We start from the raw sequence: 281,776 nt of genomic DNA, 5'->3' as shown, positions 1-281,776 counted from the left end.
TGAAGAAATCAGTGCGCAGATAAAAAGTGTGTACAGACTTTTAGTTTGTAAATATAAATAATATTGTATGTTTTTTTAGCATCTTGAACTTGTAAAATGTTTACTGTAAATACATTTCTTAGTCAATTTAGTAGCATTCATTTGTGTCTTGGGTAAGGAATGATTAACAATTAACACAACTTGAAGAACAGGAATGGATCAAAAAGCTGTATATTAGGGAAAAATATAATTTAAGTTCCCAGAAGACCTTTGGACAATCTCCAGTAGTGGGAACATACAGAATTTACCTTCAAACACCAATTACACAATACTTCCTATCAATTTCTTTTCAGTGATTAAAAGTAAATAATAAATAAAATTTGGAATAACTCAGTTATCAGATCTTGAAAATGATTCTTTGTTTTCAGATACAGGCATTTAATGTGCTCTTATTTTGTCCCTCTTTATGGACGCACATGGTTTTGTTAGTGTGAAGTACATATAGCCTAAAACAACATTAAAAGTTCACACAAGGCTGCAATCAACTGAATGAAAATTTATTATTTTTACCATCAATTAATCCACCAATTGATTTTTTAGATTTCCAGATTTTAGAAGATATTTTTCTGCTGTCTTTTACGACAAAGAAAAGCATGAAATCCTCTCTTATTTGAGAAGCTGGAAAAACTGAACTTTTGTACGTTTGTATAATATATTATTAGAATATTTTTCTGACTTGCAACAAATTGATTAATTGACAAATAAAAAGTCACAGTCAAAAAGTAATTAAAAGCTGTTATGTTTAACAAAATATGCCATATTTCGTCCAAAATATCTTTTTAGGTAAAAGTCAAATAACATTTTAATGTTTTTCCCTCAGAAATAATGCAGTGGAATAGTTTTTTAAATCACCTAATCATAACAGAAACTACCTCTGAGAATTATCAGGTAGGTAGATAAAGTTTTTATCCTCATTTTATCCAAAATGAACAATGTGATGTGGTTATTCTCCTTCCAGGTCAGTTTTCAGAAGCACCAGCAGGGGGCGAGAAAGACCATTGACTCAAACTCTGTTGGCCTTACTGAGAGTAATTGTGACAGAGGGCAGTACAACCAATGTTCATCAGGAGCAGTGTCTCAGAACTGATGACTGTTAAACATATAAGTACACTCTGACTTTAAAGGATAATAGTTATCCATAAAGGTTGGCTAAGAGTATCAGGTTAAGGATGAATGCGATAAAGCAAAGTGGGATTTCTAAAAGCACAACAACCTGAATCTGAGCTGCAGCAACAGCCAGCGGAAACTCCTGTGGATTCCATCGCATTGTCTCCTTATAAGCGTCTGTGATGGGGACATCAGTTTTCCTTTCAAATGATAATCTTTCATGTGGGCGGGTATTAAAGCATGTCCCGAGCTGCCTGCAGTTTTAAATGCAGTTGGATTAAAAAGCAATTGAGCAAAGTTTGCACAACAGTCATTGTTTACCCGGAGGCAACAGTTTGACCTGAGAGTCAACTAGTATCTTGATTTGTGGACTATTATTCATTGGTAGGGGAGGAATTCAAATGAAAGTGAACCATTCTATAAAAGTACTCTGTTCCAAGTTAAAGTGCATACAGATTAAAAAAACATGTTAATAAGTGAGCTTTAGACGGACTGGGAGGCAGATTCTGTTGATCTCGTACAGACCTGGCAAGCTGTTTCCTCCTGGCTCCAGCCTTTGATGCTAAGCTAAGCTAATTGTCTCCTGGCTGTTGCTTCTTCACATTCAAAAAAAGGGTTTCTCGTCTCGACTTTGACAAAAAAGGAAAAAAGTCAAATAATTGTGTGGGAAGAAGTGCTCAGATCCTTTACTTCTACTCTACCTTACTCTATTACAAGTGGCAGTCTGGCATTCATTTCTTTACTTAAAGTAAAAAGTAGAAAAGAATTACAGACTCTACTTAAAGGATTTAACGTCATTTAGAAAGATATCGATATGAGGGTTATTGGATTATTATTACTGATGCATTCATGTGTAAATCACATTTTACTGCTCTGTAATGTGATAGAGTAAAATTATGATGAAATAGTGTAAAACAGGAATGCTCACGTTCGTAAGCGCAGTACTTGAGTAAATGTGATAGAATGTAACTGAGTACATTTACATGGCTTCTGTATAATGTAACTGAATGTAACAAAGTACATTTACTCGGCTACTGTATAACTTTGAGACACCTGGACTTTACTTGATTATTTCCATTTTACGCTACTTTATACTTTTACTCCACAACGTGTTCGAGGACAATATTGTACACTTTACTCAAGTACAATTATTTGATAAATTTGCACAATTTGAATCGACTAATGAACGAAGATATATTACCATAGATTGAACTGCACCGGTACCTTTATGATGAATATTATCGGCTTTACAGTGATTCACACATTAATGCAACAAAACAGTAAAATGATTTTAATCATATGATTTTACTTATAATACTTTTAACATTTAACAGTGTTTTACACTGTAGTATTGGTTCCTCAAAGTAAAATGCTTCTTACACCACAGCTTGCTGTTGGGTTTACTTTCTTATCTGTAGACAGATCCATGCAAGCTGTTTCCCCCTGTTTGCAGTCTTTATGCACAGCTAAGATAACTGCCTCATGTCTATTGCATCACATTTAACTGTCAGACATGACAGTGGCAGGAAAAAAAGCTAACCAGTGAAACGCTCTGATGTGTTTCTCATCAACACTCAGAACATGTGAAAACAGACCCAGTGTGTCTCCCCAAAGGTGGAGGCCGACATGCCGCCGCCTGCCCTCCGCTGCTTCTCACACCCACCACCCCCAACACAAAACACTCACGCTGTTGATAAGTGGGACAAAGGAAGAAGGCAGTTAGACCTATTTTTTCCAGTGCGGTGGAGGATGGGGCATCTATTGTTCACTGTCTGCAGGTGGTCTTACAGTTGTAAAGCTGCTGGAGCTCGGCCTTAATGAGCCGGAGCGTCTCAAAGCTCTGGGGATGACACATTAGTCATCGACTGGAGGACTAACAGCGCTTTCGAGTAACATTAAAAAGCTACATAGGTTCTACAGTGAATAATTAATCACACACGTCAGTATTAGGATTTGTGAAGCTGGTGTTTATGTTCGTTGTTGTCACGTGAAGCCGCTAATATTACTTAAAAGTAAAAGTCTAAAATATTTTAAAATCATTAACACTTATTAAGAAATAGGCATAGACTTCACGTCAAAGATGTCTGTGAATTGAAGTTAGAGTGCTAACCAGCTAGCCGTGACCCGTTCCTGTCTCGTGACACCACTTTGTACCTCAGCCGAGCCAATAATGAGTTAATGTTGCCTCACCGTCCTCAGACCTCGAGGGCGAGAAACCACTTCCATCAGCAAAGAAAGAAGTGACGGATGTAAAAGATTGGTTAGCTAAACAGAAGTCTTTCCGCTGACGGAAACGGCTCCCGGCGAGTAAACTTACGAATAGCACCCTTAAGCAAGGGATTTGCAAGGGAGTGCTTTTTAAAAAAGAAAGAAATTGAACTTTTTCATCATGATACCATCTTCAGCTCCAGTTAGTAATGGTTTATTTTATGAGTCTGTGACCTATAGTTTTCCTACAAAGTTTCCAATAATTAACTGCATAATGTGTAGTTCTGAGTTATAACATTTTTATTATTTACTTTATTGTTGGTTGTTGGTTTCCAGAGGGATTTACTTGAAAGAACTATTCAATTTACACCCAAATATAACTTAACAATAGTAATATATTATGCGAGCTTCTATGTTGACTTACATGCTGTATCGTTGCCTGTAAACAAATTTCCCAGCTTGCATGTCACTGGAAGACTCTGTTTTACGCAACAAATTCGAAATGACTGACTGCTCTGTCCACAGCTTCTGGCTATATTCTAAACCAAACAACACAGTTTTTCCGGCACAGGGAAATCATTGAGAACCTGCTTAAACTTTAAAAGGAGTAAGCACCAGTCAGGTGAGAGGTAAAGGCAGAAGGTGAACACATTAACTTGAGTCAAGTCAAAAGGTCTTAAGGGTTGAAGCTTCAAAGTTTGGCTTGTAATCAGCTGTTTCTCGCTATGTGGCGGCATCAAATATAGAAATTAAACAAGTTATCGATCAACAGACTCATAATCAGCAATGATTGTCGTAGCTGATCAATTGTTTTTTTTGGCAACAAATAGCTTCAAATACAAAAGCAGCCTATTAATGAAGCAGTGATTCTTAGCATGGTGGTCAAGATCTTCCCAATAGGACATTAGATATAAATACCTCCAAACAACTCTCTCTTAAACTATCAAAATGTCCTTATTGGCACATCATGGAAAAGTTCAACCTTCAAAAATCCAAACTCTGATGCATTTCACCATCAAACCGTCCTCATGGTACCCTGAAAGTACAAGGGACTCCCTGATTAAGGCTTCACGCCAAATTGTTTTGCAGGTCTAACATGACTGTGCCGTGGCAATAAAGGCATTTTAATAGTTTAAAAGAGAGTGCCGCGGGGTTTTTCTTGGTATTTTTTGTTTTGTGGTAAAAACATGGATAAAACCCATTCAAGAGAAATAGTGTGTAAAGGAAACATCCCTTTGGTTTGACTGCTTGTTACTTACTGCTGTTATCATATAAAAAGGGATCAAGAAATGAAGTAGAAGGCAAAAGTTTACACTCACAGTACAAAATGAGCTATATGTGCGTAGTTTCGGGCCTTTAGATTGAACTTAACATACAGTCGAATCCAACACTCAACACTCACTCAAGGCACTAAGTAGTTTGAAACCCTCTAAACTATTTACTTACACTGGCTTTCAATGCAAAAACCACATCATCAAGATACAATAAACTCACTTCAAATGTAAACAGTCTGTATTAAAGTTTCATTTCGTCCTTTTTTCCATGCCTGAGCGAATACGTAAGGTGAATAATTTGCACTTAATGGACGCCGATGCGGAGACTGTGCACTTGTTGATGTCTGTAGGCCCTGAAATGTTTGTCTCAAGGGCAGAGATACATGATGCAAGTTCTCAGAAGAGTTCAGACAGGGAGACTGTAGCTGTCCCGAGGCCACGGGTTAGAATAATGAACTGAAGGCTGCCGCCGCTGCTGCTGCTGCGTACACATTTAAAGCCCTTGAGGATTTGTGGATTTATCTCTTTTACAGCTTGAGATGAATGACAGACACGTGTTACCTGCTCTGCTCCTTGGAAAACCTGCCTGAGCTTGTTGCCATTCAGCCGCAGGTTTGACACATGGGTGATGCAGTAAAAACAGTCAAGTGTTTCCAAAAAGAGAGGGAACAGTCAGAGCCTCCTGGCTATCTTGAATATATTGAATGTTTATGCAAAAAGTGAGTCCTGCGATGAAGAAGTCCTTGCTCTTTCATCTTTGTGTGTTTGTGCAGTTCTTTACAGGAACCCTGCTTAATCGAGCAACTCTGGCCGTGCAGCAAGGCCTGTTACTGAACGCTTGGTCATAGTCGTTCAGCTATTTCTTCACAGAAAACCATGTCTGGCTTCAATCTAGGGTTCATGGAAGAATTCAGATGAACAGATTAAAAGCAAATGTTCATGAGTTTTAACAACTAAATGAACTTAAAGTGTCAGAGGTAAAGGTAAATATGGCCTCAGTGGCCATCTTATTTTTTTTATATATATATATATCTTAATTTGGTAAAAAAAAAAAAAAAAAAGAAGAGGAAGAAGAAAAATGTATCAAATTTGCATTCATTTTTTAAAATTTCAATGAGAAAAAAAATATATAATCTGATCTCCTTATGTTGAAAGTGTTTACAACCCAAGGGCCAATCAAACACTGCTGTTTTGAATAGCCAGAAAGTTTCGGGAGTCACATGCTTTAATGTTTAACAATGTATTTTATTTATTAATTCATTAATTCAATTACTTAAAAAAATAAATAAATCAAAAACTACTATAATTTTAAGTAAGATAAAATTGAAACACTCAGGTGCCACAGTTCTGTACTTACATACACTACTTGTTTAAATGCAGCGATGAAAAGAGTACATTTACATTTGTGAAATATCGGTCAGTTACAAGTACAACTGCAGGTATTGAAGTAATACTGAAGTGAAAGTACAGACTATTCCTCTCAAACACTACAAGTATTAGTTACTTTTTCATTCATTGAGCTCCTGCTCTGTTCTGGTCGCGCTCACCTCTCCGAACCTGGGCCTGCTGCAGAGTTTGTGTTTTCTGTCTGTATGTTAAAGACCTGTCAAAATCTTCATAAAAGTACGAGCACACCAAAAAGTGACTTAGTTACAGCTAATTGAGTAGCTTTGATTAGTTACTTCCACCCTTGAGTAAATGTATTCAGTCACTTTTCTCCAGTTAGTCACAGAAAAACACTAAATGCTTAGTCAAGCAGGAAATATGAGTGGATGGGTAACTTGTTCCACCATAGTAGATGGTGTAAAGGTATTATGGGACATTTTGCTGTCTTTCAGAGTTCACTCTGACTTTTGTGAGGGCTGTCTGGGGGCAGCCGATTAGCTTAGCTTAGCATAAACACTGGGAAACAGCTAGCCCTCCAGCTCAACTACAACAACAGCTGAAGCGAACTAATGAACAAGTTATATGTTGTATGTTTAATCCATACAAGATCGGAGATACAAAGCTGCCAGCTGTAGCTTTAAATTAACACACAGATCACCACATTAAGCCGTGAACTCAGACTGATGGTTATCAAAGTTAAATAATTAATAGTGTTTACATTTTTCACATGTGTAGTTTTTCTTATAATTCGAACCAGATTACGTCGTCAGTGTAAATTCATCAGTTTTGTTCCCACAGACTGATTTATTTGTATTTTCCCGACAGTTTATACAGAAGACAGAAGATGACTGCGTTGAACTTTGCACTTGAATGCAACTTTTATTTTTTTGCAAATACACTAGAAATTTTTACAAAAGCACTGTAGAAACATCTGTGCAGTGTAAATTATCAAAACTAAAAATAGATATTACATCGAATTCATTTTGCACCTAGCATGACAAGCAGGATTGTCATTTTCAGCAGCAAAACAAATTAGTATATCTCAAGAGGAAATGTCTGTTAGTGACTTCAGCAAATTAATGGGGGAAAAAAAAAATAAAAAAGGATGGTATGGCACAAGTGCTCATCCCTGAAGGAGGGCTTCATTCATCTTCTAGATAGGTTACACAGCATCAATGCTTTATTTTACTCAGTCATCAAGATAATCAGCCTTCCAGTAAAAATCACTCCAGTTCGACAGAAATGGTGCATTGGCTCCACAAACACAAATTTACTCACACAAGATCTCATACTCGTCCAACACACACAATCTTAAACCACTCATGAACACTCTTTACAGACACTTTACAGGGTTCTGGCAGCTCCCAGTGTGACATACTGGTCCATCTTCTACACTTTTGTGTATTTTCAGTGTGAAAAACATTGAAATGATCCCAAATGAAATGTGCTGAACTTTTTTTCTTTTTTTTTTTTTTTAAATGAAATGACTAAAATCACACTAAAGAAAAATAAAGGAAATACTTCCACACAAGTGAAACAAAAAAAAAAGAGAAAACAAAAGATACATAAATATAGTGTGGCCCCTTACAAAACATCCACAATTTATTTCATACGGTTATGTATTGCTTTGTTTTACATAATACTGAGATCTGCTCGCAAAGAGCATCAATTACTTCCATTTGCTCTTGGTGACAAAAAAAGCAATACCAATCAAACCATGTGAATTTTCTCTTTTTTTTTCTCTCTTTTAGTTTTGCCTTGATGTAAAAAAGGTGCATACACGCATCCGTTCACGCTCACACAAATTGCTGCAAATACTTGTAAGTAAGTGGTGGCACGATTCCCAAAAATAAAGGAAAAAAAAAGGTAGGCGGTGGTTTTTCGGCACAACCGTTATCGCAGAGGAGAGTAAACACGGCGCTGGGGCAGATCTATGTAGGTTATCTTTGGTCAAGCAGGGACGAGCCAATGGGCTTGAATGACTGGACTCAAAGGTCAGTGTAGTAGAAGTCAGATGGTGGAGGAATGACGGCTCAGGTGTGTGTTTGAACTGACACACTTCAACTCTTGGGATTAAGGTCTATCAGGTTCAAGTCAAGATTTTTTTCCTTTAAAAAGGTGGATGGAGGTTGCAATGAGATGGTGGTCACTTGCATGTAGGTGGTAATAAAAAGGCCTTTAGTGAATTGATTTTTTTTTTATAAAAAGGACTACTTTACTCTCCACCAGTGATATTAATCCCAGTATCAGACTTCTGACACCAATCTTAGATGGTGCTGAAGCGGCTCGCCCTTTTTGTGCACCTCCAGCGAACTGTCACTAATCCTATAATAAGACCCAACGGTACATGCGATATGGTCAGATCATCAGCTAATAGAGTGGTTAAATGTGATAACTTTACAAAAGTGTTGCTAGTGATAACTGTAACTGCTAATTCCAGTAAATGGCAGCAAGCTTTGGGCTTTGTATCTTGTGCTCAGGCGTCACAAACAGTTCGGCGACACAGAGGAGAGCCTACTGTGTACCAACCTGAAACGAGCACAACATGGTAAATACCACATATACAAGTACAAGTCCATAGGTTATGGCATTTTTTTAGCAGCAATAACAAATACAAAAGTATATCAAAAGAAGACACTCCATGTGCTGAAAAGCGAGTAACACAGAGACGTGGATGTCTGTTCCCTCACAACAACATCCTTCATAATAAAACCAATACTATTGAGGACAAACCATTGAAATGTTCCGAACTTTTGGACCACCTGCATTGAAATGAACAGGACTAGAAAAGAAAAAAAAAAAAAAACAAACAATGACAATAAACAGGGCACAATTTCCAGGCAAAGTGCAGGGAATTTTCCACGCTGACAGTGTTATGGCCTTAAATTCACATCCCATTAGCAACTACCACTGGGTTTTTGACGATGTGACGCGACAGAGTGTGGCGGACAGAGAAATGAAAACACCACACGACGAACATAAGACAAACAGTGATTCAAGTGCTGTGTGCTGCGATTTTGCCTGAATGCCTACAGCTCCTTGGCAAAACTGAATGACTGCACAGCGGCGAGCGAGTGGCGCACAGGGCTCCCTCAAAACCCAACGATTCCACTTCTTTTTCTATTTTTTATTCAAATATTCACGGCACTTGTCAGTGTCTTTAACAGATCAGCTGTAAATATATATAATAATAAAACAGGACAAAAAAACCTGGTAGCCTTGTGTGAGGACTGGTTTTAGCAATCCAAATTGTGCTTTCTCTAATAGGTAACAGTGTAGACGTGCAGGAGCGGTCGACACAGAGCAAAGTTAGTGTCTTTCAGCACACCTAGGAGGACTGCTATGCTGGATTTTGGTCAGAGGTATCTCAACATTTCCCCTTTAAATATGTACAATAACAACAAAAAAAGAGATTTCCAGCTTATTTGAACAATGTATGAACATAAAGAACACACTGAACCGTTGTAAGGCAGAAAGCAGGTTCAAGTCTCCCTTGTAAGTCTTGTTGGTGTTTATTTTTTTTTCTTCCATTTTTGTTTTGAATGCGTGATGAAGCCTAAAAAAGGTGAAACTTTTCAAGCTACTGACTTGCATTCGTAACAACTTCACAGCTATAGAGTCATCACCTCCACTAATGATGACTTTGAAATGTAGCTGAGGTCTCTGGATAGTTTTTTTAACTAGTGTTCAGGGGGGGAAAAAAAACAAAACAAAAGGGTGACGGTGACTAAAACGATGAGGGGAAGGTCAAAATCACAAGTACTCCAGGTGTCACACTACACTGTGCCCGCATCAAGAAAAATAGTTGCCCATTGTCCATCAAAACAGGACAATGAAGTGTAAGACAAGGGTGCACACACATGTTCACTAACTGATACTGGAAGTGTGGTCTGTAGGTGTGTAGGTGCACTAATTCATCTTAGGAAAAAAAGGCAAAAAAATGCTATAAATAGTTTGGCTCAGTCTGTTTTTTTTTTGTTTTTTTTTGTCTTTACTAAAAAGGATATGCTGAGTTCAGTTTTGTTAGCAAAACCATTTTATCCCCCGAGCCAGGGGGCTCAGGGAGTTTTGTCCTATGGATTAGGGGGCTTTTTGAAACTTGTTGGCTTGAAATGTTCTCCTCACGCAACACCGATGGAGAGGAAAGAGCAAGAATACGACGGTGACAACACCCCCTGTTGTTCAGGTGAATACTAAAGACTCTCTTTTAGCCATATTAGTCGGTGGATTCGGCTCCGAACGTCATGCATCCGCGTACAGCGGCGACACATATGCTACCGCGTTCCCTCAGTAGAATTAGGGGAAAAAGGCGTGTCCCGGCTCAGCCCATTCAGTGTCCCTTCATCCTTTAGGCCAACCGGGACGGAAATGGGGAATAGAGTGTGGGAGTTTGTGTTGCAGTACGGCAGGCAGTGAGGGCCATGCTCAGCAGGTAGAGTAGAGGAGGATAGACAGTCATAAGAGGGCTCAGTGAGAGGAGCAATGTCTTTGTTGACTAAACATTTACCAGGGCTCGTGTCCCACACCTTTCCCCATCCTCCCCAACCCCCCCCAAAAAAAGTGAAAATGAGCCCATTCTGTATGTAAACCCCCACCCGTGGTAATGTAACACCCATGTGCTGCTCCCTTAACCCCCCTTCCTGAGCGCCACACTTGGGGAGGGGATCCTCGATCAACACTTCTGGGCCTCCACTGGAGACATGGCAATGTAGGAGCCGTTCCTCATCGGCTGGGTGGCCTGTGTTTCCGACGGCTCGTCGGGTTTGTCGCTGACCTGTGTGTAGGCCGTGTCATCTTTCGCCGTCTGAGCAGGAAGAGTCAGGAGGAGAGAAGTTAGTACAAACCACTGAAGTGGCGAGGCGTCAGAATATTGTTCAATACTTAAGAGACAATAAAATGGGAGTAAATGTGTTGACTGAAATGTCTGCAGTGAGCCGCATCAATCTAAATGTGCATCAGTTATGAAAACAACCACCACACAAAACATTAACTTAAAGATAAAGAAACATTACACCGTGAGGTGAGAACTTATAATGGAATATCATGTCCCATGGGGATAATTAAAAATGATAATCAGAAATGATGATAAATGATAATAAATTGAAAAAGGAGAATAGCAAACAAGGCAAAAATTAAGACTTACAGTAAAAGAATGAAAAGCTTCAGTAAAATCAATACGTTTTACTTCGTTCTAAAACAGAAAAGGAAAAAAGGGGGGTTACAGAAAATTAAAATTAGAACATGGTTAATACAACATTTCTTCACATTGCAATTAAGCATGTTTTAACATTTTCTCAATTCTAAGCAAAACTTGTAAGTGTGCACGTTAAAGATATAGTTTGACATTTTGGGAAATACTTGTATCTGCTTTCTATCCGAGAGATAAGACGAGAAGAACAATAACACTCTCAGTCCTGTAAACTTGGTATGAGGCTACAGTCAGTTAGCTTATTTTATCTTAGCATAGCATAAAGACTGGAAACCAGAGGGAACAGCTAGCCTAGCCCTGAGTTCAAATATCAGCACCTCTAAAGCTCACTAATTTAGCTTTTTGATATTCCTTTGTTCAATCTGTTCAGAAAGTTTAAAAACATTACATTTTGTTGCTGGCAAAGCTAAACTAGCTAATCCCCCCCAGGCTCCAGTCAACTCAGTTTGATGTAGCTTCACATTTAACATGCTAACACAACAGTGGTGTCAGTCTTCTCATCTAACGCTCAGATGAAATAAAACAAAAAGCAAATACTTCTCAAAAAATATCAGGCTATTCCTTTTTCCTTTTGCAGGCCACTCTCCGCAGTGAATAACGTGAACTACGATAATCCTTAATCTGTAATCTGAGGGCGGTGAGGCCAGGGTTCAGATCAACAATCCTGCACTGCCAGAGATAAGAGCTGAACATGCACTGTGCATACATACATTCACAGGACTACTCTGGTTCAATGCACTATGCTAATCTATAGTGCTACTCTAGTTCACAGCCACACTGAACAGAAGGGAAACTAAAACGCTTCCTTCCTGAATCCAAGGATTCGTCGACACATCAGAGATGCATTGACTATTAGAAAACATTCAGCAAGGCAAAAAAAAACAAAAAAAACAGTATTTGATCCAGAATTGTAGGAAACTGTTCATGCTGACTTTGCTGCGCAGGGATCATGCAGTTTGTTAGTTAACATTCATGTAGCTTGGGGTTAAAACCTGCGGCAGCTCAGGAAACTGTTAACCATGCAAAGAAAAAACAGTAAAACTCTTCAAAACACTACAGCATATATTCTGCTATATTACCACCTATGAGTCTAGTTCTCATTTACTCTGTGAGCTAATGTCAGTGGGTAGCACACATTTGTCAAACCAGGGTAACTGTGGATTAATACTACACTCCAGTCCAGAAAAACAGGGGGCAGCTCCTACCTTCTTCTGGCGGTTTCGGCAGAACAAGACGACGAGCACGAACAGCAGGATGACACCCATGCCCACGATGAGCAGAGGGAAGTTTGACGCAAGAGTCACGATCAGGAGCATCGTCCTCATCTGGGATGCCGAATCATCGTCGATAGTCGCCGTCTATAGTCGAGAGAGACGATTATTAATTTGTGTTTTTTACGCTCATGAGAACAGGTGCGTCTCAGACCGAAGTGAAGGGAAACGCTCACCTCATTGACGAACATGATAGGGAAAATGGTCTCATTGATGTGTTTGGTTTTGCTGCAGGGGAGAAAGAGAAAGAGAGAGAGAGAGAGAAGACAGGGAGGTCAGGGAGGACATCTGGCTCAACATGTGGCCAAAATTGGGGCAGATTGTGACGATAGCGAAGTGGGTCAGAGATCAACAAAGTTCAGCTTACGGGAAGCCTTGGATTCTCTTCAGGATGATATTGAGCTGAGCTCTCTTGCAGGCACGGATGGGAACACCTGTGGTCTAAATAAAACAAAAAAAAGAGAGCAGAGGTTTCGGTGAACTGCAGATTAGAGACTTTTTTCTTTCCTTTTTTCCACCTCTCATGCCCTATTCTATATCCTGGGTTCAATAATTGCTGTCTTTACGTATTGTGAGCTAAATAACATACAAGTACTTAAGTTTTTGGTTTTGTTTCTGTTGTTTCATTTTCCTTCTTTTATCTGTCGTGTTTTGTGACTATTAAAGTTCAAAATGTCACTTGTTCTTTCCCTTATCTCTTTATCCATTCCATAAAATTCAGCCTTGAGAAGTAACAGTTTCCCAGGTGATTGTTTAATATGGACCGTCATCCAGTGTGATGGCTTTTCTTCTTGTTTTTTTTTTCTCTTTCTTACCAGTTTTCTTTGCCCTACCAGTACAAAAAATGCTAGAACTAAGACTAAAATCAAATGTAAGCAGGTGAAGAACTACGGTATGCACTTTGGCAATTAAGTATTATTAAAAAAGCAACTCTTATTCTAAAATAAATATTTCCCGAAGCCTTTTCTCTTTAATGATGCTGTCTGACCAAAATAATGCAGAAGAACCATCAGTGCAAACAAAAACAAGAGGAGCTATTACTATGAGTCAATACAACCATTCTTAAAGATAAAAATGGTCATAAAGATCGTAAGCCAATAGATCAAGGTCGAACACAGATTCCTTCCACATGACTAATCTGTTGGGATAATAAATACATAATATCGTACCGGCTGCAGGTCCAGGTACGTCTCGTGCTCCTCCTTGTTGGGGCTGAGCCCATCAACCGCGTTGATGTATTTAGGGTCCGCTTGATAAAAGTGGGGGAAAGACACGACGATGGGGGCACCTTGAAGGACAAACACATGGATCAGTGAATGTTTGCATCCTGAAATGACTTAAACAACAAGGGCTGAGAAAGGATGAAAGCAGAAACGTGAGATAAGATTAAAAAGTATATGGTATTCTGAAGAGCAGAGCTATAAGATATACGGGTATATATCTGCAGCTGATAGTATAAGGAATGCGTGCTGTAATGATAAGCTCACACAGTCAAGAGCGCTCCTGCAAGGACCTGTCCTTGCCCATCCTCAGATCATTTCAAAAAAGCTATATGTATGTTACATTTACATTTCTCTTTGAAAATTCACTCCAGAAATTCAAAGAGGTTCGGTTCAAAAAGGTCCAGTTTCAATAACATAAATGTTAGTAATGAAGGACACATGGTAGGAAGGAACCTCTATCAGCGGTTGATTAACAGATTTTCAAAAAGCAACCTCCTTCGCTCACTGTACAGTCAAATAAAAACATGAAATTCATCTTCATCAACAGCAAGATCACAATCACAATGCTTTCTGCAATGCCTCTACATTAGAGCTGCATCTAGGCTGTACCACTCTTTCATTTTTTAACCACATGCTCCCTCTTTATTTTTAACTTGTTGTAGTTTTTTTTTATATTTCATAAATTAATTAATCAAATCAAGTATACCTTCCTTAAGTTATGTTTCATAATTCTGTTTCAAATACTTCTTCAGAATGCCAGTGATATATAATCCTGGGGGAGAGATGCTGAAACCTTTACATATTTATTATATTTTGACCTGAAAGAAGCCACATCTAGTCATACAGAATCTAAAAATACTGGATTCAGCCCTAAAGACATACTTCTGCTGTTGCAAAAATAACCCCATTGAAAGGAAATTGAGGTTATAAGCAAGAAATGATTTTGTGTTTTGCACTAAATAACTACAGAGGATGCTTATGGCCAAACATTATGCAGCTGTGACGAAATCTGGATGATTTTTTTTTTTTATGGTTTCACCCGCACAGGCTGTTTCAGAATGACACCACTTGGCACATGACAACAGAGCTCGCTCTTGATTGGCTCTCCGACTAGCATCACATAAATCTGCCCAATCAGACGCGCTTGCCTCATGTGAATCAGAGGAGCTGATGTAGACAGCCAATGGGGTTTTAGCAAGGCAAGTGTTCAATAAGCACCAACCTTTTTTTTTTCTAACATTGATTAATACACATATTGGTTTTAGAGGTGTTTTCTTCCACTAAGACAGCAAATGTTGGAACAAATATAAAAGTATGAATATAAACAAACCGCAGAGAAACAGTAGCATATCTGATCCTGTATTCCCCACTGACAATCATTATCAGAGCAATCAGACTCCACTCAATGACCACCATAAAATACTTCAATAGCCTCAACACACAGTCAGCACAGTTAATCATTGAACCGTGTATTGAGCAAAATCCAGCAAGCTCAAACAGAGGGAATGTCAGATAGCAGGCAGGGGACACGGTGGCTCAGTGAAAGGACATTTTTGGGGGCTAAAAAAAGGGGGGGATTTGGGACTGTGCCACTGGACTGGTTAGGGGCCGTCCAAAGGAAAGTGGGTCAGACTATGTGGCAACAGAAGAGAGGGGAAATGGGACACTTGCTTACCTTCTCGACAAACGCTGACTTTAAGCACCCCGGTGCCGAGACAGTCTCCAGCTGGCACGCAGAAGCCCGCGTTAGTGGGGTTGTTTTTGGGGCTCATGAGGACGTCACTGGGAGGTGCGAAGCGGTATGCCTGGATGCCTTTGACCTCCACGTCTTTCACATAGGCCAGATGGATAGACCTAAGAAAAGACAACAAGCAGAGGGCCTGATTAAAGGAAAGATAAAGTAAAAGCTATCGACTGTTATGAAGCTGTTAATGAAGGGCTATCAAGAGGAAGAAAATCACAGGCAATCATTACTATAAAAGCAAACAGGTGACCTCACTTCCTGTATAATCATTCCTTAAAGCCTTGCAGGTGTGTCCAGGTCAAACTCTTTGACATTCCCACGTGTGTTTTACCTCCATCGGATGCCTTATCAGAAGTTGTAAGGACCAAAATCTCCTAATCAGCGGATTTGTAAGCGTATTGTGTCTGACTCAGCTGTAATTTCCTGACAAGCTAACGAGTCACTGGAAGTTCTCGACCCCGCCCTGCCGGGATGCTTCGACTGTAAACATTTAAAGCCACATAAGCAACACATGCATACCTGCAGAGATCAGCAGCGAAGATGTAGAGCAGCTCGTTCCTGTTTATCAGAGGGTGGAAGACGGCGCCGTCCGTTCCGTTGATCATGTTGCTCTGATTGGAAGACCACCACGACATTTTCCTGTTGATTAAGAAAAATAAAAAAGGTGGAATTAGTGGTTATTTTCATTTTATACTTTTTCTCCACTACATTTATTTTTATTTGTTTAGCTACTTTTATGTGATTAATTGACTAATCGCCACAGCTCTGGTTAGCAGTTCCAAAGCGTGATTTCTTCTTTACTCAACAAATATTGGAAAAATGAATCTCTTAGAGCCTCAAAGTCCCAAAAATATCAATAAAATCTTGTGCAGAAGAAATTAATCATCCGTCAGTTTTTTGACAGCCCCCATCCCCGGCAAACCAGCTACAACAGTAAATTGTAAAAGTACTATTCCCACTTTTGGAACTTTTTAGTAAGGGACCTGAATATTTCTTCCACTCCTGAAATAGTCCACATGCTGACTACACTCAAAGTACAAAGTCACTTTGGAAATCCAAACATTCATTTTGCAATCGTGTTCTACCTCAAACCAGGGAGCAAAGGCCTTCTCCTCTGGACTTTACAGTACAGGTTTTGTAACAAGGTAAATATGATCCTATATGATACTCGTGAAACCATGTGATGAGAAGTGTTTCATTGAGAAAAAGATCGGTCCTCACCTCAGGCCGTTCCACGTGTCGATCTTGCCAAAATCCATGTAGTTCTCCTCGCCGGTGTGGAACACAAACTCTCCTTCATGGGTGCCATTTTTCTGTGGAAAACAAGACAAGACAAGACAAGAGGTTCAGACAAAGCCGCTGTAACCGACAACTGTCGAGGATACAGCGGGGAGACACCAAGTCAGAAACAGTGTTCATGTTTGCTAACAAAGGACCATGGGAACTGTGAAAGAAATAGTGCTTTGTGTCGGCCATTGACATGCCCCTTGTTGTTTTTTTTCACCAGACTTCCATACCATAAAGCAGTAATAGATGACTGGAAAATAGAAAAGAACTTTGGTGCCTGACTTAAAACTAACAAGCAGTTTCACAGTTGATAAATCTGCCCATTATTGGGCAGAATAATCACATCATGACTTTGTCTATGGAATATCATTACCTAGTGGAACCTGCCTTTTTTCTGCTTTCACTTCCTCCATTCTGATGTCTTCAAATTGCTTGTTTTTTTCTACCCAAATCATAGATATTACACGAAGATATGTACTAGATCAATGAACGGCCCCGTACTCCAACTGGATTTTTTTTACTTCACTGCTTGAAGCAGTTCCCAAAGAGCTTATTTCCCTTTCATCAGCTGATCAATTAATCGACTATTGGCTCCATTTCAGTGACTAAAAATGCTGCACTCATCATCACAAGACTGGCGTTGTCACCAAGATGCCTACGTTGCTCTCTAAACAGGAAATACAAGCATCTTCAATCAGCACGCGGCCAGTCTCACTTCTCTTATGATAGGCAGCCACAGACGTTCCAACTCGTCTGTTGGGTTAGTAACCCCTAACGACCAACACGCAAGCGCTTTCTTGAGGTTTTTGCACTATAGTGTCATCGAGCTTGAGTCATCATGAACACAACCGCGCTTACCTTCCACATCAGCCCAAAATGTTCGTCCACCTCGGGCTTCATGGAGTGGATCTTCGTGAGAAGAGGGTCTTTGAAGCCCCACAGAACCTCGTGGACTGTTCGGGTCATGAACACCTCGATGCCCAGGCTGTTCATGTACATGGAAACTACAGTTCGCAGGAAAAAGGAGTAGGAGTTCAGCTCGTTCATCACCGCCTGGGGATGAAAGACAATGCAGGTCAAGTAAAAAAAACAGACAATGGAGAGGGACACAGTTCAATTTACGTTTGCAATGCATGACGGCTTGTTTGTCTTGGCCTCATGTGACTAAAGACTGTATGTTCAGGATATAAAAATGTCACAGCAAAACTAAGAGGACAATGGCCTGATGAAAAACAACACACATGCCAATCAAATGACTCCCTAAAGTAGCAGCTGCAGGTCATAATAACACACATTTTATCACGCACAGGCACCATGTCTTACCACAAATGGGATGTTGACGGTCCTGATGATGTCAACCTCAGGGTCACCGGCTGACTTCTCGGGCACAAACACAAAGGTTTTTGGGTTCAGGGCGTAAATCTTGGTGCCGTTCTCCAAGAAAGTCACGTTTTCCCGTGGCCTGTATTCCCTGGTGTGGAAAGGACATCGGTCAGTCGGTCCAGATGTCTTTTGTTTTTATTTCACACTGCACTGACAAAGTGTTTCCAGATGGAGATGGCCCTTCTTCAAGGGGACTTTAACAAACATGACAGATTCCTTTCCCCATCACTACTTGTTAACCTACCTGTAAGTATAGGGTCCAATCTGTTTAACAGCTGCCTTCCCGCCTGCCAGGAACACCTCTGGATTGGTCACATTGAAGAAGTAATACTCCATATAAACAGGTGGAGGTGGATTCTTCCATCCCTCAAACACTTGGCTCTTCTCTGTCAGAGTAATTTCCTATGAAAAAAACCAAGAAAATACAAAATCAGATTGAGGAAAAATGGCAAAAGAAAAAGCTCTTGTAATTTATACTTCAAAAGTGCCAAATGTGAGTTCTTCCACTCAAAGCCCTTGTTATGAATGAGTGCCTTCCGAGAGCACGCAAGGCACTTTTTCTGCGAGAAGCTGGTGCCGGGCCAAGACCTCGGAACCCAGAGGGAGGCAGAGAAAAGTCCGCCACGGCTAAAAAAAAAAGCGTCGGGAAAGGCAGAAAATCTTCTGCACCCTGTATCTGACCTCAGCAAGCCTAGGCAAGAATCTGACTGTGGGCTATCGTCAGCCCACACAACCCAGAAATGTGTTGCAGTCATAAGGACACTATAGCATCTCTGCAGCATAAGCGATCCGACTCCATGCAGGATGTCAGGTGAGTTTTTGTATTCAAACCGTGCAAGCCAAAGCAAGCACGGAGAGTACAGGTTGGCTGTGATTTCACAGATGTGTTGAAAGAAATCATGTGGAGGGGGGAAAAAAAAGTGCGTGACATAAGGCTGGTCGCACATGTCTGAGCATGGGCAATGGTAACCTTTATACAGACCATTAACGGTGTAAGACAACAACCGGTGTGCTGTGACTCAGGAAAACTGAGCTCACTTTTTCCTTTCTTGGAAGATATTTTTCGAAGCTGCGAAAGGAGAAACGTCTTGTGTCTTTTTCATGTCGAGTTCCTGAAAAAACCCCTCTTTCCCCTGTGTGCAAGCGAGGTGCACTTACGAGAGGCTTTACATCGTCTTCTGCACTTGCCGTTGAGAAAATATAGCTTGGGGTGTGGCTGGCACTTCCTGTTTGGGTTACAACTTCCAACCTTCAAATGCGTTTTGCTCTATAGAATTGTTTTCCTGTTTTGTTGAATTTTGCTGCATGTTAGATCTACAGAGGAGTAGACGGAAATAGCTGCTTTGATAGCCTATATTATAAAAAAAAAGGTGAGCTGGATCAACTAACAGAAGAAATGCATGATTCAAACATTCTGCAGCCAAGGAAAAAAGTCTAAATTGGGGTGGGTGGGTGTAAAAATTATTTTTCAGCAGTTTAGGGCTGCGAATAAAGATAATTTCATTATCAGTTAATATGCTGATTCTTTTCTTTAATAGTCTTTTATGGTTTAATCTGTAAAATGCCAAAAATACTAAAAATAAAAATGCCTCCTGTGCTTTGTCCACAGAACAGACAAAAACCCATTTACAAATACATCTTCACAAAATATGAATAAACTGATTAATTGTTGTAGCTCTGGAAAGGGTTGCTCTCGTCTTCATGGGCATATAGTGCTCTTTACGTGTCCTCTTTTTAGGTCTTCTCATCGAGGAATACGAATGCTGCATTGTCACAGCTGCTCAGATTCAAAAATTGTCTGCAGGATCGGAGAAGACACACTTAAAAATGAACTTGAGGTATTTAAGCATTGAGATCCTCCTGAGTCTTGACCTTTTTCCGATTTAATTAACAAGTGAAGTGAAAATAGGTGATGCAGTAAAAGCGTATGACTATAATGACACAACATTACCCAAAACCAGCAGCGCTGACCTAATTTGTGAACGCAAAATGCAAACTCTGTCACTTTTGAAACAGGATTCTGCCCCGTCTGGTTTTTCTCCTGCGGGCGTTTGACAGACTGAGTGACTGTGGCCTACATCTCTGTGTTTGCCAACCTTGAGCAAAGGTCTTTCAAAAGGCCTTCATCTAAGTTATATGACCATCATGCGGTCATCATCCATTTCCTGGAAAAACCTTCATCTATCGCAGAAAAAACCAAGTGAGGGACAGCGTGGAGAGGTTTGTCAGTGTAACCAAAATACAGGTTGAATGAGTTTGAAAGACTCAAACTAAAAACACTAAAGGCAGCTTGAACCGGGCCTTAGTCAAATAACTCCAGACGGAGCTTGGTTAGGTGTGGCGTGACAAGATCCTGCTTGGAACAGCATGCGGAAAACAATTAAAAAAGAAAAGAAAAAAAACACAATTAAAACCAGAGAAGTTTATCAAATGCCTCCTCCCGTGCGTCACGCGCACATTTTCAGGTAATACACACTGAGATTTATCAGCATGACCTTGTTCTTGACTTCTTTAAGCTCAATCAGTCAAACTACCTTGGAAAGTCTCCTCTCCCAAACAGGGCTGGAAGGAGTGGCACGAGTGGGTGTTTTTTTTTTTATTCTTCTTCTAAGCTTCCTTGTGTGAGCACGGCGACTCTGGATAGGCTGAGGCAGGAACAACAACAAGGCACTACGAGGTCGCTCCCAGGCAACAAAAATCATGCCCTCGAGGCCAAGAAGTCTGTCAAATTCCTTGCTTGGCTTATACGCTTGCCTCCCTCCACACCCAGCTCAGCAGACATAAAAAGAGTCTGTGTCCTGGAGGAAATCTTTTCGACTTGTCCCGCAACAACTAGGCTACATCATTATAGCAGAGCCACGGTGGGACATCAGATTAGGTAGAATTTTTGGAGTCGATTCAGCATGTCTGCACTCGCCTAATTCAATGGGAAGACTGTGGCCAAAGAGGATTAGCTATGCTGTCATTTCATGTAATCGCCGGCCACATCAGAATTATGTCCCCCCGTTGATGAACTTTGACTGACTCTTTTAATTTGGATCCCCTGGGATGCTGCCGGGATCGGGAATGAGAGACAAATGAGAGTCGGACCTAAATTTAACCGAGGGAGCCGTCTGCCAGTCCCCTACTTGGACAAATAGCGTGTTGAGCTTTCCCCGGCTTTTTCCTCTTCTTAAGTAGAGGGAGGGAGCGGACTTGGTGAAGAAGAAGAAGAGGAAGAAGCAGAAGCAGAGAGGTTTTAAAGTAGTTGCACACAGCATCCAACACAGAGATTAACTCGGTACGAGGAATGTGAGGTATTTAAGCGAGGCTGCAGGGGGGATAGGATGTCAGCTGCTACCTCCCCACCCCCCCCAACCACACCCCATCAGGTTGCCACCCCATCATCCCAAAAATACAGTACCAGGCAGACACTTGTAATTTAAACACTTAATGGCCCACGAGTCCTGCGAAGTATGTACACGTCACTGCAGAACTCCAGTGATCAAACCACATTTCATAGTTGCATTTTTAATAAAACTAAGGTCAGAAATAAAATGTTTTAAAAGGAGAACTATGTAGTTTTGGAGAAGAACGATTAATCAGAAGAGAAAGAGCTTCACTGACAGATTTCTTTTCAATATCTAAACCAACTAAATGAATAAAACTCTTTGTCTTCATACCTGAATGAGTTGAATAAAAACAAAAGCTGACCTTGAAGTATGACACGATATCACGCGGTTTTACTTCATTAATATTTGGCGGACCCGGCCACCTTTTTCTAGCTTCGAGCAGTGTTCCGTGCACCTCGATTTCCTCCGAGAACAGCTTGTGCCATTTGTATTTGTATTAATACCCGATTGATATTATAAATGTTAAAACTCTACGGTTGAATAACTTCTCCAAAAACTACACATTAACTTGACTGCATTTTATAAGACAACACACACACACACAAAAAGGGGGGGTTAAGCAAAGAGTATTGGTTGCGTTACTCATGCGGAACTCATTTGAAGACAGCCGTTATTGATTTGTGGAGCAGCAAAAGACCCAAAACAGAACAGTATCGCGAGTTAATACAAGTGAATCAGCGGGGTTCGGGGGGAAATTCCCCTTCATAGCCTACATTAACGGGACTCCGACCTTAAATTCCCCCTGGCTCTTGAAACAGCTTTTAAATCAGCATTTATCTTTTAACACCTAGACGAATATGTCAGTCTGGTTTACACAAGCCGGGATGCCTGATTGCCACTAAAAAGGTGGATGGTTGTCACACCATCCTGTAAAACTTGCCACAGCTCCATCACTGGAAGTTAGGGAGGGAGGGAGGTTCTTGTGTCCACTCACCCAGGCTCCCTTCCCCCATTCCTCAAGACCTGAACACCTCCACCCCCACTACCCACCATGTCACTCACTGGCTGAGATTCTCTACTATTACTACTACTGCCCACCCGTCTCTGTACACCCTACCGTCCAGAAACCAACACACGAAAGCCTGCCCCAACAGAAATGTGTCACCAGGTCATGCGCACGGTGCTGCTTATCAAATACCCTTCAGTACGAGCCAGGACAAGTCACATATCATGCCTTTAATCCCACTTTTCCAATTCAGAGCCTTGATTGAGTCATGTGATGTGTGCCCGATTCATATAAACGCTGCACATCCGTGAAGGAATGTTAAAAAGGTGTGTCAATGGGAGTAAAAAACACACCATAAAAAAAAAAAAAAGAAAAAACGAGCCACGGTCATGATAAAGTCACACGATCATTATTCCCCCCTGTGGGAGTTGCAGGGGGTTTTCTGCCTACGGTGCAGCGACAGCCCCTGTGTGTAATGTTCAAACAACACACGCCGGTGTTACTCGTGTGTCCTAATGCGAGCTGCACAGCCATGTAACGGGACTTTAAACGCTGCCCGATCCTCGGATCATGCAGATTCGTGGAAGGGTTGAAAAGCTCGGCTGGAGCTGGAGGAGGTTTGCAGAAATGCGGGGCAAAAATAGCAACACAAACATGAAACAAATGGGTCAGAATAAGACATTTTAAAACACACAATCCGGTGTCCCTCTGCGGGTACTACCGGTGAAACGATGCTGCATGCGGATGACTGGCCGCTGCAGATGACACGTTTAAAAACCACCCTCGAGTGTGACAGATGGGTGACAAAATATGACAGGGGGGAAAAAGAGGAGAGGTTTTGAGAGAGAACATGAAGATCGGCCCAACTCACTTTTTTTAGCCGGCTGTGGATCATTGTTTGGAAGACTTGAGCCACGACCAGGGCGATCCCCACGATCAGGAGGTGAGCGCACACGATGCCGGTGGCGTAAATGGCACAGGACCTCCGAGTCATGATGCCGGATGGCGGATGTGTTGTCCCCCCTCGGTGTTTGATTAAACAAAACTTCACTGAAGTCGATGATAACTCCCCCCTCGCTCAGACACACACAGAGATCTCTTGATAGCAAAAGGTGTGTTTGGGTCGTGAAACCTCCGGAGGATCCGCTGCGGGTTTTAAACTTGTCTCTCTTCACCGCCCTGGAGTGCTCTCTCTCTCCCCGGGTACGAGAAATACAAAAGAAACAAAAACACACCGCGAGTATCAAAAAAATATTTATACAAAATCAATGTTGGCACCCTTTTCGTCCAGAAAACACACGGGATTACATTAGAGGAGAGGGGAAGGACTGCGCTGCTCGGAGGCGGTGGTGAAGTGAAAAAGCAGCTCTCAGCACATCGGGACGTAGAAGAAGAGCTGTCCACCTCCTCCCCTTCCTCTACGCATTAATGAAGTCGGTCAGGCGAAAAGCGTCGTTTTGGGGCGGCTGCATGGGCGGTGGGTGTGTGTAAAAAAAAAAAAAAAAAAAAAAAAAAACCGAGTGGAAAAGCATTGATGGACCTTTGCTTACACGGCTCGATGGCTGATGTCACCTTTTAAAACATAATTATGATGATTATAACCCTGAAACAACGCTTTTTTCTCACTAATTCCCATTTTAACGCGCCTTTGCTCACATGTTTTATGTTATATTTTGTATTTTTACGACCTGTCAGTGCTTCATTTTGAGTTTGACACTGATGCCTACCCTGCCAGTGATCACATTTTGAACTTCCTGGCTTGTACGAGCAATGTAAATTCTCAACATGTCAGGATTATGAATGAAGTGGCAGGAGAGTGCGCTCATCTACGTGGCCGTGCCGGAGGGGGTTGTAAGTTGTAGCGGCTCTCTAATGAGCTTAGCCGGGGCTGTGTGTGGAACTGCTCGTGTTGAAGGGGAGATTGGTTTCATTTTTTTTGTCTCACATTAAAAACTTTGACATAGTCTGCATGTCTCTTCTTCAGCACACGGAAGGAGAAGTGGAGGAGGAGGACATCCGCTACGTTTTTTTTTTTTATATAAGGGATGCCGCGATCTCGCCACATCGCGTCTCCTTAAATAAGCTCAGCGTGGACATGAATAATGTGCCATTCAGGCGACCAACGATCATTGACGCGAGCTCTTTGTCCGTCCACACGGCGCGCTCATTGGCTACCGGCCTCCCGGACCACCATCTCGAGACCACCCCCTCGGCGCTCTGATTGGTCAGAAGCTGGTGAGTGCGATGTTGAATTTGATCGACTGATTTCGGGGCGGGGCTCCTATAAAGGAGGAATTGGCGGCGTGATGCTGAGCACCGACAGAGAGGGGATGCTGAGAGAGGCTGCAGCGGAGCCCGCCCGAACCACAGAAGATGTTTCAGTGGAATGACAAGAGAAAAAAAAAAAAAAGTGGTTGAGAAGTGGTCTGCGTTATGGTCATCACCAGGCACACGACCGCTGTATATTGACGAAACTTAAATTATATACACAGGAGCAATCCAGAGTCCTCTCACAGAATTGCAGTTAACCTTGAGACAAGGTGCTGAGAGAGATTTAACTCAGTGGGTGAATGTTACTCTGCAGGGGAGAGTGACAGACATCAGTTACAAATAGGATCGCCTGATTGTGCTTTTTTTCTTTTTTTTTTTCTTTTTTACCCCTTCGTGAACTTTTATTATTGAGTATCTGCCAGTTACATCTGTTTTTGTTTATGTCTTCTTTCATATTACAGCTGGACGGCACACTGACACCACAGTCACAATCCATCAAAGGCCCTGCAGACCTGTTTTCTCAGCTTATTCTGAGGAGCAGTGCCGCCTTACGAATAGAACATCTCTCTATTTTTTATAAGATTATACAAGATTTCTCTGCATGTTGTCTTTTGTCTGAGCTTTTGTCACCTATTGGAGAAGGGTGATGTCATTCAGGCCTTCTTGTATAAGGCTGTATAAGGGAATGTTTAAAGAACAAATGTGATGAATTGTGGGGATGTTTGCTAATTTTGCCCTGGTGAGTCAAATCTGATCACACCACACTTGCACCGCCCTGATCAAACAAATTAGCTGATTTAAACTATTAATGTACGACAACCAAGGCTATTTATTTCCTATGTAGGACAGAATTTGGGCGTTTTACAAATCTGTACCCATGCCCGTTAATAATCTGTCCATTTGCAGCGATCATGTGAACATGCAAAGTTTGAATATGGACTCTGACTATTTGTGTCATGCTGCTATGATGAAAACAGCTCCTTGTCTGCACACATGTTATACTCTCTATTATTTCAGTGGTTATACAGATGGTTATACAGTTATACAAATTCGGTGACATTACATTTTCAGCTACACTTAAAAAAAAAAAAAAATCAGTTTGTTTCAGCACAGGAAACACAGATCTGTGCTGTGCAGCGTTTGGCTGACACTGTTCTCAGAGGTTTGGTCCAGTGAACATTGATTTTTGATCAAATTTAGCTGTGTTCATTTTTCACCGTGATTCGGTCCGAGCAGCAGCAGGAACACTGGTGCAGTGATATGAGTTGGCCGCGATCAGGTTTTTTTGGAGTATCCTAGTGATGTTCTGAGTGCGTAATCATCATATCATAGTTTTGAAAAACATGGATATTCCAGGGTTACTGTGGTGTGTCTCCTGGTAACAGTGGATGAGATGGTAAGAAATCCAGACACGCCTGTGAGCACACGATCAGAGCCTGAATACTGTCGTGGTCATGCACGGGAACATGAATAACCACATGGAAGCACAGTCATGGGATCAAAAACTACTGCTGCACCAACGGGCTCTTGACAATTGAAGAAGCAGTGGAAAACTGTCAAAAATGGCCAAGTGGTGCAGTCCAATTCACGCTGAAGTTGATGCTTCACGCTTTTAAAGGAAGCTCACGGATGCGCCTCCAGAATTTGGGTCGAAATACGATCTGGTTTCAGTGTCACCAAAGGTCGAAGGTGACATTTTTCCGTGATTCTACGATACCTTTTGAATGCTGTGGCACTTGAAGCATCTAACCAGTGTGAGGCTGAAACGGGACACCACTGCTGCTGTACTTATTTACAGAAAACACCATGCTGCTTATCTTATGGAGCATGCGTTTGCCCAGAACTCTAGTGGACGAGCTGCCACTTCAGATACCAGGTCACCTAATGACACGAGAAGGTTGGCTGAACCAGTGATTCCCACATTCACCCGGCTCAGTGACAGAGATTTATTCGTTCTCTGGTGGGTGGCAAACATGCTAGCATACATCCTGCTTTTAAAATACTTTCTGTGCCGTAATGGATGGAACTGAAAGGTTAGCACGGTCATGCAAGTCGCCTCTTTCATAACCCATTCATAAATAAAGTGGGACAAAAGACTGCAAATTGGCCTCAGGAAGGGATATACATCATATCGTTTGATGCTGCTTGCTGGAAGGAACTGGCTGGGCTGGACTCTTAACATTAATGTAATTGAGTGTTACCGCATTGTGCTAAGTCTCATTGCAGTCCCAAAGGATGGGGGGCTGCAGGAGGGGGGGCAGCATCTGTTCAAACAAGAGAAGTAAAAAATGTTAAAGAAAATCATCAGGGGGGAAGGATAACAGTCAAGTAATGCAGCAACATTGTTTTCTGCCAAAAGAAAGGGTGGGAGGGTGAAGAGGGGTAAAACAGTTCAACCTTTGTAATGGTTTCTTTTTATGTTCGGTCAGCAGAGCGACACTGATTTTTTTTCTTCTCTTCTGTTTTTGGACTCGTTGGACGCTAAGACACCCAGCTTTGAAGGCACACACAAAGCTATTTGATGACTCGAGAATGTTTTTCATGTGAATATCTCATCATAAAAGGGGTTCATGTTGAGAATAGGGCGAGCATTCATACGTGCCACAACAAGGAGCCTTTCTATCCAGAGGCAAAATAATTTTGGACAAGTTCTCTTCGAAACGGTGTCTGTCTGTCCTCCCCACAAATCTGTCATTGTGTTCTGACAAATTTCGTTCCCCCCCCACACACACTAAAAAACTTGCACCAATAGCTTTTGGTTTGCACTTTGAAGACACGGCTAAAGTGCAAATGCAGCTCAACAGCGAGCGCATTTATTTGCACACAGATGTCCATTCATGTATCTGGAAGAGAATGTATTCTCTGTATGTTTCATACATTCTGCACCGTCAGCTCTACGGAGTTGTCCATGGTAACCGTGCAAAATGGGCCATGTGCTCGCTCACGTGGGCTTCACTTCACATTGTGTTTAGGAGTAATTTAAGGTCACCATCCTCACATACCAAGTACTTATAATACTCGTTCAATTGAGTCAGTTAGTCATTCCGTTAGTGAACAGAGTTGTTATCAAGTTGACAGATGTAGTGTGACTGCAGACATGGTCACAACTAAACAGTAAACCCTGTTTGAGGTTTGATGGGTGGATTCACTGTGCGCTGTTAATCTGATGAATGAGATGTCAAATAACGCACGCAGTATGCAAACAATGATTCACGTCTTTCAGACTCACACGCACTTCAAATAACAATTTGTTGTACTGTGCAAATAACACTGCCGACGCCCTGGTTTACAAAGCTGCCTGAGGAGATGAGTTAGAGCATCAGCAAGGCAAAAAAGGATAAACGTGTGTTTGAGCCAGATGCTGGGTCAAGAAGTCTAATGCTGCGTTCAACGGCGGAGGGCAGAATTTCGTGGGTTGAAACTTCGGGATTTGGACATCAAAGATGTCAAAAGTGAACATGGTAACAAAAGGATTTCTCTTTGGCAAGTGTACACAGAATTGAACCGACAGCAGTACAGTCTCTTCGCATTATAAACAAAATAGTAGAGGAAAAGAGACATGAAGTAACAGACGCCATTACACATTTCAGTTTATGGCACTTTTAAACTTGGAAAAGTATCTACTCACTAGCCTTATACAAATGCAGTTGTCTACAATTACATCCCCAATACCCTTCCAATGAGCGCTGTCATTGTTGACATCAGACAACTGCTCCGTCGTGAAGTCCGGGTAGACGGACGTGCCCTGAGTTTACAAGTAGAAATTCAGAACTTTTTTGCAGCGTTCCACTGAACTTTTTTTAAGTAGGAAGTCGGAAATGTGGCAGAGACAACAGCAAACAGCAAAGAGTCTGTCAACATTATCAAATCTCTATGAGGCTTTACTAATGCTGTGTTCCACAGAAATCAGGAAATGTCTTTCTTCCTACTTGTGATCTCGGGGAAGAAGTCAGGAGTCTCAGCTAGGAAATTCCAACCCTTAAAATTGCACAGAACACAGCATTTGGCCATTGGGTTTAAACTTTTAAATCAAAACATTTTGCGTTTTTCTTTTTTAATTTCACACTTCTCAAGAGATGGAGTTTGGATGTGGACAAATTAAAAAGAAGGAGAGCCAGTATGTTTTTGTAAAAATCTAAAATGATAACAACTGAAAACAAAGCTGTTGCTTCTTGTTCCTTAGAGAAGACAGGTTTCATATTAAAGGTAATGCAAAATGAAAGCGATATCATTACCAACATTGCAATGTGTGTCAACCTTAAATGTAAATTTAGACTTTTATGGTTTTGGAAAACTTCCAATTTTATTCTAGTAAAGCCTTTTCTTCAAAATCTGTGTTTAAGCCAGACAATTGCAGGACAACTTGGTAACCAAGCACAAATTAAATCAGCTTTTCTAAGACATGAAATTCTGAAGAAGTATTTCTACTGACAGCAACAATCTCCTGTCTGTACGGTGAGAAAAATGTGAAAAACCAACCGCACAGTCCACCAGTCACATTCCATCATCTGTCCTCCCTATCTGCAGCTCCCTCCTTACATCAACGCAACAGAAACAACATTAACTCTTTCTGTAAATACTACGTGACATGGCAAGCGGTGTCCTCGACCCCATGGGGGCCGCACCACGGTGGAGCCTGGTACCAAACATTAAGTCACGGTGCTTTGGAGGCTGAGACAGTCTTTGTGAGGCCAGAGACTGATATACAGGCATAGTTGTGGGAGTGGAGACTTGCGAGGAGTGGCAGGCCTTTTCACTGGAGGTGATTAATGCAAACCGAGCCATTAAGTGCTATGGGAAGAGTACACTACACTGAATTTATTTCTGGGTTAATCCATTCCTTGCTCTCCTTGGAGAGGATCACAGTGACCGAAAGAACTTGCTGTGTTGTAGCAGACAAAAGAAATGTTAGGTAATATGAGAAATCTGAAAGGTGCATGCAGAAGAAAAAGCTGAGAGCCTGGATAAAATGTCCTGTACTTTTTCCCTGTACTGGAGAATAACAGAAGATATTAATTAAAGTACTATACTAGGGCATCATTTTGGGATGCTTGTACTTATCCACTGATTTCAGAGAGAAACATTATACTTTCTATATAACCATCCGGCAGCTACTTTCAGATCAAAATGTACAATAACGAAGCATCACTATGGTATAAAATACAATTGATCAATTACGTTTGAACTTGTTAAGTGCAGCGTAAACACTGCTCGGCAAGGCAGCAGGATTCATTGAGGCAGGATTCAAGCTTCACGCTAAACGCTTGCGTCTGAACACAGAGGCTTTCGGTCCAGTCAGCAACCCATGAGGAACTAATGGCAGTCACAGGCTTGGTTTAGGTGTGACAAACACTGAGATAAGCGACTATCACAGTATGAAATAACAACAGTGACTTCTCAAGGGGTTGGTGTAGATGCTGCTCTAACATCTATCATAATAGAATTGGAGATTATATTCTATTAAACAAAGAGGAATGAATGTCACTGAAGGCTTTTCTGAATGGACAAGATGTTGTCACTCTTTTCTTGACAGAGTTTGATTTTCCAGCTGGCCTCGGCTGGTAGAGCTCAGCTACTATTGATCTAACTGGAGAAGTTAGCCCTTGATAGACAGATTGTTCGTTCAATAACCTGCCAGGTTTTTTTCGGTGCCTCCTCTTTTTATAGAACACCTTTCCAGTTTGTTATGTGTGACAACCCATCTTGCACGGCAGGTAAATGGTGAACTTTAAAAGCCGAGGGTTGCAACAGACAAAAACAATATATTGTTGTGGAAGGTTGAAGTGAATAAAATCATCCTTCAATTAATAAATAAAAAGAATATGGCCACTATGGTTTGACATAATTTTGTTTATTCAAGGCTTGACTGGTGCTGTTGTAATTACGTCTTCTCATTTTGCCGTCTTCTGCAAACATTAAACGGCACCTGAACACAAAATTAGTACCATCAGATGTTTATATTCACATAACGGTACTTGACTTTTGAGTTGTTAGCATTTCCACCCAAGAGCGATAAACCTTTCAGATTGGTTATCTAAATAACTGCATTAGTGAACTTAAAGTAGTGAAATCAGCTCAACCTTGACCGATGCATGATTATTAACTTAAAATGTGATTTATGATAGAACAGATTGATAGTATATTGTATATTGTAATGGACTATTCTTAGACTGGGTGCATTACTCTTCTCTGAAGAACAATAAATATGTTTCTTTGTCACTGTATGCATTGTATATGCTTTCTCATGTTGTGACTTTAGTTTATTTACTCAACAGTAGTTAAGTGATGGATCAACCATAGAATGTCTTTGTCCACCTAGGTGTGGTTCATTTCCCACCATTCAGCTAATGTGTTTTGTAACAGGAGGCAGCGACTCATTGTTCCCGCATGTAGCTACAAAGTTTTAATTTAAGATTTCAAGGACGAAAGCGCTGTCGCACGACACTACAGTGGCAAAAATAAATAAATAAATAATGCTGTCCATCTCCATAGAGACATACTTTGGAAACATGGAAAGCGTTCGTCATGATTTCAAATTTTTCAGGATGACCTGGCTTAGCCCACTGTCCCTGGGCTTGTGAGGGGGGGTTATGCAACAATATATGCATTGTCATACAGAGCTCGGCCCACAATTCAGCTTCACTCATTTAAATGTGAGGTAGACACTGAGGTTGCAACATTTTCTCTGGCTTTGTGAGGCTGCATAAACAAAGACAGTTAATATTGAATAAGGGATGATGAAGAGCTTTAGGCGGTATTACTTCTTCAACAGAAAATGGCAGCCAACATGGAAGTCTTAAAACACATGTGATATTATCTGGCTGCAGTTTATTAATATTATTAATACAGTGGATATAAAATGCAGTGTTACATTGCAGCTAACATTTGTGGAAGACTTAGGTGCACATGTTTTGCCGTGGGTTTGGAGGCCTTCCCTGGAAAAAAAAAATAAAAAAAATTTTATTATGAAAAATATATGGAATTTCACAGGACTTAGGACCAACTACGACTCAATCTGGGAAAAGTAATTTTGTTAGTTTTGATTCTCTTCAAGTTCATTTCATGTTAATTTCGACAGACAGTTACTAAGAGGATCCTTTACAGGAAATGACTATGTTACTGCAGCTACATTTATAGTCAAGACGTCCAACGCTAACTGTAACACATCTATACATATCAATATAGGCAAGAAATACTAGACAGAAGTTACTAAATTACCCAGAATCTTCAAGAAAGCTATACAGAAACATGGAATATACAAGGAAATACAATGTACATTGTGCAAAAATAACATTTTGGGAAAACACGGCGATTCAATAAACTAAAATAATTGGCAATAATTTGATGATTGATTCATGTTTTACAGTTAATCATCAAACATACATGGCGAACATTCTCTGCATTTAGCTTCCAAGAGGTGAGAATCTGCAGCCTTCCTCAGTTTTATATATTTATAATGTGAATATCTTTGGCTTTTGGAATGCAATTGAGATGAAATAAACAATTTAAAGATGTCACCCTGAGCTGTGGGAAATTGTGATGGACAGTTTTTATTGAAACATTTTCAGTTAAAATAAATATTGCTCTGGTTGATCATTAATGAAATCATATGTTAGTTTTGGCAGAACTTACACATTTACTTTTTATTTATGTGTTCATACTTATTCTACCTTAACAGACAGCCAATTGAAAACAAGTTGTTAAACTTAACACAGCCAAAGTTAGAAAAAACCAACATTAAAGGCGCACTATGTAGTTTTGGAGAATAAATTCAAACTCAGAATTTGATATGTACAATAATGATGAGCAAATAATACAAATTTAGATTTTTTTTTCTCCATAACTGAATAAATAAGCTGTTTTCAGAGGAAAATAATGTCCCCAGAAGACCTTTTTAATCTGGAAAGGTGGCAGGGTCCGCCACATATAAACAAAGTAAAACAGTATGAAATCGTGTTGCTCTTTAAGGTCAGTTTGTTTATTCAGTTATGAACATGATGATAGTTTATCTAGTTCATCAGTATGTGAAGATCTTTCTCTTCTGATCAAATTTCTTCCCTAAAACTACATAGTGCACCTTAAATAGCCCGGGTAAGTGGGGTCAAGACCATGACTGTTTGTGCCTTTACTCGTAGCGTGTTAGGAATTATTGGACATCCTCTTCTTGTGTATTGTTTTCTACAGTTGCTCAACATCCTAAAAGCCGTCGAAAACTCTTTTAAAACGGCAGTAAACTCTTATTGTACTGGAAAGCCAGCATGCTGCCAGGCTCTCTGATTCGACCATAAACAAAAACATTTCCTGTGTATTGCACCAGTTTCCCCCGATTGTACTAATTCTGCTGATGAGAAGTAGAAAGTCTCTGGAGGAAAATTAAAGTTGTCCTGTTGCTTTGTTTTTTTTTGTTTTTTTTATTTATTTTAGTGTGCATGTGTGGTGTAAATAAACAAACACAAGAATGCATGTCACTGAACAAATAATCAACAGCAGCTTCCTTTTACTGTCAGAATGAATGGATGTGATACATGCACATATAGTGGAATAATGAATCTAAATATTACCATCATTTTGGATAAAAAGTTGGATTTGTTCTCGATTCTATTTACTCACTGCTTCTGCACTGGTCACACATCAGCAAATGCAACGCCTTGAAGTCACCCACGTCCTAATATTTACCCTCAGTTTTTTTTTTTCTTTTTTCTCCGAAAGGGGCTGAGCTTTCCCAAGTCAGGCCATCTTCACGCAACCATTTAGAGAGCAGTCTGAAGACAATGACCAATTACACAGGTGTCGTATTTCAATATTTATACATCAGGATGCATGAGAAGGAAATCCTTTTGCAGAGGAAAGAAAGGTGCAGGTCATAAACAAAGTTTTAGGCGTTTCCCTGCTGCAGTCAAATAGATGGATGAGAAAATGACACCAAGGCAAAGAATAAAACTATCTCTGAACTGATGTGGAGTTATTTGTGAGCACGTATGCCCGAAAACTGCATTTAAAAAATGTAAACTTTCAACATCAAGGGCGGCCCTCTTCATAGCACGTGTGTTTGACTGTATCCAGGCGGGCATTAATCACCTTTACTGGCCCGAGCATGGCAGAATTTTCAAATTCCATCGAAGGCGCAGGTAGAGCTATTAATTCTGGGAATAAAAACATGGAAAGACTGCAGTGAAAGAATTTATTTTGCTGCTTGTAAAAAGGGTATGTTTTGTACTTAAATGGCAACAGCAGGCCCGAGATTGCACTTTCACACAGACTGAAAGAGTTCAAATCCCATCAAATACAGTTCATCTCAATGGGCAGCGGCATATTTTAATTCAGGTCATCAGAAGTTTGTGGAGAAGAAGAAAGGGAAACGCCTAACTCGACACTTGGCCTCTGCAGGTCACTGTATGTCACCCCCGGTCCGACTTTGGTATGTGGGAGAAAGCTGCTAAAGCGCTTTGTTAGGAGCCACAGAGTCACATGAGGGAAGGGCCATCTTCCATTTTAGAGTTGGAAATTCCTCCGATGAATGCCGCCATGCTGATGCAACAGGACTACATTATCCATGCAAAGAGAAGTGTTGCTGCTGCATCACGTCAGCACCTCCGAGCAGTCCTGTGACAGCACGAGGAAGACGACTGGAGTGATAAACAAATTCACCCTGGCCCTGGATTCTTCACGTCTCTTTAAAACGCTGCATATCTATTGGATTTGCCTTATGACTACAACCGGAATAAAGAACAAAGAATCATAAAAATAAAGCTTTGATAGAAGTTATTACCGCCTTTAACTCAACAGGTGCTTTAACTTCCGCTTCAAAACAAGTATCTTGTCGGTTAATTCCACTAGACTTAATACAGAGTACACAAAGAGCCGAAGCTGGGAGGGTTTCAAATCTCAAGTGTGCATTCAAATGTCACTGTTTTGTGGCTGCATTCAGGACGGCCATGTCGCTGGCAAACAAACTGACATGGCGTATTAGACAGTTCACTGACTGCATTGAAACTGTTTACTAAGTTAGTTTGTTGCTATAAATAGCGATCACCAGTGTTGAAAAGCGGAAACAGTGGTCCCTCTGTCCCCGCAGTGTTTTCCCCAGCGTTTGAACAGCGGGAGAGTCCGGGGACTTGAACTCAGGCTAATTAGTTAATTCAGCAGCCCCAAAGGGAACGACATGTGCTTCAGTCCAGTCAACACAAACAACATCACTGTCTATGTTGTCATAACTTGTCTTAAGTATCTCTGGGGAATATAAGCGCATCCAGTCAAGTACCGTACTGTTTTAAGGCGGTGGTGCCTTAATTTAGTATTTCAATTTTATTTGACGTTAAACGTGTGGATGATTTTCTTTTACTGTTCTGACAGTGCAGATTGAGACTTTACACAGAAAACTTACAATCATCTTGAAATGAAATATGCTTTAAAATATATTAGGTGGAGTACACAAAGGCTTTTGGCTTTTTTTTAAATGTATTAAAAAGCTGTTAAAATGAGCTCCAGTTTAACGAGATACAGCATTAACATTCTACTTAAACAGTAAGAAATATGTACATAACACATGAGTACCTTTACTTCAATAATATATGTTAAGCACATTTGCCTAATAATACTTAGGTCAATGCACTTATTGGGCTTTTACCTGTGAAGTATATTTACATTGAATTGTTCCTACTTACATACATATTCCACTGCTGAAATGAGGTCATATCTAAGAGGTATCTTTCAACAATTAAAAGGTTTTCATCGACCATGATTAGAGAGGATGTTGGCATGGGCTTTGGTTCAGGAAGGCACAACCTCCAACGCAAATTTTCTAACAAGGAGAGCCCCCTAGTGCTCAGACAGTCACACAGAGGAGGAACAGAATATTTGATTTCATTTTTTCTAAATGTCTTCCTGACTCGAACTCATTCTGTCAGATGAGAGAAACAGCCTGGCTTCTTTGAAACTACAATTCCTAATACTTTAACAACACTTCTCCAGGTTAAGTTATGTATTTCATTTTCATTATATAATAGTGACTGTCACTCAAACCACACAACAGCTGTAACCACATAGTAAAACTCTATAAATGCACTTTGATGTAACCAGATATCAAGTACAATTACTCAACAACTGTACTTAAGAGGAAATGTGAAGTCTTTCCATTTTTATTCTACTTTCTACTTCAACTCAACTACATTTATGTGACAGTTTTATTGTAGTGCAGTATTTTCCCATGGTAGGCCTATAACAACTTTTACTCAAGTAAACTAAAGTATCTCAGTATTTCTTCCAGCCCTGAATATCACCCCTCACACTCCGTCACCGTGCATCTTGGCTATCTATACTGTATCTACACTATATAAAGTCCACACATACCGCGGTGAGAGAATAGCACTGATTCAAATTTGAACTTCTATTTAAGATTAATGTGTACGTCTTTAACAAGGCATGTTAGTGTTCCACCAATACTATCCGACTGTAAGGATGCTTTTATATGTTTGATTTAACGTGAAACACTTAACTGTCCGCTTGCTTCCACGTAAAACCCGAGCCTCCTCCCAACATCCCCCGCTGTTGGCATAGTTACCGAAAAACAAACTTGGGAAAGGCCACGAGCCAGGTTGACTGTCGAGCCTTGCAAATGGAGCTTTGCTGAAGACAAAACAGAGAATTAAATACCAATAACCTACTGATAAAAAGGAATGGAACAGTTGGCCCATCTTCCCTTGGTAAGTCACGTCTTTCTTTTGGGGGCTTAATATAAACAGCCTATGTAGGCCTATCTTAAAATTTACGCTTGTGTCAGAATGTATATAAAAATGTAACGGGTTATTACTTTCAACCTGAAGTAAACCCATCTGAGTGCGTAGAATTAGAAGGAAATCAGGGCAGGTGATAAATACTTAGAATTTAGAGAAAAAGGGAGAGGCAGGAATAGATAAGATAAACATGTTGGTGTATATCCTGTAAGGCATGCAGAGACTGCTATTTAAATGCACACTGAGCTGCTTCATATAGACCCACAGTACGTGGTGCGGGCTGATGTATTTTTTCTGTTGAGGAGAGGGGAGGCAGCTGCTCCACCCCCTACTCTGGTTGAAGATTTAAATACCTCTGAGATGAGCCCTGAACACTCTGATATAACACCCTCTGTCAGCCAAGCAGAGAGGCAAAGTCAAAGCGACAAGAAGAACAAAAAAAATACACTGTAATTTTTTTTTTTTTTACTTCTCAAACACACAGCAGTGCAAAAAAGGATGTGCAGTTGAGCCAGAAGTGTTTTTGACAAAAACTGAGATGACTGAAACTGAAGTGGTACACACACACACACACACATATATATATATATATATACACATACATACATGGAATATATATACGTGGAATAAAATAACCCAATGGAATTGTCTGCTCTTGCCGGACAAATCAAGCTTTTTCATCACATTCACGCTAAAATCCTTCAAAGATCCCACCTTGGTATTAAACACACCTACTCATTTATTTGTAGCATTGTCCACATACACCCAAAGATGTATATGGGGACAGAAAGAGACGGGTACCTTGGTCCAAAGAGTCCAGCTAAATTAGGCCATATGTCATCACTTTGCCCCTGAGACATTAATGAAAATGTGGAACAATGTTAAAGAAAGAGAGAAAACAATCCTGCCTCCTTCCCTTTATCCAGATCTGCACCAAAAGTTAATGGGGTCTGTTCTGGGTCGACCCATCCTCCATTCAAGTATCGTGGAAATCCGTTTAGTAGTTTTTGTATAATCCTGCTGACAAATCAACCAACCAACAATCGGGTAATGGTGAAAATGTAACCTCCTTGAGTGGTCATCCGAAACATGAGAATACTATTCTGTAAAAAGTCTGTACTGCTGATCAAAAATCAAATCTCCAATCATACTTGGATATGGTTTGGATAGAGATGCAACTGATACTACCTTAAAGTTTAACTACTAGGAGGAAACAGTGTGTCATTGCAGATTGTTACCGAATCTGGTAGAAAACAGCTAAAAATGTAGAGGCTACTTTAGTTTCTCGCAAAAAGAAACAAAACGCTTGACTTGATTTCAAAATGTGCTGTTGTGAATAATATGATATCACAATGACCTAACGTCGGGTTGTTTTAGAAAAACTGTTCGAGTTCAGAAAGACGATAAGAGCGCTCAAGCAGTAAACGTTGAAGGATCACAAAAAGAACGTCACGCACAGTGCTATCCATCTACCAGATACCAACAGAAAAATCCAATCATGAAACGATATGAAGAGACAACACATCAAAGTAGCCCGATTTATCTCTGGGCCCTCGATAGAGAATACAAATTGTCTTATCATCTCCTTTTTGTCAGAGATACCACACAGCGCCTGATCTTCACTAAGTACAGCCGAGCGTCCAACTGGCAAAACATTAAGGAGGATATAAAAAGACAAATCAAGAGAGCGACATGCAGTACTATATGTGTGGGTGACACACAAAGGCAGCCCCTCCTTAAAAAAGAAAAATACTCAAGTGCAGTGAAGTAAAAGCCCGTTGTCTCCACTTCTACATGTCAAAATCTTATGAGGTGTTTGACTTTTGTCTTTTAATTAACTATACATTTGTCAGTTTATATGGATACAAATTAGAAATATAATAAGATATTTGATTGAGACCCTTAGCCGTAGAAATGACATACCGTGTTTAAAGATTCACTTAGCATGAGCTTTCTCACTTGCTTTCAGGGTGCGCCTGCAACAATGATGCACGTGCAGGAGACACACATGCAGACAGCCAAACACACCCTCTATACTAATGTTACAGGTGCAATGTGTTAGAAGTGGCCACCTGTTGACTTCATACAGACAACAAATAGGGCCAGCATATCACCAGAGTAACTGCTTACTGTGACCTTGCTTATATGTCCATGATGGTAGCTATTGTTAGCTTGTTGGCTCAGTTGGCCATACAGCTTGCCTGACTGGAAGAGTGTTGTCGTTTACAAAACAAACACAGGAGCTTTGGACCGCTGGGAGAAAGAGGTTTTCAGGCCTGGGGATAGCTTGTTAGCATGGCAACTTGTGTAGATATCTCTGCAACACAATACATAGCTGTCTTTTATCACAATCTGTTGAAAATGTAATTAATTTTGTTAATTTCAAACTAAAAGTCTTACGTATTGCCCCTGTAAAATAAAATGTAAAAAATGAAATAAACAGAAACTCAAAGATGTGTATTCTTTAACAATATTTATAAATTCAAGCGCTTTCAATGACCCGTGTTTATTTACATCAATTTTGAAAACTTTTATTACCTTCATTTTTATTCTCAAATTAGTATTTAGTAATTAGTATCCTTGTTATTCATTATGCTTAACTTGTATTGTGTCGAATACTTGAATTGCTTTACAAAGTTCAACTCAAATGCTTCATTAGATGAGTAAAGTTCTATTTTAATTGTTTTTGTAAATCCTCAGGTACAAGGAAAGGTTGCAGACCAAGTATCTTAAAGTGCAGACAAACAAGATTTCCTCAGCCAGCAGCTGTTGCCGTTTTGTAAATATGAGCCTCGAGGACTTCGATGATTGCTCATCAGTCCCATCAGGGGCCCAGACAGGTGTCCCACCGGTCATTTTCCATGAAACTCCAAACAACAACTCCAGTCAAAAGCAGAGAAGGTCAGTGTCTAAAGAGCATGCCTGCTTCTCAAAGCAGATGATCCAAAAGCAGTTTCGCAGAGAATATGTTGCTGCTGTGGAGGAAAAACTCAAACAGCATCCCCTCGTTAAGTTCCCACACTATAGGGATCACATGACCCCAGAGGTAAGTTGAGATGAAGCGCCTGAGGCCACCAGTAGGCAGATGAATGAATGAAGCCTGAATGAAGCCTGAATGAATATCAATCCTGCGTCAGAACACATTTACAGGGTGTCTTCATTTCTATCCAGTTATTTGATAAGGTGGTATCTGTTTTGGATCCGGACATGTGCGTAAGTAGCGCCTCTGCACTTCCTACGCCTACAACAGAAGATGAGGAAGACACAGAGCCAAGAAAGGAAGAAGTAGGCAGAAAAAAACACAATAAAATGTGAGTACACTGGCAAGTGAATTGGTAGAATCAATAAAATTTACATTACTTTGACACAATATCCAATTAAAAAATCTCTTACTATGGAAAATAAACACAAGATTTAGTCTGTATAACTCCACGCATTACTTCTGAATTTTTTTACCACAGCCTCAAGGTCCAAAGTCCAACTCCCAGAAACCCTTACGTGCTACAAATGAAAGGAAATGGTATCAAGAAAGGCCGGACAGTCGCAATAAACCAACTGTGTGTCAATAAGGATATGGCATCAGCTGCCAAGCTTTTCACTAAATGGTTTGCCGCACCGGTAAGAGCAAAGGAAGTGAGAGGAACACATTCATTTAACTGTTTGCCAGACCTTTCACAAGAATATGATAATACAATCGTGATACATGATGGGAATCACATTTGACTATTGCAGGATGAAGAGACAAATGTTACTGATGGGTAACAGGTTGACAGTGACTCTTCATCACCGACTTCCCCCATTCAAGTGGAGGACTCCATCAGTTCCGCAGGTCACGAATGAAATCCTGTCATAGCTACAGACAAACTGGACAGTTATATTTCATAAGCCCACGAGCCAAATAAAGTACAAAAAGAGTGACGTTTACAGAATCCTGAGCCAAAAAATAGAAGTTGAATATAATTTTTGATGGATGCCGATTAGAAAAAAAATCCAAAGCTGGACTTCAACAAGTGATAAGATTAGCACTACCGTCTGCCTCCAATCTCAAGACAATTCTTGTCTTGTTGACAGAATGAGGAGCTGAAACAGATGTATGCAACCTTAGCTGTCAGGAGTTATCCAATCCACAAAGGACTACGTCTGTCAAGGTTCAAAGGCACGGACCAAACATTTAAAGGAGGGGTTTCGAAAGAGAAGTGTCTGAGTTCACAGCAGGAAATGATGTTAATTAAGTGCTGTGTGTAAGCAGAGGTTTGATTGAGTTTGTTGTCGGACATCAACTTTAAAAAGCCAACATAGATTATTTCTATGCATTATTCTATTATTCCTCACTATTTATATCATACTTGTCATACTGCATGTTCATATCCATACTATGCAAAACTAAATTTTGATTCCTGCTACAAAATAAAAACTCAAACATATTCACTTTTTAAAACATTTATTTAAACAATAAATTACAAAAACATGCCTGATTGGGGATTTTATGAAACTATTCTTTGCAAACTTCATCTTGGGAGTCTTCTGAAAGATAAAAGAAAAGTTATAAAATTAATTATAAGGAACTGGATTACAGAGATTATGATCAACCAAAACACATTTTTTGGAAAACCATGAAGTCTGTGAAGGAAAAGTGTATCAGGGAACTTCTATTTCTGCAAGGCTTTAGTTGCCTCATGACATCCTCCTGACGTCTGAGACTTATGTGTGGCTACAGCTGATGAAATTATCAATGTGAGAAGATCTTTGTCTGTCTGACTGTCTTATCAATATTTGCTCTTGATCAAGTGTAAGCATCTGACTTTTGTGTACAGTTTATCAATATACAGCCGATTCTGTGTCATGAAGAGAAAACCCATGTCTCAGTCAGTGTAAGCACATATCTTTTAATCACTGCACATGGAACATGATGTCCTGGACTTTTTCTTCTCCAACACAAAACTATATTACTGTTTAGTTTAACAAATCCCAATTTGTTCCACAGTGATATGATAAACTGTGTTTATAATGTACAATATTAACAACTTACTGATAAGAGGAACCAGCCTCAGCGCTGCAATGTTGTGTCGGTCAGTGTTGGCTAATTGGGTCAGAGGTCAGAAGAGAGTGGACGGGTGACCTTCGACCGAGTGAGAGAAGCTGTAGGGCGGAAGTGTACCCTGCTGCAGCCACTGGACTCGATATGAAAGGGCCTGCAAAAGGCATGACATATTCAAACTCCACATTTTGTTGTGTTTAATTAAGCTATTGGTTATTTTGTCATGGATTACATCATTTTCTCAATGTCTTTAGAATGTCTGAATGAAAGAAAATAGTAACAATGCCCATGAATGAATGGACGACTCATCAATTATTTAAACAGATGTCAATTATTATTCTGTTGAGTAATCGTTGCAGCGCTCATCTCGTGTTATCTTGTGTTCTCATCTTATTTGTATCTCAAATGAACACTGCATTTATGAAAGGAGTAACATCAAAATATATTTAGGGAAAAGGGAAACTTTTTGTTGGACTGCATGACAATGTAGTTCCGGAAACTCACTCTTGTTGATTATTTCTTTTCCATTCAGCTCAGCTGTCCTCAGGAAATGTGGCTCGCTGTACACAGTTATTGCACAAACAGACACATATTACATCACATTACACAGCTTTTAGCACTTTACAGGGCCTTGCATGTTGCATGAGGGCTAAAAGGTCACGTGTGGGGTGATCATCTCGTAGCTACAAGGCAAGTCATTCAAAGAGCGTGTAAACAAAAACACTGAGGTGGTTAGGTTTGGGCATGCTCCCTACCTGCCGCAGGTTTTTCTTCTAAATCTGGAGCCAGTTTTTACATCTTCAGCCTTGTCAGTACTGCTGTAGGTGGCAGAGAAGTATTAAAACAATACAGTTGGACATTTTACAAGAAAACATCACATTATATGTGTCCATAATATAATATAAATATACACATTGTCAACAGCTATATTACAGCACAAGCAGTGACATACAGTGCAATTACTGGAACCACTCATGTATGGATACCCCCTCCCCCCCCCTTAACTCCAGCAACTTCCTGCTCACTCAGTAGCATCACATGATTTTCAGATGTGACCTAAGCTTGCCTAAGAGCAAAGCTAATCCATGCAGTGTGTGGGAACAGAGCCAGACGTACAATGTGGTTCTGTGCACTCTCTCCGGCGCAGACCTCCTTCTGCTGCCAGTGGCGTTGTTATCTGTGTGTGGTCTGTGGTTCTCCGAAATCACCTCTCGCAGCTCTTTGACGAGAGACCTGAGCTCCCGGGCCGGGCTCTCCTGCTGCCTCTTTGGCTTCAGCTGCCAGAGGAGGAGAGAGGAGAGAAAGTCAATGTCAGTGCACTGCTGTGGTGGTGTCTATGTTATAAGCAGCTGGTCTGATTAGCTTCCATTTGAACAGAAAACCGGGGAACGCAGGACAACGCAAAATCAGTTTCTTCGACAACAAGATCGTAGCGAAAATAGGTAAAGCTGTAGTAGGACTATAACATCATAACACAAAACAAAATGTTTGTTCATTGCTGTGTTGAAATGATTTACCGTCAGCTTTCTCTCCTTGCCACAGGAATGTAATGACGAGTATGTTTTGATTTAAAGGCCTAGCAGAGGTGCTGAGCTTGTGTCTATGCAGCCAAATAAACAATGATTCACACATACACTTGACGGGCTGGAGCCGTAGGAGATAAGAGAGATAGAGGGAGTTCCTGAATGTACCGGGATCTGGGTGTTGGAGGCTTGCTGGGAAGAGGGTGGAGCAGTGAGTGCAGATGGGGATGGGGAGCCCAGGTCAGGTGAAGTTGGATTCAGAGCCATGTGAAAATTTTGACCTTGAAGCTCCTACAGAGAAGATAAAATTGATTTTGACTCAAGATTATTTGAAGGTTATGGGTTAGGCAGTCTATCACAAAGCATCTAAGTTAATTATAGGCATATTTTACATACATGTATATATTAATAAGCCTTATTCCATCTTGCAAAAACATTCTTTGTATGCAACCAGCGCTACCTTCAAGTCCAGGGCATGTTGGAGTTTCAGACGGTAAAAGTCCTGCTCCTGCAGCTGGATGAAATCCTGACAGTCTGCAAAGCTCTCAGACATCTGTGGGAAGAAACAGAGCTCATGAAAAAAATAACACAGCGATAAACACAAACGGAGACAAAAAGGACTGATGAGGTTTCTTTGTTTTACTCAAGTACATAATGTGTTCTAGAGGGAGATAAAACTGATTAGGTATCAGCCCATTTTTTAAAGACCTTTTCTAACTGAACATTTTTTTGTTTAGTTATTCTTTCTCCAGTAGACAGTAAACAATGATGGAAAATGAGGGGAAAGGAAGATAAGGAATGCAATGCAACAAATCTCTCTGATTTAACACAAAGCAGCGACATTGCCATTCACTAGCCTTTGTGTCCTCATTGCCCTAATTGTCCAATTGCCAAGCTAGTTCTAGCCAACTTTTCATATTGCTCAATGAAAAAAAAAAGAGAGAAAGAACAGAGAAAACGCAAATGAGGATTTTCCTCTACTGGGTTTAAGTGAATAAACTAGGTTGGCTAATACGTACTTTAATCAGAAGTTGGTGGTATATTCAGGAACTTATTACTGGAGAAAATTATAATTAATGTTTAATGTTTAATACCTTCAAAAGTCCATAAATATACACTGATGAGACACAGATTCTTAACCTCAATGGCCCTAGTGCGCAATGAAATTCATTTTTGACAACAGAATATATTTCACTATAAAGTCGTTTTCTTTATAGCTCTTTATTCTGCAACAGAAATTGGTGACCACTGTCTTGACTCGACTCTAAATGTCAGATATCAATTGTTGGTATTATAATGACAAGACTGACGGGTATATGAGCACCACCTTGTGAAGGATTGCCTCCAGCTGGCCAATTCGGTCCCTTAACTGTTTATCTTTGGAGCGAAGGGCCTCCAGCTCACTGCTCAGGTGTCTCTTCTCCTCCCTGACCAAGGTAAGCTCTTGGAGCTGACGCTGTTGCTCCAGGCTCTGGTAGCGCTTCTCCTAGACAAGACAAGGAGAGTCGACACAAAGATGAAATGCCGGTTGTTGTTGATGGATGAAAATACATTTGAAATAACATTTTTTGGGACTGGGAAAAGTTGTCTCTGTAGACCAAATAGAAATGTTCAATATGAAAACAAATCCAAATAAACTTACCCAAAAGATTTGTTATAGTAATTCTGCTTTAAATTGAACAAACCCAACTTTTAAAAACTAATTCAAGTCATTCATAAAACTTTTGCAAAGTCTGCAGGTTTTATAGATAAGACATTATGATCTGCATGAGCTGAATGGGCCGAATGATCAAGAGCACAGGCAATCAAAAAAACAAAGACAACAAAGTTCCAGGAGTCTGTTATGTTCTTTTTGTCTGATGTGACTGACTGACTCAATTTTTGTATCGAAACAGAAGGGGAATAAAATAACATGAATATTTCAAAATGTTATAAAAGTAAATTATCTAAATCTGACAAGTAAATAAATGAATTAAAATGTATTTTGTGTAACATAAACTGCATACATCGTCTTGATCACTAACTTGGTCACTGGTACATTAAGCTTTTCACCTGGTTCTGCTTCTCCACAGTCTCTTCTAAATGTTGGATTTTGCCCTGCAGGGAGTCGATCTGCTCCCTCCTGGCAGTGATCTTCTCCTGCATATCCATGGCTGCTTGGAGGCCTGGGGTGGAAACCAACAGAAAAGAAGAAGCGACACAAAGATAGAAAGAGAATGGGGGTTGATCACAGCTTTGTACATAACAAGGACATATGTTCATTGTTACACATCAGATTATATCGCTCAGACTGAAGTGCAGCAGAGGAGGATGAATTATATTTGCTATCTCATTGAACTATTCTAATTATCTTTTATGCAGGAGTTGTCTGCATTCCTGAATCTCATTAGGATCCAAGTAGATCACTGTTATCTGTTTAGCTGATCAAAAATTGGATGTAAATTAGCAGAATCTTTGCAGATGTTTCTTTGTAGATGAGATCTTTTAATTAAGTCTCAGTTGAAATTATCTAACCGTGACCATCAGCTCCATCCAGGGTCCTCAGGGTGCTCTTGACCTGGCCCAGCTCGTCGTGAGTCATCCTTAGCTGACTCTGAAGCTTCAGCACCACACCCTCGTGCTCCTCCTTCTTACAGCTGTGGAGCTGATACAGCTGCTGGTGCTCCTCTGAAATTGGGCCCGCACAAACACACATGAATTACCTCCACCGAGAGGAACACGCTTTTACCACATAAGCAAACACATACAACAAAAGAAGGGCTTGGTTGACAGTGAAAACATACCAAACATGGTTCTTTGTTATTTTAACACAGCAGGACAAGAAGATCATTTGATTTGGCAAAAAAACTATGAGAGCTAAAGTCTTTCTAGGAACGGCACAGTGTAATTCCTAGTGAATAAAAGCACCAGTTTACAATAGTTCACTGTTCAGAGAAAATACAAGTCCTACAGGTCATATTGTAGTGTGTGGTAATCATTGAACACATGAGTATTTTACAGTCTAGGAGGACTACCAAACAAGATTATAATCTTAACAGGGTTGGAAAACTAATGCTTTTTTTCATTTCTATTGTCCTTCATATCAGTGCTTTTCAAAGTGGGGTCTGCAGCGATCCTTGAAGGGGTTCCAGGTGGCCACCAGCAAAAAGGGGAATAACCATAATTCCATCCAGGAGTAATGCAATGACTTAAAATGTCTATTTGGGTCTCAATAGAATTAAGGATGGAGCTTTAGACAATGAAATAAGAGAAAATGAAAATAATTCATGTTACACAGCCTCATATTTAATGTAGATTACAGACTTCACATTTTTTATGGATAAACCGAATCTGATTTACGTTGTTTTAACTGAAACTAACTGTTGCATGTTTGCATGTGTTTACTTAATGGATACGTAATGGATGTTTACATTTTTGTAATTTATACATTTTTTAACTATTTTGACAGTCAATTAATCAGTCTGAGTATTTCCCTGATTCCATCTTCTTAAATGTGAGTATTTTCTAGTCTCCTAACTCCTCACTGACTGTAAACTGAATGTCTTTGGGTTGTGGTTAAAACAAGACATGAGAACGTTATCAGGGCTTTGGGAAACACACGTCAACATTTTTCAAAACGTGCTTACATTTTTAATCAAGAACTAATTAACAGACTAATTGACAATGAAAATTATTGTTTGTTGCAGCCCTGAAGAGAAATTTCTGGTTTGTGGAATATTAATATGCTGTTTTTATAAGCATCTCCTGTGTGGTGATTAATATTCAGTTAAGCTCAACTCACCAGTGAGAGTGAGTAACTGCAGGCGCTGGAGCTCCAGCTGGGCGTTAAGCTGCTGTTTCTCCAGAGTTTCCTCCCGGACACGCTGACTTTGTTCAGCCACAGAGGCCTGCAGCCGCTGCCTCTCTCTGTCAGCAGCAGCCAGGTCTGACTTGTGCTGGTCTAACTCGGCCTAAACCGCATACGCCACAAGAAGAAGGACAGACACAAAGAGTAGGAGGTTAGCAATGATCAAGGTGGGGTCTGGAAGTTTAGTTATAGTGAAGTTTTGTGCCATGCTCCTGACCCTGAGCTGCTGATTTTCCACCTTGTGCTGGTTCAGCTGGTTACTGAGGAGGCTGTTCTCCTGGTGAAGGTTGTTGATGGTGCGATTGTGCTGCACCGTCATCTGGACGCTGCTCTCCATTTGCAACCTCAGTATATCTGTCATCTTTTCTTTGTCATCCAGCTTCCGCCTTACCGTCTCTCCGTCTGCATGCAGGGTCTGGCACCAGCTCTGAGCCTCTTCCAACCTGGCAAGATGCTGAAAAAAACCCTTAGGCTTATTCAACATAATCAAAATGGGCAGGTACAAGATCATGATTTATATATAATCTAAAGCCTCTGATTTGTAATGTATGATCTCCTTTAGAAGAATATCCCAATTTCTTACCTTCCGTGTTTTATTACCTGCTGAACTTCTTGTTGCCCGAGTAGGACTTCTTTGTTTTTCTCCTCCAGGATTTCCTGGGATTTCCTCCCCTCCTGGGCCCTCTGCTCCAGCAGGGCCTGCAGGCGAGTTTTCTCCTCCAAGGCTGCCTCCAGCCGTCCCCTCAGGGCCTTTAACTCCTCCAGGAGCTCACACTGCTGCTGCTTACCACACCTCTAGAGTATAAAGAAAGAGGCACAGTGGGATGACGGACAAAAAATAATAATCTTCTCACAGCGTGAACAAAACTGATCTGATCTTGACAATGTCAATGGAGGGAGTCAGGTGGTAAAAATGTCGTTAAAATGAATAGGTCCCATGGACGTTAGAACAAGGACATTTGCTATCTAATATGTACATGGTTCAAGTAACCTTAACGTAGCCACACTTAGCCTGCTATTGTTGACATTAAAGGAGAGCCTTAGGACCAAATGGACAAAATCTAATTTGTTTAATACTGATACTTCAGCTTCAAGTGTACTTTAATGTAAACATGCACCTATACGAGGACAAGATTTAGATAAAAATGCTGCTTTCCCATCGGTTTGCTGCAGCACCTTAAATTGGCCAAGATGGGACTGAAGCTCTTCTGCCTTTTGTAAAGATCGCTCTTTCTCTCCTTGGGCGTCCACCAGCTGGGACTGAGCCTGAATGAGCTGGTGCTCCAGACAACCAACCTACAATGTCATAAATCACAGAAGAAATATTTTTACTCTGACATGGGAAGAATCCTCATTTTCTTGACAAGACTGGAGTTTCTTCAGTGTTGTGTCTACACATTCATTACATCATAATCATGGCTGGAATTTCAGACCAAGACATTCCCTTGTGGACACATATTAACTTTTAGCACCCCCAGTGTGTCATTGCTGACATAGTAACTCACAATATTTATGAATATTCTTCCATACCTTATCTTTATAGTTGGACAGGGTTAGCACAAGTTCACTGATCTGACACTGGTGAAGTGATGTCTGTCGCTCAGCAAGTTCCCTGGACACGGAAATTCCAAATATTTTTTTTTAATGGTCATTAATTCAGAAATACAACATTGTTTGATCACACAGACTGCAAACGCTCTCTCATCTGGGAAGAAAACTTACTTGAAAAGGTCCAACTTGACACTTAAGCTGACACTGTTGTTTCTGGATGAGCTAAGTTTGTCAGTCAACAGTGCCATCTCCTGGCCCAGACTTGCAATTAGGTCTTCCATTCTAGTACAAAGCATAGTGAACAGTGCTTAGTATTACTTTTATTGTTAAGTATACAATTACCCTTAATACCCTTAATAATATACAATAATGCGTGGCAGATAGCGTGAAATAATTGGTAGGGATAAAATATTTTTCAAAAACACCATAGTTTGACTGGCTGTCAGTTGCCTGTAACACTGAGATGACTGATGGTTAACAAATTAAAGGCAATGACAGCCTGTTTTCCACATTCACATCCTCTACCATTCACGCCTCTACATTTACTATTAGCTCCCATTCCCATTTTGTCATAATTACCCATGCACATACAGACTCACAAGGTGAATGCTGGTAGTGACACATTTTATAATAATAAATAACATTGAAATTGGGCTGCGATTTCAATGTTCCTTAATTGGGTGATTATTTTCTCAATTAGCTGACTAATCTTTAGTCAGTAAAAAATGCACTTTGTAATTTAAAATGGTCACAAATCGAAGGTGACGTCTTCATTCAACCGAAGAAAATGTGTATTTCTATCATAGTATATCTGAAGAGAGAAGCAGAAAAATCTCAGATTCACTAAGAAGAAACCAGATTTTGTTTGAACAGTGACTAAAAAAAATGTATCCAGAATATCAATATATTTAGTTGACTAAACAATCAACTCAGTTTCACTGTTCTAAATTACATTACCTTTCTTTTTGCTGATTTTCTTCGCTTCCCAGATGTTCTATTGACTTCCATAAAAAAATTAAAATAAATCAGACACAAAAGGAGGAAAGGTGTACATTTGAGCCTAAAAACACTTTTGAACAAGGTCTGTTACCTCTAGTACTCACCAAAAAAAGTCTCTCCTGTAGCTTGTCTGTCTCATCGCTAAATTCCTCAGTTAACTTAACTGAACTTGTTGCGACATTAGGACTGTCAAAGCCATTGTCTCCACGTTGTTTCTCTTGAAATAACAGTGAAGAGTACATCTCCTTCACAGTTCGTTTCAATGTCTCTAATCTCCTGTTAAGCGCCAGCGCCTCATCCTCTGTCTCCTGCAGCTTCTGGTCCCCAGCCCTTTTGATGTTTTGGAGCTCCTCCAGCATGCACAACATCTTTTCCATTTGATCAACATGATTCCTCGAATCCTTCAATCTACAAATACAAAGATCTGAGGGTCAAAGTGATTTTGAACGCTTTCTCTACACAAGTTAAAACTGTGTTGAATTGCTCACCTGAGGTCGGACACGACAGCCTTCTCCATCTGGACTTTATGCAACTTAGTCTGCAGGTTCATGATGGTTTTGTCGGAACTGATTGGCTCTTGTTCAGGTTGATTATGCGTCTGTGTTTGTGAGGGTAAAGTAATACATTGCACAGAGAAAACAAATTCAGTAATTCAGACTGCATCAAACTTATAAGACTGGCGGCTGAAATAAAAGTATGAACCTTGCTGAGCTTCAAGTCAGACAGACGTTGCAGAGAGTCATCTATTGTATTTTCAAACACCCCCTCTCCACTACAGCTGATATCTTTTCGGGCCTGCCCTTGGTTGAAATAATTCAGATCACAGATTGGGGGCTGAGTCACTGCCTCCTGGTGGGTTGAAAGAATGGTGGAATCCCCAGGTGAGTCATCTGCCAAAAGAGCAAAGGAAGAATAAAAGTATACATTGTTGTCAAAGTTAAAGGGTGAGGAAACAAGCCAATAGGCTTGGCTTTTGCTTATCTTGAATTCCTACACATCTGTATCCCCAGATTCAAAGTTTTCCTAAATTGAATCACCTGGATAACTGAAAGAAACATTCAGCCTTCTGTGGTTTTGAGTCATTATCTCATACATTGGGTACAACATAGGAAACAAATAAGCCCTGATATAACTCAAAATTTTCATCTGTCTGACAATCACTACATAAATGAAATGTTGGGTGATGATGCTTGTACTCACAGACATTAAACCTGTGGTTGTGGCAGCTTCGTCCAGGTGAAGTGAGGGTGCCATATGTGCAGCAAAACCTCTCCAAGGTAAGCTTGGTTGCATTTTCCACCTCATCCTGAAGCCTTTGGGTTTCTTTGGTGCGCCTATCGAGCTCCTCACTGTAAAAACATTAGAATTATAATGTATTTTATGTTACATGTTTTATGCCTGTCTTCTCATAACTTGGGGTCATGATGGAAACAAGTTTTCTCGCCACAACACTGTATCCCCTGGATTGTCTGTTTTATCCAGCCATTAAGAAATGAAATCAAGAATAAACAGATAAAAAGAGGCGGTCTGAACAGCGAAAGGAAATGGACAGTTTTAAAGCTAGCTACCTTAACTCGTCCAGTGTCAGGCTGTTAAATCTCAGCCGAGAAGAGGCGGCTTGTGTCTCTGTAAAGAAAGTTGAACGAAAGACGTAAATTACTGACAATTCACTAACTGTAAGTTAACAAATCTGTCCGCTTAGCAAGTTAGCAAATGTCCCAATTGCTTTTTTGTAACTTACCTGCTGAGCGAGCTTCTGCTTGAGCTAGTTTTACATTTATCTGTGGAGATTCAGATTGTATGGCACGAGCGCCATTGTTGCTTGAAAGCCGACAACTCTGAGGGTCAGAGGGCGGAAACCCCGACGACATCTCTTTTCACATTAGTAAACACGCTGTTGGTGTGGCTAGTTAACTATTAATTAGCAAGGTTATACATTCTAGCAACTCCTCGAAGCTAACACCAGTAGCCAGCTAGTATGTTGTCATGGTAAACTGTCGTTAACGTAGAGTTTCATCACCATGGAAACAACATCCGTGGCTAAATTGTAGCTAGCGTTATGCTATCCATAATGTGGTATGTATTTGCGCCAATACGTAACCTAGTATATACTGTTTTACTTGCCTATCACAGTCAATAAGACGGATATTTGGTTAAGGTTTGGTTTGGTTTGGCTGACATTAAAATCATAGTAAAAGTAACATTAGCGCCGACACTTTGAAATAATCAGTTAACTTCCGCTTTTTTTCTTCTTCTTCTTCTTCTTCTTCTTCTTTGGATTTGATTGGCGGCTGGCGCCACCTACTGGACTGGACTGTGGTACATTAGATGACAGAGAGAAAAAAAGAAAAAAAAAACCTTAAACCCTATCCATTAACCCTGTTTTCCTCAAGTACTTATTCACATTCCCTTATAATGCTTTCTGATCTTAGCAACATGTTCCCTACCGTGAAGCTCACTTTTCCCCTTTGCAGTGCTGCTTTAAGTTCTCTCCTCTCTCTCCCATATCCCTTGCATTCCATAAGAACATCCTACACAGATTCAGGTTGATCACACAATCTACATCTACCAGTACGATGTTTACCAATTCTGTGAAGCGTGCTAATAAACTCTGTGTGTCCTAATCTGAGGCAGGTAATGACCGCCTCCTCCTTCCTGCCCACCACTCCTCCTTTCCCCACCTGTTTTTGTATACTGTAAAAGTGTCTTCCTGTCTCATTTATATCCCAATATTCCTGCCAAACCTTTTGCATTTGTGTTTTAATGATTGTCTTTCCTTCTGCTTTCCCTAGTGGGATATTGTTCACTGTTTGTGACCTGAGTGCTTGTTTTGCTAGTATGTCTCCATCCTCATTGCCCTTAACCCCTGCATGAGCAGGAACCCACAGAAAACAGACTGCCCTCCCCCTGTTATGAAGGTTGTTTAGTATTTGATGGATCTCCATGATTAGATCTTGCCTGCATGACTTCATGGTCTTAATACTACTTAGGGCTGCCCAGCTATCTGATGCAATGAGTGCATTGGCCCTGTTGTCTCCCCCTAACCATCTCAGTGCGAGTGTGATAGCCAGGAGTTCAACTGTGTACACTGATGCATGATCTGTTGCTCTCTTCTTAACTACCACTTTGAACTCTGGAATGTAAACCGCAGCTCTGGTGCGCCCATTTTCTGTCTCTTTTGATCCATCTGCAAATATTACTACTCTATTTGCATAATTCTGTTCAATATACCTTTGCACTAGTACTCCAGAAACTCCCTGTCTTGTCTTCTTTTTGAGCTTCTGCTGAATATTAAAATCTACTGACGGCATCTGGAACAACCAGGGAGGAATTTCTGACAGAGGAACATTTGAGATATACTGTACGTCACAATACTTTCCGCCTTTACATTTCCAACCCAGCCTAAGCTCCTGAAGTTTGACTTAATTCTCTGAGCAGTCCTCTAGTATGGCCTTTGCTGGATGAGACCTTTTATGGCCCTGCAGATACACCCAGTATGCCAACATGAGCTTGGTCCTTCCCCCATCTCAACTTGCAGAGCTGCAACTGGAGAGGTCTTAAACGCCCCACTGCATATCCTGAGTCCTTTAGCCTGCTCAACATCCAGCTTCTTAAGGTGACTTTCTGCTGCTGACATATATGCAACACTCCCATGATCTAATCTGGCTCTCATCATGGTTTTATATGTATTTAATAGAGACTTCCTGGATGCACCCCAATCATGACCTGATAAGCATCTCAAGAGGTTATTAACATTTTTACACTTATCTTTTGTCCACTCAATGTGCTGCCTCCAGGTAAGCTTTTCATCAAACAGCACTCCCAAAAAACAAATGACTTTAACACGTTCCAACGTTTCACCATATAACTTTATTGATATTTCTTTGTGGCGTTTTGCAAAAGATATCATTTGAGTTTTTGCAACTGATAGCTTAAACCCCCACCTATTTGCCCACTGCTTCGCTGTATCAACTGCTGCCTGCAGCTTCTTCTGCAGATATTTCTGATTCCTCCCCCTTACCCATAATGCCCCATCACCAGCAAATAATGATTTACTTATTCCTCCCCCCACCTCCTCAAAGATGTCATTAATTATACAGGTAAAGAGTATTGGACTGCATACACTCCCCTGTGGCGTTCCATTTCCAACCATATATACTGGTGAGTACTCTTTCCCTACTCTGACCTCTATCATCCTCCCAAACAGGAAGCCCAACACCCAGTTATACATCTTCCCTCCCACTCCCAACGTATCCAGTTTGATTAGCAGGCCTTCTTTCCACAAGTCATACGCTTTCTCTATGTCAGAAAAACACAGCAACTATCTCTTTATTTGTCTGCTTTCCTAATTTCTGATTCTAAGCACAATACTGAGTCCATTGTATTTCTCCCTTTACGAAACCCGCTCTGACGCGAAGAAAATAAATCTCTAACTTACTTTCTATGAAATACATCAACCTCTCTGTTACCATCGTTTCCGTAGTTTTCTCTAATTGAGATGTGAGAGCAACTGGTCTGTAGTTTTATGGGTCTGATGCAACTTTACCTGGTTTTAAAATTGGCACTTTTAACCGAGTGCTTCCATGCACCTGGAATCTCCCCTAAATCCCATACTTTGTTCATTAGTTTCAATACTAACGTTACCTCTAGTGACCTGTCATCCATGTTATCTAACTTACAGTAGCAAATGTCATCTTTCCCTGACTGCCGGGGGCTCGGGATGGCCCTCCTGAGCTCATACATACTGAATGGAAGATCCAGATTCTCTTCTGTTGTTGGTTTTTTCTTGTTAACCCATGTATTTCTGCTGATAGATTTTCTGAGTTATGTTTCAGCCCCGCTTTTTTTTTTTCCTCTACCGTTTACTATGACGTAAAGGCGTCTGGAGAGGTGCATGATGGATATTGTCGTTTACTAGCTGGTCAGCAGTTGTTTGCTTCTCCAGGGCGGAGGCGGACCCTCTTTTTTTCAATAGCGGGGATCAAGGGTCCTGTTTGTTTTTGTTTTGTTGACATTTACCGCCCATAATCAATAATCGAAATGGAGACATGAAGAACTGAGAAGTGGAACTAAGTTGCAGCGCCACTATTTTCCTGCACGACGGCGGCTTTTGGGCAAGGTAAATAGCTAACCGTCAGTTGATAGCTACGCCAACAAGATAGCATAATTAGCTAACATTGACGTTATATGTGTTTTTGTAGCCCTCGGCTTTTTGGCATTTGTGGGTGTTGTTTAACCGAACCTTACATGTCGAGAGCCCAATGAAGTAACAGTCTAAAGTTTATTAATTCAACCTCCTCTGAAATGTGTTACAGCGTACCCGCTGTGATGGATAAGTTACGTTACGTGACCTACTTTCTGTTCAATAGACTTTCACAATTAACGCTAACCCAGGCTAATGTCAACATTACCTCAACATACGTCAGCACATTACCGTTAAATGTTGACACATTATTCCGATTTTGCAGTTGATAATATTGTACAACAACAATGTTATGCTCGAATTAGAGCAGGAATGTGGGGGTCTTTGGGCGGTGGGGGGATACCTGACACCAGTGGGTGTGGTCAAGGAGAAAACGTTTATATATCCCTTGTTCGCCTGCCTGTCGCTCAAGGACAATATATGTGTTTTTCTTGCGGTAAAAAGCTTTTGATATTCTCTTGGATTGCAATGCAGAACCATTGAAATATGCTGTTTTCCAGGATGAGGGATCTTCAAGCCATTGACAGCTTGCTCTTGAAGGAGTTGAAGTCATGCTGTGCGAGGGAGTTCAACTTTCTTCCCAGAGAGACTGGCCTGAAGCTGATGGAGTCGGCCTCCGCAGAGGTAACCCACTGACCTAATTCTGCATTTTTTGGCCGCCTGTGCAGACATATGGGTCGGCTTAAAACGGATGCTATTTCTAGGAATGTCATCTAACATTTTATGATGCTTTTTTTTTTTTATTCAGAGTCACAGCATGGTGTCTGCGAAATGCAGAGACGCCAGAGTGGAAGAGCTGTGGGGCCTGACCAGTTTCTTTGGCTACAGCACCCAAACATTTGTTCAAGCTGTCAATTTGCTTGACAGATTCCTCACCATTATGAAGGTAGGAGTTTTAACAACGCGCTTAAGAGTAGCATGATATGTCGGGCGCGCAGGTGGTTGAGTGGTTTGAGCGCACGCCATAAAACGCAGCCGACCTCGGTTCGATTCCGGCCGGAGGTCCTTTGCTGCATGTCACCTCCCCCTCTCTCTCCCATGTTTCCTCTCTGTCGACTGCTAATAAAAGGTGTCTATGCCACAAAAAATCTTTGAAAAAAAAAAAAGAGTAGCATGATATGTCAAGTCACAACATGATTATGTATCTTTTTTTTTTTTTTTTTTACCATAATTGCTTGTTTAAATGTTTTCTCTCACTGTGTTCGTATAACTGGCTTTTGAGTGGTCTGTTTGCATATTGGTGTCTGTTTTTAATTCATAAAAGCTCTTTGGAAACCTTGTTAAGAAAGGTGCTGCATAAATAAAGATTTTTATTGTAGTCTTTTCAAATTTGCACGGTTCATATCACCAGTAAGAAAAAAGGAAAGCACGAGAGTGACCTTGAATCATGGGATGTTGACTCAGACTTATCGCTGATGTGTTGCTGTGATAGGTGCAGCCCAAGCACTTGCCCTGTATTGGAGTCTGCTGTCTTCACATTGCTGCCAAAATGGTTGAGGAAGAGAGCAATGTCTCACCCACGCAAGAGCTAATTCGCATCAGCCAAAGCAAGTTCACTGTGTCAGACTTGTGTCGCATGGAGAGAATCATCTCAGAGAAGCTCAGTGTGGAGCCCGAAGCAGTCACAGCCTTAACCTTTCTACACCTCTACTACTCGGCCTTCACATCTCTGTCTGCTGGAAGGTAAATCCCATTATCCTTCGCTTATTTTTCCTGTCACTGCTGATGCATTGCACCAGTTTGTTGGTCAAATAGATTCTTGCATTATGAGGTGTCTACTGGCGGATCACATTAGGATTCCCTCTATATTTAAAGGGAGGAGATCCCAAGCATTGCGAGACTGGAAGCCCAGCTAAAAGCCTGCTTATGCCGTCTTGTTTTCTCTAAAGCAAAAGTAAGGATTGATCTCAGGCGACAATTTCACAGCATAGCAGCATTCACTCCGAGTCCCGGGTCTGACTGATCTGCTGTTTTTCTCCTTTACAGCCATCGGTGTTGGCACTGTCCCTCATTGCTCAGGAGTTTGACGCCCTCCAGTCCACCACCTTGTTGAAGATTGTGCAGCAATTCCAAAGATATCTAAAGGTAAACAAAAAGTAGAACTGTAGGGCTACAACAACCTATTACTTTCTTAATTAATCAACATTGTTTGCTCTATAAAACGTCTGCTTAAAGTAAAAAATGCCCCTCCAAAGGTATTAGAAAAGATAGTAATGCCTGCAAATGTCACATTTTGTCTCACTAATAGTACAAAATAGAAATATATACAGGTTACTGTCATAGATGAAAAGAAGAGATCACTTTTGACAACTTGTATTTTTTGGCCCATTATTGCTTAAAAAAATAATTAAACAATTCATTTATTATCAAAATCATAGCCAAGAATTGCTACATCAATCAATTGATTAATTGCAGCTACTATAATGTATCTAATGAGATTGTTATTCTTCATACCTAACCAAGACTTTCAATTCCATTATTTGCTTTTTGTGTCACTATTTTAGCTGAACACTATGTTTTAAAAAATAGAATGGCATATGGAGCTGCACTCAAATCTTTTATGGAGCTAATAAAATAAGATCTGTTTTATATTCCAGTATTTCTTACATTTCTGTGTTTTATATGTGAAATACCACATCCCCATATGGTATGTCGAGAGGAAAGAAAAGCAACGCATGACTTGTTGATGACAGCATATCTGAGGACTATTTCTGTCTGCAGCCTTTCAGATGTTTCCTGTTTGTCTTCTTCACAGATCAGCGATAGCGAGCAGCTCTACTGGAAGGAACTTGTGGCCAAGTGCATGACTGAATACTGCTCAAGCGAATGTAACAAACCAGACAACAAAAAGCTTGTTTGGATCGTGTCCAGGAGAACAGCACAGAATCTTCAGGCAAATCACTTCAGTGTACCTGGCCTGCCCACTATTCCTGAGGGGAGCTGGGACGAGAGTGAAAGGTTAATATACATGTTTTTTTGCTTCATTCATGCAGCGTTTTGTCTGACTGAAAGTACTCCGCTATGATGGTGACATATTGACAAAATGGTTATTCCTGAATGGCAACAGACTACTGGAGGCCTTAAAATGTATGACTCAGAAAAGTCAAAACCGCTAATAGTAATTAAAGTAGTTGAAGTTCCAAGCAAGAGTTGAACTGGATCGGTGAATGGTTAAATGAGCACTTCTTAGACCTTCCTACCACGATACACAATACTTTTAATAGACCAGAATCAGTGCATTGTAGGCACAATACATGTGTTATGCCAAACGTAATTATCATTATTCCAAATTGTTGCCGCCCGGAGAGCCTGTTCCCCATGTTCCCATTTAATTTCTCAAGATTACCACAGTGAAAGCGTTGGGTTGCAGTAGCTAGTTTTTATTTTAGAGCTGGTCCCCAGTTGGCCGACTGTTGCTGTAGCTGGTTAAAATAACAAACATCTCCAGCAGCAGATTAGATCAACTGTAGCAAATTGACGGTAATTCAGCCACAGCTGGCTTTTGTCGGGTGATTGTGCTGTCTGCTTATGATCAATTTCCTTTTTTTGAATCTTCAGTATTTTCACAAAAAAGCTGGTGCAGCACAGTAGGCTACAACCATTAATTAAATATGTAAGATACATTTAATTACCTTATCCTATATTCTGCTGCTCAGGTCATACCTACAGGTTGTGAACATTAATTAGGCCATCTCTGTAGTGTCTCTGGCTTCTCAAAGGTGATGAGACATCTTTGAATTACAGTTATTTTAACATTTAGTTACTTACAAATGTAGAAAAGGTAATAATAAGATTCAATAAGGCACACGGCTTAGTTAAATCCTATTGAACCCGATCTTTATGAGCTACACAGATTGATCCTACAACAGTAAGAGAATAGTTTGTAGTTACAGGACAATGGTTCATGAATATATGAGCGTGGATTTGGATTTATGTACAGTGTAAACAGTCTCCTCTTCTCTTGTAGTGAGGACTCTTGCGAGGACATGAGCTGTGGAGAAGACAGCCCTTGCGGCTCGCCAGGAAGTGACGGTGAAGGAGCCTTCTTCCCCTCCGCCTTTCGCAAGTGTAGAAAGTGATGAGTTGTCGCCGTGCAGTAGTGATGGATGTGTTTTTTCCCCCCTGAATCGTTACTGATTTAAAGTGGTCACCATGTTTCAGAGCAAACCTGTGTGCTTCACTTGTCATACCGTGTGCACCGTAGGTATCCTAAGTGACAGGTTTCAGTCATGAAGTGCCTGTGTTTAGTCAGTTTTACTGTCTTGTCTTTTAACAACACATATCGTAATTATGCAAAATTGTAATATCTCGGCAGCTCGATGGTTACATATCTGAATGTCTCTTTCCAAGATGTTCTCTTTGTGTTTGTTTGTGTCCGAGCTCGGCACATTCCAGGAAGAACAGTGAAGCACAAGGGAGAGTTTACGGATGTCAGTCATGAGGCACCATCACTGTTGAATACCAGCTAACACACTAGCACATCCTCAATCTTTTTCTTTTTTAGTTTTATACTCGATTTCATCATACAGTATTCTGCAAATGTACGTTATGAACAATTCAAATGTGACATATATGACATTGTAGTGTGAAAACACCAGACTGTATATGCATGGAAACATTGAAATACATGTAGAATGGATGTTGTTCATGTTTACCAAGATAAGCTTACTGTAAAAAAAAGTTAAAAAAAAATGTACATAACCTGTAAAACAAAAGGAGAAAACATTTTATGTTTTGTGAATGTTAGATAATGTGTTTGTATTTGCATATAATGTGAAACATGTTAGAAGGGTCAGAAAAAGCCCTCTAAATAAAAGTGCTTTTTTATATATAAAACGTGTTTTCTTTCTTTCTTTAATGTAATTGCTATACTGGGGTTTGTAGTGCCTCTACTTGTTTTATGAAACTGTGTTCACGCTCACATTTAATTAGTACAGACCAGTGAAAAACCCAGGTCTGTAGAGAAAGAGTTGAATTTGTACTTAAAAAGTAATTTGCCTTAAACAATGACTTTATATATTTTATATTTTCAAAAAGGTTTGATGTAAAGTCACACTTAATGGAAGTCCATGTGTATAAATGAAATAACAATCTGATTAAATTAAATTAATGAAGACTTTTCACAGAAACGGTTTGTGTGAAGTAAAGGATAAGTTCACCAAAAATGAAAATTTGGTCATGATCTACTGGCTTCTATACTGATGGAAAGTCACGTGAAGTTTTGTAGTCCTCATAAACAACAGAAATAGACAGGGACCAGCAGGACTACTGCTGATTCTTTCCAGGAGCAGCGTGTCTCGTGGGAGAGAAGAGCTCCCGTTGGTACAATCTTTGGGATTTTTAGCTTTCAAGAACGTTTTGAGCGCATCCAGTATGACACAAGAAATCCAAAATGCATAATCGGTCTCCTTTAAGTATTTATTTATGCGTGATACATTTCCTGTTACATTTAAAGGTGCACTATGATCAACACAGTTTCAAACTTACTTTGTTTATATGTGGTGGACCCTGCCACCTTTCTCACTTCAATGCTCTGGAGAGCAGCTTGTTTACTCAGTTATGGTCAAAAAGAAAAAACATTTCTGTGTTTGTGCTATCACCTCATTAACAATGTGAATATTACAATTCTGAGTTTGAAGGTCTTCCTCAGAACAACATGGAGCCCCTTTAAAGAGAAGCGGCATTTAATCAAATCATTGAAAACGACGCACAGGTACCTCGAATTCACTTGAGTAATGCTCAGATTAAAGATCAGAGGGCACACGGCAGAGGATTTGACTGTCTATTGCTCTCATCTCGATTTTTCATCTCATTCAATTTATTACGGGACAAGCCCTCTTTTATGCTGAGAGCTGCGTGTGTGTGTGACAGAGAGAGGGGGTGGAAGTGGTGTGCTGGTACTGGTGATGATGATGATGATGATGCTGCTGGTGGACGGGGCTTGTCTTTTAGCTGGCTGGATGTGTTGACACGCATTTTTGCTCCATCTCTTTGATTAAACCGGCAGCTTGGAGGGGAGTCGCAGCGGACTGTGAGGCAGCAGCAGCAGGGCGGACAGGCAGGGGGTGCTGGGTAGGCAGGCAGGCAGGCAGGCGGGCAGAGGAATGAGAGCGGACCGAGCCACGGCATCTTCACCATGCAGCCGACCACCACCACCACCACCAGCAGCAGCAGCAGAAGAAGCCATCCATTTTACGCGATTATATGAGCCGATGAGCTCCAGTGTGTCTGTGCTGTGCAGACGGGCCGTGTGCATTCCCGGCGATGACAACATAGGCCAACGCCTCGCCGCAGCTACACACAGGGAATGAAAACGCTCCCAAGATGGTCCGCATCGCCAAGGCCCTGGGTTTGGTTATCCTGTGCGTCGCCGTGCTCATCCTGTCGCTCATCAGCTATGTGTCCCTGAGAAAAGACAGCCTCTTCGCCTCCTCTAAATACTACATGGGGGGTCCGAGGATTATGTTCCATGCAGGATTTCGGTGAGTATACTGTTTGTTTGTTTTTTTGTGAGTATGATGCAGACCTGCGTTGTTGTAAATAGCAAAAAAAAAAAAAAACAGAGGAGTGAGGCCCAGTGTGCACGACTCGACCTGGATGTGATGCACGGGGTTTTCCAACTCTTCATCACTTTCCACCTCACTTTGAGCCATATGCTTCCCTCCTGTCGATCAGCGAGTGAGCTGTCCGAGGTGCTGATGGTGTTGTCATGGGCGACACAGGACTGCGAGGTCTGCATCATCATCGTCACAGTCACAATCAGCTTCACTCGCCAGATATTTGTATTGATGGAGTGTAACTAAGTACATTTGCTTGGATGCAGGTGTACTTTTCACTCCACTCCATTTATTCGATAACTTAAGTTAGGCCTACTTTGCAGATTGCATGCTACAGTAGAGCCAAAGCAGTGATCCACAATCTGATTAAAAAATAAAAGAGAGAGAGAGAGAGAGAGAGAGATCTGGCCAGATCAGTAATCTATCAACGTCAGGAATACAGTTTGTGGTAATTAGGCCATAAATGTTGATACTAAATGGATTAACATGCAGATCCAACACAACCTTTTTCCGGTCCAACCACTCAAAGGAGTTTTAAATCCTTAATTCCTTGTTGTTGTGTATTAAATGACTATAACTTGTTCTATGAAGAAGTTGTAAATTATTTATTGACCAATTAATAAGGCTAAGAACCATTAGATCTCTCATCAGAAGTGGTACCAGATCAGATTAATGCCGATATTACAAAATAGATTTACTTTTCTGTGTTTCAGATTTGAAAGTCTGTTGCATTTTAAAGGATAATAAAGATATAATTCTACTGTTTTCGAAACAGGAAATCTGATGATTTTAACCGCAATTAATGCTTGAAATACATTTCGGCAAAAATCCTGTATGAGATGAGAACACTCAAAAGTAAATGCGGGAGTAAACCTTCGGCTTGTTTACACATGCCCTCTCACAGTTATATGTTTTGTGATTGCTGTCCACAGGTCTCAGTTTGCCATGAATTTCCTGGACCCCTCCTTTATACCCCTAACTAATGCCCTGAATGAGGAACTCCAAGGAAAGCCGTCCAAATGGAAGTTCAACAAAACTGCTTTTCATCAGCAGAGGTAAGAGATTTTAAATCTCAGATGTTTTCTACTCTTTTTGAAGGTTTTGCACCTGTCAGTATCTTTCATCCAGCAGGAGAAAATCATAGGTAGTGTTTCAGTCAAAGCTGAAGTCGGGGAACATGAAGTCCCCTCTTGGATACTGTGGCACGAAAGAAAGCCAGGTTTCTGATTAATGAGCCTGAGCATAGGTGAAGGAAGGATTTAGATCCTTTACTCAAGTAAAAGTATGAATACCACACTGGAGTTTACTTTACAAGTAAATGTCTTGCATTTATAATGTCACTTCAATGTACCGAAAGTAAAAAGTCAGTGCAGAGATATGTCCCACCTGTGACTCCTACATCATTAGCTTTGTAAAAGCAGCATTTTGCTGCTGTAGCTGGTAAGAATGGAGCTCGTTTTTAACTATCCTTATGGATTCATCTGCTGATTATTTTCTCCATTAATCAATGGATTGTTTGGTTTCTAAAAAAAAACAGAAAATTGTGAGAAGGTGTGAAACTAATTCTTCTTCCTTCTGAAGTGACACAATGTTTGTTTTGTCCAAACCTAAAAATTATTAAAAAATGTATTTATTTTATCAAAATAATTAAAAAGAAATGCATGAGAACAAAACCGATTATCATAATGGTTTTCAATTCATTCTCTGTCAATCGGGTCATTGGTTAATCGGCCTGTCATTGGAGCCGTACTGGTATGTAATGTTGGTAGTTTAATTTATAACAGCGCATCAAATTATAAAAGCTCTATGTAATAATTTATTAGTGGCAGAAAAGACTGAGCATGATTCAAGCCTGAAACTGCGTCCTGCCAACTAATGACTGGACAGGAGGGAGGATTATTAACAGTGACATATCATCAGTGTTTCTTATTTTAGCACTCGACACTTATTTCTTCTAAAATCCCCAGAAAAAGGGAAATAATCTGTTGCATTTTGACTGCTGGTTGAATGTATAGTTGGACAGCTCTGTCATATTATGATCAGTAATTTTATTGATTAATATACTCATAATCTGATCTATAAAACATCAGAAAATTGTTATCTTCTATTATTATTATTAGTTATGAAGTTCTATAAAACTTTGAAAGCAGCATATGATAAACTGATTCTCAAAATAGTTGCTGATCGCTCTCTTCAGATAGACTAATCTACTAATCGCTTCAATTCTGTCAGTAACAGCTGCACAGTGAGTTATAGCTATCCACTGGGCACCATGTCTCGTGGCTGCATCACATTGCTTTTTATTGAGGCTGTGGTCAGTTGTTAAATTAGTTCTTTGCATTTTTGTTACATGTACATAAAACTGGGACCAGACATATCGAGGTAAATCTCCTCTAGCTGTCTTGAACAGTGGTGAAGTAGTTTTTTCTTCTTTCAGGAAAGATATCTTCAACTACATCGACATTCCCAACAACTTCTCCCTCACTAAGAACAGTGTGCGTGTTGGCCAGCTGATGCACTTTGACTACTCCAGCCACAAGTATGTCTTCTCCATCAGCAACAACTTCAAATCCCTGCTCCCGGACACCTCTCCCATCCACAACAAGCACTACAGCATATGCTCTGTGGTGGGCAACAGCGGCATCCTGACAGGCAGCCACTGCGGCCCAGAAATCGACAATGCCGACTTCGTCTTCCGATGCAACTTCGCCCCCACGGAGGTCTACTCCAAGGACGTGGGCAAGAAGACCAACCTGACCACCTTTAACCCCAGCATCCTGGAGAGGTACTACAATAACCTGCTGACCATTCAAGACAGGAATAACTTCTTCCTCAACCTGAAGAAGCTGGAGGGAGCCATCCTGTGGATCCCTGCATTCTTTCTTCATACGTCAGCCACAGTGACCAGGACCCTGGTGGACTTCTTTGTGGAGCACAAGGGCCAGTTGAAGGTTGAACTGGCCTGGCCGGGGAACATCATGCACGATGTCAACAAGTAAGAGTGATGATCTGATTGTTGGCTGAGATAATTGACTTAAGAGATGATCTGTATCAGGGCCTCAACTTTGGGTTTTTTTGCAACCTGGCTGGAGTTAAAACATGTTGGATTTAACTTTCATCAGTGTTTTTTCTCCCTCATTTACAAACAGTATATCAAGGTCCTCAGTGGATCAGTACTTAATATGAAGCTTTGCAATCTCAGGAGAGAAACATCTCCTACTTTAAATGTGGAAATACCTGTTTTAAAGCAACAAAATATCACACCAAGTATGACACTTAAAGCCTTTTGATGCTTAATTCCACAGACACATTTTGGTGGATGCTAGAATATGTATCATGGTAAGATACACAGTTCTGTTAGGACCAGTATATGTTTTTTCAGAACTTCAGAGAGCTCTGAAACAGGATTTATACCTTCATCTTAGAAAATAAAACATACAGTTAAATCTATATAGACTTTACTGCCAGAGAACAACAACAAACTTCAAGAAATGTTAATCTGAAATAACTAATATTATCAGTATGGTTACATTTTGACACCCTACAACAGACTCTTTTCACATACACATAGGCATTTGATATATTTTTTGCAAAACAATATTGATAATAACATTTCTTTTAAGATCCCTATGGATTCCGTTGGAGGCCCAAAACTCAAATGTAATGGTGAGCCACGAACCAAAGGGAAGCATTGTTTTGTTAAGATGCACAACAGTCCCAAAAGATCCCAAGTTCCTGGACTTCCTGCGCCAGATGTCATGCTCAGATTTTGAAAATAGTCCTACATATTTAAAGAGCATTTTATCTCACAAACAATAAATCAGCTCAAACATTATCACTTTTTAATTGTTTTTCACTGTTTTTATTAGAACTATCCAGTGGGCCTACCTTAGCTAGCAGACCTCACTTTGGGCAGCCCTGCTCAAAGTAAAATACTGTTGATGATAAAACCAGGATCACATGCACTAACTGACAGGGGAAATTAAATAGAACCGATAGAGAACATGCAGTGCAGTCATAAGGGAAGTGGGATTATAGTGGGGTCAGGTGAGGGACCATGGTGTTTTGCTGTCAGGAAAATCACGGTAATGTGAATTAATTTTTGGAGGACTGATCCATCTTTCCCCTCACAGATACTGGAAGACTAAAAACCTCTCCCCCAAGCGTCTCAGCACCGGAATCCTCATGTACACGCTTGCCTCCGCCATGTGCGACGAGATCCACCTCTATGGCTTCTGGCCTTTCGGCTGGGACCCCAACACGGGCAAGGACCTGCCTTACCACTACTACGACAAGAAAGGGACCAAATTCACCACCAAGTGGCAGGAGACCCACCAGCTGCCCAGCGAATTCAAGCTGCTCTACAAGCTGCACAGGGAAGGTGTGATCAAACTCAGCCTGACGCACTGCTCTTAGACACAGAGGTGACTCCAGAGACTGTGACCCAGATACATCCGCTCAGCTCAAAATTCTGTTGTGACCCACACTGCATGATAAGTGTTTAGGCAATTTAGGACACCCTCATTCCACAAACACACACTCACGTCACGCTGTAATTTCACATGAAGATGTCAGGCTCACTCGGGGTGCAAATCACAGACTTATCACAGCAGTGTTGCTCATTCGGTATATTATTATCTTCAGTACTGCAGTTAGGACTTTTCATGCTGCTCAGTTGCTTCCATTACTCTCCTTTGCATGGCTGCTGGCCGTGGCTAAACAGCTCGAACACAACTAACGACTATTTTAACTGGAGTCCACAGGGGATTCTTCCAGTTCTTGTTCAACACAGTATCGATTGATTAATCGCCTTTTACAACAGTATACTGGTTCTGTACACTGAAATCACTGCCTAATCTCAGGGAAGGAGTTAGATCAGTGTTTTTTTGTAATCAGATTAAATGCCTCAAAAGAGGTGCAGTTCCTGTTTTTCCAGGCCTTTTTTCCCCCACAAGGTGTCAGACAATCTGCACTGCTCTGGAAGATGGTATTTGTTTACAAGACTGTACTCTCTCTATATATACACATATATATATAATTGTGTGTCTTTTATTCTCTGTAGACAGTGTGACTGTCCACTCCAGATTTTGTTGAGATTCTTCAAAGTTTTGGAATAATAATCAACATTCCAACAATAAGCCATAAATTCATGGACAGACGATAGTGTGTTGTCATTTACAATACTGAATTTCAGAAAGTGGTATCAGCCTACATTAGGTTCTGAAAGTATAGGACATTTGAATTATCTTCCAACAAGACTACAAGTCTATAGCCACGCTGGCAGCTTCATTAGAGTCACTGGCTTTGATTGAACAAAAGTGTAAATACCCAGCAATCTTAGAAAAACCCAAAATGTCACTTCACAACACTTTCCTCTATTCCAAAGCCATTTCATATTTATTATTTACACTGAACAGTGGAAAAAGACTTTCAACCATTTTCAAAAGTTGCTATTTTCCCATCTATATTGCTGCTCTCCTACAACACAAGAGATTTTTGGTTTGAACATTTTAAATAGCAGAAAGTAATATATATGACAGTTAAATATCCATTCTTTAAATTTGGCTCAAGTTGTACGAATTCAGCAAAAGGTATTTCTCGAAGGTTTTTGAGGAATCTGGAAATAGCTTTATAACAGCGGCATGTTTGCTCAAACACCTCCTGGGTTTTTCAAAGATGTTACGGTGATACTTGAGAGTGACAAAGTGGGGCTAACCATTAGGCTACTAAGTTTGTTTGTTAAGTTTTGTGTAAGCTGGTTTCAAACTAGCCAGCTACAAAATCAGAGACCTCAAGACCTCAGGAAGTTACTTATGCTCTGGGCCAAGAAAATGTTTTGTAAGTATGAAACAATTAAGTTATATATATAATGAGCTTTAGAGTTTCTAATGGTGGGATTTTGTTATCTGTGGACAGAGCCAGGCTAGCTGTTTCCTCAATTTTCCAGTCTTTATGCTAAGCTACGTTAGCTGGCTGCTGGCTCCAGCTTCATGCAGAACCACAGATTTACACAGAAGAACTAGGTGCGAAGATGTCGCCTATTCAGTCCAGACAGAATTGTTTGCCTGGCACCAAAAAACTTGTCTATTCTCCAGGTTTACTTCCTGGTCATGTGGCCCTCTGAACATGGGCAGTCGAATTTTCTCGCCCGCTCTGCCCATAGACTATACATTATGATGATCGCTTTTCCAGGCTCAAGGAAAGTTTTACAAGTATAAAACCTCCAACGATGGAAAACTCTTAATAGAAATAATCATAATCGCATATCAAGGTGTTTTCAATTGTTTTACAGGAGAATTTTTCGCTGTAATACCGCGAGAGGCCACTGGGCCAAATTGGAAGCAAAGCTGAGCTGCACCCTCTTATCCAGGCATGTAATACATCCATGTAGGCGACTGGACATTCAGACATTAGAATATTACCTATCTTGTCAACAAACTCTTAAATTATCTTATATAAACATGTTTCCCATACTGGCAAAATATTCCTTTCAAGCCCAATATCTTCACTGGTAAACTTTATTGAAGTAAGCTTTAATATTACTATCAATATTAAAAGTTTTCAGGAGGCAGACAACTGCCAATCCTTTGTACATGTAGGTAGTTTAGCATGGTTAGCAAATATCCAAAAATCTGTAATTCGGTTAACGTTAAAGGCATGCATTTCATAATATGAGGTGAAGTACAATTTAAATTGCCCCAAGTTTATGTTGCACAGTTAAATTAATTATATGTTATATTTCTTTTACAATCAAATCCAAACAAGTAGCATTAGCTAATGTTGGCTTGGTCAGCTGGTCAAGTATGGTGCATAACAGTTGTCCTCCACCTGGCGGTTAAGCTACTAATATTTTTGTGAGGCTTGTTTTGTGAGTTTAAACCCAGTTCTCATTCTGTGATGCATAAATTTCTAAAGTTTCAACTGACAAACAACTGTTGCATCAACCAAAAAATGGAAATACAATTTGAATTCTTAACAAAATTAAGGAAGTTTTACCAGGGGTTCAAGAGACAGTGCTGTCACAATATCTGATTTTCACTAAAAAATCAACCGGGCCAAAAGAAATGATGATAAGTGTATATATATATATATATATATATATATATATATATATATATATATATATATATATATATATATATATATATATATATTACCTGCATGATGGGTATAGTGTCTAGCTATCGTCAGTCATGCATTACCACCACCTACTATAACAATGTAAGAATGGAAAGTAAACAATATTGTGATTATTGTCATTATTGGTATACATACAGTGACACCTCTATTACCAGAAAGACCAACATGTGACCTAAATCATGGCGCTAGCGTGGCTAAAAGCATCAGGAATGACACATTTTGGACACAATATATTCAGCTCTTTAATACTGACAAAGAATCCTGAAGTTTACCAATATTTCAATTACAAAAATACTAGAATTCAATTTTATTGCAGAGGTTTTGTTGGCCAGGGGAAAGATATTTTTTCATCATATAACCATATCAATTCCAGTATCTGTGACATAAACCAGAGAAATGAATGAATGTTATATGACTTCCTGCATCTTGTATAAAGGGCATGATCCATTTAAATGGCATTGCATGTGAGGCACTAACAAATCTTATAGGCTAGTTTTATACAACCTTTTTGAAGATTGTTTTGAAGGTAAAATTTTGTTCTTTGCTATTGTTTGTATTTCTGATGGTGTATTCCTTAAGAACATATTTGTATGAGAGATGTTTGAAGGTGACAACAAAAAAAAAACCCTACTGCTATATTCCACATGGGACCAAACCTCTACAGATCAACTTAAAAATGAACAAGCTTTATTTTTTTGTAAATGTTGATAAACCTGGGTTCTCGAAAACAGTCCGCCCAATCACGCCAGACTGAAGGAGACTGGTGGATGTGGGGTTCAGGGCGACCGGGCCCAAACAGTGAAAGCTGGCCACATGATCATCTCATGACTCTGCAACACGTGCTCCTTCTAGCAAATTCTGGTTCGGGGTGAGGTTTAACACACAGAGCCAGGCAGTCATTCACACTCAACCAAATGTAATGTGTGCTTTTGTGCTCATTCTGATTTAGCGTGGTAGGCATTCGCTTGACATCCTGTCCCATACAAAGCGTTATTTGTCCGTCTCCTTAGGCAAGATGAGCATTTCAGATAGTAAATGTTTGTGTCTCGTCTCCAAATCACAGCTCAGTCACCATAACTACCTTGAAAACAGATATCTGTTGCAAACGTTTTAATAGCTGAATTTAAGGCCATTTAATTGATGTCATAGATGTGTAGATTTAGGAATAACTCCCTCATTAGGAATGTTTTGTAGGTACACCAAAGACCATGTGTTTAGATAAATGCTACTTGAGTTTGATACAAATAGACTGATTTGGGTTTTTGGAAGCTGTATGACAACTAACAAGTATTATTGTAGAAGAAGAAGTGGAAAATCCTTTTTCTGATGTTGATTTTGTTCCTAAATATCACGTTTTCTGACACAATATTGCTTTTATGGCTTCAGCTAAAGTAATGTGGTGGAATTTATTTGTGACTCCATGAATGTCCTCCCAAAATCCACTGGCGCTGACATGAATGCTGGACATTTTCCTCCTCCAAAAGGTTTCTCTTAATTTTTAAAGTCGATGTGTAGAATGTGTGTAAACAATAACGATGCTTAAAAAAAAAAAAAAGTCTGTGGGGATTGTAATTCCAGTCAGAAAAACAGTATAGCTGTTTGTGCATTACATTTTAAATGACAAGACAGTGACATACATAACCTAAACATAAATGTCTTTATTCGAAATGCAGCACTATAAAGGATTCGTTCCAACAACCCTTTAACATTCTTGTACTTGTGTTCGATCTGCATGGCAACTTTGTTCCATAATGCATAAAAAAGCTTGGCTGCTTATGTACATGTCGTATAAAAGTCATAAATCATGTAAGGGACTTTGGCTATCTTGGGTTGTTCTAACAAAAACAATCATCCATATAAGAAATGTAACCATGTCTTAAATGTTTTTTGATTATACTCCATGATAAATATACGTTATGTGCCTGCATATTCCTTCCATCAATGCCTAAATGTGTCAAATAAAAATGGTATTTTTCTCTGATAAAACCTATTTGAAAATAATTGACTTTTTTTGGGGGGGCTGAATCACAGCCAGTTTTTAAGGTAATGCATAATTTAGTCACTATATACAATTGTCTTCTTGTACTCCTCCTCTCCCTCCTCTTTCTCACTTAACAATGCACAGGCTGTGAATAAATAATGTTACAGACAGCAAATACCAAGACAGGAATTCACACCGTCATAACAATATTGCTTCAAATGAACAGATTTCCATAGTTCTAGTCTGATCTCCTGCCGTACCGACAGTGGCAGGCACCCTGTTCAAGCTCCAGCAAACAGTGACATTTTAAAGATGCAGTGTTAATTGGTGCAAAAGTGAAAAAAGAGTGGCTGTCAGTGGCAACATCAGCAGGCACATCTCCTCCTCACAGGTGCCTCGACCAGTTCACTGCTGGCCATGGGGCTACCGTTGGGTTCTGAGCCGTGGCCCCCGTAAGAGCTGTGCTCCATCCTCTTCATCACCAGCTCCAGCAGGGTGGTTATCGCCTGGGTTACATCGACGCCCGTCACTGCACTCGTCTCAAAGTAGGGGATGCTGTGGAGAACAGAAGTGTATTTTAGGAGAGGAGTTAGGTGTTTGGATCAAACATAAGCTGACATTAAGTGACCATATTGTGTGCTTGAGCAGCTGCCAAATCAATGTTTTACAACCTTTTTTGATTTCTAGAATTGACATGTGTCACTGATTGTATACGTCTGTGGTCTTGAGTGGTACTATAATGTTTCATTTTTACTTCTAAGTCTGAAGGGATCAAACTTTTCAGTATTTACCCAGGAAAAATGAAAAACTAACTATAGTCTAAACATTTTATTTTTATTCTTTTCGAATATTTTATTTGTTGAACAACCTCCGATGGGCTCCAACCCACAGGTTTGAAACCTCCAGGAGGGAGATCTGGAGCAGGATTGAAAGACAGCTCACTAGCACCATCCCATGGTCTACTGGTGAAAGAAGCACATTTTGTGCTTCATCACCTACAGTGGGCTGACAAAATATTGTTAAATATTGTGAGTGACATTCAAGTTATTAAACCTAGGTTATAAAAACTCCTGAAAATGTCTGAGCTAAATTACTTAACATGTTTTCGGAAAAAAAAGCAGAAAAAAACAAATGGGCAGTTACAAGTTGAAACTTACTAAACAAACCAAACCTGACATGCAGGGTTTGGCGAGTTAAAGGTGCAATATGTGATTCAAATTTAAACAAAAGAAACGCCACATCACCAGATCAGGAAACTGCGATCATCCTCACAAAAAGCTGCAACTAATGACTATTGTCATTATCAAACAATCTGCTAATTGTTAAATGATTAATCAATTCATCCTTTTGGCCAAGATTTTCAGAAATTACTAAAAACAATTATGTTTTGTTTAATATCATAATAGAGTAGTTGCTAATTATTCTCGTCTATATTCGCATTGACTGACAGCTTTTTAGGACATTACACACCATCTAAATTTAATTCATGACCCAAAAAAATTGTCAGTTTAAATCAAGCTGTAATAATGTGTGAAAACACCTTTTTGATTACTGAAATAACGTTGTCCCTTTATATGGAGTAAGCGTGAGGCTTGTCAGGTGTTATGATGGAGCTAGACGGATGGATGGATAGATCACCCACACTTCCGAATCTCACACGCTTCCTTTAAAATAGTACATTTTTGAATGCCTCACCCGTATCTGTCTGCCAGATCTCTGGCCTGCCTGGCATGAACATCCCTCAGATCTAGGAGGTCTGCTTTGGTGCCCACCAACACAATGTCTGGACTATCACAGTACGCATTGGCCTGAAGTTGACCTAAACCAACAGAGGAAGCCATTTAAACCCATGTGATGCAAACAGTCATGCATGAGCAAACTTGAAACGATATTTGGAAATCCCTTTAGTCAAGGTTTGGAAGGCAGCTGTGCAACAAGAGCGGAAAGCATTGATTTAACTGAAGAGTATTGAGCTGGAGCAGAGCAGGCAGCTGAGATGACACATACTCATCCAGTTCCTGACGTTGAGGAAACTTTGCTGATTGGTCAAGTCGAACATCAGCAGGAAGCCCATGGCGTCTCTGAAGAAAGCTGTAGTGAGGCTGCGAAACCTGAAAGCATAAAACAACTTTCGTTATGCAGTATAAGGCTCCCTATGTGTAGATTTTTAGGCATGCTAGCGATTGGTTGGCGTGTTTGTCCATTAATTGTTGGATGGATTGCCATGACATTTTGTAAAAACATTCATTGTCCCCAGAAGCTTAATCTTGCTGTCTTTGGTGATCACTTGTCTTCTCTGTTGCTACAAACAGGTTGACACTTTTAGCTTTGACCAAAGTATCTCTGCAAAAAAATCGGGTATGGACATTGATTTTCTCCAGAGGATGAATCCTACTGACTTTGGTGGGCCCATAACGTTTCCTCTAGCGCCTCCACAAAGGCAGACGGTTGGGATCTCTGAATTTGATCGAAATGTCTCAACTGTTGGATGAATAGATAAATTTGGTACAGACACTCATGTTCTGAGGATGAACTGTAAATACTTATCCACTTGTGCCACCATCAGAGTGAAGTTTTAATTTGCAGATCAGCAAAATGAATGACATTCCCGTCAGACTCAGCTGTAGTTAGTGTTTAGTGCTAAAGTAAGATGTGTTTGGCAGACTCCCTCTCATTAGGGCTTGAAATGAACATGTCTAAATGTAAAAACGAGGTTACATTTACCTTTCTTGTCCTGCTGTGTCCCATAGCTGAAGGTGGACCTTGTAGTTCCTCTCAGTCATCCCATCAGCAGCCTTCCCGGTGTACATCTGATCCAAACCACAAAGCATGATAATCTACCCAACTTCTGAACTGAGTTACATATATTTGAATTAAAAAAACACACACCATGAAGACAGGATTTTAGGCTTTATGTGCATGTAATTATAAGCATATTAGGGACTAAGCATCACTTACCACTCTCTTTTCCCTGAAGTCAATGCCAACTGTGGTCGTGAACTTGCGGTTGAACTTGTTGTCGGTGTACCTGTGGAGAAAGGTGGTCTTTCCCACCCCGGAGTCACCCAGGGCCAGCAGCTTAATTAGATAGTCATAGTCCCAGTCAGCCATTGTGCAGCTGAGCTCCACCTGCCACAGAGTTGTACAACACTACGCTGGTTTAATGTATCACCTACCGAGTTAAGAGAAAGCTTGAAAGTGAGCGAGTTAACTAGAAAAAGAATGGAGAAATAACTCCACCCCAGCTGCAGTTTTCAGTCTGAGGGTGCAGGCCCACCGCACAGGCTTAGCGGGACCTCATACCTCCCCGCTCATTAGGTGCTGAGGGACTAGCACATGACTGGGGTTGGCTTCGACATGAGCAGTCAAATGCCTCGCCAGAGTTCTCTCAGACTTTGCTGTTCAGAAAAACATCTTGTTTGGCAGACAGAACTTCTTTCATTGACTTGAAGAGCTGTGGGCAGACAGCTCAACACTGCATGACGCCACTAAGGTCACTGCAATGATTCGGTTACACTTGCAGCTGAAGCCAGGCAGGCCAATAAAGGCAGCATGGAAAATCAGATTTGGTTATGCAAGAGACGCTGGAGAGATCTCCAGGGCACAAACAACCCTGAAGATTTTACTTTCTTTAGTATATATTCTAATCTGTGTTGCTGGTGAGTGCATTCAGGAAATATTCATGGTTATGCAACTCAGATTCCAGCATCACAGCACTGATAGGACATGGGATACTCCAATGAAATGTGGAGTCATTTCCCATGTGCATGATTAATGGGATTGAGTTCTTTGCAATCAGCAGAGTGAGGAGAGGCTGAGTCATCAACCCTCTAACCTACGGCAGGCTTATCTGACCAAAAACCTTTCAATAAGGAAAACACTTTCAAGCAGTATATGGTGATTTCTGAAAATACCACAGACTGAAATACACACAAACAGTTTCACAGCTCCGCTAAAAGACAAAAGAATTTAAGCATCTTACCAGTCTATCTGCAGGAGGTACCAAAGTCCATTCAGAGGTTGCTTAGCTCGGCCTGATTAAATAAAATAATCGCTATCATGATGCGAGGACACATCTTGAGCCTTTTCCCCCTTGGTACATGTGATTAAGGGAGGAGTTTCATGCCAGAAACAACCAAGCGAGGCCGTGCTTACAGACCTTGTGTTTTCTGGTATTTCTCATGAGAAAAAAAGAGCTCTTTGAAAACTGGACTGTGGCCCCTGTCTGTGAATAATGTGTGCCTCTGTGGATTTCAGTGGAAATCATCCAACCAAGGAGCGGGCCCCACTTTTACAGGCTCAGCGGAGTAATCCTGCTTCTCTAAACAATGTGAAAACAATACGAAAACAATGAAACTAAAGATATTAAAGTTCGATTTTTCTTTGATCAATGTTTACAAAGGCTAACATAAAAGGTCACTTCAGGTAGAGGGACATTTCACACATAATGTTCAAAGCATGACAAAAAACTAACAGTTTGTAAGTTCTTTGAAATCAGACTTTACTTTTATAAACAACATAAGCTTATTTCAAAAAGGCGACATATGTCCATATTTACACTGAAATACAGGCAAGGACAAAAAACCCCAAAAACACTTAACACGTAATTATCAATGCCAAGCTGATGTTTTTTGTCTTTGTTGCATGTTTATAGAACTCAAAATTGGAGCCTGAACATGAATTATTTTTAGAGATGGTAGAAAATGTCCACCTTCTATATTGTTCTACAGCATTGAACCTAGGCTAGGAAGCGCTGAAAGCTTGTAAATGCACCCCTAGTTATTTGGCTCACACTCGATGATAATTTTTTAAAGGCTGTAGTTTGTTATGTCTGATTAATTAACACAATGATCAATCAATTATTGATTCTGTTGTTTTGGATCTTATAGTTACATTTTTCCCACTGCAATTCTCTGTTATTTTGTTAATGTTAATGCACATGTTTTGCTGTTTGTGAGTGATGAATCAGAAATCAGCAACTCTCTATAAATAATAATTTTGGTGCCTATAAAACTTCTATTGAACCATAGTGTGAGCAAGTATAGACAGTTGTGTATGAAGGACCACAGATGTCAGGAAAATAGTTATAAAGCATTCAATTCACTCATATCTAATTAGACAGTAACAAGACCAAATAAAATATTTTACAAATTAATTAATGAATCCTTAAAAAATATAAAGTTAAACATTCCTTTAGTAATGTATATTTAAATGGAGGATGAAAATAATTATTAAAATAATTTGTAGTCACATTTTGTAATAAACCATCATGAATTAATAATATATTCTCTAGTTAATAGTTACTTCACTGCGAACAATTGATGAAATGCTTTATAAAAACAAGTTACAACATTATTCTGGCCATCTGATATCTATAAATAAACTACACAGTATTTGTGTACTTGCAAAGCATTATTCACATTAGGTGCAACTTTACAACAGAATATTGCTTCATAAAGAATTTCAATATTTGTTAACAGCAAAACAACAATTACCTAAATTTTATTAACTACAAATTCACCATGTATTAATTTGTTAATTTTAAGTGTTACTTAATTTGCTAAAGAATATATCATCCCATCAATATACCTATAATCAAATGTTCATACATCACTGACAAATAACCTAGTAATTTAGTGAATGTATTTGTGGATCACTTTATGTTTTATAAAATATTTTATTAAATCCAGTTTTTATTGTTCAATTAGCAATAAATTAAATATAAATGTTATGATACCTCTGGTCCTCCGTACTTGTGTAGCTGCCTTCTTAACTTTGAATAAAGAAAAAAGCCTCACCAACTTTGTTCACTTCCTGTATCAAACTACAACAACTCTACAATAAGAAATAAATGCTTTTAGGCAAAATAACACAACAACATAACTTGTCTCTCACTAAGCAGGTTTGAAATACTTGAACAAATTGTTTGCCTGACTGCTTTTTCCTGCAGCCTTTCGGTCTTTGGTCTTCGAGCCTTTCCCTGGTTTCCTGAATGAGGTGGTCTTCAGGACCGGCTTCTGTTGCTTCCATTCCGTCATCAGCTCCCTTTGCACATCTGGTGGAAGCTCAGAAAACACCTTAGGGTCCACACTTCCCGGGAACTCGCAGTCAGAAGACTGGTGGGATGACAGTCTCCCTTCTCCTATGACGTTTTCTCCTGGAAATACACTTACATATGCAGGACTGTGGTTATTAGCTATGGTCGGCCTGTTAGATGGATCCAATTTGTTCACAGGCTCTTTTATGTCTTTAAAATTTGGTGAGTCTGTTAATGAATATGAAGACTTGTTTTCTGTTATGTTGGGGACATCAACAACTTTGCCTGAGCTCACTGAAGAGCTGGGGAGAGAGCTTGAGTAGGCAGGAGATAACAGTTCCTTCTGGATTTCCTCAGGGAGAAGCCTGAACACCTCAGGGTCAACATTTGGGGGCAAACGACGAGTCCCTGATTTATTTGTTTCATCAAAGTCTGACCTCGTTAAAGGGCAGGATACTTCCTGAAGCGGAGGGTCCTCTCCAGCAACATCAGGGCTTTGTTCTATTTTGAACCCATGTAATGCTGCCTCAGAGCTACAAGGGCTTTTTGCGGCTGCCGTCTTTTGTGTGGCATGTTGAGTTATCACACTGTGTGCACTGGACTGATGGTCCATTAAGTGAATATCCCCACTCTGAGAGGAACCATCCTGTTGGAAAATAAAAAAGGAGGAGCAATTGATTTTCAAGAAATTCTGAGTACTTACACAGTATTTCTAAGAAGGCAAAATCATGTGGCAGCAGAGTGAAGGTTTTAACAACTTAAAATTTTGGTCTTTTGATGACATTTTTAATACCACATATAATGTTATTTAATATATGTTTTATAAAAGTGACCCAAGAATGGCAATATGACAGAGAACCAGTAGAAACTACATGGCCTCCAATTTCGTATCATTTGCTGACATTATTCTGTACTTCCCAGCGGTATATTCATATATGATTCATTAAATGAATGTGACCTGGATTTGTTGAAACAAAATCAATTGATGGTTTAATTTAAACAATTATAAACATTAAGAGATGATGAGCTTCCAAGCTACTGCAGCAAGGGACAAGGGATTTGATGCTTCTCTTTCAAATATAGAAAGTCCAGTCTAGTCTAGAAGAGTCTGCCATCTGTAAGAGAAATCTGAAATTCAACGCTTCTTAAAACCTTCTGATACCGTGATGAAGATACCATCAAAAAAAAAGACAGATTACACTGTATGACTTCAATGTATTACCTGGCTCTGAGTTGAGAAGATTTGTGTTTTTTTGGGAGATGTGCTGTGTGTAAAGAAAGATGTAATGGAGCCCTTTCCACTGGTGGCAGCTCCCCTCGTCTGAAGGTTACTGAAGCAAACATTTATGAGGGTGAGGTGGAAGGCTGCGCTGCTGTCCACCATCTTGTGGAAGAGTTTCATTGCCAGTGTGGCCAGCTGAATCACAGCATCACCGGTGCTGCCTATAGAGACATTACAGAAGCAATAAAAAAACAACTGAGGAGGGTTAACATACTTACTTTGGAATAAAATTGTGCAAAGTTCTCATTTAACAAAATGTAAAGCCTAGAAGTTTAGAGGTAAAAGTTGACAGGATGAGATGTAATGGGCTGATCTAGATATGCTACAACTAGACACCTAGATACAACATGACTTGGATGACTGAGAATCTTGACTGACATTACAGGCGCTTTTTTTGTTTATGAAGCAGTCAAAGCTAGATGTCACAGTGAACTTTTCTTTTAAATTTATTCCATAAAGCCACATATTCATTTCAGGGTTTTCCTCTGGAAAAGTGTTGCTTTTATTAGTGTCCACAAGCTCACCAGAAGTGATCTTGTGTCCTATGTGGTTGGGAATTGGAGACTGACGACTCTCCCGACTGAACCACTTGTTGGTTGCCGAGTATCTACGGATGGTAAGTCGGAAGGTTTGAGGCTGCCTGCCATCTTTTTGCATCCTAGTTTTCAAACAGACGACCAAGGTTAGATTCAGTAGCTTGGATGACAGGTTTAAATGAGCTGACAAAATAACTCACCTCTCCACCAGACTGCTCAGGAGTTCTTGAATCTTTTCTAAAACATCTTTAGTGGATGAGATTTTCTTGAAGGAGTCTTCGTCACTGAGAGACTGAAACAGAAAAGACACTACTTAAGGGGGAAAAAGGATAAAAAATTAAATGTTAACATCAAAAGGGACATTAACGAGGAACTACGACAATAATGATATCAACAGGGTTCATGACTTTACCTGGACAATTGAACCACACAATTGCTTTGATTTTCTGGCTGTTATGACTATTTTAATTTATCGATATTGCAGTGATTTGTAGGTAAACAAATGAGTAAAGTCGGGTGAAATCTGCAGCCCAAGCAGACTCCCTGGAAGTCTGCAGAATGTCTGCTTGAAGCCCCCTTGTGGACTGGATGAAATGTGAGTTTGAACTTGCCCTGCAAGTCTGCTAGTCCGAAAAAGTCTGGATATTTGGATGCAGCCATACACCCCTTTGTCTTAAGTACTCATTGGTAATTTCCTACCTGGGGAGCCCCTGTAGTTGTGACGGGTGTGTCATCAACACCGAGGGCCAGATTCCTCAAGCGCTGAGCAGTGGGACCTCCAAACTCTCTCACCAAGTCATTCAATGGGAAGAGCTGTAGGTCTTTCACACTGACCAAACCCAGGGCTTGAAGTCTCTTAGCCGTTTGGTGACCCACCCCTAAGAATAGATGAATGGACCACAGATGTATCAACAGGGATACATGATACGATTAAAGAAACCCAAACAAGAGTTTTGAATTGACAAATAATTCAACATGAGCTGAACATCTACACCTGGTACTTTGCGGAGACTGCTCAGGCAGCCCATGATGTCGCTAACGTTCTCCGGCAGCAGTGTGGTTTGTTGATTGGGTTTGTAGGAGCCGGACACCAGTTTGGCCAGTAGCTTGTTTGTGGCGATGCCAGCACAGCCGGTCAGACCCAGTTTGCTGTGGATGGCTTCTCTCAGCTCTGCTGCAATGTGTGAACCTAAAGCCAAACTTGGATGATCACTGGCTTCAACGTCTGCACCTGAGCAGGAAATGAACAACAGAAAATCATGCTGTCGGCAGTTGAGAAAACCTGAAATTCAAAACTCTTCACATGGTCGGAAACTGAAAGTGCAATGCAAATATTTGACAAGTTTAGGCATCTTGGCTTGTTTCACAACTCATTTCCTGTTGTCCATGAGCCAGATGTCGTAGATGTACAGCTACACACCAGGGGAACAAATGTGACTTACTGAAATGGTTGTAGACGTGGCCTTTAAATGACAAGTTGTTTGACACTTGCGTCTCCGCTAGCCTTGCGTCTACCATCTTTGTGACATCCATGAAGTTTTCATCAAATCCCAGCCTCTCTACCAGTGGACAATAGGACATCAGCAGCTCTTGATGGAGGACAAGACAAGGTAAAGGAGGACGAGCACACGAACAGAAAATATACATGATGTTAGCATTACCTCCTTGCGCTAATCTGTGGGGTACACTGTATGTGCAAATGAGTAAAGCAGAGGCTACGGTCAAAGGGGCAGTACAACAAGAAATGTTGAGAAAAGAGTGACTCTCTTGCTCCTTACTCAAATGCACGTCTTGTTTTTGCACTATATTTTGGCTATTTGGGGGACCTGTAAGTGGAAAATGTTAAAAAGGATGAAACTCTGGGGTGCCTCAGAGTGTCGTCGCTGCAACCGCCCAGGGTTCAAATCGGACCTGTGGCCATTTGCTGCATGTTATGCCCCCTTTCTCTCATCCCCTTTACGGTCATCTCTCAAGCTGTCCTATCGTATAAAGCCATGAAAGGCCAAAAAAAAAAAATAAAAAATTAAAAAGAATCTCTCCCTTTATCACTGAGAGACTAAAACCAAAACCTGATATTTTTGTTGTTTCACATCAATGCTTAAAGGTAGATTAATTATTTTCTGCTACAACCACCTAACAGCAAATGGACCTTGGATTTACTGGCCACATCTGTGTACCGAGTGTGTTTGGGGTGGATATTACTATAAATGCTGAATACTGCATACTATCAGCAGAATGTTGTATTTAGTTGTAGCTTTGTTCGCTGATAATTTATATGTGATGCACTGATCCTCCCTACCTGTCACTTTATAGGACATTTCTCTGTAGTGTGTCAGGTCTTCTCCTTTGACCAGCACCAGCTGAGGACATTTCTCCTTCGCACTAGCAACAGACATCAGCTTGGTGACACCCAGCTCCCTTGCCACATAGTTACAGGTGACTATGATGTATTTCTGCTGAATACCTGAAGACGAGACACATCATTGAACCACAAAAGAATTCTGGGCTTTAACAGAAACACATCTGACAGGTACAGAGGAGGCATTGTAGTAGTTAAATCAGTTGACCTAAAGGTACTTCTCTCAGTGCTGGGTTTCTCATCATTTCCACCTGAGCATAGAAGCAGTCAAGGTCGAAGTGCAGTATGACTCTGTGTGCAGGTGTAGGTCCTGATGTCTTACTGTGGCTTGGACCTGAAACTGAGATTGCTTATTCAATAATTACCATCTGAAACATGAAGACAGCCGACACTACACGAGTCTCTGCACGTCAAAAGCCAACCGAAAGCCAAAACAAGCTGGTTGCTGAAAGTTTCTCCTGTCATACTTTACCAGAAGCAGTAGCGGGGCTGCTTAATGGGACTGAATCCACGAAACTGTTCTTCCACTCGGCTTCATCCTCTTCCATCTCATCTTCGCTCATATCCATTTCAAACAACTTAAACTTAATGTATCTTTTGTTATTTAATACGTCATTTAAGACCGCTGTTGTGGTGCTTGCGGGTCTTAAAGTGTACCAGACACGGAGACTACTTTGTCGCTGTAAGTCCCAGTTTAGGTTTGCGTAGCAGCGCCATCTGCCGACGTGGAGGAATTGCTGCGACACCATGAACTGCAATTTAAAAATAAATAAATAACAGGAAAGTTAGTGTGTTATATTCATTCGGAGGACAATTTTAATTTTATTTCACGTAAAAATATCTATTTTAGGGATTAAACACTTTATAATTTTATTGTCGTCTCGAGAGCCTATAAATTTGAGACTGCTGTCACCAAAGGTTCCAGTTGGCGCACCTGCTTTCCAACGGTTAGTTAATTAGCTAAATCAAGCGGGCTTGCGGGTCGTGAAAAGTGGCATTTTTTTTGCTAATGTTTCCCTCGTCCGGTCTTTTCGCTGACATAAATTGTCCTATATCCAAACGTGGGCTTTGTGAGCGGCCACACTGTTTGTACAAACATGTGACAGAGTTGCGGGATACGTTCGGTGCCTCCAATAAATCATCGATACGTGCAGGTCAGTGTTTTGAGGTATGCTAGCCCGCTAACGCTAACGTAACCCAAATGTTTCCTGTTAAAAGTTTTTACTGTCAACATATTCTGCTTTTTTTGCTGGAAACATAGTGTTCTTTAAGAGTAGAGTGGTTATTAAACTAAGCCGTTGGTTAACGCTTACATTTAAGAAAAACTTGAACAATACACGAGGCTCGCATCTTCCTCTTTTGAAGAAGGGTTTAAAATCGAGCTAATATGAAGTGGATCACATTTTTTCCCTTAATAATTTTGCCATCCATGTAAAACAATCCAAAATCATGGTTCCAAGACACAATTTCTGTAAGTGTAAAGATGTTTTCTGGCAACCACAGGTCACCACACCTTCACTCTGCACAGCTCATTTATACTTAATCCAATCGTACCCTGTAGTAGTTTTAAAATCAGGCTTGGAAATGTAGACTATATATTGTTATCCTGATAAGGGACTATAATCATTTTTGATATTGATATATTGTGATATGCAGAAGTGTTGTCTACTCCTTGTTTTAAAAGCTACATGACAGTAAAAATGAAACTTTCTAAACTGACCAGATTGCTCTACTTGTTCTAATACCTCTCTTTACCCACTTGGTCATTATATCCACATTACTGATGATTATTGATCAGAAATCCCATTGTTTGTATTCTTTGAATGTACCAATAGTCACTGCAAAAATATTGTAGTGGTATCCATATTGAAGTAGGGCATTTTCTTTTAAAATATTATTTGATTTTGTCTACCATGTCCTAACATTTATGAAGTGCTTTTTGAGAAGATTTAAAAATACAGAGGAATCTATTTCAGGATGTGACCTAAACATATTGTGATTTTAAGGCCAGCCCTGGTTTCAGTCATATCACTAATGCTAGTATCCCTTTTGAACAGGAGTACAAAATGGCTATCTGTATGCTGACTGTGAAGCACCAGTGAATGATGAGACCAAAGACGAATGCCTCCAGGAGCTGGAGCGGATCAACAAGGAGATTGAAACTGTAAGGCACGAGGTGGAGCAGGAGCAAAGGCGACTGTCTCACTACCAGACTGTACAGCAAGACAGCAGAAACACTGTGCCTAATGTCTCTGTGTCCAAGTCTGAGACTGCAAGTAAAACTGTAGACAGAGGTTCTCTTGGAAACTCCACTAAAACATTCTCCCGAGCAAAGAAGTACGTGGTCGACAACTCAAAACCACGGACTGATTTGGAGTATGACCCTCTGTCCAACTTTTCTGCTGACTTGAGCTCTTACAGTTCATCAGGTAAAGAGCATAAAGGGAAACATGGTAAAGGTTTGAAAAGAGCAAGAAAAGCTGTACCTTCTGACCAGAAGAAGCCAGTCACACTGCCATCTCCAGAGCCACTTGATGACTCTAATGAAGACAACGTCTTGATTATTGACATTCCTCCCTCGCCTGCCAAAAAGAGAGGGCGAGTTGAGAAACCTTATGATTCTGTAGCTGGCAAATCCCTCCAGGATAAAGTTGTGGAATGGGCTGAGGTTGAAACGGCAACCAATTCAATTCATTCTCCACAACTGAGCCTTTCAGATACTGAGGCGTGCAAGGTCAGATCTCAACCTGCACCCACAGCAGAAGAAAGTAGAGTTTATAGTTTTTGCAGTGGTGAATTCAATCCAGGTTCATCTGATCTAGATGAAAACACAGAACCCAAAAATATACCAGTTGATGGCAGTGTAGTTGACTTGACTGGAGGTTCAGAAGATCTGGAAAGGGAAGGCAATGAAATGACTCATTGTAAGACTGCTGATGTGATAGTGGATAGACGTCCTGAAGCTGCAAGTCCTCCTGCCACCACAAACCAGAAATATCAAAACTGTAACAATCTGGTGGCAGAAAAGGAAGAAAATTCATTTCAGGTTGAATTGCCTCAGTGTGAACTACCCCATAAAGTTGAGAAAATGAATCCTCTGCAGCCATATAATGTTCCATCTAAGAATTCACTTTTTTATAAAGCCCCAGCCTCCAAGTCAGATCCACAATTAAGACAACACACCAAGCCATCTCAGAAAACTGATCTGCCAGCACAGAACAGAGATGGTAATCAGTGGTCTTCCACAAAATCTGTACCATCAGTGCTAATCCACAGCCAGAAAACGTCAAGCAAAATTCCAGGAGAGATGCTGGGTGAAGCTGCGGTTAACCATACTCCACCTGAAAGCTACCTGGAGCCAGCAGAATCAGTGTTAGGCAGCAGCCAAGGACCGGCTCCGGACATTTCTTCAGCTTCAAGATTGTTATACATAGCCGAGTCATCATCCACATCAACTGAGCAGCTTTTGGGGAGAACGGATAACAAGGAAGTAATAACCATTGATTCCAGCTCTGACGATGAAGATGAGCTCAACTATTCAGAAATTGAGCTGTCTGACAGTGACACGATGGAAGAATGCTACAGGATCTTCATGGAGGCAAACAACGAGGATAAGGGAAATGATGTGCAGCCCAGTGTGTGTGTAAGTATGCTTTAAGACACTCATTTCAAGGTGAACAAAAATCTTCCACAGTGTAAAAAATCTATAATCTCACTTTGTCATTTTTAGGTTGGAGCCATGGATGAAGATAAGGAAGAGTGGAACGTTAAAGCCCAACCACTGGCAGGAAAGAAGAGGATGGCTCATGAAGCCAAACATACAGAAGTAAATGCTACATACAGATGACGTGGTTACTGTTAAGTCTTCTTATATGGGGGTGGCTCTCATCTTTTTAATAATGGAGAAATCTGTAATAATCCAACAGTATTGCTTTACGAATACACAGATCTTTAATTTAAAGACATGGTTGATCAAATAAACCAATTGCATGCATTCTTGTAGTAAAACTTAAGGAATTTGATAATATGAAACTCGACCATAGTTACAAATGTAAAATAAATTTTCAAGAAAGGCCATTTTTCTTGAGCTCACTACCCCCTCGAGATTACAGATATAAATTTCAAGCGTGATTATAATTTTAAGAACATTTTATGATTTACTCACTCCATTCAGCAGCCAGTGGTTAAAAACCGACTTCAGCCCCAGGTGCTGGTTCCCCTGCGTGGGCCTGCAGTGTCAGGATTTGCATCCCAGCCTGCTGTCAATTCCAAGAACCAGCAGGTACAGCAGAGAGCCTCCATGCTGACCACCGAAGTTAAAGGTGGTCAGACATTTGTTTCTCCAACCTATCGGAGGAGGCCAGAGGCCCAGAGCAAATTTTCTGCTTCAGCTCAAACCCCTGAAAACCTGCAGCCTGTTCATATGCAAAATGGTAAGCTTCGGATGGCTGTACTGGACGAGATTTATTTTAAATATTACAATGAAAATGTGGGGGACCAAAAATGACACATTATTGTGATATAGCAAATTTAAAGTCTTTATTACATTTAAATGTCATAACTTTTGTGCCATATGTCAGTCTTCACATTTGATGTTTGATGTTTTCTTATTTGTAGATCAAGCAGCATTTCTTTCAAAACTGAGGTTTTGTTTTTTTTTTTTTTTCTTGTGGTCACTTTGCCTGAGTGCATCATATCTGCATGTGTGTTTGTCTTTTCACAGCTTATGTGAACTACATACCTTTGGGAACTGCAGTAATTGGAGTCGGCAACAACTTGCACCTGATCCTCCCACAGGGCACCTTTCCTTTGCCTGTAACTTCCAGCTCCTGCCCAGTTACTTCTGTGCTAACCCCAATCAGTCAAGTGCAGACGAATGCTGTTGCTGTGAAACAGACAAATTATCCACCTGCAGCTTCCACTGTGCAAAGATACCGCACAACAGCGCCTGTGCTCATCCCGGCACCGGCACGCAAGCCTTCAATGGCCTTTGCATCTGCACATTCAAGTCAGGCCACTTCCTCCAACATTTCTACAGCTGCTATGGTTAAGGTGAGAGGTAAAAAGAAGCCTTTGTTCCAGTTTTCAAAAAATGTAATGTGTTTGTGAGTTAGACAATTTTCATCTGTTGAATATTGATGATGAATGTTTTTTCTAGCCAGTGCCCACTAAACGTAAATTGAAGCAGAATTGCGAAGCTCCCAAAGACAAAGTGCCGCATGACACGCGCCAGCGTTATGTCAACATGTTCACAGAGGAGTTCCTCAAAACAACAGCCAATGTCAATGAAGCCTTTGAGAAGGTGAGCTTGTGCCACTTAATATCTTCCTCACTGTAAAATTACAGTCTAGATATCAATCCCTTTAATTTTTACCCTGTTGATAGGCAGTTGCAGAAGAGAGGACTGTGTACAATCGCAGTGTGAACAAACTCAAATATATGAGTGTTGCAGTGAATGCACTGAAGAGGCTAAAGAACCAAAGTGCTGTTGCTGCTAAAGGTCAGAAGTTGTGGAAAACTCAAACTGTCCATGAAACGTGACGTTGACTCCGATTGTGAGACATAATTTAGTTATATGTAATCATTTATGTTTTTTCTGGTGCAGATGAAAATGAATTCAGCAGCCATAGATTCAAAGGCAACGTTCCACTTAACTTGAGGAGGTTAAAAAGAAATGGTGAGATAAATGAGTTTCCTTTGAATGCACTTTCATTTCATTAAATATGTTGGCAGCTTCTCAGTAAATTTTTGTTTCTGACAGAAGATGAGGCTTTATATGAGAGTTTGAAGGACTACATTTTGACCGAGGACAGGCTGATTGAGAGCAACTATCCTGTCCAGCACCCAGAGAAACCTGGTTCGGCTATTCTTTTTGCTGACAATAAGAAAGGCAAAGCAGACCGTAAGTTCAGAACATATTCCAATAACTTTTACTCCAACTGAGACATTTCAATGCCATTCTCATATCATGTCACTAGAGGGCAGCTATAACCTGTGCTATATGAAACAACAGCGAGGGTTTCTTTTCTATACACATTTCTCTGTGGTGATGGTCTTTTTCTGTTTTTGTTGGTTGCAGCCCTCAAGAGGATCTGCTGTCGATGTGGGGCTGAATATTCTGTGAGCCAAACGGGCAAACACACCCGCAAGGAGGAGTGTAATTACCACTATGGGAAAGCAGTTAAGAATAAAGGTGAGTATACTCTTGTTTTATGTTTTTAAAAACATCCTAAATTCTTAAAAGGTAATTACTATACAGCCTACTCCATTACTGATCACAGTGCCAGGTGGAGTGGAGACCCGCTACAGTTGCTGTGAGGGAGTCATGGGAGCACCTGGATGTCAGGTGTTTCAGGTAAGGAAAGAAAGTGGTAGATTATTCCATCACTTGACTTCCTCTTTAGACCTCCTCCAATCTACTAGCCGATGAATTCTTATATCATTTTTGTTTGTCTTCAACAGTTGCATGTCCATGATTCACTCAGCCTGGATGGATTTGTCTTGACTGTACCCCGACCAATCTCCGATACAGGCTGTCCTGGGGTCTACTCCTTGGATTGTGAAATGGTGAATCAGATTACAACTGGTAGTATATGACCATGAATTCTGAGTAACACAAAAGTAAAATAACAGTTTTTAAATACAACAGTATAGCCTGATTAATTGACAGAATGAAACATTTTAAAACAAGATCCTGTTCTTTGTTTCACAATGATGATGAAATAGCTTTTTCAGCAATTTGGATAAGTTAAAAAGGATAAGTTCACCAGAAAAATCAAATTCCATCATTATCTACTCACCTCTGTGTTGATAGAAAGTCAGGTGAAGGTGTAGTCCACTAACATTTCAAATAATTGAAGGAAATCAGGACTTGTTTTTAAAATAAAAAAAATAACTGCTGAAAGGAAACATAAAATGGCTCCAAACAGCTCGCCCAGTTTAATCAGTCGCCCTTTTTTAAGCAAATATCTTTACTGTAGCTGCTAAGCTGGCGCACATCCTGTCTTAAGTGGGAGTACCAGCCCGACTGCGCATCATGGGTGTAAATATGGTCTTTTCATATACATTTTTTGTCTTTTGTAAATCAATTTTGGATCTCTTGGTTGCAATGTAGCCTTTTCTGTTTTTTTACATTTTAAAACAAGGTCCCCATCTACCCAAGTCACAAAAGAATGTTGATGTTTAATTTTTTGCTGGCCTTAGATTGGCAATAGACAGACAGTTATTTTGCTTTAACGATCATTATAAAGTAAATGTTGATTGCACAATGTATTGGCTATAGAAAAATAACCCCATAAGTGTTTAGGTTGAGTCACTATACATTGTTGTCTGCCACCAGGCACTAAAAACTCCTGGGAAAATGAAGGCTGACTGGTGGTCCATCTGTCTGTTTCCAATTAAGTAGGCACTGAAAACGTTCAATATTGTTATGTGTTTATCTTCATAGTGTTACACTATTCATGGTCTGGAGCTGTCCAGAGTGACGCTGATCAACTCAAGTGTGCAAGTCGTCTATGACACCTTTGTCAGACCTGATAATGAGATCATTGACTATAACACAAGGTAAAGTAATAAGAAACGTGGCTGTTGCTTCAAACAAGGATATAATCTCTGACTCTCCTTGGAAATAACCCAAAGATGATATGAAAACTGAGAGTGCCTAAAAGTTAATTGTAAAGCACTTGTTCTTTTAGTACTTTTGTTATTAGGAATACACAGCTTTTGCAAGTGGTCTTGTCACTAGCTGAAAGGCACTGGCATTAGACTTAGACATGACTTTATTAATCCCTTTGGGAGGTTCCCTCTGGGAAATTGAATTTCCATATCACACACAGCACTCTTAAATATACATATGTCCAGTAAAAGTACAAAGTAACAGATAAAATATCCAATGATCATTACCAATATAGGCTGATCAAATGAAGGCACTTGAGTAACTACTCCTAATGTATCAATGTATTTTTAATCTACCAAGGACCCAATCGCTGACACTGTACTTTTCAAGGTTTTCAGGCATCAGTGAGGAAGATGTGAAAGGTAACCACACCTCCCTAAGAGAGGTGCAGGAGACCTTACTGAGCTTCATTAGTGCTGACACCATTCTGATCGGACATGGCCTGGAAACAGACCTCTGTGCCCTGAAGGTGACTACTGTAAGCTTTTTCCAACATTACTCTGCATTCCTTGCTTACCTGGGATTATGATCTAGATATTCAAAAGAAGGCTGAGGTGAAGGTGCGCATATTTGTAAAAGAGGAGATTTGTAACAAAAAGCCAGTCAATATTAATATGGCTACCTTCAGGACTACCTTTGTGCAACATTTGTGTGAATATATTTATTTGGATGTCATGTTTAAAAAAAAAAAAAAGAAAGAAATTATTAAAATTTTTGTTAGTTCATGGGATCATCTATAAATGACTTAATTTCCCTGATGGCTGGGTGGGGTAGATAATAATGGCGTTGGTAGTTCTCACTTTGAATGTAGTAGCATTCACCCTCTTGGAGTGTACTGATTGCTCTAAGAACAGGAATTGGAGTCCTGTCACTTAACCAGAACCATCATTTTCAGATGGTGACGGCACAGGAAGTCACGCCCAAATCATAGGGGCTAGGAATAAGGTGGACAGGTCTTTGGGAAGATGAGTTTTTAAGAGAAAAATTACAAGATGTAAATATAGCAATACTATGTCAAAGTAAGCCGTCTCATGAATCATAACACTTTGGACACATGACTGCATTTACAAGAGAAAGTGTAGTCACATGTCATATTTGTACATATTGTAGTTGGCAATCAACACTGTATGCCTTTTTAGTAGCACTGCTCTTTATTTAAGTTTTTTTTTATGGTCCACACAAATAGTTTAATTTTGAGTTATCATCTTAAAGGTCAATCAGCAGTGGTATTGGTACACTTAAGGTGAAGGTTTTGGGCTGCTATGCCAGTTTCTTTTTTTCATGTACCTCTTTATGATTAAAGAGTTAAATTGACTTTATGGAACAGGCTAGCCTCAGTAATAAGAGTGTCAGATCTGTTCCTCTTTACTATAGTTGCTCCATGGGATGGTGGTGGACACATCAGTGGTCTTCCCCCATCGTCTGGGCCCCCCTCACAAGCTGACCCTCAACAACCTCACTGCAGAATACCTCAGGAGGATCATCCAAGAGAGTGGTGGGTTGTCATCATCATGGATAGCCACAGCCACCATACCAGCGTTTGCTTTATTTGAATGTTAAGTTTAAACTCAACTATTCATCGGAAGCAAAGTCTAAATTGAAATAAAGAAATGGATCATAATGGGGCTAAAAAAACAAACAAAACAACTTAACATCATGTATTTGACACAATGTACTGGATTCATATCTAATGCATGTTTTGTCAATTTGTACTTGTTTAAATTGTGTGTATCAATGTTTCACCAGTATGTGGCCATGACACTGCAGACGACGCTGCTGCCTGCATGGAGCTTATGTTATGGAAGGTCAAGGAAGATGGAAAACTGAAAAAATGATGGAAATAAAACACCATGACTCCCACCCATCAACACACAGATACACCCAAAAAATGATATTATGCAGATTTGACAGTCACTGATATATGTGTGAAGCTCTTTTGCTGTGTCCTGATAATACGGTTGGGCTGTTCATCTTTTTTTTTTAAGTTGGATTGCATCACTTGATTTTTGTTACTTGATACAAGATTTTCTGTTCTTAATTTACAGCCGATATGTCCATGTCTGTATAAATGTTATTAATGGCACTGTTGTGTGACAAAACCTGTTGGGTCATGAGGGGTGTCCTTGATATTAAGTAAAGGCATAGCATGAAATCTTGGTGTGTTTTTTCTCTCTTACACTTTCACCAGCCAATGAACATTCAGCTTTTGATGTGAAACAGGTCTCAGGTGCTGTTATGTAAATTGGTGCTAGGCTGTCAGAAATTGATGTAATTACTGTTGATACCTGAAGGAACCAACAGGAGGACTGACCACATATATTGGAATGCAAGTTTACTGTGGGGAAACAAAAAAAGGACACAGACGTTTTACAACGACATCAGATGACTGTTTCAAGTAAGGGATAATGTATAGTAGGCTACGGCGGTCATTATTGGGAAAATAAGCCCCGACAGGTCTGATTCGTCCTGAAGAGACTTATTTTCCCAATAATGACCGCTGTTCTATACATTATCCCGCTTATTATACAGTTACTTGCCAATTTATTTGTTACCGTCCATAGTGTTCTTCAGCAGAGAAGTATAGTTTGCCAAACCGACGCTGTTTTGCTTTTCCCTCTTTGCTGCTTTCCTCTCTTCTTTTCTTGACCGGTGACGACAACTCAGCCTTTTGCCAAGAGTTGAAATCACCGTATTTTCCAAAAATATTGAAGTTAATGTGAAACTCATCAATGCTAGCGGCCTAGGAGAACGTTCTTCTTTCCGATATGAAGTAGACTAACAGATCAGCTGAGTTTAGTGACCTAAGACGCTGGGGTGATAAGTGACTGGACTACTTGCGGAGCAAAGATTTTAGAGCTTGATGCTACAAAATACATGAATCAGAGGCAAAAAGTCCACTTTACTGGACGACAGTCAAATATAAGTGATGTTCGATATTGAGTAAAATTCAGGCCGGTATCGGCGATACCGATCCGATAGCGATACTTTGTGCAAATACACCTAATGTGTTTGGTAAATCTAAATTAAGTAGTGTATTTCAAATCATAGCTTCATAAACAATACAAGACAGAGTATTTATTTATTGTAAAATCACAGGGCAAAACAAATGATGGGGCTACTCTGCACTGAATGCTTATCTTAGATTCAACTAAGTATGTAGTCTCTGCACATAGCCTACAATAAGGGGATACAAACACTTCTGTTTGATAATACTGGGTGACTCAAATTGAAATTGTCAGTAAAATATGTAATTAAATAAATAAATGCCATAATATTTGCACAAGTTTGTCAATACCTTCATTTTAAAATATTTAACAGTTTAAGCAAATTAGACTGATTGTAAATAATAACAGATATATTTTATAGATAAAATGTTATTTTTTATCAATCTTTTCTAGCATATATTTTTCACCAAGTTCACCATGGCTGTTTTAACGCAATTGCTCTGATACTGACACTTTACTGACACCTAGTCTATGTAATCCACTTTAAATGATCAATTCTTTAGGAAACCTTACCTGAATAAATCTAGGCTTTTTTGCCTTTGTGAGATTATTTCAGTGATACACATATTATTGCTCCAAGGTGAACTCATGCAGCTATTTGTTGAAGCATGTATTTATTTCGTTACTTATTTAATAACCATATTTATTAACTTGAACAACTCCAACAGCAACAGTGCTTTGCGGCACTTAAAGCTCCGAATGTTCTCTCTGTACCTGGATGGTGCCTGTCTGCAGCACCGAAGGACTCTGACAGAAACGTCTGTTATTATTATTTTTATTTATTTATTTAACTTGCCATGCCTCGCTTGCCTTGTTAACTATTTTAACCCTCCCGGCCCGGGGAGAGAGACATGCATCGGCTCGGCCCACAGTGCAGCTGCAGACACAGCAGAGAGGTGACGATTGGCCCAGTGGCTTGTCTGTCTAAAGAATACCTTGCCCAATGGCCCTATGAGAGGCTACAGAGGCCCAGGAGTCCCACCCACGCATGTTCTAGACCCCCCCCCCCCCCCCGTCCAATCACTTTTAATGATCAGGAGTGGATGATAGGGGTGGGCGATACTGCAAATTTTGGTATCGATCCGATACCAAGTAAATACAGCGCCAGTATTGCCGATACCGATACCGATACTGATACTGGTACTGACACTGACACTTTTTACTTGAAAATTCCTGATCAAATAATGATTTTGTACTTTTGCCTTTAATTAGTTGACCATGATTATAATAACGATAAACAGGACAAAGATTTTAGCCAAATAAGAAAATTATATTTAACATAATTAAATCTATAACCTATCTGCATGTAGCCCAAAAAGCAATACTAATGTTCCTTCAACAGATACACAAAGGGGTTATTATATTCTTGAGGTAGGTTATATATCTTAGTATAAGTATATATTGTTGAGTAATATTTACAGTGAACCTGAGTGAGTGGAGTGAGAGAGGTGAAGAGGAACGCTGAGACTGAGGACTGAGCTGCGCTCACACAAACTCTGTGAAGAAATACAAGTGATTTGCTGAATTTATAGAAGAGAAATTGCAATAAAAATATCAATCTCATCACACTAGTATCGATCCGATACCAATACTCACCTTGGTATCGATACTATCGATATTTGGATCGATCCGCCCACCCCTAGTGGATGATGAGCGAGAGAGCAAGAGAAAAAAAAACAACAACAACACACCAGCACACGAAAAACAAAAATGGAGAAAGTAAAAATCGCAAAGGCGGTGCGGAAAAATTGAGGGAAGGGAAAAGAAAAGCTCTAGCAGCACAGGCTGCTCAAAGTTAAACAATTACGCAGAAGTTTGCTGCAGGGGCTGGCCTGGCTGGGGCTAGCAGCACCGATGCTGCAGCTTCAGCAGCGGGTCCTTCACGTGAGTCTGACAGTGAGTCTGGAGAGAGTGAGGCTCCCATTACCACTGCCCTTATGGTGCAGGAGGACGCTGAAAAAATGTGTTGAGGAAGACTCTCCACCATGTGAAGGAGGCAGTGATACCGTAAGCAGGTATGTGCCTTCTAGAATGGTGTGGATAAACATTCATTAAAATAAATGATTCAGAATGGTCGCTTAACTGTCTATGAACTTTACTTGACATAATAAATAGCAAACTCTGGATGGTGTGGTGTGTTACAACTAAATCTAGTTATCTAAAGTATTGGGAAACAATAACCATATTCATATACTATCCTGATTAATTGATTAGTTGCTTTTATTAACCACTTAAGCCCTATTTCATACTTCATCAAAGGATGCCACACAAAATTGCAGATCTACAAGCTTACACACTCACAATGTGATGTGTTTTGAGCATGTAGATCTGCTATCTGCACTTACTTTCCTCTTTTCTTGGCTGTCTATTACACATTTATTTTAGTGAAGACTTGAGAACTTCAATGGATATTGTTCAGTAATTACTTAAATAATGTATACATCTTTTGTTGTCTGTCTTTCACAGGGCTCTCTATTTGTGTGTTTTTGAGTGACCTACAGTACCTGGCTGCCAGCCTGCCAATGCCATGATTCACTGCTTGTACATGAGTGAGTGACCAATAAACACTCTTGAATCTTAAATCCTTTCTCCAGTATCCTTCTTAAGAGCAAGTGAGCAACACACTGTGTAGTTAAAATTTATTTTATTCAAGGCTTCAGAATATAAAGGGATATTGTTTAGTATAGTGGTGTTATTAAGAGCTTGTGTGTTTGTATGTACAATGGGGCGAGTTGGCACAATATCTGTGCGTGGATTGTAGTGGGCCGGTCTGGACCAAAAAGTCCAGGGCCAAATTTTTGTCCCAGTCCACCCCTGGGTGTTTCACAAGGTTTGTTGTGTTGACACAACTCCTTACCGTTTTCCCACAATCACAAACCACGTCTTGGCTGTTTGTGGAGCTGAAATAGCTCCACACCAGTGTTGCCAGATCTCGCGAGAGAAACAAGCAACCAGCTCTATGTAAACAAGCCCCAAAAAAGCGACTTGGCGCTTCAAATAAATAAAATAAAGCCTAACAGGTGACCTAACCTACCACATTATGTAAGAGAGAGGCCACTTGATAACAGTACACACACACACGTTTCTGTTGCATAGGCCACAGTAGATTAACAGTAAACTCAGTCAACTTGCCTTTTTAAACTTTTAATAACTAAAACTTTTAAACTTCCGGTGCCAGCATGCTGTATTACATCTGCATGTGAGCACGTATTTCACACATGCAAAATCGGCAGAATGCTTTCGAGTCATCGCCAACCGGAGGTCGGATCCAGTCCCTCAATGCTCTCTCTTTCTCCCACTCCTCATTATATATCTTTTTCCATATTTTACCCATTTATTCCCAGGCATTAGGCGCGTTCAAGTTGACCTCCTGCTGCCTGACTGCATCAGCGAGATCTGCTGGCGACAGCAGGGGCGGGGATACAAACGCTGCTATGAAGTCGGACACTCTCTCTTCCCGTAGACGTGACGTGACTTGGCTGAGGTTGCGGTGTTTGCCTTCTTCGTCGGCGAAGAAGTGGAGGAAATTGAAATTCCATTAATGTTTGATTACAATCAACAACGACTGTGATCCGTTTTCTTACCTGATGCTATGGGAACTTTGCTGGCTTTTTTCTCATATTAATCTCCTTCAGAAATTATTCAATCTGAGATGTTCAAAATATTAGTCAACCAAAACATTTGGGCTGAGGGAATAGAGCAGTGGAACTGCTGCTGTGTTGCATGCAGACGACCGGGGATCAAGACCCGTCTTTTTGCAGAGGATGTGTTCATCTGATTACTTTTGTCTCTCTCTCTCTCTCTCTCTCTCTCTCTCTCTCTCTCTATATATATATATATATATATATATATATATATATATATATATATATATATATATATATATATATATGACAGTTCATATTTAGAGACAACAGAATGTGACAGCTTTGTCACAATAACAACTTCAAATTTGGATACTTTGTAATTGCTTCACTTCAAAACGGTCACACAGTGGCTCATCAAGAGTAGATGAAGAGCCTAAATGTTCTCTTACTGTAAATGATCATGTTCTGTTTTCCTTGTAATGTCACCATTAAATACATTTGAACTTTGTCTCTCTGGTACATTATAGTAAGTTTTGCCTAATAACAATACAATACAATTACAACAGTTATTCATTATTATGATGACAACTGTGCTTAGGTCATACTTGCCAACATTGGGTTGTGAAAAATAGGGAGATTTTTTTCATCGGTGTATCGGCCCAAGTAACAAGGTTCCTTCGCCAGGTGTGCGATTTATTTGTCATAATTTCTTGCCTTGTATTTTAAACCACACATGTCCAAAATTCTTAGAACAGTGTTTCTCCTAATTTTTTTTATAACAGCTATGCTCTGAGTTGATAACCTAGCAACACTAGGGGGGTCTGGAGGCATGCCCCCCCGGAATTCTTTTTGAAAAATGACCCTTTAAATCTCACCTACTCATGAGATTTTTGAAAAGAAAATCATTTTCAGAATTTCAGAATCAGAATCTAAGACATGAGACAAAATAGTGTAGAAGCTGACATTGCTGCTTGAAAATATGTTAACATCCTGAACATTTCAGAAGTCAGTGAGCCACATGACATGGAAGCTATTGAGAAAAATAATCATAATTTCTGCATATTAATATTCATATTAAATAGATGAAGCACTAAAATGCAATAACAATAGGTGTCTTACTCGTCCAGTTTACTGATACAATCTGCAGCTGGTTTAGAGTCACTGGGTCACATGACATGAAAGATATTCTAAAAACAGCAGTTATTTTGTATTAATATATTCATGCTAAGTAATTTAATGACGGTCCCTAAATCAGTCTCCAGTGATTCAGCGCGAGGCTCTGAGAGGTGAGCTGACCGTCCTCCTGCTGCTCACACTGGGAGAACCTCAGTAAAGTCTCAGCTGGACCCGAGTAGATATCCACAGAATATCCAAACTGAAACTAACTTCACCCCGGTTCGATGAGTCGCCTGTTGCAGCCTTTGAATAGGATGACGAGGATTTCAATCACTCAACTTCAACGGTGACTTGTAGAAATTATACAAATAGCAGTAATGACAATAATAATCGATTTCAAGATAACTTGGGGTGTGGTGCTTTCACTGTGTGCAACTTAAATTCCCCATTCGCTCGTGATATTAAACAGACAAAAATCACGTCATCATCGAAATCAAATGATTTTGGCAGGCCAGGGTTGCCAGATACTGCAACAAATATAGGGACACAATCTTACTTGTTTCCTTTACTGTAAAATCGGGAGATTAACAGGAGAAATTACTGACCGGGAGCATCGAGGGAGATAGGGTTAAAAATCGGGAGTCTCCCGCGTGAATCGGGAGAGTTGGCAACTATGGCTAAGGTGCATCATGATTATATCACAGCTGAGGGGAATTTGCTGACTACATTTAACAAATAAGCATAACTATAGACACATAAGATGATGCATTTTCTTATAGCAACATTATTCACAATGAATGAAATACATTTCACTGAATGAATGAAATACAATAATCAGAACAAATGACTGAATCAGATGCCTTGTCCCGCTGCACCATCTCATCACACACAGCTCAGGATAATTCTTGGTATTGTTAATGTGACGGGAACAGAAAGGGTTAATTAATAAGAGTGGACACAGCAGTTAACCACTTCTCCATCATCACCCTAAGCTGACAGAACTGAGCAGTTTATTGACGACATCTTTCAGGGTTGTTGCCTTACTTAACATGAAGGATTTTATAGGTTTATTCATGTTGACTATCCCATAGGTGCGGCCACACGGCTGCTACTTATCTGAAAGTATTTGATATTTGAGTAGAAAAGAGGCAGAGGCCTTATGGATATGGAAATTCATCGAAACACACGTCATATACGTCAGCGTAGATGAGAGCCAATTAGGGCAAAGTCCTGACGTCATGAAGGTGGGTCTGGGGTCGCGCAGTACCTGGAGAGCAACTGCGCGAATGCTCTGCAGCAGCCTCACTCCCGCGATAACTTAAGGTCATGTGACATCAGATGCGGAGCAGAAACCACTCCCATCCAGGTCATCGTGGACACATTTTAACCAGCATGCATCACGATTTATGCAACGCTGCGCAGCGCTGCGTTATCTTGAACTCGCCTATTGCCACTCTGTCGCTCTGTCAGGTGTGGTTATGCGTGTGTGTGGGTGGGGGCGTGCCGGTGTTGTATCGAGCTCTGTTTCCTCGTCGAGGTTTGTTTCCCCTGGTCCCTCCCCCATCCGAAATGCCTCGAAGGGCGAAGGAAGCGCGCGTTTACAAAAAGCTCGCCCTCAAGCTGTTGTGCTCGTACCACAGAGGCACTGTGGAGAGAGCTAAGGTTCAAAACTGACTTTTTTTTAGCGAGTTTTATCTGAGGATGTTGTATTGTAGAGGTGAAATCCAAATTTCATGACTGTCAAGTTATATTTTTAAACTGGGACAACAGCATATGTTTGTGTTTTTATGTCTTTATTAACACAACCAACTACTGTTATTTCTATTAATAAAAAATATCATATTTGTGAGAGACTTTTCATTTCAAATATTATGAACTGTTGGACCAAAATGTGCTCATTCATTTTTAGGCGAATATAAATCGCTGTTTTATCATATTTGTCTTAAATCCAGTTCCATTATAGCGGGTAAAGCACATCCTGACAGCTTGGAATATTACTGTCAGATACTGTTCCCCCTCTGTTCAGTATGAAAGGAGGCTCACACATCTTTCAAATTTATTTAGAGACAACAGAAAGCTTTGTCACAATAACAACTTCAAATTTGGATATTTTGTAATTACTTCACTTCAAACGGTCACACAGTGGCTACTTCTATAGGTCTCCCAGACTTAGGTGCTACTTTTAGGTCTAAAATGTTTTGTGAATAACTCTTATTTTCAAAAAGTAGGAGTCCTAAAGTTACGACTGACACGCCCATTATTTTTAGGAGTCGCTCCTAAATTCGCCTGTTAGGAGCTACTTTTAGCCTTAAGATTCTTTGTGAATACGGGCCCAGGTGTCAGAGGTATCGATATTTCAGTATCGATCCGCACATCACTATCAAATAATATTTGATAGTGATGTGCGGATCGCTATGCTTAGCAGCGGTCAATCATACGAAAATAATTGACTGCCGGAAGGCTCATTCAAGTGAATGGAGCAGTCTACAGCATTAAGAAGAGCCGTGTAATAAAGAAGTTATAATTACTCATCCCAAGGCACAATTTCCAATCCAGGGCACCGGGGTTACCTTTAATGCTTTAGACAAACTGGACAACCAGTGAACTGTTTGTTTTTTCACCCATCAGTTCATTACAAATACATTTGAATTAAGTCAGTTATTCAGCCTTTTGTTTTGTCTTTCCCTTTCTGCCACAGCACACCCGTAAACAGAACCTGCAGGTCTTGATGAAGATAATTATGAGGAGCAGAACCATGGCGAGGAGGAAGACCAGGACATCCAGGCTGTGATACTGGTACCAGGTGAGCTCATGGGCCTTGACCCTCAGGTGCTGGGCTCCTTTGTTTCTCATGGTGAACTCGATCCAGAATACTGATTCATTCAGAGGGCTCACTGGTCTGTCGTGGTGGATACTGGACAGCCGCATGGCGTTTTCCTTGTACCTATGAACATGGATATACAAGTATGAAATTGTGGAATTATGCGTCATGTTTTATAATTCTTTGGTCGGTACCTCAAGAGTGGGGATGAAAAGGTGTTGATTTTTTTTTTTTGAGCAAACCAATATATGACAGGTAAAGGCCATCAAGTGGTTTGCTAATCAATTTTTGACCTTTAAACTCTGTTGTTAACTGAACCCTGCCATACTGCATTAGATATTGGATCCTTTATGGCATTTCGTAAATCTGTGCTGTAAATGTAAACGTGAGAGAATAATAGCACTTACGATTTGTCATTGATGACAGTATTGATTGCATCTCTCAGGTCCTCAGTCTTAATGAAGTTTAGGTCTGCAATAATTGCACTCCCTTAGCCTTCATGTGGACCATGTTGTCTGGCTGGTCAGCGAACATGGGGATGCCCACCATTGGAACACCGTGGTAAATGGCCTCATAAATCCCATTTGTGCCACCATGGGTGATGAAAGCTCTGGTCTTGGGGTGACCTGGTAGGGTAACAAAAACCATGAATCACACTTTACTTTCTCCAATTGAAGAAATCTGTTAAAGCACATCTTTTATACTGACTGATTAACCCCAACCTCAAGTATTTGTGCTACAATGACATAATACTAACTAAATCTAAGCAGGTTTTGAGTAAATAATGAAGTGACAAAGAGGTACACAATAAGGTAAATTAAGTAAATGCCCCCAAATTTGGATCTGTTTATGATGTTGAAATGACTGAAGATTGTTAATGTTAACACTTTCGTGACTTTATTTAAGAAAATAATTGTAATGCAGAACTTTTACTGACAGTCTTTCTTCACTTAGATCTAAGTGCTTACTTCACCACTCCTTTGATCTCTCTTATATGTCTTTTAGGATTTTTCAGTTTAAATTTGAATACAAAACAGTGTGGTGGATACCTTTAGTTCATTTTACAGTAAAAGTCATCATGATTACAGTCTCAAAGGCCTGTTCAGTTGGTTTATGTGAAAGTTGTACTTACCCAGTAGGTCATTCTGAGGGATCCAGTCGTAAAGCCTTGTGTTTGCTCCCAGGGTCTCTGGTTTTTCTCCGCTGTATCTCCACAGCACCTTTAAACAATAATAAAGACACTTTTAGAAGTATTTACTGTATACTAAAATAATGAGGGAAAATTGAATTTTTGTTACTTTTACTAAAATGGTCACTCTTCATTGATAAACTTCTGGTTTAAGTTATACATATAAAACCCGATCCAATGTCATTTGTAACTCCCGCATATTTTTGAATATCCAATCTCCACCCTTCCCATCAAATCTTTTTAAATGGTACACATTTTTCACTCATTTGATTGTTTCGCCTTGCCTTATGTCACAATGCTCTAGAACTTTATGACCATAAATCATGTAACCATGTGTTACTGCTGACCTCCTACTTAATCATTAGCTGATTTACTTTCAACTCTGCAGGGAAGTTAGCTTTATTGAAGGCCAACGTGGTTTGAAAATGTAATTTAAGAGTTGAACCTTCAGATGACAGTGTGTTTTCATATAACATCAGCCGATACAGCTGGTCTAAGAAATGACTATATAAAAAGTCAGTTTTTGAAATGGCAGTTCAAGCCTTGGCAGTTAGACAGTTCAAGAAGAGTTTTCAAAATGATTCTTCACTTTTTGATGACAGTGTATCACTGTGCCATTGTTGCCATCAGAACTGTGTTCAGGTGTCATTTAGGTTCATTCCAGTTTGCACATAGAGTTGTTCACTGACCTTTTGTGGGATCTGAGCGAGGGCTGATGCGATCATGTTTGCCTTCTCCATGGTGATGTTTGCGATGAATGATCCCAAAGTGAAGACCACGATGCCAGCGTCTCCAGATCCTTGCACAAACTCTTCCATATCCTACAAGAAGAGTAACATTATCTCAATACAGACCAACAAGGATTTTCTTTTCTCTGCATTTTAGTGGATTACCCTCTTCATTGTCTGATCAGAAATACTGTGGTCATGTAATAAAAGATTAATAGGCCTCTTAATGGACAAGATAAACTACCTTTGGTAAAGGTTTAGCAGGTCTGCAGTGGATCCCACCAACAAATTTGAAGTTGGGGAGGAACGGACGAGGGAAATCAAAATCCCAGTAGGTTCGCATCAACCAGATGTCTGCTCTACCCATCATCTCACAGGCACTGGTGGGTTTTCCTGTCATAAGTAATGGACGACAGCCAACCATTGCAAAGTATCACCAATACTTAAAATGAGATATAGCTAAGTTTTATTTACTTAGACAATCAAATAATTGATGACGTGACTGGATATAACATAAATGTAATTAATTCCAAGCAATGTAATCATCATTGGAATTTGTGTTGCACTTAGTGTATCTTGCAGCTAAGTTACTGACCTTTGACTTCAGAGTAGTATTTATCTAATTCATTCCAAGAAATGTAATCTATCACAGCATCCTGCAGTGCGTAGTAGAGGAAGTTCCACACTCTCTCTGAGAAGTCCATCTTATCCGTCAGTTTGCTCATAGCGCCAGGAACAAAGGAGTGTGGAGCAGGTAGCTGACCACACAGTCTCTCCCAGTTATGGGCAATTGAAAAACGCAGGGAGAAAACCAGGGGGAGGCCCAAAATGTCTGCTGTTAAGTCACTGCCAGGGTAGATGGGGTCAGACAGGAGAAGGTCATACTTTCCTTCCTTCAGCTTCTTCATTGTGGTTTCTGATTTCAGCACGCCATCCAAATACTTCAAACTGTACTGCAAGTCGGTCGTCATCAGCTCCATGTATCTCATGTAAATCTGGAAGTAGCTCAAATGATCCATCTCGTATATGGAGAAGTAAAGGTACTCATTAAAGAAGTCCACCATTTCTTCCATTGAGATAGAGACGTTGAAGGGTTCGTAGCTGAAGCGGGAAGGTTCACTTTTGTTCATGTACATTGACGTGCTCGGAACCAAAACAGTCACCTGGTGTCCCCTGTCCACCAGTGTCTCCAGCACAGGCTTCATGTTAATCCAGTGGCTGCCTTCAGTGTACCACACCAGAATATTCCCTCCATTTGCACTCCAAGTCACACAAAGTACCAGCAGGACGCAAACGGAGAAACGCTCTCTGAGCTTCATGGTGGCTGTTTGTCAGTGTGAAAGCCTGCTGTGACCTTTATCATTTTTAAAAGGTACTGTAGAAAAACAATAATTAACTTTACAAGACTGAACTCTGGCTCGTAGCTCCCCTTTATGCTGCCTGACGCTAGATAACCCATTCAGCCAAAGCCAGTAGTTAGTGGAAATAGGTAGCGGCCGTAAAATTAAGTCAGTAGTTGTAGTTAATCTCTTTTAAACAAATAAAACAGAGTAACCTGTAACCTGTAAAAGAAATCCACAGATTGTTAGCTGTAGAGAGATGGAGTAAAATAAGACACAATAAGATAATGATTTCAGCTAAATGGGCTTGGATACATGGAAAAAGTTTTTTGTCAAGGATCCAGAGAAACCTATATGTGCTGTGTAGTGCCACATTATGTATTATGTATTACAAAATGCAGTTGCACTTTTTTTATCAAGCCATCAATCAATAAACCACAAAAATGGATGCATTGTTTGTTTTCTATGTTTTTTTTTTCTAATTAAGACATCCATTTAGCTGGTTTATTACATAATGCACCAAATTATTACATTTTCTTGATAAAAAAATTGCAACACCTGCATTTTGTAATTACTGACGCAATATGTGAGAACTTATTACAAAATGCTCCATCCACCACCAGTCTTGCACTAGTCCAGCCTTCTGGATTTCACCCACTCTACTTGCAAAGAAGGTTTTGTACCCATAACTGACTCTTTGAATGGCTCCCAAGACCGTTTAACTGTCAAGTAGATGGAACCATCTCTCGATCTTCATTCGAGCATGCCTTTCCACATACTTCCTGATCCTGGCTGCAAAGACAGCACCACAGAGCTCAGCTTTTACAGCTTCTCCCTTCTGATCCAGGGGTTTCAGCTTGGCTTTTGATTCAACAAATCGAACTTCAGTGCCTTGACTTGTCTTCCATCTTAAGTACATCACAGCTCAATAGGTTTTGTCACTTCCATCAGAGAATGTGATGCCCCAAGGTTTCCCTTCCCAGCCAGCTGGTGTGAGGCTCCTGTGGAATTTCAAGTGTCTAAGCTGCACATATTCTTCAAAAAGCTGTATGGCTTCTTCTGTGAGGCTTTCTGAGAGAGATTGGTCCCAGGTTTCTTGGGTTAGTTTCCCACCCCCTCCCTCTTGGAATGCTTTTCTAACTAGAATTGCTCCCTTCTGTTTGGCAGGTGTAACTAAGCCAATTTGGCCGTACAGTCGAGCCACTTGGCTTAAAGGAGAACTTCGGTCGATTTAAACATGCAGCTTCATTGCTCAAGCTACCCTTGACTTGCCAGTACCGAAGACGCAAACAAATTTGGTCCAGCCATTACAGAGCTCCGTGAACGGAGACTTAGCATTGAACGCTAACAGCATGGGGTCAGAACTTTACACTGTGTTTTAAGCGTCTTAACATGCTCCACATCTCACACCAAAAGTTATGCAACATCAGCAGACACCTTAGCACGCAGCACTGTAGCGTGTATGACTCAAACTGAATAAAAAAGTAGTTAAAACAGTGTGTTTGTGCAAGCAGCTACTTACCTGTTTGTTGACATCCGTGTCTTCCGGTAGCTAGACCAAACTAGTCAATCCGTCGAGCGTGCACTTACTCCCTCACTGGCGGAGACGGAAACGTAATCCAGCATTTTCGTGTTTCTGTTCATAATGTACATGTCCATGTTACAGCCTGTCATGAGCCATGAGCCTTACAATAGCCTGTTAAGCCTGTTAAGTGCACACTCGGTGGATATGCTAGTTTGGTCTAGCTACCGGAACACACGGATGTCAACACACAGATAAGTAGCTCCTTGCACAAACACACTGTTTTAACTACTTTTTTATTCATTTTGAGTCATACACGCTACAGTGCTGTGTGCTAAGGTGTCTGCTGATGTTGCATAACTTTTGGTGTGATATGTGGAGCATGTTAAGACGCTTAAAACACAGTGCAAAGTTCTGACCCCATGCTGTTAGCGTTCAATGCTAAGTCTCCATTCACGGAGCTCTGTAATGGTTGGACCAAATTTGTTCGCGTCTTCGGTATTGGCAAGTCAAGGGTAGCTTGAGCAATGAAGCTGCATGTTTAAATCGACCGAAGTTCTCCTTTAAGAGAGCCCTCCTAGTCAGTGGATTAGGTGTCTCAGTTCTCACCTCCTCCTTGAGAAGATCTTTTCCAATTCTCATCTTCTTCTTTCTTTTGGAAAAGTTAACTGAGGTTAACATGTAGAGCTTGCCTTCATCCACTTGGTAGCCGATGCCCAAGGCTTTGTTGTCTTTGTTCCTCATTTGATTTGGCAGAATTAAGGTTTTACCTTGTTTCTTTGTTAGAACCTCTGTCTCCATTCCTTGCCTCCCACTTTGCCCTGACCGGACCTGTGGTTTGAGGAAGAAACCGTCAGCTTTCAAGATCTCTTCAACATTTGTTGTGATTTTGTCAAGTCTATTTAGGTCATTTTGGGAGGTTAAGTGGTCATCCACATAACACGTCCTCTTCAATGACTCTGCGCTCATCCTCCAAGTGAAGAAAGTTGGGCAGGCGTGCTGTTTCCCTCATAGCCAACTGAGCAATGCAACCAGCAGGTCTGTCCCCAATGTTGACTCTGGTAATTGCATATTCACTTATCTCTTCATCTGGGTTGTCCCTCCAGAGGAACCTGTGAAGATGCATCTCAAGCTCCTCCAGCCATACAGAGTTGTACATCTTTTTGATGTCTCCTAGAGATGCATGCATCCCTTCTCTGAACCTCAGCAGGACACCTCTGATAGGGTTGGACAACGTCTGGTCCCTTCAGAAGAAGCTCATTCATACTCACACCTTTGTATTCTTGGCTACTATTCCATACAATACGAACTGGTGTCGTCACCAATGAGGGTTTGGCGCCACCAGGTGGCTTACGCACCACACTTTTCCGTTCCACTTGTCCATGATTTTGTTGGTGAGTTTTATGGCTGCGCCTCGTTCGACCATTTCATGGATCTTGGTAGCATATGCGACTTTCCAGTCTGGCTCTCTGCTTAGTTGCTATTCCAACCTTAAGAAACAAGCCTGGACTGCACCTTTGTTGTTTGGGAGAGAGGCTGGATCTACTGTCCAAGGATCCTTTGCATCCCAATGTGGAGCTTGTGTGTGAGCATCCCCCTTCTTGTAGGTGAGACCTTCTTTAATGATCTCAAGCTCCCTCTCCTCTGCCAGGGCCATTTCTTTTCCTCCCGGTGGACAGTTTCCACATCGGCATCCTCCACATCTTGGCTCACATGCAGCTCCGATGCTGTCCCATTGCCACCACTCAAGGAACTCACGGTTACTGGCGGCTGTAAATTTGGTCTGTGCCACATCCTCCTGCTGTAGCTGGGCTGTGTCAGTTGTTGGACTTGTGATTACTTGCTGCAACCTCCACTTCTTCAAACAAGTCGGTATGTGCTCCACCCACTGTCTTCCCTAATGGACCCTCATCGAGTGTCCCTGTTTTGTTGGTGTTGGTGAAATCCTTTCTGCATCGATCTGCCATTTCTGGGGAAAGTTCAGACAAGATCTCTTGTTCCTCTGTTAGTTTGCTTTCACCTTTGCCATCTTTTCCACTCTTTCTCTCTTCCCCTCTTTTGACTTCTCCTTTTGGGCAGAGGAAAAAATGGTGGTCTGGGGCACCACCTTCCCTTTCACAGTCTTTATTTCTGCATAGGAAAGTGTCTTTGCAGTATCCATCTTCATCATGGCATCCGGGGCATTTTCTGCACGCTCCCAGCTTTCTCAATACAGCTTTCTTCTCAGGTAGCTTAAGTCTTCTGAACTTTCTACAGAAGAAGATTTTGTTGCTGTGCCCACTATCACCACAGACACCACATACCTCATCACGCTCTTCTTTCTTTGTGGTTTTTGTTGAGGCAATCTTTCTGTCATACTTCTTGTCTGAACGATCTGATTTCTCCATCTTCTCCACAGTTCTGAGCTGTTCAAGACTCTCTAGTATTTCTTCTTGACTTTTCAGGATCTTCAAGAGCATGTCAAAGTGATTGTCTGATGTGACATTGTTTCTGGGTTCAACCACGAACATCAACCAGTCTCTTTTAATCAAGTCAGGCAACTTGCTTTCAATGGATTTAATTACCAGTGGGTTCTTCATGGCTCCAGAGTTTCCTAACTCTGTGAGATCTGCTAGGGCCTTCTCCACTGACTGTATGAGGTCACTGACCTTTCTTGGCTGGTTCCCCTTCACATGTGGCATCTTCTCCAACTCTTCAAGGATTTCCACAGTGATGGTTGACTTGTTGCCATATCTGTTCTCCAGGACTCTGAACATGTCATTGGCAGTGGTGTAGGTTGAAAGACTGAGGTCTTTTGAGATTTTGTCATCCACACTCTCCAAGAGTTGAATTTTCTTAACTTCAGTTGAACCGGGTAGCTCTCCCTGCTTTTGCAGGCTCTCCCAATCTTTAATCCATCTGTGATATTCTCTCTTGTTTCCATTTAAGATAGGTAGAGTGGTTGGCTTGATTTTCACTATTGGTGTGGATGTTGCCGGTTGGGGTAGTAGTTTCACTCCTGTGCCTTGCTCATTGATTGTCCGTGCAGTGGCGAATTCAGCTCTCCTTAATTCAAGCCTGTAGTAGGATACGTCCTTGACTCTTCCATCTAATTCCTCCTTTAATTCCACAGGGATCCATCTCTCCCATGTTGACATTGCTGAGATGGCCTCTTTTATTCTCTTGTCCAAGAGAGCGAGGTGCACTTCATAGCCCTCTAAATTGGCACATTCCACAGGTACATCAGCCGCTTTATCATTGGCTTTTTCTGCTTCCAGGATTGCCACAGAAAGTTAACTTCTTCGATACCTCTGTCATGACTCTAGATTAATGTCTTTTTTATGTTCAGATTATACTTTTGTGTCTTGTAGTTTCTTGTATTGGATTTCCATGCCTTTGTGTTGTGTCTTATGTTTTGATTGTCCATGCTCTCATGTTCCACTTTATCTTGTGGGGGGGTGGGGTGTACGTATCAGTGTAGAATGCTCAAGGGTGTGTTTGCATGTGTGTGTGTGTGTGTGTTACATGAATGAGGGTGCAGGGAGTGGGGATGTTAAGGGGGTTTGGTTCATTTTCTTTTCTTTTAATGTAAAGCACTTTGGGTTGCATTTTTACGTGTATGAAAGGTGCTATATAAATAAAGTTGATTTGATTTGATGTGTCTTTTAAGTTCTCCTGTGTATTCCCTTGTTACAATGTCTCCCTCTGTCTGTCAGTGTCTTCTTCTCTGTGTCCCCCTCTCGTTACCTCACCTGGGCTCCTCCCTCCTCACCTGTTCCTTGTCTTGTCCTTAGTGTCTGTGTGTTTAGTCTGTGTCTTCCCTGAACTCCTTGTCCGTTCATTGCATCTGTCTGTCTCTGTCTGCATTCACCTCATGCATCTGCTTGCCACTGTCTGCGCCTGCTCCTGTTCTTGTGCCTGTGCCTGTTCATGTTCATGTTCCTGCTTTTATCCAATCCCCTCATGGTATGTGAGGGAAGTGTGGTTCTTTGAGACCCATTCCTGAGATTCAGCTCAACACCAATTGTTATCACTCATCTATTACCTGGATACTTTTTTGGTAATTACATCTTATTACTTAGTTAAACTTTTCCTTTCTTATTACCATGCTATTACCAAGCTTTAATATAAAGTACTACTCAGCCCCTCTGGATCTCAATTACATTGACTTAGAGATTTTGAAAGCCAGAGGCTCAGTGAGACACATGACCTATCAGCTGCAAAAATGCTTTAGTCCAGTTTCTCCAAAGGAATGGTTTAACATCAAGTTTGTGCACTGTTGTCAGGTAAGTCCTGTCTTCTAGCTGAACCCTATTTCAGGGGATGGACTGCTAAGAGTAGGTGGACAGCCGTCCTTCTGACAAAAGCTCAGCACATCTCCATTTCAAATCAGGTCAGTTTAATTTATATAGCCTCAACAAACACAGCAAATGTTATCTCATGACACTTTCAAAAAGAGCAGTTCCAAACCATACACTTTAATTTACAGAGACACAGCAGGAGATATTATTTCTTCTTTCCTCCTGATAGAGAAAGGTATTGGATCACTTTCCTATATGACATTATGCAGTCAGCTTTCTGTGTAAGGTAAGTGAAGCAATTCATTGAGAAGTGGAACATTCAGCGTCAAGGACTCAATTCAAGTTGTAATTCATGTGACGTGTGGAGAGGATCTGTGACTCATGCAGTGTGGCATGAGAGCATCTTTTACTCTTACCGTTTCATTTGCTTCATCATTCTTCATCATATATACTTAGGTTTTTATCAAATCGAACAAGTTAAGATTTTACTGGAAGGTACTGTTCTTGCAGATTGGAAAATTGGAGATAAACATTTGTATCCAAATTAAAGCTGCCTCGTGCAATAATTTAGCCACAATTTAGCACAATCACCATATATTGTCCAGTCATCTGCTAGATTTAAATCTATTCTTGCTGGAATGTCTCATACATTTCTGTGCATCAATTAGTTGCAGTGACAATATTCTCAAGCCACAAGTTCCAGCTGGGGCATTGTGGTTTTTACACACATTACATTACATTACATGCTTTAGGCCAACTGGTCACTCATTATTTATTTTCACTCATCTGTTCTTTACACGACTGCATTTGAATTCAGTAAGTTATTCAGCTTTTCTCTTTGTCTTCCCCTTTCTGCCACAGCACATCCCTAAACAGAACCTGCAGGTCTTGATAAAGATAGTTATGAGGAGCAGAACCATGGCGAGGAGGAAGACCAGGACATCCAGGCTGTGATACTGGTACCAGGTGAGCTCATGGGCCTGGACCCTTAGGTGCTGGGCCCCTTTGTTTTTCATGGTGAACTCGATCCAGAATACTGACTCATCTAGAGGGCTCACTGGTCTGTCGTGGTGGATACTGGACAGCCGCATGGCGTTTTCCTTGTACCTATAAACGTGGATATACAGGTGTGAAATGTGGAATGATGTGTTATGGTTTTTTAATTTTAATACTTGAGTTTCTTTGCCTCCACTAGAGTGGGGTTAACAAGGTTATTTTAGGAACTCAAATTCTCAGCAGGCCATTACACAGACCTGCCAAGCAGTACACATTTTGTCATTGAGGTATGCTGGTACATAATACATCAATAGCTTGTGATGTATTGTGAATATATCAGTTGTGCAGCACTTTTAGTAAGAGGCAGCAGTAATACCTCAAAACAAGTGTAGCCTGACAAAAAACAAAAGAACCAGAAGAGGAATGCTAGAAAATGATTTTTTAATATCTTGTGTAGGTAGATATGAGAACTTACGATTTGTCATTGATGACAGTATTGATCGCATCTTTCAGGTCCTCAGTCTTCATAAAGTTCATTTGCACAGTAATAGCAACTCCTTTAGCCTTCACATGGACCATGTTGTCTGGCTGGTCACCGAACAGGGGGATGCCCACCATGGGGACACCGTGGTAGATGGCCTCATAAATCCCATTTGTGCCACCATGGGTGATAAAAGCTCTGGTCTTGAGGTGACCTGGTAGGGTAACAAAAAGTATGACTAACACATTGTGCATCCAGAAAGTATTCAGACACTTTTACTTTTCATCATTTTTTTTGTGTGTCAGCTTCATACTGAATTTGAATATTTGTTTTCCTCATCAGTGAACACTCAGTACCTCATGATGATAAAGTGAAAACAGAATACCTAAAATTGTTTGCAGTAAATTTAAATAAAAATTTGAAATATTACATTGACATAAATATTCAGACCATTAACTCAGTACTTGTTTGAAACACCTTTGGCAGTGATCACATCTTCAGCTTCCCATGCACCCTGACCAGGCAATTAATTGCCAGAGGGCAAACTTGTACAAACACCCTCATCTGGCTCTCATACTGCGTGAAATGATGGGCGCCACTTGGATGCTAGATTTATTCTGTTTATACTTGGCTGACATGTGGCCACGGTAATGCCTGCTTGTTGGTCAGATGTGGCAAACAGGACTGGCTGCATCAATTTTGTGTGGGTTGAACCTCATGGCTTGATTTTTGCTCTGATATGCACTGACAGCTGTGTGCCTTCCAAATAATGACCAGCCACGTTCAATCGATTTAATTTACCAAAGCTGGACTGGAGTTTAGATGTACAAATATTTCAAAGAAGAACAGGAAAAATGGGAGCCTAAGATGATCTAGAGAAATGGGAGCCAAATTTCATAATGCTTATGTCAATATTTTTATGTCTAATAAAATTAGAAATTGCAGAGATTCTAAAACCTTGTTTAGGATTTTGTACAGTCAAAATTAATAAATAAATGAGAATTGCTGTTGTGAAGGCCTCCTTAGTAGGTTTTTATGAACGTTTTACTCACCCAGTAGGTCATTCTGAGGGATCCAGTCATATAACCTAGTGTTGGCACCCAGAGTCTCGGGTTTTGCTCCACTGTATCTCCACAGCACCTTTAAACAATGGCAAACCCCCCTGTTAGATTAACAGAGTGCTAATTTTATGTCATAATGCACTGTACTGCATAGCAGTACATTTAAAAGTACATGCTAAAAGAATTATAGAGAATGGTTGTATTTTGACTCTTCTTTGGTTGGTCTTGTCGTTTTGGTGTACATATAGAATCTATCCAATATGATTTGTTACTGTCCCTTAGGTTTCAAAAGATCTAATCTCCATCATCTCCAGCAAATCTTCTTAAATGGTATATATGCCTTACAACCTGTCCCAATTTCCAGACTCAACCAGAAAAAAATGCCATGTCAATACAACCTTAATATGTAACTACAAATCAAGTGTTACAGTTGACCTCCCACCTTATCATAATCTGATGAACTTCTAACCCTGCACAAATGTGTTGGGTTTTATTGAATGACAACATGATATCAAAATCATTTTTCATACTTGAACCTTGCCTCAGATTGCAATCCATCATTGTTAACATTTTGTGTATGTTTTACGACACATAATAAAGGTCTACCGGTGACTCTGGCTAGAATTGAACTTGCGAAGAATGTGACCAAGGTGCTCCAGTGCCACTGACCTTTTGTGGGATCTGAGCGAGGGCCGATGCGATCATGTTTGCCTTCTCCATGGTGAGGTTCTTGATGAATGATCCCAAACTGAGGACCACGATGCCAGCGTCTCCAGAACTCTGCACAAACTTTTCCATATCCTACAAGAAGAGTAACATTATCTCACTACAAACCAACCAACTATTTCTTTTCTTTTTCTCTGCAGTTTAGTGGCTGATTCTCTTCATTGTGTAATCAGAAATACTGTAGTTGTGTAATGAAATGTAACCCTCCTGTTGTCTTCGGGTCAAAAATGACCTAAAACTGTCTTTAAGAAAACTTTCTTGTGCAGCTGTACCATCACCTTTCCACGACCCCATACACAACTTTCAAAGATCAAAGTTCAAACTGTTTCAGACACAACCATCAAGGCCCTGTTTGCTAACACTTATACATTTGGAGTATAAATGTGCTGCAGATGACAGAACCCTCAGTTCTCTCTGTGCTGCATAAGAGAGGTCTGGGACAATTGGGTGAAGCAGCTGCTTGTTCTCCTGTAGTGGTTGTGGTCGCCCTCTCAGATTGCCTTGTTGGTTTATGTTGTTTACATTTGACTATTATTTGAAGCGCCTTCAGTTAATTACATTCAAAACTACTTTCTGCGCATTTGTGATGCTTTCTTGGGCATAAAAATATTGTTTACCATCTTTGCAGTACCTTAGTAAATGATAATAACAATAAAAATCTACTTAAGTAAAGAAAACATATGACAGCCATGTTACAATAAAAATTCTAAATAGATTTGGCATTTAAAATGAAATGAAATTGCTTTATTTTAGACCTTCACTGAAGGTGGATCATTTTTGACCCGGACGACAAAGGATGTATTCAGAATGTTAAGGCAACAGGGCGGTTAATAGGTCTCTTAATGGAAAAGACAACCCTACCTTTGGTAAAGGTTTAGCAGGTCTGCAGTGGATCCCACCTACAAATTTGAAGTTGGGGAGGAACGGACGAGGGAATTCAAAATCCCAGTAGGTTCGCATCAACCAGATGTCTGCTCTACCCATCATCTCACGGGCACTGGTGGGTTTTCCTGTCACAAGTAATGGACGACAGCCAACCATTGCAAAGTATCACTAATACTTCAGATGAGATGGATCATTTTCAAATTTACTTCAGTTATCAAATTGAAATCAATTCAAAATGATCCAATAAAAGATCATTATCATTTATCAAAAGCAATTAAATTATCATTGAACTTCATGTTGTCCATAGAAAATGTGTTGTTACACACAGTGCTTCTTGTTCCTGGGTTACTCACCTTTGACTTCAGAGTAATAATTATCTAATTCTGACCAAAAAACATAATCATACACAGCATCCTGCAGTGCGTAGAAGAGGAAGTTCCACACTCTCTCTGAGAAGTCCATCTTATCCGTCAGTTTGCTCATAGGGCCAGGGACAAAGGAACGTGGAGCAGGTAGTTGACCACACAGTCTCTCCCAGTTATGGGCAACGGAGAAGCGCAGGGAGAAGACCAGGGGGAGACCCAAAATGTCTGCTGTTAAGTCACTGCCAGAGTAGATGGGGTCAGACAGGAGAAGGTCATATTTTCCCTCCTTCAGCCTCTTCATTGTGGTTTCTGATTTCAGCACGCCATCCAAAAACTTCAAATTGTTTTGCATGTTGTTCCTTATCATACTCGTGAATTTTATGTATATTTCTAAGTAGCTCATATGAGGCATCTCATATATGGAGAAGTGAATCACCTTTTCCAACATCCTTTGCATGTCCTCCTTTGAGACAGAGACGTTGAAGGGTTCGTAGCTGAAGCGGGAAGGTTCACTTTTGTTCATGAACATTGATGCACTCGGAACCAAAACAGTCACCTGGTGTCCCCTGTCCACCAGCGTCTCCAGCACAGGCTTCATGTTAATCCAGTGGCTGCCATCAGTGTACCACACCAGAATATTCCCTCCATTTGCACTCCATGTCACACAAAGTACCAGCAGGACGCAAACAGAGAGACGCTCTCTGTTCTTCATGGTGGCTGTTTGTCAGTGAGAAAGCTTGCTGTGAGCTGATTGTTTTTAAAAGACTCGTAGAAAAGTAATGATTAACTAGACTCTGGCTCATTGCTCCTCTTTGTGCTGCGTGACACATTAGATAACATACACAGCCCACGCCAATGGTTTGAGGTGAAGGGTAACGGCTGCCAAATGAATAGCTAGTAAAATAATCTGTAAACTGTACCAATACCACAGACTCTAAGCGTTAGCTTTTGACAGATGGTGTTAAAAGACACAATAAGATAATGATTTTAGCTATATAGCTATTGTCCATTTAGCTTGGACAAGCAGAATTTGGACACAGCAACTATCTTGCATCGTATACAGAGAAACCTTGTTGTGCCGTTTGTTTTGCTGACCATGAGAAAGGCAATGCAGGTGAAAATGTCACCACAACAAAAATCATCACCTATAAAAGACGATTCAGTGCTGAAATACTTCCTGTTTTACAGGACACGAGAGAACTTTAACATGACTGATATTTTACAAGTGTTCACTCCAAAACTTCCCTTTAAACTGAGGGAATGATTCGGAAGATATTTATGCAAAAAGAAAAGTGCAAACCAAACTTCAGTGACATTTGCACTTTGTCAAACATCAAGTCAAACTATTTCCAGTGTTTCCAGGTAACCAGTTGCATTAAACCTTATTTGTGAAGTAACACCTTAAGATAATAGTAAATGTTTGGAACATGACAGAATAGATATTTCTGTATTATAATGTTGAATACCAGTTTTGACCTCAAAGAATTTTCATGTGATTTTGAGGTGATGTGATAATGCTGATAGTAGTTTCCAATATCATAGAAACATTAACCTTTATTACCTCTTTTATTATGAGATTATTACACCATTAATGTAAACTATTTACGACATATAATGCTTTTATGCTGATTTGACGGAAGCAATGATTTCATGTATTTAATTAAAGATGTATTGCTCTGTCTTCTGCTAAAAAGACTGATCCCATCTTCAAGCTTTACCCTATTTGAGAGGATGGACTGCATAGATTAGGTGGAAGGCTGTCCTGGACTGCAGTACCACAAGAGAGCAAACGGCCAGTCATCCTGGGTCGGACTCTTTATGAGCAAGCACTTGACAACTGTGGGGAATAAAAACTGCCATCTTTATTTTCAAATACATACATACAGCACATAATGCATGGCAGGAGAATTTATATCCTCCTCAGGCTGAGAGAAAGAAAGGTACCAGATGAATTGATCGTGACATTATCATCATTTCATGTGTAAGGCAAGCAGAGCAGTCCACTGAGAAGTGGAATATTCACTGGACAAAGTCGCAGTTCAAGTTTCCATTTCATGTGCAGGATGGGGCTGAAGACTTGAAATCAGATCATAGCACAAAGTATAAAGGAGCAAAGAAAAGGCTGCAAAAGTGTCAGACAGCATGAGAAACTTAATGTGTAGCATGAGATCGTCTTTCACTTTGTATAAACTAGTTAATTAACTTTTCCATTCACTATCAGTGTATTTGCAACATCATTCTTCATCATATATACATATGCTTTTTTTGGATGGTTTGTTTTCAGTGGACTGTTTTTTTTTCACCCATCAGTTTTTTACACAACTACATTTGAATTCAGTGAGTTATTCAGCTTTTCTCTTTGTTTTTCCCTTTCTGCCACAGCACATCCGTAAACAGAACCTGCAGGTCTTGATGAAGATAGTTATGAGGAGCAGAACCATGGCGAGGAGGAAGACCAGGACATCCAGGCTGTGATACTGGTACCAGGTGAGCTCATGGGCCTGGACCCTCAGGTGCTGGGCCCCTTTGTTTTTCATGGTGAACTCGATCCAGAATACTGACTCATCTAGAGGGCTCACTGGCCTGTCGTGGTGGATACTGGACAGCCGCATGGCGTTTTCCTTGAACCTATGAACGTGCTAGATGGCGCTAAATACTTCATATATTACACACTGTCCCTTTAATATCTTGTGTGGGTAGATATGAGAACTTACGATTTGTCATTGATGACACTATTGATTGCATCTCTCAGGTCCTCAGTCTTCATAAAGTTAATTTGCACAGTAATAGCAACTCCTTTAGCCTTCATATGGACCATGTTGTCTGGCTGGTCACCGAACAGGGGGATGCCCACCATGGGGACACCGTGGTAGATGGCCTCATAAATCCCATTTGTGCCACCATGGGTGATAAAAGCTCTGGTCTTGGGGTGACCTGGTAGGGTAAAAAAAAGTATGACTAACACATTGTGCATCCAGAAAGTATTCAGACACTTTTACTTTTCATCATTTTTTTTGTGTGTGTCAGCTTCATACTGAATTTGAATATTTTTTTTCCTCATCAGTGAACACTCAGTACCTCATAATGATAAAGTGAAAACAGAATACCTAAAATTGTTTGCGGTAAATTAAAATAAAAATGTGAAATATTACATTGACATAAATATTCAGACATTAACTCAGTACTTGTTTGAAACACCTTTGGCAGTGATCACATCTTCAGCTTCCCATGCACCCTGACCAGGCAATTAATTCCCAGAGGGCAAAGTTGTACAAGACACCCTCATCTGGCTCTCATACTGCATGAAATGATGGGCGCCACTTGGATGCTAGATTTATGCTGTTTGTACTTGGCTGACATGTGGCCATGGTAATGCCTGCTTGTGGGTCAGATGTGGCAAACAGGAGTGGCCGCATTTTTGTTGTGTGGGTTGAACCTCATGGCTTGATTTTTGCTCTGACATGCACTGACAGCTGTGTGCCTTCAAAATAATGACCAGCCATGTTCAATCAATTGAATTTACCAAAGCTGGACTCGAGTTTAGATGTACAAACATTTCAAAGAAGAACAGGAAAAATGGGAGCCTAAGATGATCTAGAGAAATGGGAGCCACATTTCATAATGCTTATGTCAATATTTTTATGTCTAATAAAATTAGAAATTGGAGAGATTCTAAGACCTTGTTTAGGATTTTGTACAGTCAAAATTAATGTATAAATAAGAATTACTGTTGTGACAGCCTCCTTAGTAGGTTTTTATGAAAGTTTAACTCACCCAGTAGGTCATTTTGAGGGATCCAGTCATATAACCTAGTGTTGGCACCCAGAGTCTCTGATTTTGCTCCACTGTATCTCCACAGCACCTTTAAACAATGGCAAACCCCCCTGTTAGATTAACAGAGTGCTAATTTTATGTCATAATACATTGTACTGCATAGCAGTACATTTAAAAGTACATGCTAAAAGAATAAGGTAAAATGGTTGTATTTTGGCCTTGTGGTTTTGGTGTACATATAGAATCTATCCAATATGATTTGTTACTGTCCCTATGTTTAAAAAGATCTAATCACCATCATCTCCAACAAATCTTCTTAAATTTATATATACCTTACAACCTGTCCCAATTTCCAGACTCAACCAGAAAAAAATGCCATCTCATTACAACCTTAATACGTAACTACAAATCAAGTGTTAGAGTTGACCTCCCACCTTATCATAATCTGATGAACTTCTTACCCTGCACAAAGGTGTTGGGTTTTATTGAATGCCAACATGATATCAAAATCATTTTTCATACTTGAACCTTGCCTCAGATTGCAATCCATCAATGTTAACACTTTGTGTATGTTTTACGACACATAATAAAGGTCTACCAGTGACTCTGGCTAGAATTGAACTTGCAAAGAATGTGACCAAGGTGCTCCAGTGCCACTGACCTTTTGTAGGATCTGAGCGAGGGCCGATGCGATCATGTTTGCCTTCTCCATGGTGAGGTTCTTGATGAATGATCCCAAAGTGAAGACCACGATTCCAGCGTCTCCAAAACTGTGCACAAACTTTTCCATATCCTACAAGAAGAGTAACATTATCTAACTAAAAGATCATCATCTCATGGGCACTGGTGGGTTTTCCTGTCACGAGTAATGGACGACAGCCAACCATTGCAAAGTATCACCAATACTTCAGATGCAATGGATCATTTTCAAATTTACTTCAGTTATCAAATTGAAATCAAATCAAAATGATCCAATAAAAGATCATTATCATTTATCAAAAGCAATTAAATTATCATTGAACTATATGTTGTCCATAGAAAATGTGTTGTTACACAGTGCTTCTTGTTTCTGGGATACTCACCTTTGCCTTCAGAATAATATTTATCTAATTCTGCCCAAAAAACATAATCATACACAGCATCCTGTAGTGCAAAGTAGAGGAAGTTCCACACTCGCTCCAAGAAGTCCATCTTATCCGTCAGTTTGCTCATAGGGCCAGGGACAAAGGAATGTGGAGCAGGTAGCTGACCACACAGTCTCTCCCAGTTATGGGCAATGGAAAAGCGCAGGGAAAAAACCAGGGGGAGACCCAAAATGTCTGCTGTTAAGTCACTGCCAGGATAGATGGGGTCAGACAGGAGAAGGTCATATTTTCTCTCCTTCAGCTTCTTCATTGTGGTTTCTGATTTCAGCACTCCATCCAAAAACTTCAAATTGTTTTGTATGTTGTTCCTTATCATACTCGTGAATTTGATGTATATTTCTAAGTAGCTTGTAACGTGGTCAGTGCAGGGGAAGGTTATGGTCCGCTTTCAGTGGCGGTTGCTCCGGATAGCTCAGACGACACGGCAGGCAACATGTGGGATTTCCACGCAAATGGCATTCTTAGCAAATTGGCTTATTTAAAAATTGTGTGCTGTGGCTTACTACCACTTACTTATCCATTATGTGGCTCTAAACATCACCCATCAATTATGCCATGTTGTAATGTGCAATTTGGACAAAACTACTTGCAAATGCCATGTACATCTGACTATGTTTTTTTTAGTTTAGTGTGTTTATTTCGGTCTTGTAAGAAAAAAAAACCAAATACAATAGACAAATATAAAAGTATAAATACAAAACAAAACAAAACATAACAAAACAAAAACAAAATAAATCAAAAACAAAAACAAATCAAAACAAAAACACAACAAGCAATACAATACACTTTGACCGAAAACTGAAGCATCAGCTTATTTTGCCTACCCTTCTTAAATTAACATTTTCCGTTTGCTCATTTTAAAAAAATCTTTTGGAAAAAAACCCCCCAAAAAACCAAAAACCTGCATATTCTACATACAGCAATTTATGAGCACAGTGGTATTTATAATTCAGTTTTATATTTATTAATAATATTATTTTTAAATAACTTTTTGAATCTGTTAAGTGTGTTGCACAGTTTGATTTCTAATTCTAGATTATTCCATTGATTGACTCCTTTAATAGATATACATCTTTGTTTCACATTTGTTCGTACCTTTGCTTTTGTATACACATAAGTCCCTCTTAGTTCATATCGACTGGTTCGAGTCTGAAACATCCTCTGGACACCATCTGGAAGCATATTATTATTTACTTTATACATAATTTGAGCAGTTTTATAGTCCACAAGATCATTGAATTTTAAGGTCTGTAGGTTTATGAAAAATGTGTTTGTTGAGTCTCGATAATCAGCCCTGTTAATTATCCTTATTGCTCTATTTTGTAATATGAAAATTGGTTTTGTAATTGTTTTGTATGCATGCCCCCAGACCTCTATGCAATAAGTAATGTATGGCTCGACAAATGTTCGGTACAATAAATGTAATGAGTATTTGTTGAGGATGTATTTTGTTTTATTTAATATTGCAATAGATTTTTGATATTTTGCTCTTTATATGATTTATATGTGGTTTCCAGCTTATTTTGCACATAAATGAGTGTAAAATAATGCTTCACTTGCCTTCTTTCAAAAATGTATTTATGGTTGTCTATCAATTTCAAGCTTTTGATCTAATTTCTGCTTTATTTGCTAGTTTTTATTCTATAAAGTGCGTGCTAACACATTTTGAAGTTTCAATAAAATCTGATAAATATGAGGCTGACTTCCTGGAATGGAATGGAATTATTCAGAGGTTATTCAGATAGGATACATGTGACTTGAAAGACAACAATGCCATCTAGTGGACGACTTGTATCATTTACACCATATATTGATGTGCTTCTAATCCAAATTGAGCACCTCCTGTTGGACTGAGAGTATGGGTCTAAACAAGTTTTGTGCGTCTTGTCATTTAGTGCGTCTTGTCATAACACACATGCATGCCAAATTTCATTCATGTACGTGCATGTAGGAAGCCAAAATTGACTGAGATAAAACTTACTTCATGTGTCCAGTGGGTGGCGCTATGGATATGACACAGTATTGATGCACAGATCTATTCATTGCGACTTCCTCTAGATTCCTGAAAGATTTGGCCGAGATAGGAAATAGTATGAAGAAGTTATAAGAACTTGATGCTTCATGATAAAGGATTTTAATGGCGGGCACCGCCACTGCCAGCAGGTATGACGTAGGATAAAGATTTTCCTAGCATGTCTTTGGCATGGTCCGAGGAGTATACTGACTGACTGTGAAGTCTGTGGTGTCCGATCTGTAGGAGGAAGATGTGAAAGTATGATGTCATTCATTCATCAAAAACGCCGCACACATCAAAATGGCTGACTTCTTGTTGGACTGAGAGTATGGGTCCAAATGGGTTTTTTGTGCGTCTGGTCATGATGAATGTGCGTGCATGTAGGAGGCGGGGCATCACAATAGGGGGCGCTACAGAGCCCACAGGTCACACCCATGCCCCTTGACAACACAGATCTTTTCAGGGCGATTCCCTCTGCATTCCTGAGAGATTTGGCCGAGATAGGAAATTGTATAAAGAAGTTATGAGGACATGATGCTTTATGGCGAAGGATTTGAATTGACCGCTGCACCGCGGCCAGTAGGTATGACGTAGGATAAAGATTTCAATAACTTTTCATCTTCAAGGTCAGAGGATGATACTGAGTGATTGTGAAGCCACTGGTGTTACATCTGTAGGAGGAGATAATTTAAGTACGAAAATTGGTAATATTTCAAAATGGCGGCCACAATCAAAATGGCTGACTTAGGATTGATGCTGAGACGTATTCAGGGAGACAGCCTCTACACTTATGAGCAGTTTGGTGTGGGTAGGAAATTGTATGTTGAAGTTATAAAGCCTTGATGCTTGACGGCGAGGGAAAAAAATGGTTTCCATAGCTGAAAGATTTCAATAACTTTTGTTCTTCAAGGCATGAAGATGATAATTGAGTTAATGTGAAGACTGTGGTGTTTAAGCTCTAGGACAAGATAGTTTTCAAAGTAGGCATGAATTGGACAAAAATGCCGCCACACATCAAAATGGCTGACTTCCTGTTGGAGTGACGGTATCGATCCCAACGACTTTTTTGTGCGTCTGGTCATGAGGAATCTGCGTAACGAATTTCGTTCATCTATGCGCATGTGGAGGGCAGGCAAGAACATTAGGGGGCGCTACAGAACCCGCAGGTCACACCCACGCCCAGTGACAATGAATTATAAATTTTTTTGCCAGATGTGACATATGTTCAAAATTTGGTGAGTTTTGGGGTATGTTCAGGCTTCCAAAAGAGCAGTTAAAGCGCAGAAGACAATAGGGACCACACAGGTCGATGACCTGCTCGGGCCCTAATAAAAGGGTGGTCTTCACTCCGCTGGCTACGCATGGTGGAGCGGAAGCCCATCAACTCTTCTTCTAGGTACAGGTTACATTATCCACTTAACAAAAGGAGGCGCCACCTAGTGGCGCTACATTCAATAACTCCGACTGTTACAAGCTCATATGAGGCATCTCATGTCCTCCTTTGAGACAGAGACGTTGAAGGGTTCGTAGCTGAAGCGGGAAGGTTCACTTTTGTTCATGAACATTGATGCACTCGGAACCAAAACAGTCACCTGGTGTCCCCTGTCCACCAGTGTCTCCAGCACAGGCTTCATGTTAATCCAGTGACTGCCTTCAGTGTACCACACCAGAATATTCCCTCCATTTGCACTCCATGTCACACAAAGTACCAGCAGGACGCAAATGGAGAGATGCTCTCTGTTCTTCATGGTGGCTGTTTGTCAGTGGGAAAGCCTGCTGTGACCTGATTGTTTTTAAAATACTTTCGTATTGATGCACTTAGACACATCATCAGTGATAGAACCTGGGGTCATTGGGTGTTTCGGGTCTTTCAACATCATACACCCTCACCCAGGATTGATCAAGTCCCGACTTGTAGTGTTGTGCCTGAACGCGTTCAATGAACGATCGTTCATGAACTCGTTCATATTTTGGGCGAACGTGAACTGAACGTACTGTAGTCTGCCTGATGAACGTTATTGTAAACGCGTTCATTCTGGCGTTTGTGAACGATGCGTTCTCACAGTTTAACTTCATTCAAGACAGTGCCAGATTTCCATCGAGCCTTCCAGGCGAAAACCAGCTAAAACACACCGTGAACAGGCCTTAATATGTAGCGGAAAACACCCAATCTGGCTGTTGTGTATAAAAAAGACGCTGGACGAGAGGTTTGTGCAGCTCGCTTTACTTTCGATCAAAACGAAACTTAACTATTCCAGACAGAAACAGCTGCATACTAAACATGGAGTGAGGCATAACCGAACGAACACAGATTAATTCGTCCTGAACGGACACAACACTGGCAACACCAGCCACCACAGAGTCGCACCGCGCATGCGTCATCAATGTGCTGAGCATGGAGGCAATAACAAATGAAGGCTTCACATCTGTTTTTTTTATTGTGATATATCTAAAAAGTTTTGGAGTGATGTTGAATCTCATTTTTTGGATGCTGCTAACTCTGTCCATTCTCTTACCCTTAAACATGTTATTTGCTGTTAACCCAGAAGATAATGCTCTTTTGAACACATGATGAACTTGGTTATCTTATGCAAAATGTTTTATTCACAAACAAAAATTTGCAAAATCACTACCTAAATTTGCTCCTTTTCTCCCGGAACTGAGCTCTTTGCTTCAATCTCTGATTTAAGCAAAACCCTAACAAAAAAAGTAATACCTTGCTGAGTCATTATGTAAGGGATAATGCCCGACGCGGTGTCCATAAACAGAAGTTAATGGACGACGTGGAGGCCTAAGAACGGACGGTTGCCTCCGCGAAGTCCATTAACTCCTGTTTGTGGACACCTCGAAGGGCATTATCCCGCTTATACCATGGTCACTTGCCAAAGAAAATAAATTTGGACCATTAATTTACATTTTCATGCGTTTTACAATCAAAATATAAAGTTTTTCACAAGCCATAACTTAGTTTCCCTGGTAACGCCTGAGGGTTTGACTAATACCTGGAACAATCATTACTCTCCCGGAAGATTCTTATGCAACGGAGACGTTGTTCACTCCTCCAGTAAATAGGACGGATCATAGATACGACTTGGCAACGGGAGATATTCTAGTCCGCTCAGCGATGAGCCAGAACGCTATGCTAGCAAGATTCAAAGTCAATAACATTGCATACGGTTGACAAACAGTAAATATAATTTGACAGTGTGCTAGCTAACATGATTAGCTAACTAACCAGTCATGTCATTGTCCCCAAATCAATAGCAAGATTTTCACGAACAAATGACTGGCCGTGTGTAACGTTACTGTGGCCGCATCCGGAAGCAGAGAGTTGAACAGCGAAGGGGATGTGAGATTATTCGTGTATCAGTAAGTTTAGAGGGGAAGTGTACTTTCTGCAGCTTGTGTGTTACAGTCGCCACCCTGTGGTGTTCAGAGGATAAGGCACTGAAGGACTGACTGTCTGCACTCAGTGTGGGAAATAAAATATTCAGATTTGATACGCCAGCTAGCGCATTGATTTACAGCGGTGAACAGTCAATTTGACTGGAACTACTTAGTAGGTGTCCATATATCAGGGGTTAATGGACACCCTGCAGCCAATCAGAATCGAGTATTCCCCCAGACCATGGTATAAGAAAAGTTTTTCCCTGAAGCCACTGTCTGAACTATCTATTTATTTATTATTTTATTTTTCCCTTTCTTCTTCTTTTTTTATTATTATTTATTTACTTATTTATGTATTATTTTATTTTTCATTTTTCATTTGTACTCTATCCTGTACCACAAACCTGAAACGGCACATTGAACTAAAGCACCCAGCGAGCCTTTCAAGGTATGTGCAGTGAATAAAAAATCAAAAGACACGGCAACGGCGAGCCAAAACAGATCCTCTACCACCCAAATCACATTAATGGTGTACAGTAGCGGCTCCGCTGTCTTCATCTCCCAGCTGCAGCTGGACAACCTGGTTTTGCAGAATATTGTGGGAGAGCTGCAGTTTCAGTGTTAAAACTGATCAAATAATAGCTGTCTGTGGTTCTATATGGGCTGTGGCAATAATTTAGAAAAATAAAAGCTTGCATCAACATATTGAAAAAACAAAAGAACTATGAACTACTTCATTTTTGGAACTGGGAACTTAGTTCAAAATTTTGAATTATGAACTATGAACTGAACTAGTTCATTTTACAGTTTGTGAACTGAACTTTGAACTAGTTCATGTAGAAAGTGAACTTTCCCAACGATGCCGACTTGTGTCTATGTAGCATGTACCCACGGATCACCGATCTTGATCCACAGCAATCTAGAGGCTGTCTTAGCTGCCTCTGTGGTGGTTCTGATGGCCTTTCTCTGGCGTGCACCTGTGATGCCAAGCAGGCTGTATGCTTTGAGATCGTGCTGCAAAGCCTCTACAGCCCACCTCTATTGGCACACACCGGGCACGCCATCCCCGACTACGGCACTCCTTCACTAAGTCGGCGTACTTGGCACGCTTTCTCTCGTTAGCCTCGTCCATATGCTTCTCCCAGGGAAATAGGACCACTTGTTTTAATGAATCTGAGAACAGAACTATGTCTGGCCTCAGGGTGGTTTCAATGATGTGCTGTGGGAATCTGAGCTGCTTCCCCAGGTCGGCCTTGATCTGCCAGTCCGGTGCGGTTCCAAGGAGTCCCACTGTCCCCCTTGACTGGGCCTTAGGCCTCTCCCCTGCTTTGATGAAAGCAATCGCCTGCCTTGCTGGTCGAAGAGGCTTGTTCTGGGAGATGCTGGTGAAGATGGTTTCTGCTATTACCTTCAGCACCTGGTCGTGGCGCCAAGTATAGCATCCTTCTCCCAGGGCTTTTGGGCAACAGCTGAGGATATGCTCTAGTGTCCCTCTTCTGAGACACAAAGGACATGATGGTGTGTCAACCTTGCCACAACTGAAAAGGTTGGATGGGCTGGGTAAGACGTCATAGACGGACGCAATCAGGAACTTAATCCGGTGCGGCTCAGCTTGCCAAAGCTCGGACCAGGAGATCTTGCGGTCCACTGCCTCTTCCCATCTCGTCCATGCGCCTTGCTGTCGCATCCCCACCATCTGGCTAGCACGTAGTTCTGCCACCCCAGCGCTCACCTCATCTTGGACCAGTTGGCGTCTGTCTTTACCCAGTGCTTTGTCGTAGCACGTGGATGAAGTGCTACCAAGCCCTGCTCGTCCCGATGCCACAGGGCCAACCAGCACGCTGTGGCGCAAGCGTGACTCAGCCTGCTTGACTGCTTCCTGTGCCCCCCACTTCCTCCCCGTCCTGACTACGATGCCAGCCTGGGAGACTTTCAGGTCATTGGATTTCCCTGTACTGCAGCACCTCTCTTGCACTGGTAACCAAAAACTCCTCATTCAGGCTGCTAATGGGGAGCTTCAGTCTGTTGTTCTGCCCGTACAGAGCGATGCTACTCAGGCTTCGCAGCAGGCCCAACCATCTACGGAGGTGACGACTGATCCTCCTCTCAAAGCCCTTTACTGCTGTTATTGGGAACTCATACACAAGCAGGCGCCACAGAATCCTGGGGAGAACACCATGCTGGTAAATCCAAGCCATAAATTTACCAGGCAGACCGCGACTTGTCCACTGCTGACCATGCCGTCATAGAAAAGTAATGATTAACTAAACTCTGACTCATTGCTCCTCTTTGTGCTGTGTGACACATTAGATAACGTACACAGCCCACGCCAATGGTTTGAGTTGAAGGGTAATGGCTGCAAAATGAATAGTCAGTAAAATAATCTGTAACCTGTACCAATACCACAGATTCTAAGCGTTAGCTTTTGACAGATAGGGCTCTATCTTGCACTAAGCGCAAATGACTTTGTACACTGGCGCTTGTATAATTCCTATTTTGCATTCGGCGCACATTGGAATTTTCCCTCCACAGATGCACGTCCTTAAATTAGGGAGTGAACTTGCGATCCTGGGGGCGGTTCAGCGAAAAGAGGAAGCGTGTTCCGGCGCAAACGTTCACTGGTGCTATTTTGCTGTTTCAGAAAACAATTCCGCAACAGACCAGAAAAAACCTAGTCTAAAGTCAGTGGCGCTTATTATCAATGTGCATACACTTTGCTTCTCTCATCTACAAGGAAGCAGTTCCTGTTTTTGCAAACCATACAAAAAAGTTGAAAAGATTTAAACAGAAGAACTAATTATTTTTCCCTCTGATATGCGATGCGCCCGCCGTAGCCGTGAGGGTCTGGGAGTGGCAATGCGCGATGTGCTCCTAGTGGAGCGGGTGGACGGAGATGGAGTTGGGGGAGGAGGAGGAAGGGGCACAACAGGAGCAGGTGGTGTGTTTGGAGACTTGAGGCGATGCGCCTGAGAGGCAGCAGCAACATCGCCATCCAGTCAAGACGGGCATTAATACCTTGCCGCATCCCGGACAGTGCGGTGCGGTCTGACAATGCTGCCATGGCATGTAGTGGGTCTGGATCCTCTGCACCTTGGTGTTTGCGCTGCTCCCTCATCAGCTGGCCGTTGCGCACTGCTCGGCCCGTGCGCACTGCTCCCGAGGCCCGGTGCGATGTCATGGGGTTGCCAGCCTTAGAAACAATTGTGGCAATTTTCTCCCACGCCCGTTTAACCAAAGCTAATTTGGATGGATTTCTCCCATCCCCATACAATGCCACTTCTCTGTCTTTTATAGCCCTGACAAGAAGGTCGGTTTCCTCGGCTGTGAACCGCTCCTGGCGTGCGCCTGGCAAATTCGCCATTATAATAGCAATCCGCCATGGAACAAGCGCGCCTGCTTTAAAGGGAATGTGAGATGACGCTCTGATTGGTTTATTGCACGTTACGCCCAAACCACACCTATGACTGATGTAGCTACTTCAGCCCAACCCATTTTAGATTTGCGTCAGGCGCAAGAGTCATTTATCCCGCCGGCATAATAGCAACAGCGCCTGAGATCCGCCCACAAAGCTACTTGCGTTTTGCGTTTGATACTTGCGTTTCAGATCGTTAAGATAGAGCCCATGGTGTTAAAAGACACAATAAGATAATGATTTTAGCTATATAGCAATTGTCCATTTAGCTTGGACAAGCAGGATTTGGACACAGCAACTATCTTGCATATTATACAGAGAAACCTTGTTGTACCGTTTGTTTTGCTGACCATGAGAAAGGCAATGCAGGTGAAAATGTCACCACAACAAAAATCATCACCTATAAAAGACAATTCAGTGCTGAAATACTGTCTGTTTTACAGGACATGAGAGAACTTTAACATGACTGATATTGTACAAGTGTTCACTCCAAAACTTCCCTTTAAACTGAGGGAATGATTCAGAAGATATTTACGCAAAAAGAAATGTGCAAACCAAACTGACATTTGCACTTTGTCAAACATCAAGTCAAATTATTTCCAGTGTTTCCAGGTAACCAGTTGCATTAAACCTTATTTGTGAAGTAACACCTTAAGATAATAGTGAATGTTTGGAACATGACGGAATAGATATTTCTGTATCATGATTTTATATACCAGTTTTGACCTCCAAGATTTTTCATGTGATTTTGAGGTGATGTGATAATGCTGATAGTAGTTTCCAATATTATAGAAACATTAACCTTTACAACCTTTTTTATTATAAGATAATTACCCAATTAACGTACTGTAACTATTTACAATGACATACAGTGCTTTCATGCTGATTTGACAGAAGCAATGATTTAACATATTTTTTTTGTGTATTTATTTTTGTTTTCATAACAAAGAGATAGGTACATAATAACAGTAGTTGGTGGTGCAACACAGAACAGTACAAGTTTCTTGACAGGGGTTGTTGACATGCGACAAACAGGTCATAGAACAAAGATAATGGTACAACGACAGAGCAGCACAAGTTCAGTTTTTAGACCTTAAAAAACAAATCCTCTTTGGCAGACATAATGTACCTGATTTTCTCCAAGTGTAATACATTTCCCAGCTCTCTCAACCACATTTCAAAGGTAGGAGACCTTTCAGATTTCCAGGATTGTAAAATTAGCTTTCTGGCTAACAATGTTGAGAGTGAAACAGCCTCAGATTCCCAAGTACTTTTCACACTATCTGAATTGGCAACCCCGAACTAAACAGTGAGTGGGTCTGGGTTACATGGATGATTAAAGGCCTTAGTGAAAAACTCAAACAAGGTGCCCCAGAATGGTTGTAGCTTATGACATGACAAAAATAAGTGGGATAGTGTTCCTTCCTCACTTCGACATTTAATACATTGGGATGACACATCCGGAAATATTTTCTGCAATCTGGAGGGAGAATAGTTTAGTCTATGTACTACCTTGAATTGTATCAAATTATGTCTTGCATTGATTGAACTATCATGAATGTTCTTAATACAGTTTTCCCACATCTCATCTGAGATTTCCTTATCCAATTCTCTCCCCCAAGCCTCTTTAAAAGGGTCTGACAATGTGTTATTCACATTCTGTATGATGCCATAGAGTTTGGATATAGCCCCTCTTGTATATGGTTTGATATGAGAAAAACTATCTAATGCTACGTGCTGAGGTTTACGTTCATATTGTGGGACATGAGTTCACACAAAATGTCTCAACTATAGGAAACGGAAAAAATGCGAAGCTGGAGGCTGAAATGCCCGCTGTAGCTGCTGAAAGGAGGCCAAATGACCCTCAACATAAACATTTCTCAAAGTGATAATAACCTTCTCTCTCCAGTTTGAGAAAACTACGTCATCCAGTGCAGGTTTGAATGCATGATTACAGCAAATAGGAGAATCCAAATAGACTTTGGGTGTTTTCAGAGTTGTTATTACCTGCTTCCATATCTTTAACGAATTATAAATTATCGGGTTATCATTATACAAGTGCTTCTTAATTTTAACTGGGCTATTAATGAGTGCTGGTAGAAAAGTGCGCTGACAGGAGAGGTGTTCAATTTGTAACCATGCAGGCATCCCCTACCGATTATTGCCTGGCAAACAACCCAGCCAAAATGAAAAAATATTTAAATGTGCAGCCAAATAATAGGATCTAAACTGAGGCAAGCTGAGACCACCCTTGGACCAACTTTTGATAAGACGTTTCCTCGAGATCCTAGGTGTTTTGCCAGACCAAATAAAAGATGATATAATTGAATCCAGATGTCTGAAGTGTTTTTGAGGGATGCATAATGATTTAACATATTTAATTAAAGATGTATTGCTCTGTCTTCTGCTAAAAAGACTGATCCCATCTTCACGCTTTACCCTATTAGAGAGGATGGACTGCATAGATTAGGTGGAAGGCTGTCCTGGACTGCAGTGTCACAAGAGAGCAAACAGCCAATCATCCTGGGTCGTACTCTTTATGAGCAAGCACTTGACAACTGTGGGGAATAAAAACTGCCATCTTTATTTTCAAATACATACATACAGCACATAATGCATGGCAGGAGAATTTATATCCTCCTCCGGCTGAGAGAAAGAAAGGTACCAGATGAATTGATAGTGACATTCTTATCATTTCATGTGTAAGGCAAGCAGAGCAGTCCACTGAGAAGTGGAATATTCACTGGACAAAGTCTCAGTTCAAGTTTCCAATTCATGTGCAGGATGGGGCTTAAGACTTGAAATCAGATCATAGCACGAAGTATAAAGTAAATAAAAGCCTGCAAAAGTTTCAGACAGCATGAGAAACTTAATGTGTAGCATGAGATCGTCTTTCACTTTGTATAAACTAGTTAATTAACTTTTCCATTCACTATTATTGTATTTGCAACATCATTCTTCATCATTTATACATACGCTTTTTTGTTTGTTTTCAGTGGACTGTTTTTTTTTTCACCCATCAGTTTTTTACTAAATTACATTTGAATTCAGTGGGTTACTCCGCTTTTCTCTTTGTCTTTCCCTTTCTGCCACAGCACATCCGTAAACAGAATCTGCAGGTCTTGATGAAGATAATTATGAGGAGCAGAACCACGGTGAGGAGGAAGACAAGGATATCCAGGCTGTGATACTGGTACCAGGTGAGCTCATGGGCCTGGACCCTCAGGTGCTTGGCCCCTTTGTTTCTCATGGTGAACTCGATCCAGAATACTGACTCATCTAGAGGGCTCACTGGTCTGTCGTGGTGGATACTTGACAGCCGCATGGCTTTTTCCTTGTACCTATGAACGTGGAGATACAGGTGTGAAATGTGGAATAATGTGTTATGGTTTTTAGATTTTTATACTTCAGTTTCTTTGCCTCCACAAGAGTGGGGATAACAAGGAATTAAATTATATTTTAAGAACTCAAATTGTCAACAGGCAATTACACAGACCTGAAAAGCATTACACATTTTGACATTGGGGTACGCTGGTACATGATACATAAGTAGCTTGTGACGCATTGTAAACTTTATCAATTGTGCAGCACTTTTAGTAAGAGGCAGCAGTAATACCTCAATATGCGTGTAGCCTGCCAAAAAGCAAAAGAACAAGAAGAGGAATGCTAGAAAATTATTTTTCAATATCTTGTGTAGGCAGATATGAGAACTTACGATTTGTCATTGATGACAGTATTGATCGCATCTCTCAAGTCCTCAGTCTTCATAAAGTTCAATTCCACAGTAGTAGCAACTCCTTTAGCCTTCATATGGACCATGTTGTCTGGCTGGTCACCGAACAGGGGGATGCCCACCATGGGGACACCGTGGTAGATGGCCTCATATATCCCATTTGAGCCACCATGGGTGATAAAAGCTCTGGTCTTGGGGTGACCTGGTAGGGTAACAGAAATCATGACTTACACATTGTGCATCCAAAAAGTATTCAGACACCTTTACTTTTCTTAAAAAAAATGTTTTTGTATTTGTATACTGAATTTAAATATATTTTTTCCTCATCAGTGAACACCCATAATGGTAAAGTGAAAACAGATTACTTAAAATTGTTTGCAGTAAAAAAAAAGAAAAATTGAAATTGATATGCATTGACAGCTGTGTGCCTACCAGCCATGTTGAATGTATCAAAACTGGACTCCAGTTAAGATGTACAAATATATGAAAGAAGAACAGGAAAAATGGCAGACAAAGTTCATAATGCTTATGTCAATATTTTCAATTTACAGGAAATCGCAGAGTTTCTAAATTCTTGTTTAGGATTTTTTACAGTCAAACTTAATAAATTAATGAGAATTACTGTCGTGAAGGCCCCCTTAGTAGGTTTTTATGAAAGTTTAACTCACCCAGTAGGTCATTCTGAGGGATCCAGTCGTATAACCTAGTGTTGGCACCCAGAGTCTCTGGTTTTGCTCCACTGTATCTCCACAGCACCTTTAAACAATGGCAAACCCCCCTGTTAGATTAACAGAGGGCTAATTTTATGTCATAATGCATTGTACTGCATAGCAGTACATGTAAACGTACATGCTGAAAGAATAAGGGAGAATGGTTGTATGTTGACTCTTCTTTGGTTGGTCTTGTGGTTTTGGTGTACATATAAAATCTATCCAATATGATTTATTACTGTCCCTAAAGTTTCAAAAGATCTAATCTCTACCATCTCCAACAAATCTTCTTAAATGTATATACCTTACAACCTGTCCCAATTTCCAGACTCAACCAGAAAAAAAGCCATGTCATTACAAGCTAAATACGTAACTACAAATCAAGTGTTACAGTTGACCTCCTACCTTATCATAATCTGATGAACTTCTAACCCTGCACAAAGGTGTTGGCTTTTATTGAATGCCAACAGGAAGACTCTCAGCAATCCCCTTCACAGAAACGGAGAGCTGTGCAGTCTAAGGCAGCTTTTTTGCACTTATACTGCTTAACACAACCCTTCTTACATTTGCAGGAGATAAGTTCATAGCTGGACTGTCTTGCATCAGGTAGGCATGTCCAAAATGGTTCATAATGACCCTCAGAGAACCCTCACCACTTACAGCAATAGTATAAGAAGAGGAAAAATAATGTGGCACACAATCACTCTTAAAGATTCAAGTTAATTATAACATATAATTTTCTACTCTAGCACTTCTAATAACAGGCTTGATGTAGTGAAATATCAAAGGAGCACATAAAAGTTTCAAATGGAGCAAGGATCTGTCTGCGGGATATGTCTTCAAGAGCTGCTTTATTATACTTGCCTGAGAAGGAGGGCATTCTGTTCTTTGACATTTGAAAGATATCTTGTTTTGTCATTGGGTGAATAACTCAGAGAGGTTTCTGATTAGTCTGTGCAATGACATGAGGGCTACACCCCTTCAATGGGAAGGGGGACGGAGCTTTCCACATTTCGAAGAAGAATGTTCACTATTCAGTCTGCAGTATCTTTCTTCTATGTAGTCTTATATTAACAGCAGTCCACCATTTGAAACGTGGTTTAAGCATGGTAGCACGTTAGCTATTTATGTGGAACAGGGTGTTAATGGGAAAATAATGATAAGGGTTTCTCTAAAATAAGTTTCATTTATCTATCTTCAAGCCTAAATAAAGCAGACATGGTTCCGCGATATCTTCCTACTAAGTATTCTTATATTAACAGCAATCCACCATTTGAAACGTGGTATTAGCACGTTAACTATTTATGTGGAACAGGGTGTCATGGGGGAAAAATAAGGGTTTTTCTTAGATAAGTTTTATTTATCTAGTTGTAAGCCTACCTAGAGCCAAGTGTATGACAAATATGAACTCGAGGCATGTTGCAATGGTCAAGTCACATCTGATCTTTCCAATGAATTGAAGGACTTGAAGGTGACATTAACATGTCACTATTTTTGAGACTTGGGTATTTGTGAAGTTTGAGGAAAAAGACTGAAATAAAACTAAATTCTGTTTAGCTAATTTTAACTAGCACTGCTTATATTTTGTGTGTGATATGGTGGCCATCTTGAATTGTGAGAACAAAGGAAGATTCTGGGCTTATTCCACATTGCAGATTTTATTTCTGCATGATAAAATGTGTAATTGTTTATGGAGATCAACCATATCATATGCAATATACAAAACTTTATTACATTTACAATGTTCATGGTGATCGTGGCAACCATCTTGAATTTTTATCGATTTCTATGTATTCTTCATGTATAAACTTAATCTAGGTGTGGTAAATATTTTTTTTAATTTAAACAACATCATCAACATCATATTTCATACCATGCAAATAAGAAAAGTGATCTGAATACCGCTGTGGCCACCACTGACAACTTATTTGCATGCTAAGCCACCTCACTTTTAGCTTTATTAAGTTAACAGTTAAAATAGACCCATAGGTTTGCAGCTGCTTTGCCATGTGACACCACTGATTGTTTACTTTGATGGCTTGACTATTTTGAGCTACTTTCAAGTCCCCTGCAAATGTATTTTCTACTGAAATAAACGACTGCCCAGATTGCTGTGAAAGCTGTCAGTAGAAATGTTAAAGTACAAATAATCTGCATTCAATCAGCTCAAACATGGAAATGTACAACAGAACACTGTCATACGGTCAGGTGTTTAAGAGTTTAAGGGTCATTCAAGTTAATTCCAGTAGGCACATTGTCCTCTGCTTTTTTTTTGGCCTGTTTGTTTTTTACTGGATAGTTACTGCAGAGAGACAGTCAGGAAATGGGTGAGCGGTGTATGACACATAATTAAGGTCTACCTGTGACTTTTGCTAGAATTGAACTTGCAAAAAATGTGACCATGCACTGTAGCTCATCTGCTACCAAGGTGCTCCAGTGCCACTGACCTTTTGTGGGATCTGAGCGAGGGCCGATGCGATCATGTTTGCCTTCTCCATGGTGATGTTCTTGATGAATGATCCTAAAGTGAAGACCACGATGCCATCGTCTCCAGAACTCTGCACAAACTTTTCAATATCCTACAAGGAGAGGTAACATTATCTCAATACAGACCAACCAGCTATTCATTTTCTTTTTGAAAATGAATGGTTCAGTGGCGGATTCTCTTCGTTGTGTATCAGAAATACTGTTTAGGTGTAATAAAATATTGATATGCTTGTGATAGCGGAGACAACCCTACCTTTGGTAAAGGTTTAGCAGGTCTGCAGTGGATCCCACCGACAAATTTGAAGTTGGGGAGGAATGGACGGGGGAAATCAAAATCCCAGTAGGTTCGCATCAACCAGATGTCTGCTCTACCCATCATCTCACGGGCACTGGTGGGTTTTCCTGTTGCAAGTAATGGACAACAGCCAACGATTGCAAAGTGTCACCAATACTTCAGATGAGATAGATCATTATCAAATTTACTTAAATTATCAAAAATTATTAAATGAAAGATCATTGTCATTTATCAAAAGCAATAAAATTATCATTGAACTATATGTTGTCCATAGAAAATGTGTTGTTACACAGTGCTTCTTGTTCCTGGGTTACTCACCCTTGACTTCAGAGTAATATTTATCTAATTCTGACCAAAGGGTGTAATCAAACAAAGCATCTTGCAGTACGTAGAAGAGGAAGTTCCACACTCTCTCCGAGAAGTCCATCTTATCCGTCAGTTTGCTCATAGCGCCGGGAACAAAGGAAGGTGGAGCAGGTAGCTGACCACACAGTCTCTCCCAATTATGGGCCATGGAAAAGCGCAGGGATAAAACCAGGGGGAGGCCCAAAATTTCTGCTGTTAAGTCACTGCCAGGGTAAATGGGGTCAGACAGGAGAAGATCATATTTTCCCTCCTTAAGCCTCTTCATTGTGGTTTCGGATTTCACCACGCCATTCAGGTACTTCAAAGAGTACTGCATGTTGTCCTTTATTATACTCATGAATTTGATGTATATTTCTAAGTAGCTCATATGAGGCATCTCATATATTGAAAAGTGAAGCATTTTTTCCATCATCCCTTGCATGTCCTCCATTGAGACAGAGACGTTGAAGGGTTCGTAGCTGAAGCGGGAAGGTTCACTTTTGTTCATGAACATTGATGCACTCGGAACCAAAACAGTCACCTGGTGTCCCCTGTCCACCAGCGTCTCCAGCACAGGCTTCATGTTAATCCAGTGGCTGCCTTCAGTGTACCACACCAGAATATTCCCTCCATTTGCACTCCAAGTCACACAAAGTACCAGCAGGACGCAAACAGAGAGACGCTCTCTGTTCTCCATGGTGGCTGTTTGTCAGTGGGAAATCCTGCTGTGACCTGATTGCTTGAAGTAATGATTAACTAAACTCTGGCTCATTGCTCCTCCTTGTGTTGCATGATGGATTAGATAACATACACAGCCTAAGCAAATGGTTTGAGGTGAAGGGTAAAGGCTGTAAAATTAATAGTTAAAATAGGAAATCCACAGATTGTACGTGTTAGCTTTGGACAGATGGAGTTAAAAGACACAATAAGATAATGATTTTAGTTAAATGGGCTTGGAAAAGTAGATTTTGAACACAGCAACTATCTTGTATAGCACCCAGTGAAACCTGGTTGTGCTGTATGTTTTGCTGACCATGAAATATATTTGATAATAATAATATTTTCATTATATCACTAGAAGGCACACTTAAGCTGTGCTGCACTCAGTCTCCATACTTTGGGTGCACACTAACAGGTGAGCTGTCTGGGTGCCTGAGAAATAGAATCTATTATTATTCTCATTCATATTATTATTTCGTTTCGTTTCCGTTTTTTCCTTCCGCCTTCTCCGTCAGGGTCGTGGGGATGTTACCGCTTTATTGCCCCTTTTTCAAGGGGGTTGCGGGGTTACTGGGGCCAAATCCAGTTACTCGATGGGCGAAGGCCAGGGTACACCCTGGATGAGTCGCCAGCTCATCGCAGGACCCTTACTGATGGCAGAGGCTGCCCCACAGGGTGCCAACTGCACATCAGGAGCAATTTTGGGGTTCAGTATCTTGCTCAAGGATACTTTGACATGTAGCTCAGTTCCGCCCCGGGGAGCTGGGATTCGAACCAGCGACCTTCCAATCACTGGTCCACCAGCTCTACCCACTTAGCTACAGCCGCCCCGTTATTATTATTATTATTATTATTATTATTATTATTATTATTATTATTATTATTATTATTATTGTTAATAATAATATCTTAATACAATACTGAACATAGTAACATTTTTACATTTTTGCTAAATTGTTATATCAATCTTGTAAGCATCTTGAATAATCTATAAGTAAATCATTAGGTTAATCAACTAATCAAAAGAAGAATCATGAATTGTTTGCAAGCAGCAATACCAGAGGCCAAGCAATCAACTCTTTCTGAACAGGCACATTTGAAACAGGCTCTGCAGCAGTGGTTTTTATTGAAGACAATGTTGGAGCCATTTCAGGAGCGGCCAATAGATGGTGCCACTGTATGGGTGGCCACAGCAGTCCAGCACTTGTAGGACTAATTGATACAGATGTTGGTAATACCCATTATTAAAGGTGATCCTTTAGATTTCAGAGTACCAAGCCAGTCCAACACAATGTGACCACATGTACTTTCTGGAAATATGCACCAGAGGATTGCACGAAACTTTGTACAAATCTGTTTACACATGAGTACTGAGAGAGGTTTTGAAACAGCCAAATCTCTCCTACAAGAGCAATGTGGCAGCGAAAACAACAATCACTGCTGTTTCTCAACTGGCTAGTTCTTCAGGCTGGAAATACTGTCTGTTTTACAGGACACGAGAGAACTTTAACATGACTGATATTTTACAAGTGTTCACTCCAAAATTTCCCCTTAAACTGAGGGAATGATTCAGAAGATATTTATGCAAAAAGAAAAGTGCAAACCAAACTTCAGTGACTTTTTGCACTTTGTCAAACATCAAGTCAAACTATTTCCAGTGTTTCCAGGTAAACTACTGCATTAAACCTTATTTATGAAGTAACACCTTAAGATGATAGTAAATGTTTGGAACATGAAGGAATAGATATTTCTATATTATGATGTTAAATACCTTCTAAGAATTTTCATGTGATTTTGAGGTGATATGATAATGCTGATAGTAGCTTCCAATATTATAGAAACATTAACCTATATTACCTCTTTTATTATAAGATTATTACCTCATTAATATAAAGTATTTACAACGACATACAATGCTTTCATGCTGATTTGACAGAGGCAAAGATTTAACATATTTAATTAAAGATGTATTGCCCAGTCTTTTGCTAAAAAGACTGGTCCCATCTACAAGCTTTACCCTATTTGAGAGGATGGACTGCATAGATTAGGTGGAAGGCTGTCCTGGACTGCAGTGCCACAAGAGAGCAAACAGCCAGTCATCCTGGGTCGGACTCTTTATGAGCAAGCACTTGACAACAGTGGGGAAGAAAAACTGCCATCTTCATTTTCCAATACACACATAAACAGATAATACATGACAGGAGAATTATATCCTCCTCAGGCTGAGAGAAAGAAAGGTATCATATGAATTGATTGTGACATTATTATCATTTCATGTGTATGGCAAGCGGAGCAGTTCACTGAAAAGTGGAACATTCACTGTACAAAGACTCAATTCAATTTTCCAATTCATGTGCAGGATGAGGCTTAAGATTTGAAATCAGATCATAGCACAAACTATGAGGAACAATAAGGGAGCAAAGAAAAGGCAACAAAAGTGTGAGACGGTGTGAGAAAATGAATGTGTAGCGTAAGATCGTCTTTCATCTCATAGTTAGTTAATTAACTTTTCCATTCACTGTTAGTGTAATTTGCGTCATCGTATATACATAAGCTTTTTTGTTTTGTTTTTCAGTGGACTGCATTTTTTTTTTACTCATCATATTTTACACAACTACATTTGAATTCAGTGAGTTACTCAGCTTTTCTCTTTGTCTTTCCCTTTCTGCCACAGCACATCCGTAAACAGAACCTGCAGGTCTTGATGAAGATAATTATGAGGAGCAGAACCATGGCGAGGAGGAAGACCAGGACATCCAGGCTGTGATACTGGTACCAAGTAAGCTCATGGGCCTTGACCCTTAGGTGCTGGGCCCCTTTGTTTTTCATGGTGAACTCGATCCAGAATACTGACTCATCTAGAGGGCTCACTGGTCTGTCGTGGTGGATACTGGAAAGCCGCATGGTGTTTTCCTTGTACCTATGAGTGTGGATATACAGGTGTGAAAATGTGGAATGTGGACTTAAGTTTCTTAAGTTCTTAACTCTCTGCCTTCACAAGAGTGGGAATAACAAGGAATTAAGTTTTATTTTAAGAGCTCAAATTCTCAACAGGCCATTACATAGACCTGCCAAGCAGTACACATTTCGTCATTGAGGTACCCTGGTACATAATACAAAAATAGCTTGTGATGCATTGTGAACTTTATCAATTGTGCAGCACTTTTAGTAAGAGGCAGCAGTAATACCTCAATACGCGTGTAGCCTGCCAAAAAGAAAAAAGAACAAGAGGAATGCTAGAAAAATTTTTTTAAATATCTTTTGTAGGTAGATATGAGAACTTACGATTTGTCATTGATGACAGTATTGATTGCATCTCTCAAGTCCTCAGTCTTCATAAAGTTCAATTCCACGGTAATAGCAACTCCTTTAGCCTTCATATGGACCATGTTGTCTGGCTGGTCACCGAACAGGGGGATGCCCACCATGGGGACACCGTGGTAGATGGCCTCATATATCCCGTTTGAGCCACCATGGGTGATAAAAGCTCTGGTCTTGAGGTGACCTGGTAGGGTAACAAAAATCATGACTTACACATTGTGCATCCAAAAAGTATTCAGACAACTTTTTCATAAAATTATTATTTTTTTGTCTCAGCTTTATACTGAATTTGAATATTTTTTTCCTGATCAGTAAACACTCAGTTACCCATAATGATGAAGTTAAAACAGATTACTAAAAATGTGTTTGCAGTAAACTACAATAAAAAAAATGAAATATTACATTGACATAAATATTCAGACCAATAACTTGAAACACTTTTGGCAGTGATCACATCTTGGGTCTTTCTGGGTATAATGCAACAAGCTTTGTACACCTGGATATCAGGTCTCTCGAGATGTCTCACTGTGTTCTGGCTTGACCACTTGTGGACATTTACAGTATGGTCCCTAAGCCTGTCCTGTGTTGTTTTGACTGTGTGCTTGGAGTCATTGTCTTTTCGCAAGGTAAACCTTTGGCCAAGTCTGAGATACTGAGCCCTCTGGACCAGGTTTTCATTGACGATATGTCTGTACTTTTCACTGTTCAGCTTCCCATGCACCCTGAACAGGCACTTAATTCCCAGAGGGCAATGTTTGTACTTGGCTGACATGTGGCCATGTTACTGCCTGCTTGTTGGTCAGATGTGGCAAACAGGAGTGGCCGCATCAATTTTTGTTGTGTGGTTTGCACCTCATGGCTTGATTTTTGCTCTGATATGCCATGACATCTCCTCACCCTATCTCTAAGGGAGCACCACGCCACCCTGTGGAGGAAACTCATTTCAGCCGCTTGTATCCAGGATCGGTCATGACCCAAAGTTCATGACCATAGGTAGGATAGGGTAGGGTAAGAATGTAGATTGACCAGTAAATAAAGAACTTCGTCTTTCGGCTCAGCTGTTTCTTCACCACGACAGACTGATACAAGGACCGCATTGCTGCGGCCGCTGCACCGATCTGCCTGTCACTGATCCGCCTTCCCTCACTCGGGAACAAGACCCCAAGATACTTGAACTCCTCCACTTGAGGCAGGAGCTCTCCCCCAACCTAGAGGGAGCAAAACACCTTTTTCAGGTCGAGAACCATGGCCTCAGACCAGCAGAGATGAAATCTAGGGGCTCCTGAACCATACCCCCTACGGCCCCTGGCTGTGCCTAAAAATTCTGTCCATAAATATAATGAACAGAACCAGTGACAAAAGGCAGCCCTGCCAGAGTCCAACATGCACTGGGAAAAGGGCTGACTTACTGCCGGCAATGCGAACCAGGCTCCTGCTCCGGTCGTACAGGGACCGTACAGCCCTTCGCAGAGGGCCTCCGACCCCATACTCCCGAAGCACCTCCCACAGAATGCCACGAGGGACACGGTCGAATGCCTTCTCCAAGTCCATAAAACACACGTAGACTGGTTGGGCAAACTCCCACGAACCCTTGAGCACCCTGCGAAGGGGATAGAGCTGGTCCAGTGTTCCATAGCCAGGACAAAAACCGCACTGTTCATCCTGAATCCAAGGTTCGACTATCGGCCGAATTCTCCTCTCAAGTACCCTGTAATAGACTTTCCCAGGGTGGCTGAGGAGTGTGATCCCCTGATAGTTGGAACACACCCTCCAGTCGCCCTTTTTGAAAAGAGGCACCACCACCCCAGTCTGCCAGTCCAGAGGCACTGTCCCCGACTGCCATGCGATGCTGCAGAGACGTGTCAGCCAAGACAGCCCCACAACATCTAGAGACTTGAGGTACTCAGGGCAGATCTCATCCACCCCCGGTGCCTTGCCACTGGGGAGCTTTTGAACTACCTCAGTGACTTCGGCTTGAGTGATGAATAGGGATGTCACGAGAACCGATACTTGGATACCTTTCAATTCTAAAATGTCAAAACACAGACGATGCCCATTGTTCCAGTGTTAGAATCGGTGCCGCACCTCCTCCGGAACTGATGGGGGCAGTATACGCCTCAAAGTGTTCCAGTCAATACTTACATTCAGAAGTAGTAGGTCACGAACAAGTGGAACTACACATGGCATAACAAAAACCACATGTGGAAGATGGCAACTGTGGCTGCAGCAATAGCCCCACTTGTTGATAAAAAAGGCACAAAGAGTCGTATATGGAAGTCCTTTGCGTATGAGGCAGATGACCATGGCGTTATCATTAATCCGTAGATCCGTAGAATTATGCAAACGATTCTACCGTGGTCTTCAGACCAAGGGAGGTAATACTTCCAATTAAGCAAAGCACCTGAAAGACCGTCATCCGGATTTGTTTACAGAATTCAAGATGAGTTCTGATTCATATCCAAACGACAGCATCCAAAGAATGAACTTTTTTTTTTTAATCTGTCATACTGAAATACACGTTAAATGATGTTTGGGATGGTGGGCACATTTTTTATGGCTTATGTTATGTATGTAGCTTATGCTGTAGTTTTAACATTAGCCCAGCACTAACGTTATAGCTACCTCATAGCTACCTCGTAGTGGTGCAGCCTCAGTTAGAAGGAGAGAGAGAAAGAGAGCATGTCTCTCGCAAGTATCTTGTCAAAACTAGCAAAATTCACAGAATATCTTAGTTTAATATAGTTACAAATGAATATGCAATTGGTTTGTCAAAACAGCCAACCAGGCTCGATAGGACTCCTTCTTCAGCTTGACGGCATGCCTTACTTCCGGTGTCCACCACCGAGTTCAGGGATTGCCGCCACAACAGGCACCAGGGACCTTACGAAAAGCCGCGTCAACAATGGAAGTGGACAACATGGTCCATTCGGACTCAATGTCCCCAGCCTCCCTCGGGATCTGGTCAAAGCTATCCCGGAGGTGGGAGTTGAAGACCTCCCCAACAGAGGGTTCCGCCAGATGTTCCCAGCAGATCCTCACAATGCGTTTGGGTCTGCTCACCACCAGGTGATGATCAGTTGACAGCTCAGCCCCTCTCTTCACCTGAGTGTCCAAGACATACAGCCGGAGGTCATATGACACGACCACAAAGTCGATCATTGACCTCCGGCCTAGGGTGTCCTGGTGCCACGTGCACTGATGGACACCCTGATGCTTGACCATGGTGTTTGTGATGGACAAACTGTGACTAGCACAGAAGTCCAGCAACGGAGCACCACTCGGGTTCAGATCGGGGAGGCCGTTCCTCCCAGTCACACTCCTCCAGGTAACACTGTCGCTGCCCACGTGAGTGCTGAAGTCCCCCAGTAGAACAACGGAGTCCCCAGTTAGAGTACTTTCCAGCACCCCTCCCAGGGCCTCCAAGAAGGCTGGGTACTCTACACTGCTGTTCGGCCCGTAAGCCGAAACAATAGTGAGAGACCTATCTCTGAAACCCTCTCATTCACCGGGGAAAACTCCCAACACATGGTGGCTGAGCTGGGGAGCTACGAGCATGCCCACACCAGCACACCGCCTCTCACTGCGGGCAACTCCAGAGTAGAAGAGAGTCCAGCCTCTCTCAAGGAGTTGGGTTCCAGAGTCCAGACTGCGCGTGGAGGTGAGCCCAACTATCTCTAGCCGGTACCGCTCAACCTCCCGCACTAGCTCAGGCTTGTTCCCCCCCAGCAAGGTGACATTTCATGTCCCCATGGCCAGAGTCACCATCCAGGGATTGGTTTGTCAGGGCCCCCGCCCACGACTGCCACCCAAATTGCATAGCACTGGCCCCTTCTGAACCCTCCTGCGGGTGGTGAACATACTGGAGGGTGGGCCCACGTCGCTCTTACGGGCTGTGCCCAGCCGGGTCCTGTGGGCAAAGACCCGGCCACCAGGCGCTCGCCTGCAAGCCCCAACCCCAGGCCTGGCTCCAGGATGGGGCCCCGATAGCACCATTCCAGGTGACGTGAACGTCCTTGTTGTTGTCTCATCATCATCAGGGGCATTGGAACCTCTCTTAGTATGACCCGTCACCTAGGACCTGTTTGCCTTGGGAGACCCTACCAGGGTCATTATGCCCCGGACAACATAGGTATCTAGCTCCTAGGACCATTCAGGTACTCAAACCCATCCACCACGGTAAGGTGGTGGTTCAGAGGAGGAAATTGTACAGTCAAACTTAATAAATAAATGAGAATTACTGTCATGAAGACCTTATTAGTAGGTTTTTATGAAGGTTTAACTCACCCAGTAGGTCATTCTGAGGGATCCAATCGTATAACCTAGTGTTGGCACCCAGAGTCTCTGGTTTTGCTCCACTGTATCTCCACAACACCTTAAAACAATGGCAAACCCCCCTGTTAGATTGACAGAGTGCTAATTTTATGTCATAATACATTGTACCACATAGCAGTACATTTAAAAGTACGTGCTTTAAGAATAATAGAAAATGGTTGTATTTTGACTCTTCTTTGGTTGGTCTTGTGGTTTTGGTGTACATATAAAATCTATCCAATATGATTTGTTACTGTCCCTAAGGTTTAAAAAGATCTAATCTCTACCATCTCCAACAAATCTTCTTAAATGGTTATATGCCTTACAACCTGTCCCAACTTCTAGACTCAACCAAAAAAAAAAAAGCCATGTCATTATAACCTTAATATGTAATTGCAAATCAAGTGTTACAGTTGGTCTCCTAGCTTATCATAATCTGATGAATTTCTAGCCCTGCATAAAGGTGTTGGGTTTTGTTGAATGCCACCATGATATAAAAATAATTTTTCATACTTGAACCTTGTCTCAGATAGTAATGCATCATTGTTTTACATAACATTTTGTTTGTGATTGTGTTAGTTACATAGCAACTGATACTACTTTTTAAAACAGTGACTTTAAAAAACTTGTCACACGCTACCACCTGGCATAGCATTGCTTTGATAAGAATTATAATGTTTGAAGATGAAACTAAGAAGCCTTTAGCCTTATTAAGTTAAAAGTTAGAATAGACCCATAGGCTTGCAGCTGCTTTGCCATGTGCCACCACTGAATGTTTACTTTGATGGCTTGACTATTTTGAGCTACTTTCCCTGCAAATGTATTTTCTACTGATTTAAATGACTGCCCAGAGAGTCAGTAAAAGCGCGAAAGTACAAATCTGCAATCAATCAACTAAAACATGGGAATATACAACAGAAAACTGTCATACAGTCAGGTGTTTAAGGGTTAAAGGGTCATTGAAGTTATTTCCAGTTGGCAGTAGACAGTAGAGAGGCAGGCAGGAAACGTGTGAGAGGGGTATGACATGTAATCAAGGTCAACCTGTGACTCTGGCTAGAATTGAACTGCTACCAAGGTGCTCCAGTGCCACTGACCTTTTGTGGGATCTGAGCGAGGGCTGATGCGATCATGTTTGCCTTCTCCATGGTGATGTTCTTGATGAATGATCCCAAAGTGAAGACCACAATGCCAGCGTCTCCAGAACTCTGCACAAACCTTTCCATATCCTACAAGAAGAGGTAACATTATCTCAATACAAACCAACCAGCTATTTATTTTATTTTCGCTGCAAATTAGTGGCCTCTTAGGCCTCTTAATGGACAACACAACCCTACCTTTGGTAAAGGTTTAGCAGGTCTGCAGTGGATCCCACCAACAAATTTGAAGTTGGGGAGGAACGGACGAGGGAAATCAAAATCCCAGTAGGTTCGCATCAACCAGATGTCTGCTCTACCCATCATCTCACAGGCACTGGTGGGTTCTCCTGTCGCAAGTAATGGACGACAGCCAACCATTGTAAAGTATCACCAATACTTCAGATGAGATAGATCATTTTCAAATTAAATCAAAATGATTCAATAAACGATCACTGTAATTTATCAAAAGCAATTAAATTATTATTGAACTTTATGTGGTCTATAGAAAATGTGTTGTTACACAGTGCTTCTTGTTCCTGAGTTACTCACCTTTGACTTCAGAGTAATATTTATCTAATTCTGGCCAAAAAATGTAATCAAACACAGCATCCTGCAGTGTGTAGAAGAGGAAGTTCCACACTCTCTCTGAGAAGTCCATCTTATCCGTAAGTTTGCTCACAGCGCCAGGGACAAAGGAACGTGGAGCAGGTAGCTGACCGCACAGTCTCTCCCAGTTATGGGCCAGGGAAAAGCGCAGGGAGAAAACCAGGGGGAGGCCCAAAATGTCTGCTGTTAAGTCACTGCCAGGGAAGACAGGGTCAGACAGGAGAAGATCATATTTTCCCTCCTTCAGCCTCTTCATTGTGGTTTCTGATTTCAGCACGCCATCCAAATACTTCAAAGAGTATTGCATGTTGTCCTTTATTATACTCATGAATTTGATGTATATTTCTAAGTAGCTCATATGAGGCATCTCATATATGGAGAAGTAAAACACCTTTTCCATCATCCTTTGCATGTCCTCCTTTGAGACAGAGACGTTGAAGGGTTCGTAGCTGAAGCGGGAAGGCTCACTTTTGTTCATGTACATGGACGTGCTTGGGACCAAAACAGTCACCTGGTGTCCCCTGTCCACTAGCGTCTCCAGCACAGGTTTCATGTTAATCCAGTGGCTGCCTTCAGTGTACCACACCAGAATATTCCCTCCATTTGCACTCCATGTCACACAAAGTACCAGCAGGACAAAAACGGAGAGACGCTCTCTGTGCCTCATGGTGGCTGTTTGTCAGTGGGATATCCTGCTGTGACCTGATCGCTTTTAAAATGCGATGTAGAAAAATAATGATTAACTTACAAGACTGAACTCTGTCTCACAGCTCCCCTTTATGCTGCATGACATGTACTCAGCAGAACACAACAAGGAGAGATATGCTGCCCAAGGTTCATGGTACTGGTTTGTCCGTGGTGAAGTCAGCTGTGACCTGATCCTTCTGTGATAAAGAAATATACACGTAATCATTAACTGAACAAAGAGTGTGGCTGTAATGTTAACAGTAAGAATTAAAAAAACAAGAATGGTCTGTGTCCTGTACTAGAAATCCACAACAGAATGTAAAAACAAACTCCAGATACTCAGATTCTAGTTCTTAGCTGTGGAGAGGTGGAGTGAAATGACAAAAACTGGTAATGATTTCATCTACATGGGCTGTGGCAGTCTGAGGAAATTGTGTGTGCATGTGGGCGAGTTCTCTCTGCATACCACTAAAGTGTGAGGGGGATGTTTTTGTGAGGGGGGATTATTATTCTTAGTTCAGGGTTTTAGGTAGTTATAGGACAGTCTGTTAAGAAGGCATATTTCAAAAGTAGCCGCCATGTTGGTCCAGACTGAATTATAACAACTGTTGGATCGATTGTCGTTAAATTTAATACATTGTATGTAGTACAATGTAATGTAATACGTATATACTTACAAGGCTGACTAGTTGTTGTCATGGCTGTCATGGTCTGCGTTGCAATACCCATATTACCATACTATCCAGAATGCCAGAAAATTATTTAGTATGTCCCAACACAAAGTTGGGCTACTTAAACAGATACAAGACAGGTGTGGAGGAGAAATAGGGCTGGTGAGATGCAAAAGAAAACAGGAGGAAAAACAGAATACTGGAAAAAGGATACCAGACGCAGAAAAAACCTAGAGAACACACAGAACATACGTTAAATTAAACTGAAATAACATGAACGTGACAGTTGTCCCCTGACTGTTTCTTTAGTGTCGCCGTGAGGTTGACATTTTTGGCTTTTACTGAAATTTGACTCAATTGTTGGATGGTGACCTCAATGTTGGTGTCGATGGTGCACTTAGGGATAACTTCCTGATGCCTCTGGTAATTCCTAAACTCTTTATGGTCAGGCCACAAGCTGCTTATTTTATTTTCACTTCTTTAGTGACATATCTCAGCATATTTTGTACAAATATTCATGGTTCCCGGACAACAAATGGTTTCCTGTTAAATGTCTGCACAACTGTTGGATGGATTTCTGTGAATTTAGGTACACATTTCTGTTATTGACAGGATGAATTGTAATCACATTGGTGAACCCATCATCAATTCCAAATAGTCGAATAGTTGGGTTTTTGACAAAATACCTGCAAAACTAAAATAAATTCTTACTAACTCCAGCAATACATAGTGGGAATGAGCAGATGTTGGCATGTGAACATGCTTTACTCAGATGTTCAACATAAACATTTTATTCAGGGGTTTAATATAACAAAGGAAGTTTATTCAAGTCCGCTAATTTTCAGAAACTTAACCAGTATTGAGTATTTCCATCTTTTGCTATATCTACTCTACAACATTTTAGATGTTGAGATGTTGTACTTATTACTTTAGTTTAAGTTACTAAAGTTTACGTTTTTTGTGCACAAAGACATATAAAGTTCTTATAAATGTCTGTTATAAAATAAACTACCCAACTGTATATTCAACTACAGTTTAAACAATCAGTTTGAACAGACAATAGGTCCATTTTAATTAACAAATATTTTGTTAATCAATTATGGCAAAAACATTAAGAGGTGCCAGCTTCATAAATGTTAGGATTTAAAATGAGCAAACTTTTCCTTTTCATTTTTTAAATTTATTTAGGCCAAAAAAATTGAAGTTCGAACTGTTGGTTGGTCAAAAAAAGCCTTGTGAAAATGTCACTTAGAATGGTGTGTAACTCTGATGACATTCCTCACCACTTTTTTCTACAAATCAAACAATTTATTAATAGAAAAAAAATCAGCTGATTTATCTATATTGAAAATCATCATTAGTTGCAGTCCTCTTTAAGAACCAACTACAACAGTGAAATCCTGCTTTTACATTCATGTTTGAGTGATGATAATAATAATATAATTTAGCCCAAAGTACTGCGGTGCCTCAGAGTCTCACAGAGCTGTTAGCATGGCTGTGGATTCGTAGTCTTGCTTTAGAGCTCTATCTGTCAGGAGAATGAGACAGCTGATTTCAGAAACTTGCTGGGGGCAGAGAGGTCAGCTCGATGTGAATATTGTGGAGGCGGGGGTTGTCGACCATGCCTTTAGGAACTAGTGCTGTTGAGGCTGTGTTGTTGTTGGGAAATGTCACCTCGGACTGTTTGGGCGTCTAAATCTTAACTGCGGGTACTTTGGCCCCCTCATTAACATTGTAGATTCCTTTTGACGCTGGATTCAGGAGCGTCTGGAAAAACAATAAGCATTTGAATATTGAATTCAATGCCCTGTTGAGGGAGTCAGTGGCCATTCAGAGTGTGTAAGTGTATACTGTGTTCTTCTCAGACCTCCCCTGGTGGTACGGGTGTATCAGGGTGTTACGTAAAGAATTGTGAAATCATTGAGTCTAACAGCATTTCGCCCCTTTTATAAAATTTTCTTGGGAATTCATCCATCTACCCTTCCCTCTCTACATTCCTGCTGCATCCTCTCTTTCCGTCCATCTTCCTCACTCTGTCTTTCCACCACGGAGTAGGGGTTACAGCGTATTGCTTTTTGAAGTAGACATTTGCATAATCAGATTAGGATGCGTGATTGTCAGTAGGCTCCCCCATCAGAGGGTGCTCCAGAGGAGAGAGGGTGCTGTCCAGGCCAACAATGGATGACTCCCCTCCTCTCTCACCCTCCAACAAGCCTGCACCTGCATCCCACCCACCCATCCGGGCTCCAGGTCGGCCGCAACGTCAGTCCACGCTTGGACTTGCAGCCGCGGAGGGGGTGAGAGAGAGCGAGAGGAAAGGGAAGGAAGGAGGGGGGTTCGAGTGCATGACGGGAGTGGGAGGGCAGGGGTTGAGCTGAGATATTTAAACATGCAGAGTGTGAATTGGCTTTAAGGGGATAAAGAGCTCAGGGCCTATCGGTTGGCACCCAACTCCAGAAATTCTTTTTCATGGGCGCCTCAGCCGGGAGAGCGAGGGGCTGCCTGCACTGATCTGGCCCATTGTGATAACAGATTCAGACAGTGTGCTAGACGCTGATAAGGAAATGTGCTCTCAATAGACGATTACCCACATACTTGGGAGAGAATAGTCAATCAGGAAAATATACTTGGTGCAGGGAATGAGAAGCGTACAGATTTGTTATTATTTTCAATGCAGGGTTTCATAATCCAGCTCGAAAGTCGAGGTCACAGTAATGCTCATACTGTTATTGGGCGAGCTCTGTAAATAAGGTGTATCAGCAAAATGCATTTCACAGCCTGACAGCACATGTGCAGAAGCTGTCACGTGCCTTCCAATCCAGTTTCAAATGATGATTAAATAATTGCACATTGGGAAATCTGAATTACACCAAAACATTCAACATAAAGATCAGGTTTTTTAAAATCCATTATTACGAAGAAGTCCATCTTTTCAGTTAGTAGGTTTATTTAATATTATTTCAACTCACTATGAAATTGTTCAGTTTACCGTGAAATGACACAAGATCTGAATACCTCCCAAATTCATGCTGTACTTGAGACAAACTGCTGCTGTACAGTTGTTCTTCACCCTCCCAGCACAATATGATTTGTTTAGTATTTTCGCATGATTACAAAGAGTCACCTGTCGGTTCCCACAGGCCTCCAGTCAGTGTGTCCAGCTGCCCTCTGCTCCGTTTACACACCATTAGCCAGAGTTTAACAGCCGGGGTGAAAGCGCCTGAAACCAACTCAGTGTTTACTCTTCAGCTCAGTTCATTGCAGCCTTTTGCCTGAAAACGGGGCACATTCTCTACAGTCACAATAAGCGATTAGGCATGTAAATGTCTGACCCCGGTTAAAATGGAGACGGCTGCAAACAAAACTGCTTCTATTAGAAGAAAAGTAGAAACAAATAGTCCTTTGATCAGTTTGTTGTTTGGCAGATAATGACTCAGCAACGTCTTCAATAATGGAACAAGTGAAGGCTTTTCGTTTTTTTCTTTTATGTTATATGAACTAAATATCTTTTGTTTATGACAGTTGTTACAAGTAATGTCACTTTGAACTCTTGGAAATTATAATGTGCATTTTATAGACTAAACAATGTATCGCTCAATTGAAAAAAATGATTTTTTTTCAAAATTGTCTTTATTCAGACTAGAATATCATTGACCATCGTTCACGTTAATTTCGCATGGTGGTGAAATTAAAAAATAGGGAAAAATACTGCTCACGTGGTGTCAAACTTTGCTGAGGTGCTGGAGCTACAAAACATCAAACCACAACAGTAATACGCATCTGCATCCAAGGAACAATGAAATAAAAGATACAAAATATTAAGAGATGCAAAAGAAAACTATTTTCACAGATATTGATTATAGAAATACAGATTATAGATTACTCAATTATAAAAATAGCAGTGGGCTCATATCTTTAACTCTTGCCTTTATACATAATATATATGAGTTCAGTGCTATCCAACTCCATGTGCAGTAACACAGTGGCATTTTTATATATGAGGACTCCATCTGCACGTTGGTCAACTGGGCAGTGTTTGACTCCAGAATGACCACTGACCCCGGGGTCATAAGTTAAGCTGTCACTTTTAGCGCTCTTCTCTCAGGCCCCTGGTCAGTGGACGGAGAGCAGAGGTCAGCTTTGTGTCCACACGGTCATCACAGGACTCGTGGACCAATGTTTCTGGGCTTGTTGAGCACGAACAAAGAGGCAGCAGTTCCGTCTTTACTTCAGATCCCTTGTGTCTTACACAGTTTGAAATAATGTCATCAGTGTCTCCCCATCACATAACTTATTGTTTTGGCATACTGTTTTTCCAGTTAAGTGTTTTTTCTTTTGTACATTAACTGTCCATACTAACAGGGAATATTGCAGTATGTGTACTGATACATCTAAATCAAATTAAGGCATTCCAAAATGTTTTTCCAACAATGTAATCGTCTTTATTTGTTTTTCCTCTAGCTGTTTTACCACAATATTTATTTAGTTATTTATTTTCCAGCTGTGTGCAGCCCCTCCATTTCATCTGCGAATTGTATTGTGGCTATTCTCAATATGCTTTTGTAGTTTCTTCAGTGAGAGCAAACTACAACTGAAAACATAAGATTAAGTAAATAGTGCTTGGGAGTTCAATGTTCAGCTGCTTTAAAAAAAAAACAAAAAAACAGTAAGGCATAAAAATTATTTCATAAAGTATTTGTTTTTTTTAACAAATCATTTAATAAATAATTAGTTCAAATAAATAACATACTGTATATTCACAAGCAAACCAAAAATAACTTACAAAGGAGGTATCAGAAGATAATTAGCACACTTCACAGTCGACAATCAATTCATAATCTTTGGCTGTATGACATGCGTATTTTACAAAAACTCAAACACACATTTAAATAAGAAGATAGTAGTGAGGTGAAGGATGTAATTACTGCACGAGGATTGTCAGTCTTGCTGAATTTCCTCATCCCAACCCCTCAGTACAGCAAGTCAGTAATCAACAAAAACATTGTTGTGTAAAAGGAATGAGAAACTGTCTGTCTCAGAACTGATTCGTCTGAAATCACATAACCTTGATAAATGAAAGTAAAGGTCAGATTTAGTCTTAGGAAAAAAAGAAACAGCATGTCGATAAAAAAGAAAAAGTGCCCTTGGCTATTTTGAGACGATTGCAGTCTGGAGAATTGGCTGAGCCATTATCTATTCAAATGCTTTGCTGAATCTATCGCTTGAAATGAGAAATTCCTTAATCCCCTCCATTTTCCTCATCAGCAAAAACACCCTCTCATTGCAAAACTAAATTAGTTCCAGGCAGCCGGAAACAAGGAATATTAACACGAGGACATGAAGGGAATATTGTACATCCAGGTTTTTACACATCCATGCAAAATACAAATTAATTTTCACCTGCAAATCATGTTTGAGGAGGCTGTGCCAACATGTTCAACCAAAGTCCACAAATATCACACAATATTGCAGCTTCTGCATTTAAAACACAAGTCACACACAGGTGACAAATGCAGAGACAAAAATGAGTCTTGAGAAAGGACAAGATCAGTTTTTAAACCCAGGGAAAGGGTCAGAAAGTCCACTCAAGAGTTTCTTTTTTTTTAATGTGTGCATGTGGCCGTGGTTCTACCAGGCCTCGGAGCTGTCGCAGCTGGATCCAGGTGAGGGGACTTCTGTGTCACTGGTCATGGCCCAGGGGTGAGGAGGGGAGTGCAGTTGCTCCATATTTCCTCTGAGAAAGGTGAGCAGAGCAGTGGGGGAGTGGCTGGCCGGCTGACCGCTCTGGCTCTCCAGCAGCTGCACCAAGAAGTTGATGTAGCGCATGGCCAGACGCAGGATCTCATTCTTGCTCAGCTTCTTTTCGGGAGGATGGGTGGGGATGAGTTTACGGAGCTCGGCGAAGGCGGTGTTGACGTTGTGCTGGCGCCACCGTTCCCTCGTATTGGTAAACACCTTCCTGGTCATGGTGAGCTGCAACGATCAGTTGACAAAAAAATTAATCAGCAATCAAGCCATTTTGAAAATTTCATTTTCAGTCATATTTTAAAGCAAATACACCGAACATTTGCAAGTTCCAGTTTCATAATTGGGAAGATTTTATGCTCTTTGTCATAGATGATAGTGAACCACACGACTTTAGGTTGATGGACTCTCGGATGTACAAAACAAGATAAAGATGTCACCATGGGCCATATACATCTTTGTCGTTCTATGAAAAAAATTGTGACTTAGAGTAAAATAATCCCAGTGCCGAGGTGGCTGACTGAAAGGTGTAAGTGAATGTTAGCCTGGAGAAAAACTGTCCAGATAACTACCTCAATTTTGTTTTGCATAAAATAACACACGATTATAAAATTAACTTGTAAAATCCTACAAGAATATCTATCAGTTTATTTTGTCATTTGCTGCAGTTTTCTGCAAAACACAACCCTCATACTTTCCCTCTATATATAGGTTCTGTTTGCTTATACCAGACATTCAGCTGTATATATTACATATAGATTTCACATTTAACCTTAAGTACTTATAGCAGTATTTAAACTTTTAGGTATACGTAGATATTTGTCAATAATTGAAACTCTTCCTGTGGACAGCCGTAAGTGAAGGCTCATGTGTAAACAAAGAATGAATCAGAAAACACTGTTTTGAATATCATGCATTACAACGCATTTAAAACCATTTTAACATGGTAATAGCCCGATATTAAAAGCTAAATAATGAGAGTTAAAGTGATGTGTTGAACAGGTTTGTTTTTTGAGGAAAAAAAATTTCTACAATTATCTTTTATAAAATGCTAATTTGTTCTTCTTCTGAATGCAAAGTCTGCTCTAAAGGAACATAATTTATTTAAGATGACACTACAGCTACAAGCAAATATACCCTGGCATTACACAGTCTTGTAGATTAATTATTTATGTGATCAAAGTGGAAACACATGGCCCCAAGGGAAGAAAAATTAAATCCTTGAATATATGACCAATTTCTTACCTGTACGTGTGCAGAAATGTGCAGAAAATCTCAGTTTACGGAGCCGTTCTCTGCAGGTCATCAGTTGTCCAGGAGTCCGGTGTTCATGTCCACTCAGTAACGTCTTGTCATGCGCGCTGAGAGAGATCCTTATGAGCAAGAGGGAGGGAGAGAGTGAAAGAGGGAGAGAGAGTATGAGGGAGGGAGGGATGGGGAACAGAGAGAGAGAGAGAAGGGGTAAGACTGCTGCATGCTCGCATCCCACATTTTATAGCAGGGTGAACCCTATTGTGTGACGTGTGCTGTTGTGGAGCCGCTGTGGCATTGTGTGAGGATGGTGTTAAAACACCACCCCCCCCTCTCTTTTTTCCATTTACAACCAATGCAGGTGGCCTTGTAATCGTACTGTCCATAAATTGTCACTTTAAATGATTTTGATAAATATTTTTGGCCAACATTTGGAGGGATTCTGGCTCTTTTTCTTTTTTTTTTTTTTGATCGCTCAACAGCCTTTTAAGTGACTATTTGTGCTGCTTTTATGATTCATTGCTCATTTAATCCCTGAAGGTTCGCTCTAAAGGTGACAAATAAATTCCTATTGAAGTGAAACTGAGACGTTCATCTCTCTGATCCTTCTCTTACTGCTGTGGACACTTGTTCCTTTCTGTTTCTTTGACATTAGGCATGGACAACCCACCTTCCCCTCCACCGAGTAAAAGACCTTGATATCACCGGCCGCTCCGCTATTGAATTCAGCCTGATTGGGCCACAAAAGGTAAAAATACCATATCCAGATTGACAGTCGAACAATATGGGTTTTGTTATAACTATGGTAATCTTGTTGAGCCATTCCAAGGGGCCACACATAAATTACAGAGGAAAGAGAGCGAGCGCAGCGTCCTGACTCACCTCCTACAACCTCTCCTCACGTCTCTCTCTCCCCCCCCCTCTGCCTCCCACTTTCAACCTCCGTTCAGATAAAAAAAACAAGTCTAGTTTAACCAATTGTCACTGTTCTTTTTACACCCTTCAAGTGTTGTTTCAAAGACGCAGCCTTCCATAAAAGTCTCTGTGTGGAGTAGGAATTTACATAATCCGATTAGGGGCTGGGATTAGCCCGGGGCCTGGAGAACAGGCCCGATGGGGGCCGTTTTCTGAATCGGCCATTCATGGGCCCTCCTGCACGTCCAAGAGGCTGCACCTGCAGGCCAGGCGCCACCGCTCTTTGGCTCTCCAGCCTCCACTGCAGGCTGAAGGTCTGGAGACACACCCGCTGTGGGACATTTTGACCAGTGAGTTCATCACACTGACCAAGGCCAAGTGAGCAATTATACCTGATCTGTTGGGCTTTCGCTGCCATACAGGTTGAAGCTGAAGGCAGTCTCAGCATGATGAGCTAAGAAGGCACTTGTAGAGTTAATGACGCAGAATTTAAGTGTAGAATTTTTATATGCAAGCACACTTTGTCCAGTCAGCAAAGAGCATTACCGACTGAAGTTACTGCTGTTTGTTTTGCATTTATGCTCAATGTGTTTATTAGATTAGACTAATATGTGTAGACAAGTTGTGGACACAGACTTGGTGCTGTAGCTTTAAGAAAGTCACAAACATTTGTTTATTGAAAGAAAGAGAATGGCATGGATTTTGATAATTGTTGTAGTCAGGTTTCATGCAAAAATGGCAAATATTTACAGCTTCTCAATTGATTTGCTGCTTTTTGGCTTATATTTGAGACATTTTGTAGACTAATAAAGTAAATAATTAGTTTAAAAACACTGATAAAAATGTTTATTACATTTTGTATATCCGTAGGTTTTGGTCAACTTAAACTAACCATCTAAATAAATCTTCAGCTTTGGTAAATCAGAACCTAATCTTCTGAGTTTATAGACCAAGCAACTTTAAAATCCTCAAAATAATAAAATGCGATATATAAAATTTAAGAAAAACACCTGCCAATAAACACCTGATTAGTTTACTGACCTCACTGCAGACCCTCGCCAGCTTACTCCTGTATTAACTGCTCAGATTACATCACCAGCAGCATTGTAGATGTAGACTTGTCGTGTTGCTATAAGACCAATTATTGTTTCACAATTAATTATCAACTGCCCTGATAAACTCGGGATAAATGGCAATGAAATGAGCTCTGACTGTCTGGCTCTACACTGATACTGATTGTCCTGATCAATACACTGATAGCTAAAATGTAGAAATCAATACAACCATCATGTGATTCACTGCTGACCAAGTGATTCAGTGACGTGAGAACACGTCTGGGTTTCCCTTCATGAGTACTTTTTTCCCTTAAATTCAAAGTTGGAATCTCTGTTAATTAAGAATGATAAAAATGCTTTTAATGTAACAATACCACTGTTGTCAATGTTTGCAAATTAATAAAAAAAAAGTGTAATTTACATAATTTACCAGCACACCAAGCGAATTGTAAAGACATACAGTCTGTCCACAAACCTTGAGGATTTTTTTTATTAATTCCAATTAATCTGTAACAGATTGTACATTGTGTACAGTCTGTCCACACTTTGTATGCAGGGAGGATATACTTGTTACTCCTTGTTGGGGCGGTCTGGACTATAAATTGCTTTGTTTGTAGGATTTGGTCGAGTGATTTCTACACTAATGACTCCGCATGGGACATTTTTCTTCAATACCTCATTTAAAAAAAAAATTATTCTGATGTTGTTAATTGTGTCAAAAAATAGTCTGTGTTGCTTCTGCAGAGACTGTTTTTCTTCATGGATGCATTGTTTTTCCCATCATAAATCAGTGCAGGTTCAAGCAAACAAATGCTGGGGCTCTGGGTCTTATTAAGAGACGAGGGAAAACACACAGGTGACACCGTTAACTGCTGCCTGTGATTAAAGATAACAGCTGTGTGACCTTTACAGCTGCAGATCTAAAGGATGGCTTTGGTTTAAACACCCTGTTAATTCCCACAATGTATCTCCTGCCTAATTCAGTCCAGGGCTAAAGTATAGTCAGGGGCAATTACAGCACCATTACGCTGCTATTTACCTAGCCTTCGTGTGTGGAAGGCTACGCTTTTGTCCCTGTGCCATTAAAAAACAAACCATTTAGTCTCTCTCTTTGTTTGTCCACTGCTTGTTAGAAGGCAGAGGCCAGAGAGGCAGACAGAGAAAGAGAGAGAGATGTTTCAAAAAAACAAAAAACCTGGCGGGTTATTGATGGTGGCTAGCCAGTGCTGGATATGGCTGTCCAGAGGCAGGGAGGCTTGGAGTCGATGTCCCCGGGGGTCGTCTTTGTCTGGGGATCATTCCTGAGGGAGCTGGCTTCACTCTGCTGGCTCGTGAAGATAAGCACTCTCTCCACATGCTGAGAGACGATGATAAGGGGATTGCTTCACTAAATGAAAAAGGAAAAAAAATAGCCCCACCATTGGAGCTGCTAAAATGAGAAGCTTTATCAGTTTAGCTGGGAAAGACCCCCGATCCCACTCCTCCAACCATAAATCACAATTTGTTTTTCACTACTGAGCACGCTCAATATGCAGGGAAAACAAAACAAAAGCAGAATGTGCACACAGTTGTAATCTTGATGTTTGAGCTCATTTTGTAAGAAGAAATTGGTTTAACCCCTTTATTTATTACTTAGAATCAATATATATATATATAAACACATAATAAATCATTTACATTGTATTGTAATGTAGTCATAAGCACATGTAATACTTTTTAAGTGTTAATGAGCAAAATTTTTAACAACTACAACTTGATGAAGGCATACTTGCAACCTTAAATAACATGTAATATAAACAAGCATTATAAATACGTCATTAAACAGTAATAATAAAACTATAACATTAACACACAAAAATACACTACTTGCCCAAATAGATTTCATTCTTATTACTCTGGCAGCGACAACTTCACCTATTTATTGTAAGTTCCCATGTTGTTTTAAAAGAAAAAAAATCTACACCACAAAAAAAACCATCAACATTTAAAAAGTAGAATCCAGGAAACATAGCTTGCAATACAAACATTTTGCAGTTAAACTAGCCAAACTTTTTTATATTAATAAAAACTCTGAAGCTCAACTTTTGTGTAATTAAAAACCTGAATGTATCAAAACTGTAAGGATATATTCCTCTCATTTTATAAAAAGCCACAGAGACGAAGCAATCATGCCTAAAACAATTTAAGCCTTGTCTGTCCGTCACTTCTGCCCGGCACCCTCTCATAGCTTAACCTGCCCTTCTTCAGTGGTGTCAACGCTGCAAAAAAACAAAAAAAAAAACAGGAGTAAATACCTCAATCTGTTCAATTAAGCTTTAAATCCAAATGTAGTGTACTGCTCACTGCTGTTACATGAATATTAGGAGCTGGGTTATTAAGAAAAACAGCTGAACGCACTAATTCTTTAGTAAGGTGGCATCAAATTATAGCAGGGGTAGAGGGTGAAACAATATGATGTACTTAAAAAGAGCAAAAGTCAAACCTGAGACTATGAAAAACAGTGCATAACGTGACGGAAATATGGCATTTATGTTTGTTTCATGTATTCATTTCGAGGACAGTTACATTCCCCTCATTACAGTGCAGGTGGATGGAAAAGCACCTACAGGCACTATCATTCACCTGCTCCAACCAAACCTGCAGCCTCACCACTCCGCTTCCTCTCTTGGCCTATCCAACATTTGGAGCCATAGTTGGCTGAAACTGTCGTCCCTCCACTGGTAAGGCCGTGGCTGCTGCTCTGCCCTCGATCCCACAGCGTGACCTCTACAGGAGGGCTCTGATCGTAGGAAATGGGGTGGCTATCTGGGTGCTGGACTGTAGAGTATGTTGACATTTGACTGTCAGCTGGCTGTTGCAGGATGGGGCTGTAGCTAAACGTGGAGTCCAGCTTGAAAGGACTGTCCAGCTTTGTCGTTGTCCACACATTCTTTACTCTCTCAACGACTCCCCCCACTGCTCCAGCTCTGCCTGTCCATCCAGAAAGCTTCACCTCATCTCTGCCTCTGTCCTCCTCTTTCCATGGATCACTGCTGGTCCAGTTCCACTCACGGTGAAGATCTGGCTTGCCAAAGGAAGAACTCAAGTCAAGTCTGAAATCTGTGTCGTCATCCTGCATCTTCGAGTCTGGATCATAGAAGGTGCGATCAGTTGCAAGCAGGAAGCTGGTGTTGTGGTCACTACTGAATAGTTCTGGATGGGTGTTGGTGGGGGGTTCTGTTTGCGGGTCAAAGTTTACGTGCTTTGGGTCAGCAGTGGCGCTCCATGGACTGCTCGGTGGGCAGGTTTGTTGGTTTGTCTGAGTGACGCCCGTCTGAGACTCTGGCTGGTTTGGTTCTGCAGTCCGTGTGTACAGGGAGTTGGTGTCACTGAACAGCTGAAACCAGGAGTAGAGGGACAATTACTGGACATGCATTAACTGTCCTAAAGATGATTGTGAAACAAAACTTGAAATTCTGTTTATCATTTAAGTTATTTTTCTAATTCTTACTTCTCAAACATGAGAATTTGCCACACATCAGTAAATCAGATTTATTTTAGTATTCCACTGTTGGTTTGACAAATCTTGTAATTTTGTAAGTGTTGATTTGGGCTTTGGGAGATTGTGTTGAGTGTTTTCCACTACTTTTCATAGAATTATTCAATGATTACTTTGGAATAATTATTAGATTTATTAGTTTTAATTAATTTTATTATTATTATTCTTAATCTGCTCACCAAGAACGGTTCATTTTGAAAGAAGTAGCTTTATCCAAACTTGAAACACTCAATGGCCATGACTTTCACTGAATGTGTTTGATGGCTTACTTTTCTGCATCTGGAAAATCAAACACACTGAAAGGTAATGTGTTTTTTTTTTTAGATTTTTCTAAGACTAGCAGTCACAACAAACCTAACAGGAATCTAGTCTGATAATCAGACTGAACAACCATTTTACTTCATTCATTAATTCATCCTGACATTGTGTTTATGTAAGTCAACACCATGGCTGGGAGGAAGGGGGTGTGTTGCTGTTTTGTGTTTGGCACTAAACAGTTAATAAGCAAATGACATGTGCTGCTGCCAACATCAGTTTCAGTTGCCATGGAAACTGTGGTAACGGTTGTTTTAAGTAGGAGTAGTTAATGGAAGCAGTCAAGAAAATATGCCAATTTTTTTGTTATAAAAGCACAAACAACCTGTACAGCTATCTGTGTTTTTTTTCTGCCCACAAGACTCTGATTGGTCGACCTTATCTTCAATCTGCAATCTTTTGTCGATGGTCAAAACACCAACCCTGTTTGAATCACCGAACAGTGATTCAAGTCTGGAACCAGGCTAGCAGTAGTCAACATATTAACAATTATAGTTGAAAGTATAGATACTTTTCTTCTTTGTTTTATTCATACATGCTATTCTAAAAATCAACCTCTTCAGACCCAGTATCGAGAGCCACTGACATGAAATATATTTTATTACAGAGCCAGGCATGCTATATAGTAGTCAACTGTACTGATATATCTCTGATCACCTTGAGGACTTTCTGTGGCACCTGAGGGAGCAGCTTCTTCAGCTGAGATAGAGAGGCCCCAAGGAGCCAGCGAAAGCATGGTGCTCTCTTCAGCATCAGCTGACTAACCAGAGGGTTGATGCATGGGAACTGGAATAGCAACTTCTCCTCCTGGAGAGACAGAAAACAAAAGTTGGAGGCACAGCAGGAGCCTCTCTTCAGACAGAAATCATGAAGTTATCCTAAAAGTCATTAATGAGCCAAAGGAAAACCCTCTCAACCAAATACTCGACTGATCTATGTATCTTCACATGGATAAATCACCTTTGAGGGGATCACAGTCAGCCAGTCTCTGTCCAGGTAGTGGACAGGGTCCCTGTTGTCAGCCATCAGGCTGTGGAAGCAGATGCGACTGATCCAATTGGCTATTTCAGTCAACTCAGACACAATCAGCACCTGACAATTACAGCAGAGGTAGTTTATATTTTATTATATTTGTTTTTTTTCCCACCACTGTAATTCAAAACCAACTTTTATTTTTAAGAGATATAGTGTCTAGAGAGAGTCAATTTTAAAAAAACAACATCTTAATGATAAAACAAACGACCGAATGATGTGGTGAACTCTTACCATTATATGACTGGTGGTACTCAAACAATGATATATATATTAAAAAACCATGAACAGATAAAGTCAGAAAAATTTATTCGTGTAGTGTTTGTGTTTTACCTTAACATCTAGACCCTCTGACTTCATGCTGAAGAGAACAAGAGATGAATAAACCAGCACCAAGTTGCTGAAGGATTGACTGGAAAATCTGCCCTCACAAAGACAGAAGCAGCAATGGTGAGCCTTTATGTATGAGGTGTGTGTATGTGCGTGCTTGTGTGTGTGTGTGTGTGTATGTGTGTTTACACTGACCCTCCACCCTGGCTGTCTGGGCAGTGCAGGATGAGCCAACAGCAGTTATATTGCACAGAGAGAGCGGTCAGCCTCATCACTACTCTTTCACTGGCTCGCTCCTGACACAGTTCATCCTCCTCCTGCTTGCACAAACACACTCACACAATTATTAATTATCTATTTTTTCCACATTCCCATGCAATACCAAAGAAGCTCAGTAGGGGAAGATAACAACATTTTAGCATCATAGATTTGTGTATGCAGCAAGTGTGTCTGGTACCTGAATGATGACAGCAGTGCTTTCATCCACAGTGATCACAGTGTAGTGATGGGTCCCTCCGAGCATCTGCAAGGACGGACAGTGGCTCCTCTCCAGCATAGTTATGTTAAACCTGTATCATAACACACACACACACACACATACAGAAACCTTTACCCTTATGTCATTTAAATTATTATGGGCTGAACATTTTGAAAAGCTTGGCTGTAATACTATCCTTTCAGAGATTTACTCTCTAGATGACAGAAACTAAGTGGACTCTTCACTTAACTGATATAGGGCCTGTCACTTGTAACTGTTGCTTATCACATTTGTAATGAGGATACGTCTGCTGTTAAAGACCAGACACTGTTTACCCCCACACCAAAGCATTGTGGCAGACAGATGGATAGGATTGAAAGACTATATTCGTGTCTTCGTACCTCATGCCTAAAACCTTCACTAGTTCCAGTCTCTGTGTCCTAACCTAATACCTTAAAAACCACCTGAGCCGGTTAGATCTTCATTACAGTAAGTTTAACCTCAAGAGAGATTCAGTAGCATAAACACAAGTTAAAATAATAAATTCTTTGATCTCCAGAGAGTTGATTGGCAACACTTTCAATAACTGATTTCAGAGTTACAATTATTCTCTGGCTCCAGCCTCCACCATGGTGACAATGGTTTGTTGCCTTTTCTGTTTGATGTAAATGTTGCGTGAACAAAGTTGGGATACACAGGAACATTTTTCACTGTTTTCACTATTTAACTGATTCATCAAAAATAGAAATACTGAATGAAAACATTGATACTGAAAACACTTATTTGCAGCCTTAATGTCCACCGACAGTCAGATGGAAGAAAATAACTTCTATACAATAAGAAGTCATGCACAATGATCTTTTTAATGAAAACAAAGTTTTTGGTTTTCCATCTGAACATCAGTGCTGGATGACACAGTGAAAATCCATAGACAATGATATTAGAAGCCACCAACCAAAACCGTATATTCAGTAAAACGTTGACTGTTTACACCTCATCCTGCATCCATCCATACTTATATTTAATAGGTTATCATATTCAGAGCCTGCTCTTACAGTAGATAACATAAAATGCAGATTATAAGGTAAGTTTGTGGTTAGCATGGAGTCTTACTGGACTGTAAAACTGTCAAATAGATTTTTGTTGACAATACACCCCATCAGGGTTTTGTCTAAAAATGGAAGTCCAATTGGATAGTAGGTTGTTGTCATTCTTGCTAGCTGGATATGATTAAATAAGACTAGATGAATGTGAAAATGTACCCTGACTCGAGTGTTTGCAGCAGAAGTGGACAGTTGAGAAGCCCCTCTGTCACTAACAAGACATACGGCACATTGTCCTCCAGGCGCCAAGAGGCCTTTTCCTTTTCTGTTGGGGAAAAAACACACCCATTTAGAAAGCTCACTTAACACATCAGTGTACAATAGTGCGTATACCACATTTTTGGTGGCAGCTAACCTGCGTCGGATATGACTGTGTCGAAGGTGAGGTGACTGATGCTCCTCTCCCTGCAGACTGCCGCCCATGGTGACTGGCCTGGATGGTCGTACTCCACCACCAGGGAGAAACAGCTCCAGGGGAAGTCGGGGCCTACATACTGCTCACACACCACCACACACACACTGTCGCGTATGCTGTTGGAACAGGATGGGAGTGTAAAATACTTCCTTTGGCAAAGCAACTATTACTGTTACTATGTGGTATGTCAAAGCACTTCTGTTCTTTATTGATACAGTATGGAGTGATACTTTGCCCTAATGAAAGCCTCAGTGGCAACTGTAAACAGTTATTTGCTTTATAGATTTTAATAGTGACAATATATGAAATAACTACTACAAAATCTGGATGTATTTTATGACAATGATTGTAAAAATTGTGATAAATGGGGCACATTTTTACCTGCTGACCACACTGGCCCCATTCACTTTATTCTTGTCCTTCTCAGGATGAACTGCAGTTACAGGAGTACCTGAGATGACAAAAAACAAGCATGATACATTCATGATCGTATGTTTGATTATTATTACAGGGAATATGACTCCTATTTTGGTTGTGATTTGTGAATTTGTAGCCTAGAATCACAAGTGTTAAGGTCCTTGTTAATTTGTTTGTATTAAATCAGATAACTTAAGTTTATGTGTAGTGCAACTGACAGTTTATTAGTGAAATGGCTAAAACGTGATCAAGAGTTGCTCACCAGTCACTTGGCTCAAGCTCTTCATGATTATAGATCTGCTGTGCTCACAGTCAACTGATATTACAACAAGAATCTACAAAATGACAGCCAAGACCAGAGCAAATAAACATTCAAATATTAGTGTCATTGTGATCGTATTGTCTTCTTAACCTACTGCAACTATAGCAGGTGTTTCCAAAATGCAATACATGTATGTGACACAATTGGTACACAATTAATAGCAAAACATAAAAAACTATAGTTCTCCTCTAAATGTGAAGACTGACTTTCTCTACGGTGTCCTGTTCTTTCCTGCTGTGCAACCATGCAGCCAGCAGCTGTTGCAGCTGCTGCAGTTTGAGGTTGGACTCCAGGTTCTTGTGACTGAGGTAGAGGATGATCTGCAGCCTCCTGAGCAGCTGCTTCAGACTTGGCTCTGTGCTCGCCTCAGCTGCCTGCTTCAGGTACTCTGATAAGGATAAATAAGGACAAAATCGTAAACATCTAATTTTTCGTATTTACTATTCTAGAGTCAGGGCTTCAGGAATTGTTGAACACACACTGATGGATCACAAATGTGAAAATAATCAAAGCTACAGTTAAAGGGGCACTATGTGGTTTTCCATAACTGAATAAACAAGCAGTTCTCAGAAGAAAATAAAGTCCCCAGAACAGTGTTTTAAGCTAGAAAAAGGTAAAACAGTATGAAATTGTGTTGTCCTTTAAGGTCAGTTTGTTTATTCAGTCATCAAAATGAAGAGAGTTTGTTCAACTTCAACAGTCGATGAAGATCTTTGACTTGTGAAAAAAAATTCAACTTTAAAAACATACAAACTAACTCAGCTTCTTCTGAGAGACAGGGTTTTTAGTTCATGGCCGTAACATTGTAGGACAAAATTGAAAGTGTTTCGGTTCATTTTCTTTTTCTGTTAAAACCCTAATTTTCCCTTTGGTTTGGACTGAACGTAATGAGACTTGTTTAGCTGTTTGCTTTTGTCATGAGCATTGTCAACCACACCCACTCCATCCTGTTAAAACAAGGTTTATTGTGCTAAACACTTAATACATTTACAAAAAAGACATTTTTATTTGAGGGTGTTTTTCAGTTTAGACTGACCCAATGCAGTACTGAGGTCGCACTTCAGCAGCAGCTCCTTGAATGTCACCATCATGTGTATCAAAGTCGCCTGGTTGAAAAGCAGTTCCTGATCTGCGTGCATAACAAGACCAACAGTAGATTTCATACTTTTCCCTATGTAGATTTACTACATTAATATCTCATTACTACCATACACAGTTAATACCAGCAATCATCAGGCTTTACAAATGTATTGTTGCATTGTGGAATTACATTTTATACCTCTGACCAGCTCTGCACTCTCTCCATGCGCCTTGCAGAGTGCCTTCTCCTGCTGCTTGAGCAGGAAGTGTGTTTGGTCTGGGGCCAGGCAGCTGAAGTCTCCCCACACTGGGAAGTTGAGCCCCAGCTGTCTGGCAGAGTTCAAACAAGGCTGAGCGAAGGCCAGCAGCTCACAGTACGCACGCTGCTGGCTGTCTGTAAGGCAACACACAGGGGTTTGAAAAACAGACTTCAAACACTATCTGAACCATCTTAACAATGCTTTCATCCAACTAGGACAGTTTAAGTCACATGTTTTGGTATATATGAAGGTGCAGGTGCTGTGAGGGTGTTGTACCAGTTGGCTGGACTTGTACCACTCTGCTGTCCCGTCTGTTCTGAGGGATGGGCTGACTGACAGGACCACTGATGAGTTGAGCTGTCGACTGAAAAGCGGATTTCTGCTCTCTGGTAATATTTCTTGACACTGCACCTCTCATACATGTTGGCCTCCTGTCTGATCTTTGCATCTGCTCTGGAGGAGGCTGCAGCTCAGGTGTTTGTTGGTTCACCGGTGGTGGTGGTGGTGGTGGTGGTGCTGCTGCTGCTAAAAAGCGGAAGAGATGAGACCACAGCGTGTGACATAAATGAGTTATTAGACCACACTACAAGTAGGATAAGTACCAAAGGGAAGTATCTTGAACTTGAAACTGTTTAAATGAAATAAATAAAACTAGCAATTATTCAGCGGATAGATTGATCTACAGATAATTTCCCTGTTTTATAAATGAATCATTTGATTAAGATATCAATCCACTAATTGCTTACTTGACAAAACTTTTAAGCTGGGTTATTATTAATTTTCATGACATTCGTGTACCACACAACAATGCAAATTAACACAAGATAAAAATATGAGATAACAGTTAATATGTGCATAGTTACAGTTGATTGACTTGTGCCCACAGATCTTAATATGACCACCGGAGGGCACCAAAGTTTAAACCAAAATCAGGTCTTACAAATAGTAACTTCATTAATGGTGGTGATGCATTTTTCAAATTTTACATAAAAAAGAAGTGCCTCAGTGCGACTTAACTGTGAATATGTCTGGATTATACTGATTTGTTATAAGAATAATGTGATGGTATCTCAATTAAATCTACTAAACCTGGGGTGCCTACCTATAAATAGGCTACAATTAATCTTTTTTTTTTAAATGCATGTGTACAAATGTGTATAAAAACGAAGTTATCAGCAGAAAAATGTTGTAAAAAAAGTCATGCTGCAAAACATAAAGGAGCTATTAACCCAATATTAATTACATTTGACCAAATTAGCCACAGCAGCAACTGAAGTTAACCTGTCTTACTGCTTGTTAAGCTTTGTGATGTTGCAGTAACTGGAGCAGTCTGTTGAGATCTCAGTATCATGAAGGTGGACAATGGGTCCAGGTCCGTCTTTGGTGGATGTTTGTGATTGTCTCTGATTTTCACTGTAGAGGGCACAGTCTTCTCAGGAGTGTTGATGCTCTGCTCTGTCTTATGGTCATATCCTTCTGTGTTTATCTTATGAGCAGAAAACACGGCTACAATATCTGAAAACCTCTTGTCTGAAATTTCATCTTTGTTGGTAGCAGCAGGTTTTACTTCCTTATTGATGGTGTTGACAGTGTGCACCAGGAGGGTCTTCTGACATGAGTCAACAGCAACTGTTTCACTTTTAGAAAGGGTGCCATCAGTCGAAGCTTTAGCAGGAAAAGCAACTGCTTTAGATTTCTCCAGGTGAGGAAACTGAGTTTTGTTTGTAGGATTCACCAGGATGTCTGTGACTGAGACCAGAGGAGACGAGATAATATGTCAGAAATCTGCTGCAACAATCTCTAAATCTCTACAATGTTAATGCTATTAATCATTATGACCGGTTGGATGCAATAGATAAAGAGCAATAATCAAGAATTCTTCCCACTCTACTTTGATATAATTACCACATTCATTTCTATCCTCTAACCAAACTGATTCAATAAAAAAGATTACCCACCCTCGTCAAGTTCAGGTGACAGTTTTTTGAAGTCTTCCATCTCTAGTTGCTTGCTGGGGGTAAACTCAGATCTCATGTTCTCTGTGAACTCACAGTTGCCACACAAATAAACCTCCAGGTCTCCCATCTCTGCCTGAGTCTGCGGTTTGTCACCATCGCAGACGAAATTTTGTTTCTCCAACTTGATAACTTTCAAGGCCTCAGACAGAGGGTGGAACTCGTCAGCTGAGTCACATATTTGAGGCTCTGGCAGAAAAACAGCAGATTAGATTTTCAATTACATTCTTTGTAAAAGAAAATTGATGTATAATGTAGGTCTCTAAAACAAAAACTACAATTGAAGAGCATTTCACATAGTGTTTGTCAGCATTTTGTGTTTAAATATAACTAACTAAACAAACTTAATTTGCAATAAAATGTTTAACAATAGGTATTCCAAAACTCTAAATAAATAAGGCACCAGCAAACAATTTTCTTCCGACAAAAACCTAAAAGAAAACTGAAAAGGATTATCCTGATCAATGAGCTTATAAACTTGCATGTGTGTATACAACTTTATAGTAACTAATTAATGACTACTTCTTAGAGGCAGTAGAAGCAGAGATGTCCCCCAAAAACAGTTCTTTGAAGCTTTAAATTCAGGAAGAATGACGACATCTGGTGGTTTGAAGAACTTACAGCAGCCCTTCATGACGGAAGCCAAAGCACTTAAACATGTCACTGATTTAGAGTGTGTATAAGTGTGTTTTTGTGTAATACAGAAATATCCAGAGACCAGGTGTGTTCTATATTAAATCTACAATACTCTACATTCAGATGTGCTGTAGTGTTGCAGTACACGCACACATTATGTGGGACCCTAAAGTAAAATAAATGTGGAGTGGGAGTTTTTTGTTGACATGAAATATGAATCTACATTTTTGCTGCAGTTTGTGTCCACTTTGGGCTTGTGTTTTACTTAGTTGATATTTATGTGATACTTAATGAGTTGTAATGTATTGACTAAAGATTGATCTTCATTAAAACAATATCACAAGGAAATATTCCTGTGTCTGTGTCTTTCTGTCTTTCACCATGTTTCTCTGTGAATATCACACTGTCAAACTGAAGTTTTGAAGCACCAGTGACATTTGAAGTCATGTTTAATTCACAAACTCCAACACAACATAATAAATCAGATTTTCTGCTACATTGCCCGATTATCCCGTTGTTGTGGATAGAAGTTTTGGATATCCTTTGTTATGTTACAGCTAATGTTAAACTAAGAAAAACTACAATCTTTTGTTTATTACAACCAACCCATGTTATAGTTAACAGACCAAGCCTACATATTTGGCTACTTATCACTGATAGCAAATTCGTGGAGTGGCCATTTAAAACCTTGTAATTACCTGCCAACACAAAGCCCACCACAAATGTCGGATGCTTCTCTGCCCTCCAAAGTGCCGCCTCCATCTCTCTCTGAGCTCTTGTCGACACCAAAGACCTACCAGACAATCATTAATGAACATGAAGAGTTTTTTCTACATGGCGCAACACTAGCATCAAAAAGAGGAATTTGACATGTAAATTGTGTGCCTACTGTCTGAATAGGATTTTCTTAATCTTTTTTGTAATAGAAATGCTTTTCACATCCACAATTTGACTATAAGAGCATTTTAAATGAATTTTCTTCATTAAATTCATCCGTAAGTTGAGTAACTGTGAAATATATGAAAAGCATAACTGCTGTATTACCAGTCTGACCATATGGTAGCTTGGTACCATCACCCACCATCTGCGGTGCCATGACAACTCTTCCTTCTGGAGTTCACATGTGGAGAGACAGAACTGTGTTTGACTGGTTTTGGGAGTTGATGTCAAAGTCACGTCCAGCTCCATTTCAGTCAGAAGCATCACGCGTCCTGAGAGGAAGATAACTTTTAACAACATGGCAGCTACCAGCCTCATACTTATAAAAGGTCGGTACAGCTGTAGTTGGTGGGTTTGACATTAAAATAATTATGTAGTAGTAACCTCTTTCTCCTAATTTATATTATTTATTTATTATTCTATTACTTTACTATTACTACTATTATTTCAATTAATTAGATAGTTGGCATTTTGCAATGTATACATCCTGACTTTTGTTTTAATGTATTTTACTCTTTTTCTAATCTTTTCTAACATTTGTATATGTATCTTATGAGGAAATTCATGTACAGTAATATGCATTGTGTCCCTGCTCATCTTCAGTAGTATTATAGATGGTTCAGCCAGACTGTGTACTCTGATTTGTATCTTTTGTAAAATGGAAATTGTTTACAGATTTAAATAGTGGAATTGTAGTTGCTACTGCCCAGTGTTGATGATATTTTGAAGTGTGTTTGTATAAGGTAACATGACCTCCCTGGATTCTCTGCTAATCAGCACCTGATTATTTAAAGAAACACCTGTTGGCAATCAAGACCTGAGCAAATCTGATGAAGCAACATGTGAAGGGTGTTGGTTTCTGCTTGTTTTTAATATTACTGTTCATACAATGTTCCCTAGTGTGCACTAAAATATAGATTGTTTTGGTCTGCAACACTTGTACTTGTCTTCAGTATTTCTATTACAAGATCCATTTTCTTCTACTCAACATTTTTATTCTTTTTACTACAATGTATTTATTTCAGCTACCGTTACTAGTTACTTTTCAGATTAAGTTTTTCTGTGGTTCCCCCATTTTGTAGATAACATGTTCAAGCCATTTCACCCACACATACACAAACACATCTTTTACTTGCAAACATCTATACAATATGTTCATTAATAACATTGTCTTTAATTACTACAGAACTGCAACTGCAGTCTGACACTTGATAGGGTACAAGTCACTGCATTATGCATCGTAGACTTTTAACGTGTGACAGTAGTTACGTAAAGCCACTTTGTTGTGCACAAAGGTCACAGCCTTTATAACTTTTACCTGCCACTTCTGTCTCTATCAGGCCTCTTTTCATCTTGCTGGATTCCTCCAGTATTTCATACCCGGATATGTCTACTGGTACTGAAACATCTGAAAGGGAAACGTGAAGATTTGTGACTGAAGCGTATCAGCTAACTTGCCTGTGCATTTGAATTTGATCTAAAATAGATCTCATCTTGTCTTCACCTCTATGAAGCACAGCCAGGACTGGAGTGTCTTCACCCAGCTGTTCAGGAAAGACATTCGTACGACTACAGAGGCTTGAAAAGGCAGTGTAATCTTCCTTGCTCAGAGTCACTGTGTCCACTACAACTGGCAACAGCAGAGACTACAGAGAAAAAATATCCATGTTAAAATAATGTCTTACATAAGCACGACTTTTGGTATTTCTATTTTGAACTACCTCTTCCTTCATCAGTGACTCCTTAACAAACTCCTCATTAATGTTTTCACACATCTGAACATCAGTGGTGGTCACATCAGGAGGCTTCTCATACGAGGCACAGTGCCTAAACAAAGTATTAATATCAAACTCAAACCAGGAGATGAATGGAACAATAAAGCAGGTAAGAATCATTTCTTGCACCTTATAAGCATACTTGAGGACACAACCACCGCTGAACATTCATACCTGAATATGGTGTCCTCAGAGAGGGTATCTCCTGTTGAGCTCAGCAGAGGGTCGGCCACAGGAAGGGTCCTCAACCTGGACAGCTTGGCTTTCAGCGTGGGTAAATGTCTCTTAAATTGTGACAGGAAGTCAACAACCATGAGCTCTTCTGGCAGGAGGTGACCTTTGACAGATGTAAACATATTTTTAGAGAGAAAGAAGATCTGTGTCTCACTCAAGGGAGTAAATAAGAGAGAGATATTCTTCAAGTGCTGCCAGGAATGTTGTGTTACCTTTGTTCTGACTTCCAGGCTCCATCTGGTCAGCTGTCAACTTGAAAAATGATTCCTGACATTGATCATTGATCTTGGACTCTTTCAAAAAACAAGCATACTCATCGAAGCCTAGATCCTCCAATGAGTCAGGATTAGAGCTGGGTATCCGCTCCACGTCCCCTTTGACGTCACTCAGAGTAGCATTAAATCTGGAATAAATAAACATTGATATCACCACTGAAATAATAAAACATAATGACACTGAATTGGTGCACATTGAGAGGGGTTTTAAATTACCTTTCTGGTGAGTTAACTGTTTGCGTTTTTTCTCCCAGATCATCGAGCACAGAACCAGTGACAAAGAGTTTGCAGGTGGAGATCACATTTCCTATGTAAGTGTAATAGAAGGCAATATCATCATTTTATTCATCATTGTTTGTTCAATTAAATCAGAAGAAATTCAGTTAAGTGTGAAAAATGTTCTCGCAGCAAGTCTTTAGTTGATTCTGTCTGATACTGGAGGTGATGCAATGTGATCATCTACGTACATTTACTCAAGTAATGTGCTTAAGTATACATTTTAGGTATGTCATTGAGCATTTTTATTTTATGCAACATTCCTGATGATTCAAAGACTTCATGTTGTAAGTGAGAAATGTTATGCTCAGGCAAAAATCTGAGCAGCAATCATCATTAGTAACAGAAAATGGTGACTTTTTTATCTATCAAGAGCAGTCAAAGAAGGTGTGGAATTTGTCCTCCCTTACTGTAATATTCCCTTCCCCATTTAGAGAACACAAACTCATATTATGGGATTACAACCAAAAGTTAGTATTTTGTGATGAACTTAAATTCAAACCCTCGTGATGACTCGTAAAACATGCCAAAACCAGGGACGACCTGTGTACCTCTGGTCCACGGTGTCCTGTAGGTGACTTCAGGCAGCTTTCCGCAGTGGGGGTACAGGTCACTAGCACCAGTAAAGTAAGGCGTTGGCAGCGCCAGCAAATTCATCATTACTTTCTGATTAGTGGTGGCCTGAAATAAAGACAGACAGGGGAAGGAGGGAGGCAGGTTAACATACCACCAGGGTGTAATGACAAATTGAGAGAAAAAATTTACAAGCCCCACACTCACCTCAAAAACATAGTTGAGAGCTTTATATCTGTTTGCAGAGAAAATCTGTGCAGGAAAACAGCTGTCGTTTTCTGACCTGTGAAAGTCATGAAAAGAACAGTACAAGTATAATTAAAGAACACATTGATGTCATGATTCTTTTTCTTAATGTCAACATACAAACATGAGAAATTTAAATGTCTAATGTAACCCTAAACAAAACACTTAAATTAAATTAAGTTAAAAAATAAGTTTGTGGTGGAAACAGTACTCAGATCTTTTATGAGTACAAGCATCTACACCACAGTGTGCAAAAGTGTTGAGATCAACATGAACACTAGTCAAAGTTAATTAGGGATATTGTCATATGGGTGCTAAAATGAAATCAAATGAAATCGAATGAAATGTGTCGCCTTATTTTTGGGGACCAAAAGTATACACAAAACACACATCACAGAAGAAAAGCGAATCCAGTGAGACACAAAGATATCCCTGACTCATTTTAATAGTGTACTAATTTAAGTAACGTTACTCATCATGCAAAATGGCCGATTTCAGAATCATGTTTTATCCCTCGTAGACATGTCTCTAGATTATAATAAGTCATGCATTAATGTGTAAACTACTGATACGATTATCTGATAAAGATGGGTAAACGTTTAATTACTTTGCATACTGTGGCTTGTGTATTTCCGCCCCCAGGATCAATGAAGTCTAATAACGATCATTTATTTGTTGTATTAAAAAGGAATTACATGGATGCATTAGAGTAAAAACACCAACATTTCCCTCTGTATTGTACTGGAGTAAAAGTAGAAGGTCCCAAAAAAATGGAAATACTTAAGTCAAGTATTCCGATAATAAATAGCAACGTTACTTAAAATCTCTAACGTTATCCTAACTGTAACTGTAGCTTGTCAGTTAGTTTAGCTAGCTTTTCGGAGTGAGCTAGGAAAGTTACAACGCTGTTCGGCTAACTTGTTTTCCATCGCATCGAACTCGAACAAATAATCTGCTGAAATTTAAGCTTAAACGACGCACATTGAACAGTTAAAACTTGAATAACCCGACCGTGCTAGTTGGCATCAAACGTACATAATGACGACGTTTTGTTGTGGAGAGGACGAGGTGTCGGTCAGGACTCAGGAGGAGCCGTGGCGTCCAGCACGGCCCCGGCCAAAGATCGTCTGTTGAGGAAGACTCAGTTGTTCGTTCACCCTAATTGATTCTTTTCCAATTAGGCAAATTTTGCTAAGAATTGGGGGAAAAATATACTCGAAGCATCTTGGAAAAGCAGTTAATGTATGCACTGACTTCTTTATTTGTTAAATCTTCTAATAATCACATTTTATTGTCCGTTATAATACTAATACTGTAAGACATCCCTGCAGGAGATCCACTGGGGGAAGCCATTGAGGACTGTGTGTGTGTGTGTGTGTGTGTGTGTGTGTGTGCGCGCGCGCGTGCGTGTGTGTGTGCAAGATGGCTTTGTTTTCATGTGACTGAATACATTAAAGTAAGGCTATAAACCAATGGGAGAACAGCATGGAATGTTATTTTTCAAATTGAGAACTGGGGCTTTGATCTAGATTCTAGAATCTGGTAAACTCTTTAGGGCATTTAGCAGAACTGTTGTCGAAAGTGACTTACAGACTTTCTTCACTGCAGGTTAGACACACATTACAGTAGTAGAGGTGTTACGAGTGTTGTAAGTCAGTTTAGGAATTTACAAAGCCAGGTTTTATCCCAGCTATATCGAGGCAAGATTTTCAGGGCGGTAATTTCGTCAAGATAAGAAGATGAATAGAAGAGCAGGACAATTTTCCCTGCAGGCCCTACCGTCCCTGCCGACCGGGTTGTCTCTGGCCCCCCCACTGCTCCCAGGGATTGAGAGGAAAGAGAAGAGATTTGGAAAGTCAATCACAACGGTAAGTAATTCAGTAATGCAGCTGATAGAGCTGTTTAAAATTAAGTGACATAATAGTTATCAGTAATATTTCATTATAATCAGATGATCCAGTGTCGTGATCTACCTGCTTTACTTCTTGTGATTAAAGTAATGTTGATGTTTTGAGGTGTTGCTGTGAACTAACAATTGTTTTACCTCTTACAGAGCGGTGGATCTGTGACATCAGAGAAGTCCCATGATCGTGTTCTGGACAAACCCAGACCAGGAGGACTTTCAAACATCCCACGGGCGTCAGTGCCATCCAGGTGTTCTCTGGCCCCCCCAACGCTCCTAGGGATTGAGAGGAAAGAGAAGAGATTTGGAAAGTCAATCACAACGGTAAGTAATACAATAATACAGCTAATAGAGCTGTCAAGTAATGTTGATGTTTTGAGGTGTTGCTGTGAACTAACAATTGTTTTACCTCTTACAGAGCGGTGGATCTGTGACATCAGAGAAGTCCCATGATCGTGTTCTCGACAAACCCAAACCAGGAGGACTTTTACCCATCCAACAGGCGGCCCTGCCGACCGGGTGGTCTCTGGTCCCCCCACCGCTACCAGGGATTGACAGGAAAGAGAAGAGATTTGGAAAGTCAATCACAACGGTAAGTAATTCAATAATACAGCTGATAGAGCTGTTTAAAAATAACTGACATAATAGTTATCAGTAATATTTCATTATAATCAGATGATCCAGTGTGGTGATCTACCTGCTTTACTTCTTTTCATTAAAGTAATGTTGATGTTTTGAGGTGTTGCCGTAAACTAACAATTGTTTTACCTCTTAAAGAGCGGTGGATCTGTGACATCAGAGAAGTCTCAGGAGTGTGTTATGGACAAACCCAGACCAGGAGGACTTCTACCCATCCCACCCCTGGACCCTCCACAGACCCTGAAGATGAATCCCCCTGACAATATTAATTTTGGAAAGAAGGAGAAGGAGAAGCAGAAGGAGAAGGGAATAATGAAAGGCATCAAGGGGGAAGGACAGGAGTTACAGGAGGAAGTTAAGAGGAACTTAATGCTGGAAATTGAGCAGTTTTCAGAAGAAAGTGTGGTCTCAGAGTATTCAGAAGTCTCTTTAAAAGAAGTTGAGGAGGACATTAAGAAGGACATCTTGCTGCAGCCTGAGACGACAGAAGCTTTTCAGCTGATGGACAAAGTCCAGCAGCAGCCCTTCGCTTTCAACGGAGGCAAATATTCCAGTGCTCCCATTAATGAGCAGCAGGAAAAAAGACCACTGACACACGATAAACTTGACCACATGCAGTCCTTTATTGACAACCTCCAAAGCAAACTTGAAGCCAAGAAAAAGTTTGCTTCCTCACTGCAGCAGACAGTCAACCAGCTCAATTCTGATCTCAAAGCAGAGAGAGCAAGAAATGAGGAACTCCAGAGTTCCTTGAAGGAAGCTGTCAGCCAGCAGCGGAAGGAAGCAGCAGACTTTGAGTACATGTCTCAGGCAAACGAAGAACTGTTATCTGAAATCAATTTCCTGCAAAATGAACTTGAGGCTGGCGAAAAACAGTGGCAGCTTGGTAAAAAACAGCTTCAGGAAAATGCAGAGGCTTACAGCAGACTTGAAGAGGCCCTTGAAAAGGAGAAGACTCGTTACTCCCTAGCATGTAAAAAAATACAAATGCAAAAGGAAGAGAGCGAGGATCTCAGGGCTTCATTTGAGGCTATGGAGACAGAATATGAGAGACTAAAATCTAAATGCCACACTTTCTCTCAGTCCAATGAAGAGATGATGTCAAAGAAAAATGACAGCAGACTTGAGGAGGCCATTAAGAAGGAACGTGCTGAAAAAGAGCTCATGAAAGCGCAAGTGGCCGATCTAAAGAATTCACAAAAGGATCTCCAGCAGACAGAAGACAGGCTGAAAGTCACAATCACTGAAATGACAGCTGAACGTGAAGAGCACAAGAAGGTGATTGAGAAGCTTCAGTGGGATCTGAAGGTCTCCTCTAGTCTGCCAAAAGAAGTAGCAGAGCGTGACAGTGTGAATCGTGACGAAATCAATGCCCTTAAGAGACTCGTCAGTGAGCAGCAGGAGAAAAGTCAGCAGAAAAATGATGAAATTGAATCAATGCTCTTCAATATTCAGGATCTCAAAAGCAGAATTGAAGCCAAGGACAACGTTGTTTCTTCACTGCAGGGCACAGTCCACCAGTACGCTTCTGACCTCAGAGACGAGAGAACAAGAAATTGTGACCTCCAGAGGGACTATGAGGCTGCTGTCTGCCAGCAGTTGAAAGTCGACCAGTACGCTTCTGACCTCAGAGATGAGAGATCAAGAAATGGTGACCTCCAGAGGGACTATGAGGCTGCTGTCTGTCAGCAGAAGAAGCAAGCAGAAGAACTGGACCTCCTGACTCAGAAAAACCAACAACTGGCTTCTGACAATAAAGGGCTGCAAGATGAACAGCAGACGAAAGACAAGCTGAAAGTCACGATCTCTGAAATGACAGCTGATCTTGAGAAGTACGAGTCTGTGATTGAGAAGCTCCAGAAGGACCTGGAGGCGTCCTCTAGTCTGCACAAAGAAGCAGCAGAGCATGATGAGTTGCATCTTGCCGAAATCAAGGCACTTAAGGAACTCATCAGTCAGCAGCAGGAGAAAAGTCGGCAGAAAGATGATGAAATTGAATCCATGCTCTTTGATATTCAGAATCTTAGAAGCAGTATTAAAGCCAAGGACAGCAATTTTTCCTGCCTGCAGCAGACAGTCGACCAGTATGCATCTGACATCAGAGACGAGAGGAAAAGAACATATGACCTCCAGAGGGACTGTGAGGCTGCTCTCTGCCAGCAGCAGAAGGAAGCAGAAATTCGCAGCAGACTTGAGGAGGCTGTCAGGAAGGAGAATGATCACTTCTCGAGAGCATGTAACAAGATAAAGCTGCAAAAGAAAGAGAGTGCAGATCTCAGAGCTCAACTCAAGACAATGGAGACAGCGTATGAGAGAATGAAATGTGAACACTTCCTACACTCTGAGAGCCATGAAGAGATGGCAAGACAAAAAAGGACCATCTCTGAGAGTCAATCTACCATCACTAAGCTTGTGAACATGCTAGATGAACTCAAATTGGAGTCAGAGACAAGACAGGGTAAACTTCTAGAAAAGCTAAGACAGGAAAGGAAAAGAAACTCAGAGTTACAGCAGAAAGTTGATGAGACTTCGGCTGCTCTGATAAAAGAAAAGACCATGTGTGAGAAGCACCGTGTCGAGCTCAAGGAATCTTTGACCAAACAGATCGAGACTCTGGAGGAAAAGCATCAATTTGCTCAGGCTCTCGAGAGGGCTCAGTACGGCTTTTCCCAGTTTCAGGCACAATACCTGGCAAAGTCAAACTTTCAGTTTGGACACATCAGTGACACTGATTTCAGGCTCCACCAGCAATTCTGTAGCAGCAATACACCGCAGTAGGGATACACTGATGATGAGAAAGCAGAATGACATTGACAAGGATTATCTTTAGTCCTAACCCTCAACCGTTGTGGGTTCTCTCCGGCTGCTCCGGCTTCCTCCCACAGTCAAAAGACATACCAAAAAAGTAGGGTTAATCGGTTAGTCTAAAAATGTCAACCTGCTCTTCAGATCAGATATGAGATGCTCAGCTAAGAACAAGACCAGAGTTCAGTGCACAGTAGCTCATCCCTGAACTCCTGAGCCCTAACCCTTAACCGTTGTGGGTTCTCCCCGGGTGCTCCGGCTTCCTCCCACAGTCAAAAGACATACCAAAAAAGTAGGGTTAATCGGTTAGTCTAAAAATGTCAACTTGCTCTTCAGATCAGATATGAGAGGCTCAGCTAAGAATAAGACCAGAGTTCAGTGCACAGTAGCTTGTCCCTGAACTCCTGAGCCCTAACCCTTAACCGTTGTGGGTTCTCTCCGGGTGCTCCGGCTTCCTCCCACAGTCAAAAGATATACCAAAAAAGTAAGGTTAATCGGTTAGTCTAAAAATGTCAACCTGCTCTTCAGATCAGATATGAGACGCTCAGCTAAGAATAAGACCAGAGTTCAGTGCACAGTAGCTCATCCCTGAACTCCTGAGCCCTAACCCTTAACCGTTGTGGGTTCTCCCCGGGTGCTCCGGCTTCCTCCCACAGTCAAAAGACATACCAAAAAAGTAGGGTTAATCGGTTAGTCTAAAAATGTCAACTTGCTCTTCAGATCAGATATGAGAGGCTCAGCTAAGAATAAGACCAGAGTTCAGTGCACAGTAGCTTGTCCCTGAACTCCTGAGCCCTAACCCTTAACCGTTGTGGGTTCTCTCCGGGTGCTCCGGCTTCCTCCCACAGTCAAAAGATATACCAAAAAAGTAAGGTAAATCGGTTAGTCTAAAAATGTCAACCTGCTCTTCAGATCAGATATGAGACGCTCAGCTAAGAATAAGACCAGAGTTCAGTGCACAGTAGCTCATCCCTGAACTCCTGAGCCCTAACCCTTAACCATTGTGGGTTCTCTCCGGGTGCTCCGGCTTCCTCCCACAGTCAAAAGACATACCAAAAAAGTAGGGTTAATCGGTTAGTCTAAAAATGTCAACCTGCTCTTCAGATCAGATATGAGACGCTCAGCTAAGAATAAGACCAGAGTTCAGTGCACAGTAGCTCATCCCTGAACTCCTGAGCCCTAACCCTTAACCGTTGTGGGTTCTCTCCGGGTGCTCCGGCTTCCTCCCACAGTCAAAAGACATACCAAAAAAGTAGGGTTAATCGGTTAGTCTAAAAATGTCAACTTGCTCTTCAGATCAGATATGAGAGGCTCAGCTAAGAATAAGACCAGAGTTCAGTGCACAGTAGCTCGTCCCTGAACTCCTGAACCCTAACCCTTAAAGCAAAACTCTCACCAAAAAGCAACCTAGGACAGGTGAGATAATGAGGGAAAGACGCAGAAAAGGAAGCATGAAGGAAACAATACTGACAGAGGGAGACAAACACGCAAGGAAGAAGAGGAAAAGACAGAGGCGAGAACATAGAGAAAAGAGCACAGAGGAGAACACTGAGGAGACACAAAAAGGCTGGGACCCACTGGAAACCGGCAGCAAAGGCGATTGCTGGGACCTTCTGGAAGCCGGCTGTAAAGGTGAAGGGTGGGGCCCTTGGGAGGCCAGTGGCGAAGGTGGAAGCCCTCTGGAGGCCAGGGGCGTGGGCTGGGACCCACAGGAAGCTGGCGGCGATGAAGAACGCTGAGACCCTCTGGAAGCCGGCGGTGAAGATGAAGGCTGAGGCCTTCTGGTGGACGAACCGCCGACTGAAAAACCCTCCTGGACCTTGGCAGGGCCACTGACGGAGGATCACTCCAGGCTGTCAGCCTGGGAGCTGACTGAGGTCCACAGGGAAGTGTCAGCCTGGGAACCGACGGAGAGATGCTGGTGGCTGTCGGCCTGGGAGCCGATGGAGGGTCACCTTCTCACGTTCCAGAAGGGACTGGAGCCATACTTCCAACTCCATTTTGCCCTGCTTAAAAACAGACTCTGTGCCTAAAATGCTCCGTACAAAGTCTGCTGGGTCCATGTTTTAGTCAGTTCGTTCTAGGTATTAAAGGGGATAACTAAAAGGTGAATGAGGAAAAACTAGAACAGAACAATGTTTACAATCTAATCTGTAATTTTAAAGAGATGACCAAGAGCTTAGCGGGGTTAGGGTTCAGGGACTTTAAGTAGGGTTACACCTACGGACAATTTAGACTAACCGACTAACCTAGGTTATTTTTTGTGAATGTATATGAGTCAAACCTTCTTGTAAAAGCATAATTACGACAAAAGAGGCACTTTTAAGATTTACCGTAGTTTCGTTTTCGGGCAAGTTCATTTTTAATGGAGTGCTGGTGCACTCTTATGCTAGCATCAAACTATTTTTAAAACACTAAGGAGGCTCAACACAACATGAAATTTTGCTTGTAGTATCACCAGGGTCTCTACACATGAACACGAGCATTGAGAACATTGTTTGTGTCAGAGAGTTTACTAAAAAGAACGTTTTTGAACAACTCACATTGGCAGATGTTTCCTCGGCTTGCTGCCGTCCTGCCAGTGAGAGGTGTCGATCTCCGAATGTGATGTAACATGGAGAACAGTTAAGGTGGACCACTCCTAAAGCTTAGTTCCATATAAATGCACGGATAATTAATTGTTTTGTCGTTAGCAAAAACAATATTGACCTTGAAGTTGAAAGAGGAGCCTCATATAAAGCCGGAAAAGTCACACATTGCTGGAAGACAGTCGCGGTCCACCTTAACTCTCCTCTAAGTTACATTGCATTCTGAGATGGATACTTCTCGGCTGCCATGACGACTGGGAGCGGAACAAGTTACTGCTATGGTGAGTTGTTAGAAAAACTTTCTTTTTAGCAAACTCTGTGTACACAAACAATGTTCTCAATGCTAGTGTTCATGTGAAGAGACCCTGGTGATACTACGTGCAAAGTTTCATGTTGTATCAAGCCTCCTTAGAGTTTTAAAAATAGCGATTTTGATGCTAGCAAAAGAGTGCACCAGCACTCCATTGAAAATGAGCTTGCCCTAAAACGAAACTACGGTAAATCTTAAAAGTGCCTCTTTCATCGTAATTATGCTTTTACACAAAGGTTTGACTCATATACATTCACAAAAAAAGCCTAGGTTTCATTTTGGTGAGAGTTTTGCTTTAACCATTGTGGGTTCTCTCCGGGTGCTCCGGCTTCTTCCCACTGTCCAAAGACATACCAAAAAAGTAAGGTTAATCGGTTAGTCTAACTTGTCTGTAGGTGTAATCGTACTTAAAGTGCCTGAACCCTAACCGCACTACCTGACATAAGCTCTTGGTCATCTCCTTAAAATTACAGATTAGATTGCAACCTTGTTCTATTCTGTAATTACAGTTTTTCCTCGTCCAAGTCGACAAGTCGAGTCCACCTTTTAGTTTTCCCCTTTAATACCATGATAGAACGAACTGACCAAAACATTGACCCAGCAGACTTTACAGAGCATTTTGGACGCAGGGTCTGTTTTTAAGCAGGGCAAAATGGAGCTGGAAGTATGGCTCCAGTCCCTTCTGGAACGTGAGAAGGTGACCCTCTGTTGGCTCCCAGGCCGACAGCCACCAGCATCTCTCCGTCGGTTCCCAGGCTGTCACCTCCCTGTTAACCTCCATCAGCTCCCAGGCTGACAGCCCGGAGTGATCCTCCGTCAGTGGCCCTGCCAAGGTCCAGGAGGGTTTTTCAGTTGGTGGTTCATTTACCAGAAGCCCTCAGCCTTTATCTTCACCGCCGGCTTCCAGAGGGTCTCAGCCTTTGTCGTCACCGCCGGCTTCCTGTGGGCCCCAGCCCAAGCCCCCAGCCTCCAGAGGGTTTCCGCCTTCGCCACTGGCCTCCAAAGGGCCCCAGCCTTCATCTTCACCGCCGGCTTCCAGAGGGTCCTAGCCATCGTCTTTGCTGCCAGTTTCCAGTGGGTCCCAGCCTTTTTGTGTCTCCCCAGTGTTCTCCTCTGTGCTCTTTCCTCTATGTTCTCCTCTCTGTCTTTTCCTCTTCCTCCTTGCGTGTTTGTCTCCCTCTGTCAGTATTGTTTCCTTCTAATTTCTCTTCTGTGTCCTTCCCTCATTATCTCACCTGTCCTACTCCCTCCTCTCTCCCCACCTATTCCTCGTTCCCTCATCAGTGTGTCTGTGTATTTCAGCCTTGGTTTCCCATGTACTCTTTATCAGTTTGTTGTTGGTGCTTGTATGATGTCTCCCTCGAGTTCTCTGTGTTTCCTTGCAAGCCTCTTGTTCCTCAGCGGTATGTTTTTGGACTTTGATTTCTGGTTTTCCTGTGTTTGATGTGTACTTTGCCTTTTTGTTTGCACTTTGTTTAGCTGTTTTATTTGCTACTTTGTTTTTTGGTCCTTGGACCCACTTTCATTTGTCCACTTGGTTTGTAGATTTCAGATTTTGTTTAATAAAGTTCGCCTTTTGTTCTTCCCCACCCTGTCTCCTTGTGTCTGCATTTGGGTCCACCTTTTAGTTTTAGTTTTCCCCTTTAATACTGTGATAGTTATATACCAAATATTAAAGCTGCAAGCAGTTTGAGCAATTCAGAGTAGACGGCAAATTGTATGTGGAAGTTATACTGAGTTGATGGTTTTATGGCGAAGCATCAAAATGGAGCACGCCACAGGTGTGACCTGGGTGAAAGCTTTCGATAAGTCGTGTCCACAGATGCTACTTGCAAATCGGTCAAATGACCTAGGAGGAGTTGGAAAAAGTAAGTTTATAATTTTGTCACATGTGTGCCAATGACATGAAACTCACCTGAGTTTCACGTCATTGGGACAGACCAATGTGGAGATATGCAACACTTTGTGTTTTGAGCAAAATGTACAGGAAGTTGTTAATTAATAACTTGAGTATTGTTTGGAATATATTGTTTGGAAATTGGCGTGGCCATATCACAAGATTCAGCACAATTCAGTAAGTGCGTGGATATAAGGTTTTTGAATGTGTGACTAAGTATATGTGAGTTAAAAGCCAAAACGCACCTTCCTTGATTATAGCGCCACCTAGTGGTGGAAATTGAGGACAACAATAGATTCTGCAATTTTTTTGGCAGGTGTGACTTATTCCAAGTTTGGTGAGTTTTGGGGCATGTTTAGACAGTGAAATATGTGGTCATTTGGGACAAAAAAGTGGTCCCTCGCTTATACTGAAATGAGCCACTTTGCATGATGTAAACATACATTTGGTACTAAAAGTATACTTGGATGTTAATATGAATTTAAACAGAGTATTTCTACACTGCAATACTGCTGAATCCTCATGAAGGTATTACTTACAGGCAGTGTTGGGGAGTAACGAATTACATGTAACGACGTTACGTAATTTAATTACAAAATTTACGTAATTGTAATCCGTTACATTACTGGGAGAAAATATGTAATTAAATTACAGTTGCTTTTGGAAATTTCAATGATTACAACTTAAGTTACATTTGAAAAATCGCCGCAAAAGCTCGGATTTATCAAATAGTTTTTCGCCCCCCCTAGATTCATGTTTGTTTTTAGTTTTTTTCATATCAACATCCTCCTTCCAAAACTGACGCTTGTGATTGGCTCTCACTGGTCATGTGCCATTCGACTCAACCGACAAACCGTACGGCGGCAGTCAGACTCAGCAGCAACAGTGTCGGCGACGCACAAGATGTTCCTGGGCTGGAAATACAAAAAACACTTCAAACAGACAGAAGCCAGGCTTCCCTGTATTACAAAGGTGGCTCTCTTTTAACCCGGCTAGATCAACATGGTAACTTATACTTAGCTCATAACCTGGTCCCGACCAGGTTCTGTTCAGAGTTTAATAATAAAATCGGCTATAAAAGCGCCGCTGTTTCACTATTTAACTCATTTACAGCTGGCGTCACCTTTACTTTGAAAGTCCAGTGGAGCTGGATCAGAACATTTGTACGGAGGGAGAGATAGCGCTGATCCGCTGCTGGTTACTTTCTCTCTGAGCGTCTCCGCCGACAGATGTTCAGCTGAGGGGAAACGCTGCTCAGCTGTTGATCCGACTCGCGTCAGGAGGTCATTTATTAGGCTATAGTTTATTTACTTTTATATACAGCCAGTCACCACTGAAAGAAGTTGTGCGCTCCCAGCAGGACAGATAATTTAACTTAATGTGGCCATGAATAAATTAATTGTTTCGCCTGTTATGTGTTGCCCAAACGCAAATCTTGAGTAGGTCTACTCTGTTTTCTCACATTTAAAAAGGTCTTTGTACAGAGACAACATGAGATTTGCTTGTAGCTACAGCACCTAAAAAACCCACTGTAACCTATTTTCATACGCACACCCAGCCTCGCTTTCAATAAAACACACACTGGCATTTTATAATTGCGATCAGTGAAATATATGAAAACAATATAAAACACAGTTTAAAACAATAGTTGTTGTTGTTGCTCTAAAGCTTCATATTTAAAAGCAGCTCAATGTAGAGCTGTCAGAAATTAAAATCAGCCTCCTCTTGTCATATTTGCAGCAACACTGTTGCTTCAGGCTGTGATCAGGCTTTTTTATATCGCTCATACTCTCTCCATTAAAACAACCTGCTCCTCTTGGCTGAAATCAGCCCGTTGTCGCTCCATTTTGTGAGGAAGTGAGCCTCCTTCGCAGTACAGGCCTAAGGTCAGACTCATAATATATGGTTAAACCTTTGAACTGAAAGGTTTATCACACTATAGGTCTTAAAATGTGAAAATGGTTAGCAGTTGAGAGATTTCATTCAAAATTAAGAAAAGTAATCATAATGTAATCAAATGTAATTAGTTACATTACTTTGAGAAAGTAATTGAAATAGTTACACTACTATTACATTTTCAACGGGGTAACTTGTAATTGTAACCAACTACATTTCCAAAGTAATCTTCCCAACACTGCTTACAGGTAACCCATTCACAACTTTTGAATGTTTTTTTTTTCTTTCTCCTGCAGGGGCACTGCATGTTTTTTACCACAGGGAGGCGCTATTTACTACTCTATTAAAAGACAGTGTATATAGAGCTGATACCACGGATATGATTGAATCTATGCAGATACTTGCCAGTCAGTCTGTCCAGTATATCCTGAACTTGAACATGAACAGAAGAGCAGTCACACGAGCACTTCACTGAAGCGCTTAATTTGACAACAGATCTCACAGAGGGTTTGACTGTATTGTAGTTCAAAGACAACCTTTAGAAAAAGAACTGTTTTTGTTGCTCTATATCTGAAAGATACAGGAATGTGTGGGATTGTCTCACACTACTCTCTTTCTGGGTTTCACAAAACAACTGCCGACTCCTGTGCTTGTGAATGTTTTTTGTATGGCCTCATGGATAGCTCTCAAGTTAATAGACTCCTAAGGTTGGTGAGAAACATCTATATTTGGATTTTTACAAGTATTTCATCAAGGTCACAAAAACAACATCATTCACCGTCTGTTTCGGTGTGTTTAAGACTCAGACTTATCAGTGACATCAGACTTTGGGAATTTGAGTGCTTCAACCGCATCTCAGTAAAACTTTTCACAATGGAGTGACAAGCTATAGGGTATTTACATTGACATGAAACTGCACCAAATGAGCGCTAAAGTAACAACTTTCTCTCGCTATTAAAACTGTATTTCTACAGCAACAAGTTACAAAGAAATACCCAAAATATTACAGAACAACATAAAAGATGATCCCCTCTATGTGTTTTGCCTGGATTGTGGATGTTTAAGATCTGCCTGCCAGACCTGAAGGGTTCTGGCACAAAATAAGGAGTTTAAAGATCATAAATTGACCAGAGTCAAACCATGGAGGTTCAAGGCTCAGTGTATTTATCCATTGAAACATGGAGGGGAAAAAAATGAAAATAAAACTTGTAATAAAATAACAGTTTTAATCCTAAAGGGTCTTAAATGTCACCAAGTGACTCTGAGACTATAAAGAACAAAGAGTAATTCAGCCAGGACTGGAGAGATATTAAAGCAGACTACTTAAGTTAAACTGTGGATTTGGCCCCCCATCACTTCCATTGAAAGGATGTTTTAATGACTAGCCAGCTGACTGGCTACCACTTGAAAAAAAGCTGCAAGAGTTGCCAGTTCAGCCAGCTGCTGACAGCTAAGAAAATAGGAAACCTGCTTTTATTTACCTATGTCTGAAATCAAGCACCAAATGTTTCAAAAATGACACTGAACTTTAAATCTGCCACTGTTTTTATAAACTGCATGAGTGTGTAGCAACAGTTCACCAGGGTGTGTGAGTGAAGGACAGGTTTAATAGAAATGATCCCAAAAAGTAGACACAGAAAGTAGTCACTTTTAAATCACTGTAGCTGTTGCAGCTAACTGAAACAGGTCGAAAGTAAATTACTAAAATACAATATTACAACCATATAGAAAAGCTCAAACATAATAAACACATACACACAAGCTCTATATACACCATAATGTATAACGCAATCCGCCATCATTGCTCAAACTGCATTTGAAGAGCTACATGTTTCAGTGATGAGTGATTCAACTCTTTGTGTTTCATCAAATTTCATGAGACACGGTTTCAAGAAAGAAGAGTTTCACGATAAAAATCAACAGCATCCTTGAAGTCGACCACTGAAAAGTCTCACGTGAAGAACAAGATTTTGAACTTTTGTTGTTGAACTGTGCACCCATTGTCTCCGTGTTTCCATGATATCTAAAGTGGTCCCACGTAATCACAGTGACCCAGAATAACAGCACAATGGCTTTTATTCACAGTGGTCTAAGATTTGCTCTGGCCCTTCTCACTTCTCTTGTGCAGCTCCATCACACTTTGTCCACACCTGAACTGTATTTCCAGCATTTATATCCCAACATTCCTTTAATTCTTTCTAAGCTTCATGTACATGTGCACGCAAACTCTCAGAGAAAGACACTGAAACACAACACTCACAAACTGTACACAAAAGCCTGTTACCTGATACTACTATATGTTTGGTTTGGTAGTTTCAGCCCTCTTGGTGCAAAATCATATGTTTCTTTGTTCCTCCCTCGTATCATGTTCCTCCAGTATCAGTCGAAGTTTCTGTTTTAGCTGAAATCTCTGTAAAAATGACGGGGACACTTATATAAACTCATAAACACTGTTTTATTGACACTGTACATTGGCTTTGGTTGATTTGTTTTATTTCTATCACAAAACTACAGCACATCACAATACTCTCATCACTATTTCACACAGAAACGCGCACACACGGGAGATATTGTTACAGGGTCAAGATATGTTCTACAGGAAACTGTTTTGCATAGAATGAAGATTAGTTTTCAATTAATTACATTTGCTGTAACCTTCAACAAGATCTCTGGCATAATAATTAATGAAATAATTCACAATTTTAGAAAATACTCTTAAAATGAAACAAGATATATGGATTGATACTGCTCTCATATGAACCTACAGCCAGCAGGTGGTTAACTTAGCTTAGCATAAAGACTTTGTCAGTTTGTTTTTTATATAAATCAGATATAACGTGTTTATTAGTATGCTTCAGAGGTGCTGGTAGACTGACTTTATTGCTGCTAGACAAAAGAGGCTAGTGGTTTATCCTGGTTTTCAGTCCTCATAGATAACAGTCTGCTAAGATAACCAACCTAAAACTGCACCCATATATTTGCCATACCACATGACATGAGAGTGGTATCAATCTTCTCAGCTAGGCAAACTATTCATTTAAAGGTTTAGGTGAGAAAGATCATTCTTGACCCTGGAAACAAAGACATCGTCAGATGACTAGCTTTGTTTCACTTGAACTTTCACTTTCATTTGAAACTCAATCTGCTGAGGAAGACGTGTGAGGTGTGATAGCTGTGTTAAATGTGTCAGATCAAACCCCAAAACATCTCATAAGTGGACCTTGAGTTAAGATTCTTTGTCTGATCAAGTGAGGTCATTATTAGTGTTACTCTGGTGTCAAATGAAGTGCTGGCCCAATCTGAAGGACATTTATAATCACACAGACTATCCTAACATAGTAGAAATAAACATATTGCTGTCATCAGTCATAAGACTATTTCAAAGAGAACTTGAATAGATTTTTTTTTCAGTGTTTTATTGAGCAAGCTTAAGGCATTAAAGCCAGTAGGCATTTTGGGTTGAAATATAGACACATTATTCCTCTCTGCACAAAATTGGGCTCATTTTTTACGCTCCTCAATCTGCTCCACCTCACTGGACTCATCCACCACCTTGCCGTTGATCATGGTCTGGGTAACGACTTTTACAATCTTCCTGGTCCTTACCTCAGGGTCTTCTGTAACGCAGAATTAAATCAGAGTAAGTCACTTTAATCACAAAAAACCTGAATTGACGGACTAAAAAAGTACCATCAACTGCTAATTACTAAAAATACAAAGTCTGCCTGAGTGTTTATTTGCTATATTGAGGTTATGAGGCTGCTCCAAAATTGATTACTTTTACAATTTTGGATATCAATATCCTCAAAGTGAAACCAAATGTTAGTGATCTGCACACAGCATGCACATGTGTGCGGGACTTCATGCCAAAAAATACAAAAAGGTTGAAAAAGAGGAACAGCTCAAATGTCAGTGACTGACAGGGTTTTTGTTAACTAGTGTTTTTCACTCTTATCAGATCGTGTGTTGGTATCGAGCAACCACACCCGAGGCCCGGATTTCATGTGGATAGAAGAGAGAGTCTGCAAACTGTAGGATCAGATGCTCTAAAAAAGGGTTCAATTGCAAAAACAGATTTCTCAGTTTGTATTTATTTTTCTCGCTCCTGCAGCATGCGGTCTACTGCAGGGTGTTAAGACGGAAACGCTCTTTTTACAGGAAAATACAAGAATAGCAGGAGCAGGAGCATTTAAGGATCAGATCCTTTTCCTTTTGTGGTCACTCGATACCCACACAGGATCGGATAAGACTCAAAAACTAGAAGTTAACAAAGCCAGCAGCAAACAAATGATTCCACAGGAGGACCGTTGCGTACAGAGGACTTTATACAAAGAATCCTTGGACCACTTAGCTTTTCAGTAAATGAAACAACCTGAACTTACTTTTAGGAGGTGGAGGGATTTCTTTCACCCTGTAGGGAACAATAATGCAACAACTTAATCCTAGAGAGCGATGTACAAAGCAGAAACCATTTTCACTCAATAGCTAACACCAGTAGGACGCTGTTAAGAAAAAGCTTGGGAAAAATGCTTGTTTTCTTTCTTGCTGAGAGTTAGATGTGAAGATTAATACCACGCTGGTTAGCTTAGCTTTATCTCTGTCTTAACCAATTGAGACAGACAAGACATACTGACCTAGAAGCCTTTAGAGGTGTTCGTGAGCGAGCTGTTTCCTGTAATTATGCTAAGCTTAGCTAACTAGTTTCTAGCTGTAGCCTTCTTACCTGTTTACTGGACAGTCATGACAGTGATATCGAAAATCTCATCTAACTCTCAGCATGATACGGAATGAATGTCAAACTATGACTTTAATTTGCGTGTTACGATCAGGGCAAAGGCAAAGACCCTGGCACAACATGTAAATGAGACTCCACACAATGTGCACAACACATGAGTATTCACAATAACCACAAACTAACAGCAGTACTACTGACAGGTCTCAAGTCTTAAATATTTTAGCAGTGACAAGAATTCTGAAAGTTGTCATCTGAAATATATATACATTAATATTGCCACTACTCAAGAAGAAATTATTCCGTTTAAAAACACATTTCTACTTGAAAAGGTGTGGTTATATTACTGTTTTTAGGTTATGATTCCCCGCCCGCACTTACATTTCCTCTCCTTCCAGCAGCCTCCTGTAGGTGGCAATCTCCATCTCCAGGTTCTGTTTGATGCGCAGCAGTTGTTCGTAGTCGGTTTTGTTCCGTTGCATGTCCAAACGCAGCTGAGACAGCTCATCCTCTAGCTGTGTAAGAGTGGCCTGAAGACGGTCCATCTCCACGGAGTACTTGTGCCCGGTCTCTCCCAGGTTTCCTTCCAACACACCTACCTGTTCCCAGAACACACAGGTCATCATCAGCAACAGAAGATTACAAGTTAAAAAGCAAGCAGGCGTTTGTGGTAACTCTGAAATGTCACCAACAAATAGCATTTCGGTCCTTTATATGTATTAGAGGTACATCTAGTCGCAGGTTAAAAATCACATTCACAACATTTATGATGGCAGCCTCATTTCATTAAATGGTTTTGTTGAAAAATACTCTGTTGGTGATGCTTTTAAAGACGTCAACTATGATATGTGTGAGGTTACAAAACAACCCCAGCCTGAAACATTTTTTGTTTAAGGTAATTACACAATCACAGTTTCTTTTACAGTCATATTTTGATGTTCAAAGCTGCATACTTGCCACTTGAGGGCCACTGAACAAGCTGCAAAATTTAGCATATAATCACAATGAAAGTTTAAAACCTAATGTGAAAAATTTGTTAGCAAACCAGTAATTCAGTATTCACCATCCCTTTAGGTCTGCTTTAGTTTCCATTAAATTCTGAGGAAGATACCGTATCTGTTTCTTTAGCTGTTATATGTTCCACTGTCTTCAGACAGCTAAGTGTGTCTGCTGTTTCGTTGCTGGACATTTGGTGTACAGAGGGTTTATCAGACTATTTTTGCGGAAATTATGCCCATGACAGCAACAAAACAAAACAGTAAAACCCCCCAAAATAGCTAAAATATGCTAATACACTCCCCAGAGCTGAGGAGAACTGCAGAGTTTATTGATTATTCTCTTTGGGTTTGACACTATGAGCGACTCCTATCACATTAAACATTGTAAGTTTGTACATTGTTGTAAGAAAAAGAATATTTTAAAGGGCAGTTTCAAATGCCAAAGATAAACACTGATGTGAATGAAAAGCTAAAGCTTTTGACTTAAAGGTTCCCTATGGAGTCTTTACCACCCAGTATTGCTTTTAATGTTTACCTGTTGAGCTCATACACTAACGACCCCTCTCCACTCAACCAGAGACACTAGAGCCTGTCAGCGGGATTATATCTGTATTCAATACTGTGTGCTCACTATCAATGAGCTATATTTGCCTCTATACGGTGCTGTTTGATCTGTCTTCACATGTAGTGGCAACACAGACAAAACATTTGCTTGTCACACTGATTGATTATTGGAGCAGAATAAAATTGCTGTGCTCTTTGTACAGCTAGAAGCTCTTTGTTGACAAGGAGAAAGCAGCTGTTATCTATAGATGGATCTGATGTGTGCAGTGTAAAGAAAAGAGGAGGTGAGGATGAGGTTGAGCTCTTATGGAACAGAGGAACGGTAGTTAACATGAAACTTGATTAATTTGTGCATGTCAGTGCAGCTACAGACCCTCTGGAGTCTCCTTACAGAGGTTTACAGGCTCAGACTACACCCCCGCACCATGTCTTTATGTAGTACTGTACCTGCTTACGCAGACTGTCCAGTTCGACCTCCAAAGCCTGCAGGAAACGTCGTCTCTCACTGAGCTCACTTTGGGCACAACGCAAAGCCTCGTTGCTTTCTTTGACCTCCGATTGCACTGCCTCCAACTGAAGACACACACATTACAATTATCTACAGTGTAATGTAAAGTAAAAGCAACAGACAAGTATGAATACCAGAGAAATAAGGTTAATGCAGTGACTGGCCTTCTTGAGGTACCAGGTCTCAGCCTCGTCCTTGTTCTTGCGAGCGATGCCCTCATACTGGACCCTCAGCTCAGCCATGATGGCCCCCAGATCAGGACCCTGAGCTGCATCCACCTCCACACTGACCTGCTCGTTGGCCAGACGAGCTTTCAGAGAGTTCATCTCCTGCAATGACATACACATTATCTTCTATTTCACAAAAATATTATTATTCAACAACAGGTCATATTGTAGATGTTTGGATGGTAAGTTACGACTCTACGGCTGTGGTGTCTGTTATTGCTGCTTTTGGCAATCATCTACTTTCCAGTGGTGGGAAAAGTATTCAGAACCTTCTTTTAAACTGGCAATAGACATATGTTGTTTTATCATTCTTGGGCAGCATAGCCTGTCAAAAAATGAAAACCTCACTGTCACTATGCCTTTCGGCCTTCAACCAAAACAGGAAGACGCATTGTTTTTCCTGGTCACCATCCCCAGGTAACATTAGAACAACTGGAATAACTGTGGAAACTAAACAGCAAAAGAAAAAGAATTCTGCTTATGGAGGCAAAGAGGGAGAATGATAGAAACTGAAGTAAAACTACTGCAAACCAACGAGCATTTACTCGATGTTGCTAACACTGCATTTTTGTAATACCAGCAAAACTCTAGGAGGGGGTTCAAATTTGTAGCAATACTAGAGCAATACTACACTAGATACTATATAGATACTTACATTACAAGTAAATTGTAAAGTGAATGTATAAAAGTAAACGTATGGCTGAACATGCAAAAATGATCTTATATTTTAGGCTATATATATGCCTGTAAACTCAGTTTTCTTAAAGTAAGTGAAGGAATCTGTTGTGAAGATATTTTTGATATTCATTTAAATCAACAATCAACACTTGTTACTATACGTAGTTAGCCAGACATGTTAACGTCAACAGCCTATATGAGAGCAGACACTGTTCCATTCATTGCCTACTTTTGCTTTTGTGCTTTCGATTTTGGAAAGTTGCTGAGTCACAATGGACAACAATGACGCCCAATCTTCTGTGGGGTGATTTGTCTAACCTGCCGTTTGGTGCGTAGACCTACCTAAGGTAAATTTAAAACTATGTCACAGCAATCTAAATTTGGAGAAAAAAATCTACTTCATCAGACAAACTCACTGCTCTAACTGAACTGTATTTAAAGTCCTTCTTTGTTCTTTATAAACGTTCCATCACCTCAGCATACACTAGATAAATATTCAAATACAGTAATTGTTTTCTGTGAAGTCTGCATCAAAGTTCAGACTACATCCTGGACACCACACCTCGCTGTCTAAACAATCCCTGTGGCTGGATGGGCTCAAATACTCCTGTCATGGGTGTTGTCTTGATATTTTGTAGCACCATGGCTACAAAGAAAAAAGGGTGTGTCCGTACACTTAACATTATCATGTTTCAGACACTCAATACTGTCACGCATAAACTGCTACAGCACTTGTGTATGTCAACCTGTTTCATCCTTGTTTTGCTGATATAAAAAACTTTAAGGAGTCAGGAAAACTGGCTTTCATGCTGCTGTGCGAACCCACCACTCTCCAAAGACATCCTAAATTTAAACAAGGCGACCCCTTGACAACTTGTAAAGTGATTATCTTGATGAGTACACACTCATTGATCATGTCTGATGTGACCCTGACCTCAGCAGGGATCTCACCTCATCGTGATTCTTCTTGAGGAAGTAGAGCTCCTCCTTCAGGCTGTCCAGGTCTCCTCGCAGAGTGGCGATGATCTGGTCATGGTCAGACTTTGCCCTCCTCAGGGCCTGACAGTCTCTCTCTACTGACTGACACAAGGTGGCCTCCGCCTCCCATCTGCAGGAAAAACACAGCAGAGAATTCAAACAAGAGAAAAGGAGGTCATCAGCAGACACGTGCAACAGTAGTCACAGTTTGTGCATCTTGTGTATTATCATTACATTCCAGTCACAGTTCAGCATCTGTTTTTCAGTAAGATGAATCTCTAAAGTTCTTTTGGAAACCTTTGAAAACATTTGCACAATTTTGAATCTATTTTCCAAGCTGTGATTCATGTTTTGTCAAAACAAAGATGGTTGCCAGTACTTCCAATCAAATCAGGCTTTGTTTCGTTTTTCGTTTTGTTTCGTTTTCTTCCGCTTTTATCCCCCTTTTTCAAGGGGTTGGGGGCGTTACTGGGGCCAATTCCAGTTACTCTATGGGCGAAGGCCAGGGTACACCCTGGATGAGTCGCCAGCTCATAGCAGGACCCTTACTGATGGCAGAGGCTGCCACACAAGGTGCCAACTGCACATCAGGAGCAATTTTGGGGTTCAGTATCTTGCTCAATCTTTAAATTCTGGGGGGAAAGATCTTGATTCAAGATTATTTCTACAAGTATAATAATGTTAGTAATTCAGTGTGTTATAAGGTTCCTTAGTCATATGTTTTGCATCTCTTTGTAGCTGTAGTCAGGAGCTCTTCTCTCTCACAGAGAACTTGCTCCTGAGGTGCCTAAAAAGCCTTAGTCTGTAGTTCTGCCTTGACATCCCTGTGGCACCATCATGTCAGACATTTGCATGGTTTATGCCTATATTATCGGAAGAAGTGAAGCTAATGGAAGGCTGAAATATGCCAAAGCCAACCAGAGACACAGTGAACGGTGCTGGTTCAGGCGTGTGTGAGCTGACCAATGAGAGCAAACTGCTTATACGGGAGTTGTACTATACTAGCTACTGGATTATTTAGGGCCTAAGGAGAGTGGGATAAAACGGAAATACTCCAGTGCATGTATGTACCTCTAAACTGTACTTGCTACCGGTGTAAATGTGCTTGTTTCTTTCCCCTGTTCATGATAAAACACGAGGAGCACAACCTGGAGGTAGTATAACACATGCAAACAAGCACAGGACGCAGAAAACCACTCAGGAGATCCCAGAATGGATGCACACATGTGAAAAATACCATGCAAATATCTGGATGAAAAGTATACAGTACTGCTGCTGATACCATAAATCACTGCCAACTGATGTATCGCTCCTTCACATGAGGCCACAGAACATACCATCGACACACTGTGAAAAGCACCAGCAGTGGGTGCAGATCCACCTCTGCCATCCCTCCCTCAGCTTCACCGTGCCAAATGTGGACTGTTGAGGATCGGACGGCGTCTCCCTGACCTGCTCAATCCATCACATCCTGCCTTCACTGACGACACATTTGTTCATCTCCTGCGGGTGCCTGAGCACCGTGGGAATGGGGCTCTTATTTCGCAGCCTGACATAAAGGTCATTTATTCACAGTGCTTTGCAGTCTGGCGCTCCCATGTGAACACTCACAGGCGAGTAAAAGAAAGGAACCTCTGTGTGACACTCACTTGACCCTGAAGTCGTCGGCAGCCAGCTTGGCATTATCAATCTCCAGCATGATGCGGGCGTTCTCCAGTGTCTTCTTTCTCACCTGAGCAGGAAACATTTGGAAAAGTTCATTAAGATCCAGCATGAAGTCCAAGAGATGACATCATGTTTTCGTATTATTGGTGTGCTGGTTTTATTTATTCCAAAATCAGACATTGTTATTGTTATTACAATAGCACGTCACCCTGAACATCCAAATCCGCCTGGCTACAGTTGCAGACCCAGGATCTGTTGAGAAGTCTTTTTTATGGCTTGTGTCAATATTCCCTAATGTCATCATGACTTCTTCAGAGTTTTGAGGCACTAGCTCTGACGGTTATGTTGACGGTTTAATTTCAACAATCTTTAACTTATTTATTGCATTTAAACTCTGTGCTTCCATACAGTGTACCATAAAAAACTTAAACACCATCAAGCACCCTTACGAGAAGAATTAAAGAAAGAATTCTTACATCTGAACTGCTTGTCACTGACCTCTTGCCCGATGGCGTGTGCCTGGGCCATCATCCCCTCGATGTCATGCCCTTTCGGAGCCCTTTCCAGCATGAGCTGCTTGATCTTCACCTCCAGCTCAGCGTTGGACCTCTCCAATGAGCGCACCTTGTCCAGGTAGTTGGCCAGCCGGTCGTTCAGGCCCTGCATGGTCTCCTTGTCGCTGGTCGCAACACTGAGGCCATTGAAGGAGAGGCTGGAGCCCAGCATGTTGAGGCCGTTGCCCATTGAGATGGAGCGCGACAGAGACAGCGTGCTGACGGAGACTGGAGGCTTGGAGCGGATGCTGCGTCCACTGTCCCTTACAGAAATGCTGGAGAAGGACGGCTGACGTACCGAGTGACTGCGCATAGACAGTGTGGAGGCCATGGTGACGACTGCACAAGATTCAGATCAAAGTTAAATCAGTGCTCTCTCGATTCAAAGAGAGAGACACAAAATGTTAAATTGTTAAAACATGCACATGATTGATTCATGACACTGAAAGTCTATTTGGGACCTTTTAAAGCAGCTGTTAAGAATGAACTTCCAATCAACTTGAAATGTGATGTCATTTTTTTTCCTTTTTTGTGAGCAATTTGAGTACTTTTGTTTAATGACTAAAAACTATTTTCAGTTTAAAATGTGTTGCCGTAGTTGTTTTACATCCGTCTGAAGTCATTATGAGTCTAGTTGTAGTTTTTTTGCGTCACATATTCAATTTGTGTCTCTGTAGTAACTGTTAATGGGTATTTAGTGTCTTTTTGTAGTCATTTTCTATCTCTCTGTAGTCAATTTGTGTCTGTAGTTGTTTTGTGTCTCTCATTTCATATCTCTCTTCAGTCTCTTGTTATCTCTCGATTGTTGTTTTGCATCTTTTAAAAGCCATTTGACATCTTTTTGTAGACATTTTCCATCTCCTTGTAGTTATTTTGAAACTGTTTCTAGTTGTTCTGCAACACTTTGTAGTTGTTTTGCATTTCTTTGTAGTTGTTTTGCATTTCTTTGTAGTTGTTTTGCATTTCTTTGTAGTTATTTTGGATTTCTTTGTAGTTATTTTGCATCTCATTAAAAAAGTACAGTCACGCTAAGAAGAGCCTTAGTGAGCCCCGTTCAGCAACCTTTCATCTCACAAGAAAGATTACTGAACTTTGTGTTTAGATGATTGCGAAACTACAAGTACAAAATAGTAAACATGTTAGAAAATTATTTAAAAATTGTGTCTGTACAAATGAAAATGTTATTGTTCATTCAGAACACCAAGTGGATTTATTTGATGAGTAAGAAACAGCGTATAAAGAATAAAATAGAACTTACACAGAGCTCAGTTCTTCAGTAGATCTTCTCTTGTGCTGCTCGCTCAGGTTACGACTCTGATGGTGTGAGTGCCTGTCGTTGCTGGACCAGATATCACAGGTGAGTTTGGTTTGCAGAGGCACAAATCTCTCTGTTGGGGGTGGAGCTGCTGTCGGTGTGTCCAATCCCACAGCAACAAATAGGAGGATGCAACTTGACACCTGGTAGAGGAGTGAAGAATAACTGTGGTGCTCATAAACTGAACTGGTTAACATGTTGAATGTGGTTTGTTGTCTGAAGCAAAATATATTACTTTCAACATTGAAACTAAACTTAACACTTTATATCTTGACTCAAATGAAACTGTATTACAGGAAGGGAAATAAATGTATCTGATTTTCTACAGATTTCTTTCTAAATCTACAACGCACTCTGGTAACAATGAAAAATATCCTGGTTATAATAAGCTAGCTTGTTTTAATTTTGACCTCTTATACAATACAAGATGGAAAACGTTGAATATTGATGATAATAGAGGTACTCTGACTTTTGGAGCTAGTAAAATAATGAAAATTAGAAACAATCATGATAGAAAACCAATAGTTTGACCGAGTCCCTATTATGATGTCAGTGTAATATCTCCACTCCTGTACCACACACAGACAGACCCTTAGAGCTATATTTGGCCTCATATTTGCATACACTAACAACAACCGCCTCAGGTGTTTGTCTGACCGTAAGGCGATCATTCGAGGACTAACCGGTGTGGCTGGAAAGCTGGAAACAGGGACGGTGCTGTCTCCACAGTGATCCCATTGAGTGTGGACACAAAGCACTGAGCGATGTGAGGAGCCGGCCTCACCTGAGGACGCCCCGGCGGGATGGGGAGAAACGAGAGGAAACAGGGACAATGGAGGAACAGAATGAAAAGAAAGTAAAGACCCCTGAGAAATGCAGGGCGTAGGTCTGGCTGTACTGGAAACTGGCGCGCACACACACACACACACACACACACACACACACACACACACACACACACACACACACACACACACACACACACACACACACCTTACGTGTCAACTAACTCTCAGCTGGGTTATACTGTGCATAAACCTGTTACTGTATTATTCTCTATGTAGGATCAGATCACACAGTGACACTGACCTGGTTTAGTGGCTGACATGTGCAAGTACATCCAACCGTGCCCACTCGTGCCCCCTTCAAACTCAGGCTAGATATAATATCAGCATTGCAGGCTGTTTGATAAAATTTTTGGCCTGTTCACTATGGAAAGTTTCTTTTGAGCTGTTTGTAATCCGACCATAGAAGTTATTCTGCCCTCAAAAGAGGGGAAATATAATAACATTAATACCTTAACTTTATCCAGCTGTCCACGAAGAGGCTGAAGTAGGGCCAACAAAGTCTGAACAAAAGAAATTGTACTTCCTGTCTTCTCAAACATGGTATTAAGCGCCAGACTGTTTTGGTGGATTGAAAGGAATTGTACAGGTGTTTGTGTCAGCTCTTTCAACAACACAATCAAATACTGAAAAACACGTTGTTACATGTACAGCATACAGTATATCCCCATTCAAATAATATCTCTCCGAAAGACATGAATGCTTTCCAGTATCTGTGGGGAATTATTGTTGCATGCAGATGAATGCAGTCAAAGCACATACCTGTATTTGTTGCTGTGTTACTGCTTCACAATTTAACATATTAGGACGCAGCATGGCTCTACCGCCACCTTGTGGGTAAAACACATACTAAGTTATCCAGCTACACACTAGTTTCAATGTTCAAGTTTAACATTTCTCACAAATGGGTTTCCACCATGACATGAGCAAAACAATATGCAAAGATTTTTAAAGATCTCTAAAAAGTCTGTAATATATACAAAACACAAGCACAAAAACGAGGCTTACAGTGTGTTTTCACATGTATAATGCTGTACAGTCATGTTGATTAAGACATGTTAGTACTAACACATTTTAAAACCTCTTTGACTCCACAGCTGTTTTGGTGCAAAAACACCTAAAATTACACCTAAATTTAAAAGAGTTGTAGCTGCTGAACCTCTCTGACTGTGAATGAGGTTTTTCTAAAAAGAAGCTTCTTAATCTTTCTTGTGAAAGTAGCACAAACACTCTTGTTGATTGAGAAACAGAGCCTCCACCCGCAGTAATTTAAAACTGAAGATTTGTTTTTTCAGTATAAATAACTGTCTGTGGCATTATCGGCACAGGTAAAGGGGCTAAAATAACAATTTTAGTAAACACCTGCATCAAATTTGAAAAAGATAGCACAAAGTATGAGCAGATTTTTCACAAAAGATCCAGAGGGATCTCCAAAAAGGGTGTTTGGAGACTCTAAACTGACACACTGTAAACAAACGATACTGAGACAAATGTGGTTTTTTTTTTCTTTACATTTTGATGTAGATAATCAATAGTTTCCACTAAACGTCCAAACTTCAACTTTTCACTCAATTTGCTATTACCACAAACAATATACCAGTGTGTATACTTGTGAGTGCAAGAGAGCAGCAAGGTTTATATTATTTTTAATTTTTTCTTTAGTATTTTCTATAGCTTAGCTTTGCTCCCAACTCCTGAGAAACATATTTGGGTCTGTGGCTGCTCCATGCCCTTGATTGACATGATGGCCACGTTACATGTGCACCACAAAGATTGAACAAGCTGCAGAATCGGATGATAATTACGGATCCTTCATTACATGTGACCCCTCACAAACAAAAACAATGATAGATATATAAACATTTGTTTAACTATGACAAAAAAAACTGCTGTAGTGCTGACTGCTGTTTATCTGGAGAGCAGACTGAACATTAGGACCATTGTGCATTTTCGCCTGATTATCCATCACCGTGTCCTAATGATAACATTTAAACACGCATTAGTAGCTAATTGCCTCCATTCTCCACATGACAGTTTGCCCTGAACTAAAAAATGAGCTGTTAATAAAACCGAGTGCAGAGGTCAAAACATTTAAACAGGCTGTGAACTGATTAATAAAATGAATGAAATAATGAAATATATGAGTTCTGCTTGCTATATGAATATTAATATAAGCTAAATTTTACTAAAAAGTATAACAGTATGTACATTTTGAGAGCGTTCTGGCTTTAGTCATTCTCAGATTTCCCGGTCCATTGTGTTGTAGCGCCATCATCTGTTCACAACACTTTCTGCCTCCAACGCGTCTCAGGACAGTGATTTAGATCCTGCTTCAGCTTCATACAATTCAAAATGAAGTGCTGTGATATTTCAAAAGCCGTTGTCATCCCCCTTCAAAAATAAACACATGCTAGGAACCTCCTGTGGAGTGCCGTGTTTATTTTTGCATAGACGGTTGGCCGTCAGCCTGGGCGAAGTGAATCATAGGTTTCAGCGATTTCCTTGCTTTCCAACAGTCCTCCTCCTGCTCTCATGTGCTACTGTAAGAGTCATGGTTTACACACAGAAACATTTCTTTGTTTATTTCTCTGAATTTCTATTGCACACTTTGTACCAGCCCACAGTCCAGAGTCAGATAGACTCATTTTCGCTTTGTTTGGAAACTTGATACAGAATCCAGTTGTGTAGAGTTTTTATAGCCAGGGTTAAATGGTAGGCCTGTGCAATATCCACATTTAAACAAAACACCCTCGGCCACAAAGTAAATTCATTGTGGTCCCGTTGCCAACAGAGAGGACGTTTTACCTAGAAATGTTCACTTGTGTCATGTTAACACTGTTGATGTGATCCTGCACCGAAGCCTCAGATAGTCTACTTCTGAACAACACATTTAGTCAGTCTGAACTCAAATGGCTGGTTTTCTCTAGTGTCACCCAACAGCTGATGGATGACATTACATTTAGACACAATGCTGCAAGTGCTTCCAGGAATAGGCAGCTATTGTTGGACATTTCCAGCCTTTAAATCAATTTGCTTGCTATATATCGCAGCCCCATCCACCTTTATTGACAACCATGTAATATTGATTAGTTTAGTCTACAAAGATGACAAGAGACATATTTATCAGAAAACCGACGGTCGAACCGTAGATTTTTAAGGGTAACAAATTCCCCCAGCAGCTCTTGTGATTTTGGTTTCTGGAAGATTAGAAAAAAAGACACTCTTATCATTCTGCAAGTATAAACTAGTCATGCCCCTCGCACACAAATTGAATAAATAAGGATATCAGTTAGGGATACACGATATACTAAAAGAATCTTAATGTGACAGAAATTGATTTTGTGATATGATTTACGATTAATGTACGGGACAATTTTTGCATCACAATTTTCATTTTCCCTGAAAAAGCCATAATGATGTACAATAATACGACCTGACAAGTGACACATACTGCACATACAACAGCATACATTTGTTGAGGTCTGTACCAAACTAACATGTTTCTTACATCTGAAGAACAGAATTCATACAAGAGTACATCAAAAAATGATATTTCTTTTTATCAATTACATTTCAATTAACCGTGCATCCATAACTTCAGCCTTGCTGAATTGTGGTATCAGGCTGAACTAGTTGTAGGCCAATGAATTTAGCACTCCTATCATTTAGAAACATTGTGGAGAGGGAGTTGGTTTATTTCTAAGTCACGAGGGTTCAGAGAAAACACTAATAAACCTTTGGAAGTAAAAAATGAGGCTCAGCCTCATGAAGTGCATATTTTATCAGCAGATGGTGAAACGTAAAGTTGTGTATCATCTGCAAAGCTTTACTCTACAAAAACATACAGTGCAGGAACAAAGATTTTTAGTGCTTATATTTAGCTGCCTCATAGTCAGTTTTGTGGTATGGAATGATATTTTTATAATATAGTCATTTCATTAAAGAGTTGTAACTAAGACATTATCATGCTCATCAGGCATTCAGATACTTTGCATGTTACCATCAGTTGAATAGTATCCTTGAGTGGAGCGGGGGGAAAGAAAAGCTCCCCCCGAAAATTAGAAGACCCTGCCAGCATATGGCAGCATCTGAAATAAACTCGAGGAGGAGGAGGAGGGTGCTGATGAAGATGGCCCACGTTGCAATCTTCCACAGAGGTTTTGTTGACTGTTGTGCAGAGGGAGAGCTCATCAGCGTGAAGGAGAGAAATGTGAATACGCTGAGACGAGGGGCACTGCAGTGTATCTGCTCATTAGGCGGGCGACGCTGTAATTCAGAGAGCGAGCAGCTCTGCAATCAGAGGCCTATTCATTAGCATGGGGGGCCCGCTTTCATCTGTAACCACTTGAGGCTGCCAATCACCGAGGCGGACGCATGACATGATGACAAACGGGGCGGCTTAAACGCTCAGGGATGCTTGTGCATGGAGAGAGACATGCCTAAACGCTGCCTTAAGGCTCGTATCTGAGAAGGACTTTAATAGGAAAGAAATGCGCGTTTTTACAGTGTAGTGCTGGCAGGTGGCCCAAACTGTGTCAGCCTGATAATCATCGCTCTGCTCAGCATGAACACAGCTTTTGTTCTCAGATTTCACAAGGATGCATCGTTTTCCTGAACAGGTTTCTTCCTGGGCTTGAATTGATTGAAAGTGACTGATCGGAAAAAAAAAAATGAATTAAAGGTAAAATTTAGGAAAGAATAAGTCTACCGGTCTGTCTTCCGCCTTTTAGATCCTCTGACGCCAAGTGGTGCTCTCATGGTACACTCCCTCACAAAGATATACATGTGCCTCCGACAAGGACACAGATAGTCACACACACCTGGTCCAGTCAACGTTTGGGCATCTTTAATTAAATCTGTGAGCAGTATAAAGAAACCTTTGTGCGTATGTTTTATCTGCTTAAGTTCTGCTGTCTGTGTGAGGGCAGCGCCGGGTCAAACTCCAGTGCTGTCACTTGAAACTTCATTCATGCAGATGTGATCGCTCTCTTTCAGCATATTACTTAAATTACACGTTTGTGTTCACGTGCTTTGATTTCACAGAGAAAATGCTGTTCAAAAATGAATCCACCGTTTTTATCCTCCAATCTTTTTGAGAAATAATTTGCGAAGTTGGAAAATGTGCTCTTTCTGTTTCTTGCTGAGAGTTATATGAGAAGATTATGTGTCTCATGTGTGCCTGTTAAATATGAAGCCACAGCTAGCAGCAGAGGCAGCTAGCTTAGCATGACGATTACAAATATAGGGAAAGGGCTGGCTTGCTTCTGATTAAAGGTAAAAAAAACTACACAAACTTTTGTTTTACTTTGTTACCTTTGGAGAGAGCAAGGCTAGCTGTTTCTCCCCCTGTTTAATTTCTTTCTGCTAAGCTAAGTTGCTAGTGTTAGCTTCATTGGATAGGTCCAATGTGTAGAATTTAGGAGTATCTATGAGCCAAAATGGAATATAACATTCCTTACTTATTTGCATTAGTGTATAACCATCGGAAACTATGATTTTTTGTGTTTTCATTACCTTGGAACAAGCCTTTTGTAACTGCAGATTAGTCAGGTTCTCTTCTTCCATGAAGTCCGCCATTTTGAACTGTTTCTACAGGAGCCCAGAGTGGACAAACAAGGGGTGTTCTGTTGTTGTCAGTTAGCTGTAATCTGCAGCTTCACCACTAGATGCCACTAAATCCCACATACAGGTTCCTTAATCAAGTCATTTTTAGGCAAAAACGCTGAATATAATACGTTGTTATGTGATTTGTGCTCATTACTGCCTTTCTTTTGTTTAATTCAACATAATATATCAGAAGATAACCTGATGAAGGTCACAGTACAGCATTGTTCTTGTCATTAAACTCAAGTGAGGTGGACATTGTGTGGCTCTGGATATGGCTGTTTTCTGTTTAATTTAATTGTAAAATTAATCTCTTTGAGTTTTGGACTGTTAGTTGACCAACAACAACAACAACAACAACAACAACAACAACAACAATAACAAAAAATCTATTGAAGGCATTGATTTTGGATTTACACAATTCTGATGGCCTATATTTCTTTCTAGTTTTCTGTTCAAGGTCACAGTTGGAGCTCAATGTTTTTTCTTGGAATAATGTTGTGTTCCCTCACAGTTCACGTTCCAGTCTAGTTGTATTACACTACAATGCACTGAAGGTGCCACACAAAGGAGAGATGACACTTTATGTAATAGATTTACTGCTCCTTACTTCTTTCTAAAGACTGAAATGTGTCTATATATGTATATATATATATATATATATATATATATATATATATATATATATATATATATACCCCCTGTGGCTCTGGATATGGCTGTAGCATTTGGTTTGGGATTCTTTACAGCTTCAAGCATCATTTAGACTCATGTGATTTTAACTCACGGCACTTCAATCAGATACAACAGAAGTGTCACTAACCGTCCACAGGACTTTAGGGATGCTTCATTATAACACTCTCCCAGAACAACCCGGTAACTTCACTGCTCACATACAACCCCTGCATGCAGTCAGTGTTACACCCATTATAAACTACTGTGTCACTGCCATAATCATGACAACCAAAGGACTGCCATGCCTACAGCCACGATCACAGTGAAAGCCAAAGCTCCCACATCCCATGGTTATCATCATAATCACAGTCTGCTTCAGTCAGCCTCATAATAGGTATCTATACAGCTGCAATGATATAGATCAGAGGCACAAATTAGGGAACACCCACTGACACTGTGGTCAGACCAGTGGCAGCCTGCTACATAGCCTAATACTTACAGTAATACCGAGTAATACAAAATGCATAACAAAGCTCAGCCTTTCTGTGGATCAGAGAGAATCAAAAACTTAATGTGAATTGATGTGATGCAACTACATTTCCGAAATAAATCCCATCATGCCTATTTGAGGACACCATAATTATGACATTTTTTAGACCTAATGGTTAGTTAATCAATTGTTTAGAAAACATTTTTGCCAGTCAATCAAAATTAAAATATACGTTCATTTCAGCACCAGTTTCCAGTAAAGCTTGAAAATCTGCCATTTAAAAAAAAAAATGCATAAAAACAGAGAGAACCGAGGTTATTTTTTTTAACTACAAATGCCTTATTCAGTAACAGTTCTAAAGAGAATAATTTTAAGTAATTTTGGATTTACTTTATTGCCTCATCTCGTTTTCATGAGACTTACACGAGATTATTAAAACAAAGCCCAGACTCAGAAGTCTGTGAGCTTATCTTGGCAAAAAGGCTGAAAACAGAGGGAAACAGTTTGCATGGACGGATGATATGTAGGACTTGACATGGCTACATAACTGTGGGTGCTATACACTACTTCCACAAATGAGACATAACATGTGAAAGAGAAATGACGCAACTTTTTTCTTTTTCTTTTACCGTAATATAACAACTTCCACATCAAACATCATGTTGGTGGCACAGTGCCTTGTTATAGGGTGAATGGTGTCTCTGTCTCAGCCACTCCACCCCCTGCCACTTGTTTCTGCACTATGTAACTTAAGTGAGAGGGTAGGATCACAGCACTACATACATGTTTAATTCAACACATAACATTGTTCTGATGTAATGAGTTTTGTTTGTAGTTAGCACCTAAATTATGGCTGACAAATTGTTACAAACCAGGGATTTGTATTCATAACAGCACAAAATGGCAATTTCTAAATAATGTTGCTTTAATTTCTGGTATATAGAGGTGCTGGAATGTAGATTTAGTTACTGAACGTTTCCTTTGCAAATAGCCAGGCTGGCTGTTTCCTGCTGTTTCCAATCTTTTTGCCAAGCTAAGCTAACTGGCTGCTAGCTATAGCCTTATATCCAATGGACATATGTGAGACAGGCGGCAGAGATTTCCCAAAAATATTGAAATATTCCTTTTATAAAAGTAATTCTAAGGCACGATTACAAAAATGTTTAATGTGTTTTGTGTTTATCAACATCGGATGGTACAATCATCATCAGATTTGTTTAAACTCATTTATCAATATCATACCAGCATCAGAAATCCTTCCTTCTGGTTGCCGTCATGATTGTGAAACTACGTGGGGCATGGGCGTGGCATGCTCCCGTAAGTCCCAAGAAAACTCCACACATTGATCCAGTTGAAAAATCCAGACCTAATGATATTCTGTGACCCAGTCTTTCTCTCCATCACAGCCCCTTAAGTGCCGTCAATCAATGTAACAACTGTAGATAATCTGCGTTGAGAGGCCTCCACAAACTGCCTGATCGATGCCCACGCTTTGAGGGAAGATGTCGAATCAAATAATCGCTTTCACAGCAGGACTGAGCACATTTCCTGTTAAGTGTAAATTGGACATGATGTGCAGGTTTGTCACACTATATTGCTCTCAATGACAGGTTGCTGCAGGTACTTGGCCTCTGACGGGCGACCTTTCGATTTTTTGAAGCTCTTAGTGTAAAAATAACGTCCTGATATAATGTGCTTCCAGTGGATACGCAGTCACATTTTTTGTAATGACCTGTCACACACACACACACGCACACACACACACACACACACACACACACACACACACACACACACACACACACACACAGTCTCTTAAAAATCTCCTTCGTGCTGATTAAACCAACCCGATCCTCAATTATTCCAACACTTTCATAACGGCTCTGATACATTTTTATTAAACTGTAGCAGTATTTACAATGTACAATCACTGAATTATTCAATTTTCAAGACACATTTAAAAGTGCTTTTTAAAAGTGAAGTTTTTGTTCTGAATAAATAAGAGTTTCCATTTTTGGACAACAACACAACAACAAACAACAGTAAAGCTGCAAATGTGCTCATCACTGATACAAAAAAATGCTGAGGTTTTACTGTGATACTGCTACAACACTCCTTTTTTCTTGTTTTTAGTAGAGCTCATATTGCAACAATAATCAAATGAGTGGGTAAACAAAAGGAAAACAAAATCCTGACCTGATGCAATGTTTTTGTGTCCCATCAAAAAAAATAGGAAGAAATAAAAGAAAAGTGGAACTTCTTCTCTGCATTATAACAAAAAAAAAGAAGAAATTAAAAAATTGAACTCCCATGTTGGCGTGGAAGAGGGACATTTCTCCACAGTCTGATGTCTTTGAAGGACAAAGTTTAGCTCAGCAGTCTCACAGCAAAGAATCCGACTTGATTGAAAACAGATCATGAAAGTCCCTGCTGTCCCCGGGGGGGATTAGACTCCCAAACAGAGAAGATTACTGACAGTACGTCCCGATGGATTTTTTCTTTCACAACATCAGAGTGGTGATGCTGCGAGAAGTAGACGCAGAAGGTCAGCGGCTGATGGGAAGCTGCGGTAAAGAGATGGACGGATGGGTCAAGTGGCCCGGGGCGGCGAGGACGGAGAAGGGATGAGCTGCACAGAGAAGAGAAACAACATGAGTTTGTAGAGCAACACGAGCGGCCGGGTGGTCTTCTCCGTCTGACAAGCATGACAGACATGTGTTTGTGTTTATCTACAGAGCACCCACTGGGGAGATGTCATTTTATATCACGTCTTTGCTTTCTCATCACAAAACACCTTAAAATTCACTCTGGTACCTCAAATCCTTGATCCAAATCCTCATATTACTATTCTCTCTGTTTGTACCTGTTTGAGCTGATTTATTTCTAGATATGTATCTTGTTTTATGAATTGTATTCATATTTCTTCTTTGTTCTCTTTCTCTTGCTGCACATCATTGTAAAAGAAGACTATGCCTAAATTATCTTTGAGTATATAATGAAGGCAAAATAAATGTTGTCATTTTGTTGCACAACATGCTGCTGGTGACGGACGTAAACCTCTAAAACATCCAGATGATGAGTGTATGCAAGGTATTCACCATGCATTTTTCTACAGATTTTAAACACCTTTAAAATCTGTAAACATATAACACAGTTTATCCTTCATTTGGATAGAAAAACAGGAATGGAAAGGGACGAAAACTCACCAGCACTCCAGACCAAATGATACCTTTAATACATTTTAATGCCTCAGATTTACAGAAAACATTTATATTTCTTTGTTGTTTAATTTTTATTCTTTTTTTGTTCCTTTTTCTAATCCTTATTTATACTCTATATGATTACTTTATGCACACGACAATCCCAATAAGAAACACCGCACTTTTACATACAGTAGCCTACATACTGCATTGTCAGCCGTGATGGAAGGATCCAGATCCTTTACTTAAGCAATATTAAGCCACTCAATTTACCAGTAAAACTCAGCTATTGACAATATAACTTCAGTAAAAGGACAGAAGAATTATTGCAAAATGTACTTAGAGTATCAAATGATAGCAGATGTGCTACCTCTGCTATATCTGTAAAAAAAACTGTCATATAAATGTAGTGAAGTGAAAAAAGAGCTCCTGTTTAAATGATGTGCCATAGAACATGAAGTACCATGAAATAGAAATGCTTAAGTAAAGCACAAGTACCTCAAATATCTGCTTAAGTTTTGGCACTGCAGATTGATGTAAAGATATGATGCAGTATAAAAAAATCTAGAGACAGTTGATTATCAAATCAAATCAAAAGACAGCTGATTATGGAGATAATCTGTTGGGAAACTGGTGCTTTACTTTTTAATCTCAAAGAAAGAGGCACTAACAATAAGACCTGACACTCACTGTCCAGGTATCCGTGTAGGGCGAGTAGATGTGGTCGGTCGGGGCTGCTGAACGGTGAATAGTGGATATCATCTGGCAGCGATGGAGGCATCCTGGACAGCGGAGCGCTCTGAGAGAAGCTGCTCTGTGGCGGCTGCTTTTTGTGTCGCGCTCGGCAGTTCTGAAACCAAACCTGGGAGATATTACAGATGGTGTGAGCATGCAGAGAGCAGGCGGAACAAAAATACAGTCCTCAGCAAACAGTGTGGAAATTGAGGTGGAGGTTTGACTGTTGTTCGTGTTTGTCTATCCACAAAGTGATGTATTGTACACTTCACAGCTGGAAAATGATGCTGTGTTTGATGTGAATTGTCAGAGATTGATCACGGATTACATGAACATTTTGAATTTGGTTTGCTCAGAAAAAAAAATGCAAATATATGAGTTCATAACAAAGAAGCAACTCGACTAATCAGTGTAACCTGTGGGGTTTTTTGTGAAGCAGACAGAAACGAAGAGCTTATAACAACATCACGGTTGATAAATAAAACAGTTTGATGCTCAGCACAGAGAATGTGAATCATAAGCATCACAAACAATAAAAGGCAGATCAATATTCAGTGAACTCTCTGCAAACTTATTTCCCGTTACAGAGAAGGAGACCCGACCCAATGAGATGCTCAAATGTTGCTTGGATTATTGTAACAGCATACAAAGAGTGGTCACACCCAAGTGTCACAGTTCATTTCATCCATAAGGACTGGGACTGGTGATGTATTGATTGGCAATTTGTTTGTGTGCAAGCCTCACTTAAACGGTGGGAAGGGTCTTAGCTTGGTGTGGTGTGTGTTGTCTTCCCAAAAAAGTGTTTGATGTGTTCGGTGAGTCAAAGGCAACACTCGCTTTTCTAAAACTAATTCCTGCACACTATTTATTTCATTTATTTATTTTTTTTACCTCTGCATTGATTTATTTAAAAAAAAACAAAAAAAAAAAAACACTTAGATTTCGGTCAGCAAGACCTTTCTCAAGACAGAATAAGAGAGAAAGCTTTTAATTGATCAATGCAGAGGTACATTTTTTTTTTATAAAAATTGCGTGCATAAATTATTATTTGAGTTAGGAAAATGGTTTAGATCAGTTGTTTCCAACCTGGGGGTCTGCACCTCTGTAAATCTAAAATTGACCACGTGTTGACTAACAGGATAGAAATACATAAAAGGCTTTTTGCCATTTTTCATATTAATTATATTTTGCCTCATCTGGCCTCGCTTTAAACCAGGCAATTTCAGAAGGAAAAACCAGCTTAATTTTAATGGTTTACAGGCAGGAACACTGGGACCCACGAGATTATTACAACATGCTGTGATGAATTCTGAAGGAAATCCTCTGGGTTTGGGTCATTATTTTGTCCAAACACTGGACAAATTCAAAAGATGTGAACATCAACAAAAAGTAGTAATAGTGTTTATTGAGAAAATAGTGGCAAAAAAAAAAAAAAAACCCTGTGTGAGTAACAGATATGGTATATTCCAGGAAAAATGTAATCAGAAGCATGTTGTGAGAGGTTCCTAAGCTTGCTCTATAATGACTTTAGACATCTGTAGACAACAAATCAGCGTCTGCAGTTCAACATTTTCAAATTGTTTAATTTCAGTAAATTAAACAAGTTGAGCCACTGGTGTGATAAATGTGAATTGTGCATCAAAGTACCGTTGTGTGTTTGAATCGCTTCCTACCTGTATGACTCGCCTGCTCAGTCCCGTCATTTCTGCCAGTTTCTGTAGCGTCTGAGCGTCGGGGTTGTTGTCCTGAGCAAACTGAGTCTGCATCACCTGCGAGAACACACTGCTGTCAGCCAAGAACCCACAAACATACACACACATACCACGACACCGCAGGATGAGCCCCCACCCCACCCCCCCGACACACACAACAGAGCAGAATCTACCTGCAGTTGCTCAGCGGTGAACGACGTCCGCGCCCTCTTGGCTGGTTTTGGTTGGCAGTCCTGGTCGGAGGGCAGCGCTCCCTCCAGAGTCAGTCCTGTGCCTTTAAGAAAGGCACAATCACAACGGCTCTCACTCACATTTCAGTCGTTTTATTGTGAAATGACACAAAAACAAAGCAGTTATGAGTTTGACGGGCCAATTCTGGTACAGCACAAGTCTGTGTCACAAAATTGCACATTTGTTCAAACAAACTGTTAACATAAATTCAAATGTTTTCTTGCCAACAACCACACAGTCTAAGTATTTACAATGTTAGGGCCCCGTGTTTTCCTCACTGACAGCACACCAGAGAGCAGAGACTTCCACTAGAGTATCAGAGTGAAAAACATGGGAAACAACGAGGTAAATACACAATTCAGGATCCATACGGAAGATGACAAACTTGAGTTTTGCTTAAGCTGCAACATGATGAGTTTGTTTCTACAGTTCTTTCTCTGGCTTCTTCAAGTTTTGGAGGTGTCAGCGGCAGAGATGTCTGCCTTCTCTTTAGTATAATGGAACTAGATGGCACTCAGCTTGTGTTGCTCAAATACATTTGAAAAACTCAGCAGCAATGTCTCTTTCCAAAAATCCTAACCTGGTCACAGAAAGAAAATCCACCAGTCTTGTTGTGAGCAGTTTAATCTAGGAAGTATTTTCTTGCTACCCAACAACACCCACCAACCACATCACAATACCCTCCTGACTACCAGGAAAAAAAATATTGTCCAATCACATTTTTTTTTAATTCCCCAATCTTTGTAAGGTAATTAGAATACTGAAAACATTTTCTTTGAAAATTTTTTTTTTATTTTTGCGATGTCATATGTCCATGTTACGACCCTCTAGTAACAGTCCACTACAGTGGACACTGGAATGCCATACATGTGAAACTGAACCTTGATGGCAACCAAGGTGCTTCTGAGAATGACTCCCTTTCTTTTCATTTGAAAAAACAGAACAAAGTGGAGGAAATAACTACAAATGGCCACTACAGAGGACATTTTTAAACACTTAAATACTATGCTAAAATACAGTTAAAAAATTCAGACAATGTTTTAATGTGTCGTTAAGAGACTTATATAAAATATGCCAACAACATTTCAAGCCAAAATTTGCTCAATAAAAAGTATTATGTGTTTACTTTTCCTCTTCCCATAAAATGTGATTGCCATTTTCCTAAATGAGGAAGAGAAAGGTACCAAAGCCCCACCCCTTCACATTTGGTATCATTGAAAAACCCTAAATGTCCTCTGTAGATAGCAAAATTAGTTAATGTAGTAGTATAAAGTGGGTGGGAGATATTCAGGTTTAGAAACGTCCTCCACAGAGGACAAATTTGAACTACTGGTAGTCAGGAGGATATAGGAGGAAGTGGGCATTTCTGACAGGATGTAATCAGTAATGGCGTCCACCTCGGCTGAGCTGTGATGAGATAGCTTAGTTAGCTATCGCGATGATACAGAAAGACAAAAGTTCTTGCGTGAAATTACACAGAGCAAGTTCTGTGGATAACTCTGAGTGACCAGGTCAAGATTTTTGGAAATTTTTGTTGAGTTTTTTCAAATGTGTTTGTTTTTTTATAAATGCCATCTCATTCCATTATATACAAGAGAAGGCAGGACATCTCCATGGACGATGTCTACAAACCTCAGCAATTTACACCAAAGCAATCTAGATGGATAAACAGCACCAAAGTTCAGAGGAGGAAAATATGTAGTGAGTTTGGGGAGACTGAAAGGGAGGCCAGGAAAGACATCTTTGATAACGTCTGTTACCGTTCTCTGCAGCCCTGCGGAGGTTGTCCAGCATGATGTCGTAGTGGCTGCGGCAGAGCACCCTGCCCTCCACCAGGCCGAACTCCTCCCCGGTGGACAGCTGCCTCTTACAGGAGAAACAGGCGAAACAGGCCAGGTGGTAGACGCTGCCCCGAGCCCGCCGCACCCAGTCACTGGCGTACACCTGCCGGCCACACTGGGCGCACTTAGTGCCGAACCTACTGTGATGGAGAAGGAAACGGGCAGGTGAAGGTTGGCTGACGGTGAGCAGAGTCTTTCGCCAACCAAACCCTGTGGAATATTTGTTCATTTATCCCTTCCAATTACAGCCACTCAGCTCCATGCCGAAGATACGGTAAATGTTCCTTTAAGTATTTTAAAAACAAATACAGCAATTTGAGTCAGAGCAGCAGAAAACACGATTTACATCTTTCTCTGACGGCCTCTCGTCTGTAGCGTTTGATGTAACATCTGTGCAGAGGAATGCTATTGTTGTGTCGTGGCAGGAAGCTTTTGGAGAAGAGCCAGACGTTCTCTCTTTATCTCCACATTGAACGTAACGCTGAAATACAGCCACAGTTTGTAAACCAACACCTCAGAGTTCTGCTTCACCTGCAACATTTAACTGAGGGGTGGGGGGTTTCATATCTCATAATCCCCTTTAATGCCTTATCTTTGTTTTGATTAATGCTTATTTGTTGGAGAATATCATAATGGCAACCAGTCAAGTGGGCCTGAATAACAAGTCTGTTTGTAGCCTGTAAGTCATATTTTACACACTCCTGTTCGTAGTCGTTGAAGTTCGGCCTGCGCTGTGACTGAAGGTGGCCCTGTCTTACTTGGACTTTGCAGTATAAAAAGTGACTGTCCAAAGAGATTTTGAGCAAATTTTACTTAAAAAACGGAGGTGAAATATCTGTGATTTTTAAAAAATGAGTTGGAGATATTTCCTCCCATTCACCAGTGAACACAACGCCCGATCTAGGCCCCAGGTTTCTTTGTGTCATGAAGTTTTCTGGTTTTTTGTTTAAAGACAATTTTGTTAAAAATTTGCACAAAATGAGCACAATAAAAAGTAAGGTCCTAAAACTTGATTTAAAATAAAAACATAAAATAAAAAATTGCTAGTTGATATTGTAATATTGTAATACATGTTAATAGGTTTTCTCAATCAAATAACCAAAGCCCACTGAAACGTAGTGGCAAGCTTTGGACAGCAGCTGCTTTTCCTGGTTGGTAATCCAGCAGTTTGTTCATTAATCTGATCTGACGCTCAGTGAACAGATAGAAACACTGGCACTGTGTTGATTTTTACAGTCACAGAAACTGTTTTCAAACAAATGTGGTTTTCGCAAAAGTAGTGTGCTGTGATGTACTCTGGTGAAAAGATCTCGTAGACCAACAGCCCATTTTGACCCATTATGCATGGCCTCATTTTGAAAAGAGAAAAACAATATCTCCAAAAGAGGGAAGGCAAATCATATCACACATGAGTCCACAGTTTATCTTTGAGAACGAAGATCAATAAGCAGTAAAAAAAACACATCCCTAAAAAAAAAACCAAATCATGGCCAATAATTCCTGTTGTTTACTGGAAATCCATTCTTTCATGTTTCAGTAATAGGAGCACAGTAGAAAGTAAAAACATCACCTTTCAGGTCTATAGAAGATTATCATTAGTCACATGACGCACAGTTTGTCTATCTGGAATGCTTCTTAAGGCTCCTCAACTTTATGAAACATTCATTCGGACAGGATCGTCTTCAAGAATTAGACGCATCAAATGTATTCTCCATTAAATTGGGGATTTAAAACAAAAAGAAAAAATGTCAAATTATACTTATTTTGGGTCGCGAAAACGCGGAGGAACAAGAGTTTATTTCGTGGCTTTTTTCGTTTTCTTCATTGTTTTTTCAGATGAATAAGACATGCACCTGAAGGCATCTGCAGAGAGATGAACTGGCCTCGAAGCTAAAACGCTGAAACTTTCTGAATTAAATCACTTCAGTCGGCTAATTTTGGTAATCGACAAATGTCTTCCATTCAAAAAAAGATCAGTTATCATTTAATCAGGGCCTGTTAAAAAATATAGACACTTATTTTAAAATAAAAAAAGCATATATAACTAAGTGTAGTTGTGTTGGTTTTCTTATTAAAATACATTCATTTTAATTTAATTTATCGACGTTTTTGTCTTGATAAAACGAACTTTCCCCAACCATTTAAAAATTAAAGCTGGTAAGAAATACATATAATTTAATAATTAAACAGCCCAAGCCTTTCTGCAGGAATAAACCCCGATCTTACCTGAAATAATCCAGTTTGCAGTAGATTTCCTTGTTTTTGACGTAGCAGCTGTTGTGTTGGCGCAGAGACGCTCTGCAGACCGAACACTCCAGACAGCCCAAGTGCCAGTTCAGGTTGTTCACCTGCGAGGATGGAAGATAAATACAATCATCAGTCAGAGGGTGTGTGTGTGTGTGTGTGTGTGTGTGTGTGTGTGTGTGTGTGTGTGCGCGCGTGCGACTGGTAATCAGTGCAATCACAACGGGCCATAAACGTCATTTCACTTAAAAAATCAAACGTTGTATTTATTTCCCCAAATATAGCCTGAAAGAAAGAAAGAAAGAAAGAAAGAAAGAAAGAAAGAAAGAAAGAGGATGACACATTTTGGAGCACTGCATTGAGACGCTTCTCTGCGTTTAGTTTGTTGAGATCATTTTGAAGAGTGACGACAAAAATAAAGAATAAAAGGCAAGCTACAAACTGAATCATGCAAGGGGAATGAGTGTAAACATTCACCCTGCGTCTCTTCTTCCTCACCTTCAGCAGGTATCGGTCATGGATCTCCATGCCGCAGCTGGCGCACTGGTTCTTGGCCGCCGGAGGAGAGCAGAGACAGGCGGCCTCCGACGGACTGGACTCCCCGGACTCCTTCTTCACCTCCAACTTAGACTGCATCCATAAAAAAAAGGTTTTAAATCAAAATAAAAGACTGGTTTCATCGTCTCTTTCTTCTAATTTCTTTGCTTTGTTTGTTTTTTTAATCTTATTTTAAAAGCGGAGTTACTGAGACAAAATAATCCTTTAAGTATTTCAGCTCTACATGAATCTCATCCTGGGGGAGAAAAAATAAAACCAATAGGCCACATCTAATAATGATGTTTTTTTTTTTTTCTAGATTTCCAGAAAATCTTTAATTTCTCCACTATTTAATCAATTTGCGCATGCATCCTCGCATGCTCGACATGATTAACCATTTAAATTTCGGCCCACAAATAATTATCTCAGGCTACGGATCTCGCCTTTGTGTCAACTCCTAAATGCTCAAAGTAAAAGTGAAATAGTAAAGTTTTGGTGGCTTTCTTTCTCTACGCGACATCCGTGACCATAAACGCCGCGTTCAGCCTGCGGGTACAGATTTGATCTCCTGATCAAACCACGGGGCCAATATCCAGAAAGTCCTGCGCGCGTAAAGTTAAGAGAAGAGAGCGAGAAAAAAGGGGGGGACTAAACGACACCTTAAACAGATTGAAAAAAGACAAAGAAATCAAAAGGCTGCAAAGCAAACTCGTCCAGATGTTTGTGACTCACCATTTTCGGGTCTTGAACGCTGCCTATTTGGAGAGAAGATGGAGCTTGCTCTGCGCATTACGCATCTCTGCCCCAGCCCACACTATATCCGGTCCAAAACAACGAATAACAGTTTCTCCTGCATTTAAACCCTGGCAACAAAAGACATTTTGATGCAATTAGAAGAAGAAGAAAAAAAAAAACCCTACATACGATCGATCATTCTTCTTCTATGCGCGCCACGGGAGGCTGTATTCCCATGCAATCAAACTCGGTGAAAAGAAAGGATGGCACTATATCTGCAATTAGCGGCGGATTGAAATGCTTCGCTTGATAAGTGGCAACCCGAGTGTCAATTTCATCTGGCAATCAAAAAAAAAAAAGAAAAAAAAAAAAAAAAAAAGAGGGGAAAAAAATATATATATATATATATAACCGGGCCACCAAGCTAAGAGAGAAGAAAGCGGCGCATCCAATTTCAATAGCTGTATAATCGAAAATCGAAAAATCTCCAAAGTGAAGAGGCTCAATTGGAGATCGGTCTATTCATACAGACAATGTGCAGAAACTGCAGCTGATCTTGACGCATAAAGGAGCTTGATTGTCTCATTCTCGTGATGGACCCATTTAAGTACTTGAGGCTCCCCTGGGTGATTACAGCTGCATTCATAAACTGCCAAAAAATCTGCGTTTGGGTGGCAATCCGGAGTCCGTGTTGTCCTTCATTTCGTCGAAATTAACAGGGAATGCAAGATCGCGTTAATTACCAGCCGCGGCAGTAAATATTGGAGGCAGCGGGACGAGACGAGGTGGCCTGCGGGAATTAAAAACAACATATACTTCATACATGGAAATCCTCCCCGGAGCGGCGAGAGCATCGTCCGATAAAAGTTTCCCCGGAGCATCACAGGCGAAACATCCACGTAATTCCCATGAACACGGCTGTCTGAACGAGCTTTTTTCTTCTCCTCAAACAAAATAATCCAACTTGATCAACTTTGTGGGGACTTCAAACAAAAACCCGGTGGCACCTCCCAAGACAGACTGCAGTTTCTTTCTCCCCGCCTCGGCCCCGAAGTTTACACCCAGTTCAGTCACACAGGATGTGATGCTGCCCATTGGACCGGGATGTACGCTCCTTTTTTCTTCCTCTTCTTTAGAATTAAAGCATGAATTCATTGCACAGAAGATAATCAGTGCAACAACAAAAAAAATCTTCAGTCTGCTCGTCTGTCTTTTGTCTGGGTGCGATGGTTGAAGCTCGGAGGCCACGCGTTAGTTTTACTGGATTCACTTCGGTGCATCTCTGCTGATTGCAGGCTGATGTGGGGTGAGAGGTGATTAGTGCCAATTATCCGTCATATAGAGTTTACTTCTTTAGATAAGAGACGATCTTTGTGTTCTTTTACCTCTTTGTGTTGCCACACTGCTGCTAAATACACTGAATTGAAATATAGCAAATGTTGCAGCAAGTAGACACACATTTTTTATTTTTATTTTTTAAATCTGATCCCTTCACTCCTGAAACGTTTCAAAGAGACTTCACACATTTTGTAAGGCTGATATGTTCAGATCAGAAACAGTGCTCAGAGCTCAACAGTTGCTGTGGCTCATATACCCCAGACATAACAAAAAAACACTGCTTGGAATGAAGTTAGTGCCTGTTATTGTGTTCACACTTCAGAAAATGAAGTATTTATTTGTTTTGGGGGGGTTTTTTGCATGCAAGTGAGGTGAAAAAACAAAACTAAAAAAAAAACAAGCAAAACACATTTCGGACAGGAGGTGGTACTCACTGGTTTAATGGATGCTGCTCCACAGTTGCACCAGATGATGACTCTGGTGTGGCTGAAACATCTGAAACAGCTTGGTTGTTTTTTTGAACCTGCTGATAATAAATGTAATACAACACCTGTGTTGTTTATGTTTTGCTGCTGTTGTTTAGCCAAACTAAGCTTAACTAAACTTGCTTTGGAGATTGTTTTTCACTAAATGAATGCAAATATCTAACATAATTTGATGCTTTTTTTTTTTTTTTACTCAAGCCTCAAGAGACTGGACTTCTTTCTTTTTACTACTTGCGTGACATGCATCACAATTTAAACTGAGAAATCACAGCTAATGACAAAAATAAATCTCGACACCTTCTCCTGTATGACCGCTGGAACACTTTGTTGTCTTCTTCTCTAAATATCATGTTTATATTATGTACATACAAGGAAAAGGCTCTCTTAAGGTAAGAATGAACATGTTTTGTGTGTTATTAGTCATATGAAAATTCACTGTTTTTCAGGTTGGGTTCTTCAGATTTGATGATTATAAAGACCTTGAGTCATGTTTTAAGGAAACCTTTTTTTTTTTTATCTAGACGGGACCAAAGGTAAATGTCTTTGTTTGCAATATACCAAGGTCATGTTCTTATCTGACAAATGTTACGCCTCTGAATTTTGCCCAAAAAGCTTACCTTGTGAAAGAAGCATCTGTAAAAAGGTGTATAATTTTATTTTTGTGTGTCCGACCCTGAGAAATGACTAGTTTGACTTTCATGTGTTAAGTCATTCACTCCAATAAAATTTGAAAAGTCTAGAAAACCTGCAAGATTAAGTAATTTTATTGCTATTCAAGTTAGCCAGTGCTAATCTGGAAGTTAGCCGGCTGAGTTGACCAAAGTCTCTAGTGTGCGCGCTCTATAGGCCGCACAACACATAAGATCAGGGTAACTTTATAGCCGGAAGTCGGGCCATTTTAGCTTCATGCACCACTCAGCAGCTTTCATAGGAATATATACTTGGCTTCGCCGCCAGCGCTGTCTCCAGATCGTAATATAAAGTCCTTGGTTTGTACAAGTCAACTAAGTAGTACGAAGCAATCTGTCTTCCTGATAAGTTGACAGTTCTTTTTGACAGAGACAAAATGACTTAAAGGTTTCCATGAAACCAGTGACACCTTAATTCTTATTGATCACCTAAAATGCATCTCTAACAGCTGAACTGCATTGTCTCGGTCTCTTTGTGTTGCCAATGTAATGCACTGCTGTGCATTAACTGTAATTACCAGATGGAGCAGGGTCAACTGGAAGTGGGCTGGTCAAGATGTCGGAGGACTAAAAAGAGGGAAGAGTGTTTCTTCACAGCCATTATTATCTCCTGTGAGTGAAGATGTGCAGGAGTGAGTTCTTAAGTAGAAAACACGTTTGCTTTCTGAGGCGGTTAACCTGAAATTCTATTGTTGAAGGCCTCTAAATTTACATCACTACACCCTTACATCACAGTAATATCTTCCGAATAAAACAAATCTAATTATTCTTTATGAGTCAAAAAACGTCATCCAGAGGAAAGCCCATTATTGGGTTTTTAATAAAATGAATGAATGAATGAATGAATGAATGAATGAATGGATGAATGAGTGAATGTCCTCTTACTGGGTTTGTCTGGAGCTTTCAACCACATCAAAAGATGCTTACTCAGTTTCAGGAAATTGTACGTCTTCATTATTCTGTTACATCAATTAATATCTTTACTGACTCATGGAAATCTTTGATTATTTACAATGTCATGACAACTGACATCTTCTTGGTGAAGACTGTGTGATGTGATCAAAAGAGGACTTTGAGTGCTGTTTCCAAGGTCAAGAATGAAAATCAACCCATATTTCTATTCAAATAGTGAATCAAACTGAAATCAACCTGTTTGTAAAGGTTATCTAGATAAAAGAAAAATGTCCATCATGCAACAGGATTTTAATGGTGTGATTACATCCTTCCTGTCCCTCACCCTTACAGAACTTCCTCCTTGAAGATCTGGCAAGATGAAATTCACAACAACCTCCTGACAATGGTAATATCCGAGGATGGGTGACACAGCTTTGTGGATGTGTGAATATCACACCGCTGCTGCTACTATACTGTTTGTGTGTGTGTGTGTGTGTGTGTGTGTGTGTGTGTGTGCGTGGCTGCCTTTCCTTCAGCTGTCCGCGATCCACAAAGACAATAAGTGTCCAGCACGCTGCCACATTAAAAACAAACTGCAGCACATGCTAAAGCTATTAGACTCATCCAATGAGCCCCAGTGGACAGTTTGACGGCTGGTACGTCAACAATGTATGACGTGCATCGTCCGCCCGCTGTGGAGGTGCGGAGAGGTTCACATGAGGGCAGAGTATTATTTACGGTGCTCAGTGTTAGGAAACAACCAGCATTGAGGTGGGGTCCCTTTGTCATAGCTGAATAACAAAGCTTGTATAACATCCTGGCCTTCACGTTTAAAGCTGTCTGAAATCTTAAAAATATAATGTGTCGTAAGCTACTGCTGAAAGTAGTTCTCAGTGGATTGATTGGGAGCATGTGAAATTGGGCAGTCAACAGACATCATCTGACTAATCAGCTGAATAATCAGATGTTTTTCTGAGATTTGCAACATCAGAAGTAACCGTATTCTCTTGCTGTCAGTGGTTTTTGACACATCTGAAGCCTAAGGTTAGAATTCATCATGGACAGTATAATCTATTAAACACTGGCATAAGAATGGGTAATCCTGCTCAGAAAATGAGTCTCAATCCTCTTATTGTGTTAGTCTTTCTTCAGATTAAAGTGTCAGGAATCTCTGTGACTCAAGGAAACTTCCTAGAAGGGTAATGCTGACAGAAAGAGGCTATCGTCCATCGTCCATTGCTGACGGCTGATAGTAATCAACTTCTGGTCCTTCTGCCATCGTAGCATTGTGACAAGGCCCTAAACCAGGGAACACAGAAAAATATTGTGTCCGCTCAGAGTTGCCGTAATGCACGAGTGAAGGAGAGAAAATGACCGAAGTTTGTTGCTGCTCAGTGCTCTGACGTTATGTCTTATTGTTCTGTTTGTTGTTTTCTTATTAGACCAGGTCAGAAGAGCCAACAGAAGAAGTTTGGATGCATTGTCGCAGTGAAATGTATTTTCCGCTGTTGACATGGAGACCATTTGAAAATTGGCACCCAGATGTATATCGACGATTACAGGAGACAGATTTCTTGGTTGAGCGAGATCAGTGTGTCAATAGACAATGATGTTATTGTCAATCACAATGTTTCACTGTGAACATCGTCATATACTAATTCAGCAGACATCGCCCTGCTTATTGGCTTCTTTCACTCAGAACATGTTCTCAGCTGGCTCCGGCAGTAAATCATCGAGAGCTGCTGCTGTGGAGGCAAATGTTAATTTTCCTCCGTCTCTTGAAATCACACAATTATCTTGTTAACTTGAAATATCAGACTGTGTTTTCTCATGATTAAAGTTCTTCATACCTTTTTTTTTCTTCCCTTTTCTTAATCAGCTTCTTACTCGACCGATGTGGTCCTGCATGACACATTTAAGCAAGTTTTGGTTGTTTCATCTGAGAGATATTTGTTGTTTGCATTTCTTTTCTGGGGTCCCTACACTGGTCTGAAGTGGGCAGGGCTCATATGGACAAAGGTGATGTCAAGCGGCCTACATCTGTTCACCAGTTAAGATTTAACAACAGTTTGTGGCAATGTGATCAACTGTGATCTTGATAAAACTACAAAAGGCTTTTTTTTTAATTACAGATGATGATATAGTTGAAACAGTAAAACGATAACAAATGCAACAATGATTGAAGCTACAACAAAGATGTGAACATCTGATGCATTTTGAGCGGATCCTTTATACTCACAAACTAATTTGCATCAGTACATCAATGCATACATAAACAGAGACTCATGCATATCCACAGTCTGTTTTATCTGCTTTGCTGATTTTATCCTGAATCAGTTTTATCCACTTGTTTGTTCAGTTGATTAACCTTCAAGCCTAACCAGAAATTCAATTTAGCTCCACTTCTTCCTAACCATGCTTATCTGTGTTGTTCTTGTTGAATGAAAAGATAAATACAGTTGTGATCACGAGATAACATGGTTAAACATGATCAACGTTGTCTATTCTGCAGAGGCCACTGCCTGCAGTTCCTAATTTTCCCCGACACTTCCTAAAGTTTTCTGTAATTCCTTTGGGTGAGGAGCGAAGACGAGTGGACCATGCACGATTCATACATCTTTCTTTCAGTGGCGGTACGTTTCAGAGAACCAGCACAAAACCACACTACAGAGACGACCGATTCTCTGCCCGGCATGTCGGCTGGAAGAAAAATGTTTGGAGAAGGGCAGAGTGAGCCCTAAACGCAGCACCAAGTTCTTATCTTGTTTCTCTAGTACTTCTTCTACAGTAGTCTGTGTGACTATTGTTAAATGTTTACGATAAGAGTTGGATCTGAGGCCAGTCTGTGCAAGGACAGGGCTAGAAAATATGAATTGCAACAACTGTGCTCACCTGCTTTGCAAACCTGCATTCCCAACCAGAGGTTCACTGGGGGTTTAGGTTCAGACAAAAAAAGATAAGGCAGGTAAGATAAAAATCCCAACTACTTCTAACAACTAAACTTAACAGTGAAAACTGATGTAATGCAATCTTTTGTGGATGCATGACATCCAGGGTTGCCCCAGTACCTCAGTTGGTAGAGCATGCACTCCGTGTACAAAGGTCATGTCCTCGCTGGAGCAGCCCAGTGATCCAATCTGACCTGTGGCCCTTTGCTGAAATTTGCCGTACAATAAAGCCATGAGAAAGGAGCCTTGGACAATTTCCAGCTGTGGTTGCAGGGACCAAACCAGATAAGCCCCAACATGGTACTTTCCTAAACTTGGGTTTTGTGTCTAAACATACCCAGACCATCAGCACAGTTGAAATATAAACATAAAGAAAAGTAAAGTTTCGACATGTCTGTCGTTCGAAACACATTTCTGACATGTTCTGGTGATTGATTCGCTCTAGTCTGGGCTGACTGAGTAGACCGAAACTGGAATCAAATTTTAAAGGGAAATGTTTTGCAGTTTTCTTCTCATGTCCTCTGGCTGCTCTGCCTCAACTCCTTTATCCAGAAAGCAACCTGTAACTGCAACTTTGGAAGCTACAAACTAGCTTTTGCTAGTGGACACAGTGCGGAGCCCCAACCGGGAACATAAGCTTTGGACAAACGGGATGATAAGGTTTTCGGGGCTAAATAAAAACCTGAAAACAGACTCTGAACGTGAATTGTTGCTGTTGATTATTAGGTGATAGTAGCTGGTCTGCTAAGTTATACGTCTTGTTTCATTGCTCCTTCTTGATGTTCAGCTGTGTTAGCAAAGTTGTTTATTTGCTAGTTTTTGATTAGAAGCCAAGTCAGCTCATTTCAACAGAGGATTAACTTGCAGGATGCGGCTAGGTGTTACTGTCAGCTTCTTCCATCACAGGTTAAGTTGGCTTGACATGTTCTGAGTTGTGCGCAGCCCCTGACGTGCTGAGTTTTTATCGTAGTTCACCCGTAATGTTACATTAGGCTACAAAGTTAAAAGCAATGAACAAACACTTGTAATGGCGGATAAATGGTTCAAATGTAGGCTGCTGCTTCTCCCACTCAAAGCGGTAGCACCGCACATGGGCTGTAAACTTCAGGGGTTTCGACACTTTGGATTGGGGTATGCACCGAATGTTTAAACCCTGCTTCTTGATGTGTGCATTTCAGATTTTTCAGAGGGAGTAACTTGCTGAGGATGTCAAGAAGCACCTACACAATAATACAAGAATAAACGGAGCCAGGCTTCGCCCAGTGACTGTTTGCCTAGCTTGTTGCAGAACCACTTTGACGTTTGAGGACTCACAATCCAGCAGCGTCCAACATTCAACAGGCTGCATCCACTCTGAGATCAAACCCATCTAGATTACCATCCCGCAGCCAAGCTTTTAACAAACAAAGGAAATGGCACATTACACCATCCTTCTCTCTGAAAAGTTGCACTGGAGAGAAAAAAAACCCTCTCCAGTTATTTAACAAATACGAGTTTATTTGAAGTACGGACAAGGAAAAATGAAGAGCTTTTTTCAGGGCTCCATATGACAGCAATTTGGGGGTATTGTGTATTTTGGCCCGAGCGTGTGGTCTATGATAGATGACAGGAGAGAAAATCACGAGCCGCTGGCTTGAGCACAGACATGCAAATTGCTTTCAGCTGATTGCCTTATTCTGCTTGATATTTATCAAGAGGATTACAGTATGCCTCTTTATTTACAGCCAGGAAGCAGCTGATCAATTCCACTAAAGCAGCAGAGGAAAGAGAGCTGATGTTTTTCCTCTGCTGGGTGAAAGTAGAAACCCCTCAAGTGGCCAGTGAGCACTGTAAAATTAAGTGTATACTCAGTTGCATCTTGTTTTACCACAGCAAAAGAGACAAACATCCAGAAAATACAGATGTTTCACGATGACCCCAAAACCCACACAGACATTGGTTTGTGTGAAAACCGAACCGACAAAGGACACATTTTACACTACAAACCTACAAGTGATTACAGAATTGAAACCTGCAATGACTGATTCTTTGGCACATCCGACAGTTTCAGAGCAACATTATCATGTTGATGAATGTACGGCCAATATTCACCCTCCTTTAGCTCTGTTCTGCTATTCAGCTGATACATGTGCCACTGTGTTCACCAGCTCGTCTATGGCTGCCTGCTGTGGTCTGAAAAGACAAGGCTGTGAAAGTCACCATAACAGTGAAGTGGGCCAGACAGCCAAACCACGAGTTTAAACTCATTATAGAGCTGTAGTTTCAGAAATTCAGAATTGTTCAACACAAACAGCAGCTTCTCTGAACCTTTAATTTTGTTTTTCTTAACACATGCATTTATATTTGGATGGAAAACTAAAATTATTAATTTATCATTTGGTCTTTTTCAGGAAAGAAGAGAGATCTATTTATCAAAATAAAAGAAACACATATCAATACACACTTTTATGGAGTGTTCTGGATGCAATCATGAATGCTCATCCAAAAGAAGAGTTCCTGTCTTAAGATTTACAATAAGTTAAGTTTATAAATAAATAAGTTTAAGTTGTTCAATGCTGCTGGACTGTGGATTTCCTAAGGAAGGACTGGTCATCAGTTCAAAGGATGTGACTTTATGTAAATTCTCAAGTGCCTCATCTCAACAGAGAGCAACAGTAACTAACGCTAATTTAAAAAAAATGGAGTTTGCTAACATGAACAAATGACTGGCTTCCAGTACAATACAGATGTTCAACAGAACTGCTGATAACGATTGAGATGAATGATGATTTTCGAAGCTTTGTGTTGCTGTACAAAATAATAATAACAAAAAAACAACAACATTAATGCCTTTGAAAAGTGCCAGAACAACTTTAGTGATTCTTGGCTTTGTGTGTCTCTACTAGAGAGATGGACAAAATATATTCCTTTGTTTCTTATTTTTGATGACGGTGGAGTGTGTTGTCAACACAAAGGCCATAAATCTCTCACAGGGTATCATTCGGGTTCAGATCCGGTGACTGTGAAGACCATAACTTTTGATTTATGTCATATTTTTCATACTCATGAAACCACCTTACACATGAAGCTCACTTTACTCTTTTCAGCAAGCACTACTCATCCTGTGAAGACAGTTATGTTATATAACTATAATTTCCGGCATTATATCTTTATTATATTTTGATCATCTTAGTTCTGGCTTTAAAGTTAGAGCAGAAAAGCCTGTGGTAGGTGTGAGTAGTTACAAGGCTTAAACTCAGGATCTCTCATCTTTTGCTCCTGCGATTGTGGTCTGTTTTTTTGTTTTTTTAGTGTGTTTCTCACAAACCTCCACGACTTTATGGAAGAGCAATACCAAATAGTCAAAGTACCCCTTGCAAGCAAAAAGTTCAGCAGCCCATTGGCAAGTAGCTTCAGATCCGATCTTTTGCTGAATCTGACGTCTGACTTCCTTTTACTACCACCACCGTGAGTGAATCTAAGCCCACAACCTCCCAGAGGATCATGTTATTTGTTTCGTTGCCCTTTCTCTGTTGTACATGGCGAACAGATGTAGCTGTGCGAAGGAAGCTGAGAAAGAACTGTGTTGTCCTTTTTGGCAACTGGTTGTGAAATAAAAAAAAAAGAAGCAAAGAGTTCAATCAGGGTCATGCAGGCAAAATACTCCACGGCACTCTGTATAAAAGCAAAAATATGACAACAATACACACAAGGTTCAATTTCATGTGCGGAACAAATTGTTAGAGCTGTGTGTGATTTCATTTAACTCGGTTTTTGCCTCTGATCAGGATCCAGCTCTTCGGTGATATGTTCTAGGACTCGGGCCAGTGTCAAAGTTCAGCTACTTAGCCAATCAGGTAACAAGCTCCATGAGGAAAATTACCTCCTTCCGACCACTTGCACTCACCTGCAGTGACCCGGAGCAATCAGAGGTGAACGTGCAGCTCCTAATCACGGAAAACCCTTTAGGTCAGTACACGCACACCCCACCATGGCCCACCCAGCTACCTCTGACACCACCTCCCCCCTGCAGGCCGGCTCTAAGTTCAAGTGTTTAAACTGTCACATCAAATAGGCTCAACGCGGAGATTACTTGTGCAGGGCGCATTGTGTGTTTAGTTTGATGCCGGCTGCAATATCCTGCCATGCTGCTGATCCCTTGGAGCTCCGGGTGCAGAGCAGCGGAGTGGAGCTAGTGTCAAGTAGAGGTGGCTGGTGCCGGGCACGCTCGCACTCTCATTAGCTAAGGGGAAGCAAAGAAGGTGGGACAAGAAACACAGGGTTGGGTTTTTTTGGGGGTTTTTTTAGCAAGAGAGCACTGGAAGGGATCTAATGACAACCAGGACTGTTTGTTTTGCCAGGGCAGATGCTTCGCTAAGAAACACTCGTGGCACAATTTATCAATTTCAAAGACATGGATGGAGAGCTGGCTGCGACTTCATCCCTGTGTTTGTGTTTCGTGCACCCTAAACTTTGGAGGGCTGGACCCTGAGATTTTCAAAGTGTAAACACTTAAAATGCAGACTGTGCGCCAAGGAACTACATTTTTCTTTGGTGAACTGTGCCAGCTCCCTGACAGCTGATGGATGAGCCCAAATCTCGCTCCTCCTCTTCCTCCTCTTCCTCCTCCCAGCTATGATCATCTGCAGCACGTAGTTTAAATGTCTGTGGATTGTGTACGACTGGAACCCAGCTCACAGCACAATTTGTGGAGACAGATTATCTATTTTTGTGAATTTAGCCCAGCCAACATCAAAACAGAAGGTAACTGAACTGTAACTGTAACTGAAGGTTTATTTTTTTTGTTCTACATCTAAAATCGTAACCTGCAAAGTAAAAAGGAATAAAGTGCAGTACATCAAGCAGAAGAAACAACACATTATCACATTATATAGTGTCATCATGAACGTGTCAACAAGCATGGCTCATGGCAAAACTAATCCATCAGCCTCAGCTGTTTGCGTTCAGTGCTGATTTTGAACATGCTAACACACTTAGCACTGTTACACAACAGCATGTCATTGTGAGCATGCTGATGATTTGGCGATTGATGATTGATTGATCAATAAGCTCAAATTCTCATAGAGCTGATTCTTTAGCTGTGTCCAAAATATCTCCCTATTTACTACATAGAGCTCCATATTTTCCTATTTAAGCGTCCAATTTGGAATCTATTACCTTTTGCCCTCAAAAATTCCACAGTGCCCATTGTCTGTGAAATTACAGTGCGGCTCAGGACCTTTTTTCTGTCCACAAGTGATCCAAAGCAAGAAAGTAGCAACCCAATCTCAGCAGGCGTTCTGTTTTTCATGCCTGAAACACACTCATACGCGTATGTCAGATGTCAATTGACGTGGCCAAACCTAGACATCGTCTCAAAATCTTTGTATGAACTCGGCCCACCCCGTTGGGTCCGATCGAGTTCAGGTCAGGAATCCATTCTCTGATGTGTACCACTTACAGCTAATAATTCCCACAACTCACACTCAGTTGTGCAGCTCAACAACTGCCAGCGATGATGCAAAATGGTGATCATCATGAAGTGTCTGTAAGTGTCTCAATTTCCTGCTCACTGTTAAGTGTCTATTGTGTAGGGAGTAGTGAAGGAGTAAACAAGGGAGTGGTTTCTTAACTTTTTTCGCCATTAATTGGTCTGCTGTGCACACAAGCAAGTAGCTATTTTGTCCGTGTACCATTTCGTGCAGGATGGGTAGCGAACCGTCAGGTTACTGGAGGCTTTTTTAGCTGGAAATAGCTACTAACCTACTGTGTCTGACAGAAGGAGAGCCAGGTTTTATTTGATGTCGGACGACAAAACAATGAGTTGTCTGTGACTAAAAAGCTCCATAAAGCTGAGTCAGATGATAATTCCCAGTGGATTAGTCACTTACATTAGTCATTTAATTGTTAACTGAATAGTGCAGATCGATGTACATTTACACCAGCTGACTCCAGAGAGTTTAAACAAATGATACCTGGTGGGCTGTTTGAGGACCCTCCACTGTTGGGCTCTGTCAGAAACCCCATCTGAGATAACACATGATGCCCCTCGCCTGTACGCCTATCGCTGCTCCGTCAGCTGGATTGGCTCGTTCCAGAACTGGACAGGAAGTGTGCTAATCTGCAACCCGATCCAGGGGAAGGAAGAAGTCAGGAACCAGCCTTCGGTGCTTTCACCAGTCGTATTCATCACCAGAGCCAGAGCGAGGCTCATTTAGAGCGGGAGCACGGCTTAACTAAACATCTTCTCCATAAAATAAATGCTTCCAGGTTACTCCCAGTCCAGGTTGCACTCAGAGGAGCATCTGATCTCAATTACCAGGAATGCTATAGGAAGCAGCAAGCCTCGGTCTGCAGCCTGTGCCAACAGCACCACTGCAACCAGCAGCATGTCCACGTACCCTGCCCAGATACAAGTCCTTTTCAGGCACTTGTAAGATGGGAAATGATGATTTGATAATTAGTTCCTGATGCCACTAAATCTTTTTTTATATCAATCATGTCTAGGAAACAGATTGGAATTCAAATACAGTTTGCTGTTTGAAGATGTGGAAGTCGGTCGGTCGGTAAACTAAACGTCCACTGAAGACTGATGTAGGCTGCAAACGCATGGACAGTCCAAACAAACCTCATGATCAAACACCAGCAAAAACACAAAACACTGAGGAGAAAATCACCACGAACTGATGGTTACGAGCACGTCGCCGAGTGAAAATATCACAATTATGGACTGCGACTGGTGCAGTTTTTCTAAAAAGGATGCGTTAGGGAAGTGAGCTGTCTTTGCACTTTAAACACTGTCCTCAGAAATCCAGAGAACATTTCATCAGCGGGTTAAATGTATAGTGTTCTGCATTCAAATGCAATGCAATTTACTCCTACTTCTCCCAGATGAGAGGTTTTACTTGAAACCCCTGATGTTTTACTTTAGGAAACAGAGAAAACTACAGCAGGCAAATATATTAAAATATATTTCTAGATGCTAGTAGGACAGTAGACACAAAGAGGAGTCAAGGCTGGGCTCATTGCCTTACTCTCTATGTACAGTTAACAGGGAGTGATATTGTGTTTCTTCAGTGCTTCAGTGAGCACACTTGTTTCTCTCTCTCCATAATCAGCTGACTATGGGCGTTTACTCTTTGAATTAAATGTCATTGTCAAACTTTAAAGCTTTTCTGCTTTCTGCTGTTGTCAGCTTTAATTTAGCTCAAAATCATTGCAACCCCCCTCACCGCATTCACCTCTAGTCCATCATATGAAGCGCCCAGATCAAGAGAGTCTACTTCTCATCACAGAAATGTTATAGTTTATTATCAAACACATGACATCTTTTAGTTTATTTTTTTTGCAGGGACACTGATGAACATGTCATCAGCCAAAATGTCCGAAACAACAATCTGTTTTTCCTTGGCCACTGAAAACAAAAAAAACAGCTAAAAAAATAAAAAACCTTAACATAAGATTGAAAGCTGAAAGGAGTACGACAAGCCAGACGCCCAGTAGGAAATGAAAGCAACAAATCAAATAATCAAACAATCAGCACCAGTGGTTTTAACATAACATATGAAATTACAGAAGACACATATAAAAAACATGTCAGTCCCTGTTAATATTGTAAAAAAATAAATGGACTGAAGTTCTTTGCCCAATAGGCTCATATAGATATAATATAAAATTGCAAATTCGCACTGTCCTCAAAGGCATCTGTATCAACACCTGGTGGAAAGTTACTTGGAAGGTACTGTATGGAAGTACAATCTTGGGGTGCTTGTAAAGCATCAGGGCAGCAGACAAATAAACCACTGTTACACAGGCAGACGATACAGTACGGTCTACATGTGACAACATGCTGAGCCCAAACGGTTTTGGGTTGAAGTAGTGTGTGATTCCTAAAAGTTTCCTCCATGACAGGATGTGGAAAATAAATATGAAATAAACATTAACACTCTACGGACAGGGTTTGGCAAGACAGATGTGCAATTGACGTTCAGCTGGAAATGAAAAAGTTGAAGACAAAAGACTTTTTAATTAGAGTTAGATACTGTTGCCTGGATTGCACTCAATTTGGTTAAAAAAAATTTTACAAAAATAAAGCCACATTGACTTCACATTCAGAGAGAGCCAAGGCCTGCAACGTTTATAAGAATAAGCTGAACAATGTTTGTGTCAAGATCCACCTCCATGTGGACGCTGCAGAAGAGCAAGTCCCAAAATTGCTACAGTATGCAGGAAATTATAAGCAGAGGAGTTACATCAACACTCAAACATCTCACTTAGGTTTGGCTCGGACGGTTTCTCTGTGGGAAGGTATCAAAGTTCAGAACCTGGCAGCTCTATAAATGCAGTGTTTGTCCATTTTTAAAAGAAGACAGGTTGGTTATTGGATTTATCTTTGTCTTTTTATGTTCCCAAAAACACATATCAGATACACTTGCAACTCGTATTTCCCGTTAGTGTATCTGTGTTGTTCCTGTGATGGAGTGCAGGGCACTGCAGGGTGTTTTTCTATCTTCATTTGTATTTATTTTTTTATATTGGGCATACTGAATGAGTGTCAATTTTGTTAAACTCTGTAGTTATAGTTACGTTTCTGATTTATAATTATTCTAACAAGAAAGGCCCCAACGTCTATTTACTTGCCAGCAGGTGGAGATAGAGTTCTTTAACATTTTCCTTAAGCGTCACCCTGTTTATGTTTCCTGAGGCTGTAATGATTTGAATGACACATGAAAAAATAAATTAAATAAAAATAAAACATTTTTTTTAGGATAGAACCTTTAACACTATTGATTTAAACATTGTCATGGTAACAATGAACCTACATGTTCTGGCTAAAAATGATCAAGTCAAAAGTATTACAAGTGCACTTTATTTAAAATCTATTGAAGACTAAATGGAGGAAGTAGAGGAAACTGTGTTACCGCCCATTATCTATAGCTGTTCTTATAAAGCCAGTGGGACCACAGCAGCAGGCCTGAGGGTTGTTGTGGAGAGAGCAGCCTGTCTCAGAAACTACTTTCTACAAACACTGAATCAAAATTGATTTAACTGTTAGCCCTCACAGACAATCTACCTGAGGGAATCATGAAACGTGAGACCCTAAAATGATCTAACTAAACACCTGCTAAATGTATTTTAATGCTTTTGCTACAAGATCAAATTCAAATATTGTTCCTTTTGGCAGAGTTCGGCCTCGTCTCCATCTGGGTGTTCATCAACCTACTGCTGCTGAAGAGCGCGTCATGTGCTGGTGACTCCGGTGTCGGTAAGCAGTTTCTCTTTTTGCATCACAACATGAATCAGTTGTATGTCTTTAATGTCTAAACTTTAGTTTCTTTCCTTTTCATAAAGCTTTTTTAGTACAAAACAGAGGTACTGTGAAAATCTGTGCTGCACGTTTCTCCATATTCTGTGACCATCGTAAAGTGTGATTGCAGGCTGCACTGTTGCATAAATTCTGCTTAGTATAAGTATGTAGTTATTACTGTTACTGTTGATATTTTTCAGTTTTGTTATTTGTTTGTTAATGAAATGTCCAGGTACAGCGGGGTCACAGTTTCTGTTGACCTTTGTTGACCTTCATTCTTATCATTCAGTCTTTTTGTAACATAGCAGCCATTGAGCTGAATAATGTGGCAGTGTAAAGAAATATAATCACACAGATGACAGATCAGCCTGACGGAGCATGCTCCGTCAAGTCCAATATTTAAGTTGTCACGTCGTCACGCTGTCTTTGTGTCGTCATCCTCTGAAATCATCACTGAGCTTTTGTCGATCAAATGAAAAGTACCAAGCGCTAACGTTACCTGTGAGCAGGGGAGTGATAAGCAATAATCCCAATGCTCGACTGGATTACAGAAAATTCAGCAAAACATGAGCGAGAGCGCTCCTACAGGCCATCTTAAATCATCGAATCAGCTCTATTTGTGATGATCTGTGATCACACCATGTGGAACTAATAAAAATGAAAGGGACTGTAGATTAGCATGCCTTTCCTATCTCTACACAATAATACAATTCAGGCAGAAAGACCCGGAAAAGCAAGACCCGCCTAACATCATCACATCAGTACTATTTGAAACAGCACCCACGCTTCATACACTTTCTCCTTCTAGTCACTTAAATCTATTTGCTGTTGGTGTGGACATGCTTATCCGCCCCCTCATTCACAGCTAATGAGGAAGAAAAAAGCTGCAGCGTCTCATTATCTCATTGAACTTCTGCAAGCTATAAGGAGGGACAGGAAGTCATTTTACAACGACCAAGAGTGTTAAAGATATGAGGCGGTGGTATGCAACAGTAAACTACTGTTTCCCAGAAGCAGGACGAGACTGTATCATTTGTGTTAACAACCAATGTGCTAGCCACAGACACACACCTTTAGGCCACAGCTGGAGATAATCTTTGAATAGTGGTGATATGAGTTAATATAAGTTAAGGGTTGTCGTCATAAGATGCATAATCATATGGAGATTGATTGACTTTCATGTTGTCTGTTTTTGTGTTTGTTTCCGGGCCTGTTTTTCAGTATCGTTCTGAGTCATGACAGCATCTGTCTCACAGCTCTCTTTTTTTATACCGATTATTCATTCATAGAAAGCAAGATGATCTTCTCCTTATTTGTTTGCAGTGAATCCCTGTTGCTACTACCCCTGTCAGAACTCAGGGGTGTGTGTGAGATTTGGCACAGAGGGCCACCAATGCGACTGCACTCGCACTGGCTTCTACGGAGACAACTGCACAGTTCGTAAGCATAAAAAAGATGTGAATTACCGACCTTAATTTGTAGGTCGATGGGTGAATTTATTTAAAAGTTGCAGCTCAAGGTTCCTCCAAGTTAACATCTGGTGAGCCTGTGCCACTTTAATGTGACTGTTAGGCAAATTAACCCTTAAGTTCCATTCACTAATGGCGTTATTAATGGTTAATAGTTTTTAATCAGTATATCGCATCTCACAGTTAATACTGCATATATCTTGCTTCTTCTGTATGCACACAACTGCACGACTGCTTTTTGTAATTCCGGTTTGACGCTAAACAAGAAGTTGGCAAACAAGGGATTTTCCCAGCAAGTGTTAGCTCCGTAAGTAAATTAGCTCCTTGAATCTTTGGTAAGTAATTAATAAAGCTTAATATATAAGTTATAAATAAAGGATTACAGGTTTGTCACTCTCTTATCAGCCAATAGCAAAAGATAGTGAGTCTGCAGTTTTAAATGGTTAAAGAATGATAAAGGGGTTTTTACAATAATCCATATGATCTACAAATTTAAATGAAACATATATTAGTTTAATAAATACAATGAGCCCCAGATGCCCTGCAGCTCTTGAACAGAAGGTCAGAGGTCAAGCAGTTTATTAGACCCTCTTCCACCTTATTAACTAAAGAGTAAATGACATAAAGGACGGGTGATTTTGGATGGGGATATAAAATGTTGGCAATGTACATTTCTGCAACATATGTAGAAACTTAACATTCCTTTATGTTGCAACCCTCTTTAGGTTCATTTTTCAACTTTATCTTATAACAACGCTGTGCTTACTGTCTGTTCACTTGGTCAGGAAGAGATCATGTTTTTACTTGAAATACCCATTTTGGTCGACACAAACACAACTCCTTAAAATAATCTACAGTGGTGTCACACTCACAGTCTTAAACTGCGGTCACCATCTTGGCAGCCTTATCCACCACCATCCACCCAAGCTCACCACATGACAGTCATGCCCAAGTAATGTGAACATGATTCAACACAATTTGCAGAATTGTCAATATTATACATAGGTAATGATGCGTATAAATGTGAATATATCCGCCCAAACTTTGTCCTGCCGGCTGGGCTGATAAACAGCAACTAGTGGGATGTTTTTTACAAACTGGCAAATAAATTATTATAAATTGTAAGTGTTTTTTAAAAACATTATTAAATGATTTATCTGCATCAGTCACAACTTATTGCTGATCTTCATGTGTAGCGGAGTTCTGGACCAGAGTTCGTCTCATGTTGAAGCCCAAGCCTGCCACGGTCCACTTCATCCTCACCCACTTCCAGTGGTTCTGGGACCTCGTCAACAACTCTTTTCTGCAAGACACAATCATGAGATTAGTGCTGACAGGTAGGTGAAAAGATAAGAGGCAACAAAAGTGAAACCCCCAAACAAGTCACTGCAGAATAGCAGACCACAAATCAACATCAGTTGCTTGCAAGCTAATACTTTCCCACCATTTGTTTTGTTTTATCTGTGGTATTTTTGGTCACACTTCGATGGGCTTTCTGAACCGAGTTTTAGTTTTGTCAACCTTGATGTATTAAGAGGTGGAGACACATTTTGATAAACAAATTGCTGCATTGGGAGTTTTTTTGTGTGTGTGTGTGCCAACAATTGTTCAAGCCCCAAAAAAGGAACTGGGATGTTGGATAAATATTTTAAATGTTCATGCTCTCGCTTTGCTGGTGCTACTTTCAGCTGCAGACTAGTGCTTGTGCTCGGGCCCATTTTCAGCTGCATAAGTGTGAATGTGGGCTAAGTAAAAATAACCCACAGCACCCGGTTCATTTTATTAAAAGGAACCTGTCACTGAATGAACTGGTGTGGCTTGCTTGCTTGCAATTAGCCAATTTTGGCCAACTAGGGACCATTGAGGAACAGAATAAGAATAAGCAATCAGGTTTTGGCTACACAGACAGTCACTTTATTGTTGTTTTTTTGTCTTTCCATGGCATTTCATGCACAATCCATCACCAGCCAACAATATTTTTTCACTGTCTTCCAAAGTCAGAAGCGACCTTATTCCAAGCCCTCCGACCTACAACACGAAATACGGATACCTCGCCTGGGAGTCCTACTACAACATCTCCTACTACACCCGTCTCCTCCCTCCTGTACCTGAAGACTGTCCTCTGCCCATGGGAACTAAAGGTGAGACATTCACAGCAACACACACACGACTGTGCTCATGAGGCAATCTTTAACATGTTTATTTTCTCTGCAGGTAAATCTGTTCTTCCTGATCCAAAAGTGATGGCTGAGAGATTTTTTAGGAGACAGAAATTCAGGCCAGATCCTCAGGGGACCAATCTGATGTTTGCATTCATGGCCCAACACTTCACACACCAGTTTTTCAAGACAAACCATGATGTTCAGGGGGGCTTCACCAAGGCTTTAGGACATGGGGTGAGACTCACACCGAAACAACAGTCACCACATTGCTGTTAAAAAAACAAACTTTTCCAGAATCAAACATAAGGCATATGTCTTTTTAATAATGTATTGGTTCCTTCAGAATTATTCACCACATTGCTGCATTTGTCTCATACTCGTGCAGGTCGATGCGAGCAACATCTATGGAGACAACCTCATGCGACAGCTTCAACTCCGGCTTCATAAAGATGGAAAGCTGAAATATCAGGTTATATAGAAGAAAGCTCAGCATTTTGGGAAATAACTTTGAATAATTTATTATACGTCCCATATATTTTCTGACTTAGATGAAAAGATTGATATAACTCATTCTTGCAAGAGCCAGTAGCCAGATAACTGGTGAGACTAACCCCTGCTGACTGTCCAGCCCCCCCCCCCCCCCCCCCCCCAACTGTCTTTACTGTTAAGCTAACCTAACCAGTAGTTGCTGTAGAAAGTACTACGTTTTTGTTTCTCATTCTAAGTAGGGCAAGTCGCTTCATTAATCTTTTAAATAACTATTTTCTTTTGTTTGTAAAGAATAATCAATATTGTTTTTGAAAGGAAAACAGTTTTGCTGCCAGAGTGGATTTTTGTTCATCTAAAGACCTTAAATAACCTTGCCTTCCTGTGTGATGCTACTTCTGAGAATCAAACAGTTCCCAGAGCGCAGCGATTGTGATAAAGTGGTAAAGAAAGACAATCCACTAATTTTATTTATCACTGGCAGCTGTGTTATCTTGCCTTTGACATTCTTCTTATCAGGGTTTGAAAGGGAACTTCCTCACACCATCTTCTAAAAGCCGCTTTGCTTGAGGGGGTGGTTTGATAAATAAACCATGCAAAGACGTGTGCACAATCAAGCAGACAGTGGCAAGAAAAAGGAAGTTAACTCCAAACTTTTAAAACATTTCTCTCACTTTTGGTTTACTGTTTCTGTTTGTTCACAGTTAGTAAATGGTGAGATGTACCCTCCTACAGTATCTGAGGTCCCTGTGCACATGGTGTATCCTGATGGTCTCCCTCCAGAAAAACGTCTGGTCATTGGTCAGGAGATATTTGGCATCCTGCCGGGTCTTACCATGTATGCCACCATATGGCTGAGAGAGCATAACAGAGTCTGTGACATCCTGAAGGCAGAGCATCCCACCTGGGATGATGAGCAGCTTTTCCAGACCACCAGACTCATCATCATTGGTGAGTTACAAGTTTATGTCATGTTGGAAAAATCCTCTTTCTCTGATGGATTCTTGCACAGTTTAGCTCAATGTGTAACATTGATGGATGACATTTCTTTGTCCTCCAGGTGAGATAATCAACATCATAATCGAAGAGTATGTGCAGCATCTGAGTGGTTACCTGCTGAAGCTGAGGTTCGATCCCTCTCTGCTCTTCAAAGAGCGATTCCAGTATAGCAACCGCATCGCTCTGGAGTTCGGCCACCTCTACCACTGGCACCCGATGATGCCCGACAGCTTTCTCATTGATGGACATGAAATCCCGTACTCCCAGTTTATTTACAACACCTCCCTCCTCATGAACTTTGGGGTGGAGAAGCTGGTGGATGCCTTCTCCCGTCAACCTGCAGGACAGGTAGATAAAAACCTGCTACTGACTGTGTATGGGAATGTAGTATTAAGTCTGGTTAGTTTTTAGATGTAAGTAACTAAATAGCAAAGTATTTTTGCTTAAGAACTTTACCTAAGTACAATTTTGAGGTACTTGTACTATATTTTACTAGTATTTTATGTAACTTTACACTGTGACTTCACTTTCACAGGCAAGAATTTTACATTTTTTACACTTTTTATATCTTTTATATTTTTTAAAAAACTTGGGACCGTTAGCTTTGATACTTTTAGTTCGTTTTGCTCATGATACTTTTGTTCTTTGATATGATTTTGGAAAATAACACTTTTACTTTAAGTAGGGTGTTTAGACATGGCACTTTTACTCAAGTCAAGGATCTTACGTAGTGCTTCTTCCACCACTGAAAGTTTAAAGTGACTTGATGTGAATCAGAGAACTGCAAAATTAATATCTAACATTTGCTGGCGAATGAATCGTCAGGCTGACATTTATCACCGTAAAGTCATATGTCAGGAAATGCTGCAAAGGAAGTTGAGCATGGTCCTTATCATTTGATTTAGTCTTTTTATTTTGAAATGCTTGCATTATGATTAGTTACTGATAAACACCGTCATCTCTCTGGATGCATGCTATGAAAATAAAACTAAGGGAGGATCTCTCATGCAGACCACAGTGATGGTGCAAAACATGATAAGGCACATATTTTCTCCCCACAACCACATGGTTTATCACGGAGGATTGTTTGTCATTTGATAGATGATGTTACTAAACAGTCCAGCAAAGTGGCACTGTTGTAACTGTTTCATCTGGGTTTCAGATAGGTGGAGGTCGAAACTCTCCTGAAGTAGTGGTCAAAGTGGCAGAAATGGTCATCAGAGAGTCTCGAGCAACACGTGTGAGGCCCTTTAATGAATACAGGAAGAGGTTCAACCTGAAGCCATACACCTCTTTTTATGAATTTACTGGTAAGCTGCGAAAAAATATTGCAACTATAACATGTGTCTGAGATTTTATTGCTTATGTTTTGCAAGTATCCAAAGGAAAAAACACTTTGTGACACTAATGGGATGGTGAATTGCCTTTTAAGAAAGTAAATGAACAGCTGTTTTCTCTTGTCCTAACAGATGACATGGAAATGGCCAGAGGTTTAGAGGAGCTCTATGGCGACATAGATGCTTTGGAGTTTTACCCTGGCGTCCTGCTGGAGAAAACACGTGCTAATGCTATATTTGGTGAGAGTATGGTGGAGATGGGTGCTCCCTTCTCTCTGAAAGGCCTGCTGGGAAACCCAATCTGCTCCCCTGAGTACTGGAAGCCCAGCACCTTCGGGGGAGAGACTGGTTTTAATATCATCAAAACATCCACTTTGAAGAAACTGGTGTGTCTCAACACTAAGTGGTGTCCGTACGTCGACTTCCACGTTCCGAGAAATGAGGAGGCGGCAAAACCAAAGAAGCCGTCCACTGAACTGTAATGAATGTTCACCTAATGACCCATGATTTTATTACTCACAAAGTATTACTATGCTGCCTGTGAGTGTGACATACTGTGGTTGTCATTGTGCTACATGTTGTTATCATCATCCCGTTCAGATGTATTGCTCTTATAAAGAAAAGAAAAGATGATTGCTAACTCAGTGTTTTTTTAACAGGTCTACCTCCTCAATTACAGCTGAAAAATCACTGACAAAACCAATGTATTCATTACCCTTTGGAAAGAAAGTTCTTCTGAACCACAGACAAATACACTTGAATATGCTAATGGTACAGCTCAATACTGTGAATATTTTGTTCTGCATTTTCTTGATGTGGTTATTCTCTTCTTTAATTTTTAGAGTGGATAATCACACATCTTCCTGAGAATCAAAATTTAAAACATCCAGCTTTCAGCTGCTGAATAAATTACCTGTTTGCAGAAAAAAAATGAATTTACTGTATCATTAATTAATGAAAATAAAATATATCGCTTATACAAAGTTTTGTGCCGTGGTACAGCCTTGCAGAACCACCAAACACGACTGCAGACGCTGAGACTTATTACATTGTGTGCAGTTGTTACATCATGTTAAGTTTTTATCATCGTCATATGCAGGTCTTATATTATGTTGTTATATTAGGATGAGTTGTTTTTATTGTTTGAAGTGGGGGGAAAAACCTACAACCAAAGCAGCTTTAAGCGGCTACATGTGGTGTGTCATTCTCTCACTCTAACTTGCTGGTGGGATGCAGTGCAGAGGGGGGTGGTGCCTTTCTGTGAGTGTGAGAAAAGTTTTCTGTGGTTTCTGTGCTGATGTCCTAAGTTATTCTAAGACAGATTGTGTTACTTCTGTCCTCCAAGTGTGAAGATAGTTGTTGCAGCTTTAGAGTTGTCTGTAGCGTGCACTGGGTAGAGCATGACACCAAAACCTCTGTGTCAAGGGGGCGCATTCCCTTCAGATAAAACCATTCACGTTACTCTGGTGCTTAAGGCAGTCAGTCCAGTGAAGGATGCAAAAATAACTTTAGACATCTCAGAAATTTCTACTTTTTGTGAAGTTACCTCAACCTTAAACTGGCCTGGATTCATTCCCCTTTATCTGCTTCACTTAAGGGTTCCGCGACACTGCCGTGGCTTAGTAGGGAACTTAAATGGAGCAAAGCTATCATCAATGTTATCAGTAACACCATTTCCCCCCCGCCCCAATATGACAAGTCAGAATGTCTGCTGTGAAAATCAAACCTACCAAAAGAGAAACTATTGACTCTACATACACTCTATATTGAATCAGTTTCCAAATGATGCAGTAATTGCCTTTTAAATTGGACAGGCTGGAAGAATTGAGAAAAAATTGTCATCATCCTCCATTGTCACAGAACAAGGCCAGTGAATTTAATGTTCTGTGCACTTACATTATCCCAAATGCTCAAACCCAGAGATATCCACAAGTTCATTCAAGGTAATGCTGCGTTTCATTTGGTCACCTGTGTCTGTGAGGAAGTCAGGAGGATTTTTAACTCCAATGCTACTTATGTATTTTGTTTTGATTGAGGGACCTCTAGTGGCAGAAATAACATACACACTTCATTCCTGCATTCATTCACAACTCTGAGTAAATTCTGCTGATTAAGCTTCTTTACTTTTCTGATAATAAAGTATTTTTTTCTGTTGTTGTTTTTCTAGTTGTAGCTAAAGCATCTTCCACCAGTGGTACTCAAATCATTTAGTACCTTGACTTTCAAATAGGATGTTGAATCTAAGGTACTTGTAATTGTCAACAAATGCTCAACAGAGATGTTCCCAAACAAAATACTGTGAAAGTTTTAAATAAGTAGTCCATGAGAAACAGCAGCATGTGAGTACCATGTGAACAGATTGTACTTTTAATAAAGTTCAGTAACATTTTTGACATGAAGTATAAAGTTCACAAGCAAGTCTGAGATGCTTAAACAAAAATACCACAAAGGACTTTGGTTTTAATGTCTAAATGTTTATTGATACAGCTCCTCTCGCTTTCCTTTGGTTTTCGAAAAAGGTGTTAACAGTCAAGTAGCTTGAAATCAGAATTATCAGGTCACTGCAATACAGTGTGTACAGTCACAAAAACAAAAAAACACACTGTATTTTGTTATAAAGTAAAGTATCCTTGGCTGTTTTACTAAAGAGATCAATGCTGTACAAGACATTTGAGTCAAACTGTACTTAAACACAACATGAATCAGGCTGAACATGTGATTCCTAAATAAGTAGTAATAAAAATAAAACAACATGTGAAAATCTTCTCTCTCGCACTTTCAGTCAGAAGAAAATTTAAATGCAAAAAGTAAATATAGTAGAAAGCAAGACTTGTATACAGAAATATCATGATCTACAGTTGACCTGTAACATGTAATAAACACAGGGAGTAAAACAAAGTGCTCTGCTAAAGCTATAGCATATACATTTACAAAAAGATGTACAGTAGATGTTAAAACAGGAAATGTTAGCCTCATAGTTTGACCTGAATCATAAGCGAAATAGTTCAACGTTTTTGTGACTATTCCTCTTAGAGTTAGATGAAATGATCAATACTCTTGTGTGTTCAGTATGGAGCAGGAGCCAGGAGACAGTTAGCCTAGCTTAGCATGAAGACTGAAAGCAGGTGGAACAAGCAAGCCTGGCTCTGTTCAATGTCCAAAAATATGCTTAACAGCACCTCCGCAGCTCAGCAATTAAGACTTGATGCCTTAATCTGAAGCTACTTACTTTGAGGATATCTGGCAGCTGATTGGTCGTTATCCTGACTGTTAACTAATGGAGGAGTGAACAGAGGAGTAGCTGCTGAAGTGGAATTAGAGACAGAGTTGATATGTGTACTGGTGCAGACCGCCATCGAAGCAGTGGCTGCAGGGTAAAAATGGACGTCCACTGCAACTGTAGTGAGGCCCAAGGAAACGTGGTGAGAAAGGAGGAGGGGAGGGTTCCCATGTGAGATGCTGAGGCTGTGGTGGATGGGTGCTGCACATGCCTCGGCACTCTGCAGGGTTAATGAGGAGCGCAGGCCCTCCCCAGGCCTGGACGGTGGAGAGGGGGAAGGAGAGCGGGAGGGTAAGGACGATGGAGGAGGCAAAGCATCCTGGCATGGACTGCGGTTGTCTCCTCTGTTACTGGTCCAGTCCTCAGTGCACTGCAGCTGGATGCTGGGCTGGGACAAGCTGCGGCCCTTCTCCTCCTCCAGGCAGGGATCAATCTGAAAGAGTGAAGAATGTACTCCTTGAAGAGAACTTAGTGACAATTTATCTGATTTGATAAAGTAAAAGATAACAAGCCTAATAAGTTATATAAGTTTTCCAGATACATTTTCACCATGTCATTTTCATGTATTTATGTGTTGTCAAACCTTTGTGTCAAGAATTGGCTCAGGATAGGTCTCAACAGTGACTGAGTGGTTGTCCAGAGCAGGTTGTGTGTCATCATGAAGATCCTCAAATTTTGGCTCCATCTGAACAGTGACCAGGCTCGGCCCCGGAGGTCGGGCTCGGGTTTCTGATGTGTTGGGGCTCTGCTCAATCACAGCCACACAGTCGTCGTCTTCAAAAGCTCTGCGCAAGAAACACAACACTCTGGTTTCATGTGTCTTTCACACAGATGCTTACAGACCATTGCAAGGCTTTTTCTAACTCATTGTTTTAATATGTATAATAGTGTATTTACCTGTTTTCGTATGTTCGTCCCGCAGCTCGACGTTCAGCGTGTCGTAAGGGGACCCCTAGATTCCTCTGAGCTGTTAAGGACATGTAAATTGGCTCTAAAGGAATAGTTTGACATTTTAGTAAACACGCTTTATTTGCCTTCTGGTGAAGACAAGATTGACACCACTCTCAAATTTCTATTAAATATGAAGCTAGCATGAGCAGCTGGTTAGCATAACTTAGCACACAGACTAAAAAAAACAAGGGGGAAGTTTGGAAATAAGAATTACACAAACAGTTATAATTTGTGATCCTAACCCACTTAATATGCAAAATTTGACATAGGTAAATGTGACATTTGATTCATCTGTGGATCTCTGACCTGCTCGGCTTGTTGGTGCAGGTTCATTCTTCTGGACCACTGAATAGAAGGTAACAGTGATGAAGATAAAGGCCAGAGATACACCCACTCCCACCACAATGGGGATGTCATGTTTCTCCAGCACGGGCAGCCATGATGGAGACTGCTGTGTTACTCTGGAGTGTAAAGGACAAACTCAAGTGAGTTCTCACTGCTTCGAAGCACAATATCCATCACTCCACGATCTTTTTGTCTTACCTACCTTGGATCATTGCTGGTCATAGGTGACTGGGATGTATTCCGCTTCAGCCACTCTGTAAGCTCTGTGTCATTGGGGGTTTTAACTGACTGAACTGTATCCCCTTGCTGGCTGTTATTTAGTTGAACCTGATCAGACATGTTGACCTGATGGACAAAGCGAATCTCTGGAGCCGATGTTGAAGGTTCGGAAGTCTGATCGGGAGGATGGAGAGTTGGGATTGAAGGCTCTCTGTGTTGGAGTGGAAAAGCTTCTGACTGTGGTGGAGGAGATTGTGCGTGGAGCAGTGGATGTTGTGTCGGAGATGGCCGAGGTTGGTTTTGAGGGAGTGTAGATATGGTTGAGGTTAGTTGAGACAGTGTGGGCAAAGGTTGGCTGAGGAACTGTTGAGGCTTTGTGACTGAATAAGGTGGTTGTGTGGAAGCCAGATAGGGCTGTGTTGTCAGCAGCTCAAGATGGAACTTTGGGAAAAGCCTTTGAGTGAATGACTGTTGATGAACAGATGGAGATATCTGTGAGAGGGTTGGTGAATCTGTTCTCTGTTGTAGAGGTCGACCAAGGTCCTCCAGTTTGGTTTGAGAAATCTGGGTTAAAGTTGGCTGATGGTAGGATTGGTAAAACTCATTTTTTGACACTAGCTGATGAGGTTGAGTTGTGTCTTCTTGTGAAGCAGTAGACAAAGTGGATGAGCCAGAGTTGTTCATCTCAGGACTTTGAGTTGTAGTCAGCGAATACGAATCCAATGTGAGAGAGCTAAAGGGCCTACCCATTGGAGGGTTTGACGTTGGTTGAGGCACGGACGTCTCAGTGACAAACTCTGTGATTTGACTGGCTAGAGTCACAGCATGAATCTTAGAACCCTTTGAATCAGGCTTTATCAACAATACATCACTTCCTTGATGCTCAAATTGTGTGTGTGATGATGTTAATGTAAAATAAGACGGACTCTTAGTGATTACATACTGAACAGTTGTATCCAACACTTTGCTAGTGACAGGCAATGTCTGGCTGTGAGCATGGAGATGAAGTGACTGGAAGTTCGGATGTGGAGGAGGTGGTAACATCGGAGGCTGCATCTGAGTGACTAACGGCCGGGTTGGCTTGGTTGTTGGCTGATTCAGGTGATGCTGTAGAAGGCGGCCATGGGACCCTTGTGGCATTTTTAGTTCAGCTACTGCTCCCCTTGGAAATGTGGAAGATGTGGTAGTGCTGCTTGTTGTACCGTCACAGTGTGATAAGGAGCCTGGAAATAGTGACAGAAAGTTAATGCCTTGTTCACTGAGATTATGCTCGTAGTATCACCAGGGTCTCTACACATGAACACGAGCATTGAGAACATTGTTTGTGTACACAGAGTTTACTAAAAAGAAAGTTTTTGAACAACTCACCTTAGCAGTAGCTTGTTATGCTAGCCACCGTCATGGTAGCTGAGAAATATCGCTCTCCGAATGCGACGTAACCTGGAGGACAGTTAAGGTGGACCACTACTGTCTTCCAGCAACAACTATCCACGCGATATCTCACATCACTTTTACAGCTTTTGATTTTAAGTGTTGTTTCTTATATGAGGCTCCTTTTTCAACTTCAAGGTCAATATAGTTGTTCGCTAACGACAAAACAATGAATTATCCGTGCATTTACATGAAACTAAGCTTTAGGAGCAGTCCGCCTTAACTGTCCTCCATGTTACGTTGCATTCGGAGATCCACACTTCTCACTGGCAGGACGGCGGCGAGCGGAGGAAACATCTGCTAATGTGAGTTGTCCAAAAACTCTCTTTTTAGTAAACGCTGTGTACATAAACAATGTTTTCAATGCTTGTGTTCATGTGTAGAGACCCTGGTGATACTACTTCATTATAACCTGAATAATTATATGACTTTATGCTGCTGTTGCCCAGTTATACCTATTATTATTTACAATAAAATATAATGGCTGTAGGTATAAAAAGAGAGTACACACATGTGGCTTCGTTGTGCTGTGTCTTCACACGCGGATGATGTGTTGTCTTCGGAAGTTGTTCAACCACAGACTCATCGGTTTGGTAAGCTGGTATTTTTTTGCTAGTGTTGCTACTCTAGAAGATGGGAAAAGAAAGGCTCTTAGTTTCAGGACAGGCAGTACACTTGACACAACCAGAAGCCACAAAACAAGTACAAAGCAGGTGATAGGCCACAAATACCAGAGCAGTGATGGAAAGTCACTGCATATTAAGTTGCAAAGAGCACGCACAATCAAAAGTTATTCACAGCCGCTGGACAGAAACCACTACATAAAAACCATAAACAGAGTCAACACGCTGATTCGAAAGCAAAACAGTGCCGCCAAACAAGCCACAGCAGAGATTTTCACAGCGTTGTTACTCACAGCAGACAAAACCAGTCTTGTCTGTCTGCCTCTATCAGCTGGATGGTGTTCAGCTTAGGACAAAGTACAGCATGAGAGACAGTCAGCAGGAAAAGAAACTTGTGCATTTTTGGGTCAAGGAAGCCTCTTGTCTTACAAGGTATTTACTGTGTGTGTGTGTGAGTGTGTGTGTGTGTGTGTGTGTGTGTGTGTGTGTGTGTGTGTGTGTGTGTGAGTGAGTGAGTGAGTGAGTGACTGTAGTTCACTATGGATCAATAATGACTGCACATGCATGAGAATGCTATTTGTAAAATTTAAAAGTCATTTTAAATGTTAAATTGATATATAATTGTAGCACTACACAAACACACACTCACACAAAAACACACTCTGAATACATTATAATAGTAAGACGATATATGAGCATTTGCATTGTATTTGTCACACTACCATCAAAGAGGAAATATCATTAGATGAGGTGATGGTGACGTACCTGTGACAGTGAGGATGGTACGTCTCTGATGTCGTCCTGCTCGGTTCTCAGCAGTACAGTAATATTCTCCTGCATCATAATACTGCACGCTGGAGATATGCAGAGCTCCATCCTCTATACAGGCCACAAGATAACAAGTCATAAATCACAGAGGGCTGAAACGCATTCACATCTGGTCAACTTCCAATAAGAACTTGGTGAAAAACTTGATCATAATTAAATGCAAAAAACAGCTCCAATCTCACTTTGGACTCACCATCAATGTGTTTGCCCTCATTGAAGCTGATGGGAGACTGTGTCTCTGCTCTGCCTTTGGTCCAGTTGTAAGTAATGGGCAGAATCCCTACAGCCTTGCAAGGGAGAACTGCTGAAGCCCCGATCCTGCAGCTCACCTGACCTGCAGAAGTCACTATGATGGGACTCACTGGGAGAAGGAAAGAGGAAAGTTGAGTCATATTCTGCATCTTGGCACCCTGATGTGTCATGATCACCTACATCAAATTACACAATGTGTATCGTTTGTGTGTAGAATATAACACACATAATCCTGCACCCAGAGTTAATTTCTTTCACTACTTCTAACACTACAATGCACTAAATTTGAATACATATTCACCTACTTTCTTTTTGCATGCTATTGTACAGTCAATCCATTCAACATTGTTTACTCTACCATTCTTAAACGTATTTGTTCAGTCTTCGTTATATGTCTGTTTCTGTGTAAGTATACTATTTTTACACATTATGATTCTGAAATTTTACCAATTAAGAATATAATACACTTTTGTGATATGATTGTTTAAAGTGGAGAAATGTGTTGTACTGGACTTTTTCTCAACAAGTTGAATCTTCCCACAAATGATATTTTGCAAACTTTATTCCACAAAAAGTAAATTTTCTTCAGCTGGACTCAACTGCTGATTTGAGAAGGAGTTAGTTCATGACATCACAATGAAGTTAAGTGTTAAAAGAAATTACCAGCAACTCTCAGCATTGCTGTGTTGTGGCTGTGGCCCAGTGTGTTAGATGCCTCACACACATACACTCCCTCATCGTAGCTCCTGGCTGACTGGATGTCGAGCGTTGCGTTTCTCAGTCTGAGTGAGAAAGATACAAGTGGTCATGTACTATGAGATATTTGTCATAGTACTTCATTTCATTTACAGGACTAAAATCTTTAGTCTTTTTCTATTAAACCACAACAACTTACCCTAAAGCAATTTTGCCCCCTGTCTGCTTGGAGTGGCCTCTCTTCACCCAGCTGATGGAGGGTAGAGGGTGACCGGACACTTGACATTCCAGCACCACCCGAGCACCCACGGGCACCGTCAACACTTGAGGCCACAGTTTCACTGATGGAGGGGCTGCCAGGAAAAGGAAAGAATTAACATATGCAAGGGGTGGGAAAAAATATTGATATGGCATATACTGTATCATCTCATGATTGGAAATGATTATCAAATCACTGAGGCCAAGTCTCAATATTTCGTAATATATCATATCGTAAGTTACTCTTTGATTCTCACCCAATTCGAACAGCTTGAACAGATGAAGCCACAGTGCCACAGTTTGTCATATCTAATGTAATGTTGTACCTTGCACGGTTAGGGCTGCTCTTCGAGAAGTGAGAAATCTTTGAAGGTGGATGTTGGAGGCCCTGCAGAAGTAGCTCCCACTGTCAAACTCCTGGACACTGCAGAGAATAATGTCAGGACACACAAGATTGAAGACGACTTGAAGAGGTTTTATATAGTTTTTTTTGGGGTTTTTTGTGGGTGGTTAGCCCCATTTGTTACAATTAAGATGGACATAATGTACCAAAGTCCATATCCTGAAGAAACCACTGTGTAAATGAACTTTTTAAACACAACACACACCTGGTGAAGAAGAGGTCTCCACTGGGCAGCACAGTTGAGTGGGCTGTGGGAGTGAGCAGGTGGTTGTTTTTGAACCAGGACACCTGAGCAGCTGGTTTGCTGTATGGAGGCCTGCAGGTGACTGTGACATTTTCTCCTCTCCTCACCGTCAGGTTAGTGGGCTGCTGGACGAAGCGCCAGTCCATCTCTAGAGACACGCAATGTCACTTAAATGTACATGTGTCGTTCCTGTGTATGTGCTTTTCACAGTTTCTCCGCTGAACTAAAAGTCCTGAGCAGGTATATTTCGTCTCCTATTTTGACAGTAAAGGTCTCCAGATCTTTTTCATGTATTTAAATGACTGTCTAGGATTTAGTTTATGTGTTTCCATATTATTATGCAGGACTGTGAGCCTGAAAATAAAGCTGTTCACGCTGTGTAAAGTCCCAATTTACCTCAGTTGCTTAGAAGAAGGCTACAATGGTGTTTTGCTGTGAAACCCCAGAAATATTTTGCGGACTACGATCAAGTTTGAACATGTTTGGCATACAGACCAGCTGGAAGAAGGAAGGCTGACTCAGACTTGATTGACTCATTATGGTTGGATGCTTCACAGTGATATGAGCCCTCATCCTCCTTGGTCACCTTTCTGAAAACACAGCCAGAAATAAAACTTTAAATTAAGTATAAAACCACTTTGAAAGCATCAAAACTTCAGACTTTGTGGATCGCTACCTGATAAAACTGTGTACAAACATATAACATAAAAGCAAAATCAGCAGGATTTTCTATTTTATGGTGCATAGTGCTTTACAATTCGGCAGAAATAAAAAGAACAATAGGAATTAATATTTCTGTTGTTGGACCTGAATGTGAGCAGCTGTCCATTGTTGTGGAGGCTGAACGAGGCCGAGCAGTTCGCCAGGAGGCAGCCGTCTTTGAACCAGTGCACCATGGGAACAGGGAAGCCACCGACATCGCAGTGCATGGAGACCTCTGTTCCCATGGCAGCAGTGATGTTGTCAGGACCCTGGATGATCTGCAGCCTCCTCGGGACCCCTGCAAGGTAGAGATATTACCCACCAGGGCAAAGGTCAAACTTTATGCACTACTGGATAAATCTGGACAGTCTTAACCTACTTTAAAATTGGTCACACTCTACATTTATATCCAGGCTTTTTATATTTAAAATTTTTATTATGTCTTTTAAGTATTTTTAGTATTGTTTGTTGCTTTGCATCTACAGACTACAGCAAATTCCTCCTATGTGCAACAAAAGCATTTCAGATCTTGATTCTGATCCACAAAAGCAGAATCAAAATGTTTAAATTTTCAATGGATCATTTCTCTCAGGATCAGACTGACCTGAGAGTTTCAACATGGCTGCTGCTTGGTTCAAGGGCGTGCGACATCGGATTTGTTTGGACTGCAATGATACCGTTAATAAATTATTTCATAAATGCTTTACAAATTCCGCGAGCATTGTCCACCGGAGCCACCACAGTCACATGCGCAGCAGAGCCAATCACTGCACACTGTAGCCACGTGCGCACCAGAGCCAATCACTGCAGGGCTCAAACCCACGACATACCTGCAGCGGTGCTAGCTGGACCGGGATTTTGGCCGGCGGTTCGGTCATGTTCTGTTCTGTGCATCTAAATTGACTGTTGTGGATTAATGAGACTAAACGAGTCCAGACCGAGTCTGTTTGGGTCTGAGGAGATCCGGAGACGCGCGGACAACAAAGTGGAATCGGAATCTGTGGATGTTCGTGTGTAGCTAGCCGCTAGCCACCCACACGGCCCACCTCCCGAGTCGACGGACAGGACGCACCGGCACGTCCAAAACAGGACTTAGGGCAAATAATATCCGCCACACTTTTTCGCGAACATTGCCGTCACGTTTGCTTTGTGTCTGGTGCAGGAAGAAACGGTAAAAATGGGCTTTTGTCAAGAAAGTGTCCAAGCAGCAAGTTTGGTTGTTGAGGAACGGGGAAGTTGTGGGAGGGACGGAGGCAGATGAATGACAGGCAACGATGGTAGGTGTAGAGACAGCGATAGAGACAGCGATATTGAGAGTTGAGAGATTTGTGACAGATTGAGAGATTTGTGACATCTAACTTTTTCTACTCGGATTTTATGTTTTTTTTGTGATTTTAGGTCCATTGTGTTAATACAGTATGTCACAATAAAAAAATAACTGTACAGTCACACATGTGAGTTTGTGCTGAAAATAATGACACCAAGTAAATAGTTTTTAAGGTGAAATATAATGGCAAAATCAAAAATAGTAAAAAACTGCCAATTATACCCTGGAATATCAGATTTCACAACAAACCTAAATATCCCTGATGTCCCACCTTTAAACACAGCCTCATTTGGCCATCCATGAAAAAGCTACTTAACCTCCCACTTTTCTATAGGAATTCATATTTCCTATGGGCACTGCACTAGTAAGACATAAAGTGACAATTTGCCAGTATGAATTGAAGAATAAAAACTCCAACTCACCCTGCACAGTTAATTTAGCTGGCTTGCTCCTCTTGCTGATGTTCAGTAAAGCATTGTGTGTGACACAAATGTACATCCCATCATCCTCTAATGTTACGTTGAAGAGATGCAGAGTGCCTGAGGTTTTCTTCTGGTTACCACCTCCATACTCACCCTGAACAGGAAAACATTACATGGAAAATTACCTATAAAATTAAATTTTACCTTGATTGAAACAACCAACGTCATAGTTGCTCTTACAGTATAGATTAAATACACTTTGCTATATTCTAGAGCTTCACATGACTCGCATACAGCGGCATTCAAAGCACAACACCACTCGATAGACCTCTGATGTTCACATCTATGGGAATCTGACTGACTGCAGAGAGGCCATAATGACGGTTTATCATACAAAGCCGGTGTCCCAACAAATGATGGTAGTCTCACTAGTCAGGCACTCATAAGTTGTAAGGATATTTCAGTTGCCCACGGTGGTTTCTGAGTCAAAATTCAATGACATGACTAAAATAGGAATTTCTGTCTGTGAGCCTGTAAATTATTACAAAAGTGGTATGGAGAGCACTGAACCTGACAATTTTAGTCTGTGCTTTACAACCAATACTGCTGCAGTGTCAGTCATCTTCCTTATTAGCCCTTCTTACATTTTTTCCAACAAGGAGGTGTCGTTTGAAGCCCTTCCAATAGGCTGTCACATGGTTCACTCTTAAGCTCACCTGAATCTGTCGACCCCTTTTGACCAGTGTCCCATCTTTGAGCCAGGTGATGCTGGCAGGAGGCGAACTTTCCCCTGACACACACTGGAAGAAAACTCCCTCCCCTTGTCTGACTGTCTGGTCCTGGGGACCGAAGAAAACATCCTCCAAACCTGCAACACACAGTGTAAATAAGAAATGCACGTTAGAAACAGTCACTATATTTACTCAAGTGATGTATTTAAGTACAAACAATGGACTCACCCAGTTGGGATGAGACTGCCAAGTTGGACAGGATGAGTATGCAGAGCTGGGAAGTCATCTGTGGGAGCATCCAGGTGGAGACAGAGATGTGCATCCTATTGCAGAGCTCCCTGGGATGAATGAGGAAACCACCACACAACTTCATCCATGATGTCAGCTGGGAAAGTGTGCATGGATTAAAAAAAAAAGTTTGAAATGTAACACAACAATGTGCAATCTGCAAAGAATCCACATTTTTGCAACAATAAAACAAATAATGACATGGAAATTTGAACATATGGGAAAAGAGGGAACATCCTCTTCTCTGGAGTCTCTTATTGGGCTTTATTTTAAGTGATGGAAGTGTGCAGGATGATGGGAAGAATGTGGAAGTGTTTCAGAGATATTCCTCTGTGACTAAAACATCATAATTTCAACAAACAGAACAGAACCTGTCATTTGAATAGATTCACTTTTGATCAGTTTCTAGCAAATGTATTCAGCAGATGAATTTAACCTCCCTCTCTCCCTCTCTTGCTCTTAACGCCCTCCCCTCCCCTCTCCCTTTACTTCATTCCTATTTTGGTTGTGAGTCTGTGGCACCGCAGCAAGCTTAGCTTTGTCCTATTTAGTCCCTTGAATGGGCCCAGCCACTTTATAGAGCTTGCGCTGTGGCCCTCCACTCAATGAAAGTGACATGAAAAGAGGCTGCGGAGCTTTGTACTATGAAGATCAGTTATTGGTCCTCTGCAAGGAAAGCTTACCCGTCTGATCACATAGGCTTTCATGATCCTCAATATGGCCTTGTAATGGCTGATCCTTTATTGAGCGTGACACAAATTTTGCTCATACATTGCTGCATTTGCACGAGGAAATATCAGGGGATGTTGAAGGGAAACATGCCAAAGACACAGTTTTGATCTCAAGAGGCTCATTTATGATTAAAGGGTTAAAACTGAATTTGTAATGATGAAGGCTAAAGGGCTCGGTGGGCTTTGCAAAAATGTGAATGCTGCACAGAGAGAAGCACAGTAAAGATAAAATGTATCGTGTGAGCATGATTTTAGATGGGACCAAACAGACATTATGAAGCTGATTATTGTGCGTACCCATCCGTTTTAGCCTTATTCACATACTAGGAGTTGGAGATATTGACGCAACAGTTGCTGGTGCTAAATTTCCAGTCTAGTGCACTTAAAATAGTCTTTGCATCAAGCTTCTCGATTGTGCAGATTTAATCATTTTCCCAATATATGTTTTTGACTTTAAGGTGGATAACACAAGCAATTTAAAGATGACATCTTGAGATTTTTGGACATTATTGGGAATTATTCACAGCTTTATTACTGCAGAAGAACAAGTTGACAGGTTTTTTAAATGTTTTTTTTTTTACTTTTGTGTAAAAAACACAAAACTTAATATTATGTCTGCTGCTATTTTTTCAAGGTTATGCTATTATGTTTTCTCCTGGTTATAAATATCTGCAAAATCAGGATTAATGGAAACATACTTGCTGTGCTGAAACAAGTTTAGGGTTGGTGAAATAAAACAAAACCGTTGTCTTCTCCTGGATTTGAATGCTTGAATACATTTAGATGTTACAATTTTCAACTTTTTGGAAATTATCAATGAGAAACATCTATGAGTAAACATTATTTTTTGTACTGAGACGGCATCTCTTAAATTGTATTAGCAGTGGATAATATTACTAGGAACCATACCTGAAAATACCCTGATATCATCAATATTGAGGTTTATCGACAAAAATATCATATTTTTTTCTTTATATTTGTCACCTGTTCATATTTATGGTGGTTTTAGAGGACAAAAAAAGATTTTAAAAAGAAAAAAAAGACAACCAAAGACATTAGTAGCCACAATAAGTAATCACTGTTGAACTATGCATCAATGAAATGCTTGATTGGTCCAGCCAGGCTTGTGGCTAGTTATACTCACATAATGGTAAGAGCCTGTGGGTGTGTATTTGTGTGACTCATGAGGCTCCTAACAGATCATTTACACTGTTTAGCATGTCATTATGATGTCTAAGCCCACATACTGACTTGTGGGCATCTTCTTTCAGATTGTCATTGGCATAATATCCATTATTTCTATTTACTTAACTTCTCTCAATAAATAAAACCACAGGTGGAGATGCTGAATTTGTATCAGCGCTGCATCCATTACACTGTGTTATACTGTCCATGTGACAGTCTTAAAGCTAGTATTGTTACATTTATCTTTGCTTCAACAAGGCAGAAATCACTACAAGAGGCAAGAGGTCAGTAATCTGGAGTCATGATTTATAACCTGAACCACATTCTCTGCAGCGATGATGCTTGGAGAAATTATTTTTGGGTTTGGATAAAGTTTATGAAAATAAGCTGAAATTAGAATTTAACAGACATTTACAGGAAATTAATACAGATGTGTTTTTCTGTCAAGAGCAGAGTGAGTATGCCTGTAAAATACAGGAAACCACCTTTTTCAGTAAAGCTGCTGTGAAAGTTCTCTTATAAGAATCACCACTTTAACACAATTTTTCTTTTTAATGGTTTTAGGTGTCAATTTCGTAGTTATCAGTGTAATTGTCAGTATAATGTGAAGATAAAACAGTATGGTGTATATGCAGGTCATGCTTCATCTGACAAGGTTAAAATTCTTGAAAAACAAATCTCCATATATAATTTCTTCTTTCGACGCAGTAGTGACGTAGTACACAGTTTGTTGAAGGTTTTTCTTTTCGTATTCTCTTACTGAAAGAAATGTTATTTATATTTAATTTCACTGTTGCATTTAAATTTGGCCTTACTTTACTTCTTTCCTGGCAGTGGTGGAAAGTTAGTATGTACATTTACTCATTAACTTCAGTATAATTTGAGGTACTTCACTTTTTTTGTGCTTCTCTGTACTTCTACGACACTACAGTTCAGGGGGAAATGCCGTATTTTTTTACTCACTGCAATTAGATAATTCCCGTGACTGTTTACTACACAAACTATAATCAACAAATCAATGATGATTATGATTGATTAGTTATTATGGATTCATGACTTTATTTATCACATTTTATTGATCACAAGCTACCAGTTTATATAGTACAAAAAAGACCCTCACATTTACCAGCTGCAACATTAAAGTAATGCACATATTAATGCATTACTAATTACAATTCAAATTTAAAAAGCATTATTCAGGACTAACTTCATGTATCTACTTTTACTTTTAAGTAGTTCAGCGAACAATATTTGTTCTCTTTTTAGAGCACCGCCACTGTTATTTGGTCATTTTAAACATTATTTGTATTTACTAATAGTACACAGGCTTGAATATGAATAAGTCTTCTATCACATCTACATCTCTTCTAGTAACAATAACCAGTAATAACTGGCCAAAGGATACACATACATTGTAAATAATCTCTCTCATTATCATCACTACCATTAAATTTAGCACTGTAAACTGCTTGCATACGACGTAAATGGAAATTTATTGCTGGTTTCTATTACACGCATGTTATGCAACAATAATGTAAGGTGCACTCAGCAGCTAGATCAGAACTGCATTTGCATATGAACAAAAACAGCACACCACATTGAATGATGAGTGGATTTTAAAGGTACAAGCAGCAAAAAAAATGCACATCAGACTACTAGAAAATATGGACGGTATTTTCTCAAGTTGATGATGTGACTCATCTTTAACCATTCAAAGAACATTCCGAGTAAAGATACTCACGTTGCACGTGATTGTTTCTGTGTCGGCTGGCGTTGGCAGTCAGCCCATTCGTCCTCTGTGGTCTGTGCTCAACCTCTGTTCTCCTGATGCATCTGTCCAGCCTCCAGCTGGGAGAGAACAACACGCAGCCGCACGCTAGACCACCCCAACACACACACACACACACACACACACACACACACACACACACACACACACACACACACACACACACACACACACTGTGCAGTCTCATTCAAAGCCAACAGCTGTAATGAAGCACAACACAAAACCCTTAATTGTGTCCTCTTCAGCAAACAGATGCAAAAATGATAACCCGCTACAATCTCCTCACAAAACAATAAATCAAAATGTGAAGCCAAGTGTCCGCTGATTGTAGTGAGTGAAGAAGTATATTATAAAATGTCAAGACATTCAAAGGCTTCATATCACTTGTTTATCTGTCCAGATACAAGTGTTTGTATACAGAACTATACCGTATTTTACATGTTGTTGATGGACATTCACACTTTCTCTATCAATACAGATCATGTGTCAGCACACAGCGATCTGTACCGTAACAGAGGTGTCAAGTTAATGTTTATGTGCTTGTTAAATGTAGGTTAATGGGGGATAATAATGACTGCTGCAACCACAATCAATCAATCCATGTAGAGCATTAGAGGACAGGCATTTAGGATTGTGGCCCTTTAGCACAGCTGTAAAGATTTCACTATAAAAGCTGTTTAGGTCATTAAATGTAAAATAAATACAATGATCTCAATAACAATTGCATGGATTGCCATGACATTTAGCACACACATTCACCCTTTTCTCCCTCAGGATGAATTTAAATCACTCTGCAGACCCTCCTATTGATGTTGTACCCTCATCAGGTCAAACTTTTAATTCACAATACTTTGTCATGGGAAAACTTGCAAAACTAATACCAACCCCATCTGCCTTAGTTGTTCTTTGTATGTATTTTGTGCTAATCAATTACTGCTGTGCTAACATACTAAACTAAGACAGTGAACATGATAACATTATACCTTCAACATTGGTATTTCAGCATCGACCCTGAGCGCACATTAGCATGCAGAAGTTAGCATTAGCTCAAAGCTCCACAGCCTCACAGTGCTGCTAGCAGACCTTTTTTTTAATATAAAAAGAGTTTAAGAGCACACAAAAACAGAGCCGTACATGCTGTGGCTTCTGTCTCACCTTTTTTCAAATGCATGGCTGCAGCCAGCAAACTGCAGTCTTACCACATGTCTACTGGGGCCAGATGAAGTCCTTGCAAATGTAAATTGACCATCCATTCAGCATAATCAAATGGAAATTAAAGTACAAATGCACCGATTTATAATCTATGCAGGAAGGGTCATTTTAATTAAGCAGACAAAGACTGATTTAGCAGACGAAATGTAACATTGTTGGATTCAGGACAACATCAAACACATAAATCCACCAAAGGAGGTGAGTAGACCTAGTTCTCCCAAATGATCTGAGAGAGAATACAGTTTAATGTAGGTATTAAAAGGTAAATACCCTCTGACTTTTCTCTGTGTTGAGAAAATGTGATGACATACTGAGATATTGATCATTAAATTAACATTTTACATTGCATTAAAACAGTATTTAGTTATTTTATTTCCAGTCATTCACCTTTCATATTTCTATTTAGCATTTATTCATTGAGAAACATTGTTATTTGTCACCATGATTAATCTTCTCTCAGATTCAAGGACATTAAAAACGCTGGCAATACAGTACACAGAAATTAACACAAACACATAAATACAATGTGATTACCCAAAAAGATTTATTGGCTACCACTGAGGACACAGATTTTATGCCATCTGTAATGTTTCTAAGAATTTAGGGGATCACGTGACATCATAAGGGCTTTATAGACATGCTGGGTTTTTGAGCCTGATTCTAAACTAATATTGTTTGTGAAAATAAACTTTCAAATATAACAATTATTTTAAAACAATGTCATGTTTCAGAAGTCGAAAAGTAACACAACCTTCTGTGTCTGGTCTCGGAGACCACAGCTGTAGATAATTGGTAAATACAGTGATAATGTCCTAACTCTATATCTGTGATTGGTTGTTGGTACATTAACAATCCTCCCAAATCCTAAACGAATAAATTAGAAAATATAAAACAATATTTAAATAAAAAAATGTCAGTTCACAAGTGCTTGTAGTAATACAGCAGCAAAGCCAAAAAGTTTAAATCTAAGCCTTTTGACCATAATGTAGAGGAGAACTGTAAAGAAGATATTTGAAAAGTACTCAGGTAAATCCTGGGTGTGGTCCTGCTTTGGAATAATTTAAAAAAGAACAATACATTTACAAACACCCGAGCTAAACACACGAAAGCTGCAGGAGAACCATGGAGATGAAAGGTGAGAGGAGGAGGAGGAAGCCTGGAGTGATGAAGATGGGCCGGGCTGCTCCGTGGAGATCGGTCAAACAGAGGGCCTGCTCCAACATCTGGTGAGTCTCAGCACTGACACCTGAAAAAGAATAAGACGAAGACTGATGTACCAAAACATCTGTTTCATAATGTCAGACTTCGCTAGACCTTACCGTGTTGAGACCATTCCTTCCAGGCATGCAGAAACTCAGTGTCATGTTCCTCACCAGAAGCTGTTAAATGCGGGGAAGAAAATGTCTATGCAGCACCTCCATTCAAAAAGCGTCATCATTTTTAATCCAATGAGGAAATAACTCTTACCTTTGGCGTGCTCTGTCAGCAGATGTTTCAAATCTCTGAGAGCTCTGGTGAGGTTCTCCAGTCGGTGCTGCAGGTGGAGGTTCTCCTCTTTCAGAGTGTGGATGGTGTCCTGGAGCTCGTAGGCTGAGCTGCAGTGTGGATGCAGAAAAGTCCACCACAGAAGTGTGGTGACTTTCAAGATGGAGAACATGTTAGAGGTAAATGGAGATGACTGGACGTCACCGAGTATATCAGACCCGTTGCTGGTCACAGTCCTGTTAAATCCTTCTGCAGCTCCAGAATGTGTCAGACTGAAGTGGAATTGGTATGTTAATCATGAACTGGCCTATTACTTAGTAAAAAATTGATCTTGTGATGGGTAGTAAATGCTTTTGGCTTGCTGAACACTCTAAAGGATCAATTGTTCTGTTTTGGATCCCAGAGCCCAAATTAGAGAGACACAGATAGAGTTGTTTTGGTGTTAATAAGTCTTCTTCCTTCAACCAGCAGCTTTCAGTGAGCACACTATTTGCTCCTGTAGGCTTATAGATAAAATGTAAATGACACAAAGCATGATGGAGACAAAGAGGACAAAAAGAACATGCATACCTTTGGCTGGTGCACCGGAGAAGGATGTGGTGAGTTAAGAATAATTACATATAAGAAAACAATAGAAAAGATAAGTTGCTACTTTATTGTTGCTCATCTTCTAGACTTGCTTTTTGCATAGAAGTAGTCTGTATGACTCGGTGAACGTTTGGCATAGATGTTGAGATATCTGCATTAAAAATCTGCAATGGTGCTGCCTTGAACTATCACTGGGAAGATTTAACTTCATGGGCCGAGTTAACTTTTGCAGAAAATCCTTATATATGTTATATACACAACATATATTGTCATTCTTCTTGTATTTCTTCACCAACACTACAGAATGCACCTTTAAGATATTGTGTAATTTTAAGACAAAAGAAAGACTTTAGTATTATTTTTTTGTCTTATTCTAATACATTTTTTTAAATCTCTTTCTACTTTGTACCAACACTTGTGTGTGACAATTATGTGACTTAATAGAAATAGTTGAATTTTATTTCATTACTTTGCTAAGATAATGTTAAAAAAGAGACAACAGGCAGAGGAGTCGGGTCTAATTAAATTTGGAGTGGTCTTCTAAATAAATAAATAAATAAAATAAAATAAGATATTAGTAAAACAACACAAAAACTAACAAAATAAATAAATAATTTATTCAGGCACGATGAAGGCGTGTCTGCGCCGGAAGTGCTTCAGGAAGCTTTCATCATCATCCGGGTCGTTTTCTGGTCACAGAAGATCCAAGATGGCGACTCACATGTCGAGGTGTAGAACCTGGAGTCGTGTTCAAAGGTACTGCACGTTTAAAAACAAATGCTCTGGAATTGTCGCTGGACTTGATTTAAATAAGACTACGGGTGCACTCTGTATCTTTAACGCCACGTATCTGCCTGACATGAACAGCGTCACAACTTTTCTGCGTCCTCATCAGCAAAGATTAGCTCACTCGGTTAGCATGATGCTAACTGTTAGCTGTCAAACAAGCTGTGGTCTTGCTGTCCGGATGGCTTAGCTAAGGTTGCATCATGAGTAAACAGAGTATATTGTACAAAGGCAGCAGTCGTTTGGACGTGGATGAGAGCATGTTAGAGGTTGGCTGTTGAGATTAAACAGTTATACATATTTTTTAGTAGCTTCTTGTAATTTATTGGATTTTTTTTTCAGTTTGTTAGACTTTGGCTGATACGCAAAGCTGTTTGTTTGTAGTTTAAGTGTCAAGGTTGCTCTCTATGCTATGTGTTAAAGGAACAGTGACTTTACCTGGTCAGCAGATAAAATGCCTGAGTGTCTGAAGCTCATCATCCTGTTCTGGGCTTGATTGTGCAGTGTATACGTAAACACACTCAGGTTCATTATTTAACCTTGATGAAACTAATTCAGACTTTGTACAAAGGCTCTGAACTCAATCCTACCTCCATGCAGGTTGTAATGTTTAGTTTTTGTTCCATTTTTAGTTTTAGAAAAGCGTTTTATTCAATATTTGGTTTCAGCAGCAGTACACTAATGAGTCATATTTTGTTACCCCATGATTTATCAGTAGTGCAGGCAAAAACATTGAAAAATCCTTCAGTTAAACACATTTACTGTAAAACAGTGCCGTAACTGCAGATTCCAAAATGACCATACACTTGAATCAGTGCTTAAAAAGTTATCACAGCCTTGTCACAGGTAGAATTTTATGCTTCATCAGGAGAGTGCATTAGTTTTTCATGTGCCTTAATCTTTAAAACTGGCCACTGGGTCTAACTGCTGCACTCTGTCCTCCTTGACGCCACATGTTTTAACTGCAATGCATACCATGTTGTTTTTGAGTAGACATTTTAATCAGAAAAGTCATCATTGGTTGATTTCCATATTTAAACAAAGTAAATAATCAATCTGTCTTCGTTTTCATGACTGAATAAGCTCGATTTACAAGCTGACCTTAAAAGACAACACAATTTCATACTGTTTTGCGGACCCTGCCACCTTTCTAGCTGCAAACAGTGTTCTGGGGACCTTATTTTCTTCCGAGGACTGTTTATTTATTTAGTAATGGAAATAATACATATTTATGAGTCTGTATTATAACCATATCAATATTGTAAATCTTACCTTTCTGGATTTCTTTTCTAAAACTACATAGTGCACCTTTAATGATGCATAATAATATAGTAGGTACACAAGTATGAGGAGAACCATAATTAAATGAGTAGAAAAACTAACTTTGGAAGATTTTGGAGCAATGTGTTAGACAGTGCTCTTTCCCACCATCATCTAAACACTAAATTAGATTGTTCTTAGATATCAATGGTGTTACATCCCACAGAGTTCAGTGACTTCGATTTAATGCTGTTTGTGTTGGTTTTTCCTTAATTTTTCACCCATTGGTAATTAGACTTAATACCACCAGGACCACCTAAAATAAAACTCAGAAAGGCTCCTTTTTTTATTTTAACAACGAGGTTTACTTCTTTCTTTAGAATATTCAACTTCCAATTCCTCTTTAATCCTCTTTTACCTCAGCTTAACAATTTTGGGCGGGAAACCCCAGTATATTTGTTACACAAGTTAAATATCATAATACAGTTTTTTCAGTTGGCATTGTGTTGTTGCAAAGAAGTTAGATAACATTGCTTTGTTGTTCCCTAAGGTATGGCATCGCAGCTTACAGGAAGTACAGCAGTGGCAGTGGATATCCGAATATCTCCCTGTCTTCACCGCTGCCTGGGATCCCCAAGCCAGTGTTTGCATCTGTGGATGGTCATGAAAAATATGAGACTAGGATCACTACACTAGAAAATGGTCTCAAAGTGGCCTCCCAGAACAAGTTTGGTCAATTCTGCACAGTTGGAGGTGAGTTGCAGCAGTGAAATGGACTTGATAATATCCACTTGTCTTCAGGATCTGACTGGAGTAGATAAAATGTATTTTTCTTTCTTTCTTATTTGTAGTTTTAGTAAATTCTGGTTCTAGGCATGAAGCAAAGTACCCGAGTGGAATAGCACACTTTGTAGAGAAACTTTCCTTTTCTGTAAGTACCTCAAAGTTAAGACCACATGATGAAATGTCAACGGAGTTGAGGTGTGTGAGGTAATGTTTTGTCCTTTCTATATTTAGTCCACAGCTCAGTACGGGAGTAGGGATGAAATTCTCCTCACGTTGGAAAAACATGGGGGGATATGTGACTGCCAAACCTCCAGGTATGTAGTCTGATTCACAATGCACGTGTGGGCCTTTCTTCTTCACTCTGGAGAGTGTGTGAGTACAGCTGTTGCATGTGTGATGCATCTTTCATTTTGCTGTGCAGAGATACCACCATGTATGCAGTGTCTGCAGAAGTGAAGGGTCTTGACACAGTGGTCAGTCTTCTCTCTGATGCTGTTCTGCAGCCTCGCCTGCTGGGTAAGTCTTTTTATTTTTTATATTAAATGACAAATTCATGGCAGCTACGCCAAATTTCTGTCTGAATGTCTGATCTGTGTTTGTTCACATGCAGATGAAGAGATTGAGATGACCAAAATGGCGGTGCGATTTGAGTTAGAAGATTTAAACATGAGGCCGGACCCTGAACCGTTACTGACTGAGATGATCCATGCTGTGAGTCCCATCATTTGTTAGACCCTTGAAGAGCTGCTGTAGATGATCAGCTCTTTGATGAAATTTTTTTTTTGAGATGTTTAATGTTTTTTTTTTGTTTGTTTGTTTGTTTGTTTTTTTAAATACAAAATGTATTTATTTATTTATTTATTTAACTATCATTATTATGTTTCAGCTCTATTTGAACTATTCAGTCCCCTTAACCACATCATAGTCATTTTGTGTTTCCTTGTGATGGCCGAAAAGGATGTGAAAGTCACATTTCAGCAAACCTTTTTGATTATTGGTTATTATTATTTTTATTTGTTTTATTGAAAGTCATAAAGTAATTGATTTCCTAATTCTTTTTCAGGTGAATTGTTTTTAAATTTTGAAGAAATCGACTGTTTAAAGATTTTTCAAAAGTTTGATGAGTACATGATGTATCTCTAAAGTTAATGAGTAATTGTGGTAAATAATTGAGATTTCAGTATTGACCTAAATAATTGTGTTCAGATTTTTTTGCCCTACAATCAAGCCTAAAAGACAAAAAATACTAGATGTTGAAAAGCTAATTTTGCTTTATTATTGAACTGTACTTTGTTTCCAGGCTGCATATCGAGGCAACACAGTCGGACTGCCACGCTTCTGTCCTGGAGACAATGTGGACAAGATTGACAAGGGGGTGCTTCACAGCTACCTGCGTAACTACTACTGTCCTGAGCGCATGGTTCTGGCTGGAGTCGGCATCGAGCACGAGCAGCTGGTTGAATGTGCCAGGAAGTACCTGCTGAATGTGAAGCCAGTGTGGGGAACGAGTTCAGTTGCCAATGTCGACCTCTCTGTCGCACAGTACACCGGTGGCATCGTCAAGGTGATTTACTTGTTATATTGTTTACAAGTCATCTTTTCATCTTGATGTCTCTTCAAGTGGCATTAATCTGGCGGATTGTCCAGTTGTTAAATTGTGGAAAGGTTTAGATGACCACAAAAAATATTTTTTGAAGAAATGTCCTCTCGATCTTTGACAAAAAGGAAACAGCTCCTGTCTGAGGAATGTTTTCAGATGTGAGACAGCATTTTGATTATCCTTGAATGTAGGATTATAACATGTTCTTTTAATCTGGTAGATGGAGAAGGACATGTCAGATGTGAGCCTTGGTCCCACCCCGATCCCAGAACTCACCCATATCATGATCGGCTTGGAGAGCTGCTCCTTCCTGGTGGGTGTTTGCAGTGACTAACGTTCATGGAGTGTCTCCAAACTGGTGCCTTTATAGTTGTAAAAAACGCTTGATTTCCCTTTTTACAGGAGGATGACTTCATTCCATTTGCAGTGCTTAACATGATGATGGGGGGAGGTGGCTCGTTCTCTGCAGGAGGACCTGGGAAAGGCATGTTCACCCGCCTGTACCTGAATGTGCTCAACAGGTGAACAGTATTGTTTCAGGAGTGTTCCGAATATAACCTCAGTAAAAAGGTTGTTTTACTAATTATCTTATGTCTTTCTTTGTATGTTGTAGACATCATTGGATGTACAATGCCACCTCCTACCACCACAGCTATGAGGACAGTGGTCTTCTGTGTATCCACGCCAGTGCAGACCCCAGACAGGTTGGTACAGACTCAGGAGAGCAGGGTTTACATGTCATACTTGTGTTCTGATTTAAAAATTTGCACCTGGCTTTTCTTTTGTGAAATGCTCGTCATTGTTGAAATTCTCACTATGTACATTCATCTTAAGGTGCGGGAAATGGTGGAGATCATAACCAGAGAGTTCATTCAGATGGCTGGCAATGCAGGGGAGGTAATGGTCATTTTTCACTATGAGGGCAATTCAACACAACTTTAGCAATGATGACAGCACTCACACTATTTTTTTTCCTTTGTCTAGATGGAGCTGGAGAGGGCAAAGACCCAGCTCAAGTCCATGTTGATGATGAACCTAGAGTCGCGGCCTGTTATTTTTGAAGATGTTGGTCGCCAGGTTCTCTCCACCGGAAAGAGGAAGCTGCCACATGAACTGTGTGATCTAATAAGTGAGTATTGAACAACGCGTTGCAGGGATTCATCCTAACTTGTGGGAAAACGGCCTTGAACATTTCATAAAATACTGTAGGTAGAAAAGGTCTTCTTTCACTCAACGTATTTATTTATATTTTCCAGGCAACGTGACAGCCAGTGACATTAAAAGAGTAACCACCAAGATGCTGCGCAGTAAGCCTGCAGTAGCAGCTCTGGGGGACCTAGCAGAGCTGCCCTCGTACGAACACATCCAGGCCGCCCTGTCCAGCAAGGACGGACGTCTGCCCCGCATGTATCGCCTCTTCCGGTAGACCCCCACAACCATCGAGCCAGTTGTCGCTGGCAAACATCACTGTAAATAAACTGGACTGGAAGAATACACTAGTGTTCCCTCCCACCACAGAACTCGACACAGCTCACCCTGGGAGGGGACTAATGCCCAGGCTCTCACCTGAACCCGTGAGAGTGGGGATTTTAAAGAAAAAAAAGTCACCTTTTACTCTACAGTTACAGTAGTCTACATACAGTTGGAGTATCTGTATTTATTGTTTGTGGGCCTGAAGCCATATTTTCATTATTTACTGGGATGGTTTGGAGGAGTTTGGTTTTATAGGGACTGTTCTCCCTCAAAGCCCCCCAAAAAGTGTTAATTTCCTCTGAAACTCCATCCTGTTCTGTTTAATATTATGAATGAATGACATTTAAAATCATCTCCAAAGGACATCAGCATAGAGGTGAGAGAAGAGGAGGGCTAACATCCCCAACAGTTAGTTAATTCGTATTGAACTATTATTTGTCTCTCAGCTGTCCAAAATTCACAGAGCTCCAGCTCAGGCTTTCTCCATTTCCATAGTAAATGGATCAAAACACACTGGAAATCATACTATTTATACAACAGCACTTCATAATCTCCCTTCATAGGCACAGGAGACACTAAGACATCATCGGAAATAATGGCACAAGTGTAGCCAATAAGTCCTGAAGACTGACATCATGGTTTCTGTCCTCATTGTGTCTCAGATGTTCTGTACAGTGAAAACTGTTCCTTTTGTGTATTTTTGTGATTGTGTTGATGTCCTTTTTAAGGAGCTAAATGAAAGGAATGCTTTGACTTTGGAAATATCTTAATTTGCTTACTGTCAAGGTCTTGAATGAACGTGGCGTTGATCTTCTCATCACTCGGCCTAAAAGCAAATAATCGTTGCCAAGACATTGCACTGTTCCTTTTAAGAGATAATTCTCCTGTGTGTTCAAGTGAATTTTAAGGCCAGATAAAAATAATTCAACAAAAAATGTGATTCAACATCCAAATACACCCATGCGTGTATTTCACTAGAACTTCAGAGGCTTCTGACTGCAGTTAATATGTTGAACTCTGTGCACCAACTGTTAAATAAATGTATTTACTTCCAAAAATAAAATGATATATTTTAAGGCTCTTGCATTGCGGTGTAATGGACAAAAGTGTATCCCACAAAGAAGTGTTTTAAAACGTTTATTACAGGATGTTAGGTGACATATAAAAAGACGCAGATGAAGATCCTGAAGTAATGAAAAACGAGACCCACAGGCACTTTTTATGGAGCGGACTGCTCTTCATGCTGGAATTGCAAGTTCATCGATGTGGTACATACAGTACATGGACAGTTAAGAGTATACATGAGGTTACACAGCAGCGAGATCAGAGGTAAGGCATTAAGTTACAGTCAGTTGCAAAGGATCACTTGGCCTAATAAGAGAAGTAGTTGGAGGCGTTAACATTGTAAATAAAATGCTCTATTTTATATAAAGTGTCATCAAAAATACATTTAATCTCCCTGAATTTCAACAGTAGCATGTAAGACGTAGTCATGCTCTTGAAATTATATACTCAACCTCAAGTTCCCATCTTAAGTCACGACTCGTACCTCTCAGCTCAGAACAAAATTCAAGTTAAAATCAAACAATGGCAGACACTTAAAACATATTAAGTGAACCTCTATGTGCCACGAAAATGCAATTATGTTTGGTAAGCTGCTTGCTGACAAATTCACAAGGCATTTGAACACTGATGTAGCATTGAGAGGAACATAATGTGGCTCTTCATGCTTCTAAAACACCTACAAAAAAAATTATAAAACTTTCAGTTACAGAGCCTTTAAGGTTAGATCAGTTCACACTGTAATAATGTGACTGAAGGGTAAGTCACAACGCTGAATAAATAAAGGCCAGACTGCTGCTGTGTCTGTCTGACCTCAAGGTTCCTGCCCTCAAGAACAGCCAGCCACTTCCAACCTAGACACACACAGACAGGTCCCAACAGAGGGCGCTCTCTGCTTAGTTACCACGACCAGCACTGGGCTCTATGTAGTTAAGACAGCTCTGGTTTCCTTTTGGTCCTTTTTCTGCATGCCTGGCTGTTACAGTTTCTGGCACAGTTCAGTTGTGGAGAGTTGGTTTTAAGGGTTAGGAGATGGTGCAGATGGTGCTACTACTGCTTTGGTTCTTCATGGCCTCCCTCCTCTTCAGTTCTCTGGTGATCCTCCTCCTGATGCCCTCCAAGTACAAGCCTCGGTCAAACTGTCCCGCACCCAGAGGAATACTTAAAAGACACAAACAAGGGAAGACAATTAATAAGTTAATGAATTAATACATTTAAATATGAAGAGTCCACTGCGTGGTGTCAGGAAGTAAGACAAGTTTCGAGTTAAGAGAAGTTCTTTACAAACTCTTCTAATTGAAAAAGAAGCCAGGTGTTGAGAAAAATAACTTTCTATCTGAACTCTTTCTACTGTTTGGGCAATTCAACTCTATGAATAATTATGTTTTCTTTACTTTCCATCATCATTATGAACGGTTAAAAAACAAATGATCGTAATCAATACAGCAGAACCAGAGATATCCCTTTTTTTTCTTGGTGCCTACGTTACCCACAATGCAATTGAACAGCTGAGTGACATTACTGGAGGCAATTAAGCAGCTTCTTCTGCACCCACCCACCCACTTTTTTAAATATATGTAGAAGTGCTTCCCAAGACCTGTAAACACACTTTGTGTAAAATTGGTGGAGTTTCCCCTTTAAAACTTCCAGTTATATGTTTATGCAAATATTTTTCATTTTACAAGTTCAGTTGCTGGATACAAGGTTTGTCATTATTCACCGTAAAGTCTGTTCTCGATGTGCACTGGGGGCTTTAAGTTTGTGCATCACACTTGTGTCTGGTGAATATTGGACCAGGATTCGCTTCTAAACTATTTGTGATCTCACAAATCATACTCGTTGGCCTGCCTCTTTAATCAGTCTTTCATTGAGCCGAGAGAAAATTGATTCTTTCAGCCTAGTGTCGAACTCTGCATACTATACATTATACAATATTTATTGCACAGAGCACACGCAGGTTTCATTTCAGATCTATTAATAACAAACATCTATTTTATATTGCATCTTTAAGTGCTTCCTTAACATAATGAAACTACTTTACGGTATGTTTTTGAATGGCAATGCTCACTTGTCTCTGCCCGGCCTGAGTTTGACCTGGAAAGCACCGATGACGGGCCGATGGTCTGAGGTCTTGATGCTGGAGCAGCTGGTGTATTTGACCACTTTGATGTCATCTGCCTGCCTGCTCCTGAACAAGATCCGGTCCTGTGAACACAAACAAAGATGTTCAACTCCGCTGTGCACAACAAGACACTGCATTAAGCTGCCGTGATCAGTTTAAACTCTATTTAGAGGAGTTGAGAAGTGTATACTTTGGGTTCTGTGATTATCTTCAGTCACGATAAGATGGATCCTCTATTTTTTCTTACTGTGTATGAAGGCGTTCTCTGTTTAGAAGTAGTGTCGTAGATATCACAGCCGATGTCAAACTTGTATGTGGGGAGGAAGTGTATTGGTGCCTCTTGGAAACCTTTAAAGATTGAACCTGGATGGGGGAGCAGCATGTTCACAGGGTGAGAATCAATCCAACAACCTACTTCGATAAAAACTTTTCTGTTGAAAGCTCTCACAGACATTTAACTCTCAACATGCAAACGTACCATCGTTCATTTCCTTACAGAGCTGGTCGTGCTCGAGCAGGGGGCCCATATCGCCGTTGGCTGTGCGGTTCATGATGGTCTCCACATCAATTCGGTCTTTACTGAGCCGAAAGTTAAAATCTCCAAACCAGAAGACCTGGTCGAATCTTGTAGTGACGTCAGCTACAAGTAGAAATGAAACTCAAGTATTAGCTCAGTTCAAACCAGTATAAAAATCTAACAGTTATGGCTTAGATATAGTTTGTGAATTCCCTTGAATCTAGTGAGGAGGGAATTTGTTGTCTTAAGATAAAAAATGAAGTCTTACATGGTGTGGAGCGGTATGGGTTGGTGTCTGGAAGGCCTTTTGGAAGCGCTAGAGCCTCGACAATCTTGTTGTAATCTAGTATTCTCTCGTAAACTTTGGCATCTCCAGCTGGAAGTAGAACAGAATAACACATTTAAACAGATAAGACTATTCAATAATCAATGTTGCAGAGTTTAAATGCAAATAGCTGACACGTTGGCAGGTGTAAAAGCAGTTCTGGTGAGTGTTATAACTAATACATGCCCCTCATAGAATGTGTATAGAATGTAATTGAATGTGGTCAGTGATCAATATCTATGACGCACCAATGTACTGAAGAATTAAAGATAATAATAGTACGTTTTCTTTTCCAGGCCTGGAAGTGAAATTTCCTTTCTCATTCACAATGTTGCTACAACTCCAGCCAGTCCTGCCTACAGCCAGCCTGATAACAGCCTCTTGCTGTAGTAAATCACTCACAGGTAAAGTGTGATGTGATGAAGAGGAAGGAAGTGCCAAAAAAGGTGAAGGTGATTCCCACAGCTCCTTTGGTCTTGATCTGAGAGATGATCCTGGTTGTGACTGTGCCATGCTCCACCTCTGTGTGGGTCAACAGAACAGATGTTGTGGTTAGTGTCAGTTACATTTAGACGAAAGCATCCAATTCTAACATGCTATACGTATAACCATCAAACCAAAAATAAAAGAACATCTTCCAACAATCTGCACAATACAAAAGTGTTATAAGCATGGAGCGATAAAGACTCTATTTCCTCCTAGAAGAACTGACCTGAACAGAACCAGATGAGATCTCTTCGGACGAATACGGTGAGGTACAAAACACCATGTGCTGCTGCATACAGCATGACGTAGTAAGGTCCCAGAGTCTCTTGAAGGCGTGTCTCCCACTCCCTCCTGCACACATAAGCACAAACACACAGTAGTATAACAGACTACAGCTGGGTCTATATGATTTTTCACATAAAATAACAACAAATAAAACATAAATTACCTGTCGGGGCAGCCCTCCTGGACACCAATAATATAAAAGTCTTGTGCAAATTCAGAGTCGGTTGGCAGGAGGAGATCGTCTAAGTTGGCTGGAAGCCCCTGAATATGACAGAAACTCAGTCACAACTCGGCAAAGATCAGACTTAAAATGTATCTTGCTCTGTGAGATGCTGCGGAGTCTTGGTTTCCTTCTACCTTCTCTCCCTGCATGTTCCACGTGGCTACGTATATGCCCACTCTCCTGTCAGGGAAGTAGCGGTCCAGCTCCTCGGCCCCGAGTAGGGCACCACTTCCCAGCACACTGCCCTCCAGAAAGCTCCTGGAAAACATGCATTGGAAAGGAAAATTAGCTCTCCTATTGGGAGTCAACTTGCCTTGCGGGATGCAGACAGTGTAGGGAAAAAGCATGGCTCATCTCTCACATGTTACGTCAATAATTTAAAAGTAAAAACTTTTCCCTACTGGGCACTGACTGTGTATTGACACGAAGACCCATTTCTTTTCACCTAATCCTGCCAAAAACTGTACCAAACAAGCATTTCCTCTGATCTTGTATTAATCCCCCCACCACTCTACCACCTTTTTTCTTTTCTCTTTATCGGGCTGCAAGATACTGAACCTAATTGTTATGCAATGTCTGTACACAGCAAACTCCTTTTAAGGAGCTCTGACACAGAGGAAGCCAAAGTGCAATTAAAAGGTTCAATTTTTGTTGCAGAGGATAAAAATATGCACATCCTCTTCTATATTTTGTCTAGTTTTATGCTGCCACTGGCCTCTAATAGCCTTCGAACAGCAGAAAGAGTAAACCTTTCCATCCAGCCTGAGGATGACTCCAGCTACATCATCTACATGCTCTGCTGCTGCGCCTACTGTACCTGTTCCTCACATCCTGGGGTCTGATGGGGCTAAGCACGCTGTATGTGGACCTCATGGAGTTGACCGAGGCACTATCCGACCCCATGTTCTCCAAAAGCCGGCTGTCGCTCAGGTTCCTGTGGAGTCTCTCCCCGAGTTTCTCTCTGGCCAGCACAGCATAATCCAAACAATCCCTGTCAATCCTATTAGCCACCCTCAAGGAGGCTGACGCAAAGCTCTTCTCCAGAGTAGGTAGCGGCCCTGTGGCTTGCACTGGTGACAGTCGCACCTTGGTGGACCTCACATGGTGGTCTGTGGGGTCGCTCTGCTGGCTAGGGGGCGTCCTTTCATACTCTGACAGACTGCTCCCTCTGTCACGGAAGACCGGCGATCCTCTTGTAACAGCAGATCTGGGTCTCACATTGGAGTCCTGATTTTTCCTGACAGTGGCAGCACTGCTGAGAATAAGCCCGCCTCGGGCTGGAGCTGTTTGGTCATCTCTAAGCGAGTCTGTGGAGGAGCCAGTCTCAGTCGGGTCACTGAGACTCTCCTGGCTGTTTTTGAGCCTCCTGGTTCTCACAGTCTCCTCCACTGAGCCATTTTTGCTGAACTTTGAGAGCCTGGGTTGTGAGGGTGGCTGAGGCTGGTAAGGGCTGATCTCTGCCTCTGTGTTTGTAGCAGTGACCGTGAGGGCATTATTGTGTTCCTTGGCACCTTCTATGGAGGTCTTGGGTGGCCTGCTGTCACTGACGACTGAATCTCCTTTACCAGAGACCTGACAGGACTGGTGGAGGGGGCTGTCCTCTCCATTCTCAGTCATCCTCTTGTCATGTCTGAGACCAGCTGTGGTCAGGTTGTTGGAGATTTCTCATTACTGACTTGTCTGAACATAAAGGGGAGAAACTATTGAATGAAATGCTGACTTGAGTCACGTTAACCATACTAGTTTAGATATATAGACAGATAGATATATAGATGGATAGACACTAATAAATATAATCACTCTTCTTTAAACATCTATAATTGAAGACGCTGATCGCTGATCACGTTAATGTTAGCTGTTGGCACTTATTGTTTACAAGAGGCATTAGGCAGGGATAGCATAGCAACTAGTTTAATGAATACAAGCAGCGTGAGCTAGTTAATAATAGCCACAGCACGGCCATGCTAAGTTAGCTAGAAGCCAAACCTGTATCAAGTTCTTCAATATCATCGCTCAACTTGTTTTCTAACTAACCAAATCACGTTTATATACCGCCAACAGTACTTTAAAGTGGCTAACACTCTACGCTAATGGCTAATAACGTTATCCCACAGTAGCATAACGGTAGCGAGCGACATGTAAGCTAGCTGAGCTAACATCTGTAGCATCGTTCATAAGATAATACTCATAAAGACGTAATGTTGAAAGTGTCTGTCTAATGTAGTTATTTCACTGTTATCACGTTGGAGTAGTTAAAGTTACCTCTCGTTTACAGTTGTTTGGTTTTGGGGCTAATTTCAAGTAGCTCAATCACTTCCTTAGCAACGCTTGACAACAGAAGTTGTTACCAAGTCAAGAGAGTCACTACAGAACTGAGCACGCGTCACAGCGCCCCCCTGTGCTAAGAACTGGAACTACATGCGACCATTCACCTGGAGTTAATTCCTCAGAGTTAAATACAGTATGTTAAAGTAGGTGTTTATTTTGACATTAATGGAAAAGATACAGCATCTTACAAAGTGTTTTAGCATATAACATGACACACATGACAATGATATTGATATCATGTCAGCAAGACAGTACTATTTACAGTAGGTAATGAAAAGTGTCTTATAAAGCCTATATGATTATTGTTATAGATTCATTTGTTAAAGCTATACATGATATAACCTTTTTACACACTGTATTATCTTTTTGCTGCTATAGAAAGTCTATGATTTTGTGTCACTGCCAAATAAACTACTGCACTACAATGTACTTATATTGTGAATACAATTCGATTACAATTCTATTATTCTGGGTGATTACAATTATTATTATTATGCAAAGTGGTGGAATGTGACTGCGTCAGAGAGGACTGTTGTGCTTTTCACGCTACTACAATTATTTTACAGCTTTAGTTAGAAGATATTTTACAAATTCAGATTTTTTTGCATACAATACCTACAGAGATCTTCTAAAACATAACTTGTTATAATTAAACTACCCAACAGTTCATACAGGCAGACCTGAAACAAATAAAGGTAGGAAAAGTTGATTTTTCAACTTTTACTTAGCACCTTTAATTAATGAATCAGTTTACAGAAAATAAATAGGCGATTAGTTCAGCTTGTCAAATGGGATAGTTTGCTATATGTTTCCTTTTAATTAGTTAATTTATTTGTAATAAGTTTAAATTGGTTGGACCAACTCGTGGTTAGACAAAACAAGCATTGTGAAGGTGTCTTTTTTGGCTCGGGGTAATTGTCACATCATTTCTCACTTTTTTACAAATTAAACAATCAATTGGTCAGTGGAGAAACCAGAAAATAATCAATATTTGCAATCATACAATATAAGTATTTACAGTTTAGAAATATATTGTACAGTTATAGAAACAAGCACAATATTTTATATTGAAAAAGTAGAAACTTATAGATGGTTATCATAAAACAAAGAATAACTAGATCATAAATTAGGTGTGGAGAATATTTCCACAAAACAAAAAGTTACAAACTTTTAACCTACTAGTAAGTAAGTAACCTACTACTAAATCACATTTCTCCAGTTGGTATAGAATTAACTCAAATGCTATGACTGGCACTGTGTGATGGACAAGTTGGTATTTCAATGGACACATTTCTAAATGAATCTGAATCTCTTAAAAATCATTATTTTAGCTAATATACAATAATTTGTAATTACATACATTTAAGTATTTTGAAACATTTCTAGGGCCAGGTCAAAAAATAAATCATCGTATTTAAGAATGGTCTTTGTTATCATCAATAATACAGATTTTGGTTTTGAAAGGACAAGTATATCCTTTTATTTGCATTTCCCTCATTCTTACACAACCATCTTTTCATTTAGGCCTATCTTTATATATACTTGAACGTCACCTCATGGCTTGTGCCTTACCCACACATTTGTGTGCTAAACAATCAACCTCAAAGTCAATTACAAAACATATCTGTGTGCACCAGAAACCATTTTCATATACGGGTTTGACTGTTTAGTATCTAAAACCTTTTTGTCATATTTAACCCCTTAGAAAATGATTGCCACTGATCTTTAACATGTAGGTACGCCACTGAGTGTTACAATGACACACTGTGCGTACAAAGCCTTCCCACGTGCTCTACTACATGGAAATGACACCATCGGTTAGGGACAAAGAACAACTGGGAAAAAAATGTTGTTGCTGAGAAATCAGTGTATGTCACAATGAATGGCCAACGTCAAGGTGTGACCTCTGATTGTTAACCCTTTCACCCTCCCTGTGACCTCTGCGCTATACGAGAAAAGGCTTGCTGAAAGGATTTTCTGATCCCACCGGCCCCTGGAAATGTGGACAGTCCCCCCATTTTCTGTGCATTTCTATGGCATTACTGCTGGCTCAGGGCTTCTGGACAAAGGCGCGGTCTGTTTCGGTCAGGTATAAAAGTAAAGGGTTAAGGCAGGTAGGGCACAGTTTGGTGCAAGAGCAAGAACAGCAGCAGAAACAGCAGCCCACTGACCAGCACAATGACTTCCACTGGAATGAACATGATGAACAAGGTAAGCTCTCTCTGACTTAAAAAATGGTTATCCAAAATGGTTACCCAAACCTCGGCAGAGGTATCTACTGAAGTTAGCATGCTAACCAGCTAGCCATTTCGTACTTTACGGGTTGGGGACGACACCAACAGCTAGGCCTACGATTAGCAGCTCGTAACCCTCCATTGAACATTATTTTTCCATTTCACTGCTAAAAACTCAACATGTTTGGCTTTAGTTCTGAACACGTGACTTGTGTGTTCCTCATGTTCCTCACATGTGCTCACCAAACCTTTTACCTCTCCGCTCCTCAGATCATCTTCTACGAGGAGAGGAACTTCCAGGGTCGTTCCTATGAGTGCATGAGCGACTGCCCAGACATGTCCTCCTACCTGAACAGGTGCCACTCCTGCAGGGTGGAGAGAGGTTGCTTCATGGTGTACGACCGCACCAACTACATGGGCAACCAGTACTTCATGAGGAGGGGCGAGTACGCCGACTACATGAGCATGATGGGCATGAGGGATTGCATCAGGTCCTGCCGTATGATCCCCATGGTAAGATCTCACATCGGGCTACATTTGATGCAGATTACATCCCTCGACAATTACATTTGACCTGTTTGTAGAGCCCGGGTTGACATTATGGCGTGAGTTTAACCCACTCCCTCTCCGCTCCACAGCACAGGGGATCCTTCAGGATGAAGATCTACGAGAGGGAGAACTTCGCCGGTCAGATGTCTGAGCTGATGGACGACTGCGACAACATCATGGATCGTTACCGCATGTCCAACTGCATGTCCTGCAACGTGATGGACGGCCACTGGCTGATGTACGAGCAGGCCAACTACAGAGGCAGGATGATGTACATGAGGCCCGGCGAGTACAGGAACTTCATGAACATGGGCGGATCCGGCATGAGGTTCATGAGCATGAAGCGCATCACCGACTCCTGCTTCTAAACTCTCTTTGCACTAAATAAAGCTGTCATAACCTAAACCACTGGTGTGTTGAAGTCAGTTTTCCTTCTGAGTACCCAAAGGCTTTCCTCACATTCACACAATTTGCACCAATCAGCTCGTCAGGCTGATACAGAGGGATCTCACAGAGAGAAAAGCTGAAGACGATTCTCATTCAATCATTTCACCTCTCAATCAGTATTTCAACAATAATCTCTATGATCTCAAGTCTGCTTCGACATTCTGCTGGGAAAAAAAAAAAACGTCTTGCACTGAGCTGGAGGAAGTTTAGTCTAACTCTAGGTGGAATTCAAACCATTGTGTCTAGACTCTGAGATAGTAAACTTGGACATTGTCACATAAATACTGGAATAGCTGAGTCTCATTCAGAGTTGTTACGAGATGTAAATATTGTCTTTGGAGCATCTGGGTTTGTTTCTGCTTTAACATGCTTTCGCTTCAGTCCTGTTTGCACGAGGAACACAATAGAGCAGTCACACAGGTAAAAACTAAAATGACATATTACTTATATATGGTAACAATATGCAAATGTGAAAGAACTGTTATGGTAAGATTTATGTTGTTTCAGACATTGATGGCGCCCTGAGGATAAATACTTCTGACTTAGGGGACTTTTCCTCTAGTGTCAGCATGTTTCCATTTATGGTTTTGAGTGAAATATCTCAACAACTATTTGACAGATTTCTCTAGCTATTGTTTCACACATTTATGTTCCCAGTGGATTAAAAGGTGATGGTCCTCAGACGACTCTTCATCTGGCAACCACATCAGGTCAAATACTTGCAAAAAAAACCGCTGAACTGTAATTCCCACCAGCCTCAGCTCTACTTTAAAGGTCCTTTATTTGGCCACATGTAGAAATATGTTAGCATGCTAGTGTGTTAAACTGATACGCTGAACACGGTGAACATCAAACCATGGCATGAAGGCACTGTCATTTTGAACCTGTTAGCATGCTTGCGTTAGTATTTAGCTCTTAGTATCGATTCATAAAGCCTTCAAACTGAACACAAAGGTTTTGTCACGATAATTCTCCAATGAGAAGGAAGTTTCGCCTAATTTCTTTAGCTGTTCAACTCACTACTTTACGGTTTTGCTTCACTATTGTGCTGTTTTCACAAAACAGATCTAAAACCCCACTTCACACCAACTGTCCAACAGCAGACTGACACAGATAGCGACTAGCTTTTGTACGTAGCGGAGCTTTTAGCAGCCAGATATTTCCCTCTGGAGTGGGAAGAAACCAAAGAAATAGCGAAGACAGTGAATATTAGACCTACATTCATCCGGTGGTAAGAGACACAACTCCAAATGAATGATAATGTTGCACCATACATGCTGTATGTGTCAAAATGCCAAATGCCTTTTTTTTGTCCTCAACTTTTATATTTTCCAAAAAAAATATCCCAAAAGCTATACATTTGTTCCTATGAAAGACATATTGTATTTATAAATCATGCTATCTCCAACAAGATAGGTGCATATACTTATACTGGTGTGCCTCGGAGGAGGATTATAGAAGCACATGCCTTTCTATCTTTCCTCTTCACTCTTTTCTCTCCCTTCTTCCTCCAGAGAACGGCCAATCCAGCGAGTGAGTGCGGAATCGATGCCCTGATACGAGATTCCGCCTAATGAGGATCAGAAACATCTTAATAAAGACCCATAATCCACCACTTAATCCCTCATTACAGAATCATCTGCATTCAGTGGTCCTGCTCCATGCCGCCGCAGTGACGGCACATTCAGGTCCATTGTTCTACTTCGCCTCATCTCTTACCCAGGGCTACGTCTCCCTTTGTCTCCCCTCGGTGTCAGTTATATTTGATCCGCTCTCATTAGACTTTCAGACGAGATGAGCAGAAGGGCATGAAAATAGTGCTTTTGTGTGCACTTCTACGCTATCTCCTGTCTGAAATGGAAAATGAGACATATGCCTAATGAGGAGGAGATGGACTGGGACCTGCCGTCCGACGGAGAGATAGGGAGTGTATTGTGCAGATTAAGTGCTGTGACCGATACTGTTAAAGGACACACTTTTTCCAGGCAGCGTCTGTGTCGGTGATTATGACTTCTGAGAGTGTGGAAATTACTATGAAGTGGGACGGACGGATTAAAGTTTAATGCTGAGCCCTGGGGTCTGTGTTTTAGTTTAGTGCAGCATTAACACAAAAGTTAGGGAAGTTCGAACCACGTGCTGGTACGGAAAAGTCTTCAAACGGTTCAGAACGCTGCAGCCAGACTGAACTTCGGACCAAATTACACCCTTTAAGCGCCACTTCACTGGCTTTAAATCTGACTTTGAGTTGCTTCTGATTACTTATAAAACTGTAAAGGGTCTGTAATGTGTCATATTCAGAGTAGTAGTGGAAAACTAATGTGCATGTAAACATAGCCAGTTTACTTTATATCCCAAAGAGGTCAGCTGGCTACTGTAAATAAACTTTGAATAAGTATACTCTCTCTATTACATTTTCTGAATGTACTCTTGGCACCATCAGGTTATCCTTTATCATCTGAGTATTAATCTGCCCTCCTGTCTTAAAGGTACTAGAGGCTATATCTCTGCTGTCTCAGTGTCTTTATTAATATTAATCTTTTAAGGGCAGCAAAGATGTGAATTTTCAAATTCTATACATTAATGCATCAATTACACTGACTTATTAGATTGTACATTACAGTGTAAAATGTCCCGGCCAGGAGACAGGGGAGTGAAGTAGTGATCAATCTTTACCTTGAGAAGGGGTCAGGTAACAAAAGCAAAAGCACCTGTGTAGGTGGACTACGCATGTATACTATGTAACAGCAGAACTATGGATATTATCACCCTGTGAAATGTCTGACTGGCTGCTCATTATTACAAAATTCCGTATCCCATGTAAATCAGTGTACTGACAGCTAAGTTGAGCACCAATTTCAGATCATTTTAATGTTGAATGAAATGTTTCTCTGTACTTGTGTGTAAGTGTCGCTCTTCCTGCTGATCCCACTGTGAATCGACGGCTCAGACAGGCGTGTCAGCAGTTTTCCTGCAAACCGTTGTGGTTCGCTTGAATCCCTCCAGCTCTCACCAAGAGCCCATAAAAAAGTTTCCAGCACAAAAAAGCCAAAGTAGACTGTTTGATAAAGCATATAGCTGGTGAACTAAACTCCCTTCATGCTAGAGTCTTCCATTCCCCGTTGACAATTTGAAACCTTATTATCTGATGCTTTCATCCAATGTACATCTGTTGATTATCTGCTTTATAAGTGTCATTATATTCTTCAGTATGCAGGTTTGAGTTCTGTAGAAGAGAAGAGTTAGTATCTAAATGCCAAGTGAAATTAGCTCCTTCCAGATCCACACCCCAACTCTGACTAACGAAGGAGGTTAATATAGAATTATGCATTGAAAGGAGAGTAGAAATCTCTTTTCCTTTATGCGAAGCTGTGCGATGATCCTCGTGAGTGTTGGATAATTAGCCCCATGTAGGTGTGGAGGAGGCTGATTGTTAACCCGCACTATCCCTCCCTCTTCATTACTCTGTATACTGAGGTGAGTAAGAGGTGGAGGGGGATAAAACAAAACAAATAAAACTCATTAAAGGCACCCATGTGGCTACAAATCCACCTCTGCAGTGTGCGATCGCACCACAGACATCATTAGCTCCGGTCAAAGGAGCTATCGTTATTCTGCCTGGATATGAACGCAGATCAAAGCCTGCTACAGTTCATTGTCTTTTAACCTGAGGCAGGATTCTCAAAATCAGAGCTCCCTTTTTGGCAGATTTCCATTTTCTCCTCCCTGATCTCAGCCAATGGAGACCCAAAAAATCACTCTACATAGCAAGAGCAAATCTTGAGACGAGAAAAATGTTAATAATTACTTCGATGATGCACCCATGGCAGTTTCTTTCTGTGAAGAACGGTTCACTTTTGATGCTGCAAAATAGATGAGAGTTATTCTATAGCTCTGTAAAATAAGTTAAAATCCAAAAGGAAAGTTATGTAGAATGACGACATTAGCATAAAGACTTGATATTTCCCACGTATGTGGACTGCACTAGCAGCAGGCCTCTTTGGCTTTAGGAAAGCAATGTCATTTTATCAGTTGGAATAAAATCTCAACAATGGATCGCCATGAAATCAGGAGAAATCCTAATTGTGTTTAGTGCAAATTAACACAACAAATGTGGTAAATATCACAACTGCTGAATATATATATATTCTGGTATAATTGTGAGCATCTTGGGACACTGAACTGACACAAAATTGGCTCAAATGCAATTCCAACATTTCTGTAGAAACATAAGCTTTTTACAGCCCACAATAATGCTGCCCCATTGTGTGATTTCAGACTGCATGTTGGCATACCAACAGCGATGCGTTACAGCCTAGGTGTGACATGTTGGTCTTTGATCTTAAAGAAGGCTAGTTGACCGAAACATGATTAGATTAAAAAGGAAAATGCATGTCCCTCTTTTGTGGTGGTTGATCTTGTCCTCTGCTTGCAGTGTAACGAGTTCCCCGACCTGGTTGTCTGCCCGACTTGCAGACATTTTCAGTTGCTGTTCTTCTTCTTTGAGTTCGCTGCTAACTGCTGCAAGCTGCTTTTCAAATCCCCCCAGGGCAGAATGACTGGTTTAATGCGGTATTGAAATGTCACTGACTCACCAATTCACTTTTTTAAGAAAGACGTCAGTTCAGCTCTCCTACTACCTTTGCTGCCTGCTAAAGGTGCAACAGTAACCCTTTTTGATCAGTGAAGTGGAATGACATTTATTTGAACAGGTTTTGTAAAAGGGTCTTTACTCTTGTTTAGCCATGCTTTCAGTGGAGCATCTTGACGACTGTTTGATTATTGAAATATGGTATGAACATCAATTTTATCTAGCGCCATATCAAATAATGCTTTTCCCCATAGCTTTGAAATCAAAACCTAAATATAAACTTAACATTTTTAAATGGGCATTATTGAGGATTTCTTATTAATGAGGGCATTGGCGGCTGCAAACACATGAATTATTGTAAAAATGAATTTCTTTATTATTAAAAACCTATCGACAATGTTCACAGCTAAAATGCCGTGGACCTCAGTCAACACAGGACAAACAATAGCCAAAAGTTTGTCAGTTGAACAAGTGGAACTGTGAGTCACAGAGGTTGAATCCTCCCCAGAGGTGATGTTTTGCTCCAACATGCCGGCTGTAATCCACACCAATCTCCTCCTCCATTTCACACACATTTGCATCAGCGCTCCTCGGGGCCCCGTCCCCACGACCCCACTGATCTCACATGACTAATAAGGGCAGTGTATTTCATCTCCGCAGGTATGATTCCCTCTGACAACTTGATCTCATCTGTTCAAATTACTCCATTTACATCCCACAGTGCCCTACTGCTCACACACATATATTTTTTTTCCTGTTTACATTTGGCAGAAACAGAGGCAGGTGCAGAGGTTTTCTGCCTACAGCTGTGACGAGTGTAACTGCTGTGAGACAGACGGAGAGCATGTGCCAACAAACCCGCTGTACTGATCACACATGATAGCATCTGCAGCCAACAGACGGAAGGCACACGTTACAGGCCTCAGGCACTCGAGCAGCGGGTTGAGATAATCACTTCAACGAGCCATGACCACATCAGGCACACGCACATGCGCACGCACACACACACACACACACACACACACATACACACACACACACACACACACACATATCAGTGCAAGAGTGAATCTCAACCAAGACGTACAGCATCACCCTTCTCCACTGCTTGAATTACAGTTCAGCCAAAATGAAAATTCAGCCGTTAAATACAGAGTTGCAGCATTTTCCTTAAACCTAACCTATGGTCTTCCCTCCCTCTTCCCCTGGAGGAATGTGGGGCTCTGGTCCTACGTGTCCTTCTTCCATGTATTTGCCGCAGCTGGAAGCCCTGGGAAAGAAACAAAAAACGGGAATTCGGTTGGCCAGTAACACCAGACACCCAGGAAGTGGTGAATGGAGAGTGGATGTGGCAGTAATGGGGGAGAGATCGGGCCTATTGTGTCCCATTGTGTACGATTCTCCTCGACACACACTCACCCTGCACTGGTCAGCAGTAATGGGGGCTTATTCTGACCTCTGACCTTGTAACAGAGTGAGGGGTCGAGTGTGGTCATCAGCACTTACATTGATAACAAAACACTTCTGGCTGTGGAAACAGATGAGAAACCTTTTCGAGCTGCTGTCGCTCAAAGTGATGAATTAATTTATTTTTGAGCAGCGGATGACTCAAGGATAAATTAGGCTCTCTGTTAAGTTGTTTTATAGCCATGCTGGCTGTGTGGCTCTTTGTATTGCAGTGTCTAGTTGGTCCAGACTGAAACACTCTGCTGCCTGCTGCTTTATTATATAAATCTATGAATTTATGTTCAAAAAATCATGGTGCAGAGTAAATGAACATTAATGACTTTAGTGATCATTGGTATTTCCTCTGACGCCACTGTGAAGTTGAAATGTTTGATTCAGAGTGAAGCGTGTTTCCTGTGCTGTTTTTCTGTACTTTAGTTTCACAGAGCTGCTGGCATGTCACTGGACTCTTCAAATATCTTTTTATCTTATTTTTATTTTTATTTTTTTAATGAATGAATATATAAAAGAGTTGTTCTTAACCTCGCTCTTTTGCTTTGATTGTATTTATCATTAATGCACATAAGAATTTTAGCACGTCTTCTTGAATATGCCACTGTAGCACCTCACTGCAGCTGATGATGGCACAACATTTGAACCATAAACTTACCATTTTCTAACTGAACTGTTTCAGGTATTGCAGTCTGTTATTATGGACTTTGAACCTGCTTTAACTGATATCCTGGGCACTTGGAGGCTGCACAAACAAGCTGACATCATATCACCTGTCCAATTAATATGCAAAACTAATATTGTTTGGCACTTAAAAGTTGGGTTTAGACCTTTAGACCCAGTTAAAACAGCTGTCCGCAGCAGTGGAAAACAAGGTTGGCCAGAGTTTTGAACCAAAACAGGAAACAAAACAATTAGCTTTATACAGCTGAGTGAATTAAACCGCAGGGTTAACTTCATCACTAGGAGTGAACCCTCACACATTGAATGTAGTCATTTCATCCATTGTTAATATGAAAATATTCATTTTAGCAGCTTTAAATATTCACCTGGACAGCACAATATTTGATGACCCATGACACTGTCACGACAATGTCAATTTTTTGACTTTACTTTCTCTCTATCTCTTGTTCTATCAATCTTCTATCTTCGACATGTATCACCTTCTAGCCGGGACGCGTCAGCGTTCACTCTGCACTGCTCAAGTAAGTAACTGAAGTGGTTAAGGGAACTCTTCCTGACCTGTGAGTCTGCTTCATTTGATTAACCTCTGGCCTTTGTCCCATTATCCACTTACCTACTTGAGAAGATAAACACGTACAACACCAGTGGCTGAGTTCACTCACTGATAAAGGCATTCATCCACTGTGGAACCAGAAATTACCTTCATTTTCCATTAATGCTGCATCTTTTCAATGATAGTGAGCTCAAATAAAGTTTATGCCCTTTAAGTGTACCAAACACCATTATAGTGGATAAACATAAAGTGGGAGTTTGACTATTATCATTTTAATCTCTTCATAAAAAGACCCGCCTGAACCGATAAATCTGCAGCCGAGCTCTGTGTCACAGGCTGCTGATTCAACCTCAGGCTGTTGTAGTGTGAATATGCTGATGAGGCCCTGATGACCCACAGTGACCTCTGACCTCTGTCCCTAGCCGAGGCCTTTTAATATGACCCCAGCAGATCAGCTCCATATGGGGATTCAGGGAGGAGAGCCTGGTAGAGGCCACTTAAGAGTCATTTAATCTTAGCTCCCTCTACATCTGGATCAATAACATCATGATGATGATCAAAGAAGTTGATAACTTAAATTGAAATTATACAGTTTATGTTTAGTATAGTAAGAAAATGATTCCTTTGAGACTTGGTTAAAGTTTCTGACTCACTGTAGTGTGTTAAAACAAAGTGATCTTGTCGTAAAGGAAAGTTTAGTTTGTGACTTTTTAAATAGATGATTTTAATCACCTCACTGACAACAGATACAGGTCAACCTGCTCAACCAGTTCAGCAGCAACAGTTAATTGTCCAACACTGAGCCTATTAAACCCTTGTTGCTGACTTTATCTCTCTGTAATGCACCGACAGATTATCAGTATCTGCACAGCCTGTGTGGCGTACGTGGGCCAGCTTGTTGACACAGCTGCAGTCTGGGTGTAAACTAACGTGCTCAGGATGCAGCGCGCTGCTGCCGCCTGCCAGCCCAGCAGCTTCACGAAAACACACAGTCTGGAAAGATTTTCCTCCCGCTTGTCAATTGGAAACAGTAAGAGAAATGTTCTTTGCCCTGAAAAAGGAAATTGTCTTTGTGATGGCTTAAAAATTTCATTTAGTTTGACCTGAAAAACAACTTTTATCTACATTAATAAATCACTTTCTCACAATTCTTTAGTAGGTAAAAACATTGTTCACAGTTTTACAACAGAAAAGCTCTGGGAATTGATGTGTTTAAGTACAGTTATGATATCTAAACCTTTATTTAAAGCAACAAGGTGTAACCTACTGGTGAAAGATAGCTGATTGTTCAGTCTCATCCCCAGGTTGTTAAATATTAATGCTTCGGGTTGGTGTCTTACCCAAGTTGCCAACCCAAACCGTGTGTTTTGACATTCGACGTTGACTAAACGATCAACAATCTTTCCCCAGGAAGTTTTATTTTGTTGCTTTGAGCCTTGAAAATCATTCAAGTTGACCTTGTTTGCAATGATGTCAAGGTCCTGAGATAAAATACACAGAGTTAAAACATTTCAAATAACAAAGTGCAACTACTTTACACCTCTACTCAGCTGACAGATATAGTTATGACACACTGAAAATAACTTTGACAAATCTGTGTCTGTATAGCACCGATGGGATGATCATTTTGCGTCATTCAGCACCCATAGGTTAGATACCTCTCTATCTTTTACTTAACTTTGGTTTTGAACAAATGACTTTTACTTATATTGTAGTTTTTTTTTTTTTTACATGGTTGTGTTGTTACTTTAAATATAAAGCATGTATACTACTGAGTACTTCTTCCAACACCCCAACTTACTGATGCCAGAAACAGATCGAGGAGGACATCATCGCCTTTACTCCTGATCAATTCATTACCTCTCACCGCCAGAAGGGGGCAGTGGTGCTGTTACTCTCACTTGTATCTCAGATGCACCCACAATGAGATTCTCCTATTCTACAGAGTGCACTCGCCAGATCTCTCTCACAAAGCCAAACATCTGAAACAAAACCTGACAAGGAAGCCAAACTCTGACCCTTTGTCGACAGTAGATCTGAGCTGCCGCTGAGATCTTCCTCTCTGCTCTGGTGTCATAGTGTCAGTATCAGGGAAGCCCTGCCCTGTCGGCACATAGGGAGAAGGGAAGACACTGTGGTGTGGTGAAACTACCCTTTGTCTTGCCCCTTACCTTCTCCTCAAACTGTGCTCAAAGCTTCAGCTTTGTGTCAGTGTAGGGACAATGGTGTCCAGTGGGCGCTCCACAGGGACAAGTGCTCTGGGATCTATATTTAACAGTGTAAATCCCTGTGTTTTGTTTCAGAGGAGTGTAGGTTTTCCGTATTGTTGTGTGCAGGTTGGGGGCTGATGGGTGAGAGGACATCCTCTCTGTAAATTGAAACAGGTGCTGCAGGGACGGGGTTTCCCTAAGGACCAATAGGGAAGAGATCTGTCCGTTTGGTGCACAGTTTACATGCCTGTGAAGGGAAAATCTGAGGGAGGATGTTTCATGACAATAAGTTGGTGTAGCAGCAAAAAATAGATGATTGTCTAAAAA

General features: G+C 40.6%; 20 protein-coding genes, 1 long non-coding RNA gene and 3 pseudogenes across 45 annotated transcripts; 9 read left to right on the top strand and 15 right to left on the bottom strand.

Moving 5' to 3' along the window:
- Window positions 1-6,867: 6,867 nt before the first annotated feature.
- scarb2a (scavenger receptor class B, member 2a) lies at window positions 6,868-23,911 on the bottom strand. Of its 2 annotated transcripts, XM_030416795.1 has the most exons (13): window positions 23,341-23,910; window positions 18,376-18,533; window positions 18,072-18,219; window positions 17,607-17,801; window positions 16,683-16,774; window positions 15,981-16,100; window positions 15,393-15,571; window positions 13,664-13,782; window positions 12,862-12,935; window positions 12,671-12,722; window positions 12,429-12,581; window positions 11,158-11,205; window positions 6,868-10,818 (listed from the first exon to the last, which is right to left on the bottom strand). In XM_030416795.1, exons 1-13 carry the CDS (start codon window positions 23,461-23,463, stop codon window positions 10,687-10,689), a joined length of 1,593 nt encoding a protein of 530 aa, XP_030272655.1. In that variant the 5' UTR covers window positions 23,464-23,910; the 3' UTR covers window positions 6,868-10,686. The 2 variants fall into 2 exon arrangements, with proteins under 2 accessions (XP_030272655.1, XP_030272656.1); XM_030416796.1 differs by lacking the exon at window positions 11,158-11,205 and having other exon boundaries at window positions 10,687-10,818; window positions 23,341-23,911.
- A 12,410-nt stretch (window positions 23,912-36,321) lies between these two features.
- fam47e (family with sequence similarity 47 member E) lies at window positions 36,322-41,807 on the top strand. The gene is made up of 5 exons (XM_030417750.1): window positions 36,322-36,442; window positions 39,173-39,518; window positions 39,644-39,783; window positions 39,934-40,090; window positions 40,205-41,807. The coding sequence occupies exons 2-5, from the start codon at window positions 39,258-39,260 to the stop codon at window positions 40,232-40,234; spliced, it is 588 nt and encodes a 195-aa protein (XP_030273610.1). The 5' UTR covers window positions 36,322-36,442; window positions 39,173-39,257; the 3' UTR covers window positions 40,235-41,807.
- LOC115582039 (coiled-coil domain-containing protein 158-like) lies at window positions 40,897-51,724 on the bottom strand. 5 transcript variants are annotated; one of them, XM_030417746.1, is made up of 23 exons: window positions 51,172-51,724; window positions 50,999-51,056; window positions 50,631-50,779; window positions 50,133-50,320; window positions 49,919-50,028; window positions 49,535-49,838; window positions 49,389-49,432; window positions 48,603-48,713; window positions 48,411-48,492; window positions 48,057-48,176; window positions 47,481-47,675; window positions 47,098-47,334; window positions 46,815-46,983; window positions 45,547-45,700; window positions 45,086-45,194; window positions 44,361-44,519; window positions 43,494-43,586; window positions 43,202-43,324; window positions 42,627-42,787; window positions 42,266-42,328; window positions 42,015-42,070; window positions 41,502-41,664; window positions 40,897-40,996 (listed from the first exon to the last, which is right to left on the bottom strand). In XM_030417746.1, the coding sequence occupies exons 1-22, from the start codon at window positions 51,299-51,301 to the stop codon at window positions 41,543-41,545; spliced, it is 2,937 nt and encodes a 978-aa protein (XP_030273606.1). In that variant the 5' UTR covers window positions 51,302-51,724; the 3' UTR covers window positions 40,897-40,996; window positions 41,502-41,542. The 5 variants fall into 5 exon arrangements, with proteins under 5 accessions (XP_030273606.1, XP_030273607.1, XP_030273604.1 ...); XM_030417747.1 differs by having other exon boundaries at window positions 42,266-42,325; window positions 45,086-45,198; window positions 45,548-45,700; window positions 51,172-51,723; XM_030417744.1 differs by having other exon boundaries at window positions 40,897-40,993; window positions 45,086-45,198; window positions 45,548-45,700; window positions 51,172-51,722.
- Window positions 51,725-54,324: 2,600 nt separating this feature from the next.
- Window positions 54,325-59,469, top strand: LOC115582040 (cyclin-G2-like). Its single transcript, XM_030417749.1, has 8 exons — window positions 54,325-54,549; window positions 55,134-55,257; window positions 55,382-55,519; window positions 56,066-56,316; window positions 56,449-56,527; window positions 56,620-56,718; window positions 57,389-57,591; window positions 58,601-59,469. Exons 2-8 carry the CDS (start codon window positions 55,135-55,137, stop codon window positions 58,710-58,712), a joined length of 1,005 nt encoding a protein of 334 aa, XP_030273609.1. The 5' UTR covers window positions 54,325-54,549; window position 55,134; the 3' UTR covers window positions 58,713-59,469.
- Window positions 59,470-60,246: 777 nt separating this feature from the next.
- LOC115581445 (sia-alpha-2,3-Gal-beta-1,4-GlcNAc-R:alpha 2,8-sialyltransferase-like) lies at window positions 60,247-70,316 on the top strand. The gene is made up of 4 exons (XM_030416519.1): window positions 60,247-61,115; window positions 62,123-62,245; window positions 63,628-64,185; window positions 65,324-70,316. The coding sequence occupies exons 1-4, from the start codon at window positions 60,958-60,960 to the stop codon at window positions 65,604-65,606; spliced, it is 1,122 nt and encodes a 373-aa protein (XP_030272379.1). The 5' UTR covers window positions 60,247-60,957; the 3' UTR covers window positions 65,607-70,316.
- Window positions 69,965-74,716, bottom strand: LOC115581446 (ras-related protein Rab-27B-like). 2 transcript variants are annotated; one of them, XM_030416521.1, is made up of 6 exons: window positions 74,294-74,716; window positions 73,270-73,440; window positions 73,036-73,121; window positions 72,319-72,422; window positions 72,007-72,130; window positions 69,965-70,866 (listed from the first exon to the last, which is right to left on the bottom strand). In XM_030416521.1, exons 2-6 carry the CDS (start codon window positions 73,420-73,422, stop codon window positions 70,677-70,679), a joined length of 657 nt encoding a protein of 218 aa, XP_030272381.1. In that variant the 5' UTR covers window positions 73,423-73,440; window positions 74,294-74,716; the 3' UTR covers window positions 69,965-70,676. The 2 variants fall into 2 exon arrangements, with proteins under 2 accessions (XP_030272381.1, XP_030272380.1); XM_030416520.1 differs by lacking the exon at window positions 74,294-74,716 and having other exon boundaries at window positions 73,270-74,284.
- A 79-nt stretch (window positions 74,717-74,795) lies between these two features.
- poli (polymerase (DNA directed) iota) lies at window positions 74,796-81,250 on the bottom strand. Of its 3 annotated transcripts, none has more exons than XM_030416516.1 (10): window positions 80,998-81,247; window positions 80,734-80,865; window positions 80,466-80,630; window positions 79,609-79,755; window positions 79,161-79,397; window positions 78,866-79,044; window positions 78,367-78,458; window positions 78,155-78,288; window positions 77,571-77,791; window positions 74,796-76,994 (listed from the first exon to the last, which is right to left on the bottom strand). In XM_030416516.1, exons 1-10 carry the CDS (start codon window positions 81,092-81,094, stop codon window positions 76,206-76,208), a joined length of 2,193 nt encoding a protein of 730 aa, XP_030272376.1. In that variant the 5' UTR covers window positions 81,095-81,247; the 3' UTR covers window positions 74,796-76,205. The 3 variants fall into 3 exon arrangements, with proteins under 3 accessions (XP_030272376.1, XP_030272377.1, XP_030272378.1); XM_030416517.1 differs by having other exon boundaries at window positions 76,206-76,994; window positions 80,734-80,859; window positions 80,998-81,249; XM_030416518.1 differs by lacking the exon at window positions 74,796-76,994 and adding an exon at window positions 77,001-77,463 and having other exon boundaries at window positions 80,998-81,250.
- Window positions 81,251-81,440: 190 nt separating this feature from the next.
- On the top strand, window positions 81,441-90,352 carry LOC115581443 (RNA exonuclease 1 homolog). Of its 5 annotated transcripts, none has more exons than XM_030416515.1 (16): window positions 81,441-81,679; window positions 82,583-84,168; window positions 84,256-84,351; window positions 84,703-84,958; window positions 85,249-85,577; window positions 85,684-85,827; window positions 85,911-86,025; window positions 86,131-86,202; window positions 86,287-86,427; window positions 86,605-86,718; window positions 86,807-86,880; window positions 86,988-87,092; window positions 87,973-88,088; window positions 88,531-88,669; window positions 89,575-89,695; window positions 89,947-90,352. In XM_030416515.1, exons 1-16 carry the CDS (start codon window positions 81,535-81,537, stop codon window positions 90,033-90,035), a joined length of 3,642 nt encoding a protein of 1,213 aa, XP_030272375.1. In that variant the 5' UTR covers window positions 81,441-81,534; the 3' UTR covers window positions 90,036-90,352. The 5 variants fall into 5 exon arrangements, with proteins under 5 accessions (XP_030272375.1, XP_030272373.1, XP_030272372.1 ...); XM_030416513.1 differs by having other exon boundaries at window positions 88,531-88,678; XM_030416512.1 differs by having other exon boundaries at window positions 84,700-84,958; window positions 86,290-86,427; window positions 88,531-88,678.
- Window positions 90,353-98,452: 8,100 nt separating this feature from the next.
- Window positions 98,453-101,965, bottom strand: LOC115582197 (UDP-glucuronosyltransferase 2A2-like; annotated as a pseudogene).
- A 5,904-nt stretch (window positions 101,966-107,869) lies between these two features.
- On the bottom strand, window positions 107,870-113,047 carry LOC115582196 (UDP-glucuronosyltransferase 2A2-like). The gene is made up of 6 exons (XM_030418012.1): window positions 112,291-113,047; window positions 111,914-112,062; window positions 110,996-111,127; window positions 110,318-110,405; window positions 109,260-109,479; window positions 107,870-108,895 (listed from the first exon to the last, which is right to left on the bottom strand). Exons 1-6 carry the CDS (start codon window positions 113,012-113,014, stop codon window positions 108,610-108,612), a joined length of 1,599 nt encoding a protein of 532 aa, XP_030273872.1. The 5' UTR covers window positions 113,015-113,047; the 3' UTR covers window positions 107,870-108,609.
- Window positions 113,048-114,644: 1,597 nt separating this feature from the next.
- Window positions 114,645-120,983, bottom strand: LOC115581685 (UDP-glucuronosyltransferase 2A2-like; annotated as a pseudogene).
- A 2,512-nt stretch (window positions 120,984-123,495) lies between these two features.
- Window positions 123,496-124,869, bottom strand: LOC115581684 (uncharacterized; annotated as a pseudogene).
- Window positions 124,870-128,597: 3,728 nt separating this feature from the next.
- LOC115582280 (UDP-glucuronosyltransferase 2A1-like) lies at window positions 128,598-144,430 on the bottom strand. 2 transcript variants are annotated; one of them, XM_030418153.1, is made up of 8 exons: window positions 143,645-144,404; window positions 142,244-142,246; window positions 133,578-134,204; window positions 133,218-133,366; window positions 132,925-133,056; window positions 130,436-130,523; window positions 129,750-129,969; window positions 128,598-129,375 (listed from the first exon to the last, which is right to left on the bottom strand). In XM_030418153.1, the coding sequence occupies exons 1-8, from the start codon at window positions 144,366-144,368 to the stop codon at window positions 129,090-129,092; spliced, it is 2,229 nt and encodes a 742-aa protein (XP_030274013.1). In that variant the 5' UTR covers window positions 144,369-144,404; the 3' UTR covers window positions 128,598-129,089. The 2 variants fall into 2 exon arrangements, with proteins under 2 accessions (XP_030274013.1, XP_030274012.1); XM_030418152.1 differs by lacking the exons at window positions 128,598-129,375; window positions 129,750-129,969; window positions 130,436-130,523; ... (2 more) ...; window positions 133,578-134,204; window positions 142,244-142,246 and adding exons at window positions 135,420-137,244; window positions 137,610-137,829; window positions 141,930-142,017; window positions 143,054-143,185; window positions 143,294-143,442 and having other exon boundaries at window positions 143,645-144,430.
- Window positions 144,431-148,667: 4,237 nt separating this feature from the next.
- tal2 (T-cell acute lymphocytic leukemia 2) lies at window positions 148,668-152,286 on the bottom strand. The gene is made up of 2 exons (XM_030418384.1): window positions 152,050-152,286; window positions 148,668-151,032 (listed from the first exon to the last, which is right to left on the bottom strand). The coding sequence occupies exon 2, from the start codon at window positions 151,024-151,026 to the stop codon at window positions 150,688-150,690; it is 339 nt and encodes a 112-aa protein (XP_030274244.1). The 5' UTR covers window positions 151,027-151,032; window positions 152,050-152,286; the 3' UTR covers window positions 148,668-150,687.
- Window positions 152,287-152,545: 259 nt separating this feature from the next.
- LOC115582416 (uncharacterized) lies at window positions 152,546-159,336 on the top strand. Its single transcript, XR_003984171.1, has 3 exons — window positions 152,546-152,608; window positions 152,711-152,803; window positions 159,256-159,336. It is a non-coding gene; the product is annotated as an uncharacterized LOC115582416 (long non-coding RNA).
- shoc1 (shortage in chiasmata 1) lies at window positions 155,633-171,653 on the bottom strand. Of its 5 annotated transcripts, none has more exons than XM_030418381.1 (28): window positions 171,320-171,653; window positions 170,246-170,321; window positions 170,017-170,146; window positions 169,406-169,496; window positions 169,127-169,317; window positions 168,855-169,017; window positions 168,627-168,732; window positions 168,410-168,551; window positions 168,224-168,313; window positions 167,048-167,177; window positions 166,665-166,759; window positions 165,274-165,519; window positions 164,606-165,064; window positions 163,592-163,840; window positions 163,255-163,449; window positions 163,012-163,104; window positions 162,182-162,363; window positions 161,916-161,988; window positions 161,618-161,687; window positions 161,177-161,352; window positions 160,981-161,086; window positions 159,698-159,809; window positions 159,436-159,560; window positions 159,244-159,331; window positions 158,839-158,970; window positions 158,536-158,685; window positions 156,632-157,401; window positions 155,633-156,283 (listed from the first exon to the last, which is right to left on the bottom strand). In XM_030418381.1, coding segments are annotated over exons 1-27 (4,434 nt in total). In that variant the 5' UTR covers window positions 171,322-171,653; the 3' UTR covers window positions 155,633-156,283; window positions 156,632-156,639. The 5 variants fall into 5 exon arrangements, with proteins under 5 accessions (XP_030274241.1, XP_030274242.1, XP_030274239.1 ...); XM_030418382.1 differs by having other exon boundaries at window positions 156,648-157,401; window positions 171,296-171,652; XM_030418379.1 differs by having other exon boundaries at window positions 156,648-157,401; window positions 171,320-171,652.
- A 203-nt stretch (window positions 171,654-171,856) lies between these two features.
- On the top strand, window positions 171,857-175,805 carry LOC115581080 (intracellular protein transport protein USO1-like). Of its 2 annotated transcripts, XM_030415925.1 has the most exons (4): window positions 171,857-172,152; window positions 172,338-172,511; window positions 172,606-172,779; window positions 172,965-175,805. In XM_030415925.1, exons 1-4 carry the CDS (start codon window positions 172,024-172,026, stop codon window positions 175,602-175,604), a joined length of 3,117 nt encoding a protein of 1,038 aa, XP_030271785.1. In that variant the 5' UTR covers window positions 171,857-172,023; the 3' UTR covers window positions 175,605-175,805. The 2 variants fall into 2 exon arrangements, with proteins under 2 accessions (XP_030271785.1, XP_030271786.1); XM_030415926.1 differs by lacking the exons at window positions 172,338-172,511; window positions 172,606-172,779.
- Window positions 175,806-184,763: 8,958 nt separating this feature from the next.
- Window positions 184,764-200,967, bottom strand: krt1-c5 (keratin, type 1, gene c5). Of its 3 annotated transcripts, XM_030415903.1 has the most exons (12): window positions 200,901-200,967; window positions 196,149-196,216; window positions 195,225-195,325; window positions 194,485-194,684; window positions 193,171-193,565; window positions 192,657-192,739; window positions 190,981-191,137; window positions 189,289-189,453; window positions 189,064-189,189; window positions 187,436-187,653; window positions 186,705-186,733; window positions 184,764-185,939 (listed from the first exon to the last, which is right to left on the bottom strand). In XM_030415903.1, exons 5-12 carry the CDS (start codon window positions 193,555-193,557, stop codon window positions 185,824-185,826), a joined length of 1,281 nt encoding a protein of 426 aa, XP_030271763.1. In that variant the 5' UTR covers window positions 193,558-193,565; window positions 194,485-194,684; window positions 195,225-195,325; window positions 196,149-196,216; window positions 200,901-200,967; the 3' UTR covers window positions 184,764-185,823. The 3 variants fall into 3 exon arrangements, with proteins under 3 accessions (XP_030271763.1, XP_030271764.1, XP_030271765.1); XM_030415904.1 differs by lacking the exon at window positions 196,149-196,216 and having other exon boundaries at window positions 200,901-200,955; XM_030415905.1 differs by lacking the exons at window positions 195,225-195,325; window positions 196,149-196,216.
- A 3,063-nt stretch (window positions 200,968-204,030) lies between these two features.
- lhx6b (LIM homeobox 6b) lies at window positions 204,031-214,656 on the bottom strand. 3 transcript variants are annotated; one of them, XM_030415979.1, is made up of 9 exons: window positions 214,214-214,656; window positions 213,388-213,518; window positions 212,617-212,748; window positions 212,101-212,222; window positions 209,794-210,014; window positions 207,976-208,076; window positions 207,764-207,859; window positions 206,046-206,217; window positions 204,031-204,784 (listed from the first exon to the last, which is right to left on the bottom strand). In XM_030415979.1, the coding sequence occupies exons 2-9, from the start codon at window positions 213,388-213,390 to the stop codon at window positions 204,702-204,704; spliced, it is 930 nt and encodes a 309-aa protein (XP_030271839.1). In that variant the 5' UTR covers window positions 213,391-213,518; window positions 214,214-214,656; the 3' UTR covers window positions 204,031-204,701. The 3 variants fall into 3 exon arrangements, with proteins under 3 accessions (XP_030271839.1, XP_030271841.1, XP_030271840.1); XM_030415981.1 differs by having other exon boundaries at window positions 209,794-210,011; XM_030415980.1 differs by lacking the exon at window positions 214,214-214,656 and having other exon boundaries at window positions 213,388-213,727.
- A 13,888-nt stretch (window positions 214,657-228,544) lies between these two features.
- On the top strand, window positions 228,545-236,418 carry ptgs1 (prostaglandin-endoperoxide synthase 1). Its single transcript, XM_030415994.1, has 11 exons — window positions 228,545-228,814; window positions 228,908-228,988; window positions 230,354-230,470; window positions 231,696-231,836; window positions 232,497-232,640; window positions 232,714-232,895; window positions 233,047-233,130; window positions 233,852-234,098; window positions 234,208-234,494; window positions 235,309-235,456; window positions 235,616-236,418. Exons 1-11 carry the CDS (start codon window positions 228,808-228,810, stop codon window positions 235,963-235,965), a joined length of 1,788 nt encoding a protein of 595 aa, XP_030271854.1. The 5' UTR covers window positions 228,545-228,807; the 3' UTR covers window positions 235,966-236,418.
- Window positions 236,419-237,821: 1,403 nt separating this feature from the next.
- LOC115581198 (hemicentin-2) lies at window positions 237,822-252,247 on the bottom strand. Of its 2 annotated transcripts, none has more exons than XM_030416106.1 (19): window positions 252,141-252,247; window positions 248,424-248,580; window positions 248,181-248,332; window positions 247,465-247,618; window positions 245,821-246,013; window positions 245,509-245,603; window positions 244,975-245,161; window positions 244,693-244,790; window positions 244,308-244,461; window positions 244,076-244,194; window positions 243,354-243,521; window positions 243,098-243,211; window positions 242,626-242,678; window positions 242,221-242,335; window positions 240,262-241,501; window positions 240,021-240,175; window positions 239,661-239,754; window positions 239,347-239,548; window positions 237,822-239,196 (listed from the first exon to the last, which is right to left on the bottom strand). In XM_030416106.1, exons 2-19 carry the CDS (start codon window positions 248,566-248,568, stop codon window positions 238,705-238,707), a joined length of 3,930 nt encoding a protein of 1,309 aa, XP_030271966.1. In that variant the 5' UTR covers window positions 248,569-248,580; window positions 252,141-252,247; the 3' UTR covers window positions 237,822-238,704. The 2 variants fall into 2 exon arrangements, with proteins under 2 accessions (XP_030271966.1, XP_030271967.1); XM_030416107.1 differs by having other exon boundaries at window positions 239,661-239,730.
- Window positions 252,248-256,132: 3,885 nt separating this feature from the next.
- On the top strand, window positions 256,133-262,454 carry pmpca (peptidase, mitochondrial processing subunit alpha). The gene is made up of 13 exons (XM_030417412.1): window positions 256,133-256,229; window positions 258,070-258,272; window positions 258,371-258,450; window positions 258,537-258,619; window positions 258,727-258,821; window positions 258,916-259,016; window positions 259,606-259,869; window positions 260,126-260,218; window positions 260,308-260,426; window positions 260,519-260,609; window positions 260,740-260,802; window positions 260,890-261,034; window positions 261,162-262,454. Exons 1-13 carry the CDS (start codon window positions 256,183-256,185, stop codon window positions 261,329-261,331), a joined length of 1,554 nt encoding a protein of 517 aa, XP_030273272.1. The 5' UTR covers window positions 256,133-256,182; the 3' UTR covers window positions 261,332-262,454.
- Window positions 262,455-262,502: 48 nt separating this feature from the next.
- inpp5e (inositol polyphosphate-5-phosphatase E) lies at window positions 262,503-268,763 on the bottom strand. 2 transcript variants are annotated; one of them, XM_030417410.1, is made up of 11 exons: window positions 268,661-268,763; window positions 267,216-268,078; window positions 266,533-266,656; window positions 266,339-266,436; window positions 266,117-266,241; window positions 265,807-265,926; window positions 265,348-265,455; window positions 265,041-265,202; window positions 264,810-264,925; window positions 264,509-264,645; window positions 262,503-263,601 (listed from the first exon to the last, which is right to left on the bottom strand). In XM_030417410.1, exons 2-11 carry the CDS (start codon window positions 268,013-268,015, stop codon window positions 263,466-263,468), a joined length of 1,926 nt encoding a protein of 641 aa, XP_030273270.1. In that variant the 5' UTR covers window positions 268,016-268,078; window positions 268,661-268,763; the 3' UTR covers window positions 262,503-263,465. The 2 variants fall into 2 exon arrangements, with proteins under 2 accessions (XP_030273270.1, XP_030273271.1); XM_030417411.1 differs by lacking the exon at window positions 268,661-268,763 and adding an exon at window positions 268,385-268,643.
- A 2,101-nt stretch (window positions 268,764-270,864) lies between these two features.
- LOC115581896 (gamma-crystallin M2-like) lies at window positions 270,865-271,914 on the top strand. Its single transcript, XM_030417413.1, has 3 exons — window positions 270,865-270,937; window positions 271,231-271,473; window positions 271,599-271,914. The coding sequence occupies exons 1-3, from the start codon at window positions 270,905-270,907 to the stop codon at window positions 271,875-271,877; spliced, it is 555 nt and encodes a 184-aa protein (XP_030273273.1). The 5' UTR covers window positions 270,865-270,904; the 3' UTR covers window positions 271,878-271,914.
- The last annotated feature ends 9,862 nt before the right edge of the window (window positions 271,915-281,776 follow it).

This window comes from Sparus aurata, chromosome 5, assembly GCF_900880675.1.
Source record: "Sparus aurata chromosome 5, fSpaAur1.1, whole genome shotgun sequence".
NCBI lineage: Eukaryota > Metazoa > Chordata > Actinopteri > Spariformes > Sparidae > Sparus > Sparus aurata.
Note: the sequence above shows the minus strand (reverse complement) of the source record. Positions and strands in the feature narration are given on the sequence as shown.

What these genes read in the sequence shown, in the direction of transcription:
- scarb2a (XM_030416795.1), bottom strand. Translation starts at nt 23,463, where the DNA reads ATGACTCGGAGGTCCTGTGCCATTTACGCCACCGGCATCGTGTGCGCT. An exon ending in CTATCATGTTCGTCAATGAG is followed by an intron (nt 12,582 to 12,670) that starts GTGAGCGTTTCC and finishes TCTCGACTATAG; the next exon opens with ACGGCGACTATCGACGATGA. An exon ending in GCCGAAACCGCCAGAAGAAG is followed by an intron (nt 11,206 to 12,428) that starts GTAGGAGCTGCC and finishes TTTCTGTTTTAG; the next exon opens with AACGAAGTAAAACGTATTGA.
- fam47e (XM_030417750.1), top strand. Translation starts at nt 39,258, where the DNA reads ATGAGCCTCGAGGACTTCGATGATTGCTCATCAGTCCCATCAGGGGCC. An exon ending in GGGATCACATGACCCCAGAG is followed by an intron (nt 39,519 to 39,643) that starts GTAAGTTGAGAT and finishes ATTTCTATCCAG; the next exon opens with TTATTTGATAAGGTGGTATC. An exon ending in CTAAATGGTTTGCCGCACCG is followed by an intron (nt 40,091 to 40,204) that starts GTAAGAGCAAAG and finishes TGACTATTGCAG; the next exon opens with GATGAAGAGACAAATGTTAC.
- LOC115582039 (XM_030417744.1), bottom strand. Translation starts at nt 51,301, where the DNA reads ATGTCGTCGGGGTTTCCGCCCTCTGACCCTCAGAGTTGTCGGCTTTCA. An exon ending in TACAGGAGAGACTTTTTTTG is followed by an intron (nt 49,433 to 49,534) that starts GTGAGTACTAGA and finishes TTTTTATGGAAG; the next exon opens with TCAATAGAACATCTGGGAAG. An exon ending in CCTCCAACACCCAGATCCCG is followed by an intron (nt 42,788 to 43,201) that starts GTACATTCAGGA and finishes CTCCTCTGGCAG; the next exon opens with CTGAAGCCAAAGAGGCAGCA.
- LOC115582040 (XM_030417749.1), top strand. Translation starts at nt 55,135, where the DNA reads ATGAGGGATCTTCAAGCCATTGACAGCTTGCTCTTGAAGGAGTTGAAG. An exon ending in ACATCTCTGTCTGCTGGAAG is followed by an intron (nt 56,317 to 56,448) that starts GTAAATCCCATT and finishes CTATATTTAAAG; the next exon opens with GGAGGAGATCCCAAGCATTG. An exon ending in AGCTGGGACGAGAGTGAAAG is followed by an intron (nt 57,592 to 58,600) that starts GTTAATATACAT and finishes CTTCTCTTGTAG; the next exon opens with TGAGGACTCTTGCGAGGACA.
- LOC115581445 (XM_030416519.1), top strand. Translation starts at nt 60,958, where the DNA reads ATGGTCCGCATCGCCAAGGCCCTGGGTTTGGTTATCCTGTGCGTCGCC. An exon ending in ATGTTCCATGCAGGATTTCG is followed by an intron (nt 61,116 to 62,122) that starts GTGAGTATACTG and finishes TGCTGTCCACAG; the next exon opens with GTCTCAGTTTGCCATGAATT. An exon ending in ACTGCTTTTCATCAGCAGAG is followed by an intron (nt 62,246 to 63,627) that starts GTAAGAGATTTT and finishes TTCTTCTTTCAG; the next exon opens with GAAAGATATCTTCAACTACA.
- LOC115581446 (XM_030416521.1), bottom strand. Translation starts at nt 73,422, where the DNA reads ATGGCTGACTGGGACTATGACTATCTAATTAAGCTGCTGGCCCTGGGT. An exon ending in GACACAGCAGGACAAGAAAG is followed by an intron (nt 72,423 to 73,035) that starts GTAAATGTAACC and finishes TTATGCTTTCAG; the next exon opens with GTTTCGCAGCCTCACTACAG. An exon ending in CAACGTCAGGAACTGGATGA is followed by an intron (nt 72,131 to 72,318) that starts GTATGTGTCATC and finishes CTGTTGGTTTAG; the next exon opens with GTCAACTTCAGGCCAATGCG.
- poli (XM_030416516.1), bottom strand. Translation starts at nt 81,094, where the DNA reads ATGGATATGAGCGAAGATGAGATGGAAGAGGATGAAGCCGAGTGGAAG. An exon ending in CCACGTCTACAACCATTTCA is followed by an intron (nt 79,398 to 79,608) that starts GTAAGTCACATT and finishes TTTCCTGCTCAG; the next exon opens with GTGCAGACGTTGAAGCCAGT. An exon ending in CAGTCTCCGCAAAGTACCAG is followed by an intron (nt 79,045 to 79,160) that starts GTGTAGATGTTC and finishes ATCTATTCTTAG; the next exon opens with GGGTGGGTCACCAAACGGCT.
- LOC115581443 (XM_030416511.1), top strand. Translation starts at nt 81,535, where the DNA reads ATGTTTCCCTCGTCCGGTCTTTTCGCTGACATAAATTGTCCTATATCC. An exon ending in GCCTGTTCATATGCAAAATG is followed by an intron (nt 84,959 to 85,248) that starts GTAAGCTTCGGA and finishes GTCTTTTCACAG; the next exon opens with CTTATGTGAACTACATACCT. An exon ending in TCAATGAAGCCTTTGAGAAG is followed by an intron (nt 85,828 to 85,910) that starts GTGAGCTTGTGC and finishes CCCTGTTGATAG; the next exon opens with GCAGTTGCAGAAGAGAGGAC.
- LOC115582196 (XM_030418012.1), bottom strand. Translation starts at nt 113,014, where the DNA reads ATGAAGAACAGAGAGCGTCTCTCTGTTTGCGTCCTGCTGGTACTTTGT. An exon ending in CTGCTAAACCTTTACCAAAG is followed by an intron (nt 111,128 to 111,913) that starts GTAGGGTTGTCT and finishes CTCTTCTTGTAG; the next exon opens with GATATGGAAAAGTTTGTGCA. An exon ending in ACTGTCATCAATGACAAATC is followed by an intron (nt 108,896 to 109,259) that starts GTAAGTTCTCAT and finishes CCACGTTTATAG; the next exon opens with GTACAAGGAAAACGCCATGC.
- LOC115582280 (XM_030418153.1), bottom strand. Translation starts at nt 144,368, where the DNA reads ATGAGGCACAGAGAGCGTCTCTCCGTTTTTGTCCTGCTGGTACTTTGT. An exon ending in TCGCTCAGATCCCACAAAAG is followed by an intron (nt 130,524 to 132,924) that starts GTCAGTGGCACT and finishes CATTGTTTAAAG; the next exon opens with GTGCTGTGGAGATACAGTGG. An exon ending in CCCTCAGAATGACCTACTGG is followed by an intron (nt 129,970 to 130,435) that starts GTGAGTTAAACT and finishes TTACCCTACCAG; the next exon opens with GTCACCCCAAGACCAGAGCT.
- tal2 (XM_030418384.1), bottom strand. Translation starts at nt 151,026, where the DNA reads ATGACCAGGAAGGTGTTTACCAATACGAGGGAACGGTGGCGCCAGCAC.
- shoc1 (XM_030418379.1), bottom strand. An exon ending in CTCTCAACTATGTTTTTGAG is followed by an intron (nt 170,147 to 170,245) that starts GTGAGTGTGGGG and finishes TCTTTATTTCAG; the next exon opens with GCCACCACTAATCAGAAAGT. An exon ending in CTGCAAACACTCGAGTCAGG is followed by an intron (nt 159,810 to 160,980) that starts GTACATTTTCAC and finishes GTTATGATACAG; the next exon opens with GTTTAACATAACTATGCTGG.
- LOC115581080 (XM_030415925.1), top strand. Translation starts at nt 172,024, where the DNA reads ATGAATAGAAGAGCAGGACAATTTTCCCTGCAGGCCCTACCGTCCCTG. An exon ending in TTGGAAAGTCAATCACAACG is followed by an intron (nt 172,153 to 172,337) that starts GTAAGTAATTCA and finishes TACCTCTTACAG; the next exon opens with AGCGGTGGATCTGTGACATC. An exon ending in TTGGAAAGTCAATCACAACG is followed by an intron (nt 172,780 to 172,964) that starts GTAAGTAATTCA and finishes TACCTCTTAAAG; the next exon opens with AGCGGTGGATCTGTGACATC.
- krt1-c5 (XM_030415903.1), bottom strand. Translation starts at nt 193,557, where the DNA reads ATGGCCTCCACACTGTCTATGCGCAGTCACTCGGTACGTCAGCCGTCC. An exon ending in AGACCTGGTACCTCAAGAAG is followed by an intron (nt 189,190 to 189,288) that starts GCCAGTCACTGC and finishes GTGTGTCTTCAG; the next exon opens with TTGGAGGCAGTGCAATCGGA. An exon ending in AATCCCTCCACCTCCTAAAA is followed by an intron (nt 185,940 to 186,704) that starts GTAAGTTCAGGT and finishes TCTGCGTTACAG; the next exon opens with AAGACCCTGAGGTAAGGACC.
- lhx6b (XM_030415979.1), bottom strand. An exon ending in CCGCAGGGCTGCAGAGAACG is followed by an intron (nt 208,077 to 209,793) that starts GTAACAGACGTT and finishes CCTTTCTTAAAG; the next exon opens with GCACAGGACTGACTCTGGAG. An exon ending in TCACCGCTGAGCAACTGCAG is followed by an intron (nt 207,860 to 207,975) that starts GTAGATTCTGCT and finishes GTGTTCTCGCAG; the next exon opens with GTGATGCAGACTCAGTTTGC.
- ptgs1 (XM_030415994.1), top strand. An exon ending in TGCTGGTGACTCCGGTGTCG is followed by an intron (nt 228,989 to 230,353) that starts GTAAGCAGTTTC and finishes ATTTGTTTGCAG; the next exon opens with TGAATCCCTGTTGCTACTAC. An exon ending in ATGGAAAGCTGAAATATCAG is followed by an intron (nt 233,131 to 233,851) that starts GTTATATAGAAG and finishes GTTTGTTCACAG; the next exon opens with TTAGTAAATGGTGAGATGTA.
- LOC115581198 (XM_030416106.1), bottom strand. Translation starts at nt 248,568, where the DNA reads ATGAAGTTGTGTGGTGGTTTCCTCATTCATCCCAGGGAGCTCTGCAAT. An exon ending in GGCAGTCTCATCCCAACTGG is followed by an intron (nt 248,333 to 248,423) that starts GTGAGTCCATTG and finishes TGTGTGTTGCAG; the next exon opens with GTTTGGAGGATGTTTTCTTC. An exon ending in AGCCAATTCTTGACACAAAG is followed by an intron (nt 239,197 to 239,346) that starts GTTTGACAACAC and finishes TCACTCTTTCAG; the next exon opens with ATTGATCCCTGCCTGGAGGA.
- pmpca (XM_030417412.1), top strand. Translation starts at nt 256,183, where the DNA reads ATGGCGACTCACATGTCGAGGTGTAGAACCTGGAGTCGTGTTCAAAG. An exon ending in TGTGACTGCCAAACCTCCAG is followed by an intron (nt 258,620 to 258,726) that starts GTATGTAGTCTG and finishes TTTGCTGTGCAG; the next exon opens with AGATACCACCATGTATGCAG. An exon ending in CCAGTGCAGACCCCAGACAG is followed by an intron (nt 260,610 to 260,739) that starts GTTGGTACAGAC and finishes ATTCATCTTAAG; the next exon opens with GTGCGGGAAATGGTGGAGAT.
- inpp5e (XM_030417410.1), bottom strand. Translation starts at nt 268,015, where the DNA reads ATGACTGAGAATGGAGAGGACAGCCCCCTCCACCAGTCCTGTCAGGTC. An exon ending in CCCCAGGATGTGAGGAACAG is followed by an intron (nt 266,657 to 267,215) that starts GTACAGTAGGCG and finishes CATGTTTTCCAG; the next exon opens with GAGCTTTCTGGAGGGCAGTG. An exon ending in CATCACATCACACTTTACCT is followed by an intron (nt 265,456 to 265,806) that starts GTGAGTGATTTA and finishes TTCTACTTCCAG; the next exon opens with CTGGAGATGCCAAAGTTTAC.
- LOC115581896 (XM_030417413.1), top strand. Translation starts at nt 270,905, where the DNA reads ATGACTTCCACTGGAATGAACATGATGAACAAG. An exon ending in GAATGAACATGATGAACAAG is followed by an intron (nt 270,938 to 271,230) that starts GTAAGCTCTCTC and finishes TCCGCTCCTCAG; the next exon opens with ATCATCTTCTACGAGGAGAG. An exon ending in CCTGCCGTATGATCCCCATG is followed by an intron (nt 271,474 to 271,598) that starts GTAAGATCTCAC and finishes TCCGCTCCACAG; the next exon opens with CACAGGGGATCCTTCAGGAT.